Source organism: Neoarius graeffei, chromosome 3 (assembly GCF_027579695.1).
Source record: "Neoarius graeffei isolate fNeoGra1 chromosome 3, fNeoGra1.pri, whole genome shotgun sequence".
Classification (NCBI taxonomy): domain Eukaryota; kingdom Metazoa; phylum Chordata; class Actinopteri; order Siluriformes; family Ariidae; genus Neoarius; species Neoarius graeffei.
Window position 1 is genome coordinate 43933726 of NC_083571.1, and position 288358 is coordinate 44222083.

The 288358-nt window shown below is 43.6% G+C and overlaps 4 protein-coding genes across 9 annotated transcripts in view; 2 read left to right on the forward strand and 2 right to left on the reverse strand.

Moving 5' to 3' along the window:
- The first annotated feature begins 7625 nt into the window (after positions 1-7625).
- On the forward strand, positions 7626-32058 carry degs1 (delta(4)-desaturase, sphingolipid 1). The gene is made up of 3 exons (XM_060916861.1): positions 7626-7830; positions 23615-24357; positions 30677-32058. The coding sequence occupies exons 1-3, from the start codon at positions 7749-7751 to the stop codon at positions 30821-30823; spliced, it is 972 nt and encodes a 323-aa protein (XP_060772844.1). The 5' UTR covers positions 7626-7748; the 3' UTR covers positions 30824-32058.
- A 6156-nt stretch (positions 32059-38214) lies between these two features.
- nvl (nuclear VCP like) lies at positions 38215-169826 on the reverse strand. 4 transcript variants are annotated; one of them, XM_060916859.1, is made up of 24 exons: positions 169514-169826; positions 133396-133466; positions 133249-133301; positions 113745-113835; positions 109527-109587; positions 105560-105875; positions 105397-105473; positions 98811-98949; positions 98646-98722; positions 96548-96682; positions 83526-83627; positions 76849-76966; positions 71125-71269; positions 70724-71009; positions 65793-66011; positions 62565-62669; positions 62200-62262; positions 59373-59492; positions 54614-54713; positions 54425-54531; positions 54242-54318; positions 53833-53921; positions 41167-41264; positions 38215-38405 (listed from the first exon to the last, which is right to left on the reverse strand). In XM_060916859.1, the coding sequence occupies exons 1-24, from the start codon at positions 169568-169570 to the stop codon at positions 38361-38363; spliced, it is 2751 nt and encodes a 916-aa protein (XP_060772842.1). In that variant the 5' UTR covers positions 169571-169826; the 3' UTR covers positions 38215-38360. The 4 variants fall into 4 exon arrangements, with proteins under 4 accessions (XP_060772842.1, XP_060772841.1, XP_060772840.1 ...); XM_060916858.1 differs by having other exon boundaries at positions 65793-66014; XM_060916857.1 differs by having other exon boundaries at positions 65793-66014; positions 70718-71009.
- A 10903-nt stretch (positions 169827-180729) lies between these two features.
- wu:fc17b08 (uncharacterized) lies at positions 180730-271878 on the forward strand. Of its 3 annotated transcripts, XM_060916862.1 has the most exons (7): positions 180730-180859; positions 248590-248655; positions 258635-258714; positions 258995-259127; positions 261869-262168; positions 264320-264413; positions 265193-271878. In XM_060916862.1, exons 1-7 carry the CDS (start codon positions 180763-180765, stop codon positions 270096-270098), a joined length of 5676 nt encoding a protein of 1891 aa, XP_060772845.1. In that variant the 5' UTR covers positions 180730-180762; the 3' UTR covers positions 270099-271878. The 3 variants fall into 3 exon arrangements, with proteins under 3 accessions (XP_060772845.1, XP_060772846.1, XP_060772847.1); XM_060916863.1 differs by lacking the exon at positions 248590-248655; XM_060916864.1 differs by lacking the exons at positions 180730-180859; positions 248590-248655; positions 258635-258714 and adding an exon at positions 261270-261314 and having other exon boundaries at positions 259039-259127.
- Positions 271879-282660: 10782 nt separating this feature from the next.
- The window catches only part of slc12a10.1 (solute carrier family 12 member 10, tandem duplicate 1), a 56481-nt gene continuing 50783 nt past the window's right edge, over positions 282661-288358 (reverse strand). Inside the window, exons 27-28 of the mRNA XM_060915915.1 lie at positions 288196-288263; positions 282661-282799 (exon numbers count right to left, since the gene is read on the reverse strand). Of these exons, the coding sequence (XP_060771898.1) occupies positions 282661-282799; positions 288196-288263 (207 nt within the window). The remainder of the gene's footprint in view (positions 282800-288195; positions 288264-288358) is intronic.

The window sequence follows — 288358 nt, forward strand, 5'->3', positions numbered from 1 at the left end:
TTAACCTAACCTGCACGTCTTTGGACTGTGGGGGAAACCGGAGCACCCGGAGGAAACCCACGCGGACACGGGGAGAACATGCAAACTCTGCACAGAAAGGCCCTCGCTGGCCACGGGGCTCGAACCCGGATCTTCTTGCTGTGAGGTGACCGCGCTAACCACTACACCACCGTGCTGCCCATCCTGGGACATAATTAATAAATAACATTTCTTAAATCACATTTTTCTATTCCTTGCTCCTAGAGCAACATGCCTCTAAGTAATGCCCACGAGGAGGAAACACTCTTTATAGAGTGGCATGTTACAACAGAGGCTGGGCATTCAGCCCATTTTTAGGCAATGGTGATGATTATCACCACCCAGTAGGCCAGCCTTTGCTTAGACAAGGGGGCCCCCATTTTGCAAATGAACAGTTGTTCTGAGGATTGGATGGCTGCCATTAGACAATATGTCTAACTTGTACCTATCAGGCACAGCAAGGAATGCTCTGCAGGTTCACAGAAGCTGCAAGGTCAATTTACTGATTCATAAAGTTGAATAATATATCGATGGATTTCATGCTAATCGTGGATTTGATCTCAAGATCACAACAGAGTCATCTGGCTACCAACACATGGCAAACTGTCTGTCTATTGAACAGACAATTCCCCAACTCTGTTTGCTAAAACGATTGCTTGCAAAAAGGCAGTTTTCAGAGATACCCATTACATCTAGCACTCTGGGGAGGAGGAGGTCCCACATCAGGTTTCTCGGGGAATGCAGTTAATAAGACAGACCCCAGGGAAATTTCATCCACAGTGCTGTGGTGCTGCGATGGCTGCCAAATACATCTTATGTGTAGAATCGTAGTACATTAACCTTTCATCAGCCTTCAATACAGTCAACCAACTTCATGAGTCTTGCAATTTGTGACACAGCATGGAACTGATTGGCTTTCTACCTGGAGGGATAGTCATGTCAGGAGGCAATGAGAGAATCCACATCATCTCCATGCAAACTCTGGTGTCCCACAGGGTTCAGTGTTAGGTCCTCTCCTGTTCTCTGTCTATACCCACTCTCATGTGAGGTCATATCCTCAAATGGGTTTTCATAACACTGTTACATTGATGGCACTTAATTTATCCTTTCCTTTCCTCCCACAGACACTGGTGCTTCGACACAGATCTCAGGATATCTGACTGACAGTGGAATGGCAGTTTGTATCCCTGCAACACTGTCATCAGAATCCACTGATCTGATATAGTTGCTGTCTAAACAGTGATATTTTCAGCTGTGTCCCATCACCAGCTCCTTTATCACATTCATGAGAAAGCTGTCCCTAGCTTTAGAGGACTGGTCAAGCTTTAGCTCCATTCATTGTCACCAGCTGCAAAGCACCATATTGTGTACATGTGGTCTGACATAGTGAGAAGAAAGGCACATATGGCTAGATGACAGCATTTATTATAAATCCTCTGTGATGTGTCACTGTGAGGTCTTTGTATGCGCCCAGGTGTTTCACATCGCCCCAGCAGTTATAAGAAGTAAAACAAAACTGTGCATTCAAGTTCTTTACTCTAACAATTATGGCATTTGAGACAGTAGGAATAATGTATTGAAGCATTAATTATGATTCATAGAGGGTGTAAGACAAGAATATTCAGCATAATTTCATATATGGGTGGGCATTGTTTTCTTGCATATTGATACCTTCCAATTTCTTTCCATGTAAAAATAATCAAGTTTAAAAACTGAGATCCTGTTTTCCAAAGCCTCTTTCTAGCCTTTGTTTCTTTGCTGCAGCAGAAATGTGATGTAGGAATATGGTCCTTTATTAATAAATTCTGTAGATGAACTTCAGATTGTAGGAGGCTCCAGGTAAGATTGGAAGCTCTACAGTGATCACATTCACATCACATTATCTCTAGCCGCTTTATCCTTCTACAGGGTCGCAGGCAAGCTGGAGCCTATCCCAGCTGACTACGGGCGAAAGGCGGGGTACACCCTGGACAAGTCGCCAGGTCATCACAGGGCTGACATATAGACACAGACAACCATTCACACTCACATTCACACCTACGGTCAATTTAGTGTCACCAGTTAACCTAACCTGCATGTCTTTGGACTGTGGGGGAAACCGGAGCACCCGGAGGAAACCCACGCGGACACGGGGAGAACATGCAAACTCCGCACAGAAAGGCCCTCGCCGGCCCCGGGGCTCGAACCCAGGACCTTCTTGCTGTGAGGCGACAGCGCTAACCACTACGCCACCGTGCCGCCCTCTACAGTGATGGTTATTTTTATTTTTATTTTTTTAAATCCATCCATCCATTATCTGTAGCCGCTTATCCTGTCCCACAGGGTCGCAGGCAAGCTGGAGCCTATCTCAGCTGACTACGGATGAGAAGCGGGGTACACCCTGGACAAGTCACCAGGTCATCACAGGGCTGACACATAGAGACAAACAACCATTCACACTCACATTCACACGTATGGTCAATTTAGAGTCACCAGTTAGCCTAACCTGCATGTCTTTGGACTGTGGGGGGAACCGGAGCACCTGGAGGAAACCCACACAGACACGGGGAGAACATGCAAACTCCGCACAGAAAGGCCCTCACCAGCCACTGGGCTCGAACCCGGACCTTCTTGCTGTGAGGTGACTGTGCGAACCACTACACCACCGAGCCTGTCTTTATTTAGTATTTATTTAGCACCATAACTCCAAGCCAAATTCCTTGTAGTTGCAACAATTACTTTGCAATAAAACTTTTTCTGATTCTGATAGCTGCCCACTGCTGTGTGTGTGTGTGTGTGTGTGCTCACTGTTTCAGATGGGTTAAATGCAGAAAGGAATTTCACTGTGCTTAAATGCATATTGTACATAATAGTTATTGTAAATTGCACATTATTATATTGTCCGTATTGCACATATACACATCCATCCATTATCTCTAGCCGCTTTATCCTGTTCTACAGGGTCGCAGGCAAGCTGGAGCCTATCCCAGCTGACTACGGGCGAAAGGCAGGGTACACCCTGGACAAGTCGCCAGGTCATCACAGGGCTGACACATAGACACAGACAACCATTCACACTCACATTCACACCTACGGTCAATTTAGAGCCACCAATTAACCTAATCTGCATGTTTTTGGTTGTCTGTGTCTATGTGTCAACCCTCCAGTGACCTGGCGACTTGTCCATAGTCAGCTGGGATAGGCTCTAGCTTGCCTGTGACCCTGTAGGGCAGGATAAGTGGCTACAGATAATGGATGGATAGATGGATGCGTGTCTTTGGACTGTGGGGGAAACCGGAGCATGGGGAGAACATGCAAACTCCACACAGAAAGGCCCTTGCCAGCCGCTGGGCTCAAAACCAGGACCTTCTTGCTGTGAGGCGACAGTGCGAACCACTACACTACTGTGCCTGTCTTTATTTAGCACCATAACTCCAAGCCAAATTCCTTGTAGTTGCAACAATTACTTTGCAATAAAACTTATTCTGATAGCTGCCCACTGCTCTATGTGTGTGTTCACTGTTTCAAATGCAGAGGAATTTCACTGTGCTTCAATGCATATTGTATATAACAGTTATTGTAGAACAGAATGCCCTTTATTGTCATTTTACAATCAATTATATAATGAGATTAGAAGCGTCTCCCTTTCCAGTGCAAAAAAAAAAGTACCAAAAAAAAAAAAACTTAAATCCTAACACATAAACATTTAAAAAATTGAAATACGTATAAAAGTGTCTTATATCCAAGTATGAATATGGATGGCTATGTACAGAATAAATAATAAATTATTTGTATTGCACAGAATGTAAAAGTGACCGTGACAGATGTTTTGCATAATATCGACATTATATTTGTTTCCTCTTAGAGTTCAGTATGGTGATGGCTCTTGGGAAGAAGCTGTTTTTCATTCTAGTAGTCCTTGTTTTAATACATCTGTAGCGCCTCTCGGAAGGAAGCAGCTGGGAGGCAGGATGTGAATTGTCCTTAATGATACTCCGAGCTCTGCTGATGCACCGGGTGGTGTATGTGTCCGTCAGGGAGGGGAGAGGGCAGCCGACAATCCTCTGCGCTGCTGCGACTGTCCTCTGAAGCCTACCTCTGTCTGCAGCAGTGCAGCTCCCGTACCAGGTGGACAAGCAGTACACCAGTAGGCTTTCAATGGAGGAACGGTAGAAGGCCAGCAGCAGCTTCTGGTCTAGATTGTTCTTCCTGAGGACTCTCAGGAAGTGTAGTAGTGTAGGCTGCTGAGCCTTCTTTATAACAGCTGAGATATTGATTGTCCAGGAGAGGTCATCAGAGATCTGAACTCCCAGGAATCTGAAATCATGAACCCTCTCCACACACTCGCCGTTAATGTAGAGGGGGAGGTGGTCACTCTTCTTCCTCCTGAAGTCCACAATGATCTCTTTTGTCTTTGTAGTGTTTAGAGCCAGGTTGTTTACTGAGCACCAGGTCGCGAGCCTCTGAACCTCCTCCCTGTAGGCTGTCTCATCTCCATCTGAGATCAGCCCGACCACTGTGGTGTCGTCAGCAAATTTGATGATCATGTTGTCGCCGTGAACTGGACTACAGTCATAGGTGTAGAGACAGTACAGGAGGGGGCTCAGCATGCAGCCCTGTGGTGAACCGGTGCTCAGTGTACGTGTGGAGGAAAGGTGGGGGCCAAGTCTCACAGTCTGGGGCCTGTTGGTCAAGAAGTCCTTAATCCAGGTGCATATGAGAGGGGGGAGACCTAAAATGTCCAGCTTTGTGATCAGAATGTCCGGGATGATCATATTAAATGCCGGGCTGTAGTCTATGAAGAGCATTCTTGCATAGCTCTGCTGCTGTTCCAGATGGCTCAACACAGTGTGCAGAGCTATGGCGATGGCGTCCTCCGTAGATCTGTTCGCCCGGTATGCGAACTGGTGGGGGTCGAGTGTGGGGGGGAGACAGTCTTTGATGTGCTGGAGGACCAGTCTCTCAAAGCACTTCATAATTACCGGGGTGAGGGCAACAGGGCGGTAGTCATTGAGGCTGGTTGTGGGTGACTGTTTTGGGATGGGAATTATTATGGCTGATTTCAGGCAGGTAGGAATGACTGCTTGAGCCAACGAGAGGTTGAAGATCCTGCAGAGGATGTAGGACAGCTGGTGGGCACATGCTCTGAGCACCTTGCCAGGTACTCCGTCCGGACCGGCAGCCTTCCTGGGGTTCACTGCCTGGAGCACACGCCTCACCTCCTGCTCTTCTACAATGAGTGGAGGGGTGCTGGGATCTGATGGGGGTGGGGGCAGGGCTAGAGCAAGTGAGTGTCGCTGCAGAGATTCGAAGTGAGCAAAGAAGCAATTGAGCTCCTCTGCCAGCGACTTACTTGGGACTCTTGATGTCACATCACCGCCTCTGAAGTTGGTGATGTTCTGTATGCCCTGCCACACCTCTTGTGGTCTATTGCTGGCGAGATGGGACTCTATCTTCCTTTTATAGTCCGCTTTGGCTTTTTTAATCCCTTTCTTCAGGTCAGCTTGAGTCGTGCTGTAAAGGACTCTGTCGCCTGACCTGAAGGCAGTGTTGCGGGCCTTGAGGAGTGAGCGAACCTGGCTGGTCATCCAGGGTTTCTGATTTGGAAAAACCTGGATGTTTTTGTCCACAGATACAGTTCCCATACAGAACTTGATGTAGTCCAGAACTGTCTCTGTTAACGTTTCCAGGTCCTGATGTTCAAATAGGTCCCAGTCAGTATGTTGAAAGCAGTCCTGGAGTTCGCTGAGTGCATTCTCAGGCCAAGTTGTTACAGTCTTTGTGGTGGGCCTGAATCTGCGTCTAAGGGGGGTGTATGCAGGGATGAGCAGCAAGGAAAGATGGTCTGACTGTCCGAGGTGGGGGAGGGGCATGGCTCTGTAACCGTGTTTGATGTTGGAGTACACGTGATCGAGAGTCCTTTCCCCTCTTGTTGGACACTTGACGTGCTGGTGAAACTTCAGGAGTACAGTCTTAAGATTGGTCTTATTAAAGTCTCCAGCTATAATGTGAACGCCATCAGGGTGGGCCCACTGCTGTTCATTGATGGCGTTCAGCAGGAGAGAGAGTGCATTGAAATTCCCTCAAAATGGCGATCTTATGTCGGTAGCCAATATCTACGAGGTCCTGGTGGCTGTAGTGATGTACCGCCGAAACAAAAATACACAAAGTCCACAAAAAACCATACAAAAGACGTAAAAAAAACCCACACTGAAAGGGAGAGCCGTGAGCCCGCTGCGTCTGAGCTGCCGCCATCTTGGTTGCCAGATCCCATAATCCCAATAAAGTTATTGTAAATTGCACATTATTATATTGTCCATATTGCACATTAAATATACATATACACATCCATCCATTATCTGTAGCCACTTATTCTGTCCCACAGGGTTGCAGGCAAGCTGGAGCCTATCCCAGCTGACTATGGGCGAGAGTTGGGGTACACCCTGGACAAGTCACTAGGTCATCGCAAGGGTGATACATAGAAATAAACAGCCATTCACATTCACACCTATGGTCAATTTAGAGCCACCAATTAGCCTAACCTGCATGTCTTTGGACTGTGGGGGAAACCGGAGCACCCGGAGGAAACCCACGCGGACATGGGGAGAACATGCAAACTCCGCACAGAAAGGCCCTCACTGGCCACGGGGCTCGAACCCGGACCTTCTTGCTGTGAGGCGACAGCGCTAACCACTACACCACCGAGCCTGTCTTTATTTAGTATTTATTTAGCACCATAACTCCAAGCCAGATTCCTTGTAGTTGCAAGAATTACTTTGCAATAAAACTTTTTCTGATTCTGATAGCTGCCCACTGCTCTGTGTGTGCTCACTGTTTCAGATGGGTTAAATGCAGAGAGGAATTTCACTGTGCTTCAATGCATATTGTATATAACAGTTATTGTAAATCGCACATTATTATATTGCACATTACATACACTATATTGCCAAAAGTATTCGCTCACCTGCCTTGACTCTCATATGAGCTTAAGTGACATCCCATTCCTAATCCAATATGACGTCGGTCCACCCTTTGCAGCTAGAACAGCTTCAACTCTTCTGGGAAGGCTGTCCACAAGGTTTAGGAGTGTGTTTATGGGAATTTTTGACCATTCTTCCAGAAGCACATTTGTGAGGTCACACACTGATGTTGGACGAGAAGGCCTGGCTCTCAGTCTCCGCTCTAATTCATCCCAAAGGTGTTCTATCGGGTTGAGGTCAGGACTCTGTGCAGGCCAGTCAAGTTCATCCACACCAGACCCTGTCATCCATGTCTTTATGGACCTTGCTTTGTGCACTGGTGCACAGTCATGTTGGAAGAGGAAGGGGCCAGCTCCAAACTGTAAAAACAGTCTGCATGCCTAGGTGCTTGATTTTATACACCTGTGGCCATGGAACGGATTGGAACACCTGATTCCGATACTTTTGGCAATATAGTGTATATACATTTTTTTTTTTTATATTCCATGAACTTAACTTCCTTGTGCTGTGTGTATCAACATACTTGGCCAATAAACCTAATTCTGATTCTGATTGGAGGCTGAAAAATGTTAGAAAAGGAATAGTGAGTTTTTATTGGCTGGTGTGAAATGCCACGCCGTTCGCCCCGCCCTAAAAGCAGGACCGCCTACCGGATGCGCTCCGTCTCGGCCATTTCATTCGGGGCTGAAGTTTTATGACGCAGAGGCTCGGCGAGGAGAGTCAGAGTTACTCTGGGGAAACAGGCGCTTTTATTAAAGCAAGGCGTGTAGCATGGGGAACCGGGTGGCGCGTGAGGATTACGAGTGGGTTTATACCGACCAGCCGCATGCGGAGCGGAGGAAGGAGATCCTCGGTGAGCACAGCTGCACTCATTCACTTCTCTCTCTCTCTCTCTCCCCCCCCCCCCCTTCCCGGCTGTGTGTTGTTGAGTGTACCCGGGCGCTGTAGCGGGTTTGCTGTGGGTGGGAGGGAGGGAGTGAGTGAGCTCCTGCCGCTTCTCTCTCCGGTTAATGAACCTCAGTATGTCGGCTGCGGGGCTTTGCTGTGTCTGAAGGGCCGGAATTCTAATCCGGTTCGGTTTGCTGTGTGTTCGGTAAAGGAGCCCGAGGCTTCGGAACTCCGCTCTACGAAGCCCGGTCACAGGGCGCAGACCGTTATAGCAGCAGGAGCAGTAAAGATGACTCATGGGGAAAGTTAACGCCCTGAAAAGGAAGCGCTTCTGCCTCAACTCTGTGCTCACAGCCTGTTAAGGCAACAACTGCCTCTCTCTGCCTCGCTCTCACTCAATATCTGTGTGTCTCTCTCTGCCTCGCTCTCACTCAATATCTGTGTATCTCTCTCTGCCTCGCTCTCACTCAATATCTGTGTGTCTCTCTCTGCCTCGCTCTCACTCAATATCTGTGTATCTCTCTCTGCCTCGCTCTCACTCAATATCTGTGTGTCTCTCTCTGCCTCGCTCTCACTCAATATCTGTGTGTGTCTCTCTGCCTCGCTCTCACTCAATATCTGTGTGTGTCTCTCTGCCTCGCTCTCACTCAATATCTGTGTGTGTCTCTCTGCCTCGCTCTCACTCTATCTGTGTGTGTCTCTCTGCCTCGCTCTCACTCAATATCTGTGTGTCTCTCTGCCTCGCTCTCACTCAATATCTATGTGTGTCTCTCTCTGCCTCGCTCTCACTCAATATCTGTGTGTGTCTCTCTCTGCCTCGCTCTCACTCAATATGTGTGTCTCTCTCCGCCTCGCTCTCACTCAATATCTGCGTGTGTCTCTCTCTGCCTCGCTCTCACTCAATATCTGCGTGTGTCTCTCTCTGCCTCGCTCTCACTCAATATCTGCGTGTGTCTCTCTCTGCCTCGCTCTCACTCAATCTGTGTGTCTCTCTCTGCCTCGCTCTCACTCAATATCTGTGTGTCTCTCTCTGCCTCGCTCTCACTCAATATCTGCGTGTGTCTCTCTCTGCCTCGCTCTCACTCAATATCTGCGTGTCTCTCTCTGCCTCGCTCTCACTCAATATCTGTGTGTCTCTCTCTCTGCCTCGCTCTCACTCAATATCTGCGTGTGTCTCTCTCTGCCTCGCTCTCACTCAATATCTGCGTGTGTCTCTCTCTGCCTCGCTCTCACTCAATATCTGCGTGTGTCTCTCTCTGCCTCGCTCTCACTCAATATCTGCGTGTGTCTCTCTCTGCCTCGCTCTCACTCAATATCTGCGTGTGTCTCTCTCTGCCTCGCTCTCGCTCAATATCTGCGCGTGTCTCTCTCTGCCTCGCTCTCGCTCAATATCTGCGCGTGTCTCTCTCTCTGCCTCGCTCTCGCTCAATATCTGCGCGTGTCTCTCTCTCTGCCTCGCTCTCGCTCAATATCTGCGCGTGTGGCTCTCTCTGCCTCGCTCTCGCTCAATATCTGCGCGTGTGGCTCTCTCTGCCTCGCTCTCGCTCAATATCTGCGCGTGTGGCTCTCTCTGCCTCGCTCTCGCTCAATATCTGCGCGTGTGGCTCTCTCTGCCTCGCTCTCGCTCAATATCTGCGCGTGTCGCTCTCTCTGCCTCGCTCTCGCTCAATATCTGCGCGTGTCGCTCTCTCTGCCTCGCTCTCGCTCAATATCTGCGCGTGTCGCTCTCTCTGCCTCGCTCTCGCTCAATATCTGCGCGTGTCGCTCTCTCTGCCTCGCTCTCGCTCAATATCTGCGCGTGTCGCTCTCTCTGCCTCGCTCTCGCTCAATATCTGCGCGTGTCTCTCTCTCTGCCTCGCTCTCGCTCAATATCTGCGCGTGTCTCTCTCTCTGCCTCGCTCTCGCTCAATATCTGCGCGTGTCTCTCTCTCTGCCTCGCTCTCGCTCAATATCTGCGCGTGTCGCTCTCTCTGCCTCGCTCTCGCTCAATATCTGCGCGTGGCTCTCGCTCAATATCTGCGCGTGGCTCTCGCTCAATATCTGCGCGTGGCTCTCGCTCAATATCTGCGCGTGGCTCTCGCTCAATATCTGCGCGTGGCTCTCGCTCAATATCTGCGCGTGGCTCTCGCTCAATATCTGCGCGTGGCTCTCGCTCAATATCTGCGCGTGGCTCTCGCTCAATATCTGCGCGTGGCTCTCGCTCAATATCTGCGCGTGGCTCTCGCTCAATATCTGCGCGTGGCTCTCTCTCCGCGCCTCGCTCAACGTCTGTGTCTCTCTCCGCGCCTCGCGGGGTTACATTACATTAGAGCGTTAATTTAGCCTACAACATTGTGCATATGAGGTACGTTAGTTAGCTTAGTCTGTGATGGGTGGGTTAGCTAGTTAGCTTGGCAAGTAATATGGTGGGTGGGTTAGCTAGTTAATTAACTTGGCAAATAATATGGTGGGTGGGTTAGTTAGTTAACTTGGGCAAATGTGGTGGGTGGGTTAGTTATCTAGCTAGTTACCTTGGCAAGTAATGTGATGGGTGGGTTAGCTAGTTAGTTAGCTCGGCAAGTAATGTGATGGGTGGGTTAGCTAGTTAGTTAGCTCGGCAAGTAATGTGATGGGTGGGTTAGCTAGTTAGTTAGCTCGGCAAGTAATGTGATGGGTGGGTTAGCTAGTTAGTTAGTTAGCTCGGCAAGTAATGTGATGGGTGGGTTAGCTAGCTAGCTGAGCAGGCAATGTGGTGAGTGGGCTCGTTAGCTAGCTTAGCAGGAAGATTTAAGAGTTGGTATGTTAACTGGGGCAGCTAGGCCTAGAAAATGTGACATTTACCAAAAATTAAGTCTAGGGTTGCATTAGGTGTCTTTTTTTTTTTTTTTTTTGGATGTTTATTTTTAAAAAGCCCTAACACTTATGGGAACTGAGTTTACTTTTTTTTAAGCAGTGACTGACTTGTTTTCTGGTAACTGGATGCTTCCTGCTATAGAAACTCGACCTAAAAGTTTGTTCCTCACCTTTGTTTCTTTGTGGAAGGAGAAATGACTGAGGTTTTATTTCCAAATAAAAGCTAAATGTGGTGTTCACTGGCTTATATTGCATAATATACATAACTGCAGCAGGAGGACATGCTGGAACAGAGGTGTTCAACTAAAATGTGTAAAAGTCTATCTAAGCAGCCAACATGATTAAAAGCTGCTCATTATGGAAAGAGAAACGTCTTTAGATTTTTATTGCATAGCTCATCTCTGGTTTGATTAGTGAAGCGAAGGACTTGTTTAAAACATTGATGACAAAAGCAGAAAGAATACTTTAGAGGACTATTAAAAAAAAAAAGGGCATCTCATCTGTTCAGAGTCTAAGGCTCTAAAAATGATCACTTTTGACTAAAAAGCACCAGTGTGAGAGAGAACCACTAATTTAATCATTAATGGTTAAACTTTATTTAAAGGTAACTGTTCAGTCATTTATGCATGTGACTCAACCAGTGTTGTAGTCGAGTCACTAAACCTCGAATCCTCAGTGATCATGTCATTAAAGGAGATGCGCAGAACCTTTTTTATTTTTAAATACATGAGTGGATAGTATCTCCATCCTTGACTCTTGTATGCTGCATAAATAGGAATAAAAAAATATATATCTTTGAGTTAAAATCGACTGCAAAGTTGGGATTGGAGCTGCCCTGCTGAGCCAGCCAGCCCCGAGTGCGCGACGTCACAGCGGTAACCGGTTTTAAGGCCGAGGCCTCTTGACAGCTATAGACCAAAGTCATATAAATAAAAATTTATGGTGAAAGTAAGAAATACCGTTACTGACTCGCTCAACTAAGACTGATTTGATTTCATTGATTGTGGGTTGACTCTCGTTAAAACAGGATTGGTGTTATAACTTCTGCAACATGTACATGCATGCATTTTCACTGATAAAACGTAAAAAGGCTAATTAAATAATCAGATGAACTGAGACAATCACATTCTGAAGCAAATTAAATAATCTTATACCGCTAACTTAAACACAAGCTACATGTATTAATCTAAATGCAGGGAAACGAGTGTTTTGTATCCAAATGAGTCGGAGCTTACCCGTCTATGTTCTTGCTTCTTGTGGCCGACTGTTTTTGAAACAATCTGACTTTCAGTTCATTCAGTTCTCCGTTCATTTGCTTCTTCCACGTAAGGGTGAGATATTGGTGCTGAGGCATGCATATCCAGTGGAGAAATCAGACTGCTGGGCCACTCATTCTCCAATTTCTCTATACTGAGTACTCCGCCATTACTGGTCAGCTCAGGCAATTACTAAAATCCAGGATGGAACGTCACCGGTTTTAGCAACAACCGTGGAGAGGTCACTGTCCGAGCGATAATGTCACGTTCCGTCCCGGGTTTTAGCAACAACCCTCAGCTCACACACTGGGAGAACTGGTGCAACTGAACTTGCTTTCCTTTTCTTGTTTTCCTTTAATTGTTGATATTGCACCCTCTTTCAGTACGGACTTGTAACAAATGCTCAACGGATCAGAGGTTTCGTACAAGTCTTCAGTAAAATGTGCAGAGAGACCACTTCATAGCTGCCCAATGTGCCTGTGAAATCGCAAAATGCATCCAAATCTTTGCGGTTTGAACATTCTTGGTCCATGAATGCAACATAAATCCACCTTCTGTCGTGTTGCTGCACCCGCCAAAAACGCATCTAGTTGGCATGGCGATAAATTGGCTCTAAATGGAGAATCGGAGTTGCAGTCAGCTCTGTGGTTTAGTATAGTGGAAATGGCGATGAGACCGATAGACTTCCTGCTGTGATGTTACGGTCGTCAAGGTCATTCACTCAGACCGCTACCTAGTAATTTAATTGAAAAATTACTATTAGATTTGTTAATACTTTATTCCTGTGCCATTCTTGAGGTCTCAAGGCATTTATAAACAAAGTGAGATCATGGTTCTGTGTATATGCTTTAAAGAAAACTGAGTCGAGTCTGAGAACGACTCCAACTGCACCACTTGACCGTGGCTGTTGCTGCCTTTATGTGAAAGCGTCTCTGCTACTGTGTTGGACTAACATTGCTACTTGACCGCCCCGTTTTAGTTAATAGGCTACTGATAAAGCTTGTTCATCGCTCAGCGAGCCCCGCCCACTATCAGCATGGCAAATAACATGAGAGAGGGTTAACACTTGCTAGTTCATCAGTCAGCAAGCCCCACGATCAACAGGGCAATGACCATAGTGTGTCCCTTCCTTCTCTGGGTGTAGTCTTACCAAATGACGATTGGAGTTCGAGGTTGTCCCTGTCGTCTCCTTGATGGTGGTTCTACATATGGAACACGCAGCAGTGCGTTTTATTTATTTCCCACTGCACGAGAAGTCTGTACAAAGCTGGGCATACACCCCCCCCCATATCGCGGTATTCGGCTGCTGCTCACACTGTACGAGTGAATCGCAGGGGTAAACAGCACGCAGCTTACGTTTCCTGTTCTCACACTATACGATCGGATGCGATGCTCAGGATTTCAAACAGGCTTGATTTTCATCCGATCGATCGGGAGGAGGTCGTGAGGTGTTAATCGCTTGTCATTACCCCATGTATACTACACGATCCGAGACGCACGATTGAGCCAAAACTCGGTCCGATCTCCAAAATAGTCGCACGAGTGAAAATCGGGCCAAAAATCGCAGTGTATGCCCAGATTAAGCAAAGCGGACAATCCTCGGGACTTCTCTCCAGGCGTTTTAGTGCCATTAACGTTAATTTGTTCCTGAGCAGGTGAATGCGCATTCTCTTGCATGAAACCGGTACAAAAACGAATGTAGATCGAAATATCTTGTGCCAAATTATGACGTTACAAAAAATAAAGAAGAAAATCCGAGTCCTCGTCTCCAACTGGAGTCTGAATGCAGTTAACGCACGAGTCTTTAAAGTTAGGTGGGGTTTACATTAGACCGTATCAGCGGATCATCAGATTAACGTTTTTAAAAACGATTAGCGTGCACACAGCAACGCCAATACACGGATACGCTAATCACATGACTAATTTGGCATGCAAGTTGAAATGTGTCAGTGCGGCTCATCGCTTCCTCCTCAGCGGCTGCGCTCCAAATCACTCCGCCCTGAACAGCGAGTGCCCTCTGGAGGGTGCGCACTCCGGCCCTGCGCAGCTCACAGAGCACGCGAGTGAAGCGCACAAGCAGTGATTCGGGACTGAGCCGCTGTGCGCAAGTCACTTACCACTTGCAAGTGGAAGGATGGCAAGCCTAAAGACAATCGTAACTACACAATGGGTAGTATTTGCAGTATTTTCATACTTTTATACTCTTTAATGAAAGGTGATACAAGGCGGAAGTCCGCGCCGTTTTTCAGCAGACACGTCACATGACCAACACCAGCGAATCAGGAAGGTGGATGTCACACTGACGTTGTCCAATGACGACGCCAGCTAGAGCTCAGCACAGCGTATCCGCAATGTTTACACAGCACTGGACCAGACACGATCTGGATTGAATACGTGGACCCTGGTGGATTCCTGTTTCCAGGCGTTTTAATGTAAACGGACAGTGCATCCGCGAAGAAAACGAGACAGATACGGTCTAATGTAAACTTGGCCTTAGGGTCCAAGTCCTGGACTAGACACAACAAGCCATAATGGAAGTTGTGAGCATCTGCTCCAGAAGCTGTGATGGTTCATGTTTTTTGATTGGTGGGGGATAGAAATAGTGACTGACTAAAGGCTTTGTAAATTTGCTTGTGGGAGATGAAACCATTTGAGGAGCATGTGAAGGCAGCATTATTGCGTAGAGACAAAGCTTGGCGAGTTGGCTATGCTTAAAATTGTCTAAAACCATGCATAGTTGGATGCTGTTACAGTGATTGGTTATTTTATTTTTTTTAAATCCATCTCATTATCTGTAGCCGCTTTATCCTGTTCTACAGGGTCGCAGGCAAGCTGGAGCCTATCCCAGCTGACTACGGGCGAAAGGTGGGGTACACCCTGGACAAGTCGCCAGGTCATCACAGGGCTGACACATAGACACAGACAACCATTCACACCTACGGTCAATTTAGAGTCACCAGTTAACCTAACCTGCATGTCTTTAGACTGTGGGGGAAACCGGAGCACCCGGAGGAAACCCACACGGACACGGGGAGAACATGCAAACTCCGCACAGAAAAGGCCCTCGCCAGCCACGGGGCTCGAACCCGGACCTTCTTGCTGTGAGGCGACAGCGCTAACCACTACGCTGTGCCGACCACTAACTTGACTTAAGTTTTCCATAAAATCAGTCCACATATCTAACGTCCACCATGTTAAGAGTTTAAGGACTGATGTGTCTGGGCCAAAGTTAAATGTTTCATCAGCTGCCAGCCAGTTGATGTGAAGATGTAATGTTGAGGGCCTATTCATTATCCAGTGTTCGGTCCTTTTGTCCTGAGATAAAGTAGGAATGTTTATCCCTCAAGCTATTTAATTTCATGTTGCCAGTGTGCACTCATTGTGCTGTGGATGGGTCATTTGCTTCTGCAATGGCTGCTGTAGAGACAGGCTTGTACTGCCTGAATATTTCATGTGTTTCATGTCCTCAGGCCTTTGTGCAGTTGGAATCGAGCTGAAGCAGTGAGGGCTTTTGTTTTGAAGGGGAACTGAAGGCAATTTTTTTTTTTTTTTTAATGAATTCTATTTCTCACTTTATAAAATGTAGGAATGCATTTCTGATGGCTATTGTGTCACTGCTATAGCAAGTTATGAGTGTCTGTCTGAAATACACTCTGTAATATCTGTCCATGTGTCAAAGCAATGGCTGTAAACGAGATTCGCTGAGACCTGTGCGAGACATCGTAGGACGGAAGTAAAACGTACAGCGGAAATCAAAGTGACCAACATCTGCCAACGTTGTCAAAAGACGTGCGTGCCCTCTTTTGAATGCTGAAGTAATCAAGCCGGAAGTTTTCCCCGTGTCCAAAATCACTCCCTACTCACTATATAGTGTGGACACCATTTTGTAGCGCTGTCCGAAACTTTAGTGAGGATTATGTGGGAAATACGCTCAGTATAATACATCTACTTTATTATTTTGAAAACCCACCAGCTGCCTGATCTGGCAAGTTTTAATTGTGCGACGGTAATGACGTAAATACCAGCGCAATGGACGAGTCCTTATCCTGTTGTCTTTCCAACTCTTCTCGACTCCACATTGGTTCGAAGTTGTATGGAATAATCTCAATCACTGATGAAGCTGGCAAATCTGGAAATTGATTGAAGTTGGAACGGTATGGCGATCTGGCCGTTATGTCAAGTTTTCAAAATGGCGGCGCCAATGCTTCACGTTTGAAGTCTCACACAAGTCTCATGACGATCACGCCGATAAGCGATGCCTGCCGTGGACCATGCGAACTACATTCAACATGGCTAAAGGCTGAGAAGTGTAAAATAATTTGCCAATATGACTCACGATATATAAGGTTACTAAAACCAAAAACGTAATTGAAATAACACGTTAATTAAGAGCACGGTGGTGTAGTGGTTGGCGCTGTCGCCTCACAGCAAGAAGGTCCGGGTTCAAGCCCCGTGGCCGGCAAGGGCCTTTCTGTGCAGAGTTTGCATGTTCTCCCCGTGTCTGCGTGGGTTTCCTTCGGGTGCTCCGGTTTCCCCCACAGTCCAAAGACATGCAGGTTAGGTTAACTGGTGACTCTAAATTGACCGTAGGTGTGAATGTGAGTGTGAATGGTTGTCTGTGTCAGCCCTGTGATGACCTGGCGACTTGTCCAGGGTGTACCCCGCCTTTCGCCCGTAGTCAGCTGGGATAGGCTCCAGCTTGCCTGAGACCCTGTAGAACAGGATAAAGCGGCTAGAGATGATATGAGACGTTAATTAAGAGTTTAAAAATGGCTTCGTTTCCCCTTTAAGTGAAGGGGGCAATGCTTGGCAGTTAAGATTCTTTACTAATGACTAAGTTCCAACCCTTAGGCTGTCCTTGACCTGTTGTTGGGCAGCAACTGCTTAGCTGCAGTGTATATACACACCTGGATGGTACTCTTTTTATAAGTCAATCTGAGTGGACCTGGAAGTTATCCATAGTCTGTTTATTACAACCCCGATTCCAAAAAAGTTGGGACAAAGTACAAATTGTAAATAAAAACGGAATGCAATAATTTACAAATCTCAAACTGATATTGTATTCACAATAGAACATAGACAACATATCAAATGTCGAAAGTGAGACATTTTGAAATTTCATGCCAAATATTGGCTCATTTGAAATTTCATGACAGCAACACATCTCAAAAAAGTTGGGACGGGGCAATAAGAGGCTGGAAAAGTTAAAGGTACAAAAAAGGAACAGCTGGAGGACCAAATTGCAACTCATTAGGTCAATTGGCAATAGGTCATTAACATGACTGGGTATAAAAAGAGCATCTTGGAGTGGCAGCGGCTCTCAGAAGTAAAGATGGGAAGAGGATCACCAATCCCCCTAATTCTGCGCCGACAAATAGTGGAGCAATATCAGAAAGGAGTTCGACAGTGTAAAATTGCAAAGAGTTTGAACATATCATCTACAGTGCATAATATCATCAAAAGATTCAGAGAATTGGAAGAATCTCTGTGCGTAAGGGTCAAGGCCGGAAAACCATACTGGGTGCCCGTGATCTTCAAGCCCTTAGATGGCACTGTATCACATACAGGCATGCTTCTGTATTGGAAATCACAAAATGGGCTCAGGAATATTTCCAGAGAACATTATCTGTGAACACAATTCACCGTGCCATCTGCCGTTGCCAGCTAAAACTCTATAGTTCAAAGAAGAAGCCGTATCTAAACACGATCCAGAAGCGCAGACGTCTTCTCTGGGCCAAGGCTCATTTAAAATGGACTGTGGCAAAGTGGAAAGCTGTTCTGTGGTCAGACGAGTCAAAATTTGAAGTTCTTTATGGAAATCAGGGACACCGTGTCATTCGGACTAAAGAGGAGAAGGACGACCCAAGTTGTTTTCAGCGCTCAGTTCAGAAGCCTGCGTCACTGATGGTATGGGGTTGCATTAGTGCGTGTGGCATGGGCAGCTTACACATCTGGAAAGACACCATCAATGCTGAAAGGCATATCCAGGTTCTAGAGCAACATATGCTCCCATCCAGACGACGTCTCTTTCAGGGAAGACCTTGCATTTTCCAGCATGACAATGCCAAACCACATACTGCATCAATTACAGCATCATGGCTGCGTAGAAGAAGGGTCCGGGTACTGAACTGGCCAGCCTGCAGTCCAGATCTTTCACCCATAGAAAACATTTGGCGCATCATAAAACGGAAGATACGACAAAAAAGACCTAAGACAGTTGAGCAACTAGAATCCTACATTAGACAAGGATGGGTTAACATTCCTATCCCTAAACTTGAGCAACTTGTCTCCTCAGTCCCCAGACGTTTACAGACTGTTGTAAAGAGAAAAGGGGATGTCTCACAGTGGTAAACATGGCCTTGTCCCAACTTTTTTGAGATGTGTTGTCATGAAATTTAAAATCACCTAATTTTTCTCTTTAAATGATACATTTTCTCAGTTTAAACATTTGATATGTCATCTATGTTCTATTCTGAATAAAATATGGAATTTTGAAACTTCCACATCATTGCACTCCGTTTTTATTTACAATTTGTACTTTGTCCCAACTTTTTTGGAATCGGGGTTGTAAATGAAGTGACGGAGGAGAAAGTGAAGTATATTTTAATGCACAGACGAACAAACTTTAACTGTTGTCCCATATATGGTGCTGCATGCTGATGGTTGCGCGTCAATCTGCTGCAGACAATTTGGTGCAAATTTGACAGTAAAATGAGTTTTTGGAGAGTTCAGAGAGAAACCGTGAAAAAGAACTGCTTGCTGTTCATGGGTATGTGGAGGCTTTGATGCCAAGGTTTCAGCCAGGACTTGCCCTATACAAGTCAACTCATGCTAACGAAGTTACCTCATCTTTACCACAGATAACGCACTGTGGGTTTATATCTAGGCCTCGATCTGCTTTAGAACAGAAGAGGGTCCGTCTCAGAAACCGGTCTCTCGCTTGGGACGTTATGGTAAAAAATGTTCTAACTTTTATTGTTTGCATTTACCAAACACTCAATGTTTCTTTTGTCATGTTTAATAAGAATAAAGATAGTATCTTGCTTTATCTGGCCTCCATTGTGAAATTTTTTATTACAATTCAAATGCTTTTGCAAAATTGATTTCCATATAAAATACATCATGAAGAATTAAAGCCCCTCCTTCACAGATGAGTGAAAATAAATATTGAATAAATTTCCTCTTTTTGATTGCTTGGGTTAAAAATGCCAAGTTATGATGACTGAATTGATTATTCACGTAAATATGAATGATACATTTTGGGTATTTGATATGGCGAAATGGGACACAATGGAAAAATCAAGAACACACGGGAAAGATGAGAATAACGGCGCTGGTAAAAGAACAGCGACTACTGGCTGAAGGTCGCGCGGGTCTCTGCTGCGGCACGCAAGCAACGGGACATCACTACTGCGCCAGACGGAGCGGGGGCGGGGCAAAACGACTGGCCGTAGATTCCATCAAACGTTCGATCTAAATTGACCATGGTTGCAAAATATTGGCCAGAAATACGCCAACACTACGAAAGATGAAAGTAAGATGAAAAACATTCTATTGCCTTATACTGCAAGACTAAAACAAAATAACTGTCAAAACTCACCTTTGCAGTGATAACGTCCGAACAGATCACCTGCGTAACAGAGACCGCAAATGGAAGCGCGATCAACTTCTAACTGTTGGAGTAGAAAATTCCATTCTACACATGCAAATTGTTAATGTGTGTCCTTCCCCGCACACAAATAACACGCTACGGTAAAAAATAGACCACAACTCGTTTTATAGCTCAGAAATTCATACAAGACCAACTACCATCGTAACATATTCTGTAAGAAACATATTCCATACTTCATCTTTCATTTTAAAAAACAAAATCGCAGATTTATAACCAAGGGTGTTTTCACACCTGGTCCCCTTTAAAGGAACCAGACTCAGTCCTCTTTAAGTGGACCAAAACGTGGACCAACAGAAAAAGAACTCAGTTCTTTGTGTTCACGCTGAATTTATTACAAAGAGAACTGGGTTCTCTTTCTGGTCCGGTTAAGCTTTGATGGGGCCTCAGTCCTCTTTCTGTTCACACCAGGTCCTCAAGAGCCCTCAGACCCCCAGTGCATGGGATTCGGGGTAATTTTCTCTTGAATCAAAATGTCTGCTGCCATGCTTGCCCTGCTGTATTCTTTGATCAAAATAGTGCGGATTAAGGAAAATAAATGTATATATATTTTATATATATTCTATATGTATGTATGCATGCAGGCAGGCTGTGGTAAGTTGCAAAAGGAAGTTGAGTTTCCCTGCTACAGTCATGTGACCAACTACGGCAACCGAAGAAGGTTAAACTACAGTGAAAAAGGTGACGTGAACCTGGTGCGCTTTTTGTTCATAATGCGCAGATTAGGCGAACCGTACCATTGATTTTTAGCGAACCGTACTGAGACCACCTCCTGAGGTGGTCTCAGTTTGGTTTGCTTTAAAGGGGTCTGGGTACGGTTGGAGTGTTCACATATATCCAAAAAATGCTGAGTCATCGATCTGAGTTCGGTTAGATGGCTGAAAGGGACCAAGTGTGAAAACACCCTAAATGTTTATATGGCGTAGTGATTTTAAGTTACTACTTTTGGTGAGGTAGTGACCTTGACCCTGAGGCTTTCTGTTAGATCAAAACACACGATCGTATTGGTTTTGGGTCTGCGGAAAATGGAGTTATAACGGTGATCATATTTTGTATGATTTATTACGGTTATGATTATTCTGTGAGCGCACCAATCCTTAGGTGGATAAAGTTACAACTTAAAATTAGTGATAACTGTAGACTTTTCAGTGGATGACAATCTTTTTAAGGGAATCTGATGTAGTCAACCATTTATCGTGTCCCAGATCAAGCTGCCATTTTTCCACAGGTTTGCAGAATTTTTTTGCCAAATTCTGAATAGTATTCACATCAGAAATTTAGTTTTATTGGTATTTCTTTCGTCATTTTATTTCAGATTAAAACCAACATCATTCAAAACCATAGTTTATTGACAGTATATTTAGTGGGGTACCCCCACAGTACCCAGTTTCTGAGACAGACCAATACCTTACTCGTACAGTACCAGTTGCAAGTTTGGACACCTCCAGTACTCACTCATAGCTTTCTGTATTTTGACTTTTCTACAAGGTCTACAGAACTATGAAATAATTGTTTATACGGAGAAGTCTTGAACCAAAGTCTTTTTAGATTCTTCAGTCGATAGTATTTACCTTGAGGCTTTACATACTTGGCGTTCTCTTAACCAGCTTAATGAGGTAGTCACCTGGAATGCTTTTCAATTAACATGTGCGTGCCTCGTCAAAAGTTACTTGGTGCAATTTCTTGCCTTGACGTGTTTGAGATCGAATAGTAAATAATACAGTAAATGGCCCTGTTCCACAACTGTAGTCTGTATGTCAAGAACCGCTCAACTAAGAACCAAGAGAAGCAGCATCATTACTTTACGGGTTGTTTTACAATCAGGGTACGCAAGCTAAAAATCACATTTAACACTTTATCTTCAATATCAAAAGGCTTGACTAAATAAACTTGGTTGTTTATTGTAGCCCTGTGATAGCTCTATTTACCATGCCAAAAAAAAAAAAATTGATATTTTTGGTGAATGTATGGCAATGTCATTTAGCAAAATTACTCGCCATTTAGAAAAAGTGCTTTTTTTTTTTTTTTTTTTTTTTTTTTGACCACAGGTAGCTCCAAAAGGGATGCACTTAAATCATTCTTTATACCATAAAACAAATATTTGGTTCCATATCATTGGAAACACAGTTAAGTTTTAATGTTGAATGCCAGTAAGTTTTCAGACTATTTTGATCAAATTAGTATGTAACTGTGTCAAAAAAATGTCCTTTCCGAGACAGCTAATTTTTCAATATAAAATAACATATCTAAAATGATTATTTTCATCCTAAAATGTGGTCAAGATATTGGGACACAAATATTAGAGACAACTAACACAAAGCTTACAGCCTTGTATTTAAAAGCACTATGGAAGTAGTGGATTCTGAATTGTCAAAAATGTCCCCTCCGAGAATCACTTCATTTGTTTCTTCCAGCCCTGCTTAAAGCTACACTTAATCTTCTTTATCTTATAGGAGATTACACAAAACTACCATACACACACGTCAAAAAATTACCTGAAATCTGTTCTTTAACTTGTCCTTCACTTAAACTGGTACAAGAACCAGTTTGAATCAATTTGAATTTTGGACCCCTGTGACAAACTTTGTACCCTGATTGATTGTAAAACAACCCATACTTTAAGACGTGTGGGTGTGGTGTGGTTTTTTTTTTTTTTTTTTTTTTTTTTTTTTAAATTAATAACCACTGAATTGGGTGTCAACTTTTGATTGGTACTGTAGCTTGGTCTCATTTTTCTTTATTTGCTAAAGAGCAATTCCAGCGTTATGGACGTGACACTTGAACTCAAAATGGCAACAAATGACCCAGTGCATGTTTTATTGACTCCCAGTATTTAAACAGGTGTTGCATATTTCAAGGCTGTACCATACTGGAGAAGTGATAGAACAAGAACAATTCCCATAGTACATCTAGGGCATGCCAGAAAACGCCAATAAAAGATGCGTTATGGATGTGACAGAAAAAGTATCACTTTTCTTGGGTGACTGTACATTTTTATCAAACTCTGTGAAATTGTAAACCTAATGTCGAAATGGAGATATCCGTTTGATAGAGGGGTCCAAGGTGAATATTAAAAAAATCTTTGTTTAAAATATTTTGTATTTCATGCAGAGTTTTGGAAGGAAAAGTCAGCGTTATGGATGTGACGAAATTCCGTTATGGATGTGACGCGTCTGAAATAGACATGGCATATGTTTAGAAAATCAGCAATTTAACCACCATAACCCTTTGAAAAACTCACTCTCTAAATATCAGCTAAAACTATCAAAGTTCTTAAATAATATTTAGGATGGCTGTTTTGCTGTTTTGTGGATTTTAGCATACATTTCTGTGGCTTGTGGCAATAATATAGAATTGTACATGATCAAAGTTGATTTTAGCTTGGGTTTTACATTATAAGAAAGACTGACTGTGACATATTAGGTTGGTTACAAATTGGTTCAACTTATTCACATCTGTAAAATACAGGCCTAGGTGATATCTCTGGGAGTGGTTTTGATGTATTACATGTTGCTTTATTTTTGCATGGTGAGGTTGACATTTACATGGAATTGCCCTAAACTTATTTTGCAGTAGGAAATGGAAGCATAATGTAAGCCACTGTTGGACATCCTTGAGAATGTTGAGCAATTAAAATGCTGTGAAATCTAAGGCAGTAAGTAGTCTTAAAATGTATATAATTCTTTTTAATGCGTTGAGCATGTGCTGTGTAATGATGGGCAATTTAATGACATAATTATTCTGCCATTAAAACGTTTAGGCTTTCAAAGTATGCAAAGGGATCGGACTTGATCACAGCCGAAAGGCTTGTCCCGACAACCTTAACTCTTCAAAAGCAGACTAACGAGTCTATTTTTGGTAGCTGTTCTCTTGTTTCCTGTTGTGTCTTCTCAAGGATAAGGAGAACGTCTACTACTTGTAGGACTGACTATTCAATTTGTTCCTGTGTATATACATCAGTCTAATGTGTGTTTTTGTTTTTCTTTTGGTAGCCAAATATCCAGAGATAAAATCTCTCATGGGACCGGACCCGAGGCTAAAATGGGTTGTCTGCATGATGGTAGCGGTCCAGTTCCTGGCCTTTTACCTCGTCAAGGATTTGGAATGGAAGTGGGTTCTGTTTTGGACTTATGCGTTTGGCAGTTGTATAAACCACTCCATGACTTTAGCCATCCATGAAATTTCCCACAACACAGCTTTTGGCAACAATCGTGCGAAATGGAATCGCTGGTTTGCCATCTTTGCCAATCTGCCGATTGGTTTGCCATACTCTGCCTCCTTCAAGCGCTACCACCTCGACCACCACCGCTATTTGGGTGGGGATGGTGTGGATGTGGACATCCCGACTAATTTTGAGGGCTGGTTCTTCTGCACTCGATTTCGCAAGTTTATTTGGATTATTCTTCAGCCGCTGTTCTACGCAATTCGGCCTCTGTGCATCAATCCAAAGCCTATCAGTCAGTTGGAGCTACTTAACGCGGCTGTCCAGTTTACATTCAACGTTCTTCTCTACTGGCTGTTGGGCGCCAAGCCTTTGTTCTACATGCTGGCTGGCTCGATGTTGGGAATGGGTCTTCATCCTATCTCTGGACACTTTATTGCTGAGCATTACATGTTCCTCAAGGGCCATGAGACCTATTCTTACTACGGATCCCTGAATCTGCTCACGTTCAACGTAGGCTACCACAATGAGCATCATGATTTCCCCAGCATCCCAGGAAGAAGGCTTCCTCTGGTAAGATCCGTTCTGAATGACTTTCATTCTGTTTTGCCTTTTAAATGTTCTTGCTTCTGAAATGAATAGTGCACAAAGTGGGTTTTGTTTAGTCAATGGGTAAATGACTGGAGTCTTTGGCCAAATGCACCGTCTGCGCAATAAGGTGCTGTAGCTAATAATGCTTGAGGCAAGTGTATTTGAGGAATTTAATCCACTTTCATGAGTCTTGTTGAAACCTGTCATGGCTTGAATTAAGTTCAACTTTAAATGGTGAATAGCAGTGCATTGTCTAATCAAATCCCAAGGAAATGATTACCTTAAGGAAAACCTGAAGCTACTTGATAGATAGATAGATAGATAGATAGATAGATAGATAGATAGATAGATGTCATTCCATGTCAATTCACACAAATGCCCAAAACCTCCCCAGTGACACCTTCAATTTGCCTTATTTTTATTTTCTTAGTGCCTTATGATGTCAAATGAAAGAATCCAAAATTTTAGCTTCCTAGCTCGAACGTTTTTTGAGTTATGGCCCTTCAAAGTTTGGGTGCCACGCCCACTTTTGGGGTCTGGGAATTGCGCACTTAATTTGCAAGCATTTTTGGAGGCCCATATTTTTTGTTCTAAGGGGGATATAGACCTGTAAATTGCTATATCTATGTATTCTGGCCCTGTCTATCAGATTCTGCACCTAAAAATAGCACAAGTTTACTAACTTTATAGATATTAACCCCTTAAAAGTGGATTTTTTAATGACACAATAATTTTATTGACATTTTGGGGGTCCATATCTTGGTAAGTTTTTATGTTGATGGGGTTTCAACTGATTTATCATATTTGGGAACTCTACTGTGTACTTGGAGAGTTTCAGGGCACTCAGAGCTTTGGTGGGGGTACAGGAGGGCCCCAAATATGGTTTCGGGACTAAATTACCATTTGGTACGCCCTACTTCAGGCCATTAGTTGGCCATGTGGGCACATGATGACTGGAATGAACCTTTAACCCTATCAACAGACACCTTTTTATCAAACTTTTAAGCCAATAAAAACTTTGATTATCCAACTCCTTCAATATAAACTAAGCATTTGTATATGGTACTATTTTTGCATATTTTCTGAAAAATCCTGAGTCTGGAAAGTAGGTCAACTGTTGTTTTGACTGCCTATTCATGTTTAAGGTAGTAAAAGCACACCCATATAGTGATTTTAATCTATGGGAAGATTATTTATACCCAATACCCCATTAGTTATATTGACAATTACAAGGGATAAACCCTTTCCCGGCGGTTTCACGATGTTGGGTTTTTTTTGTTTTTTGTTTTTTTTTTTACATTTGACACCTTTCCCTATATCCAACCAAACTCTGACCACTATACACTTGATAGTTAAATGCATCTTTCAAACAGGAAAGGGAAAGATGCAAACAAGGGGATGATCCCAAGAAAAACATCCTGGTTGCTTTACTACATTTGTTCTGACATCCAATCTGGAAGTTAAACCTAGACTCATCAGGTTTTTTTTTTTTTTCAAGAAAAGGGGAAGGGGCCCCTAGCCACTCATGTGGGGAAAATTAGCATATCAGTTAGTAAAAAGGGGAAATTTTATATAAAGATTATTTTATTATAATCATTATAAACATGAAGGGGGCAAGGGTATTCATGAGGAACTCTATATATTTTTGATGCATACCTTTCTTCTATACAATTATTTTTAAAGTATTGATCATAAAGACATCTAAATGTTAAGTTTTATGCTATGTGTTCATTGCTTACAATTATTGGTTGTTTCAATATCAAAGTCTTGAGCATATGGCTCAAACCCACTGGTATTTTCATGAACAGTTAGCATTAAAAAATCAAAGATATCTGTAAACAAATGTTTCACTTTTGCAACAATTATTTTGTATACAAAGTAAAATTAATTTGTAACAAACTGTGACATCACACAAAAGCTCCCAAGCTGAGTATTTGCTTGCTTATAAATATCTAAACTGAATTCACAGAGAAAAGAGGATTGTTTCAATAAGGTCATTGTAGGGAGGGGAAGGCACCAATATTCGGTGTCAGTTTAACCAAAAAATCCCCTGCTCATGGAAGATGGAACAAAATACTTGCAAGATTGGTTTGTCACTAAATGATGACTGCCATAAAGTTGTATATTCTAGGCAGAAAGGTCTCTTTACTGTTGCCAGTTTTCCTGCATCTGATAGGAGACTACTGGAATATGCAAAAATAGTACCATATACAAATACTTAGTTTATATTGAAGGAGTTGGATAATCAAAGTTTTTATTGGCTTAAAAGTTTTATAAAAGGTGTCTGTTGATAGGGTTAAAGACTCGTTCCAGTCATCATGTGCTCACATGGCCAACTAATGGCCTGAAGTAGGGCGTACCAAATGGTAATTTTGTCCCGAAGCCATATTTGGGGCCCTCCTGTACCCCCACCAAAGCTCTGCGTGCTCTGAAACTCTCTAAGTACACAGTAGAGTTCCCAAATATGATGATAAATCAGTTTAAACACCATCAACACACAAACTTTCCAAGATATGGACCCCTGAAATGTCAAAAAAAAAAAATTGTCATTAAAAAAATTGGCTTTTAAGGGGTTAATATCTCTAAAGTTAGTAAACTTGTGCTATTGTTAGGTGCAGAATCAGACAGGGCCAGAATACATAGATATAGCAATTTGCAGGTCTATATTCCCCTTAGAACAAAAGATATGGGCCTGCAAAAAGGCTTGCAAATTAAGTGCGCAATTCCCGGACCCCAAACTTTGAAGGGACATAACTCAAACATTCGAGCTAGGAAGCTAAAATTTTGGATTCTTTCATTTGACATCATAAGGCACTAGTAAAATAAATATCAGGCAAATTGAAGAGGTGTCACTGGGGAGGGTGTGTGAATTGACATGGAGAATATATATATATATATAATATAAAATTATTTTAAAATATATAAGCTCAACTAGAAGCTACAGTCATGTCTCTAGACTGAACTTGGGACTATAACTTGGCACAGAGAAAGGTCCGTGATAGCAAAGGGTCTTGATTTTCCTCCAAAGAAGACCGAAGGAACAGAAAATTCAGTAGAACACTGTGTAACATTAACCTGTAATGGGCATATCGGGTAAAAATTCAAATTGAATCCAAATTGGTTTCCCTGAATGCAGAGCAACATACTTTTTACAGAATTAGTTTCTGTTCTTGAGAGATTACAAATCAAAGATTTAAACATTAAGCCCCTTTTTTCTTTTTATAAAGAAAGTTGCCATATGTATTGGGATAACATGGTCCAAAATGAGCCTCATTAATGAATGCGATCAAAAGTGTTTTTTTTTTTTTTCCCCCCCCTTTATTTTTCCAAGATATTTACATGGAAATTGGCAGGTACATAAATGGTTGTATACAGAATACAAAGCTTGAAGATTTTTAGTAAAAACTTCTGTGAAGAATCTGTCATCCAGGTACATAGTAAACTGTGGTTGGTTGAAGAGAGCAACTGGACTTGCCTGAAGATTCTTGAAAACGTTTCGCCTCTCATCCAAAAGGCTTCCTCAGTTCTGCCTGTCTAATAGGGAGCATCAAGTATTCATCCTCTCATGGATCATCATAGAATCCGAATTCTGATGGCTGCATTGTAGGTGGCTGATAAAAGAGGTCTTCGACACCCACCTCTGGATACATTAGCCAGAGAGGATCTGTTCATTTTTGTCAACCTGGAACGACCATCACTGAACAGAGGTGGGTGTCTAAGACATCTTTTATCAGCCACCTACAATGCAGCCATCAGAATTTGGATTCTATGATGATCCATGAGAGGATAAATACTGGATACTCCCTATTATGCTGTGTTCACACTTGTACCGATACAAAAGTGGTATAACTGTATCGATACAAAGTATACCGGTACAGTTTAGTGCATCTGTCCACACTAGCAAGAAATGTTTGTGGTTTTCTTTCATGGTAATTGAAATCCGCGTGCGCGAAGTGTTTCCGTGGTTACAGAGTAATTTCCTTCCGAGAATATGGCGGATGAAACAACGTGTGTGTGCTTTTTGTTGTCAATGTACAGTCTGTATTTCTGGTGGTCATTTATTGAGTCGAATTGTATAAAACGCGCGAGGCAGTAGAGAGAGAGAGAGAGAGAGAGAGAGGGAAAGAAAGAAATGAATCTCCGTTCACTATTTTATTCAGCAAAGACATCGATTGAGGTGTGACTTTGTGCATGTGCATTATATTTGTATCGATGCAGAGCCGCTTCATCTGTCCACACTACAGCGAAGCGCTACAGTACTGATACTGTACCAGTACGAAACCCATACATTTGTGGGTTTCGTACCGATAGTTATACCGCTACAGTACCGGTATAGAGGGCTACCGCATGACATCATCGCGCTGCGAGATTTTGTTAGGTGCCATATTGGAAGACCAAGTACATGCACTCTCAATATAAAACAAAGTACGAGCGAGAGTAAAGTGACACGATGGCTGATAATTCTGGTTACGCGAGTACATTACCAGCTGCAGAAAGGGCACGGTATGTGGAGAAACTGGCTGTGATTGATGGGTTTGACCCATATGATAAGACTCGCGGCAAGGGAGAATGGAAACATAAGGAGGACCAGACACCAATTCTGCCATCTGTTTGCTACCCAGACATTGTAAACTATTTGTTGTTTACACCCAGTGCCTACACTGCTGATGACTTGAAAGCCTACAAAGGGCTACAGGCTTACAATTATGTTAGTGGCTTGGTTTGTGATATTACAGCTGTTGAGAATAACCTACACATAGTTATGGCCAAGGTAATCTTGTTGATATTTATCTTTTAATAATAGATCTCTTCAGTTGAAAAATTAATACTTTGTTACTATTAAGGTATCCATAATTTAGGTTAATTTATCCAAGTTATACATATGTATTTATGATGTATGCCTACACAACACTTACTTAAGATCCCTGTCAATTATGACGATGGGGGACCCGTAGCCCTGTGGTGCCTCCTTATTCGTCGCTCTGCGGCTCGTTCTCTGAGCCTAAGCTCGCAGGTTTCCGACCCAGAATGGAGGGCACACCTCCACAGGCAGCGGTCCTGGGCGTCCTCATACCAAGTCTTCAAATCCATTTGGAAGGCGCGAAGGTCGTCTTTAATGCAGTCCTTCTAGCGCTTGCGAGGGCGTCCCCTGTCACGTTTACCAAGCTTCAGTTCGCCAAATAGAAGTTGCTTAGGAATCCTGGAGTTGTCCATTTGGGATACATGGCCAATATGGGTCCGTAGCGGGTAAGTGGTTCCACTGCAAAGGGTTGCTGGCCTTGTGCAGTGGGCAAGCAGGCTGCCCTCTTCCGTACTTGCGATCCTCATAGGGTACATTTTAGGAGTGGAATCATACGAAACACAAATCACCTAAATTAGCCCTAAGAGGCTGGACCAGTGGGCTAACCCAAGCGGGGACTGGTCCTGATTTATTTTCGGGGTTTACTCCCCTAGATCCGCTGGGGGCAAAGGATCCCTGGAGGAGTAGTACATTTCTGGTTGGCCTATACCACCTAGGCGTCCCTGACTAGCCTCCCCACATCCAGCGGCATGTGACGCGCAACATATGGCCAAATCGTCATCAGCAAGTGGCCACAATATCTAGCCTAGCACATGCCGAAGACCGCATGCTGTGGCTCTTGGCGCCGCCCCTAGTCTCGCAGAACGCAGCGGATCTACACAACAACTATGCTTTATTTATATAATAGGAGGGAGAGCAAGCCCCAAACCATCCTTTATTATTATATTGTAGAAGTCTGGGAGGCTTGCTCCTCATACAGTTATCAACTTGGGGCCAATTTAGCATGTTTGCTTACCTCAAAGTGTCCACAGATCATGCACAGACTTATCCATTATATCCACATTTTTTTTTTTTTTTTGCCAAGTCTCACACAGGTTTCTTTCAAGTCTACTGTTGGGCCAATAAATCATAAATAAAACAGCTCAGATTTGTTTAAGTCGTTTGCCACTCCACTTTATTCTTGTGGGTTCACATACCGCTGCCATTATTTCCCCCTAATCACGAGTTTGTTGGTCTTCCAAAATGGCGCAGGGTCTGTTTACTTCCGGTTTCGGGTGACGTCAGTGAAAGGGGTCGATAGTTGCTAGTGTGGACAGGTGTTGTGGTACGAAAATAGTATCGTATTGGTACAAAATCCCTAGTGTGGACAGGGTAAATGACCTATTTGGAAACTTTGAGTGTCTGAGATGCTTATTTGTAAGGATTGTTCCAAGTCTGGGTTTTTTTTTTTTTTTTTGGACATGCCATAACTTTCAGAAATTTTCTTTTTGTGCTAAACAGGTGAAGAAAATAGCGGCAGAGTATTACGATGATCTGCCGTGTTACACCTCATGGTTGAAAGTCCTCTACGATTTCATCATGGATGACGAGCTGAGTCCATACTCGCGTGTGAAGAGGAAGCTGAAAGGAGACCTCAAGTTGGAGTGAAATGGATTTCCATTGACCAAAAATGATGACCAAGCCTCAGATGTGCACATGCACCCACCTACTAATCCCTTCAGTGACTAAGTTGTGTGAGAGAGTGAACAAAGACTGGCTTTACATGTGCGTGTGCTTTCAGTTGAGTGTGTTAACTTTTTTTTTTGGGGGGGGGGCCTCATTTCAAAGGGTCTTCAAAGTTTGTTGTTGATAAATGGAATCCATCCTTGGGTTTCTCCACACTGCAGCTTTGAGTACACGATTCCTGTTTTGGCTAGAATTTAAGATGGGTCACTACATATTTTTTAATTTGCGTGATCTTTTTCTTCCACTTAAGGTTTTTAATTTTAAGAAAATGTTATTTGATATGGCCAATGCCCTAAATTCTAGTTTGAATACACTTGCTGCAACCTGACTCACCTTGACACAAGTCTGGCGTCGACCAGCATGTGACGGTGTCTTGCCTTCAGTGCTTATCACTGTCTGTCTGTCTGGCTTTTTAACGCGCCTTTTTTCGGTGTCCACGTCTGTATGACTAACCTGCGTTTGCACTCAAGATGTGGACCTGTGCAAGTTCCGTCTGATAACTTATCAAGCATATTTATTCTTAGAAGTCGCCTGAGCATTTGGAGATCCAGTGACCTTGCTTGCAGAATCATGCTGCAGTGTTGATTCAGCAACAAATTTTACACGAAGCCTGCATAAATGATTTGCACTGCTGGGTTTAAAGACATTTAACAGGTTGGAGAAATGTTACTTTTCAGTGACCCTACAGATGTCTCGCACTTTTTTTTTTTTTTTTTTTTTTTAAGTTTTGTATTAGTCAGCTTCAATCAAATCATTTACCAGGAACTTTTTTTTTTTGCGCTACTTAAGATGCTATGTAAAAATGTTAAGTGTCAGCGGATTCTAGATTTAGGATTGTGCCTTTGGTGATCATGTCAAGTCGCTCCTCGATTACACATGCGTGTTAAATTTAAACATCAAATTGAGGAATTCGTTCTGGCTGTAATGCAGAAGCCTGCGACTTGAATGTGCTTGTTCTAATACATGATTCTTTCTATACTAAGGTCACTCGCATGGTAAATGCTCAGCCTGTTTAACAACCCAATGCAATAATCCATGACATGGTAAGTGTTTTTTTGCCCGACAGCAGGGAGGAGCTACTGAGGAAATGTTTTGTAGCTTTGATGTAAGTGATAACAGGAACTGCAGACATTGTGTAATAAAGAGCACTTAATGTACCACAGTGTGGCTGGAAGCTCAAACCTGATTGGTCAGATGGTGTACGTCATTTTTGTATAACGGCACTGGTCGGAAAGTAGTTCTGGTAGTAACGTGAACGTTGGGTTAATACACTTGTTCTAATGGGTTACCGTTTTCTATAGGAACGGCTCATGCGCAGGGATTTGCATGGCAGACGTTTTATTGAATCTAAAGGCCAATTTATGCTGACAACCCAGTCCTCGCAGATAGCGTCGCAGACAGTGTCTGCGTAGCCCCCCCCACCTTCGCAGACGCTCTGCACGCACCTGCCAAAAATTGTGACCACTGCAGAAGCCTCGCAGACAAGAGGGCTCTGATTGGTCCACTCTACATCTGCTGTACACGCACTTCCGCTTCCCTACTTTCCCGGTTTGGTTTGTTTTCACGACCGGCATTTTTAAAAACACGAGCGAAGATGGAGCAGCACGAAGAGCGGTTGATTGAGGAAGTACATACATCTATACGACTCCAGTTCTAGTCATTATAAAAAAAAAAGTTCTAGTCATTATAAGTAACCGGAGGATAAACACTCCACTAACCACACCCACCAACTACTCCTAGCGACATTGTGCCGGTGAATAACATCGCGCACGCCTATTACTCCCGCTCAACAAGAAATTACAACTGTCTGCGAAAGCCTTGTCGCAAGAGCATGCAGAGGCCTTAAGGCTGTTTGTCAGGTAGCACAGCAAAAAAGGTTAGAATAGCCACAAACAGTGACTATTAGCTGTCTAGCCCCCCCCATTTCTCAAGCTGCTCATGTACAGCTGATGAACTGTTCTGTCCTGAGCAAAATGCGATGCATACATTAACTAAATGGACACGCGCAGCTAGCATCAATATCATGAGTCCTTGTTTTTTTTTTTTTAAATAAAGTTGATTTGTAGATGCAAAAATGTTTCAGAGGACAGATGTGTTCACGTTTTAATTATGAACCATCAAGAGCCATTAAAGGAAAAGATAGTGAGGTTAACGTGAATGTGGCCTTTATGATTAACATTTATGGAAGGTGCCTGGATTGTAGGTGCTTTTGTAACAAAGTTCCAGTGTAGTACAAGTATAGGTGCAAGATGGATAGTCTTGCGGCCTGATTGGTTCAGAAAACGATCAGGCCGCAAGACTGTCTTGAACACTTGAATCAGTTTCTGAAGCATCTTCCATCATGACATACAAACTGCGATAGTGCCTTGTCTAACTCTCAGCACTCAGGCCAAAAAAAAGTGTTTCCAGTTATGTAGATTTCAAAACTAGGGTCGGTAGGCAGGCATTTTTTTTTTCAAGATGGCTGCCATAACCTATATTTAGACAGGAATAATTTCACAATATAATGAATTTCTTTGCAGGTCACCTGAGTTACCACCTTCTGATGAATCTGATGCAGCATGAGACACCTTTTAACATGAATTTTTCTGTAAATATAACAGCTCAATACACCATGAGAGAGAGAGAGAGCAGCCCCGCCCCTCTCTGCTCCCTGAGTGCAGCTTGTTGCCTTGGTAACGGTGCAGGGAAAAGACACAATATAACAAGCAAAGAGCACTTTTTCTCAGAGTTCCCTCTCCTCGAACAACGCTGATTTACACGGAAACGAAAGGAGCTATTTACAAAATTCTTTCACATTGAGTGCTACAAGGCTCCCATGAACACATTGATGTAATTTTTTTTTGTCCCTAGTGTAAAAAATGTGGCCACTAGAGCGAGTTAAAAACAAGTGACTTCTGATTTTGCAGTAAAAGCGCTGCCACGTTTATAATGTGAGTCTATGGGAGAGCGCGGCTGTCCTCTCCTCACTTTCAGGCTTCTCATTCAAAAACTGTAAATCCTATCGCTCAGGGAGACACTTGTCTTGATTCACACAATGTGTAACTACAACTTTTGAGAAAATTGTGTGTGTAGAGTGAAAATTGTGGCTGAGAAAACAGTTTAAATGAGAAAGTTAGAGCTTTTTTTCAAGCTGCGTACACTCTAAATTCCTGAGCTCCACTGGTGTGTAACGCCATAGACACCCATTATAAAGCTGGAATTTCTCCAGATTTGCTCATGGTGTTTGATCTGTGACTGATCAAAAAGTATAGAACCTAGGAAAAAAGTTGAATGCCAGATCCACACAGGAGAATTTTGTCTCCGTTTTAAAGTTTGAATCATGTCTCTAGGTGAAAGACAAAATAAGCGTCATCTCTGCTTCTGTTCCCTCCGACGGCCCCGACACACTACTGCCTCCACAGAGTGCGCGCGCACACCGCATATCGGGGCCGCAGATGAGTTACTCTCCCCTGATCAACGAAGTCGGCGGGGAATTTGTGGTTATTATCGGTACAAACAGCGCGAATCACAACTTAAATGAGTGCGGTTCAGTTTGACATTATTGTCAGTCCGTTAGATAAACATTTAATTTTATTAAAATCGAAAATTATTTAGAGCTTGTGGGCTACAAAAAAATAAATAAGTCATTAAAGTAGCCGGCTGGACTTAATTGTGTAGTTGGCTGTATGGCGGCAGCCCGGCGCTTGTGGAAAGCCCTGATTTTCCCAGTGAGTGACAAAAACTTCCGGTTCACGCGGCTGGGTTATATGTAAAAGTCGCGACTGCGAAAAAAAAGTTTAGGGTCGGGCGGTACGGATTAGGGTCGGTCGGGTAACCGGAAAAAAACACTTTTTTTTTTTTTTTTTGGCCTCATGTGCCACTAAAGAGTCGTTTATTTGTCTTTCGGCGGCCCATTTCTTAAACACGGAAAGCCAAAAATCCGTTTTTTTTTTTTGGTACTTTCATTAGGGGCTAAGCAGTGGAGCTGCAGGCACCTCTAGTGTATTTCAAGCATCTTTCTTCTGTATCGGATGTCTATGGCAGCCTATAGAACCGTATGGTAAAAAGTTATGAAATTTAGCACACTGATTCTGGACAGTTTCATGATTCTTCTCAGTAAATTTCATGTTGCCACCTCAAACTTGCTAGCGCCACCAACTGGTCAAAGTTTGACACACATTTTTGCTCATAACTTTTGAACCGTACATCCGATTCTCAAAAACTTGGTATCCCTGGAATCCTTGGGCCAAGCCGATTCCAATGCACCCTATGACGTCATTTTCCGCCTGGGTAGATTTTCCGCCATTTTGGATTTTGTTAAAATTGAATAAAATGCTACTTCTACTTTTTTTTTTTTTGACCGTTTTTCATGAAAATTGACATGGACCATCTTCAGACTATGGTGCATATAGGGTCTATTTTTTTTGGAGCGATTGATAAAACTGTCACTGCACAGCAGCCAATCAAATTTAGTAGCGAAGACGCCAAACAGGAAGTGAGCTCATATCTCGGCAGCCCTTTGACATAGCTCAACCAAACTTAACGACATAAAGCCACACCCCTCCAGAAGGGTCCAAACCAAATTTGGTGCAAATTGACCAATAGGGGGTGCTATAATTTGTAAAAATGTGTTTTGGTTAGAAACAAAATTCCAATGCCTGATCACACTGTTGGATGCCCCATTGAAAGTAATTTAAAAATTTCAAGGTCAGCACAAGTTATGACCATCTCTCTAACATAACATCAATCTCTTAGCATGTGGCTGCTCGGCCCCGCATTGCTGCTTGCAGCTATATTTTTTGCTTGTAGCTTTCAATTGGTTTATCATTTTTGTCAAATATAGCGAAATGTCACAGTGCAGAGTCGGCCATTTTGGTGACAGTTTGCTAATTTTTGTAACCAAGCAGCGAACTAGCCAATAGCATTTCAGAAATACTAAGGGAAGTGCTAAGGGAAAAAAAGCCCTCCTTGATTGACCAATCAGAATTGAGTAATTTGGCCCTATGAATTATAAGTGGAGTAACACACGAGTGTACTGCTAAATGGGGAAAAAATAAAGCACTTAGGGTGGTGGTGGTAGTAGTACTCAAACTCTACATCATTCCCCCAGTGTGTTTTTCTTTTATCAGCACAGTCTGGAGTCTTTCATTCCTTACAAATAAATAAAATACTTTGATGTTGATTTATTTTCAGATCACAATGTCAGGGTGCTAATAGTAACGCCACTTCATGGTTTTAATGCCACCTGATAAGAGGACAGTGCATCAGTAATGTTTTATTCCTTCCTTAGTTTTCCTCCTCATGAAGGAATGGCACGATTCACCTTCAGAGCAATAGCAGTAGGTCAAGTACCAAGCCCATATCTCACCAGAGAAATTCATACCTTCATTCCACTTTGTGTTAAGGCAGTAGTTTTACTTTTAAAAGCATTAACCACACCATGATGGCTGGAATGAGGAAAAACAGGCAAACGCGTCTTGCAGGTTGAATACTAAATGTGTACTCCGGCTCTAATGCTGGTTAAAGGGGAACTGAAGTTGTTTTTAAACTTGCTTTATTTCTTAACGTGTTCTTCAATTACGTTTTCGGTTTTAGTAACCTTATATATCATGACTCGTATTCGCAAATATTACACTTATCGGTTTTTAGCCATGTTGAATGTAGTTCGTATGGTCCGCGGCAGGCGTCGCTTATCGACGTGATCTTCGTGAGACTTCAAACGTGAAGCATCAGTGCTGCCATTTTGAAAACTGCTTACACGGTGGCCAGATCGCTGTATCATTCCAATTTATATTAATTTGTCAGCTTCATCAGTGAGATTATTCCATACGACTTTGAATCAACGTGGAGTCGAGAAGAGTTGGAAAGACGACGGGATAAGGACTCGTCCGTTGCGCTGGTATTTACGTCATTACCGTCGCACAATTAAAACGTGCCAGGTCAGGCGGCTGGTGGGTTTTCAAAATAATTACATGTATTATACTGAGCGCATTTCCCCACATAATCCTCACTAAGGTTTCGGACAGCGCTACAAAATGGTGTCCACACTATATAGTGAATAGGGAGCGATTTCGGACACGGGGAAAACTTCCGGCTTGATTACGTCAGCATTCGAAAGAGGGCACGCGTGTTTTTTGATGACGTCGGTGACTTTGATTTCCGCTGTACGTTTTACTTCCGTCCTATGATATCTCGCACAGGTCTCGGCGAATCTCGTTTACGGCCGTTGCTTTGACTTCTGGACCGATGTGTTACAGAGCGCGTTTCAGACACTCATAACTTGCTATAGCAGTGACAATAGCTATCAGAGATGCATTCCTACATTTTATAAAATGAGAATTTAATGATAAATTGGCCTTCAGTTCCTCTTTAATTTCCGTCAGAAAGATGCAGTTGATTTGGTTCCTTCTCACAGTGCCACTTGCTCCTAATTACATTAGATGAGTGCTGTGGCTAAGCACGGTCTCAGTGATGTTCTGCTGAACATCAGGACGGAGTATGATCCTGGTTTTATAGAACACTTCTGTGAGGAAGAAATTAACATCGAGTGACCTTTAGGAAACATGACCAAATATTTTTGCTCTGCTTGAGGACCTGGATCCCAAAGAAGTCATACTTCTAGCACGCTGGCTTGTAAGCTCACCATGATTTGTATTCCTGTTAAAGCTGCTTCTGGTAAAATTGTCATCCCTTCTTCCTTTTCTATCCTCTGAGCTTCCATATTTTCCATCAAAAGTTATATTCCCGAAAATTATTTGCCATGTCTGCTGTTGTTGCTAATACTACTGTAGTAACAGTTTGGAACTAGGAAGTGGAACTTTACAGGGTGAGCAGAGTGTGAAATGTCCTGATGCAGCTATCAGAGATGTACGTGCACTCTTTAAACACTGCTCAAAAATCTATAGCAAACAGATTGAGAGTTCCACAGGGGTCACTGAAGTAACCAGAATGACGACATTAAGTGCTTTTTCAGTCAAATACATCACAGATTAAGCCAAAGTGAAATATCGGTCAAGGTGTGTGTGTGTGTGTGTGTATCCGAGAACTGTCTGACTGCAGAGAAGATTTTGCTGGAGAAACGATTTCCTGTATCAGTATTAGAACTAGCAAGGGACAGAGTCCATGCTGGAAAAGACTTCGTCATTTCAACCTCTGTGTGAGCTGATAATGTTATGGCTATGTTTAATTCCATTCCTGTTCTGTCTTTATGCTTTGCTGAATGTGTGAATTTATTAAACCAGTATAAAAAAAAAAAAAAACAACAATACACTTATTCTCCTTCATGCTATATACTTGTGTATATTCACAGACACGCTCAAGAACTCAAGTAGCACTTTGCCTCAATTTTTATTTTAACATGGAATTGAAGTAATTGGAAGAATTTCTATAGAATCAATCCAAAAAAAGTTGAGAAAAGACTGCATCCACCAACATACAGTTCACCACCAGCTTGCCTGCTGTACATCAGTAGCGTGGATTATCTGGTGAGAGATTCTCGCAGCTTCTCGTACATGAGCTGGTCCTGTATGGAATGAAGCAAAATGGAAACAAAACACTTCAATGTCTGCCTTTTACCATCTTTGAAAGCCATGTAATAAATGGAAGCTAGCTGGTGCTTCAGAGGCATCGAATGTCCGGACTGAGCCCATTATTAAAAAATGTTCTGTTTCCGGTCCACCGGCCGGGTGAGTGCCGTTTGTGCCGTTGAAAATTAAATTTTTTTTTTAACGCCGGTTTTTCGACATTTTTTTCAGGTTCGTAAATCTAAAATTGAACTTGACATTTCCGCATTCCCAGGGCTTTCCACTAAGGCTCATACTAGCCAGCCATGACAAATAAGTAGCCAGCCGGGGGGTAAACACAAAATAAACTCCTGTGCACGCAGTTCCCAGGATTAAATGCATTTTCCACAGACCATTTATTTATTCACTTTACTCAAATACAAAGTAAAATGGCAGTAAATCATCTTTCTTTTCTTGCGTATTGCATCATGAGGCGTTCCTGGCTTGTAAATCTCTTATTTTCGGTGCATGACACATTCACGCAGCTGAGCATGCTACGAATTAACAACGACAGCCTGCAGTGGGGGCTACACAATTACACACTCAGCCAACATTTCTCCATTTGTGTATGAAAATACACTCCAACCACTCAGTTTGGGTTCATTTACAGCCAACGGTGTCTTTTGATGCCAGCACGTAATTGAACGAGAGAAGACTGGTTTACCGGAGACAAAATAAGCGTCATCTCTGCTTCTGTTCCCTCTGACACACTACTGCCTCCGCCGAGTGCGCGCACACACACCGCATGTCGGGGCCGCGGATGAGTTACTCTCCCTTGATCAACGAAGTCGGCGGGGAATTTGTGGTTATTATCGGTACAAACAGCGCGAATCACAACTTAAATGAGTGCGGTTCAGTTTGACATTATTGTCAGTCCGTTAGATAAACATTTAATTTTATTAAAATCAAAAATTAATATTTAGAGCCTGTGGGCTACAAAAATAATAGTCATTAAAGTAGTCGGCTGGACTTAATTGTGTAGTCGGCTGTATGGCGGCAGCCGGCGCTTGTGGAAAGCCCTGCATTCTGCACAGAATACAGAATCGAATCAGCTCTGCGCATGCGCCGTGCGGCACAAAAAAATGGCAGCCACCATGAAGGAAGGAGATCCGGAGTTTTCAAACATTTGCTTAAGTGTGAAATCGCAAAATGGTATTCTAGCGAACAACAAAAATAGTAAAGATTCAGAAAAACAAATCATTCAGTGATCATTTTAATAGTGTAATTTCATCCGAACTAGGCCTAACGCTTGATTTAGAACTACAAAAAGTCCGTGTGTCGGACATTTTAAGTACCTTTGTAAAAGTTTTGCAAATGTTGCAATCAGCATTTAAAATGCTAACAAAGTTTTTGTACAAGTTTCAGTTGATTAAACTGTCATTTTATTAAATGTGTCTGCTTTTGTAATAAAGTACTGAAAGAAAAAGCAAACACAGCATTGCGATTTCTTATCCATCCATATAGTAAAAAAAAAATCCCTCCCTCCAGACTGAAAATTTTTTTGCTCACCCGGTGGACAGGAAACAGATTTTTTTTAAGGATGGCCTGAGATTATTTTATTTGCTTTTTTGAGAGAGGAACGAGAAAATGATTGCAGGCATTGCATCATCTCTTGCACAAATTCCACGTAGCACAAAGCTGTTTGTACTCTACCCAAGCAAACAGTACATAAATAGCAGTGCAAAAAAAAAAAAACACACAGTATACGCCACTCATGTGGCAGGGCAGTGTGGGAACTTTGGCTCGAAGAGAGAAAGGCTTAGCAACTTGCACTCCTGGGAACTGGACAAACTGGTTCACTGAGCACTTGATGAGCATCATGTCTGAAAAGAGCTCCACTAGTGCACTTCCCATGGACCTGGTTGCATCCCAGAAGGCCATGACTTTTGAAGCTAATAGGAGTCGGGGGAATAATTCTCTCTTCTGATCTAATGCCGAGTTACAGAAATGCACCTAATGCAGGATAAACATGTCTAGCAGACTAAAATGTAAGCGCGGACAAGCTGCTCTAGGTAGAGCTTGTGCTCCGGTATGCAATGTTTCGCAAAGCCGTCACCGAAGCAGTATATTTAAATAATATTGGCTGGCGTTGAGTGGTACATCAGATATATTCCATTCCATATAGCATGATACTGAACGAGTTGAACATCATGCTAGCTGAATGGAATATATCTGATATACCCTGAAAAAAAGCCAGCCATCATTATTTGTATTATTATAATAATAATACATACACATTCCTTTTGGGTGTTCAACGCCTCTTTCTAAATTCTCCGTATTTCACGGCCATGTTTATTTACAAATTGTCACAGTTGCTCACTAACACGGAAGTTTTACTTCTCCAATGCGTGACGCAATACATGTTCAGTTGATCGGGTTCAATAATCACATCAGTTTTTCATTGGCTAATCAGACACAAGGTACGCCACCACTCTTGTCGGAGCGGTTGGGGGCACTTAAGCCAGTTCTGCTGGTCCAGGGAATCGAACCAGCAACCTTTTGGTCCCAAAGCTGTTTCTCTAACCATTAAGCCATGTCTTCCCCTTTAATACATGTAGGATAAGTGATATGCTAACATTATTGCATGCTAAATGAAAGAAATCCACTAGAAAGGAAGAGAATACATCTTTTTATTCCATTGAAAGGTGTCCTGTACGTGTAATAGTTTTCAATAGTGAGATATCGGCTCTAATGCTCTCGTACCACATTAAGTGCACTCACCTTTTTGGACACGGATGGCCGCACCTTCTTGAAAGCCTCTTCAAAATTCTGCCTGCTGACCCGTATGTCTTTAATGGAGCTGGATGAGGATGTGTGCCCTGTGTCAAAGAAACATTCAGCAAAAAATGAACCATGTGCACCTGAGGACCAAACTATGCTAGCGATCCTAATTCATTATTGGCATTTCTGTGGACAGCACATAGGCTGCCAAATATAAAATGGAAAACCAGGGTATGCATTTTAAAGGTCACATATTATCCCCCTTTTCCATACGTTGACACGGTTCCCAGAGGTCTTAAAGTGCATATGACGGGTAAATTCAGGAGCAAGATCAATGTAATTCTCCTATTTTATATTAAACTTTGGTCAAATATCTGTAACATTCTGCATTCTGGGCGGCACGGTGGTGTAGTGGTTAGCGCTGTCGCCTCACAGCAAGAAGGTCCTGGGTTCGAGCCCCGGGGCCGGCGAGGGCCTTTCTGTGTGGAGTTTGCATGTTCTCCCCGTGTCCGCGTGGGTTTCCTCCGGGTGCGCCGGTTTCCCCCACAGTCCAAAGACATGCAGGTTAGGTTAACTGGTGACTCTAAATTGACCGTAGGTGTGAATGTGAGTGTGAATGGTTGTCTGTGTCTATGTGTCAGCCCTGTGATGACCTGGCGACTTGTCCAGGGTGTACCCCGCCTTTCGCCCGTAGTCAGTTGGGATAGGCTCCAGCTTGCCTGCGACCCTGTAGAACAGGATAAAGCGGCTACAGATAATGAGATGAGATTCTGCATTCTCTGCAATTTTTTTTACCTTGCGCAATACCAGAAAAACTCAGTTGAAATCAAGCCATTTGAGGTGAATTGGTCCGCCTCTGAAAAAACTTTGCATTTGGATTTCCCGGCAAACACTGATTTTCGTGACGTCGCGTGCGGGACACCTCCTTCTAAATCCTACGTCAGCGCTGGTTTGTTTATGAGAAAACGACCTGGTGGTTTTCGGCAAATTTCTTCAACATTATCGCGTAATTATTAAAATGGTTAACAGATGTATCGTAGGAGGGTGTAGCAACACCAATCTTGATGGGATTAGTACTCATCGTTTTCCAAAAGACCGGACAATGAGAGAGAAATGGGAGCGCTTGGTCTACACAGGCTGTGCACTGAAACCGTGCAAAGCTCGCGCAGCCTGCTGGCGCTTCCGCAGGTGACGTCACGAATCTGGCTCCAGACTCCCTCAGGATTTTTCCAGACGCGTTTTGTTATTTTATTTTTTTCTGCTGTAGACAGATGGCCTTGTGCAAAATTACCCTTCTGGATGAGTGTGTAAAGGGACATACTTTCATATAAAAAAAACAACACGAAATTGGTCCAGAATATGCCCTTTAATGAAATGTCTGTGACATGCTTTGGTCAAAATACCACAAGGATAAAGCACCGCAGTTCCCTTCTCACCCTGTATAAAATAGCCCTGTTCAAAACGGCCGATTTGTGAGTGCATGTTCCTTCACCCCACCCCCTTTTCCTCCAGCCAATCAAATGACACTTTCCTCATGACTTTTCATTCACAAAGGCATACGTCTGTGAAGGTTCTCAGTCATCCAGGTCATAGTAAAACCGTAGGCACTAAAGAAGGCAACTGGACTTGCTTGAAATCCTTGAAGACATTTCACCTCTCAGCCGAAAGGCTTCTTCAGTTCTGTCTGACAAGTGGGGAGTTCCAGGTATTTATCCTCTAGCGTACCAAAAGCAACCCTTAATGACTCTCTAGGCTATGAACATCGTTCACACCCGGCCCCCCCAGTGACCTACACCTCCAGGATGACTCAGCGACCCATGTGACCTCAATGACTCTCCATAGGGTTGCTTTTGGTCCACGAGAGGATAAATACCTGGAACTCCCCACTTGTCAGACAGAACTGAAGAAGCCTTTCGGATGGGAGGTGAAACGTCTTCAAGGATTTCAAGCAAGTCCCGTGGCCTTCTTTAGCACCTACGGATTCACGAAGGCAGTTCTCAAGCTACGACTAGAGATACTCAGATGAGGGGGCAGGATAAATGTAATGAGTTCCCATAGAAAAGGGAGACAAATCTGAACGGCTTGTTGAAGCATATGTTTTCTGAAATATGCAGCCCAAAAGAAACTGACTGGATTGTCTTATTTCAGAGTTTGTGGGTTGGTAGGTTCCAGATACCCAAATGTACAGTGGGGCAAAAAAGTATTTAGTCAGTCACCAATTGTGCAAGTTCTCCCACTTAAAAAGATGAGAGAGGCCTGTAATTTTCATCATAGGTACACTTCAACTATGAGAGACAGAATGAGAAAAAAAATCCAGAAAAATCACATTGATTTTTAAAGAATTTATTTGCAAATTATGATGGAAAATAAGTATTTGGTCAATAACAAAAGTTCATCTCAATACTTTGTTATATACCCTTTGTTGGCAATGACAGAGGTCAAATGTTTTCTGTAAGTCTTCACAAGGTTTTCACACACTGTTGCTGGAATTTTGGCCCATTCCTCCATGCAGATCTCCTCTAGAGCAGTGATGTTTTGGGGCTGTCGCTGGGCAACACGGACTTTCAACTCCCTCCAAAGATTTTCTATGGGGTTGAGATCTGGAGACTGGCTAGGCCACTCCAGGACCTTGAAATGCTTCTTACGAAGCCACTCCTTCGTTGCCCGGGCGGTGTGTTTGGGATCATTGTCATGCTGAAAGACCCAGACACGTTTCATCTTCAATGCCCTTGCTGATGGAAGGAGGTTTTCACTCAAACTCTCACGATACATGGCCCCATTCATTCTTTCCTTTACACGGATCAGTCGTCCTGGTCCCTTTGCAGAAAAACAGCCCCAAAGCATGATGTTTCCACCCCCATGCTTCACAGTAGGTATGGTGTTCTTTGGATGCAACTCAGCATTCTTTCTCCTCCAAACACGACAAGTTGAGTTTTTACCAAAAAGTTATATTTTGGTTTCACCTGACCATATGACATTCTCCCAATCCTCTTCTGGATCATCCAAATGCTCTCTCGCAAACTTCAGACGGGCCTGGACATGTACTGGCTTAAGCAGGGGGACACGTCTGGCACTGCAGGATTTGAGTCCCTGGTGGCGTAGTGTGTTACTGATGGTAGCCTTTGTTACTTTGGTCCCAGCTCTCTGCAGGTCATTCACTAGGTCCCCCCGTGTGGTTCTGGGGTTTTTGCTCACCGTTCTTGTGATCATTTTGACCCCACGGGGTGAGATCTTGCGTGGAGCCCCAGATCGAGGGAGATTATCAGTGGTCTTGTATGTCTTCCATTTTCTAATAATTGCTCCCACAGTTGATTTCTTCACACCAAGCTGCTTACCTATTGCAGATTCAGTCTTCCCAGCCTGGTGCAGGTCTACAATTTTGTTTCTGGTGTCCTTTGACAGCTCTTTGGTCTTGGCCATAGTGGAGTTTGGAGTGTGACTGTTTGAGGTTGAGGACAGGTGTCTTTTATACTGATAACGAGTTCAAACAGGTGCCATTAATACAGGTAACGAGTGGAGGACAGAGGAGCCTCTTAAAGAAGTTGTTACAGGTCTGTGAGAGCCAGAAATCTTGCTTGTTTGTAGGTGACCAAATACTTATTTTACCGAGGAATTTACCAATTAATTCATTAAAAATCTTACAATGTGATTTCCTGGATTCTTTCCCCCCATTCTTTCTCTTATAGTTGAAGTGTACCTATGATGAAAATTACAGGCCTCTCTCATCTTTTTAAGTGGAAGAACTTGCACAATTGGTGGCTGACTAAATACTTTTTTGCCCCACTGTATGTGCACAAGCACTGAAAAGGTGCTTTAAAAAAAACTTCGTGTTCTCTACGGGCGCTTTTAAAGTGGCGCACTGACACGTTATAATTCTGGCCTGCCGCCCTTCCCTTGGCCAAACCCCCCCAACTTCATCAGTATACACTAAATAAATCCTATTTGCTTTATTATCATTTTGTAACTGTTTAACACGCAGAAGACCATTAAACGAATGCATATGGGGCTACCTGAAGTGGCCACGCGATTGCAATAGAAAACCATCCGGCCGGCTGCGTACAGATTGTGACCCAGAGCTCTGCAGATTGAGGTCCATCCCTGCGTTACACTACACCGCACCACGTTACACTATACTGACACATAGTAACACTGGAAGCTGCAGCTAGCCAGCAGCTAAATAACTTTGCGGGTGTTTGTAGCGTCATTGTGCAACGGTTACGCTCATCTTTTCTGACCGTACACAGTTACAGTAATCATATAACAGCGCACACACTAGTTAAGTTCAGGTCTTTTATTTGACGTATCTGTGATTGTGTAGGCGAGAGCTGCATTTTCCCGTTGCTTCACTGTGGTTGTTTACTGCAGGACGTCCGGGTTCCTGGGTCAAAGGACCCGAACTACAGAGGCCGGGGTGGCTTTGTCGTGCCAGTCTCGGGCACGCGCACCAGCTCGTGCATGGATTGTAATGGTTTCACTCAATTAACATTATGTGTATTGTAAAAAAAATGTATGCATTTATTGTAATTGGGTATTTTGTTTATGCATGTAAGTTCATTTATTTTTCACACACAGAAAAAAAAATATAATTATTGATGCGTAACAGGCGCATCAGTCTCAACTGAAATGTCAAATGAGTCTCACACTGACAAAGAAATGTACAGGAAGAATGTGTTCATTTTTTGTAAAATGATTTTAACAATGATTTAGTATTTCCTATCCATTTATTGGGCAGTTTCATTGTCAAAAAAGCCCAAAGTCCGTCCCCCAAACTCCCGCCACCACCTTTTATTTTTGAAAAGTGGAGAACACTGTTATAGCACCACTTCTATTTGTAACTGTATATAATGCAGGAGTGGACGATTCAGTAGCACGGGCTGGAAAGACAGGTGGATTTTGTGTCCAGGCTATTTTTATTTTACATGCATCTGCCCAGCAGACAAACAGGTTCAAGAATCAGAAACCGAAAATAAAAACCCTACTTCCTACATGCTGGTGTATCAATAACTTGAAGTAAAGGTTTTCTGGAGGAGTTCAGTCTATCAGATCGTTTTGGAGAAATTCCAGCTCACTCTTCTTTACAACACTGCTTCAGTTCATTGATGTTTGAGGGCATTCATTTATGCACAGTGTTCTGAAGATCCCATAGTACCCGAGGCTTATATATCGCATGTTTCCAAATCCCACCACCTGCTGCACTACAAGCATCAGCCGAAGCACGATCTGGTTAACGGAAGTACGTTTTTGGTAGGATTATTTAACAGGCACCGATGACAGGCCGCTCACTGTGTATGTGGAAACACTGATAAAACAGAGCAAAATAAAGTGTTGCACAAGTCCGTCATACAACTCTCCTATCAGTTCAGTGTCTCAAGAGAAAATAAAAAGATACTATCATCACTACAGTGTCTTGCAAAAGTATTCATCCCCTTGGTGTTTGTCCTGTTTTCTCGCATTACAAGCTGGAATTAAAATGGATTTTTGGGGGGTTAGCACCATTTGATTTACACAACATGCCTACAACTTTAAAGGTGATTTTTTTTTAATTGTGACACAAACAATAAGATGAAAAAACAGAAATCTGCAGTGTGCGTATGTATTCACCCCCTTTCGTATGAAACCCCTAAATAAGAGCTGGTCCAACCAATTCACTTCATAAGTCACATAATTAGTTGATTAAGATCCACCTGTGTGCAATCAAAGTGTCACATGATCTGTCACATGATGTCTGTATAAATCAACCTGTTCTGGAAGGATCCTGACTCTGCAACATTACTAAGCAAGCAACATGAAAACCAAGGAGCTTCCAAACAGGTCAAAAACAAAGTTGTGGAGAAGTATAGATCAGGGTTGGGTCATTAAAAAATATCCCAAACTTTGAATATCCCAGGGAGCACCATTAAATCCATTATAGCAGAATGGAAAGAATATGGCACCACTACAAACCTGACAAGAGAAGGCCGCCCACCAAAACTCACAGACCAGGTAAGGAGGGCATTAATCAGAGATGCAACAAAGACACCAATGATAACACTGAAGGAGCTGCAAAGATCCACAGCGGAGATGGGAGTATCTGTCCATAGGACCACTTTTAGCTGTACACTCCACTTAAGAAAATAAATTTGCAGTTTGGCCAACAGCATGTGGCAGACTCCCCAAACACATGGAAGAAGATTCTCTGGTCAGATGAGACTAAAATTGATCTTTTTGGCCACCATGGGAAATGCCATGTGTGGCACAAACCCTGAGAACACCATCCCTACAGTGAAGCGTGGTGGTGGCAGCATCATGCTGTGGGGATATTTTTAATCTGCAGGGACAGGAAAGCTGGTCAGGACTGAAGGAAAGATGGATGGTACTAAATACAGGGCAACTCTGGAGGAAAACCTGTTTGAGTCAGCCAGAGGTTTGAGACTGGGACGAAAGTTCACGCTCCAGCAGGACAATGACCCTAAACATACTGCTAAAGCTACACTGGAGTGGTTTAATCAAAGCCCAGACCTCAATCCAATTGAGAATCTGTGGCACAACTTGAATATTGCTGTACACCAACGCAACCCATCTAACTTGGAGTTGGAGCAGTTTTGCCTTGAGGAATGGGGAAAAATCCCAGTGGCTGGATGTGCTAAGCTAATAGACATACCCCAAGAGACTTGCAGCTGTGATTGCAGCAAAAGGTGGCTCTACAAAGTTGCACGTGATGACAAATTTAAATGCAAAATCAAAAGAGTGATCGAGTTACAATCTAGATAACCAATGCAGGAAATGAGCGCGAACCATGATCAGGCTCACTATTGAATTTACTGCCATCCCTTTCTTTTTTCAATATGACCGATGTACTGTACAGCTGTTATGAAATTAAAAACTGTCAAACACGTTGCCTTTTCAATCTGAAATTAGCAAGGACTATTGACTGTTGTACACAAACATTTATCAGCAATTGAGTTTGAACACTGTCATTTGTTTTTGGATTATTCATCTTCATTAACTGTTTTTTGTCTAGTCTGAACTGCAGTTCATCAGAACTATTCTGGGAATACGGCACAAGGAGTGAGGCGGAAACACACCCGGAATGGGATGCAGTTCCCATTCACTCATTCATTCACTCACACTAGGAGCAATTTCAGTTAGCCAATGCACATGGAGGAAACTGGAGAACTCCAAGGAAATCCACGTGAACAAAGCAATAATATGTGAAATAGAGCCAATTCCAAATGCAAAATGTGTCTGAATTGGTACTTTCTAACTCATGTTTGAAAAGTCTGGATTTTTCTGCCAAATTGCTCGTCACTGACGAAGAATGCTGTGAAACCCAAGTACTACATTTTATACACTGACAGGTTGTAGTGTGTGTTGTTCCCCTCTCAATCCCAGATAACACGAGATCATTTCATATTCAACAAGAGTGCTCCAAGAGCACAATATCCCCGCTGGCGACTAGGCCATAACAATGGTAAAATTGAACAAAATTTCAATACGCATATTACCGACATATAACAAAGAATCCTGTCAAGTTTCATGAAATTCCTCCAAAAATTCTAAAAGGAGTTGATGTCAGAAGGTGAGCACTCTTCCTGGGACAGACGGACGGACATCGCGACGACATAATCCCCCTTCGGGCCTTTCGGCCAGCGGGGGATAAAAATTGTGAGGGAAGTTGATTTCAGAAAGCGAGCACACCTTGATGAAATCGCCAAAGTACAAGTTTGTTAATAATCAAGGGCATAACTCTGATAAAATTTGCCCAAATTAAACGGAATTTCATTATGCGTATAACTGTCATACAACAAAGCCTTTTGCCAAGTTTGGTGAAATTCCTCCACAAATTGTAAGAGGAGTTGATTTCAGAAGAACATACACCCTCACGAAATTGTCAAAATACAAGTTATTTAATCAAAGGTCAAAACTCTGGTAAAATTTTCACAAACGAAATTAAATCGCAATATGCACATTACCGTCATATAACAAGGCCTTTTGCCAAGCTTCGAGAAATTCGTCCAAAAATTGTGAGAGGACTTGATGTCAGAAGGCAAGCACACCATGAAATTGTGAAAGTACAAGTTTGTTAATCAAGGGCTGTAACTCTGGTAAAATGTGGCCGAATTGAACAAAATTACAATAGTAACGACATATAACAAAGAATCCTGCCAAGTTTTGTGAAATTCCTCCAAAAACTGTGAGAGGAGGTGATTTCAGAAGGTGAGCACCCTTTCCAGGACGGATGGACAGAAATCGCCACGACATAATCCCCCTTTGGGCCTTTCGGCCAGCGGGGGATAAAAATATAATGCTGAGATTTATCCTGTATTCTCTTACACATCGTTTCATATATACTGAGTCTTCACTGTGGTGCTGGTAACATAATAGTGAATAAAATCACACCAGTTTCACAAGAAATAATGAAGCAGCTCAAAGTCAATGGTATTAGGGCTGAGAATGACAGGCATGCTCTGTGCGAGACTGCATATCAATGTCATCATTGCCTTGGTTATAGAGACTATATATCACGGTTCTTAAAAAAAAAAAAGTTCTAGTTCACCCATAAAACACAAGTGAGATGGAATACGAGGTCAGTCCTGTCCCTGGCAATGAATGCTCGGCAACCTGTCATTTTTAGGATATCTGATTTAATTATTAGACTTTTATCTGACTATCATTAACTGATAGAAAAAAATTAACTGATTAGAAAAAAATGAGAAAATATCCAGGCTCTTAGGATAAGTAGCAACAGTGAGAATATCAAGCGAGATAACATCAGGATTCATATTATAGTGTGTAAATAACTGGGCCGATTCAGTTCTGTGCCAATTGCCGTAATCATGCTCATAAAATTCCACCCATTGTCAGAGATTTTATAGATTAGATTAGTTTATTTCTATAATATCCAATAAATGAAGGGTGGACAAAAAACATGAATAATACAGCTTTTACAAAAAAAAAAAAATCAAGCCAAGATGAGGAAATACGCACAAATAAAATAAAAGCATCAAGGGCTACAAATATGAATCTACAACAGTAGAATTTCACAGGATTTAAGGCTAGACAGCAAGCTATAACCTTAGGCCCTACTAATCAAAAGAAAACGCCGGGACCACGAGAAAGCCTACTAACACCTTTTCATGAAATTCGCACATACTTTACACACTTATTTTATCAGAGTTTTAAAAAAAAAAATCATGAATGTTCTAAAAGTTCATATCAGAATTCTCCGATCTGATATCTGCAGTCACTGGCCATTTACAAAGAATATGTTCTTCAGTTTGAACTGCACCACAAGGGCATAATTGTTCATCACGTGGAGTTCTAGCCCAGCAACCATCTCTACAGCAAGACTGCGAACTGAAAGGCGTAACCTAGTGGTTGCTATTCTCTCGTGCTCTGCAACGTCAGACGAGGTAAATACACCTGGCGAGGATAAGTCTGGATTCAAATCACAATACGTCTTATGCTTAGACCATTCTGACGTTGTAACAATGTTTGCGGCATGTTATATCCGCCATCACATCATCTACATCTAGTGCCCCTTTTCCACCAAAGCAGTTCCAGGGCTGGTTCGGGGCCAGTGCTTAGTTTGGAACCGGGTTTTCTGTTTCCACTGACAAAGAACTGGCTCCGGGGCCAGAAAAACCGGTTCCAGGCTAGCACCAACTCTTTGCTGGGCCAGAGGAAAGAACCGCTTACGTCAGCCGGGGGGGGGGGGGGGGGGGGGGGCGGAGTTGTTAAGACCAACAACAATAGCAAGACAGCGAAAGGTCGCCATTTTTAAGCAACGAGAAGCAGCAGCTGTACAAACGCGAAGTCATCCATTATTATTATTGCTGCTTCTTCTTCTCCGTGTTGTTGCTTTGATGTTCGTGCCAAGGTTTATCCAAACGCAGCGACGTAACTGACGTATACAGCGACGTAACTGATGTACACAGTGACGTAACTGATGTGGCTCCCCTTAGCACCACGAGCTATAGAAAAGCAAACTGGTTTTTAGCTGGCTCGCAAGTTGAACGAGTTGTGAACCAGCACCAGCACTGGCCCTGAACCAGCCCTGGAACTGATTTGGTGGAAAAGAGGTAAAGGAGACTCTGTAGGTACCTCGCACCAGACGTTTTAGCATCGCTACAAATCTTCCGTATGGTGTAAAACGGGTCATCAGGTAACCCGCTTCTGTAATTTATTCATCACTTTCGCTTGTAAGGAAGGATACTCCAGTTCTAAAAGAACCAGATCACTGGGTGATTCCCAAAAGAGCTTTCAAGGCTGTGTGATAGACAAGTTTTATTCTATTCATCTTAATTATATTTATTTCATTTTGTTTACTTTAATTGAATAGATTTTTATTAATTTAATATTAACTGTTATTCATTTTAATAAATTTTACTTTTTACCCTGCCCGGGACGGAGTCCACCAGGGGGCGAGGTATTGTTTTCGGTGGGGTTTCTTTGTTTGTTTGTTTGTGTTAACAATATTACGGAAAAACAGCTGGACCAATCTTCATAAAACTTTCAGGATAGATGTGCATTGGTCTCAAATAGAAACGCCAACATTTTAAGGGTCATCCAGTCAGGGTCACCAAAAAGGTCAAAATCGTTTTTTTTTAATGATCTCTTCCTTCATATTCATTCAGATGTGTTCTGAACGGCCGAGAGCAGTACGGCGTGTTCTGAACGGCCGAGAGCAGTACGGCGTGTTCTGAACGGCCGAGAGCAGTACGGCGTGTTCTGAACGGCCGAGAGCAGTACGGCGTGTTCTGAACGGCCGAGAGCAGTACGGCGTGTTCTGAACGGCCGAGAGCAGTACGGCGTGTTCTGAACGGCCGAGAGCAGTACGGCGTGTTCTGAACGGCCGAGAGCAGTACGGCGTGTTCTGAACGGCCGAGAGCAGTACGGCGTGTTCTGAACGGCCGAGAGCAGTACGGCGTGTTCTGAACGGCCGAGAGCAGTACGGCGAGTTCTGAACGGCCGAGAGCAGTACGGCGTGTTCTGAACGGCCGAGAGCAGTACGGCGTGTTCTGAACGGCCGAGAGCAGTACGGCATGTTCTAAATGGCCGAGAGCAGCACAGCGAGTTCTGAATGGCTGAAAACAGTATGGTGAGTTCTGAATGGCTGAAAGCAGTATGGTGAGTTCTGAATGGCTGAAAGCAGTACGGTATGCGAAGGAGAATCAGAACCATGTTTATTGGCCAAGTATGTTCACACACACGGGTCATACCAAAGACCATCATAAAAATGGTACCTACTGCCGTCTGGTAAGGAACGCTGCAATACAGATGCGAGTGGGGAGTCAAACTCTCACGCTTACCAGAGGACTAGCCCCCCACTGTAACCCTAGCTATGTAATAGGCGAGAGGCCGAGGGCTACGGAAACGGAGATCGGCGCCACCCTGTGCGCCACATGGCGTAGGAAGGGACTTTGATGCTCACACACAAGGTCAAGGTCACCAAAAAGGTCAAAATCATTTTTTTTTGCAATATCTTCCTTCATATTTATCGTAAGTGCTAGCGGGCGAGGTTTGTTTGGCCTGGCAACACTTGTTAATTTTATATCCTTTTTAAAATTCATAAATACGACGGTTTACACTGTCAATTTACAATTAAAAATCTAAATAACCATCGCTGATGGTTATCCTCATCTCATCTCATCATCTCTAGCCGCTTTATCCTGTTCTACAGGGTCGCAGGCAAGCTGGAGCCTATCCCAGCTGACTATGGGCGAAAGGCGGGGTACACCCTGGACAAGTCGCCAGGTCATCACAGGGCTGACACAGACACAGACAACCATTCGCACCTACGGTCAATTTAGAGTCACCAGTTAACCTAACCTGCATGTCTTTGGACTGTGGGGGAAACCGGAGCACCTGGAGGAAACCCACGCGGACACAGGGAGAACATGCAAACTCCACACAGAAAGGCCCTCGCCGGCCACGGGGCTCGAACCCAGGACCTTCTTGCTGTGAGGCGACAGTGCTAACCACTACACCATAGTGCCGCCCTCTGATGGTTATCCTATACATTATAATTCATAAACGTACATATAAACCTTTATTTTTTAACTTAAAGAAACTATCCTTTTTCTACTCAGTAAGAACCCCCTCCCCCATACACTGCAGACATGATCAAAAATATTGAAACGTGACTGGTCAACGTTTCTTGTTACCTAAGGTGTGTCCCGTTTGATTTACTGTTTAAACAATTAAAAGCTCAGAATGTTTACTCTTAGTTTGAGCCCTGGGTTTGCCTGCAAAGGCTGCATTAGTTGTTAAAAAGCATAAACCAACATGAAGAACGGAGAGCTGTCTCCGGGTGAAAGCAAGCCATTTTGAAGCTGAGAAAAGAGGGGAAAAAATATGAGGAAATGGACGCTGAAATTCTGACCAATTGGCTGATCCATCATATTCATCTTTTGATTGCAAACTCAAAGGTCTTTAATGTATAGGGGGAAGAAAGAAAGAAAGAAAGAAAAGGAAAAAAAAAAGAGAAAGGCCTTGCAGTTCCAATACTTTTGGAGTGGACTGTGTATTGTTGAAATAATACAACTGTAGATCCACAGATGCAAGAAAATGTTTGAAAATCAAACCAAATCAGTAACCTTATTAAAAAAATAATAATAATTATAGTTGTGGGCGTGTGTTCCTTGTGTGGAGCGCTGCTGTAGTGTGGCATGCTGCTGTGTTTACCTGGGTGTGCAAGAGCTGTTTGAGAGTAGAGGTGGGCTCTTAAAGCATTAACAGAAGCCTCTCTAACTAGTGCAGACAAGTCTGCCCCCCTACACACAAACACCGAGAGAGAGACAGACAGACAGACAGACAGCATGATGAAAACATTATAAAACCACTAAAACTAACATCAGTGAAAATCAGTCAACCTCAATAAATCATTTATTGTCATAATCCTTAGCAATAAAATTGAATAGCTGCAATAAAAACACCCAACGTGCAAATCAAGTTTCTTGATATACAGGAGACTGAAACATTTTACATTCAATAAATATAGCAACTGTATTTAAGTTTAAAAAGTACATAATAAACTCTCTCATCCATTCTGTAACAGCTTCAGCCTTATTCTTTCATGTCTTGTGATACTCACGTGAAACCGTCACACTGTTCGTCATGGGCAATTTCCTCCAAGTTCACATCGAACTCCAGACGAGGCTTAGTTCCGCCCTGTGGCGATTCCACAGATTATTTATGACTTACTTGCAATGCAGTTCACGGTACCGCTCTGTACAAGTGGATTATTGCAGCAGTCATGTTGAACAAATAAACTCACCTTAGTAATAGTGAGTAATATGGCGTGTCTGTCTTCTGGTGGAGGCAAACCCACGTACAGCGTTTTGTCCAAACGGCCTGGTCGTAGAACCGCTGGATCGAGGATATCTGAACCAGAACAAACAAAAAGTTATCAGGTAGCACTGGAAAAGACAAAAATGTGTGCGAAATGGTTTGCTGGCTCTTTTACCTGGCCGGTTGGTGGCAGCCATGATGAAAACCTGGCGGCGTGTCTCCAACCCGTCCATCTCGGTCAGCAACTGGTTCACCACACGCACACTGGCTCCAGACTGAACATGCGAATAAAACGCATACAATCACGTCCTCAGTCAGCTGAAGAAGTATTCAATCAACATCCACACTGCTACACAGATGATTTCAGAAATGAAGAATTCACTGTAAACTTGTTCACTGTTAAATTCACTGTTATTCAGAAAAGTTTCAAAAATGTTTCTATAACAAATTATTTGGAAAAAAAAACAATAAGGAAGACACAAGTAATGGGTCCCACTACATACTCATCAGCTGTGTGTGAAAAATATGCATTTTTTTACCCTCTCAAGGGCTTGTTGCATATTTTTGTGATGCCTAGCACAGTGCCTGATGAATCAGAATGAGGTTGAAGCTCTTTCTTTGAGTTACACAAGTCGATACTGTTTTTACTTCCTTCTGATTTGAAAGACACTTAAAGGGGAACTGAAGTCATTTTTAAACTTGCTTTATTTCAATTACGTCTTCGGTTTTAGTAACCTTATATCGTGACTCGTACTGGCATATTATTATATTACACTTATCGGCCTATTCGGTTTTTAGCCGTGTTGAATGTAGTTCGTTTGGTCCACGGCAGGCGTCGCTTATCCGCGCGATCTTCACGAGACTTGTGCGAGACTTCAAACGTTAAGTGTCGGCGCCGCCATTTTGAAAACTGTTTACACAGCGGCCAGATCGCCGTATCGTTCCAATTTAGATTAATTTCGAGATTTGCCAGCTTCGTCAGTGATGGAGTGTCAGTCCTGCGCGCTGTAGCGCGTGCACCTGAAGGCGCGCCTCGGGTTGCGTGCACACCTGAGCTCAATTAAGGAACTGTGTTTGCCTATTTAAGGACTGTGCTGATGCATTTGCATCTCGAAGTATTACTGTACGCATTACCGAGCCTTTCTACCCGTTGTCTTGATTTCCTGTTTCTCGTTCTCGTCCTCGCTTAGCCTTTGACGTACTGTTTGCGTCTCGACTGACCCTTTTGCCTGCATTCTCGTTTTTGATCACGCCTGCCGTTTTTGGGTTGTTTGCCCGTGTATATATTCTCTCACTGTATATATATATTCTGCACTTTATTCAACCGTGTACTTCTGCACATGCAGCCGCCTCCCTCGCATACGTGACACGGAGATTATTTCATACGACTTCAACTGAGAAGAGTTGGAAAGACGACGGGATAAGGACTCGTCCGTCGCGCTGGTATTTACGTCATTACTGTCGCGCAATTAAAACGTGCTGGGTTTTCAAAATAATAAATACATGCCTGTATGTATTTTTGTGATAAATACTCATTATACTGAGCGCATTTCCCACATGATCCTCACTAAGGTTTCGGACAGCGCTACAAAATGGCGTCCACAGTATACAGTGAGTAGGGAGTGATTTCGGACATAGGGAAAACTTCCAGCTTGATTACATCAGCATTCGAAAGAGGGTGCGTGCGTCTTTTGATAACATTGGCAGATGTTGGTCACTTTGATTTCCACTGTAGGTTTTACTTCCGTCCTACAATGTCTCGCACAGGTCTCGGCGAATCTCGTTTACAGCCATTGCTTTGACATATGGACTGATATATTACAGAGCGTATTTCAGACACTCATAACTTGCTATAGCAGCGACAAAATAGCTATCAGAGATGCATTCCTACATTTTATTAAATGAGATAAATAGAATTTTGAAAAAAAAATTGCCTTCAGTTCCCGTTTAAGCCTGTTTAACATACGAGGGGAAATAAACCTTTACTGATGCACCGTTTGATAGCTGAGGGAAGATAATTGAGAAAGGATATTGCTGTGTCAGCTCAAGCAAATTCTGTGGTTTGATGTGAATATTTGGAAATCTGCAGATGGCTGAATGCAGATGTAAGCACTGCAACCCTTTTGTTACATTCAACATACCAGCCGCTGAGACACTGCCACTTTCCCCACCCACATTTTCTCCCTAATTTGGTTGCCTGCCAGCTCGCCCCTAATCCCACGGCAGCTACCAACTGGGAAGAGTGAAGGCTAAGACACGCTTCCTCCGAGACAACTGAAACCAGCCAACCACATTGTTGTTGCTTATGCTGTATCACAAAATACAGTGCAGATCTGAGTGACATATTTAAATAATATTGGCTGGCGTTGAGTGGTATATCAGATATACTCCATTCAGCTAGCTTGATCCTGAACAAGTCAAAGATGAGTTCAATGTTATGCTAGCTGAATGGAATATATCTGATATACCACAAAAAAGCGCCAATATTATTATTATTATTCATACACACTCTTCCAGTTTTTCGATGTCCGTTGGTATGTTTTTTTTCTTGTAAACAGAGGGGAACCATCAGGGCCTTCTAGGTCTTCAGAGAAGGTCCAAACATGTCGGCATTTCAAATGCTATATTTAGTTGCTTTCATTTGTTCATAATTTCATTATAATTATTCTCTTCTAATTCGGCCTCATTTTCTATCAAATGTGCTTCAGAAACGAAAGGGTTACTGTCCTGAAAACACTAAAATCAAGTTCTCCAGTGAGACTGTTTTGTTTGTTGCCTCTAGGCTGAGAAGGGTTTAGAGCTGGCTCACTCATTGGTTAGGACTTTATTGCTGGGACAGAAGGCCATGGCAGTGTATGTTTATGTAGGAAGTGACAGATGAATTAACCAAATCAGATTTTGATTCCTAGTGGGAGAGACCAAAAATTTATTGCCCTCGGCCTTCTTGAAGGCCAACGTGAGCTTAACCGCGAGTCAGCACTGTTAGCGCGGCAGTGAAGCCAGCTTCCGGCCGGTGTAGCGTTCATCAGTAGTGTTAGCGAATGCTAATAAAGCGGTCAAGCCAGTGCTATCCATTGAGAACAAGCAGCACAGGCTAACGGCCGAGAAACTAAGATTTCTGTCTCCAGACTCTTCTTCCACGCAGCTTGCCACAGTATTTTTCACTCAGACTTAAGTATTCATTTCCCTGTGTAATTTACTTAGTTACTTTTAAAATCAACATCGACAGATACACACAACGGAGTGACCTGGCAGCCTACCGCTAATCCCTTGCAAAATCCTTTGCCCTGTTGCTTTTTTGGTGTTTGGCTAAGTTTTGGCTGAGCTCAAGTCCCAGCTCTAAATACGCGTGAAGAATATCTAATGAAGTTTTGGCAGCCTTTCAGGTGTTCAACGCATCTTTCTCTTTCCTGGCGAACAAAGAAATGCTTCTGTGCATGTGCAGCAGAAAACTCCCTCATTGAATAGCAGGGCTTTGAACCGGTTCAAGGAACGAAAACCGGGAACTTTTTCTATTTCACATGGAACAGAAACGAAACCAGAAACTTTATTATTTTTTATGTTCCGGAACAGAAACGCTTATTAAAAATAATGGTAACCGGTTAATACCGGTTTTTATTTCGTTCCTCAAAGTTTCCGTAGCCTACAAATAAAAAAGTCATTCTTCTCCTGCGCAAGTTTCTACGACCCTCTGGGGTTCACTTCCTGTGTGACGTTCGCTGACTGAATGGAGAGAGCGGGAGGGTGGACTACTATCACGTCTCCACATCTTAAATTAGAGGTAAACATTGCAGTCTATCGTTATTCGAAAACGTCAATTTCAAACACGATATCAATATATTTGTCCACATTAATGAGAGGCTCGCAAACATTAAATGACGTTAACCTCTGTTAGCCTATCAATGCATAGGGCCTGACTAGCCTTTGGTAACACACTAAACAAATTATCTTTCATTTTTTGGCACTTTTTCTGTTTGTGTAGATGGGAAGACATACTGAGAATCCAAATCGCCAACATTTGAAATAATTGTTTTGAATTATTTCTTGTCTTATTTAATGAAGGTTGTAATAGAATTAGCCTACATTTGGCTTAAGCTGGATGAGACAGAGACATAATTTTATAGCCATTTGTTAAACAGCTGACAGGGAACGTAATTAACCGTTCCAGGAACGAAATTTTTTTGTTCTAACCGGTTCGGGAACGTCTATTTAATGGTGGAACCCAAAACCGGAAACGTTAAAATTCCGTTTCTGTTCGGAACGAACCAATAGGAAAAAAATTCTGGTTCAAAGCCCTGTTGAATAGTCACATCAGCTCCGACGTGTGACGTCATATTGTCTTAACAACCATGCAATATCGTAAACAATATTCAACACCCATTCTCCATTGGGTAGAGTGACGTAATACACGCAAGATAAGCGATATGCGAACAATATTGTATGCTACTGAACCAAATGAAACGAAACCTGTTAGAAGGGAATAGAACACCTTTTTATTCCATCGAAAAAGCGTCCTGTACGTGTAATAATTCCCAATATTTCACTCCAATGACGTCACTCCTGGTGTTTTTCCACAGACTTGACGTGTGTTGTCAAGATGGCGAACGGGTTCAAAATTAAAATTCTTTTGATCATCTTGCATAGTTTTTTTGTAATCGATGTGTCTATATAATATAAAAAACATTACACAGTGCTGTGAAAATGTGAAGTTTATCTTCGCATGTTGAAAAATATTTCGCTCGGTCGCTTCACTTACTCGTGAAATATACATTCACCACTCAAAGATAAACTTCATATATCTTCGCACCACTCTGCAATATCCTCTCTCCCACACACACACACAATCTGTGTATGTGTGCATATATATATATGTTAATTTCCCACATGTATGGAGACTTTTTGTACACCTTGTAGATATATATTGTCCTTATTACCTCATGGCCAGAACGTCGAGGGCAAAGGGCATCAATCTCATCAAAAAAGATCACACATGGGGCTGAGTTTTGTCCTCTCTGGAACACCTGACGAACTGCCCGCTCACTTTCACCAACATACTGCGGAACAACATTTTATTTAACAAAAATCAGTAAATGGTAGCACAATTCTGTGTAAACACTTTATACATTTTCTATATTGATACCTAGCACCTTAAATGAGGAAATAGGTCAGACCCGAGCTAAAAGGTTGAACCTTTGACGAAAGGCACTAGAGTCAGTAAGTAATAAGCAATCAAGACTGATAAGCTTGTGCACTGTGACCTGCCATTACAGCACAACTCCATCAGGTAAGATCTCTTGCACAGCAGTAATCGAAATTATCCTTAAACTCCGCAGTCAATAATAGTTCAGATAAAAAGGTCTGATTACAGCAGTCACTCTGAACACAAGATGTGTATCAGCGGTCACATGTAAATGTTTTACCTATTATCTTCAGTCTGATCAGTGTCAGAAAGACAGCGGATACAGAATCAAAAGCAGTGCTAAAAAAAAAAACTAGATAGAACTCGATGGGGATGCCTCCGCTCGGTAGACTACACGCCTTATTAAGTTGTGATTTGGGGATGGACATTTGACCTCACAGTAATCGTGACCTGGTGAAATTACTTGTATCAGCCTTGGAGATACTGTGTTCACAAGGTTTTCAGACAGACATTTGACCTCACAGTGACCTTGACCTTAAACTTTTTGATCTCAAAATCTAATCAGTTTATCTTTGTCCCCAAATGCACAAATGGTGAAAGTTTGGTGAAATTCCTTTCATCTGCCTTGGAGACATTGTGTTCACAAGGTTTGCGGACAGATATTTGACCTCACAGTGACCTTGACCTTAGACCTTTTGATCTCAAAATGTTTGTCCCAAAGCGCATGAATGGTGAAAGTTTGGTGAAATTCCTTTCGTTAGCCTTTGAGATATCGCGTTCACAAGGTTTCGGGACGGACGCATGCACGCACGGACAACCCGAAAACATAATGCCTCCTGCACCTTACAGTGGCGGAGGCATAAAAAAAAGTCAATTAAAAACAAATACACACAGGATACAAACAGGTCACTTTAATATCTCTATAGAATAACAGAAATGACTAAAATGGCCTACAAGATCATAAATATCCTATTATGTCTAATATATGCTAATATAGCAAGCTGTCTTGCTTTGTCAGTTACAGAGATCGGTATCCGAGACCTTAAGGAAGTGCACACAGTAACACTTGACACAAAATACGTGACAACCTCCAGAGAGACTGGGGATCGCATGTCCCTACCTCCTACCCTATTAATCCCATCCACCTCCCCACATCCTATCACACAGTCTCCTCGATTCCTGCTGTTATCCTTATTGTTATTACGCTTCTTGTTTTTATCGATCATTATTATTTTGTTCTTTGCTGCTATTATTATTATTAACCCTTTGATGCAAAACATATGCACACCCCTTCTAATGCACAACATGGGTCAAAAATGACCCGCATTCATTTTCCAGGTTATTTCATGCTGACTGAGTTTTTCTTTGCTCTATCTTTTGAAATCAATTTATTTTATGATTGAATATTCCAAATATTCTTTAAATATCTTGTTTTTAATTACCACAAATCATTAATTTAATTTTTTCTTTCCTACTTTATGAACAAAAATGCTTTTTATATATTACTACACATGGGTCATCCAAGTGTGATTTAAAATTAAATGTCTTAATACTATAATAATAATAATTTGTTTCAAGTAATTACTTTAGCAGTGAATGGGGCCAGTTATTTATTTATTTATTAATTAACTATGTAGTTAGCTCAGCCAACTACAATAAAATTAGCTAACTAAAGTAGAATATGCCAACAGCTCGGTAGCTAATAGTAATTACTTGTAACTTTCTGACAAGTAATCTACTCACTCTCAAGGTAACCTAAACATAATCAATTTTTTTCTAAGGTAATGTTAGAACAACTGAAAAACATTACTTCCATGTATTAGATGGGCAAAGGGCGCTGCGCTGAGCTGTGAAATGTCTGACACAAGCACAATTCACAGTTCCCACCAAACGCTGGAGTAAATGCATGCGGGTCGTTTCTGACCCATGCGTGTAAACTTGATGTAGAATTACAAAAGCTGTGCTTGTTCATAACTTAAGAAAGGAAAAATAAAAACGATGATTTGTGCTAAACAAAAACAAGATATTTACTGCATATTTGGAAAAGTAAATGACAAAATGAATTTATTTCAAAAGTATATCATAGAAACACTCAGCCATACATGAAATAAGCTGGAAAATGAATGCAGGTCGTTTTTGACCCATGTTGTGCATTAGAAGGGTAGTGATACAAAAAGGGTTTTTATTCAAAAAGTAAGAAAGGAACAAATAAAATAAGGATGTATGATGATCAAAAACAAGTTAATTGAGGAATACCTTGAATACTGAATTATGGAATTAATTTATTGCAAAGATATAGAAGATAAAAACTCAGCCGGGTCACTTTTGACCCATGTTTTGCATCAAAGGGTTAAATCACCGCCACCGTTGTTATTACTGGTATTTTTATTATCCAAAACTCACTGAGGTTAAATATATAGCTCTACAAATCACTTACACACAGCCGTATCAAGAAAATCATCATTTTAAATGAAAATAAGTGCCTTTTGCCCAAACCGATAACCAGCATTCTGAGAGGATGAGGACTCGTTTAAAAAGCATGCTTCTGGATGCAGAGGGACTTGAAACTGGAATTGTGTGTAAATACTTTATTTACACATGCATGGGTCTGTGGAACTCACCATATTCAGCAGCTCGGGACCCTTGACGGATATAAAATTTAAACCAGACTCATTGGCAACAGCCTGTAAATAATAAACACAGATGGTTAGTTTTTAAGCTGTGAGGCAGCTAAGTAGCAAACCGTAGTTAGAACTTTTTTTTTTTTAATTGTATCTAATAACCACAAAAATCTCTGCAGTTAAGTTAGCTGGACACACACACACAGTTCATCCTTCAGAGACTTGACCCAAATCAGTGTTTTTTTTTAAATTTCTAGTTGATGAAGTTGTAACATGAATATTGCCTTGAAAATCAATCATTAAAAATACACGACAAGTGAAAGATACACAAAGAGAGCAAGTCTAAAGAGGAAACATCTGTATACTTTTGCAAGAAGGGTCTTTCCACAGCCCGGAGGTCCGGCAAGCAGCACTCCTGCAGGGGCACTCAAACCCAGAGCTTTGAACTCATCTGGACTACGTACAGGAGCCTGAAAACACACGTATACAGTTTGTTTTTTTAAATTTTACATTTCAAATTTTTATAGTCTCAAGGTTGCACACAGTTAACAAACAACACATTACAACCTTATAAACTCTTATGGGTTAACAAATGATCTTCACATATGCTAATTATGACCTTATTCACCCTTATTCACAGTGCATGACTTACACAATGGCCACATTCAGACACTAGCAATGTGACTAGCTTGTCAGCTAGTCACAAAGTGGCCATGTTCTGGCAATAACAAAAGGCAGACAAAGCAACAATCTGAAAATACCTTCAGCGGTGCAACTACTAGTGCATCTCAAACAGTTAGAATATTGTGAAAGTTCTTTTTTTTTTTTAAATTCAATTCAAAAAGGTAAACTTTCATATATTCTATATTCATTACAAGTGGAATAGTTCAAGCATTTTTTGTTTTAATGTTGATGATTAGGATTTATAACTCGTGAAATTCAGAAATCCAGTATCTCAAATTAACAGATCAATCAATCAAAAAAAGATCAATCAAAAGATCAATCAAAAAAAGGATTTACAATACAGAAATGTCCAACTTCTGAAAAGTATATTCATTTATACACTCGATACTTGGTTCAGGCTCCTTTACCATAAATTACTGCATCAACACAGCGTGGCACTGCTGAAGCGTTATTGAAGCCCAGGTTGCTTTGATAGCGACCTTCAGCACGTCTGAATTTTTGGGTCAGGTGTTTCTCATCTTCCTCTTGACAATACCCCATAGATTCTCTAAGGGGTTCAGGTCAGGCGAGTTGGCTGGCCAATCAAGCACAGTAATATCATGGTCAGGAAACCATTTGGTAGTAGTTTTGGCACTGTGGGCAGGCGCTAAGTCCTGCTGGAAAAGGAAATCAGCATCTCCATAAAGCTGGTCAGCACACGGAAGCATGAAGTACTCCAAAATCTCCTGGTAGACAGCTGTGCTGACTTTGGATTTGATAAAACACAGCAGACCAACACCAGCAGATGACATGGCACCCCAAATCATCACAGACTGCGGAAACTTCACACTGGACTTCAAACACTTGGATTCTGTGCCTCTCCACTCTTCCTCCAGACTCTAGGACCTTGATTTCCAACCAAAATGTAAAATTTACTTTCATCTGAAAAGAGGACTTTGGACCACTGAGCAACAGTCCAGTTCTTTCTCTCCTTAGCCCAGGTCAGATGCTTCTGACGTTGTCTCTGGTTCAGGAGTGGCTTGATATTAGGAATGCGACAGTTGTAACCCCTTTCCTGAAGGCATCTGTGTGAGGTGGCTCTTGATGCACTGACAGCAGCCTCAGTCCACTCCTTGTGAAGCTCTCCCATGTTCTTGAATCGACTTCTCTGGACAATCCTCTCAAGGCTGCGGTCATCCCTGTTGCTTGTGCACCTTTTCCAGCCACCCTTTTCAGCAATGATCTTTTGTGGCTTACCCTCCTTGTGGAGGGCATCAGTGATCATCTTCTGGACAACAGTCAAGTCAGCAGTCTTCCCCACGATTGTGGTTGCGTGTACTGAACTAGACTGAGAGATACACTGTATTTATACTGTTTTACTCAATCTCGAAATGAAATATTCTCATATTTTGAGATTTTTTTTTGCGCTATAGGCCATAATTATCAAAACTAAAATAGAAAAATGCTTGAAACATTTTAGTTTACGTGTAATGAGTCTAGAATATATTACATTTTCTTCAATAACTGATGGAAAATATTGAACTTTTTCACGATATTCTAATGGTTTTGAGATGCACTAGTATAGCAAGTGACTATAGGAAGTGCACCTATTCTCAGTATCCTTATACTGAATATTCTGTACATTCAGTACTCTTTGCCCTGATGCACAGTACCAGTCAAAAGTTTGGATGCACCTTCTAATTCAATGCCTTTTCTTTATTTTTGTTAATTAAAAGACACTTCATGTCTTAAAGTAATGATGGCTGTCGTTTCTCTTTACTTAATTGAGCCGTTCTTGACATCTCATTCTCATTATCTCTAGCCGCTTTATCCTGTTCTACAGGGTCGCAGGCAAGCTGGAGCCTATCCCAGCTGACTACGGGCGAAAGGCGGGGTACACCCTGGACAAGTCGCCAGGTCATCACAGGGCTGACACATAGACACAGACAACCATTCACACTCACACCTACAGTCACCAGTTAACCTAACCTGCATGTCTTTGGACTGTGGGGGAAACCGGAGCACCCGGAGGAAACTCACGCGGACACGGGGAGAACATGCAAACTCTGCACAGAAAGGCCCTTGCCGGCCACGGGGCTCGAACCTGGAACTTCTTGCTGTGAGGCGACAGCACTAACCACTACACCACCGTGCCGCCCCATTCTTGACATAATACGGATTACTACAGTTGTGGAATAGGGCTATTTACACATTAAGACAGCACTAACTGCACTAATTAGCTTTTGACGAGGCAGACACACCTGTTAATTGAAAAGCATTCCAGGTGACTCCCTCATGAAACTGGTTAAGATAATGCCAATAGGGTGCAAAGCGTCATCAAGGTAAACGCTGGCAACTTTTAAGAATCTAAAATATGAAAAACACTTCTTTTTTTTTTACCACATAATTCCATACATGTTCCATGTATGTATTTCATAGTTTTGAGGTCTTCAGTATTGCTCTACAATGTAGAAAATATCAAGTACAGAAAAACCTATGAATGAGTGTGCAGCAGTGGGAAAACGTTTGACTGGTATTGCATACTGGAAATATCCGGTGTTGGTGTCATTGTCACACGGAACAGGATGAATTTCCTTTTGAGTCTTATCTTTCTCAAAAGGTAGGTTTCTCTTCCTTATTCGGTCTCAGAGGTTTTTGGGTTTTTTTCCATGACACCATCACCTCCGGCTTGCTCATTAGAAATCCAGATGCCTTGCGTTGAGCTATACAAATTAAACTGAAGTGAATTAAAACTCTGATCTGGTGAAATTCTGGTTCTTGACCACTCTTTAATTAGACCTGCCTTAGAAGTGAATTTTGCACTCGCTTTTAAGAATGAATATAAAATTCACAAAATAAACCCCCAAACATTAATATACCAGTGAGTGTTATGATCTAATGCAACATTTTAAACTGTGTGCTATTCCTACCAAGATGGCCATAGTGAGTTCCTCACGAATGTCTTGCAGTGCACCAATGTCATCCCACGTGACATCGGGCACAGTGGCGAAGCCTTCACGCTTGGCAGATGGTTGGACCCGTGCCAGTGACGTCCTGAAGTCATCCATGACAATGCAGACATCAGCAAGCTGTTCCTCGCTCACAGACTTGCTATTCCTCACAAGAGAAAGCAGTTGTTCTAGCTCCCTCTGCTGGTGGACACGAAAAAAAATAAACACATACTAAAGCAACGTTAAAGGGGAACTGAAGTAATTTTTAAATTTGCTTTATTTCTTAATTAACGTGTTATTTTAATTACGTTTTCGGTTTTAGTAACCTTATATCGTGACTTGTATTGGCATATTATATTACACTTATCGGCCTTTAGCCATGTCGAACGTAGTTCGTTTGGTCCACGGCAGGCGTCGCTTATCCATGCGATATTCACGAGACTTGTGAGAGACTTCAAACGTGAAGTGTCGGTGCTGCCATTTTGAAAACTTTACACAGCGGCCAGATCGCCATATCATTCCAATTTAGATTAATTTCGAGATTTGCCAGCTTCATCAGTGATGGAGATTATTCCATATGACTTCGAACCAACGTGGAGTACAGAAGAGTTGGAAAGATGACAGGATAAGGACTCGTCCGTCGCACTGGTATTTACGTCATTACTGTCACACAGTTAAAACGTGCCCGATCAGGCAGCTGGTGGGTTTTTAACATAATAAAATGCATGCATGTATTTTTGTGATAAACATATATACTGAGCACATTTCACACATGATCCTCACTAAGGTTTCGGACAGCACTACAAAATGGCATCCACACTATATAGCGAGTAGGGAGTGATTTCGGACACAGGGGAAACTTCCGGCTTGATTACGTCAGCATTCGAAGGAGGGCACGTACGTTTTTTGATAACGTTGGCAGATGTTGGTCACTTTGATTTCTGCTGTATGTTTTACTTCCGTCCTACGATGTCTCGCACAGGTCTCGGCGAATCTCGTTTACGGCCATTGCTTTGACATTTGGACTGATACATTACAGAGCGTGTTTCAGACACTCATAACTTGCTACAGCAGTGACAAAATAGCTGTCAGAAATGCATTCCTATATTTAATAAAATGAAATAAATAGAATTTTAATAAAAAAAATTTGCCTTCCGTTCCCATTTAAGTCTGATGTCACCCCGAAACATGCAGCAGCCTTTACTACCGTTTCTGCTGCTTTTAAAGTTATAATAAGTGATCATTTTAAAATATATTTACTTCATTAAACGAGGAAACCCCCCCCCACCTCAGATGTTGTTTTAGTGTGTTTCACATTGTGTTTCAGCATAGATTCTAAAAGTCAACTGGTCTGAGATTTAGTGACTGAAGGTCATAGCAGTGTTGTAATCGAGTCATTAAACCTCGAGTCCGAGTCCAGTCTTGAGTTCCCAGAGTTCAAGCCCGAGTCAAGTCCAAGTCATTAAAAAAATGTGTTGAATCAAGTCCGAGAACAAGACTTGGACTGCACCATTTGACAGTGGCTGTTTCAGAGCCATTAACATTAGTTCAGGGAAGGAATTTCACGAGGCCCTCTCAATTTGGCCTTGTGCCCTTGGAAAAGAATATCTGCTGTAAGGCCACAGTGGCCTTGATGCCCTGTGGTTTTGCGGTTTTGTAGTCTGCCTCGTGACTGCCAATAGGCTTTAACATCACCTGCGTCTAATGAGAAAAAAATACGTCTTTTGATGACATTCTGGATTCTTATTGGGCAACTCATCAGTGGTGGATCGGACTCGAGCCTGGCATGAACCGCTCCAACGTGCTATAATGACACCAATCTATCACCAGCCAACCAGGAGACTTAATCAAATGCATCCCCCGCCCACTTGTGTCCGCGTCTGAGATGTTGAATTTTCACAGAAGGAGGGAAGAAGTTGACTGAGGTAAGACTGTGTGATAAATTAACGAACGAATAAGAGAGGAATTTCAACATATAGGGCTCAAGTTTGTTACCGTTAAATAAGCATTGCTTGTACAGTAACGTTATGTCGTTACAACGTTGACCTACTTTTAATGGATCAAGTACCGACTGTAGCCGGGAACAAATGCTAATTAGCTTTCTGTCAAGTTTTTCCTTTGTCGAGCTTTAAGCGTTACGTCATGGATGTTACTACTGCTTGTTCCTGCCGTAATACGATACGTGATATGTGCTGTTGTCTGTTCATAGCCACTTTTTTAATCTATGCAGTTAGCATTGTTTTGTTGCTAGTACTGCACATTCAGTGTCAATTGAACAAAAATGATGGGAGGATATAGGTTTAATAAGTTTTACAATTTTTGAAGTGAGTGATGGATTGATAAGTTTAGATGTGTTCAATATTTTCTTATCTTCAGACATAATAGTGTAGGAGATGTTTCTTTACCTGCTTGATAGTTTCGACTGAGACTCCAATCTTCCTCGGAAGAGTCATTAGTCCTTAAATTAAATTCATTATAGATGTGAACTTAAAATCATTGTTTTATTTTATGGCCTTGGTGCCCTGGCTTTTGGCTTTCGTGCCCTCAAAAAATTGACAGCACAAAAGGCCAAGTGGCCCCGCCCCTAAAATGACGAAATTCCAGGCTTGCATTAGTTTGTTCCTGACCATGCTGTACGAACAGGTGAATGTGCTTCTCCTGATCAGGGAGTGCGAAGTATTCCGTCAGAGATGGCTGGGAGACGGATGGAAGTGCAGAAGGTGTGTTTATTAATACAAGTGAAGAGGGTAAACAATCCAGAACGGCAGGCAAAATCGTAAAACGGTGAAACAGGCAATAGATCGAGCGAGAGACAAACAGGCTATCGTAGACTCGGCAGAATCAAAGACGAGAAACAGGAAATCAGGGCCCAGGGAACCAAACAAGGGAATAAGGCTCGGTAACGTGTCAGCAACACAACTCAATACTTCGCAAAGTAAGTGTGCTTCCACAGTCTTTGTCTAGGTGCGCTGATCATGCCTTAATCCTCTGCAGGTGCGAGTCATTTACGGTGCGCATGAGAGAGTCCGCTTGGGACGCTGTCCGGAGCGGGTCGGAGAGTCTATCTGATGCGCGCGCCAAGGCGTGCAGTTGTGACACTCTTGCATGAAACTAGTACAAAAATTAATGCAGATATAAATATCTTATGTCAAATTATGGCATGTTACAAAAAATAAAGAAAAAAATCCGAGTCCTCGTCTCAGATTTACGAGTCCAAAAGCAGTTAATGCACGAGTCCGAGTAATCAGTGCTCAAGTCCAAGTCAAGTCCTTAAAATTAGGGCACGAGTCGGACTCGGGTCCGAGTCCTGGGTCATAGCAAATGATTTATATGATGGCCCTGTGGATCAGAACCTGGCCATCCTCAACGAGCCCACCCCCATTACACTCATTACCAATACTACCCAATTTCATGGATGGTTTGCTTTTTTTTTTTTAAATAAATATTATAACTGGTCCAGTTAGTTGCTGCAGCATTTGAAGCTCATTAAAAGTTGGTTCATGCAGACAAAAAACACAAATGGGTGAAAATATTTCCAGTCCAGTTATCCCTTAAAGGTCCCATGGCATGAAATTTTCACTTTCTGAGGTTTTTTAACGTTAAAATGAGTTCCTCTGACCTTCTTAAGTCACCCCAGTGGCTAGAAATTTCATAATGTGTAAACCAAACTATGCCCAACATTTGAGAATGGCGCGTCAAAACGGCGTGTTGATAAACTCTTCCCTTTACTACGTCAGTAAGGGAGATGATCCCCACGCCCCCCTCTGGATTCCCACCCACTGTATGAATTGCCCGCCCAGTTGTAGTGAGGAGACCATAGAGGACACAACATGGCGTCACCTAAGCGAGCGAAACATGGAAATTGCGCTGTACATGGATGTGACAACACAGAAAAGAGTCTGTTTTTACTGCCGACGGGAGAGCCCCTGAAGACGCAGTGGCTTAATTTTATTTACTTCAATAACACGCCGTCGAGTCTACCTAAGATGGTGTATGTTTGTCGGAAGCATTTTCCTGAGGAATGTTTCCACAACTTGGGACAGTACAGGGCAGGTTTTGCACATCAACTGTCACTGAAGCCTGGGTCCGTACCAAGCATCCCTGCCGCATCAGCCACAAACACCGAACAAGTAAGTGTATAACTGTGAAGTCGTTTTGCCGTGTTTTAAAATCGGTGCCACGTTAGCCTTGCAATGGCTACATTAGCTGTGCAGCTAACCGCTTCCTGCAGTTAGCCAGGTACTCTGCGCTACAAAACCAAAAAGCATGCAGCATGCTCTGTTATAATAGCCAATCAAAACAGTTTTTACAAAGACACCCACGTTCTTTTTTTTAAGTCACTCGTTCATTTTATTTGTTTGTTTGTTCAGTAAAAACCCAAACATTTGTTGAATTTATTTTATTTCCTCGCGTCGCACCTTAATGACGTCAGCGAGCGGTATTTTTCCCTTCGCGGTTTGTTCCTTCTCTCTCGCCATAGTAAGACACCCACATCCGCTTGTTCTGACCCACTGGAGGTAGCGTCACAGTGCTGTTAGCCAATCAGAGGTAACACGTTTACATGTCATGAATATTAATGATAAGACCCGCCCCCACCCTCTACCCTTCCCCGCCTCCTGCTACTCATTAGCAAAACGACGCACTGCGAAAAGCGCTGAAATGGGGCTTTCTCCCAGGAGGCTATATCTACGTGCCGAGGGTTCACTTCGAGAAAGGCTGCGGATATAACATCCGGAAACCTCCACGAGCCCGTTTAAAGCATCAACAAACCACCATGCCATGGGTCCTTTAAATCAAGACATTTCAGTTCATTTCTGAATTTGCGATCATTCGGTAAGCTAGATGCTCATACAGATCACAACATTCAATTCTTTGCGAGATGTCACAGACATAAGCACACTTACAGGTACCTGTACACTTAAATCATCAGGAGTCTGTCCATTCTCTTGTGCCACACCATTAGACACGTTCATATCTTGGGACGTTGCACTGACATCATTCTGGACGTCAGTGATGTTCTGACACGTAGTCCCAGTCTCAAGCTGCTGCAGCAGGACCCGGTTAACAGCAGTCATGGCTGCCTCACGGCACAGTGCCATCAGGTCTGCGCCAACGTACCCAGGTGTGAGTCGTGCCAGCTGTGCAAAGTCAAAGTCTGTTGGCAGCTTAAGCTTCCGACAAAGAGTATTAAGAATTCTGTGGCAAAGGAGAAAGCACAATGTAAAGAAATCTTTCTCAAGATTATATATAAAATAAAGCCATTGTTTTGCATGAGGTGTAACACATTGGGGAAGGTCTGAGGGATGCGTACTTGAAACGTGCTCCTTCGTCCGGTATTCCCAGACAGATTTCTCGGTCAAAACGTCCTGCCCTTCTCAAAGCTGGATCTAGAGAATCAGGCCGGTTGGTGGCTCCAATAACCAAGACCTGTGCTGGGATGTGTAAGGAATTCAAGTCTAAAGAGGGAGAAGAAGAAGAAGAAAAAAAGGCAGAGAAGATTAAAAAATATGACCAAGACAAACACGTAGGGTGGTGCTTCATAGTCTGTGAACCCTTTAGAACATTCAATATTTCTGCATAAATATGCCCTAAAACATCATCAGATTTTCAACCAAGTCCAAAACGTAGATAAAGAGAGCTCGAACACAAAAAATACAAAAATATTATACTCGGTCATTTATTTATTTACTGAGGAAAACGATCCAAAATTACATATAATAATAATAATAATAATAATAATTATAATAATAATAATACATCTGTTTTGTATAGCGCTTTTCATGGTACTCAAAGACGCTTTACAGGAGGTTCAAACATACACACACACACAAACAATAGTAAACAAAGAAAGAAAAAAATAAATAAATAATAAAATAAATAAATACTTTTAAAAAAAAAAAGTTAAAAAGTCCACCAAGTAGGGGTCAGGATGTAATTCCCGTGGTGTAGCAGCCACAGTCCCACCAAAAAGGCGCACGAAAACAAGTCCCACATCTCCAGCACCGCCGCCGTGACGCCGTCAGCAACATCGCTCAAACACCACGCCATGGATCCACAAAGCGAGCACAGAAGCTCCGCCACGCAGAGCGCTGGTGTGTCCCAAACCGCCTGCACAGCCACCGCGACACCACCGAGCAACATCGCTCGGAATATCACGCCAAGCATTAAAGCACAGAGCGCTGGACAACCATGAAGTAAAATGAGCAGCGAGCTCACTGCAGTCCACAGCTGGGACTGGGAGCTGTGGGAGCGCAGGCATCGCCCACGGCGAACCAAGGCCTGGAGGGAACCGACGCCCAAAACTAGGTCCGGAGCTACCACACAACCGGTGGAGAAAACACTCAAACAAACATCAAACTACACAAACACACAGAAAAAAAAAACAGAAAAAGAAATAAAATAAAACAAAAAAATATAAAAAGTGGCAAGAGTGTGTCAATGTTTGCTTTCAGTATCTGGTGTGACCCCCTTGTGCAGCAATAACTGCAACTAAACGTTTGCGGTAATTGTTGATCAGTCCTGCACACCGGCTTGGAGGAATTTTAGCCCATTCCTCCGTACAGAACAGCTTCAACTCTGGGATTTTTTTTTAAGCCAAGAAGCCTTTATTTGTCACACGTACACTCAAGCACACAGTGAAATTTAACCTCTGCATTTAACCCATCTTAAGCAGTGAATACATGCGCGCGCACACACAAATACCCAGAGCAGTGGGCAGCTATGCTACAGTGACCAGGGAGCAGTTGGGGGTTAGGCACCTCACTCAAGGGCACCTCAGCCCAGGGCCGCCCCATGTTAACCTAACCGCATGGTCTTTGAATTGTGGGGGAAACCGGAGCACTCGAAGGAAACCCACGCAGACACGGGGAGTCACTCATACCTAAAGATATGTAATATTGCATCATTTTCTTCAATAAATAAAATGATCAAGTATAATATTTTTTGTCTAACTGGGTTCTCTTTTTCTACTTTTAGGACTTACAGTGCTCAGCGTAAATGAGTACACCCCCTTTGAAAAGTAACAATATCTCAATGAACACAAACAATTTCCAAAATGTTGACAAGTCAAAGTTTAATATAACATCTATTTAACTTATAACGGGAAAGTAAGGTTAATAATATAAACTTGGATTACACATTTTTCAGTTTTACTCAAATTAGGGTGGTGCAAAAATGAGTACACCCCACAACAAAAACTACTACATCTAGTACTTTGTATGGCCTCCATGATTTTTAATGACAGCACCAAGTCTTCTAGGCATGGAATGAACAAGTTGGCAACATTTTGCAACATCAATCTTTTTCCATTCTTCAACAACGACCTCTTTTAGTGACTGGATGCTGGATGGAGAGCGATGCTCAACTTGTCTCTTCAGAATTCCCCATAGGTGTTCGATTGGGTTCAGATCAGGAGACATACTTGGCCACTGAATCACTTTCACCCTGTTCTTCTTCAGAAATCTAACAGTGGCCTTAGATGTGTGTTTAGTCATGTTGGAAAAGTGCACAACGACCAAGGGCACGGAGTGATGGTAGCATCTTCTCTTTCAGTATGGAGCAATACGTCTGTGAATTCATGATGCCATCAATGAAATGCAGCTCCCCGACACCAGCAGCACTCATGCAGCCCCACATAAGGACACTGCCACCACCATGTTTCACTGGAGGCACCATGCATTTTCCTTTGTATTCCTCACCTTTGCGACGCCATACAGTTTTGAAGTCATCAGTTCCAAAAACATTTATCTTGGTCTCATCACTCCAGAGTATAGAGTCCCAGTAGTCTTCATCTTTGTCAGCATGGGCCCTGGCAAACTCTAGGCGGGCTTTTTTGTGCCTGGGCTTTAGGAGAGGCTTCTTTCGTGGACGGCATCCATGCATGCCATTCCTCTGCAGTGTACGCCGTATTGTTTCACGGGAAATAGTCACCCCAGTTTGGCTTTCTACTTCTTTAGATAACTGCAGTGAACTTGCATGCCGATTTTCTTCAACCCTTCTCATCAGAAGACGCTCCTGTCGAGGTGTTAACTTCCGTGGATGACCTGGACGTCTCTGTGAGATGGTTGCAGTTCCACCTTTCTTAAATTTTTGTACCGCTGTTGCTACAGTATTCTGACTGATAAGTAAAGCTTTGCTGATCTTCTTGTAGCCTTCACCTTTGTGGTGTAAAGAAATTATTTTCTTTGGGGAATTCTGAAGAGACAAGTTGAGCATCACTCTCCATCCAGCATCCAGTCACTAAAAGAGGTCATTGTTGAAGAATGGAAAAAGACTGATGTTGCAAAATGTCGCCAACTTGTTCATTCCATGCCTAGAAGACTTGGTGCTGTCATTAAAAATCATGGAGGCCATACAAAGTACTAGATGTAGGAGTTTTTGTTGTGGGGTGTACTCATTTTTGCACCACCCTAATTTGAGTAAAACTGAAAAATGTGTAATCTAAGTTATATTATTAACCTTACTTTCACGTTATTAGTTAAACAGATGTTATATTAAACTTTGTCTTTTCAACATTTTGGAAATTGTTTGTGTTCATTGAGATATTGTTCAAAATGTTACTTTTCAAAGGGGGTGGACTCATTTACGCTGAGCACTATGTTTTAGATCCTATTTATGCAGAAATATAGATACATAAATATAAAATATATAATTCAAAAAGGTTCACAAACTTGTACCACTGTACGGCCCTGGTCACACTACAGCTCACGATGGATCTGCAAATACTTGGCAATGAAAAATTGGTAACATTGCCACCAATCGTGCAATACAATGGTAATTGTTCTTCAAACATCGCGAGTTGTTTTTTTGGTGTGTCTCCACCTCATGAATGCTCGCAGATGGCTTTGGGAATATTTCCTGAAGCTTGGGGAACCTTCTTCGAGCCTTTTGAGATGTATTTGCCTCGAATCCATGTCCCCAATGCTCATGGGAGCCTCATCAACACAGTGGCTCGGCATAGCCTAACCTTCACTGACTTAAAAAGTGAATTTACATTCAGGGATCCTTTGGAGCATGTTGTGCATGTGCTTGGGACCCAGTCGTTATGGGAAACAACTGATGATGATTTGAGCGAAATCAGCACATGCATATACAGTGGTGCTTGAAAGTTTGTGAACCCTTTTTGGTTTAAATGAGAAGCGTTATGTTTGGAGAAAGGAAAACACTGCATTCCAGCATAAGAACCTTATCCCATCTGTGAAACATGGTGGTGGTAGTATCATGGTTTGGGCCTGTTTTGCTGCATCTGGGCCAGGACAGCTTGCCATCATTGGTGGAACAATGAATTCTGAATTATACCAGCAAATTCTAAAGGAAAATGTCAGGACATCTGTCCATGAACTGAATCTCAAGAGAAGGTGGGTCATGCAGCAAGACAACGACCCTAAGCACACAAGTCGTTCTACCAAAGAATGGGTAAAGAAGAATAAAGTTAATGTTTTGGAATGGCCAAGTCAAAGTCCTGACCTTAATCCAATCAAAATGTTGTGGAAGGACCTGAAGCGAGCAGTTCATGTGAGGAAACCCACCAACATCCCAGAGTTGAAGCTGTTCTGTACGGAGGAATGGGCTAAAATTCCTCCAAGCCGGTGTGCAGGACTGATCAACAGTTACCACAAACATTTAGTTGCAGTTATTGCTGCACAAGGGGGTCACACCAGATACTGAAAGCAAAGGTTCACATACTTTTGCCACTCACAGATATGTAATATTGGATCATTTTCCTCAATAAATAAATGACCAAGTATAATATTTTTGTCTCATTTGTTTAACTGGGTGCTCTTTATCTACTTTTAGGACTTGTGTGAAAATCTGATGATGTTTTAGGTCCTATTTATGCAGAAATATAGAAAATTCTAAAGGGTTCACAACCTTTCAAGCACCACCGTAAGGATGCTGTTTTTACAGAGACTTTGAAAGTATTCTGTCAGGTATGTGGTGGCAGATGGATCGAAGTGCAGGCAGAGTGTTTATTAGCAGACGTGATATTTACAAAAAAACAAAAACAAAACACAAACAAAACCAAAAGCAGAGTCATAAATATGGCTAGAAACAAACATGACAGTGATGGTGATACTTTGCAAAGTCTCTGTGAAAACAGCGTCCTTATATGCACATGCTGACTGTGCTCAAATCAGCATCAGGTGTTTCCCATAACGACTGTGTCCTGTGAGCGAGCAAGGCCGCTCGAGCGTGCGACAGTCAAGCATTCGTCTGCTGTGTGACCACAACTTTTAGCTCGCCTGTATATCGCCATGCATCGTCACCAAAACGCCTCATTTTCATCGATAACCCATCGCAAGCTGTAGTTTGACCGTAGCTTACAGTTAAAAAGCAAACGCTTGCATACCCTTAAAAAGAAAACTAAGATGAGAATAAAAATGAAGACATTTAAATAATTCAATAAATTTAAGTAATAGGTATGTTTAAATATTAAGAGTGGGGAATATTTTGAAAAAACAAAAACAGTTAACTTTCCATTTTGACAGTAATTTATTGTCCGATATCTCATAACTGCCTCCATCTTTGCATATCCTCTGAGCAGCTATTGATTCTTCTCAGTAGTAATATTGGCCTCAGCTATTATAAGAGACCAAGAAAGGATCCAAAAGGTTTTCAAACCTTTGTTTTCCATAAAGATTTCCATTTTAATTTATTTGATTTTAATTTTATTCCATTTTACCTTTGTTGAAGTTTTTCAAACAACGGGAGCAAAATTTTGCACTCAACTAAAAATGGCACTGATCTGATATCCTGTATCCGTACAACATCAGCAGAAAATGCTAGATTGGTTATCAGATCTGCTGTTATAGAAAATGAATCGACGTCTACTGAAATGATGAGATTCGAGAATTCTATAGCACTGTAATTAATGGAGAAGCAGAAAGCAAAAACTAAAATAAGTAAACAGAGTAATATGCAGGATAGATAACTGCAAGTCAAAATTGGATTTAAACTTGCTTATTATTTCGCCAATATTCTGGCACAGAACGATTCGTCTGTGTGTTTAATCATGAGCTTTTCACAAAATGCTCACCGTCCATGCAGGTGAGTAACTGAGCAACAATTCGTCTTTCCATGTCTTTGGAGGCCACCTCTCTCTTTGGGGTGATGGCATCAATCTCATCAATGAACAGAATGCAGGGAGCACCGCTCTGTATGCGAAGAAGATAAAAATGTTAAAATATTTTGAGGAACCTGAAAAGTGGAAATAAAATGTTGGATAACCGACATCCATCCGTCCATTATCCATAACTGCTTATCCTGTGCAGGGTCGCAGGCGGGCTGGAGCCTATCCCAGCTGACTATGGACGAGAGGCGGGGTACACCCTGGACAAGTCGCCAGATCATTGCAGGGCGACACAGACACAGACAACCATTCACACCTACGGTCAATTTAGAGTCACCAGTTAACCTAACCTGCATGTCTTTGGACTGTGGGGGAAACCGGAGAACCCAGAGGAAACCCACGCAGACGCCACACAGAAAGGCCCTCGTCGACCATGAGGTTCGAACCCAGAACCTTCTTGCTGTGAGGCGACAGTGCTAACCACTACACCATGGTGCCGCCCTGCATAACAGACGTGTACCATGATGTACTGCAATATTTATGATGTGCACTTTAGTGCCAAATGTTTGTGGACACCTGGCCAATCACACCTACATGTGCTTTTTAAACATCCCATTCCAGATGTAGGTTCCCTTTGCTGTTATATCATCTCCACTCTTCTGGGAAGGCTTTCCACTATATTTTGGAACATGGCTGTGGGGTGCAGTCAGTGTTCCAGTTCATCCCAAAGGTTTTCAGTGGGATTGCGGTCAGGGGCCTGTATAGGCCACTAAAGGTTGTTCCACTCCAACCTTGGCAAACCATGTCTTCATGGACCTCACTTTGTCCAAAGGGGCACTGCCATGATGGAACCCATTTGGCTTCTTAGTTCCAGTGATGGGAAATTGTAATAATACAGCAAATAAAGGCATTCGAGACAATTCTGTGCCTCTAAATTTGTGGCAACAGTTTGGGGAAGGAGGACATACGGGTGTCGCGGTCAGGTGTCCACAAACCTTTGGCCCTGTAGCGTATATTCAGAGTAATATTAGGAACTCTAACATGTCAATAAATGTTGAATAACAGGCACATGCCAATAAACAGATAAGAGATATACTGCAATATTTATGATGTGCACTTCAGCATATTGTCATTACTCTTGAAAAATCCCAACCTCTGGCTCAGAGGGTACCGTTAGGATAGCCATCTTCTAAGGAGGCTTAATTTTGAACAAATGTGAAGGAGCATCATATGTACTGTTATTGGTAAACGGAATTCAATCCTTTTCAAGACGAGATGAATTCTCTTAAAGAATGAGCATCAACCGAACTGAGTAAGACAAGAGTAGTCATGGCACTGTGTAGCTGTATAGTTCTATGAGCTTGTCCCCTTTTTAGATAAAGATTATTTTTTTCCTTGATCATTACTGTTTAACAGTTTACCAAACATTTATTACAATATTGTATTTAAAACTGATTTATTAGTAAAATATTCCTAAGCTAGAGCAGCATTTTTGGGAACAATGTTTAAATAGAGGGTAGCATGATATGTTTGAGTTGCCATGGTCCTTGTGTACATGTGGGTTTTCTCTGGGTTCTCCAATTTCCACTAGTAGATGGATCAGCTACGCTAAATTTTCCAGGGTGTTAATGCACATGTGATGGAAAATCATCCCATCCAGGGTGTATTGCTTCCTCATGCACCGTGTTCCTGAAATAAGCTCTGGCTCCACCAAGACCTTGACCAGGCCACAAACTGGTTGCTGAAGATAGATGAATGAACGTTTAAACAGAAATATGGCATATATATATAATATATAAATAAATGCTGCCTTTGGAACTGGTCAAAATAGTGTGTTTTAGATAGCAGTTACATTGTGATTGGAGGCTCGGGGGTTCGAGCCTCAGCATCAACAAGCTGCTACTTTTGAACCCTCGGGTCTCTTTCTTTAAAGTGCATATCACGGGTCAATTCAGGAGCAAGATCAATGTAATTCTCCTATTTTATATTAAACTTTGGTCAAATATCTGTAACATTTTGCATTCTCTGCAATTTTTTACCTTGCGCAATACCAGAAAAATTCAGTTGAAATCAAGCCATTTGAGGCGAATTGGTCCACCTCTGAAAAAACCTGGCGTTTGGATTTCCCGGCAAACATTGATTTACATGACGTCGCGTACGGGACGCCTCCCTCTGAATCCTACGTCAGCGCTGGTTTGTTTATGAGGAAACGACCTGGTGGTTTTCTGCAAATTTCTTCAACGTTATCGCATAATTATTAAAATGGTTAACAGATGTATCGTAGGAGGGTGTAGCAACACCAATCTTGATGGGATTAGTACTCATCGTTTCCCAAAAGACCGGACAATGAGAGAGAAATGGGAGCACTTGGTCTACACAGGCTGCGCACTGAAACCGTGCAAAGCTCTCACAGCCTGCTGGCGCTTCCGCAGATAACGTCACGAATCTGGCTCCAGACTCCCTTGGGATTTTTCCAGACGCGTTTTGTTATTTTATTTTTTTCTGCTGTTGACAGATGGCCTTGTGCAAAATTACCCTTCTGGATGAGTGTGTAAAGGGACATACTTTCATTAAAAAAAAACAAACGAAATTGGTACAGAATATGCCCTTTAAAGCCTAAAAACCGAGTCAGAAATCCTGGTGTTATTATTGACGTGGATTTAAATTTTAACTTCCACATTAATTCTGTTACAAAATCAGCCGATCATCATCTTAAAAACAGCAAGAATTAAAGGATGTGTGTCTGAACAAGATCTAGAAAAACTAAGTCACGCTTTCATTTCTAGTAGGTTAGACGACTGTAACAGTCTTTTTTTCAGGCCTTCTGAAAAACACACTTAAGTGGCTACGGTTCAGACAGAATGCTGCTGCCCGGGTTCTCACAAAGACCAAGAGAGAGAAATAGTTCTCACATCTCTGCATTTTCTACCAGTGTCTCAAAGTATAGACTCTGAAATACTTTTATTTGTCTACAAATCATGTAATGGTTTAGGGCCTAATTACATCCCTGACTTGCTTCCACACTATCAACACCCTACACCAGCCTTTCTCAACCGGGGTACCGTCTGGCTTTGTTAGGGGTGCCGTCAAAAAATTATATATTCTAACATTGAAATAAATAAAATGAATTAAATTTCCAAAAAATGATAGTTACACTAATGCAGATCATCGCCGCCTCATGCATCATCAAAATTTGTCTCACGGCCCCCTTTCCCATGTCACAACATCACTGCCGGGGTCAGCGTGACTGTGTATATTTTATATGGGGGTGCCTTGAGAATTTGCATACTTCTGAAGAGTGCCGACTGAAAAAAGGTTGAGAAACACTGCCCAAGACCACTTACCGGTAGGTCATCAGGGAGTGCTCTGCTTAGTGTTCCTAGGATTAAAACTAAACAGGGTGAAGCTGCATTCATATACTACGCTACATACAGCTGAAAAAACAAGACTCATCAGGAGAGGACGTATCCCCCCCCCTCTGGCCCCCACATGAAACCCCACTCCAAATTTTCCTAACTTGAATTGGTTGCCATGGAAATACGGAAAAAAAAAAAATCACAGAAATCCCAAAATGTCAAAAGGCACAACTCCTCTAGTCATTTAACATAACCGTCAGGTTTGGTGAAAAAAAAATCCTAATAGTTTTTGAGTTATGCTCCAGAAACTAAAATGTTTACATATAGACAGTGTGATAGCTATACAGTTAGGTCCATAAATATTTGGACAGAGGCAACATTTTTCTAATTTTGGTTCTGTACATTACCACAATGAATTGTGAACAAAACAATTCAGATGCAGTTGAAGTTCAGACTTTCAGCTTTAATTCAGTGGGTTGAACAAAATGATTGCATAAAAATGTGAGGAACTAAAGCATTTTTTAAACAAAATCCCTTCATTTCAGGGGCTCAAAAGTAATTGGACAAATTAAATAATTGTAAATAAAATGTTCATTTCTAATACTTGGTTGAAAACCCTTTGTTGGCAATGACTGCCTGAAGTCTTGAACTCATGGACGTCACCAGACGCTGTGTTTCCTTTTTAATGCTCTGCCAGGCCTTTACTGCAGCGGTTTTCAGTTGCTGTTTGTTTGTGGGCCTTTCTGTCTGAAGTTTAGTCTTTAACAAGTGAAATACATGCTCAATTGGGTTGAGATCAGGTGACTGACATGGCCATTCAAGAATATTCCACTTCTTTGCTTTAATAAACTCCTGGGTTGCTTTGGCTTTATGTTTTGGGTCATTGTCCATCTGTATTATGAAACGCCGACCAATCAGTTTGGCTGGATTTGAGCACACAGTATGTCTCTGAATACCTCAGAATTCATCCGGCTGCTTCTGTCCTGTGCCACATCATCAATAAACACTAGTGACCCAGTGCCGCTGGCAGCCATGCATGCCCAAGCCATCACACTGCCTCCGCCGTGTTTTACAGATGATGTGGTATGCTTTGGATCATGAGCTGTACCACGCCTTCAACATACTTTTTTCTTTCCATCATTCTGGTAGAGGTTGATCTTGGTTTCATCTGTCCAAAGAATGTTCTTCCAGAACTGTGCTGGCTTTTTTAGATGTTTTTTAGCAAAGTCCAATCTAGGCTTTTTATTCTTGAGGCTTATGAGTGGCTTGCACCGTGCAGTGAACCCTCTGTATTTACTTTCATACAGTCTTCTCTTTATGGTAGATTTGGATATTGATACGCCTACCTCCTGGAGAGTGTTGTTCACTTGGTTGGCTGTTGTGAAGGGGTTTCTCTTCACCATGGAAATTATTCTGCGATCATCCACCACTGTTGTCTTCTGTGAGCGTCCAGGTCTTTTTGCATTGATGAGTTCACCAGTACTTTCTTTCTTTCTTTCTCAGGATGTACCAAACTGTAGATTTTGCCACTCCTAATATTGTAGCAATTTCTCGGATGGGTTTTTTCTGTTTTCGCAGCTTAAGGATGGCTTGTTTCAACTGCATGGAGGGCTCCTTTGGCCGCATGTTTTCTTCACAGCAAAATCTTCCAAATGCAAGCACCACACCTCAAATCAACTCCAGGCCTTTTATCTGCTTAATTGAGAATGACATAACGAAGGAATTACCCACACCTGCCCATGAAATAGCCTATGAGTCAATTGTCCAATTACTTTTGGCCCCTTTAAAAACAGGGTGGCACATGTTAAGGAGCTGAAACTCCTAAACCCTTCATCCAATTTTAATGTGGATACCCTCAAATGAAAGCTGAAAGTCTGTACTTTATGTCCATGTCCGTTATATAACTATAACTTGAATATGTTTCAGTAAACAGGTAAAAAAAAAAATTTGTGTCAGTGTCCAAATACATATGGACCTAACTGTATACACTACCGTTCAAAAGTTTGGGGTCACTTTGAAATTTCCTTATTTTTGAAAGAAAAGCACTGTTCTTTTCAATGAAGATCACTTTAAACTAATCAGAAATACACTCTATACATTGCTAATGTGGTAAATGACTATTCTAGCTGCAAATGTCTGGTTTTTGGTGCAATATCTCCATAGGTGTATAGAGGCCCATTTCCAGCAACTCTCACGCCAGTGTTCTAATGGTACAATGTGTTTGCTCATTGCCTCAGAAGGCTAATGGATGATTAGAAAACCCTTGTACAATCATGTTAGCACAGCTGAAAACAGTTGAGCTCTTTAGAGAAGCTATAAAACTGACGTTCCTTTGAGCAGATTGAGTTTCTGGAGCATCACATTTGTGGGGTCGATTAAATGCTCAAAATGGCCAGAAAAATATCTTGACTATATTTTCTATTCATTTTACAACTTATGGTGGTAAATAAAAGTGTGACTTTTCATGGAAAACACAAAATCGTCTGGGTGACCCCAAACTTTTGAATGGTAGTGTGTCTGGGGGGATAAAAATTCAGACGATCTTAAACATGTCCCAACTCTGACTACTTTTAAAATAATAATTAAAAAAAACACCTTATGTTCACCTCTGCTTTTAATCACTGCTAATAACTGCACTTTATTGTTCATTTAACTTTTTAATCTTTTATTTTAGCTTCTTAATCTTTTTATATATTTTATTTTATGTCAAGCACTTTGGATTGCGGCGGCACGGTGGTGTAGTAGTTAGCGCTGTCACCTCACAGCAGAAAGGTCCTGGGTTCGAGCCCAGTGGTCAATGAGGACCTTTCTGTGCGGAGTTTGCATGTTCTCCCCGTGTCCGCGTGGGTTTCCTCCCAGTGCTCCGGTTTCCCCCACAGTCCAAAGACATGCAGGTTAGGTTAACTGGTGACTCTAAATTGACTGTAGGTGTGAATGAGAGTGTGAATGGTCGTCTGTGTCTATGTGTCAGCCCTGTGATGACCTGGCGACTTGTCCAGGGTGTACCCCGCCTTTCGCCCATAGTCAGCTGGGATAGGCTCCAGCTTGCCTGCAAACCTGTAGAACAGGCGGCTACAGATAATGGATGGATGGACGGACTTTGAATTGCCTCTGTATATGAAATGTGCTGTATAAATAAACTTGCAATGAAGACAGTAAATGTTAAAGATAAAAATATTAACTATTCTTTGTTGAATTTGTGGTATATTTATATTTGATTTTCAGCACATATCCACTCTATATTTAATAAGTGTTTACTCTTTTGAATGTGCTTAATAGTGCACTTACCACAGCTTGCTCAAACAGCTCACGGAGTTTCTGCTCAGATTCCCCTGAAATGCCCGACACCAGCTCAGGAGCAGAGACTTTCAATATAGGCAGATCCATTTCCTACAATTGCACAGAAAGCTCTCTGATCACCAAGCACCACTGCCAAACATCTCCAACAAACTCACTTATATAATCATGTACGAGTAATTGGTTTGTAGTAGACATTTTTGCATTCACCCAATAGCAACATGTACAAGAAAAACAGGAGGGGATCAAGTGTCAATCCTTGTAGAAGACTAATGAGACCCAATATTGTTTACAAAATTTTGCACCGATTATAAAATACTACTATTGACCCATAAAGCACTGAATGGTCTTGCGCCACAGTACCTGAGCAAACTACTGGTCCTTTCTGACCCACCACACCTACTTGGATCAAAAGGTGCAGGCTATTTGTTGGTACCTTATACAGTGAAGGATACATCAGGGGGCAGAGCTTTTTCTTACAAAGCCCCACAGTTACGGAACAGCCTTCCAAATAGTGTTCGGGACTCAGACACAGTCTCAGGTGTTTAAGTCCTGGCAGAAAACAGATCTTTTAAGTCAGTCAAGCCTTTTGTTAATAGTTTTTATTAGGTAAAGGAGTAGATCTGGAGGGTCCTTACTCAACATAGAGTGTTTTGGTAAACTGGGATGTAGGGATGCTGTAGTCCCCCCACCCAACTTTCACACGTTCACTCGGGTTTGTTGACTGAGGAGTGGCTGGCTGCTTTATGTCTCAGGGTGCCTTCATGTCAGAGTTCCCACTTGCACTCGGCACAAAATGTACACTGTTCTTAACCATTAGGTGACACCAGGCATACCAAACAACCTGTGTTCTCGTTCTCTCTCTCAAGTTACATGTCGATCCTGAGACACCAGTGATGCTGACCTCTTCTGCTCTTCGGACCTGCCTGATCCATCCTGATGCCCTACGTCTGGCTGGAGTGTCATGGCATTGCTCCTGTGGAAGATAGCCCCATATGGACTTTCAAGGTTTTCGCATTGAAAGTCGCACTTGGAAGACGGCTCTGGACACTTTTGCTATGATGACTGAGGACTACAACTGGCATAACTTTAAGACTGTAGTTGTCAAGAACAGTTTTGCACTAGAGTCTCCATCAATGAACAGTTGATAACGTCAACAAAACAGGCTTCATGTTAAAACTATACTGAATTTCCTGGTTACACAGTTGTGCTTTGAGACTATACAGGGGACAGTTATCGAAGCGAGTTACTTATAATCTCACACTCTTATCACCCAGATGAGGATGGTTCCCTTTTGAGTGTGGTTCCTCTCAAGGTTTCTTCCTCATGCCATTTGAGGGAGTTTTTCCTTGCCACCTTCGTCACATTCTTGCTCATCAGTGATCAATTTATTTGTGATAAAATTAGTTAATATGTTCTCGTCTCGTCTTCTTCCGCTTTATCCGGGACTGGGTCACGGAGGCAGCAGTCTAAGCATGGAAGCCCAAACTTCCCTTTCCCCAGACACCTCGGCCAGCTCCTCGGGAAGAATACCGAGGCGTTCCCAGGCCAGCCGAGAGACATAGTCTCTCCGGCGTGTCCTGGGTCTTCCCCGGGGCCTCCTCCCGGGGGGAGATGCCTGGAACACCTCCCCAGGGAGGCGTCCAGGAGGCATCCGAAAAAGATGCCCGAGCCACCTCAGCTGATTCCTCTCGATGTGGAGGAGCAGCGGCTCTACTCGGAGCTCCTCCCGAGTGACTGTGCTTCTCACCCTAAGGGAGTGCCCAGCCACCCTGCGAAGGAAACTCATTTCGGCCGCTTGTATCCGCGATCTTGTTCTTTCGGTCATTACCCAAAGCTCATGACCATAGGTGAGAGTTGGAACGTAGATCGACCGGTAAATTGAGAGCTTCGCCTTTTGGCTCAGCTCCTTCTTCACCACGACGGACCGGTAAAGCGACCGCATCACTGCGGAGGCTGCACCGATCCGCCTGTCAATCTCACGCTCCATCCTTCCCTTACTCGTGAACAAGATCCCGAGATACTTAAACTCCTCCACTTGAGGCAGGACTTCTCCACCAACCTGGAGAGGGCAAGCCACCCTTTTCCGGTCGAGAACCATGGCCTCGGACTTGGAGGTGCTGATTCTCATCCCAGCCACTTCACACTCAACTGCAAACCGCCCCAGTGCATGCTGAAGGTCCTGGTTTGAAGAAGCCAACAGGACATCATCATCCGCAAAAAGCAAAAAACATATGAACTCCCCTCCTAGAACTGCCACCTTATTGTGGTGGAGGGGTTTGTGTGCTTGAATGATCCTAGGAGCCATGTTGTCGGGGGCATTATGCCCCTGTCAGAGTTTCCCAAGGCAGACAGGTCCTAGGTGACAGGCCAGACCAAGAGCAGTTCACCAAAACCCTTATGGAGAAACCATCGAGGACCGAGACGTCGCCCGATATGGCGCAGCCGGGGCCCCACCCTGGAGCCAGGCCTGGGGTTGGGGCTTGTATGCGAGCGCTTGGTGGCCGGGCCTTTGCCCATGGGGCCCAGCCGGGCTTAGCCCGAAGAGGTGACGTGGGCCCAACCTCCTGTGGGTTCACCACCCACAGAGGTAGCAGTAGGGGACTGGTGCAGTGTGGATTGGGTGGCAGTCGAAGGCAGGGGCCTCGACGACCTGATCCCCAGACACAGCGGCTAGCTGTTGGGACATGAAATGTCACTTCGCTGGGGGGGGGGCTGAGCTTGTGCGGGAGGTTGAGAGGTACCGGCTAGATATAGTCGGGCTCACCTCCACGCACAGCTTGGGCTCTGGAACCCAGCTCCTCGAGAGGGGCTGGACTCTCCACTTCTCTGGAGTCGCCCATGGTGAGCGGCAGCGGGCTGGTGTGGGCTTGTTTATAGCTCCCCAGCTCAGCCGCCATGTGTTGGAGTTTACCCCAGTGAACGAGAGGGTCGCCTCTCTGCGCCTTCGGATTGGGGAGAGGGCTCTTGCTGCTGTTTGTACCTACAGGCCGAATAGCAGTATAGAGTATCCAGCCTTCTTGGAGTCCCTGGGAGAGGTACTGAGGGGTGCTCAGACTGGGGACTCCATTGTGCTAGTGGGGGACTTCAATGCTCACGTGGGCGATGACAGTGACACCTGGAGGGGCGTGGTTGGGAGGAACGGCCTCCCCGATCTGAACCCGAGTGGTGTTTTGTCACGGTTTGTCCATAACAAACACCATGTTCGAGCATAGGGGTGTCCATAAGTGCACGTGGCACCAGGACACCTTAGGTCGGAGGTCGATGATAGACTTTGTTATCGTTTCATTTGATCTCCAGCCCTATGTCTTGGACACTCGGGTGAAGAGAGGGACTGAGCTGTCAACTGATCACCACCTGGTGGTGAGTTGGATCCGCTGGCGGAGGAGGAAGCTGGACAGACCTGGCAGGCCCAAACGTATGATGAGGGTCTGCTCGGAACGTCTGGCCGAGCACTCTGTTGGGGAGGTCTTTAACTCCCACCTCCGGGAGAGCTTTTCCCAGCTTCCGAGGGAGGCGGGGGACATTGAGTCTGAGTGGACCATGTTCTCTACCTCCATTGTGGACACAGTTGTTTGGAGCTGTGGCCGCAAGGTCTCCGGTGCCTGTCGTGGCGGCAATCCCCGAACCCGGTGGTGGACACCAGAAGTAAGGGATGCCATCAAGCTGAAGGAGTCGTCCTATCGGGCCATGTTGACCTCCGGGACTCCTGAGGCAGCTGACGGGTATCGGCAGGCCAGGCGTGCTGCAGCTCGGGCAGTTGCAGAGGCAAAAACTCGGAACTGGGAGGAGTTCGGGGAGGCCATGGAGAAGGACTATCGGTCGGCCCCGAAGAAATTCTGGCAAACCGTCCAGCGCCTCAGGAGGGGGAAGCAGTACTCTGCCAACACTGTTTACAGTGCGAGTGGGGAGCTGTTGACCTCGACTGGGGACATTGTCGGGCGGTGGAAGGAATACTTTGAGGATCTCCTCAATCCCACCGTCATGTCTTCCATTGAGGAGACTGAGGCTGATGACTCAGAGGTGGACTTGTCCATTACCCAAGCTGAAGTCACTGAGGTGGTTTGCAAGCTCCTCGGTGGCAAGGCACCGGGGGTGGATGAGATCCGCCCTGAGTATCTCAAGTCTCTGGATGTTGTGGGGCTGTCTTGGTTGACACGCCTCTGCAACATCGCGTGGCGGTCGGGGACAGTGCCTCTGGAGTGGCAGACTGGGGTGGTGGCCCCTCTTTTTGAGAAAGGGGACTGGAGAGTGTGCTCCAATTACAGGGGAATCATACTTCTCAGCCTCCCGGGGAAGGTTTACTCCAGGGTACTGGAGAGGAGAATTCAACCAATAGTCGAACCTCGGATCCAGGAGGAACAATGCGGTTTTCGTCCTGGTCGCGGAACACTGGACCAGCTCTATACCCTTCATAGGGTGCTCGAGGGTTCATGGAAGTTTGCCCAACCAGTCCACATGTGCTTTGTAGATCTGGAGAAGGCATTCGACCGTGTCCCCCGTGGTATTCTGTGGTGGGTGCTTCAGGAGTATGGGGTTCGGGGCTCTTTGCTAAGGGCTGTCCGGTCCCTGTACGAACGGAGCAGGAGTCTGGTTCGCATTGCCGGCAGTAAGTCAGACCTGTTCCCAGTGCATGTTGGACTCTGGCAGGGCTGCCATTTGTCACCGGTTCTGTTCATAATTTTTATGGACAGAATTTCTAGGCGCAGCCAGGGGCCGGAAGGAATCCTGTTTGGGAACCACAGGATTTCATCTCTGTTCATATGTTTACAGTCTTTATTTTTCTGTAAAGCTGCTTTGTGACAACGTCTGCTGTTAAAAGCACTATACAAATAAACTGACTTGACTTTATAATTAAATATAGTCATGTGTACATGTTCTTGTAGGTCAAACTGAAATAAAAATCCTTTCCAAGTTTCAGAAACACAGATTTTCTTCATAGTCACATGCACATGCTGATAAATTACCGACCGAGTTCACAGAACAGCTGATTTACATTTAGTTACGCCAAAGTCCTTATAGGCAGCGGTCTCAAAAGTAGCCGGTCACCAGCGGCAAATCGCCGTCTGTGGCTTGTTATGCCGCTGGCTATTGTCAGTCGAGTCACAAAATTTAATATTAAATATTTCTGACGGCAAAAAAAGTTGTGAAGGTAAATTACATCCACTATGTCATGTATGTCCGTTGCCGCGTCAACTTTGTTTACATCCTCGACATGAGTGCAGCCATTACTGCCCCTTGTGCCATATGTAAGCCGTACTCCAATTGGCTTAGAGTGTTCCATGGACTGTGAATGGTTCATACCATCATGTGACTCGCAAATGGCGACGAAGAGAGCTGCAAGCGGCTCCATGCTGGATGCGTGGCTAAAAAGGTCTAGAGGGAAAGGTAAGTACGTTTTGAACGCAAATTTATTCCGTCATTGTGTTGATATAGAAAAATAAATACGTCTTAGTCCACCGTTTCTCAGCCTTGCTTAAGACATTATAATTGCAGATCGTAAAGTTGACTCTGCGTTTGACAGCTGCTCGAAAAAACAAACTGCGTGCGTAACAACGCTAATCAAGCTTAAGCTAGACGACCCGCCTCAAATACCCATCCCGGGTAAATGTTATCCCAATTTTAGATGACCTGTTCCAAACCATCCCGCCCCATGAAAAATTCGTACTTGCATCTCTCTCTCTCTCATATATATATATATATATATATATATATATATATACACACACACATACACACACACACACACTCATAATATTTGTTGTGCCTAACCCGCACTAAATAACTAGATTTATATAATTTCTATTCAGTAGGCCCCTACATGTATATGTAAATTCAAGAAATATTTTTATATCATATAATCTTACTTTCTTTGATTTATTTTGGTATGTACACACACACACACACACACACACACCTCTATCTATCTATCTATCTATCTATCTATCTATCTATCTATCTATCTATCTATCTATCTATCTACTTTTTATAATTTTTATATAATTTACTCTATGTTTTAACTTTACATTTTGTCATCATTTGCTCTTTATTTTGAAGGCAGTGACTCTTTATTCATTTTCATTTTGTTAAATAACAAACATGATTAGGTTGATGAGATTTCGATAAAAGTTATTTTCAATAGAAATGCTGAGACTGTCAATGAGTGCTGCTAGCTGCTGTTTTTTAATAACGATGAAGTCAGCTGATGAAGTACATGTAGCTGCATTTTATGTAACAGTTTATTGACTGCCAAAAAATAAACATTTTGATTATAATTGAAGTTGTTTTGTTCTTCATCTGTAGTCAAGATTTCACCATATTCTTCAATAGTATTAGAGAATCTGGAGAAACTTGTCATCTTAGCTTAGTCAAAGTGCACATCAGACTTAAAATTATTATATCATCCATATGTGGATTTCAATCGGACTACTTTTTATGTGTTTGTTTGCAAATATTTCTGAAATTTGATAAAATGACTGAGGTATGGTTTCATATTTCAAGTTTCCAAATGGTATTGATTACCCTTTATTTTCACTGTTAAAAGTTACCAGAGGCCACCATTTCTCAGTGCATTTCATAAAATTTTCCATGCAAATTCAATATCATAGTCGCCACTGAAGTCCACTCGATCCTTGTTTACCGTCAATGGATCAGTCACTCGTCAAACAGTCCGCCAGAATCCAAGTAGGGAATGGCTGAGCGTAGCTGTCAGTCAAACAAGTTAGCCAATGGGAATGCATTCCTGGACAGCCCACCCACACGTCAAGTTTGTGCCAAAACTGCAAGCAAAAAGTCAGGGAGCGCAAACGAGAAAGCTGAAATCGCAACCAAAATAAATTACGTCAAACAAAACTGAGAAAGATGCGGAACAAAAATAAAAGGTTTCTGAAGAATAATAGACTGATATTTTGCACGATTACACGAATAATATGTTTGCCAGTCTAAATAAATTGACTTTTTTTCTTTGTGTATTTTGATTTGTCGTTTTTGTTTGATATTTCAAAATTATTGTATGAACATTTTGGCACAAAATTGATTCCATAATTTTACGCGTCTCTCCTCGTCGGCGGGGAATCTATAAAATGACAGGCCCTCCTTTTGGCCCTGTCTATTGGTACAACCAAATGCTGAACAAGATATAACCATTCTCGAAAGATCTACTCCCACACACTTGATAATTAGAACGGGTTTGTCTAAGTTCTATGCGCGGCCATGCCGTCCAAGATGGCAGATAAACAAATATCACGTGACCTCGTGACGTCACGTGCACGCTCTCTATAGTCCATTTGTCAAAGACAAAGGCCCTGGCCCCTGTACCTCCCTGCCCCCCACACCTCTCTGCTTGGAAAGTTACTGCAAAGAAAAGAAGCCCTAAAAGCCAAAGCTACATTTCACAATCTTATGCATAGACTTATGCACGGACTATAATAAATCTAAAGTTAGCAATGAAGATAAACTATGACTATGCAGGGCATGTTGACGTCGGTAACTAATGACTGTAAATCAGTGAAACATAGTTCGGCAACAGAAAAATGTTTTCAAAACTTGACGGAAAATAACAGCACGTTTCGATCAACTAGTTCTTTCTCTTCAAAGAGCACCTCCTATCCTAACAACCCACTAACCATCTAACATGCACTCTCTTCTTCTTACTCTATGATTTCCTATGTTTTACTGTAGCTTGATTGTTTTTCTCAATTGCAAGTCGCTTTGGATAAAAACGCCTGCTAAATGTAATGTAATGCAGTTCTCCCTATACACTAAACCGAAAAAGCATGACAGCAACCGCTAGTGAGACATCTTCCTTGCATTGACCATTCCTCAAAGTTTCTCAGTTGGTATGTAAACAAGTGAACATGTGCACTTGTTTATACCGGTGAAATGGGGCGTGTTCTCGCCTCCCCTTGCTACACAATGAGCGAATGAAGACACTGATGTTCCATGCGCTTAACATGTGAATAGCTGAAGGGTGTGTCGTTAAGAGGCTGCTGCTGGCTGAAGTACTGAAATTCCTAAGAGTTGTTTTTATTCTCTTTACAAATGCCCCTTTTCCACCAAAGCAGTTCCAGGGCTGGTTCAGGGCCAGTGCTTAGTTTGGAACCGGGTTTTCTCTTTCCACTGACAAAGAACTGGCTCTGGGGCCAGAAAAAACGGTTCCAGGCTAGCACCAACTCTCTGCTGGGCCAGAGGAAAGAACCGCTTACGTCAGCGGGGGGGCGGAGTTGTTAAGACCAACAACAATAACAAGACCGCGAAAGATCGCCATTTTTAAGTGACGAGAAGCAGCGGCTGTACAAACGCGAAGTCATCCATTATTATTATTATTATTATTATTGTTGTTGTTGTTGTTGCTGCTTCTTCTTCTTCCGTGTTGTTTTTGCTTTGATATTTGCGCCAAGGTTTATGTAAACGTAGCGTCGTAACTGACGTATACAGCGACGTAATGACGTATACAGCGACATAATGACGTGGCTCCGCTTAGCACCACGAGCTATGGAAAAACAAACTGGTTCTCAGCTGGCTTGCAAGTTGAACGAGTTGTGAACCAGCACCAGCACTGGCTCCGAACCAGCCCTGGAACTGATTTGGTGGAAAAGGGGTAAAAGTGCTAAAGATAAAGTTTGTTTTAAAGATCCCATCTCATTATCTCTAGCCGCTTTATCCTTCTACAGGTTCACAGGCAAGCTGGAGCCTATCCCAACTGACTACGGGCGAAAGGCGGGGTACACCCTGGACAAGTCGCCAGGTCATCACAGGGCTGACACATAGACACAGACAACCATTCACACTCACATTCACACGTATGGTCAATTTAGAGTCACCAGTTAACCTAACCTGCATGTCTTTGGACTGTGGAAGAAACCGGAGCACCCGGAGGAAACCCACGCAGACACGGGGAGAACATGCAAACTCCGCACAGAAAGGCCCTCGCCGGCCACGGGGCTCGAACCCGGACCTTCTTGCTGTGAGGCGACAGCGCTACACCACTACACCACTGTGCCGCCCTGTTTTAAAGATTTTATATATATATAAACTAGAAGATTCAAGGTTTCTAGTGGTGTTACTTGAGTGTTTCTAGCACAAAAACTCGCGGAGCTTTAGATGTGTGCTTACTAAGGCTACGTTTACATTACGTCGAATCAGCGGATCATCAGATTAACGTTCTTAAAACGATTCGCGTTTACACTAAAACCGTTAGCCGTGCACACAGCAACGCCAATACGCGGATACGCTCGGCTCCGCAGGCATCCTGCGCTCCAAATCACTCCACCCTGAACAGCGAGTGCCCTCTGGAGGGTGCGCACTCCAGCCCTGCGCAGCTCACACAGCGCGCGAGTGAAGTGCACAAGCCACGATTCGGGACTGAGCCGCTGTGTGTGTGTGATCCCAGCGCATATCACTTACCACTTGCAAGTGGAAGGATGGCAAGCCTAAAGACAATCATAACTACACAATGGGCAGTATTTGCATCAGTATTTGCAGTATTTTCATACTTTTATACTCTTTAATGGAAGGTGATACAAGGCGGAAGTCCGCGACGTTTTTCAGCAGTCGCGTCACATGACCAACGCCAGCGAATCAGGAAGGTGGATGTCACAGTGACGTTGTCCAATGAGACGCCAGCTAGAGCTCAGCACAGCGTATCCACATATTTTGAATGTTTACACAGCACCGGAGCTGACACGATCTGGATTGAATACGTGGACGCTGGCGGATTCCCGTTTCCAGGCGTTTTAATGTAAACGGACAGTGCATCCGCGAAGAAAACGAGACAGATACGGTCTAGTGTAAACGTAGCCTAACAGTCCTAAAAGTCCCCTGTGGGGGGTCGGCGACCTGAGAGTGTTAAAGTGAGACATCTCCCTTATAACATGTCTGGTCACGCACACAAAAGGTACAGAGAACTGAAATGACAAAAATGATGACTAAACAGCAAAAGAATGCCTTTTAAGTACAGGCTCTCACTGCAGTGGGTCAGATACCACAGACACATTCAAACGTTCTCCTTTTATATGGCAGCATTTCTTTTGTCCTATAGCTAGTTTTCCACAGTCACATGACTCGTGCTTTCAGCAGTTTCTGAGCATTAGCAACATTAATATACGTTTAAACCCTCACCAATAGCGACATTAATATACAGCCTATTCTATAATTGCGGGTACAGTACATTTCAAGTGTTGACTGTTAGTCATCGCCAACCCTGTCTTCGGTAAACTGGACAATCCATTAACAGAATCGATGACAACAGAGTTGGCACCATTTTGTGTCTTCACTCCACATACGAACCTCAAACCAGCTACCACATGGCATTATAAAAACAGAATTGTATGAATTTTAATCATTATTGTTTAAAAAAAAAAAAAAACGTGGGCAGCATGGTGTGTGGAGTTTGCATGTTCTCCCCGTGTCTGCGTGGGTTTCCTCCGGGTGCTCCGGTTTCCCCCACAATCCAAAGACATGCGGTTAGGTTGACATGGGGCGGCCTTGGGCTGAGGTGCCCTTGAGCAAGGTACCGAACCCCTGACTGCTCCCCGGGCGCTCTGGTGTGGCTGCCCACTGCTCTCTGTGTGCGTGTGTGTGTGTGTGTGTGTTCACTGCTTCAGATGGGTTAAATGCAGAGGATGAATTTCACTGTGCATGTGACAAATAAAGGTTTCTTCTTCTATTTTGTTCAAATTGATGAGAAAAGAAACAAAACACACTTCACTGCCTTTCTGAAGTTTCCCACCAGAGGAAGTGACATCTCTTGGTGCAGGTGTCATGCGTATTATTACAAGTCTTTGTGGATTTTATGCGGTTTTATAACAGACTTAACAAGAACATTGGGAGAGATGATACATATTTTTATTACTGAAATTTCACATAATACAGAAAATAGACTTTCTATGCAATATAATAGTTAATAGTTATATATAGTTAATAGAATAAGCCTCCCAAAACCAGATTGTTCGTCTGAATCACTTCATGTTTATTCACGTCGAATGTAGGGATGTTAACCAATGACCGTTTGACCAGTGGTTGACCGAATCAACGTCAACCGGTTAATTTTTTTTTTGGTTGTCGGTTAAAAAAAAAAAAAAAATCGTTTTGAAGCTGCCGATTTTGGAGCGGAGAACCTGGAATTCTGTGTTGTAAACGCTTGGGGCATGCCATGCGGTGTAAGGACGACAGCTGACAAATCAGAAACACCCATTCAGTCATGTCCCGCCCTCCCGCCCCAGTTGAAGACAGCTGACAAATCAGAAACACCCATTCAGTCATGTCCCGCCCTCCCGCCCCAGTTGAAGACAGCTGACAAATCAAACACCCATTCAGTCATGTCCCGCCCTCCTGCCCCAGTTGGAGACAGCTGCCACTTGGCGAAAGAAAAGTGTAGACACAGGCTTTTTAGCTTACAAATTACTATTGTTTTTTTTTTAAATTATTATTAGAAGGCACATCGAGTTTAATCCTGCCTTGGCCAGTTCGGTCTGTAGCCAACAATGCATGTTACTGCAGATCATATCTCTCCACACAAACTAAAGGCGCAGATGCCGACTTTTTCACGGCTGAATCATGCAGATCCGATTTTTTTTTTTTTTGGGGGGGGGGGGGGGGGGGCGTTGGAGTGTCTGAATAATTTCATCAGAGTAAATTCTGTATTAAAATTACTAAATAAGCAAATGCCGTTACAGTCCATGAAACATAGGAAGTATGAGAAGAAAACAGTAAATCAGAAAGCTGCGCACATTTGCGCAGCTTCCGCGAAAACGTGCGCAGCTTTCAGATTTACTGTTTTCTTCTCATACTTATACTTCCTGTTTCATGGACTGTAACGGCATTTGCTTATTTAGTAATTTTAATACAGAATTTACTCTGATGAAATTATTCAGACACTCCAATGCCCCCCCCTAAAAAAAGAAAATCGGATCTGCACGATTCAGCCTTGAAAAAGTCGGCATCCACCAAAAGGTGCGCCGTTTGCATCCCTGTTTAAACTCATAGGTTAACCGACTTTAACCGGCTAATGAGGCTCGGTGGTCGGTCAAGATTTTTTTTAGTTTTCGCCATCCCTAGTCGAATGTATGAATCAGTAGTTGAAGGCAGCCAATAATGTGGGGGGCTGGGAGTCATTTAGTTAATGTTTTATGGCTAAATTGGGTCTAAAATGTACATCTACTGGTGAAAGTTTGTCATCATTTGCATTATTGTTCAAAACTGATTAAATAAAGATTTCTTTTGTGGAAAACAAGAAGACAGAGTCATCTATATCCCCTGCCCTATATACCAACTATATACCAAGTTTCAAGATATTGTCACGTTTTTCATGTTCTGCTGCAGGAAACCAACCCTACCTCTTTACACTGACCTCAGCAGCCCATGGCATAAACCCAGCAGACCTTTGGTCCAGGTGAGCTAAAAATGTACATTTCTCACATTTCTTAGTACCAAAAGGCACATATACATTACTTAATCAACACACATACCAACTTTCAAGACCATACCACTCATAGTTTTCAAGTTCTGCTCTGGAAACAAAACCTACCCCTAAGACTAACCTGAGAGACTAAGTGTGAAATTGTTTCCATGGAAACATGAAAAATTTTAATTTCTTAGTATGAAAAGGCACATCTACATCACCTTGTTAACATGTATACCAAGTTTCAAATCCGTATCATGAATAGTTTTGGATAAATGCTCCGGAAACGAACATTGCTCTTAGAAACTAAGTCAAAATCTATTTTTTTATGCAAAAATTTGAAAAATACTTTTTTTCAAAAATCCAAAATAGCAAAAGGCACCAGTTTACATGTTGCTTGATATGTATACAAAGTTTCATGACGATATCTTCAGTAGTTTTAAAGATATGGCCCGGAAATGTGACCGGACGGACGGAACCCGTTTCTATAACAAAAGCTTCATCTCGGACATGTGAAATGTACCCCGAATGCTAGAATTACCCATACATTTAAACCCTTACCAATGTTATTATTCTGCATTACACATTTAGCAAACACCTTAAGTGCACTCACCCCAGCGACAGCTTGGGCGAGGAGGGTTTTTCCACAGCCGGGCGGTCCGTGAAGAAGGAAACCTCGTGGAGGCACCACTCCTAGCTGCTGGTACACTTCAGGATGCCGCATATGGATGAGCAATTTACACAACTCCTAAAGACAGCAACACAGAAATGGCTTTACTTGCATGGCATGCGCCAGAGTGTGGGCTAATACCCAGTGCAGTGAAGCTGTCATCTGCCAAACTGCATATAAGAAAAGCTGGAAAATCTGGAACAAATCATAAATTACATGTATAAAATTTGTTCCTGAATGAAATGCTGCCACACTGATAAAGATATGATAAACAGTGCTTTTTTTTTTAAACAAATGTTCATACATACAGTGGGGCAAAAAAGTATTTAGTCAGCCACCAATTGTGCAAGTTCTCCCACTTAAAAAGATGAGAGGCGCCTGTAATTTTCATCATAGGTATACCTCAACTATGAGAGACAGAATGGGGGGAAAGAATCCAGGAAATCACACTATAGAATTTTTAATGAATTAATTGGTAAATTCCTCGGTAAAATAAGTATTTGGTCACCTACAAACAAGCAAGATTTCTGGCTCTCACAGACCTGTAACAACTTCTTTAAGAGGCTCCTCTGTCCTCCACTCGTTACCTGTATTAATGGCACCTGTTTGAACTCGTTATCAGTATAAAAGACACCTGTCCTCAACCTCAAACAGTCACACTCCAAACTCCACTATGGCCAAGACCAAAGAGCTGTCAAAGGACACCAGAAACAAAATTGTAGACCTGCACCAGGCTGGGAAGACTGAATCTGCAATAGGTAAGCAGTTTGGTGTGAAGAAATCAACTGTGGGAGCAATTATTAGAAAATGGAAGACATACAAGACCACTGATAATCCCCTCGATCTGGGGCTCCATGCAAGATCTCACCCCGTGGGGTCAAAATGATCACAAGAACGGTGAACAAAAATCCCAGAACCACACAGGGGGACCTAGTGAATGACCTGCAGAGAGCTGGGACCAAAGTAACAAAGGCTACCATCAGTAACACACTACGCCACCAGGGACTCAAATCCTGCAGTGCCAGACGTGTCCCCCTGCTTAAGCCAGTACATGTCCAGGCCCGTCTGAAGTTTGCGAGAGAGCATTTGGATGATCCAGAAGAGGACTGGGAGAATGTCATATGGTAAGATGAAACCAAAATAGAACTTTTTGGTAAAAACTCAACTTGTCGTGTTTGGAGGAGAAAGAATGCTGAGTTGCATCCAAAGAACACCATACCTACTGTGAAGCATGGGGGTGGAAACATCATGCTTTGGGAATGGGGCCATGTATCGTGAGATTTTGAGTGAAAACCTCCTTCCATCAGCAAGGGCATTGAAGATGAAACGTGGCTGGGTCTTTCAGCATGACAATGATCCCAAACACACCGCCCGGGCAACGAAGGAGTGGCTTTGTAAGAAGCATTTTAAGGTCCTGGAGTGGCCAAGCCAGTCTCCAGATCTCAACCCCATAGAAAATCTTTGGAGGGAGTTGAAAGTCCGTGTTGCCCAGCGACAGCCCCAAAACATCACTGCTCTAGAGGAGATCTGCATGGAGGAATGGGCCAAATAACCAGCAACAGTGTGTGAAAACCTTGTGAAGACTTACAGAAAACATTTGACCTTTGTCATTGCCAACAAAGGGTATATAACAAAGTATTGAGATGAACTTTTGTTACTGACCAAATACTTATTTTCCACCATAATTTGCAAATAAATTCTTTAAAAATCAGACAATGTGATTTTCTGGATTTTTTTTCTCATTTCGTCTCTCATAGTTGAAGTGTACCTATGATGAAAATTACAGGTCTCTCTCATCTTTTTAAGTGGGAGAACTTGCACAATTGGTGACTGACTAAATACTTTTTTGCCCCACTGTATTCTAATATTCTATGTACTTTTGAACACAGTCTGACAGTAACTGACAGGCACTATTTTCCATTAGGTCATGTAATGTTACATTAATTGACAGGAACGAACCAACGAATGAACACACACACACTTTTTCATGTTTGCCAACTTTTCTCAAGGGGGGGGGGGAACAAAAAAAACAGACCCATACCGTCAGAGTTTCTTCATTACCGCCAACGTCTTCAAATTTCACTGTGGAATGTTGAAGTTCAGGAGGTCTGGTGCGGGCTTCAACACAATGAAATCGTTTTTTTTTTTTTGACAACAAGCAAAATAATATAGACACATTCTACACATTTACAAAAGGAATTTGCACCTTTTTTTGACATGACGCTTGCTTCGATGTCTGCGTCTACGTCTTTATTTTCACCTTCTCTCTGGACTTTTCTTTTTTCTCTCTTCTTGCTTTTCCTTGGCTTCCTTTCAGGCTCTAGCACTGACAAATCGGTGTCTTTCTGTAATTTCAGACACATCCAAAGCACGTGAATAAGCCATATAAAAATGAAATCAAATTCAAACAAAACACTCTTTTCCACACTCCCCTGTATTACTGTGTCCCTCTTTAATTAATGAATTTCTTTTGTTACACATTAACTCGTACGGATTTTACTAAAAGATGCCATGTTAAACATTTGCGCTTCCTTATCGATGAAGTATGAAGGAGACAGTAGAAGTTTGTTTGCAATCTTTAATCTCCTATCCAGTTCTGAACCTTCTTCTGGTAGTGGTTTCCAAATTTTTTATGAATATGTACTGTGCAGCGCTCAATTATATCTTCTCTCCCTGCTTCTGCTTCTTGTAGTCATCCTTCACTGAATACTGCTCCAAATGATCCCTCTCGAGTACTGATCTCTTGGTTGAGGCATTTTCAACAGCCACCCCCAAATTTGTCCCACAAATTTGCCAATCAGAAAATGCATATTATTAGTCCAACATATTAACTGTTCCCATTTTCATCCGTGTCAGGGATGCTGGGGAGACGGACAAGACGTGCCACTGGCCTGACATATATTTTGTCCTTAACCTGGATCTTGGCCGTGCGTACGGTTCCATCTGATCCAGGATTGAGGTGAACAACCTTACCCACTGGCCAAAGGGCTCTTGGTAGTTGTTTGTCCAGTACCATAACTGCTGACCCCAGGTACAGGTTCTCAGTTTTTACTTGTCATTTCTGACGTGACTGTAAGCTGGGCAAGTAGTCTTTCACAAAGTGTTGCCAAAACTGTCCTGCAAGCACCTGGCTGTGTTTCTAATATCGTCGGGTTAACAAATCAGACTTGGGGTAAATTCCCTGTGGTAGGGCCGCATCTGGCCGTCCCATTAGGAGGAGGTTTGGGGTTATTGGGCCCGAAGTCCACTACGTCCGATGACACGTAGCCTAGTGGCTTAGAGTTCAGTATCCCTTCTATTTCAGTCAGCACAGTCACCAAGACTACTTCTGTGGTGATCAGTGCTCCAATGGAGACTCTGAGTGCTGCCTTAATGGATCGTATCTCCCTTCCCCAAACTCCTCCAAAATGTGGTGCACCAGGGGGGTTGAAGCTGAACTTTATTTGTATAGACCCTTTTCAGTCACGTGACCTTCGTAAACGCGACCGCCATTCTGGACATGTAGTGGACTTCAGCTCGAATCGGTTTGAATGCGAGGAAGGCGACAAACATAAAAGAAAAAGAAGCGAGATGCAGAAAACTGTATTTACTACTTTACTGTAATTATGATCTGGCAGCTACTTACACCGGATCCAGTGTAAACAGCTGCCGCGAGCTAGCTGCCGGAGCCGCGGGCTAGCGCGCGAGCACTCCGGAACCTCGGACGTTGGCTCCGGCAGCTATTTACACTGGATCCGGTGTAAATAGCTGCCAGATCATAATTACAGTAAACTAGAATGGAATGTTAACAGCAATGTAATGCCTTTGCTGGCTAATTTTATTCGTCTTACCTCCAACAAAGTGGTCACTACACAAGCGTTGGTATGCCGCTATCCATCTTCTCCGTCAGTCAGCATCTACTGGGATCCGATAAAATGATAAAACTTGCCTTGTTTGTTGATGGTTACTACATCCAGGTGCACAACAATATAGTGGCATGATGGAAGTCTTGCTGAAAATAAACACTTTCTTTGCTGCTGTTCCTCAATGTTGGCTGTGGTAAACTACTGGTAGTACATGTCCAAAATGGCGGCCGCGTTTGTCGTGACGTCACGTGAAAAGGGTCCATAGCTAGCTGCTCTTGTAGGGTAGGGCACATCTTTGAAAGATTCACGTAGCTCATGTTCCCCTCCTTTGAAATTAGTTCCACAGTCAGAAAGCAACTCTGATGGCTTTCCTCTTCTTGACACAAAACATCTGAGTGCCATCAAGAAAGAATCAGTGTTCATGTTAGTGAGGATGTCAATGAACTGCCCTGGTTGTAAGACACTGAAATAAAGACTCCCCATCTCTTTTCCTGTCTTCTTCCAATTTTAATCATGAAGGGACCGAAACCGTCTACTCCACAAGAAAAGAACGGGGGTTTGAATAGTCTTAGTCTAGCAGGTGGGAGATCTGCCATCTGTAGAGGAACAGCTTTCCCCCGCCACCTTTGACAATCTGGGCATTCTCTTTGTATACGTTTCACTGCTTCTCTTCCTCTGGTTATCCAGTAGTGTCTGCAGAGCTCAGCAAACATACTTTCTTGTCCAGGGTGTTTCAGTTTGTCATCAAACTCCTTGATGATCAGTTTAGTAACAGGATGTTTCCCATCCAACACAACAGGGTGCTTCTGCTCCAAGTCCAGATATTCACTCTGATGCAGGCGCCTACCAACTCTGATAACTTTCATGTCTGCATCATACTCAGGAGCTAGTTTGACAAGTCTGCTTGAAGATGGCACAGGTTTGCCAGACTGGAGAAAGTGGAGGTCATCAGAGAAACAGTCTTTCTGGGTTCGCTGTAGGACCAAGAGCTTGGCAGCTTTGTACTGCTCAGCTGAGAGGGTGCAGAAAGAGGTAATCGCCCCATACGCAGAGGCTGCAATATCTTCAAATCAGCTGTTGAAAGGAAAGCGCCTCTTCTGCTTTAGGTACAGAATTGACAATCTGTACGGTCATTACCGTTATTCCTTTGAACTCAACAATGGGCCAGTTCTCTGACGTTAGAGAGAGGAAGGATGGTCCTTGTCTCCATCTGCGGTCACTGGCTAAGGACTGGAATGACTTGCCGTGAGTTATATCATCAGCTGGATTATTTCCTGAATCCACATAGCGCCATGTCATGGAGCTGGTTAAGTCCTGAATTTCAGCAACTCATGTTCCAACAAAAAAACAAACTTTGAATCTACACGAGTCTGACTGGATCCATTTCAGTACAGTTGTTGAGTCACTCCACAGTACAACTCGTTGAATCTTGATAGTCAGCTATGTCATCAGACACTTGGCCAGCTGAGCTCCAGATAGGGCAGCACGTAACTCAAGTCAGGGGACAGACTGTTGGCGCTTGGGAGCCACTCGTGACCTTGTCATAAGAAAGGCCGTCTCCACATCCCTCTGTTCACTCTCTGTGAACCCTCTGTTTACTCTCTGTGAGTTATGCAACTGCGCCATAAGTATGTTCAGATGCATTGCAAAAAACATGAGCTTCCTGACTGTTGTCTGATCTGTCCATCTCGGAGGTGACATAGCAACGTGGGAGTGTTACAGTGTAAAAAACTGAAAACTGAATTTGAAGAGAAAATTCCTTAATACTAGTACTTTATCGTTTAACGTCCTTTTGTTCCCATATTTCATGGGGTTGGACGAGCTATGAGCGTTCTCCATCTCAGTCTGTTAAGCCTAGGTCACAACTGGCCGTACGTGCTCCTACGGCCGGTCTACGTGCAAAAAACGCAAGAAATGCACGGAGGGTGCGCGTGTGACGTGCTGATTTTCGAGCCGTAGCCTGGCCGCAGAGGTTCTTTGTCATGTCAAACAAACTCTACGGGCGCTTACGTTTTTTTCAGGTTGCAAGACAAACTTACAGCCAACGTGCGTCTTTCTCCACGAACAACAACAACAACAAAATTAAAGCCGCAAGCGGCCTCGACGGGCCCTCGCGCCAGCGGCCAAGGGGGGCGGGGGCATGCGTCCCCGCGAAAGACCTTCCACAGCTTCTTCGGCAAGAGACATTACTCCCACAATGGCGACAAAGCACAGAAATGGACACATGGCAACAATAGGGTCTCGCACTGTACGGTGCTGGGGGGGCGCTATAGAGGCCCTGAGGCCCGCCTGGATCTGGGCTTCTGGTTCTCAGTAGCGGTGGCAGTCTAAGAAAAAGGAGCCAAATTTCGTGCGTTGTCGACCATGGCAAGCGCCCCAATAAGGGTCTTGTAAAGAGTTTGCTTGCCAAGTGTGACAAATCAGAAGCTGCAATATCATTTTAGCCATAACCAGCACCCCCAGGGGCGAAAGTGCACAAAATTTGGCGTATATGTCAGGTGAGCTATGAAGAGTTTGCGTATGAAGTTTGATGACAATTGAGTAAATAGAAGATGAGATATAGATTTTTGAAGAATAAATTTTTTGGTTTTTCCCATGTCAGTAGGTGGCGCTATGCTGTACATGAGCGATTATGAGGTGGAAAAATAAGTGTCTACAACAGCAACGTACTATCACAAGGTAGTGGTGTGAAGGAAAAGCATTATGGAATTATTTTCCAAAAACCCGTTTTGGAGCAATTGCTTCGGCCAAAAACAGCGCCCCCCATGGACGAAAATTCCCAAAATGTGGTATACATGACATGGGAGGTAGTAAGAGGGTGGCCGTGAAGTTTGACCAAATTTGAGGAAAGATTGAATTTCTTGCCCAAAAATAGCGCCCCCAGTGGCGAAAGTGCACAGAATTTGGCGTATATGTCAGGTGAGCTATGAAGAGTTTGCGTATGAAGTTTGATGACAATTGAGTAAATAGAAGATGAGATATAGATTTTTGAAGAATAAAGTTTTTGGTTTTTCCCATGTCAGTAGGTGGCGCTATGCTGTACATGAGCGATTATGAGTTGGAAAAATAAGTGTCTACAACAGCAACGTACTATCACAAGGTAGTGGTGTGAAGGAAAAGCATTATGGAATTATTCACCAAAAACCCGTTTTGGAGCAATTGCGTCGGCCAAAAACAGCGCCCCCCATGGACGAAAATTCCCAAAATGTGGTGTACATGACATGGGAGGTAGTAAGAGCGTGGCCGTGAAGTTTGACCAAATTTGAGGAAAGATTGGATTTTTTGCCCAAAAATAGCGCCCCCAGTGGCGAAATATCACAGAAATTGGGTAACATGTCCGAAGCCCAATGAGAGTTTTGCGTGTGAAGTATGAGCAGTTTTGAGCAATCAGAAGATTTGTTATGAATTTTTAAGCATGTAAAATTTTGCATCGAAAATTGATTGACGTATAACTTCTGAACGGTTTATCCTACGTGAAACGTATTTAGTAACTTTTGTCAGCCATGTCTGTAGATGATGTGTATCAATTTTGGTGACATTCCTATGAACGGTCTAGGAGGAGTTGCGCCGTCTTCGTGGCCATGCATTTCGCACAAAAGTGAAATTACCTCACTTCCTGTTGGGCGTGGCTAATGCATTGGCATTACATTTTTGTCCGGCTTAGTGAGATACATATGCGTACCAAATGGCATGCCACTACTACAAACTACACGGCACCCAGGCACCTTAAAGCGGGAGGCCAAAATCAAAACGACTTAGGGGGCGCTATAGAGGCCCTGAGCCCCGGCCAAGTTTGGGCTTTTGGTTCTGAGTAGCGGTGGCAATTCTCGGAACTGGTGCCAAATTTGGTGCGTTTTCGCCCATGGCAAGCGCCCCGAAAATGGCCCAACAGCGGAGAAAAATAAAGAAGAAGAAGAAGAAGAAGAAGACGGAAGAATAATAATAGTGAACTCTTACAAGAACAATAGGGCCTTCGCCCTATAGGGCTCGGGCCCTAAAAAACGCAGCGATTTGGGAAACGCCAAAAATCACACGGCCAAAAAATCGTACGCCCAGTTGTGACCTAGGCTTTATAGACCATCATTTCTTCGAGGTTAAGTTCCCTCAGATCTTCCTCTATACACTTCTCCCATGTTTTCAGGGGCCTTCCTCAGGGGCGTCTTCCATCAATTACAGCTTCTGCTGCTCTCTGTACCACACTACTCTCTTCTTTTCTTTCAATATGCCTGAACCATCTCAAACATTGTCTTCTCATTCATTTCCGTATGCTTTCCACTTGACGTCTCTCTATCACTTACTCACTTGATATTCCCTCTTCCCAACGTATATTTGCCATACATCGGTGCATCTGGCAATCACATCTCTTCACCACGTTTTCAAGGTTCCTAGTCATCAGCCATATTTCTGCTCCGTATACAAGTCCGGGCCAAATGCATGCACAGTACGTTTGTACTCTACTTTTTAATACTAGTGAAATTATCTTGCTGCATGGACGGATAATTTTACTTGACAAGACATCTTGGAATAAGTTGATTAAAATCTAGAACTAGTTTTAATAATCTCAGAGTTGGTGTCTTGTATTCTTCTAATAGGAAATGCTAGATCGTTTCAACTATATTCAAGATATTCTAACTTGTTAAGATATCGTTTTGGCAGTGTAGAAGAATACAAGACACCAACTCTGAGATTATTAAAACTAGGTCTAGATTTTAACCAACTTATTCCAAGATGTCTTGTCAAGTAAAATTCTCTGTCCATGCAGCAAGATAATTTCACTAGTATTAAGGAATTTTCTCAAATTCAGTTTTTTTGCAGTGTATCTGGGAAAGATACCCCCCCACACACACACTTTTTCCATGTTTGGCAACTTTTCTCAAGAAAAAAAGTTTGTGAAACTTTGGGTGAAACCCTAACTAATGTTAGCATGCATATACGGGATAAACATACCGTCAGAGTTTCTTCATTACTGTCAACGTCTTCAAAGTTGACTGTAGAATGTTGAAGTTCAGGAGGTCTGGTGCGGGCTTCAACACAAACAATTAAATCTTTTTTTTGACAACAAGCAAAATAATATATACATATTCTATACATTTACAAAAGGAACTTGCACCTTTTTCTGACATGACGCTTTCCTCGATGTCCGTGTCTACGTCTTTACTTTTACCTTCACTCCAAATGATCCCTCCAGGGTACTGATCTCTTTGTTGGGGCATTTTCAACACCTCTTCCTTACACAGGTCAATCAGGATGTTTTCCTGATCTTTTTTTCCGGCTTTATCAATGAACCAGCCACTTACAGAGACAGTGGTGGTGGAGCAATGAGGGGTACAACTGCTACTGCTGCCCTGCTCCCTTGAAGAGCTTCCGTTCTCGGGATTCCCCTTGCCATACAGGGACATCAGCGAGTTGTTCATGTGATTGGTGTTCTGTCGATGGGGACAAAAAAATATTTATGTGGATGATAAAATGGATTATTCTTACAGTTTCAACTATATAGTAACTTAAACTTCCAATAAAACTCAAGGTACTTACAAGCAACAGTCAAATAAAACCAATAAAAAAAAAAAAAAACAAGTAAGAAAGCCAAAGACCCTGACTAAATAAATGAGTTTTTAAACTTGGACGATCCTGCTCTCTTTCCATTTTAAAATCTGTCATTATTTCTCTTATTTCACACACACCAGTCAAAAGTTTTGACACTCAAGTCAATGGTTTTTCTTTATTTTTATTCATTAAAAGTCACTTCATGTCTTCAATAATGATGGATGACATTTCTCTTTACTTAGCTGAACGGTTCTTGACATAATATGGATTACTACAGTTGTGGAATAGAGCTGTTTACTGGATTTTAATTATTTACTGTTTGATCTCAAACACATTAATAAGACAAGAAATTGCACTAATTAACTTTTGACGAGGCATGCCTGTTAACTGAAAAGCATTCCAGGTGACGACCTCATGAAGCTGGTTAAGATAATGCCAGTAGTGTACAAAGCGTCATCAAGGTAAACGCTGGCTACTTTGAAGATGAAACATTTTTTTTTAAATCACGTTTTTATTTACCACGTAATTCCATATTCAGTGCCCTCCACGATTATTGGCACCCCTTGTAAAGATTACTAAAAATGGTTACGAAAATGCACCCTTTGGTGAAGTGGCTTCATCTCGTACTGAAAAAATGAGAAAAACCCAACCTTTAATTGAAAATTTATTTAGAGGAAAAACATCCCTCACTTCAAGAAATAATTATTTTCAAACAAAAAACACACGTGCTACTGTTATTGGCACCCCTGGAAATGATAGTGAACACAATGTAACTGAAGCACATTTCCCATTTATATTGTGCATGTTTGAGTTTATTGGAGTACTGGCAGGTTACCCGGTATTGCCCGGGTTTTGCTAAATTCTGGGTTGCCCCCAGACTTCCATGTCAAATTTGTTGAAGATCCGTCAAGAAATGGTGATGTTAACCGAAGCCAAACAAAAATCCAAAAACATCCACCACCCAGGGGTCCACCAGGGACCCCCTGGGGCCCAAATATGGAATTTCTGAGTTCTGCCAAATTGTGGCCATCTCCTGTACCTACGTGCCAAGTTTAGTGAAGATTTGTCGAGAGTTTGTGTTGATAAATGTAACGTGAAAGGCATTGAGGGAGGGGATGGGTGGATGTTGTGCCCCCCAGGGACCTCTCTGGGGCCTGTACATAAATTGTTTATTTCTGCAAAATTCCGGGTCATCCCCCGACCTACTTACCAAATTTGGTGAAAATCCATAAAGAAATGGCGACGTTAGCTCAAGACAAATAAACAAATTTTGCCGCTTATTATATAGACGTAGGAACTTTCAAGCTGTAATCCATGACTTCCTGATTAACTGGGGTACAAATATGAGGTGATACAGAAACCAAATTCCCTTAGTCATACATTAACATGGGAAAAATGAGAGAGAAAAAAAAATCAGGGAGAAGCGTTCACCTTCATAAGTCAGGGAATGGTTAATTATAAAAGGTACTTGCCTGAAATGTCCATTTCCACTGTTAGGGCAATAATAAAAAAGCGCAAACAACAGGAACTGTTACAAACTTGACTGGAAGAGGATCCAAGTTTATTTTTCCCCTCACATACAGTGAGGAGGATGGTAAGAGAGGGAAAAAAAATCTCCAAGGATCACTGTTGGTGAATTACAAGAAAAATTCAAATCTTGGGGTTTCCAAGTCTCCAAAACCACCATCAGATGCCACCTCTATGCCAACAGATTATTTAGAAGGTTTGCCAGAAAAAAAGCCTTTTCTGTCAATTAACCACAAATGTCTCATCTCATCTCATCTCATTATCTCTAGCCGCTGAATTCTTGGTCCAGTCTGTGTATGACATCCTGCCAAGCCCCACCAACCTGCACAGTTGGGGCTTGATAGAGTCACCCACTCACCAACTCTGCCAGCAGAGGGGAACGCTGGAGCATATTCTCAGCAGCTGTCCAAAGAGTTTGGGAGAGGGAAGGTACCAGTGGCATCATGACCAAGTTCTCCGTGCATTAGCAGATACCATCTGTGCTGGCATAATTCACAGCAAGCACCAACACCTAGTGAAGGTCTCTCTTACCTTTCTCCGAGCAGGGGAGAAATCACAGCTCCAGCCAAGATCCAGGGGTGGGTTGCTCACATTAGTGAATGACTGGCAGCTCCTGGTCGACTTGGGGAGGCAATTTAGGTTCCCGGACATCATCAGATCCACCACACTCAGACCTGATGTGGTCCTGATGTCTGGGGAATCCAGACAAGTGGTCTTGATTGAGTTGACCGTGCCCTGGGAAGACCGGCTGGAGGAGGCTCAAGAGAGAAAAAAAAAAAGCCAAATATGCCGATCCAGTGGCTGACTGTAGGAGACAAAGGTGGAAGGCCCATTGTGAGCCTGTGGAGGTGGGATGTAGAGGGTCTGCAGGCCAGTCCTTATATTGGGTCCTGGGTCTCCTGGGAATCTGTGGGCTGCAAAGAAGAAGGGCCATCAAAAACATCTTAGAAGCGGCAAAGAAGTCTTCCCGATAGCTCTGGCTGAAAAGGGGTGACACATGGCAGAGTACGCTACCTGGACACAAGTCGAGGTTTGATCACCCCCGACTGGGTTGCCTGGGTGTCTGATGTCAAGACCAGAAACATCCGATGACCTCAGGAAAGATCACTGACGATGTGTCCAGGTTGCACAACAGGTGTATCATAGAACCTGTAAAACACTACTACAACTTTGACTGGAACTGTGTTCTATGGTCTGATGAAACAACAATGGAGCTTTTTGGCAATAAACACCCAAGGTGGGTTTGGTGTAAAGAGAAGGAGGGCTAGAATGAAAAGAACCCGATCCTAACTATAAAATGTGGTGGAAGTTCTGTGTTTTGTGGCTGTTTTTCCTCCAAAGGCCCTGGAAACCTTATTAGGGTACATGACATCATGGACTCTGTGAAATACCAGGACATTTTAAATCTAAATCTGGCTGCCTCTGTCAGGAAACTAAAACTGGGTCGTCATTGGATCTTCCAGCAGGACAATGATCTGAAGCACATGTCCAAATCAACACAGAAATGGCTCACTGAGCACAGAATGAAGCTTGTGCCATAGCCATCTCAGTCCCCTGACCTGAGCCCCAGTGAAAACCTGTGGGGTGAGCTGAAGAGGCGAGACCACAAGAGATGGCCGAGGACCCTGGATGATCTGGAGAGATTGTGTAAAGAGGAACGGTCTCAGATGCCCTGCTCTTTATCGCCAACCTTATAAAATGTTATAGGAGAGACTCAGTGCTGTTTTACTGGCAAAGGGAGGTTGTACAAAGTATTAAATGCAGGGGTGTCAATAATAATGGCACGAGTTTTTGTTGAAAATAATTTCTTGAATACTCTATAAATTAAATTTATTACAATTCTAATACTTTTGTGAGGTTGTTCAATGATTTTCCATGTAAACTTCAAGGTGATTCAGTGTCAGACAAGTAAATAAACTGGGCTGACTACGAAGTATTGGACAAAAACATGCAATATCAAATCTATAATTCTAGACTGTGTCATGATAAGATGCTCACACACTCACCTCATTTTCAGAGAAATCTGCCTCGCTGTCTGTGCTGTCACTCGTCACACTGATGTCCTCACTAAAGCAGACCAGAAAGATGGCAAGTAAGTCAACATCAAGCAGGAACATTGGTTTCATGTAATGACTATCAGGCTTTGCAGTGCGTTATACGTCTGTTATAATACAACCCCGATTCCAAAAAAGTTGGGACAAAGTACAAATTGTAAATAAAAACGGAATGCAATAATTTACAAATCTCAAAAACTGATATTGTATTCACAATAGAACATAGACAATATATCAAAGGTCGAAAGTGAGACATTTTGAAATTTCATGCCAAATATTGGCTCATTTGAAATTTCATGACAGCAACACATCTCAAAAAAGTTGGGACAGGGGCAATAAAAGGCTGGAAAAGTTAAAGGTACAAAAAAGGAACAGCTGGAGGACCAAATTGCAACTCATTAGGTCAATTGGCAATAGGTCATTAACATGACTGGGTATAAAAAGAGCATCTTGGAGTGGCAGCGGCTCTCAGAAGTAAAGATGGGAAGAGGATCACCAATCCCCCTAATTCTGCACCAACAAATAATGGAGCAATATCAGAAAGGAGTTCGACAGTGTAAAATTGCAAAGAGTTTGAACATATCATCATCTACAGTGCATAATATCATCAAAAGATTCAGAGAATCTGGAAGAATCTCTGTGCGTAAGGGTCAAAGCTGGAAAACCATACTGGGTGCCTGTGATCTTCGGGCCCTTAGACGGCACTGCATCACATACAGGCATGCTTCTGTATTGGAAATCACAAAATGGGCTCAGGAATATTTCCAGAGAACATCATCTGTGAACACAATTCACCATGCCATTCGCCGTTGTCAGCTAAAACTCTATAGTTCAAAGAAGAAGCCGTATCTAAACATGATCCAGAAGCGCAGACGTCTTCTCTGGGCCAAGGCTCATTTAAAATGGACTGTGGCAAAGTGGAAAACTGTTCTGTGGTCAGACAAATCAAAATTTGAAGTTCTTCATGGAAATCAGGGACGCCGTGTCATTCGGACTAAAGAGGAGAAGGACGACCCAAGTTGTCATCAGTGCTCAGTTCAGAAGCCTGCACCTCTGATGGTATGGGGTTGCATTAGTGCGTGTGGCATGGGCAGCTTACACATCTGGAAAGACACCATCAATGCTGAAAGGTATATCCAAGTTCTAGAGCAACATATGCTCCCATCCAGACGACGTCTCTTTCAGGGAAGACCTTGCATTTTCCAACATGACAATGCCAAACCACATACTGCATCAATTACAGCATTATGGCTGCGTAGAAGAAGGGTCCGGGTACTGAACTGGCCAGCCTGCAGTCCAGATCTTTCACCCATAGAAAACATTTGGCGCATCATAAAACGGAAGATACAACAAAAAAAGACCTAAGACAGTTGAGCAACTAGAATCCTACATTCGACAAGAATGGGTTAACATTCCTATCCCTTAACTTGAGCAACTTGTCTCCTCAGTCCCCAGACGTTTACAGACTGTTGTAAAGAGAAAAGGGGATGTCTCACAGTGGTAAACATAGCCTTGTCCCAACTTTTTTGAGATGTGTTGTTGTCATGAAATTTAAAATCACCTAATTTTTCTCTTTAAATGATGCATTTTCTCAGTTTAAACATTTGATATGTCATCTATGTTCTATTCTGAATAAAATATGGAATTTTGAAACTTCCACATCATTGCATTCCGTTTTTATTTACAATTTGTACTTTGTCCCAACTTTTTTGGAATTGGGGTTGTAAATTATACCATAGTACTGTTGAATTCTTAAAATTGAAAGCTCAGAAGGCTTTCTATCCCAGCAGCTCTGACAGTAGTGTTATAATTCAAATCACAGGAAATACTCAATCATCATCATCATCATCATCATCATCTTTCGGCTGCTCCAGTTAGAGTCACCACAGCGAACCATCATGATCCATATATTTGATTTGGCAGAGGTTTTACACCAGATGCCCTTCCTGACTAGCCTGGCAAGCCAGACTAAATGTGAATATTTAGTCTGGCCTCGATCCGTAGACATTTCCGAAGGGGGTAGGAGGAACAAACCGCTGTCTTTCAAACTGTCTCTGTGCATATAGGCCAACACTCTGACCAATCAGTGCAACAGTGACTGTGACGTAGTCAGAGCAACAGAAAGCAGTGGGGGAGACCTTGAAATAAATAATTTTTCAAAATGCGTATTAATTAACAGGTTCTAGATACTAAGAAGTTTGGAGATAATGACCACAAGTTTGGAGTCTGTACCACATACACTCATTTTTTTTTTCCAAGTGTTTTTCAAGGGTTTGCTTAAACTGTTTTTGAGAGTTTTTATTTAGTGGTGTTTGGTGAAATAATTTCCCTTAAATTTAAAATAACGGGAAAATAAGAAAATAATCAAAAAGTAATGTTTCAAAGCTGTTTATTAATTCTTCGTACTGCACAAACTAGCCCATCCTTTTGGCTATGAGCGGAGCCAGCTGGTAGATCAGACTTTTGTCATAGCCGGTCGGCAAAACAGCGAAAACGTCCTTCTTGAAAAGGAATGAGCGGAGAGCCTCTTCCTGCTCATGTTTCAACGAAAACTCCAAGTCTAATTCTTCTAAAACTGATTCCAAAGCGGAGTCAAACGCACGCTGTTCACTAGCCGTAGCCATCTTTCCTGCTGTGCTTTCTCCAGCGTCGCGCAGCTTTGTCGTCACTCCTGCAAAAGCCCGCCCAAAGAATCCAAAAAAACCCCTTGCGTTGTGATCGGCGGGCACGATTTGATGCCCGGGGTGTTTTTGTTTATATGGTGCGAGGCTAGACCCACTCGCAGCCAAAACATATTTTTGGCCGCTAGGCGGGTGGGTCTAGTTTACTAGGCTACTTCCTGACGCAACCCTCCCCAAACTATCCGGGCTTGGGGCCGGCGCCAAGTATGCACTGGCTTGTGCAACCCCAGTGGTTGCATATTTTTTACCGAATTTGCATGTCTTTGGACTGTGCGGGAAACCGGAGCACCCGGAGGAAACCCACACAGACACGGGGAGAACATGCAAACTCCACACATTGCCTATTGGCCATGAGGTTCGAACCCAGAACCTTCTTGCTGTGAGGCAACAGTGCTATCCACTGCCCCACCATGCTCCATATAAACTAAAAATAAACAGATTTCTTTGTAAAAAAAAAAAAAAATGTGGAAATTTAACAAACTGAAAGAAAAATATGTATGACTGCGGATATGGCAACGATTTCTGTAAGGAAACTTTATTTAACAATTACGGACAGGTCAGTGCTTTGTAAAAGTCTGAGGTAATGCTGTTCTTTTAAGTTTTAAGCGTTAAGGGGAGGCAGAAGAGAGGTGGTGATTATACAGCTTTACAGCTGTCATAAGTGACAATGGGAACTAAATTGTCTCATGGACATTTCACATTAGATGTACACTACCGTTCAAAAGTTTGGGGTCACCCAGACGATTTTGTGTTTTTCATGAAAAGTCACACTTTTATTTACCACCATAAGTTGTAAAATGAATAGAAAATATAGTCAAGACATTTTTCTGGCCATTTTGAGCATTTAATCGACCCCACAAATGTGATGCTCCAGAAACTCAATCTGCTCAAAGGAAGGTCAGTTTTATAGCTTCTCTAAAGAGCTCAACTGTTTTCAGCTGTGCTAACATGATTGTACAAGGGTTTTACAAGGGTTTTTGTACAAGGGTTTTTAGCCTTCTGAGGCAATGAGCAAACACATTGTACCATTAGAACACTGGAGTGAGAGTTGCTGGAAATGGGCCTCTGGAGATACTGCACCAAAAACCAGACATTTGCAGCTAGAATAGTCATTTACCACATTAGCAATGTATAGAGTGGATTTCTGATTAAAGTGATCTTCATTGAAAAGAACAGTGCTTCTCTTTCAAAAATAAGGACATTTCAAAGTGACCCCAAACTTTTGAACGGTAGTATACCTATAACTGCATAAGAAGTCAGATTTATCATTCTTTAATAGAATAAATTGGAATTCCTTACTTATCAGAACATCACTGGACTCAAATACAGAGCTCAAAATGTATACCAAATGTATTACTGTCTTTTCTCATAAGTCTGAATGAAGAGTTTCCACATCAATTAGAAATACTCAATATTTTTTCACAAAATAAACCTGTGCTTTCATGTTTACTAGATGATGTTACAACCGTCTGTGCCTGACATCTCTTACCCATCATCCTCTTTACTGCGTCTTGCTCTTTTAGCCAAGTGCTTGTCTTCCAGTGCCGAGAGCCCAGACTCCTTACATATTACCATGTGCACTATATTATAAAAAAAAAGAAAAAAAGTTATATTTTAATCAACATTAATACAATTGCAATAATATATTTTCTGTAATATATTTAATCATTTTTTTCGCGGTGCGGTTTCCATCAAATCCTGCGCTCTGATTGGCTGGCGAGCGGGTCTGTATCCTACGATACGGACTCTGGTTACGGACCTCTGGCGACTCGCTCGTTCACAACAACAACAAACATAGTAGCATTTTTTGTCAACATTTTTTTTTAATAAGCTTATCAAAAATCTTAAATTTTTGCCAGCATTTCTCAGGAGAATAGTATTAATTTTACAGCATGGATAGCGATAACGACAGTCTTCACAGCGAAAGCGAGTTTTACTACCCTGAGGAAGAAGAAATAAAAGAAAACATTTCAGGAGAAAGCTAAAAACCTGTAACTTGCTAACGCCGAGGAAAAACATGGCTGAATCCTGAATGACTCCTATTTGTATAAATAGGAGACTACATAGGCGGCAAAATGTAGTTTTTTTTCCCTGCCATGGAAGTGCACTTGTATACCGAGGAGGAAGCCATTTGCATTACAGCCGTTAATGAGGATTCAAAATGGCGGCTTGGCTCAGTTTTCCCTTTCGGGTGCTCTCGTTTTCTGTTAGAATTTGGTAAAGAAAAAAATTAATATATTATTTACCAGCTTAAGGTCGGTCTGTATGGTGAAATACTGTGACCTCGGCCTTGAATACTGACCTCAGCCCAGAGGGCCTCGCTCAGTACTTTTAAGACCTCGGTCACGGTATTTCACCATACAGACCTCCCAGCTGGTAAATAACATACATGTATTAATACTTGACAAATATTAAGAGAACAGGAACTAAGCATTGCTGAGTAACTTGCGTCAATGAAATGAATTTGCAAATTGTATTTAAAAGGTAGACTGCCTTTCAGATTTTTCAAGCGTAGGTCATAAAAAGAATTTCCCGACATCCAATTATTTTTGTTTAGTGGCGCGAAAGCTACTGAATTCGAAATCACAGACTTCCAATTTTATTAAATAGAACAATTAATGAATTTAAGACCACGTGGCCCTAAATGATCTATTTTTTCCTGCTTCACCATGACCCAATTCAAGATACTACATCATGCATGACGTGGTGGGCTTTCCCCTTTCGTGCAAGGCATTGTGGGATACAAATTTGAAACAGGAGAGGAAAATGGAGGATGTGAGTGTGCGAATGAAACGTGAAAGACCGACTACAGTAACGGAAAGCGAGAAGAAAAGACGTTACGTTGTGAAGAAAAGGAAACGCAGGACCAAACTAATAAATATCAGCAGTCAGCGAGCACCTCGGTGTGATCAGTTGTTCGTTTAGCGACAGAATGATGGAACCATCAGTGCACCGTCAAGATAAACCTGTAGATGGCAGTAATGGAACACTGTGGATGCCAGCTGCCGCAAAACCCAAAAGAAGGTGGTAAACCTGCGCATGCGCACACGGACTTCCTCTGTCTGCCTGACTGCATGAAGCGAGCGATTTCATGCACATTATTTGCTCGGAATCCCCTCAAATTAAATAACTTCCCAGCCACAGAATGGCCTGGGTTTTTTTTTTTGAGATATTCCAAAATAAACATACAATCACAATAACCAAATTTCACAGGGACCTAATTTCACCAATTTTATGAAATCGAAAGGCCGTCTCGCTTTCACGGTTAACATTCACTCATTATCAAATATTTTATAAAACGGGGCTTATAAAAGTCTACTTAATTTTAACGTATTGGAAAAGCAAACAAATAAAATGCAGCAAAAAAGTAGCCATTCTTCAATCACCGTCTTAAAGTGCACATCCTGGACCAAAATTTTTTTTTATGAAAAGTATGTCCCTTTACACATTCATCCAGAAGGGTAATTTTGCACAAGGCCATCTGTCTACAGCAGAAAAAAAATAAAATAAAACGCGTCTGGAAAAATCCCAAGGGAGCCTGGAGCCAGATTCGTGACGTTACCTGCGGAAGCGCCAGCAGGCTGCGCGAGCTTTGCACGGTTTCAGTGCACAGCCTGTGTAGACCAAGTTTAGCAGTGAGCGATTTTGCATTGAAATATGGAATTGTTACCTGAGCGCAATGTTACTTCAGTTTTGGATGAGGAATGTAATGTTGCTACACCCTCCTACGATACATCGGTTAACCATTTTAATAATTATGTGATAACGTTGAAGAAATTTGCAGAAAACCACCAGGTCGTTTTCTCATAAACAAACCAGCGCTGACGTAGGATTCAGAGGGAGGCGTCCCGCACGCGACGTCACGAAAATCAATGTTTGCCGGGAAATCTAAACACCAAGTTTTTTCAGAGGCAGACCAATTCGCCTCAAATGGCTTGATTTCAACTGAATTTTTCTGGTATTGCGCAAGGTAAAAAAAATTGCAGAGGATGCAGAATGTGACCGATATTTGACCGAAGTTTAATATAAAATAGGAGAATTACATTGATCTTGCTCCTGAATTGACCCTTGATATGCACTTTAAGTATTATCGGTTCATATGTAAATTAATGTATTAACTAATATTAGTACAACCCTAAATCAGAAAAAGTAGGGATGGTATGGAAAATGCAAATAAACAAAAAGAAAGGATGTCCAAATGTACTTCGACTTGTATTTCATTGCTGACAGTATGAACCCAAGATATTTCATGTTTTGTCTGGCCAACTTCATTTCATTTGTTCATAGACATCCATTCCTGCATTTCAGGTCTGAGAAACATTCCAAAAAAAAGTTAGGACGGGGGCAATTTAAGGCTAGTAATAAAATAAAACAATGAAATAATATGATTTGAAAACAGGTGATAAACAGGTGACTGTAATCATGACTTGGTAAAAATCAGTAAAGGCCTAAAGTCCGTGAGGAGCAAAGATGGGCCGAGGATCTCCAGTTCGTCAACAAGTGCATGAGAACATTACTGAAATGTTTAAAAACAACGTTCTTCAAAGAAAAATATGAAGAGATTTGTATACACCCTCTATCATGCACTGTATCATAAAACGATTCAAGAAATCTGGAGGAATTTCGGTACAACTTCCGTGCTCTCGCGGAAGGCGGTCGCATTCTCTGTCTTTCCCTTCCCTTATCTTTCCTGCTTCTGCTGTCTCGTCTGTCTAGTGTCTACACTTCTGAGAAACTCTCTCCGCACTGCTCTCCAAACTAAAAACCATGGAATTGATAAACTGGTCTCTTCACGCAATTGACACAATCTTCTCGACGAGGAGCCTGGGTTCGGGAGAACCAGCCTGTCCTGCCGGAACGTTCGCAGCTGGCTACACGATGGACGCGTGGGAGAAGTGGTGGGTCATGTGCCTGGCAGTTCTTTCTGTGGAGGACATTGAAGACATCTACCTATTCGGAACCATGATTACAGGATTTACAATTTGCTGATTGGATTAGGCATTGCCCTGGTTTATCGAGGAAATCAGAAAACGGTGACAGCTGTTCAAAGCCCCATAAAGCTGACCGACATGATTGAAGCGGTGGGCAGAGCTGTCAGCACTCAGACTGTGGCTATTCAGAACTTGAACCGCAATATGGACATCATCTTGGAGAACCTTTCAGCTTTGCAGAGGAAAATGAATTTGGGGGACCAGTCTGGACTATCAGAGTAGGCGTGTAAAGGAATGAGGCTGCTTGACCCAAAGACCAAACAAACAATCTTATCTGTTTTCGGCTCTCCCAGCCAGCACTGGCCTTGGCCAAGGCCATTGCTGGGAAAACAATTCCCCCCGGAGGTCACTGCTGTTAGACTCTCTCATATTCCTCCCCCCTCTTCCCGTGGTCACTGTCTTCACCCCCAGTGTGACAAGCGGGTGCGTGACCAGCGCCATCATGGCTGCAGGAGCGGACGGCTGCTTGCTTGCGCTGGGTTACCTCTACCTCCTCCCCCTTTTTTACCCCCCACCCCTGATCGCCCCCCCCCTTAAGTCCCGAGTTTTCATGTTGTAAAGTGTGCTTGTGTTATTTTGTGCTTATGTGCTGAGGTTTTTTTAATGTTCCCACACTGTACTCCTCACAGGAGCATAGTGTGGGGGTTGCTTTTTTCCTCCTCCCCTCTCCTCATGTTACTCTGTATTTTTATCCCTGTCTTCCTGTCCTGTCTACTCCCCCTGTCAATTGTGTGTATGTAAGGACAGGCTGATGGTCAATTTCGCTGGTACAGTGATAATAAAGGGTTCATTCATTCATTCATAAAAGGAAAGGGCACAAGCCTAAGCTGAACACCTGTGATCTTTGACCCCTCAGATGGCACTGAATCAAGAGCCATCATTCATCTTTTGCTGATATAACCACATGGGCTCAGGGTTACTTTTCAAAACCTTTATCAAGCACTACAATAAAGAGGTACATCCACAACTCCCAGTTAAAACTTGGCATGCCATGTGTTCCTGACCAAAGACGAAAAGGACCATCCAGACTGTTCCCAGTAACAAGTCAAAAAACAAGGGTCTGTCATGGTATGGGGTTGTCAGTACCCTTGGCAAAGGTAACTTACACTTCTGTCAAGTCAGTTTATTTGTATAGCGCTTTTAACAACAGACATTGTCACAAAGCAGTTTTACAGAAAAATAAAGATTTTAAAATATATGAGCTAATTTTATCCATAATAAATTTAATTATCCTTTCTGTGATTGCAGCATTAATGCAGAAAAGTACATTGAGATTTTGGGGCAACATATGCTGCCTTCAAGACGCCATCTTTTCCAGGGAGATTTCAACAAGACAATGCAAAACCACATTCTGCACACATTACAAAGGCATGGCTGTCTGTCCCCTCTGTCCACAATAGAGAACGTGTGGCGAATTTTTCAACAAAAAATATGACAACGCCGACCCCGTACTGTTACACACCTTAAGACCTGTGTTCGGGAAGAATGGGACAAAATAACATCTGAAATGCTTCATTACTTGATGTCTTCAGTCCCTAAACATCTTATGGCCCTTTTCCACTACCCTTTTTCAGCTCACTTCAGCCCAACACGGCTCGCGTTTCGACTACCTCAGAGCATCACGACTCAGCTCGCTTCAGCCCTGCTTAGCACCCAAAACTCGCACGGTTTTGGAGTGGGGCTGAAGTGAGCCCAACCGAGCCGAGTGGGGCTGGGGTGTGAGGAGACACTCCCCTGTGCACTGATTGGTGAGGAGGAGTGTCCTCACATGCCCACACACACCCCGCGAGCACGCTGGGATCTGTAAACACCGTAAACCCGGAAGAAGAATTACGAATTACGAGAATTTCTGAAGCCTTATGTGCCTCACCTCATCTATACGCTCTTGCCAGTATCTGTTGCCGTTGTCGGTGACAACAAGCCACAGCACCAAGACCAGCAACACTAACGACTCCATGTCCTCCATGTTTATTGTTTACTATCCGGGTCGTGAGACTACCGCTTAAAAGGTCACTGATGTCACTGTTTGCGCCGCCTAACGACATCACGTGACGTCCACCCACTTTCGCTAACTCCAACCAATGTGTCCACCCACTTCCAGCCAGCACGGTTCAGCGCGGTTGTAGTCGAAATGCAACTCCAGCAGCCCCACTCAGCTCGACTCAGCCCAACTCAGCACGGCACGGCTCAGCCCAACTCAGCCGCGTTGGTAATGGAAAAGCGGCATTAGTGTTATGAGAAAGAATGGCAACATTACAAAATGGGAAATACTTTTTTTTTTTTAAATGTGTTACAAGAATCAAAATTGAAATAAGTGCTTATGTGATATTTTATTGTTTATTCGAAATAATGTAATGGTGTATTGTTTTGAGTGCAATACAAGTCAAAGATTATTTACAAATCATTGTTTTCAGTTTTAATTTCAACATACCGTCCCAAAATTTTTCTGATTTGGGGTTGTAGATAGTCGTTTAAGCCGATGACCCACCACTTACTTGTCCATCATCCAACCTAAAACTACTTTTTGCTAAAAGTGGACACTTTGTGGCCTTCATACTGATTCTTCTTTTCAAGCACATTTACATGTTTCATAACTTTTCGTTTATTATTTTGAATATAAGCATAGCACGATCAAACATTAATGAATTCTCTTTAAATATACAGTAGGTCATGTAACCATTACCCATGATGATTTGACGACACATGCCAGTTAGGAACACTTAAAATAATAGCACAGAGTAAGCATTACTTCACCATAATTATGTTCTATGTCACTTACTATAAATTGTAAAACAGAGACTTTTGTTAACACTAAGTATATACACAGTGACTGATAACCAACTACAGTGGTGCTTGAAAGTTTGTGAACCCTTTAGAATTTTCGATATTTCTGCATAAATATATCACTGAAAACATCATCAGATTTTCACAGAAGTCCTAAAAGTAGATAAAGAGAACCCAGTTAAACAAATGAGACAAAAATATTATACTTGGTCATTTATTTATTGAGGAAAATGATCCAATATTATATATCTGTGAGTGGCAAAAGTATGTGAACCTCTAAGATTAGCAGTTAATTTGAAGGTGAAATTAGAGTCAGGTGTTTTCAATCAATGGGATGACAATCAGGTGTGAGTGGGCACCCTGTTTTATTTAAAGAACAGGGATCTATCAAAGTCTGATCTTCACAACACACATCTGTGGAAGTGTATCATGGCATGAACAAAGGAGATTTCTGAGGACCTCAGAAAAAGCATTGTTGATGCTCATCAGGCTGGAAAAGGTTACAAAACCATCTCTAAAAAGAGTTTGGACTCCACCAATCCACAGTCAGACAGATTGTGTACAAATGGAGGAAATTCAAGACCACTGTTACCCTCCCTAGGAGTGGTCGACCAACAAAGATCACTCCAAGAGCAAGGTGTGTAATAGTCAGCGAGGTCACAAAGGACCCCAGGGTAACTTCTAAGCAACTGAAGGCTTCTCTCACATTGGCTAATGTTAATATTCATGAGTCCACCATCAGGAGAACACTGAACAACAATGGTGCGCATGGCAGGACTGCAAGGAGAAAGCCACTGCTCTCCAAAAAGAACACTGCTGCTCATCTGCAGTTTGCTAAAGATCACGTGGACAAGCCAGAAGGCTGTTGGAAATATGTTTTGTGGATGGATGAGACCAAAATAGAACTTTTTGGTTTAAATGAGAAGCGTTATGTTTGGAGAAAGGAAAACACTGCATTCCAGCATAAGAACCTTATCCCATCTGTGAAACATGGTGGTGGTAGTATCATGGTTTGGGCCTGTTTTGCTGCATCTGGGCCAGGACAGCTTGCCATCATTGGTGGAACAATGAATTCTGAATTATACCAGCAAATTCTAAAGGAAAATGTCAGGACATCTGTCCATGAACTGAATCTCAAGAGAAGGTGGGTCATGCAGCAAGACAACGACCCTAAGCACACAAGTCGTTCTACCAAAGAATGGGTAAAGAAGAATAAAGTTAATGTTTTGGAATGGCCAAGTCAAAGTCCTGACCTTAATCCAATGGAAGGACCTGAAGCGAGCAGTTCATGTGAGGAAACCCACCAACATCCCAGAGTTGAAGCTGTTCTGTACGGAGGAACGGGCTAAAATTCCTCCAAGCTGGTGTGCAGGACTGATTAACAGTTACTGGAAACGTTTAGTTGCAGTTATTGCTGCACAAGGGGGTCACACCAGATACTGAAAACAAAGGTTCACATACTTTTGCCACTCACAGATATGTAATATTGGACCATTTTCCTCAATAAATAAATGACCAAGTATAATATTTTTGTCTCATTTGTTTAACTGGGTTCTCTTTATCTACTTTTAGGACTTGTGTGAAAACCTGATGATGTTTTATGTCATATTTATGCAGAAATCTAGAGAATTCTAAAGGGTTCACAAACTTTCAAGCACCACTGTACATTTGTTTCATTGCTTACTACTGTATATGGAGCCTCATTGTAAAGTTTACCCCTTATGTTACTCTAATGAACATGGCCTCATCTTAATTTTACATCTCACCACCTGAATTGCACTTTGTGATTGGTAGGCATGTAATGATGTATAGTACAATGATAAAATCGTGATACGAATTTATGACGATAGCATACAATAGCAGAAATACACATGACTTCACCCTAGGCGGAAATAAGACAGCTCTAATATTGCACAAACACACAAAAAGAAAAAAACAGATCTAAAATGGGGAAAAAGCTGTTGTGTCATTAACTGTACATACAGATTTAACAAGAAATCAGAGCTCTTTTTAGAGACTGCTGAAAGCTTTAAAAAAAAGAAAGAGAAGAAAGTGGAAGTAGTAGAAATATTCATAAATGTTTAAAGAAAAGGCCAATTTGTTATTAACATTTTATTTTAATAAATGGAATATTTTAGTTCATAGGCTATTATTTTACTCCAAGCTTTACAAACATGGGTAAATAATGTTTTCGTGATTAAATAAATTAAACAGAAAAGTTCTCTTTTCTTTTTTTTTAATTTAACAAAAGGAATATTGAAGTTGATAAAGAATAGGAAAATAAATATGTTACATTTTTTGGTAAAAAAAGCTTTAATTTTTTTTTTTAATCTCATGGGAAAATCAAATTGTGAACCCAACATCGGGAGTCAAATCGTGAATTGTTATGTGCCTAGGGATTGGATCTTATTTCCCCTCTGAATCATTGAAATAAGGTAGAGTGTAGAGCAGGGGTTCTCAACCTCTTCTGCTTTAAGGCCCACCTATTCATAATTGTAACGAGTCGAGGCCCATTAAAAAAGATCCCCAATTATTTTGGCTCATCTATTCTATTAGAATCTAATAATCTATTGTAAAGTGTACTAATGGGATGCAACATCACTCCCTGTTACAGATGGGAGCCCAGGAATTAAATGAATGCAATAAATACAAACTGTTTTTAATTGTAGGTATTGTATTTAAAACTGTATGGATGTGCCAGAAGCCAAACCGCATGCAGGTCATTCTCAGTCAAAAGGGATTAATGATCCAAAAGTGGAGTCTGGTCCATTAACACAAGAACTTATTGCCATGTTTGTGTTCAGCAAACAAGCAAGTTATTAAAATCAAGAAGTACACTCAAGACATCGATATAAAAACCACTCAGTGGGATTAGATCCTTACACATTAACAAAGAAGGATTTTTCCTATGAAAAAGCTTTACTCGATAAATTTGACATTAGTATAATCAATTTTGATCCTATTGTAGCTAGAACTAAATACAAAGACAATAGTTATGCATACTATTAATTAACTTAATGTTAAGATAATTAACATATAATCAACAGATTTTAAGGGTTTTTTTAAGATTGTACATATTTTTAGTCTTTTGTATTTGTAATTATTTGTACATGCACGACCCCACCAGCTCTGCTGATCAACTTATGTTTAAATAAAGTTATTCATTTATTATGAGCTGGAAAATTATCCATACGTTGAGTTCCCCGACATCTCAAACTACCTGGTGCTGCAGACATCGTTCTACACGAACACACAGATGAAAACCTGGAAGAGCATAGAGGCGTACAACTTTTTATATGTGGCTGGGTTAAAGATCTGGGGATCAGGACACTACAAGATAAATCCTGTATTGTTTTTGCCTGGGTAAGGAGGAATTTCTGGGCTTTTTGTACGCATCTTTGCGATTGTTGTTAGGACGCTACAAGTTTTATTATCGGGTGTAAACAAACCACCGCCGCTCGATTCTTAATCCTCCCTGCTCTTCTCTTCCAGCAGGCATCACAGAACCATATATTTTACCCACAAACGTATTTATTTATCTCTGTGTGTGCACATGCGCAGGTTAAATGTAGAGGAGGAAAGTGACAAAATAAAGACTTGTTCTTAAATGTATTTCTTCCACTTGAAAGGTGTACATCAAACCAGCTACCAGATTTGGGACACTACTGAACTATTTAGTATTTTTGTTTCAAACTTGAAAAAAATGTGCGGCCCACTAGATGGCGCTTTGCGGCCCAGTGGTTGAGAAACAGTGGTGTAGACCAGCGTTTCTCAACCTTTTTTCAGTCACGGCACAATTCAGAAGTATGCAAATTCTCAAGGCACCCCATATAAAAATATACGCAGTCACGATGGCCATACACTGACCCCAGCAGTGACGACGTGACATGGGAAAGGGGGCCGTGAGACAAATTTTGATGATGCATGAGGCAGCGATGATCTGCATTAGTGTAACTATCGTTTTTTTTGGAATTTTAATTCGTTTTATTTATTTCAATGTTAGAATATATAATTTTTTGACGGCACCCCTAACGAAGCCAGACGGCACCCTGGTTGAGAAAGGCTGGTGTAGACAGTCAGTAGATGCCTACATTGCTGTCAAGCTAGAAAAATTTGTTTAAACAAATTTGGTGATTAAGCGTTAAACAGAACACAATGTGATTAATGGGGCAATAACTTTCTGTATAATGCACATGGTGAAAATCACATTCAATTAAAAACATTTGTCAAGGCAACTAGAGAGGCAAATTAATCACATACATGATATGGCAAAATGTTTATAGACACCTGAGCATTATACCCATATATACAGTGGCATGAAAAAGTTTGGGCACCCTTACTGAAAATGTCTGTCACTGTGAATAGTTAAGTGAGCAGAAGATGAACTGATCACCAAAAGGCATAAAGGTAAAGACGACATTTCTTTTCAGCATTTTCTGCAAAATTTGTGTCTTATTTTTGTTTTGTACAATTGGAGAGTGAAAAAAGAAAAGGAACACCATGTGAAAGTTTGGGCACCCCAATACATTTGAGTTCTCAGGTAACTTTTACCAAGGTTCCAGACCTTAATTAGCTTATTGAGCTGTGGCTTGTTCAAATTCTTCGTTAGGAAAGGTCAGATGATGCAGATTTCAAAGCTGTATAAATTCTCTGACTCCTCAAACTTGTCCCTAAAATCAACAGCCATAGGCTCCTCTAAGCAACTCCCTCGCATTCTGAATAATAAAATAATTGATGCTCACAAAGCAGGAGAAGGCTACAAATGTTTTCAGGTAGCTGTTTCCTCAGACTGTAATGTTATTAAGAAATGGCAGTTAACAGAAACAGTGGCGATCAAGGTGAGGTCTGGAAGATGAGGAAAACTTTCTGAAAGAACTGCTCGTTGGATTGCTAGAAAGGCAAATAAAAAAAAACCCTGTCTGACAGCAAAAGACCTTCAGAAAGATTTAGCAGACCCTGGAGTGGTGGTGTGCTGTTCTACTATGCAGCGACACCTGAACAAATACGACCTTCATGGGAGAGTCATCAGAAGAAAACCTTTCCTGCATCCTAGCCACAAAATTCAGCGTCTGAAGTTTGCAAATGAACATCTAAATAATCCTGATGCATTTTGGAAACAAGTCCTGTGGACTGATGAAATCAAAATAGAACTTTTTGGCCACAGTTTGCAAAGGTATGTTTGGAGAAAAAAGGGTGCCAAATTCCAGGAAAAGAACACCTCTCCAACTCTGAAGCATGGGTGTGGATCAATCATGCTTTGGGGTTGTGCTGCAGCCAGTGGCACAGGGCACATTTCATTGGTCGAGGGAAGCATGGATTCGAATAAGTACCAGCACAAATCACACCATCTGTAAAAAAGTTGAAGTTAAAAAGAGGATGGGTCCAGCGCTCGAAACTAACGGTGTCCCGATGTCCCGGGGACCATAAAAAATGTCATCGGGACACAAAATTATCATATCTGGAACAATCCCGGGACAATGGAAAGCTCAGGCTGCACCCTGTGAATGAATGATTTGCCTTGAGGCGACAAGCCTGTGTCTCTCTGAGAAGGAGCAGCCCGTCCCTCCTGTGTGTGTGTGTGTGTGTGTGTGTATGTATGTATGTGTGTGAGAGAGCAAGCAGCCCTTCCCCCACCCGCGCGCTGCGCTGAGAGACACAGAAAGGGCAGTAATTGCTCAGAGCGCTCCCTCCAAACAACGGGGATTTATACGAAAACGGAAGGATATATTCACAAAATTCTTTCACATTGAGTGCCACAAGGCTCTCCTGAACACGGTGATGTAATTTTTTTGTCTGTAGTGTAAAAATTGAGGTCACTAGAGCGAGTTAAAAACGAGTTTTTGCATGAGAAGGCTGAAAGTGAGGAGAGGACGGGCGCTCAGCCTCATAGACTGCCATTATAAACGTGGCTGCGCTGTGACTGCAAAATCAGAAAAGTCACTGTAAATAATGTAAATGATTTCTATGACTAAAGGTTACAATAAAAAACTTGCATTACATTGCTTTGTTTGCACTTATATGATATGACACTTTTATCCAAAGTGACTTTACAGTTTTTTTTTTTACAGTGTTACAGTCCCTGTAGCAATGTTGGGGTCGGTGCCTTGCTCAAGGGCATTTCATCCATTGATGGTATGGCTGATGGCTTTCAAAACATCTCTGAATGGGGCAACAGGTATATTACATAAAAATGGATAACAGTCATGGTGAAAATGATAAGTTGGCCTTATATATGCCAACAGATATTCAAGGTATAAGTAGATTAAATGAACATAAAAGGGGTCTTATTTTCAACTAAAGTGTACCGCAGATGTAGTGAGTTGAAACATTTTCTGAATGAGCTAGTTGGCCCCGTTAAATAAACGGGTATCTATTCATACAGTGAGATCGCCAAAGTTTAATAAACTGAAAATGCAATAACTAATTTTGAAGTAGATGATGTATAGACCCCTTTCACATGACGTCACTGCGCCGCGAGATTTTGTTAGGCGCCATATTGGAAGACCAAGTACATGCACTCACAATATAAAACAAAGTACGAGCGAGAGTAAAGTGACACGATGGATGATAATTCTGGTTATGTGAGTACATTACCAGCTGCAGAAAGGGCACGGTATGTGGAGAAACTGGCTGTGATTGATGGGTTTGACCCATATGATAAGACTCGGGGCAAGGGAGAATGGAAACATAAGGAGGACCGGACACCAATTCTGCCATCTGTTTGCTACCCAGACATTGTAAACTATTTGTTGTTTACACCCAGTGCCTACACTCAGTGTTCGAACTATGCGGATATTTTCGGGGGGCCCCTTTTTTTTCCCTTGGGGGTGTATGTGCTTGCGCTTGTCTCGGAGTGCGGATCTCCAAACACATGAGAAGCCTATCTTACGCACATATCACGCGGACTCCACACCTCCACACACGCATCGCGTCTGAAGTCATAACTCATCAGGGGAAATCGTGTCCGCATTGGCATGTTCAAAACACAACCTCACGTCAACAATGATACCACACGCAAGAAAAAAAAAAAGTCAGGCTACTCAACAACCAACCTGGCAGCAGCGAGCAAGCCCCAAACCATCCTAAATTATTATTATTATTAAATTGTAGAAGTCTGGGAGGCTTGCTCCTCATACAGTTATCAACTTGGGGCCAATTTAGCATGTTTTAAATCTGAATTTCTTGCGTTTGCTTACCTCAAAGTGTCCGCAGATCATGCACAGACTTATCCATTATATCCACAGTTTTTTGCCAAGTCTCACACAGGTTTCTTTCAAGTCTACTGTTGGGCCAATAAATCATAAATAAAACAGCTCAGATTTGTTTGTTTAAGTCGTTTGCCACTCCACTTTATTCTCATGGGTTCACATGCCACTGCCGTTATTATCCCCTTATCACGAGTTTGTTGGTCTTCCAAAATGGCGCAGGGTCTGTTTACTTCCGGTTTCGGGTGACGTCAGTGAAAGGGGTCTATAGGACATGTGTCACTTGTGTTTTGTGACTTATTGTAAAAATGATATAAAGGGTTCAAAATCGCATAGTTACAAATATAATAGTAACTTCATATGATAATATGCAATGCTATGGCTCTCCCCTTCCATCCTTGGAATCACTACATCACAAAAGAACAGTATGCAGAGCCCACAAAATTGTCTCAGACCCCACTCACCCTGCACACTATGCATTTCAGCTTCTGCCCTCTGGAAGGCGCTACAGGTCAATTGCCACCAAAACAACACGCTTTAAAAATAGTTTTATCCCTACTGCCATACAACTTTTGAACTCTTGCAGATAAACATTGATCATGGACTGAAAATTGTTTGATGTTGGAATTGTCTGTGTCTATCTGTATGTATGATATTCATGTTGTCTTAGGTTGTGTCCCTAGTCTTTATGTTATATGTTGGAACCTGTACCATGCTGTATTGAAAACAAATTCCACCTGCTTGCAGTGTGGTCATTAAAGAATTATCTATCTATCTATCTATCTATCTATCTATCTATCTATCTATCTATCTAATATTAACCACTGGTTATTTCAGAGAGGAAAAAAATGGGGACACTATTGCTTCCATTTGGGACAATACAACACAGAATTCGGGACCACTGGGGGACACAAAGAAAAAAAGGTAATTTCGAGCCCTGGATGGGTCCTACAATAAGGCGATGATCCAAAACACACCTCAAAATCTACAATGGAATACCTCAAGAGGCACAAGCTGAAGGTTTTGCCCTGGCCCTCACAGTCCCCTGACCTAAACATCATTGAAAATCTGTGGATAGATCTCAAAAGAGCAGTGCATGCAAGACAGCCCAAGAAACTTGTACAACTGGAAGCCTTTTGCAAGGACGAATGTGTGAAAATCCCCCAGGTAAGAACTGAAAGATTATTAGCTGGATACAAAAAAAGTGTTTACAAGCTGTGATACTTGCCAAGGGGGGGGGGGGGTTGTTACTAGGTACTAACCATGCAGGGTGCCCAAACTTTTGCGTCAGGCCCTTTTCCTTTTTTGTCATTTTGAAAATGTAAAAGACGAAAATAAAAAAAAGGTTTTGCTTAAAATATAAAGGGAATGAGTCATCTTTAACTTCATGCCTTTTGGAGATCATTTCATCTTCAACTTGCTTAACTGTTCACAGGAACAGCAATTTTGACCAGGGGTACCCAAACTTTTCCATACCACTGTACCTGTTGAACATCCCATTCCAGATGTAGTCCAGTGGCGGCTGCTGGTTTTTAAAACAGAGGAAGCCTATTTTACGCATTCATCGTAAAACCTGTAGGCCGGATATCAAAGCATAGAAAGGTGTGCCCCATTAGCATAGTGAACTAGACAACCCTACCTAGTGGTAGAAAGTATTTTTGCTTGTACATTTCATGTTATAGTCTGGCTTGCCAGGCTAGTGCCTCATATCCTTAATCAAAAATATCAAACATCCAAAAATCACTGGCTATTCAACGAAGAGCCTTGAACATCATACCCTGATATGCAACACAGAGTCTTTAACACAACACCTAGCTGTGCAACACATCCTTGAACATCTTCTGCAACACAGTCTGGAAATTCATAACCAGGTAGGCTATGCAACACACACAACCTTGAATATCATACCCAGGTATAACCTATAACACAGAGCCCACCATTCTCTTAACATTACTGAACAATATACACACTTCAGATTCATGAACATGAACACTATTTATACACAAATTCTGCCCTCCGCTCCTTTTCCAGAAAATGGTCTGTGACCCTGTCATACCAGCTGGTTGTGCTTTCCAGAGACTTTACCCATTTCTGTTAGCAGCTAGCACTGCAGATCCCAATAAGGCTCAAGCTAGTCTACAACCAGATTGAACTACAAATGAAATAAACGAGTGAATTCACGAATGATCAAACTGATAGAATGGATGAAAGTTAACGGAGCACAACGAGTAATATTTACATTTATTTACAGAGTAATGTACAGAGACATCAATGAGAAGAAACGTTTATATGAAAAGAAATTCGGACAGCACTTTAGCACACGACTACACTTTCTCGACATCCGCTAGGGACTGACTGATCATACTTCCGTGTTCCTCGCCGAAGTACCGCCCTCCTCATGTCTTTCAAACACTACCTCCAATAATCCTTTATCAGCCCGGCTTCTTGTCCCTCCCACTGTCTCGTTTAGTCCCAGAGAAGCCCAGCTTCCCTGGAAGTGACGATTTTGTTGATTTTAACCAATAACAACTAGCCGAAATTGGCTGTTCAGAGCCGTCTCGTAGACTGCAACGGATACCCGGCTGCCAGTCAGTGTTGCCAGATACTGCTGACGGTTTCCATCCCAAAATATGTTCAAAACCTGCCAAAATGCACTTAAAACCGCCCAATCTGGCAACACTGCTGCCAGTCCATAGAGCCCATTGAAATAAGAAAGGTTACAGCCTGGCAGCAAAGGTGATTCTCGTAGCGAACTGCAAGTTCGTCAGACATCACTCAAATAAGTTACAGGATAGTTATGAACATAAATACAATCTTGGGCATATATTATGTTATGCAAGTTATTGTTTTAATGAGAATTCAACGTCGTAGACGCCACAGTTTGGGGAGAGAATTTTAGGGGAAGCTCGGTTTCCCTTGTTGTCTCTGAGAAATCGCCCCTGATGTAGTCCCCCTTTGCTGTTATAATAACCTGCACTCATCTGGGAAGGCTTTCCACCAGGTTTTGGAGCATGGTTGTGGGCGCAGTAGTGAAGTCAGGCACTGATGTTTGGTGAGGAAGCCTATGGTGCAGTCAGTATTCCAGTTCATCCCAAAGGTGTTCAGTGGGGTTGAGGTCAAGGCTCTGTGCAGGCCACTTGAGTTCTTCCACACCAACGTTAGCAAACCATGTCTTTATAAACCTCACTGTGTGCACAGGGGCACTGCCATGACGGAACATGTTCGGGCTTCTTAGTTCCAGTGAATGGAAATTATAATTCTACAGCATACGAAGACATTCTAGACAATTCTGTGCTTTTAACTTTGCGGTTACAATTTAGGAAAGGACGACATGTGGGTGCGATGGTCAGGTGTCCACAAACCTCTGGCCATGTAGTGTGTACTAGTAGGGAATGAGCTAAAAGACTTTCACATTTGCAAATTTACACAGGGGTTCAACAGTGATTACTAGTGAAAGGCTGAAATCTGATTACAAGCTAGAGTTGGCAAGGTTGATAAAGAAATCAACTGGGTTGAGACAAGACAATTTCAAGATAATATTTAGGAACAGAAACCGATTACTGAGAATGACGACACCTCAAGCCCTAATCATCCTATAACAATCTGAAAATAGGGGGAAAGTGTTTATTTATTTAAAAAAAAAAACAAGAATGGGAAAAAAATGTCTGGGACTCTTGGATTTATAAACAAGGCAGAAATTAAGGAGCTGTTGACCATGAATGCTAAGGACGTAATCTCGATATCTAAAGCTGTTGATCCGACACTGTGACCTAAAATTACAGTGTCTTGCAAAAGTATTCATCCCCCTTGGTGTTTGTCCTGTTTTGTCGCATTACAAGCTGGAATTAAAATGGATTTGGGGGGGGGGGGGGGGGTGTGTGAGCACCATTTGATTTACACAACATGACTACCACTTTAAAGGTGCAAACTGTTGTTTTATTGTGACACAGACAATAATTAAGATGAAAAAACGGAAATCTGGAGTGTGCATAAGTATTCCCCCCCCCCCCTCAAAATCTATACTTTATAGAGCCAATTACAGCTGTAAGTCTCTTGGGGCTTGTCTCTATTAGCTTAGCACATCTAGCCACTGGGGTTTTTGCCCATTCCTCAAGGCAAAACTGCCCCAACTCCTTCAAGTTAGATGGGTTGTGTTGGTGTACAGCAATCTTCAAGTTATGCCGCAGATTCTCAATTGGATTGAGGTTTGGGCTTTGACTAGGCCATTCCAAGACATTTAAATGTTTCCCTTTAAACCACTCCTGTGTAGCTTTAGCAGTATGTTTAGAGTCATTATCCTGCTGGAACGTGAACCTTCGTCCCAGTCTCAAACCTCTGGCTGACTCAAACAGGTTTTCCTCCAGAATTGCCCTGTATTTAGTGCCATCCATCTTTCCTTCAGCCCTGATCAGCTTTCCTGTCCCTGCAGATAAAAAACATCCCCACAGCATGATGCTGCTGCCACCATGCTTCACTGTAGGAATGGTGTTCTCAGGGTGTTGGGTTTGCACCACACATGGCATTTCCCACGATGGACAAAAAGTTCAATTTTAGTCTCATTTGACCAAAGAATCTTCTTCCATGTGTTTGGGGAGTCTGCCACATGCTGTTGGGTAAACTCCAAATGTGTTTTCTTAAGCAGTGACTTTTTTCTGGCCACTCTTCCATAAAGCCCCGCTCTGTGGAGTGTACAGCTAAAAGTGGTCCTATGGACAGATACTCCCATCTCCGCTGTGGATCTTTGCAGCTCCTTCAGTGTTATCATTGGTGTCTTTGTTGCATCTCTGATTAATGCCCTCCTTGCCCGGTCTGTGAGTTTTGGTGGGCAGCCTTCTCTTGTCAGGTTTGTAGTGGTGCCATATTCTTTCCATTTTGCTATAATGGACTTAATGGTGCTCCCTGGGATATTCAAAGTTTGGGATATTTTTTGTAACCCAACCCTGATCTATACTTCTCCACAACTTTGTTTTTGACCTGTTTGGAGGCTCCTTGGTTTTCATGTTGCTTGCTTAGTAGTGTTGCAGAGTCAGGGTCCTTCCAGAACAGGTTGATTTATACAGACATCATGTGACAGATCATGTGACACTTTGATTGCACACAGGTGGATCTTAATCAACTAATTATGTGACTTATGAAGTGAATTGGTTGGACCAGCTCTTATTTAGGGGTTTCATATGAAAGGGGGTGAATACATATGCACACTCCAGATTTCTGAGGGTTCCCCCCCCATCTTATTGTTTGTGTCACAGTAAAACAACAATTTTCACCTATAAACTGGTAGGCATGTTGTGTAAATCAAATGGTGCTAACCCCCCAAAAATCCATTTTAATTCCAGCTTGTAACGCAGAAAAACAGGACGAACACCAAGGGGGAGGAATACTTTTGCAAGACACTGTATTTCACATTACATATGGATGATTAATGATGACTAAGAAACACAAGGGTGACTTTGTAATATGGGTTGAGGTGTCTGAAAATAAAGAGCTTATTCTTATAGTCTAGAGCTTGTCCTATATACGTTTACTTCTCATCTCATCTCATTATCTCTAGCCGCTTTATCCTGTTCTACAGGGTCGCAGGCAAGCTGGAGCCTATCCCAGCTGACTACGGGCGAAAGGCGGGGTACACCCTGGACAAGTCGCCAGGTCATCACAGGCCTGACACATAGACACAGACAACCATTCACACTCACACCTACGGTCAATTTAGAGTCACCAGTTAACCTAACCTGCATGTCTTTGTACTGTGGGGGAAACCGGAGCACCCGGAGGAAACCCACGCGGACACGGGGAGAACATGCAAACTCCGCACAGAAAGGCCCTCGCCGGCCACGGGGCTCGAACCCGGACCTTCTTGCTGTGAGACGACAGCGCTAACCACTACACCACCGTGCCACCCATATACGTTTACTTATTTTATTTTTTTTAAATGTGGGTAAATGCTAGCTGCATCTTAAGCCAAGGTGTAAACAGAGCTCAAATCATTCCACTTGAAAAGCTGTATTGGATTCACCTTTTTCAACTTGTATCCTAAAAGCTGTTTTGTTCCTTCGACCATAATCCAGCCTGTAAAAACAAACAACCGTTCACAACACAAGTGAGTCAGTCATTCTTATTACACTTTTAGGATGTAATGATGAAATAGTTTATTGTATCTCACCTGTACTGTCGCTGAAGGTCTGCGGCCATTTCGGCAACATCAACATACCGGCTGTTTTGGGATTTCAGGTACTGTAGAATACAGAATTGTACCATATTTGTTCATCAGTTCAATCAGACAATAGTTCAGAAAATTATTCCAGAATATCCTATATGTTTACCTTAACTGCAGTCATTTTGCATGGAATGTTTTATTTATGCTATCTTCTAACCTTGCGCTGGCTTACTGCCTGCAAAACTCATGTCAAGTAGTTCAACAGCAGGGTTTTTTTTTTTTTTAGAAAAATTTAGTATGAGGGCGCTCACCATGGCAAGGGAGCGAAGCGACCGGTTGTCGTCCCCCCCCGCCGTGCGAAGCCTTTGAAAAATTGAGGCTACAATGGGACATTCTGAGGCTATCTGACAGGGAAATTGTAACAAATTGTCTGTCAACATTGAAAAAGAAAGAAGTAATCTTCTTCTGTCCCGGACAGTCTTTGGCTTTCTTCTGTTTCGTGCCGCAGGATGACATCTTTAAATGCTCAAGTGTCAACAAAAACAACTAGCGAACTACTTCTGTCAAAAACTCCCGCACCGGTGGGTGAAAGGTCATTCAGTCTCGAGAACTCTCGCTCTACAAGTCAGCTGACCTTGTATGTAACCCATGTCAAATCTCGCGAGAGCAGCCGCGACAAGTAAACAACTAAACATGGCGCCTCAGTCTGGAAAACGCCAATTCGGATTGTTTTTGCACCGTCTGGCTGTGTATCTACTATGATTGGAATATTTTTGGAGTAATTATAACGTATTTGATGATCAGACACATTTGTCACGTGGTGTTGCTGGGATGTTTTCATGGAGAAAAGATCGTTTTGAGAAAAATTGCATGTTGTCCAGTAGTATACAAGTGGATGGTCTAAGTGCGACTTGGGGTTCAATCGGCATTTCGGTAAGGGGGCGCATGCCGAGAGTAAGAGGGCGCAGCGTCCCTGTTCCCCGGTTTAGACGAAAGCCTGAACAGCTTAAAAACAGGTCAGTCGAAATATCTAAAAGCTTGCTAGCTAAATGTGCTTTTCTTATACAATGAATATCAGACTTTGATCAAGTTGTTGGACAGACACAGGCCAAAGAGCAGGGTCTGTAACTAGATCCTCAGTGTTCTCCCCAGGATTAAAATAAAGCCTGAACTTTTGGGTGGCCACAGGCCACCCTGTACGGCCCGCAGGGAAATTTTTGAAAAAAGGGAGCCCATTTGGTGACTTTTAGGAGCATTTTATGGTGGTACGGACACTGTCACTTTTTACTGTTAACATGGTTGAAAAGGTTGCTACGACAAATGGAGGTCTGTGATGTAGTGGTTTGCAGCATGGGGTTCACATGAGCAATAAATAAAGTCATCATCCGACAACAACGTAGTGTATAATAATGCTGTTTTACTACCTGAACCGCTGCCAGAACACCACTAACCAAAAGTTTAAATGAGTTCTGTTGCAGTTAAAAAAAAAAATAATAATAACACCTGCAGACTGCATTTACTGCACAAATGCCAGTCTTGAGTAGCACCTTTATACTTAGGCCCACTTAATCAGTGTGCGAAATTACCGCGTGCCCGGTAGCCCGACGCTATCAACTTTTTCGTTGGGCCATAAACTATAAAAAGTAGCGAGTCCATCATGCCACAAACATTGGCCCGCCCGTGAATGTACATTTTGATGGTTTCATGCTTGTATTACTATGTCCCTAACACTTGACAATTTCACGCTTGTATTACCATGTCCCTAACACGACACTTCCACCTTTTGCAAGGATTGTTTTCATTGGTTATTTTGTCAGATACGTCACAAATCTGTAAAACGAAAGCGAATCAGCTGCCATCTCTTAAATGACCAGTTTATCACATGACATTTTGCCGACATTGTGGCACGAGATTCTACAGGAGTGCGCTTTTTCGCCTTTTCGTGACAATCATGTGGAAGTTTCTGGATTTGCCTGAGAAAAAAGTGAAGCAGAAGAAAACAGAAGAAGAAATCAAAGCTACTAAGAAGCGATATGAGGAAGAAAAGCAGGAGAGGACATTTAAACCAGGTTGGCTGCAGACATGCAATTGGTTGTTGTACTCAAATACACAAAAACAGATGTTTTGCCGACCTTGCCGTTCAATTTATGGTCCGTACGCTGTTAGAAAACCCGGACTGAAAACTGACAAATATCACAAGTATGCAAATGCTCCTCTTGTGTTGGGCTCACAGAACTTCAAAAAACACACACTAGATGTGCATCAGGCATCCGAGGGTCATACATTCACACTGGCCATCAACTTTTAATGCTGGCCATGAACACTGAAAAGTTAAGAGCCCTGTTGGCCATTTCTGATTTTCAAGATATTTCACACACTGCACTTAATACTTCAAACTTCGGTTTTGGTTTCACGGCTTTCCTCTTCCCTTTCTGGCTCTTCTGTCCAACTCTCATTTAGCTGTCGAAAATATGACTCTATGGGGAGCGGAGCGCCATTCGTGCCTCTTTTCGGCATGATGGAAATGTGGAGATCAGCCAATCCAAGGCGACTTCCGTGATGAAAGCTACTCAAATTTGGTTGAAGTCAATCTATGGCCCATAAATTCCAGAACAAATTTAAAATGTTATGCATTTATTTCATGGACATTATACAGCTCCTTAGTATAGCCAACATTTTTTTCATTTCTAACTACATTTTCATACAAAAAAAACCAGGAGGAAAATGTGACTTCCGTGACAGCTACATCCTCAAAAATATTGACTGAAGAAATGTTTTATCCAGTTCGTAGCCTTCTGGAAGAGATGTACCATTTGTCTCACACAGTATACCAGGGGGAAGTCTAGAGATTCCAAAATTAAGCAAGCCATCATAAATTAGTAAATTGCTGACCTTGGAGAGCACTGGAAGTCTGTGACTTCCGTGACCGAAAAAATGTGACTTCCGTGACGAGTACCTCCACCAGTATGAAACAAAGTGCAAAAGTTGTATCTATTTATTATTATTTATTTTTAAACTCCCACATAATGCACAGAATAAAGTGGTCCTTAGTTCAACTTGGTGAACAAAGTTTTCCAAAATGTTATCAGCTGCAGATCCTTCGGTTTGTATGCAAGATAAAATGTCTCTATTCAAAGTGCACATAAGGTCACTTCTACAGGTTAAATATGCTTGTGACTACTTCAGATGAACAGTTTTGATTTCTGGCCTGTTCAGAGCTAGGCTTTTGGCTTCCTCAAGGCTGCTGGCTGGAAAGGAAAGTTGGCCCCTATTGTTAACTACGTCTGGGTTTGGCATGAAAAAATGACTATGATGTGTAGGTTAGCTTGGAATGACTCAGATGTATACCCACCACACAAAAGCCATAAACCACGATCTCGCCCACCCACCGAAGCGTCATGGGACCAGAGCAGCAACAAAGTGACTGAGGGCGTTTGTTGTGATTGGGGATTTCCCAGGGGTATTTCCGGTCTGCCTGAGTGCATCATAGCAGCAAACCGGCCCAAAACACTGATTTTCTTTCAAATTATACCCCAAACAAACATCACAAGGCAGGAACGTGATGTGACTTTTCAGCAAGTGCCGGAGAAAAAATAAATAAATAAATTGCATGTCGGCAAATTTAAAGCATGTCAGCCCTGACACACAAAAGCGTTCTGGGGAGAACACTGGACATTGGCTGTCAAAATGTCTGATGCCCTTGCTCCAGCACACCATCATCAATCATCAACCCCCCCCCCACTCTTGAACAAGACCCTGAGATACTTAGGCTACATCCACACGACAACGGCAACGAGATTTTTTTTTTTAAATATCACGTCCACATGGGCAACGGATCAGTAAAATTTCAGGTACATATGGCAACGCAGCGCTTGCTGAAAACAATGCAATACACATGCCACACCTCTAGGTGCGCTGTAAGACGGTCCCATCGGAGACACCAGAACAATAGAAGTAGTAGACGCATGCACATAAACCCCTTCTTCTGTAGCATTAGCCACATAAGGGCTAAGGGCTATTCTCTCTCTCTCTCTCACTTTGCACCATTACACAATAAATATTCACAGTGAAAATATTTTGTAAGTGCGTTTCATGAACAAAGTTATGGGATTTGTTGACAACTCGCATCGAGTTCGTTACACTTCTACCCGGCGTGAAGCACTCACAGTCATGTGGTTGGGACGTCATCGTAAACAAATCCGTTCTACTCATCCAGACAACTTCGCAACGGGGCCATTGCCAGATTTTTCCACTCTGGAACCCGTTCTCAAAAGATTTCGTTTTGGGGCACCCAAAACGCCGGTGCCGTGTGGACACCAGGCCGAAATGATAAACAATTTTATCAGATTCACCTGAATCCATTGCCGTGTGGACAGGGCCTTAAAGGAGATACGCAGAACCATGGGCTCACTTTTTGTTTATAAATGCCTTGAGACCTCAAGAATGGCACAGGAATAGTTTTAAGCGTTAACAATAAATCTAATATAGTCATTTTTACGATTAAAATTATTCATACAGGTAGCGGTCTGAGTGAATGATCTGGACATCTGTGACGTCACAGCAGGAAGTCTATCGGTCTCATCGCCATTTCCGCTATACTAAAACACAGAGCTGACTGCAACTCCGATCCTCCATTTTGAGCTAATTTATCACCATGCCACGTAGATGTGTTGCTGGCGGGTGCAGCAACACGACAGAAGGTGGATTTACGTTGCATTCATGGACCAAGAATGTTCAAACTGCAAAGATTTGGATGTGTTTTGCGAGAAGTTCACGGGCACACTGGACGCCTACGCAGTGGTCTCTCCTCTGCACATTTTACTGAAGACTTGTACGAGACCTCTGATCTGTTGAGGAGCGTTGGCTATAAGCCCATACTGAAAGAGGGTGTAGTACCAACGATTAAAGGAAAAGAAAACTACAAAGAAAGGAATACAAGTTCAGTTGCACCAGTTCTCCTGGAGTGTGAGCTGAAGGTTGTTGCAAAAACCCGGGACGGGACATATCGCTCGGGCAGTGACCTCTCCGCGGTTGTTGCTAAAACTGGTGACATCCCGTCCTGGATTTTAGTAACTGCCTGAGCCAAGCAGTAATGGCGGAGTACTCCGTATGGAGAGAATGGAGAATGAGTGGCCCAGCCGTCTGATTTCTCTGCTGGATATGCTTGCCTCAGCAGCAATATCTCGCCCTTACGTGGAAAAAGCGAATGAACGGAGAACTGAACGAACAACTGAAAGTCAGATTGTTCCAAAACAATCAGCCACAAGATCGGCCTTCAAGAAGCGAGAACACAGACGGGTAAGCTCCGACTCTCATTTGGATAAAAAAAACAAAAACACTCGTTGCTGTAGGTTGAATTGGGATTAATTAAATTATAAATTATGTAATAATTGATAATTAAATTAATCAATTTATAAATAAAGATCAGTCTCATAAAATCTTAAATTATTAATCTTAACACTCACCGTGAATGGTTACATTCAAGATTAATGGTAGCTCTGTATTAGATGGGAAACCCAGTTGTATACAAAAGCTAAATTCTGAAGGAAAAAGGAGTTCTAAATAGTTGACCTTGTGAATAAACAACAGGAACAAGTAAAATGCAATTCAATTTTATTAGCTTTTATTTGTCTACTACTCACTAATAATAATAAACTCAAAATACATTCAATGTCAGCAAAGGTAATAACAAGACAAAACAATGGAACAATTACACCTGGACTATAAATTTGAGGGAAAGAGAGAGAGAAAGAGATAGAAGGAAAAAGAAAAGAATCCCTTGTGTGTGCGTGTGTGAGGCTAGGGCAAGCCGATGCATGTGTGTGTGTGTGACCTAGCTTGTCGTTAGCTAAAACAAAGGAATGTTAGCTAAAACAAAGGAATGTTAGCTAAATAGAACAAAGGATTAGCTCTGTGGCTAATGTGTGCTTTGTGTAGGTATCTGTGGGCAGATGCTAATGACTAGCCACTCTGGCAATGCTTAAACAAAATGGCGGTCAGTGCCTAGGTGTCGTATCACAGGTAACTCAATGAGGAAGGTATCAAAATGGCGTCGGAAAAATGGCGCCTGCAGGCCTAGTCGAGAACACAAGCCTACCAGCTAGCAATAAGTTGCTAAGGAGAATCTGACCACGCTACAGCTGGATCCAAACACTGCACTTAACAACAATTTCCAACAGACTATCTAGGCAAAGAACTCAACGCGAGAGAGAGAGAGAGAGAGAGAAAGAGTGTGAGAGAGTGTGTATATGTGTTGGATGGAGAGAACTAGGCCTTGTAGCGGTCTAGCCTCGGAGCTTAAAATAACAAACTTGTCGCTGCGCTGCTAATCAGATAGGGAAGCTAGCAATGGAGTTAAGGAAAGATATCATGCAAGATACCCTGTCTAACAAGTTCAAAGAAAAAAAAAAAACAGAACCAAAACAAACAATAAAAACGAACAAACAAACAATAAAAACAAACAAACACCTTCCGTGTCTGAGCGGGTATGCTAAATAGCTCAAAGCTTAAACATGACCCTAACAACCATCTGAATAAGCTACAAATTAAAAATTTGCCCAAGTGCCTACTCAATGCGATGGAAGTTCTTTCTCCGATGTCCGCGCTGAGGGTCGCAGTCCGAGGAGAGGAGGTTAGCGGCGCGTTGCGTCCAACCGCGGCTAACGAAGCAGGGAGATGAAGGCCTAGCTGGCCCACGGTGCTTCAGGAGAAACCTCCGGTGATGCGTCGACGAGAAAAAGGCTGAGAGGAGCGAAGCTGTCCGCAAATGCCTCTTAGCGTGGAAAACTACTTAACTGTAGTTAAACTTTGCAAAGGTTTAGAATCGAAACCACTGTATCGCTGAAACTTAGCGGGTCGTTCAAAAGTTCGGCCGAAACTAATTTGAACAGGCTGTTCTCAGACAATAGCGGTTAGTCTCAACACTGTAGGCGAGCGTGCCTACAGTCCGTCCGACCACTCCAGTAGTCAGAACATGAGAGAGCGAATCGAGGCGCTCTCGATACAGTTAAAGCAGTTCCACTTCACGTCACATCCGGGTGGAGCGCGCAAGGAAATTGTGGGATCGTTATAGGGGGCGCTGGCGAGTTACCAACATTCCCCCCTTGGCCATAGGCGCTGAAAGGAGTGATACCCTATGGGCACATGGTGTTTAGTCTGCGACCCACGGTCCCTAGTAATCCACAATGAGGTAGTTCCACAATGAGGTAGTTCCACAATGAGGTAGTTCCAAGGGTCCTTTCTGTGAAAAGTCTTTCAGACACAGTTCAACAGTTCAATTCATTTCATACAGTCCATAAGATGCATAGGCACTTGGGCATGAAAGCATAGGCACTTGGACATGAAAACAATTACACTATGGCTACTTAACTACCTTCTACATACAATATTTCACACAGCAAACAAAAATAATCAAAACTCCATAAAGGAAAATGGAAAAGAGGGGTTAGTTAGCGTGTTAGCAAGCCTACTCTTCAAGAAAGTTAGTGGAGGCCTTAGGCCTGATGGAGAATCGGACAATGCCACGATCTAATTTCTCAGGTGCGTAGATCGTTTTGTCCAGTTTGCGGTGTAGTGTCAGTATGTACCTATGTAGAGTGATGGCTATGAAGACTGTGATAACCCAACCGCCAGCTAGAAATCCCAGCGCAATTCGGCTTATTAAAGATCCTTGATCGGACGAAGGGTTTGCGCGGTTATTCAAGAAAGTGGTAGCGATGCCAGTGGGCTTAAGATCGAATTGCACGGTTTTGGTCCCTTCCAGCAGTAGTTGTGCTTGGAGGGTGGAGTTTATCTCAAGTTCGTGACCTGGGAAGGCATCGGGCATTTCTATCTCGGTCTCATACTGGTCCGCGCTAAGGTGATGGAGGGTGATGTCACCCACGTGAACAGTGGCTCCTAGTGGGACACTTAGGAGAGAGGTTTCGTTAGGGATCTTCATTCTAGTGGCAGTGTTATGTTGATCATATGATACCAGAATCTCAGTTTGGGGAGTGTTGATTAGCCACCGATTACCAGCTCTTTCTACTCTAGTTCCTATTCCTTCATCTTTAATAGACAATTTGCCTGCACACTTCTGCTCGGGGACTTTTGTCAATCCACAGAGACGGTCTGTGGTGTCTCGGATAAAGGGATTGCTGGGGCAGACCCAGTGGATATCTTTGGTAGAGGTGCACATGTCTAAATTAGGGACGAGGTAGATAGAGGGGTTGTCATCGTGATAGGCTATGGTGGAAGGTGTCTGCAAACGTACGTGTACGTCGTTGTTCCAGAAACCTACATTAAGGACAGATTTGATTCTGTATATGTTTTGCCGTTCAATAACAGGGAGATTGAGGATGAAGCCTATTTCTAGGTTTTGAGGGTTCACAAAAATGGGGATAGCACTGCCAAGACTATAAGCCAGATGAATCTGTGATGAGTAAACGTTAGTCGTGGTAGTAGATCGGAGTATGCTGTCAACCATGCTGAGGGGTATCAAATATGGTGGGATTTTACGTCCACTCAGGGTGCTGAGAGAGCTACTTACTTCTCTCATCAGGTCCTGCATTAGGTCTCGGATTACTCGGACGTACTTGACTTCGCTTCTCATGATTGCTGCTAGCCTGTCTACGGCATGTACTGTGTTCTTGATTAATGTAGAATGCATGTTAACGGTTAGTATGGTTCCCTGCAGGGTTTTGCCTAGGCCCTGCAGCTCCTCCTGTTGAGTTAGTAGTCTACCCTGGATTTCTGCAACATACAGGAGTTTGTTATTCCGATTTGAGTGGTAACAAGGGTGGTTACTTATAGATGCACGCTTATGGATTGAGAGGCATGCAACTAAGTTGGGCAGGCTATAACTTACTGTTTGTCCACCCCCCTATGGAGTGTGGACTGCTCAAAAGCTTTATTTGGTTGCTATGGACCCATCTATACGAAGGCGCCTGGCTGGGCTTCGAAGTTTTGATGCGGTAGGCGACGGGGGACAGTTTACCGACGATTTCGAAAGGGCCGGACCAACGGGGTAAGAATTTCCTGGCTACTCCTACCGGTTTGGTGAAATTGAAGTATAGGACTCTGTCGCCTACTTCGTACTCACGGTGTGTCGCCTTTCTGTCGTAGTAAGCTTTCTGTCCTTTTGCACTCTTTTCGAGGTGTTCCTGGGCCCACGCAAATGTGGCCTGCAAGTGGCGTTGCAAGTCGGTGACGTACTGGTGTGCGGTGTACGCAGTGGCAACGCTTAGGTCCTCTGGTCGGTAGAGGAGGTGTAAGGGAAGAACCATTTCACGGCCAGTCATCATTTCGAACGGGGTGACTCCGGTGGTGCGGTGAGGAGTGGACCGAATGGCCATCAGCACCAGAGGGAGTTTGATGTCCCAATCTTTGCCATGGTGACTCACATACTTGCGAAGCATGCTCACGATGGTTTGGTTGGCGCGTTCGACCTGACCGGAAGACTGAGGATGATACGCGATGTGGAATTTTGCCTCGACTCCGAGCATCTCCCACAACACTCTCATGACCTCTGCGGTGAAATGAGTACCTCGGTCGGAATCAATGGATAGGGGCAAGCCCCAACGGCTGAACACATGGTTCATAAGAAGGAGAGCGGTGGTCTCTGCGGTTTCGTTTGGGGCGGGCAAGCATTCCACCCACTTCGTGAACGCGCAAGTGACGGTCAGGAGATACTTATTACCTCGAGCTGATTTCGGCACCGGTCCGACCCAGTCTATCTGGAGATTAGACCAGGGGAATGAGATGCCTTTGCTTTGCAGTGGGGCGCGGTTCAACGGTTGGGCTGGTCGGAATTGGCAGCAAATCAAGCACCCTTTAACATACTCGGTAACGTCCTGAATCATGAAGGGCCAATAGACAATCTGTTGGAGTGTCTGGTAGGTCGCCTGAGCGTTCCTATGGCCCCCGCACGGGCTGTCGTGAGCGTACTGCAACATGACCCCCCTATGATCTGTGGGCACGACCCACCGGGGAGGTCCCTGGTTGCGTGGTGTGTACACCAGGAGTCCTTTCTCGAGTTTTAAGCAGTTTTTGAGATTGTGAAGGTGATTTAAGTCTCGGGACTGTTGCAACTCTTGTGGGGAAATTGGGGACGCCACGGGGTCCGCAAGGAACTTACGGATTTGGTGGATCACGGGATCCCTTTCCTGCATAGACACCAGGTCGGCGTCCTGGGGCAGTCGGCCGAGTTGCACGGTTCCTGCTTGGGGTACTGCGTCAGTTTGACCTGCTCTAGCCTGTCGGCGAGTAATCGCGGTTACGTTATGGTGTGGCGTCTCGGGAAGCCAGGACGGCTGGAATTCCCAAAGGGGGCCGTCTACGGCTCCCGCTTTGGCGAGGCCATCTGCCTCATCGTTACCGACTTTGTCAGGTCCTGGGACTTGAGAATGTCCCTTCACCTTCTTCCAATAGACGCACATTCCCTGTTCGGTTACGAGTCGATCGCATGCTACGAAGAGTTCGGAGTGTTTCACTTCCTTGCCCCTTGCGTTTTTCATGTCCTGCACCTTCCACGAGGGAAAGTGTGAGACGAAGCTATGCCTGGCATAATTTGAATCAGAGCAGAGGACTAACCGCTTGATGTTCTCACAGGCAGCTTGTTGCAGGACGATGAGCACGGCTGCTACCTCCGCATATTGGCTAGTCTTAGCCCCGAGTCGATGTTGGTATTTCCCTTGTATAGGGCCGTTCGCCCATACGATACCGACACCGGCTTGGACTTTGCGTTCATGATGGAATGAGCATCCATCTATGTAAGCGGTGGGGAGGTCTTTGCAGACGTTCTCGTCATAGTAGTGGTGGTCGGAGGGGAGAGCAGGTACGGTTGTTAGTTCGGTTTGATCCGGACTATTCTCGCAGTCGCAATGCTGGCATTCCGCCAGGCCTCGGCCAAGCGCCATCTTGTGGTTCTGGGCGTACTTCACCTCGACGTCGTAGCCCTGTAGTGCCATCATCCAAGCTGCGATGCGACTGTTCGAAACTCTTCCCTCTCTCAGCCTCTGGCTGTTCAAGAACGAGACCGGTTGATGATTGGTCTCTATCACCACCTTCTGGCCACCAATGTAACTGCGAAAGTGTTCAACGGCCCAGACCGTGGCCAGCAGGGCTTTTTCGCAGTCTGAAAATTTCAACTCCACAGCACTGAGGGGCCGACTGGCGTATGCTACGACACGGCGATCTTTGTCATGCTGCTGTGACAGTGCAGCGCTCAGGCAGTGGGTGGAGAAACTAGCCTCCAAGAAGAACGGTTTGTCTTTGTCGGGATACGCGAGGCAGGGAGCAGAGCAGAGCTTCTGCTTCATGCTCTTGAACGCGAGTTCTTGAGGCTCACTCCACTGGAAGGGTTTATCCTTCCGGAGGAGCTCGGTGAGCGGTCGTGCTATCTCCGCGTAGTCCTCGATGAACTGTCGGGAGTAGTTGCAGACCCCTAAGAAGCTCCTGAGTTCGGGTACGTTGGATGGGGCTTTGATATCTTGGATAGCCCGCACCCTCCCTGACTGGGGTTCAATGCCATCTGGCCCGACGCACAGTCCAACGTATTCAACTTTGGTGCGACACCACTGCCCTTTGGTGACAGAGAGCTTCGCTCCTGCTCTGGACAGCTGGGACAGAACATGGCGTATCTCTTCGAGGTGTGCATCAAAAGTCTGTGACCTAATGAGGATGTCATCGACATAGATCAAGTTGCCACGAGCTGCGGCATCGCTCATTGCCTTATGCAAGAAGATGTTGAATTCAGCGGGGGAGTTCGCGTAGCCGAACGGACATCGGTTGAAAGTTAGCTGGCGGCTCCCAAAGGAAAAGGCCAGCTTGTGCTGGTCAGCTGGATCCACGCACATGGTCCAGAATCCACTCGCCACGTCGGCGGTGGAGAAGAACTTTGCACCCTTCACCTTGGCAAGTTCTTGATCCAGATGGATCATGGGCCATCTTGACAAGGGCACTTGCTTGTTCAGCTGCCTATAGTCAATGGTGAGACGCCACTTGCCGTTCGGTTTCAGCACTGGCCATAAGGGGGAGTTGTAAGTCGAGTTACACTCACGAATGATCTGCTTTTCCAGCAGAGTGTCCAGTGTTTCTTGTATTGAGTCGTATGCGGCTAACGGGATTTTGTATTGCCGCACGAACGTCGGTGGAGCGTTCGGATCTGTTGGGATTCGGACGGTGTGGATGTCCGTGACTCCGCAGTCATTGGAATCTCGCGCCCAGATCGCCTTGAAGTCGTAGAACAGTTCACGGAGCTGTCGTCTCTGGGCGTCCGTGGTCAGGCTGTCAGCTTTCACCAGCTGTTGCTGAACTTCTCGTTCGAAGCCTGGGTACGGTTCACCTAGAGCTGAATCGACGACCTCAGTTGCAGGGGTGTCGTTGCTCGATTGCGTGGCAAGAGCGTACACCAGCATGTGTTTCGGGGTGTCAGTTTTGGTCATGACTATGCGCTCGTCGCAAAGCATGATGTGAGGTTCGATGCGGATCATGTGGAAAGGAAGAGTGATCCAGGGAGGTTCCACTGGATCGGAATGAGTGTCCGGCGTTGGCAGCTCACCAATGACTGGAATGGTGAGTTCAAAGTCATGGAATGCCTGGTCTATCAGAAGGCCTAAAGGCCGACGGGCGGGGATCGTGATGGCGTCCCGCGTGGAGTTTTGAACCAGGAGGTAAGCGGAACGATGACTCACTTCAAGCAGCGGAGTCCCACACACGGCTAAATCGAGCTCCATGAAGAATCTGAGAGGCTGGAAGAACGCCTGGGAGCTACGAAACTGTTGGTCTTTCATGATGACCAGCTTAAGAGGGGAACCAGCAGTCCTAGCGGGAATGACAATGTCACATTCGCTAGCGACATGGCAGGCTTGGGGAATCGTTTGTCCTGACCGCATTTGTTCCAGGTCAGCTTGGAACGGGTGCTTAGCAGCGTCGGCTTGGGTCCAGATGACCCGGTTGACTAGGTCCAGTTGGGCTCCCAGTCTGACCAAGATGTCTGCCCCAATGACCAGTGGGTCAGGAAGTCCGGGGACGACACTCAAGAAATGAAGGAATTCTCTCTGACCGATGGCGAGCGACACGGCGCAGACGCCCGTGGCTTTGATGGGGCTCTGGGGTTGTTCGGCTGACAGTAGCCGGTGGCTCTTCTGCACAAAGACAGCGGAAGGAGTGCTCTGACGCACTATGTCGAACCACGTTTGGCTGATGGCTGACTTCTCTGACCAAAGCGCTAACCTGACGGCAGGTGCCGTGACGCCGTTGACAGCAATGTTGCCAGATATCCAGGGGTAGTACCTGGTTGGGGCAGATTCGCCAAGAAAGCAAAGGAAAGACGGGTGGCCATCAAGCGCGTTGCGGTTGAGAGGAGTGTCGGTTGAGTTTGGTGCGTCTTGACTCGGCTCAGGGTGGAGCGGAGTGGTCTCGAGGTTCTCGGGGACCTGCCCTGACTCAGCTATCGGTGGAGTAGCCTCCACGCTAACTTCATCGCAACAGGCTCGATCGTGACGACGAGGATCTGGGGTCTGTGGGGACGCGACCTGGGCCCACAGTTGCCCACGACGACAGTCAATGAGGGGCGCTAGCCTATCTAGTAGGTCTTGGCCAATGAGGAACGGTTCTACACCAACAGAGCAGATGTAAGTGGGGTGAGTGATGGACATGCCCTGGAAGGTGAGTTCTAACCATGCAATGGTTGTTACTGGGGCTTGATTCTGGGTGAAGCTAACCAAGTTGACGTCACAACGTTCGGTTCTGATGGGTCTACCTTGCGCGCGCCGCGCATCAGAAACCTCTGCGAAGACTTTGGAACACATCAGGGTGATTTCTGACCCGGTATCCAAGAGAGCTTGGAGGGAAACGTTGCCTTCTACCACCACTGGGGTATAGATAGGCTTGGCGTTGCCTTTCCTAACCAAATCTCCAAGAAACTGCGTCAGGGGTGCATCCTGCGGGTCAGGCTTCACTAACGGAGGGGGTGGTTTCAACTCATCGCTGCCTATTGGGCAGGGGTCCTTTCCCCACCCCACGAGGTAGACACGCGGTGGTGGTGGGGATGGGTCCCGGCCTAGTCATGCTGACGGTTCGTCCCTGTCCTTGCTCGGCTTGCCCTTCCTGTTCTTATTGCTCAGCAGTTGTTTAACTCGTGCTAATTCGGTCCTCAGTTCTGCCATCCCAAGCGGCTCTTGGTTGGCTTGTTTAATCCGTGCTAATTCAGCCCTCAGTTCTGCCATCCCAAGTGGCTCTTGGTTGGCTTGTTTAGCGGTAGCTAGCTTAGGGCTCCGCTCCCTTCGAGAGGAGTTGCGATGGGGCCGTGACTGCCAGGTTTGCGGTTACCTTGTCCTTTGGCGTTGGGGCCCTGTTCCCCCTTGGCTCCAGCTTGTCGAACTTTCCAGTTACCTTTGGGTTGACTCGACGTCTGGTGGCCGGGGTTTGGGTTCGCCCAAGGGGGCCCGCGGTTTGGGGCTTCACCCCCTTCTAGGCCTAAGGACTGATCTTCCTGCTCATATAGGCCGAGGACTCTGGGATCGTCCTCGTGGCGGTCTGTGGGTCGGACGAACGTCTCCCACGTTAGTTGTGCGGTGCGACGCATTTCTCTCATAGTATGGGGGCGCTGGCGACACGCGAGTGTTACTTGGTTACGGATGCACGGGTGAAGGTTATGGAGGAAGAGGGACTTGAAGTTGCGATCTTCCTCTAGCCCGGGCTCGCTTCTGCCCTGAAAGTACGCTGCACGGAGCCGACGGTAGTACTCGCGAGGGTGTTCGCTTCGTTTCTGTCTGATCAGAATAGCACCCATCGTCGCAGCAGTCTCATCCTCGTACAACGAGTATTCCTCTTTCAAGTACTTGCGTATCTTCTTGTAGTTGTCGAGGACTGACTGCGGTAAGGTCTCAACGAATGCTCGTACGCCACTACCTAAAGTTTTCCAGACTAGTCTGGCCTTTTCATGCGACGTAGCCTCTGGCAGGTCCAGGAGGCTACGCTCGATTTCCCGGAAATAATCATTAACGCTTCGGTGTCTATGATTTTCCGGCTCAAAACGCTCTATGTCTTTCGCAAGGACGTCGATTTGGCGGATCCTAGTTTTGCGTTCTGCGACGAGGCGTTTTGATTTTGACCCGTAGGGGTCCTCGCTGTCTTCGCTATTTGAGCTGCTCTCATATCGCCTATGTCTGCGTTTCGGCTTGTAGGCGGCCTCTCCGTCAGAGGAGTCTGAGGGTACGTAGCGCGGCGTTTTCTGCGGGCTAGAGGCTGCAGCGATATTGAAGCGCGAGGGGGTGTAGTGGGGAGTAAAGTAAAAACTCCCAGCGCCACGAGGTGGCGATCGCGCGACTTTCACGCGAGTTGAGCTTGAGTGCGGTGTCTGATCTACCGTTCTAAGCTCAGGTTCTTCCTCCTCCAGAGCGGAACTCTGTTCTTGGGAGGGTTTGGCCGATCCCTCATCTGAGCGACGTGCTTGCGTCACTTCTTCTCTGAGGTATTCTATTTCGCGCTTTAGTTCATCTTGTGTGGCTCTCAGGCCCACGAGGCTACTCTCCGCGCTTTCTGCTCTCCTTTGAGCTTCGGCCAGTTGTCGTTTTAGTGTTCTTTTCTCTTGTTCGAGGGTCATACACACATGTTCCATTTCCTTATAGTAGATCATGAACAATTTGGGTAGCCCTTCTGGGAGAGTCATAGTACGCTCCTTAAGTTCCCTAACGGCTATGTGTATTTCATCAAAGCGAGCCTTTTGGTCCAGATCACAGAAGTAATTTCTCCTATCCTCCAGGACTTGGCCTAAATCGCCTACAACGTCGAAGAGAGAGAGGAGGGGCCCTTCTGACTCCCTTGATGGGGAACGCGACATTTTGTTCGAAATGTATTAATTAACTTAAAGGAAATTAATACTAGGTGTTGATTAGGTTAGAATTTAATTTAATCCAAGTTGCTAAATAATTGATGTGGTTTCTTAGCTACTTTGTTTTCACTAATGTTTCACTTGTATTAATTAGCTTAATTAATAATTAGTTAATAATAATGATTATTAATAATATTACTTAAGTACTTGGATTAGATATTACTCTAAGGTACTAATCAATTAAACCAGTTTATCAGCTAACTGTGGTTGGCAGCTGAATTTCAGTTCTGTGATTAACACACTGTTAATGATTCACCATTAAAGTCATCTGTGTTATACCTTGGCAGTTGATTTTGGGTATACAGCAGTTTACAAGTTATTGTTGAGAAATTCACAAGGTCATTAAACTATTCCTCACACGGGGCACCACTTTAATGTAGGTTGAATTGGGATTAATTAAATTATAAATTATGTAATAATTGATAATTAAATTAATCAATTTATAAATAAAGATCAGTCTCATAAAATCTTAAATTATTAATCTTAACACTCACCGTGAATGGTTACATTCAAGATTAATGGTAGCTCTGTATTAGATGGGAAACCCAGTTGTATACAAAAGCTAAATTCTGAAGGAAAAAGGAGTTCTAAATAGTTGACCTTGTGAATAAACAACAGGAACAAGTAAAATGCAATTCAATTTTATTAGCTTTTATTTGTCTACTACTCACTAATAATAATAAACTCAAAATACATTCAATGTCAGCAAAGGTAATAACAAGACAAAACAATGGAACAATTACACCTGGACTATAAATTTGAGGGAAAGAGAGAGAGAAAGAGATAGAAGGAAAAAGAAAAGAATCCCTTGTGTGTGCGTGTGTGAGGCTAGGGCAAGCCGATGCATGTGTGTGTGTGTGACCTAGCTTGTCGTTAGCTAAAACAAAGGAATGTTAGCTAAAACAAAGGAATGTTAGCTAAATAGAACAAAGGATTAGCTCTGTGGCTAATGTGTGCTTTGTGTAGGTATCTGTGGGCAGATGCTAATGACTAGCCACTCTGGCAATGCTTAAACAAAATGGCGGTCAGTGCCTAGGTGTCGTATCACAGGTAACTCAATGAGGAAGGTATCAAAATGGCGTCGGAAAAATGGCGCCTGCAGGCCTAGTCGAGAACACAAGCCTACCAGCTAGCAATAAGTTGCTAAGGAGAATCTGACCACGCTACAGCTGGATCCAAACACTGCACTTAACAACAATTTCCAACAGACTATCTAGGCAAAGAACTCAACGCGAGAGAGAGAGAGAGAGAGAAAGAGTGTGAGAGAGTGTGTATATGTGTTGGATGGAGAGAACTAGGCCTTGTAGCGGTCTAGCCTCGGAGCTCAAAATAACAAACTTGTCGCTGCGCTGCTAATCAGATAGGGAAGCTAGCAATGGAGTTAAGGAAAGATATCATGCAAGATACCCTGTCTAACAAGTTCAAAGAAAAAAAAAAAACAGAACCAAAACAAACAATAAAAACGAACAAACAAACAATAAAAACAAACAAACACCTTCCGTGTCTGAGCGGGTATGCTAAATAGCTCAAAGCTTAAACATGACCCTAACAACCATCTGAATAAGCTACAAATTAAAAATTTGCCCAAGTGCCTACTCAATGCGATGGAAGTTCTTTCTCCGATGTCCGCGCTGAGGGTCGCAGTCCGAGGAGAGGAGGTTAGCGGCGCGTTGCGTCCAACCGCGGCTAACGAAGCAGGGAGATGAAGGCCTAGCTGGCCCACGGTGCTTCAGGAGAAACCTCCGGTGATGCGTCGACGAGAAAAAGGCTGAGAGGAGCGAAGCTGTCCGCAAATGCCTCTTAGCGTGGAAAACTACTTAACTGTAGTTAAACTTTGCAAAGGTTTAGAATCGAAACCACTGTATCGCTGAAACTTAGCGGGTCGTTCAAAAGTTCGGCCGAAACTAATTTGAACAGGCTGTTCTCAGACAATAGCGGTTAGTCTCAACACTGTAGGCGAGCGTGCCTACAGTCCGTCCGACCACTCCAGTAGTCAGAACATGAGAGAGCGAATCGAGGCGCTCTCGATACAGTTAAAGCAGTTCCACTTCACGTCACATCCGGGTGGAGCGCGCAAGGAAATTGTGGGATCGTTATAGGGGGCGCTGGCGAGTTACCAACATTGCTTACCTGCATTTCAATGAATACATGTAACTTGTATTGTGTTTAAGTTACAAGATGATTTAATTTGCTTCAGAATGTGATTGTCTCAGTTCATCTGATTATTTAATTAGACTTTTACATTTTATCAGTGAAAATGCATGCATGTACATACATGTTGCATAAATTATAACACCTATCCTGTTTTAATGAGAGTCAACCCACAATCAATGAAGTCAAATCAGTCTTAGTTGAGCAAGTCAGTAACGATATTTCTTACTTTCACCATAAAGTTTTATTTATATGACTTTGGTCTATAGCTGTCAAACACTACGTTCACACTGCAAGGCTTAATGCTCAATTCCGATTTTTTTTGTGAAATCCGATTTTTTTGTGAGGTCATTCACATTAACAAATATATGCGACTTGTATGTGATCCTCAGTATGAACGAAAAGCGACCTAAAAGTGTTCCGCATGCGCACTGCAGGATACGACGACGTCACACGCAGTGAGCATGGCCAGTGTTTACGGAAGTAACCTAAAGTTTCCTGTGTATGACAGTAGCCAGCATGGAGTACCTGGCGATGATGCAGTTGTTGTTGCGACGGAGCCAGAACATGCACAATAGCCTGATGTTAAGGAGGAGGTTGAGAAGGAAGATGGCAAGGGTTTTGGCTCAGGCGTTCTGCGGGGTAGTGACTGCAACCTCCGTTCAAAGGAACATCAAAGCCATGTTGTTGTAACTTTTTTTGAGAGACCCGCCGCCTACTTCAGCGCAGAATAGTGACGTTTGTGGCTTGATGACGTGTAAGTCGGATGAATGCGACCTGGCGGTTCAGACTGAAGTCGCATATGAAAAGATCGGATAGGAATCGGAATTAGGGCCACATATCCAAATGGCCTGGGTCGGATTTGAAAAAATCGGATCTGTGTCGTTCATACTGTTAATAAAAGATCGGATACAGGTCACATATGGGCGAAAAAATCGGATTTGAGTCACTTCAGCCTGCAGTGTGAACGCAGTGAAAGGCCTCGGCCTCCAGTTACCGCTGTGACGTCGCGCACTCAGGGCTGGCTGGCTCAGCGGGCCAGCTCCAATGCCAACTTTGCAGTCAATTTTAACTCTCAAAAATATTTTTTTCATTACCATTTTTATGCAGCATACGAGAGCCAAGCAAGGAGATACTATCCACTCAGAAGTGTATTTAAAAATAAAAGTTCTGCGTATCTCCTTTAAACTCCTCCACTTGAGGCAGCAACCTACCCCCAACCTGGAGAAGGTATTCCACCTTTTTCCAGCTAAGGACCATGGCCTCTGATTGGAGGTGCTGGTTCTCATCCCACCTGCTTCACACTCGGCTGCTCACTGTCCAAGGGCATGCTGGAGGTCACGGCTTGATGAAGCCAAAAGGACTATATCATCTGCAGAAAGGAAAGACACGATCCTGATGCCCTCGACTGTGCCTAGATGTTCTATCCATGAAAAGTATGAACAGAATCGGTGACAAAGGGCAGCCCTGGTGGAGTCCAATGCCCACTGAGAACAAGTCTAACTTACTGTCAGCAATGCGAACCTTACGACCACAGCTCCATACAGCCAATTCAGCAATAGAGGCATGGAACACGGTCCATTCAGACTCAATGTCCCCAGCCTTTCTCGGAATACAGGAGAAGCTCTGATGAAGGTGTAAGTCAAAGCTCTCTCTGACAAGGGAATATTCTGAACATTCCCAGCACACCCACACTATAGAGGGCTACCGCATGACGTCACCGCACCACGAGATTTTGTTAGGCGCCATATTGGAAGACCAAGTACATGCACTCACAATATAAAACAAAGTACGAGCGAGAATAAAGTGACATGATAGATGATAATTCTGGTTATGTGAGTACATTACCAGCTGCAGAAAGAGCACGGTATGTGGAGAAACTGGCTGTGATAGATGGGTTTGACCCATATGATAAGACTCGGGGCAAGGGAGAATGGAAACATAAGGAGGACTTGATACCAATTCTGCCATCTGTTTGCTACCCAGACATTGTAAACTATTTGTTGTTTACACTCAGTGTTCGAACTATGCCGATATTTTTGGGGGGTCCCTTTTTTCCCTGGGGGGGGGGGGGGGGGGGGGGGGGGTGCTTGCGCTTGCCTCGGAGCGCGGATCTCCAAACACATGAGAAGCCTATCTTACGCACATATCACGCGGACTCCACACCTCCACACACGCATCGCGTCTGAAGTCATAACTCATCAGGGGAAATCGTGTCCGCATTGGCATGTTCAAAACACAACCTTGCGTCAACAATGATACCACACGCAAGAAAAAAAAAAGTCAGGCTACTCAACAACCAACCTGGCAGCAGCAGTCATTGTCATATCGGTTTATTTTATCTTTGATGTAAACACAACACTTCGGATATGCAAATGCTTCCCGTTACACACGATTGCTATGTCAATAAACATCATTTTGCCAATATTTTAGAGACTCCCCCAACATTTCCCAAATCATGTTTTCAAGGGATCTCATGTCTGTTTCAGGGGATCTCGGATCCCCCGAGTACCCCCGTAGTTCGAACACTGCCTACACTGCTGATGACTTGAAAGCCTACAAAGGGCTACAGGCTTACAATTATGTAGTTAGTGGCTTGGTTCGTGATATTACAGCTATTAAGAATAACCTACACATAGTTATGGCCAAGGTAATCTTGCTGATATTTACCTTTTAATAATATATCTTTTCAGTTGAAAAATTAATACTTTGTTACTATTAAGGTATCCATAATTTAGGTTAATTTATCCAAATTATACATATGTATTTATGATATATGCCTACACAACAACTATATTTATATAATAGGAGGGAGAGCAAGCCCCAAACCATCCTAAATTATTATTATTAAATTGTAGAAGTCTGGGAGGCTTGCTCCTCATACAGTTATCAACTTGGGGTCAATCTAGCATGTTTTAAATCTGAATTTCTTGCGTTTGCTTACCTCAAAGTGTCCACAGATCATGCACAGACTTATCCATTATATCCACAGTTTTTTGCCAAGTCTCACACAGGTTTCTTTCAAGTCTACTGTTGGGCCAATAAATCATAAATAAAACAGCTCAGATTTGTTTGTTTAAGTTGTTTGCCACTCCACTTTATTCTCGTGGGTTCACATACCGCTGCCGTTATTTCCCCCTGATCACGAGTTTGTTGGTCTTCCAAAATGGCGCAGGGTCTGTTTACTTCCAGTTTCGGGTGACGTCAGTGAAAGGGGTCTATACGTTTGGGTTTGAGAGGTCTGTCTGGCATCTTTCCCACCATCTGATCCAACTCATTACCAGGCCAAGTCTCTCTTCACCCGAGTGTCCAAGACATATGGCCACAGGTCTGTTGATATGACTACAAAAACTGATCATCAACCTACAACCTAGAGTGCTCTGGTACCAACTGTACTTACGAACACCCTTGTGCTCAAACATGGTGTTGGTTATGGACAGACTATGCCTAGCACTGAAGTCCAATAACAGAGCACCACTCAGGTTCAGGTTGGGGAGGCTGTTCCTCCCAATAACACCCTTTCAGGTTTCACCGTCATTGCCCACATGAGCGTTAAAGTCCCCTAGCAGAATGGCAGAGTTACAAAAAAGCCTCTAAGAAGGCCAAATACTCCAAACTGGTGTTCGGTGCATAAGCACAGTGCATGTGCCTCACCTTGAAGCCTCATGTGCCCCTTTTCCACCAAAGCAGTTCCAGGGCTGGTTCGGGGCCAGTGCTTAGTTTGGAACAGGGTTTTCTGTTTCCACTGACAAAGAACTGGCTCTGGGGCCAGAAAAACCGGTTCCAGGCTAGCACCAACTCTTTGCTGGGCCAGAGGAAAGAACCGCTTACGTCAGTGTGTGTGTGTGTGTGTGGGGGGGGGGGGGGGGGGGGTGGAGTTGTTAAGACCAACAACAATAGCAAGACCGCCATTTTTAAGCGACAAGAAGCAGCAGCTGTACAAACGCGAAGTCATCCATTATTGTTGTTGTTGCTGCTGCTTCTTCTCCGTGCTGTTGTTGCTTCGATGTTCGCGCCAAGGTTTATGCAAATGCAGCGACGTAACTGATGTATACAGTGACGTAATGACGTGGCTCCCCTTAGCACCCCGAGCTATGGAAAAGCAAACTGGTTCTCAGCTGGCTCGCAAGTTGAATGAGTTGTGAACCAGCACCGGCCCCGAACCAGCCCTGGAACTGATTTGGTGGAAAAGGGGTAATGGAGGCAACTCTCTCATCCACCAGAGTAAACTCCAACATACTGGCACTGAATCAGGGGGCTATGAGAAAACCCACACCTGTTCGCCACTTCTCATCAAGGGCAACTCCAGAATAGAGGAGAGTCCAGTCTCTCTCCAGGAGTTTGGTTATGGAGCCCATACCACGCATTGAGGTAAGCACAACTATATCTAGCCGGTACTTCTCTACCTCCCACACTAGCTCAGGTGCCTTTCCTTCCATAGAGGTTATGTTTCATGTTCCAAGAGCTAGTTTTGCCAGCCAGGGATCGGATCAAAAGTAAAAAGTACAATATTTGCCTCTGATATACAGTATAATGCAATAGAATTGTATGCATGGCAGTTTCTTCAATTTCGAAGCTCAATGGGAAGGCAGAAACATCCTGCCTGTGCTGCGTGTTTTTTGAAGTGAGAGTCAGCATGTGCAAGCCAACCTCACTCTTTAGGCCTGGGGGCTTGTCCACAGTGGCTCAGCAGGCTGAGGCGACCAAGGTGACCAATCAGGCTGTACCATTCATGCGCACATTCACACCTATGGACAATTTAGAGTAACCAGTCTTTGGACGGTGCCGGAAACCGGAGTACCCGGAGGAAAACCACACAGATATGGGGAGAACATGCAAACTCCACACAGAAAGGCCCCTTTGAACCCGGAATCTTCTCGCTGTGAGGCGACAGAGCTACCCACTACACCACCATGCTGCCCGGAATAGAAGTATAAAATTGCAAAAATTGGAAATACTCAAGTCAAATACAAGTATCTTGAATTTGTACTCAAGTACAGTAGTTGAGCAAATGTACTTACAGTCCACTACTGATTAGAACTAGAGATATCCAGGCTTTCGTCTAAACCGGGGAACGGGGCGCTACGCCCCCTTACCGAAATGCCGATTGAACCCCAAGTCACACTTAGGCCATGCACTTGTATGCTACTGCACAACATGCAATCTTTCTCAAAATGATCTTTTCTCCGTGAAAACATCCCAGCAACACCACGTGACAATGTGTCTGATCATCAAATATGTTATAATTACTCCAAAAAATATTCCAATCATATTAGATACACTGCCAGACGGTGCAAAAACAATCCAAATTGACGTTTTCCAGACTGAGGCGCGATGTTGTTTACTTGTCGCGGCTGCTCTCGTGAGATTTGACATGGGTTACATACAAGGTCAGGTGACTTGTAGAGCGAGATTTCTCTAGACTGAATGACCTTTCACCCACCGGCGCGGGAGTTTTTGACAGAAGTAGTTTGCGAGTTGTTTTTGTTGACACTTGGGCATTTAAAGATGTCATCCTGCGGCACGAAATGGAAGAAAGCCAAAGACTGTCCGGGGCAGAAGAAGATTACTTTTCTTTTTCAATGTTGACAATTTGTTACAATTTCCCTGTCAGATAGCCTCAGAATGTCCCATTGTAGCCTCAATTTTTCAAAGGCTTCGCATGGCGGAGGGGGGGACGGACAACCGGCACCATCCCCCCCAGTCGCTTCACACCCTCACCATGGTGAGCGCCCTCATACGTGTCCACGTGGGTTTCCTCTGGGTGCTCCGGTTTCCCCCACAGTCCCTAAGACATGCAGGTTAGGTTAACTGGTGACTCTAAATTGACTGTAGATGTGAATGGTTGTCTGTGTGTCGGCCCTGTGATGACCTGGCGACTTGTCCAGGGTGTACCCCACCTTTCGCCCGTAGTCAGCTGGGATAGGCTCCAGCTTGCCTGCGACCCTGTAGAACAGGATAAAGTGGCTAGAGATGATGAGATACACACGCTAGTGTGTGTGTGTGTGTATATATATATTACACACACACACACACACACATACATACACACACGCTAGTGTGTGTGTATATATATATATATATATACACAACCCCGATTCCAAAAAAGTTGGGACAAAGTACAAATTGTAAATAAAAACGGAATGCAATGATGTGGAAGTTTCAAAATTCCATATTTTATTCAGAATAGAGCATAGATGGCATATCAAATGTTTAAACTGAGAAAATGTATCATTTAAAGAGAAAAATTAGGTGATTTTAAATTTCATGACAACAACACATCTCAAAAAAGTTGGGACAAGGCCATGTTTCCCACTGTGAGACATCCCCTTTTCTCTTTACAACAGTCTGTAAACGTCTGGGGACTGAGGAGACAAGTTGCTCAAGTTTAGGGATAGGAATGTTAACCCATTCTTGTCTAATGTAGGATTCTAGTTGCTCAACTGTCTGAGGTGTTTTTTGTCGTATCTTCCGTTTTATGATGCGCCAAATGTTTTCTATGGGTGAAAGATCTGGACTGCAGGCTGGCCAGTTCAGTACCCGGACCCTTCTTCTACGCAGCCATGATGCTGTAATTGATGCAGTATGTGGTTTGGCATTGTCATGTTGGAAAATGCAAGGTCTTCCCTGAAAGAGACGTCGTCTGGATGGGAGCATATGTTGCTCTAGAACCTGGATATACCTTTCAGCATTGATGGTGTCTTTCCAGATGTGTAAAGCTGCCCATGCCACATGCACTAATGCAACCCCATACCATCAGAGACGCAGGCTTCTGAACTGAGCGCTGATAACAACTTGGGTCGTCCTTCTCCTCTTTAGTCCGAATGACACAGCATCCCTAATTTCCATAAAGAACTTCACATTTTGATTCGTCTGACCACAGAACAGTTTTCCACTTTGCCACAGTCCATTTTAAATGAGCCTTGGCCCAGAGAAGACGTCTGCGCTTCTGGATCGTGTTTAGATACGGCTTCTTCTTTGAACTATAGAGTTTTAGCTGGCAGCGGCGGATGGCACGGTGAATTGTGTTCACAGATAATGTTCTCTGGAAATATTCCTGAGCCCATTTTGTGATTTCCAATACAGAAGCATGCCTGTATGTGATGCAGTGCCGTCTAAGGGCCCGAAGATCACGGGCACCCAGTATGGTTTTCCGGCCTTGGCCCTTACGCACAGACATTCTTCCAGATTCTCTGAATCTTTTGATGATATTATGCACTGTAGATGATGATATGTTCAAACTCTTTGCAATTTTACACTGTCGAACTCCTTTCTGATATTGCTCCACTATTTGTCGGCGCAGAATTAGGGGGATTGGTGATCCTCTTCCCATCTTTACTTCTGAGAGCTGCTGCCACGCCAAGATGCTCTTTTTATACCCAGTCATGTTAATGACCTATTGCCAATTGACCTAATGAGTTGCAATTTGGTCCTCCAGCTGTTCCTTTTTTGTACCTTTAACTTTTCCAGCCTCTTATTGCCCCTGTCCCAACTTTTTTGAGATGTGTTGCTGTCATGAAATTTCAAATGAGCCAATATTTGGCATGAAATTTCAAAATGTCTCACTTTCGACATTTGATATGTTGTCTATGTTCTATTGTGAATACAATATCAGTTTTTGAGATTTGTAAATTATTACATTCCGTTTTTATTTACAATTTGTACTTTGTCCCAACTTTTTTGGAATTGGGGTTGTATATATATATATATATATACACATATATATATACATACACACACACACACACACACACAAACACACTAGTGCATCTCAAAAAATTAGAATATTGTGAAAAAGTTCAATATTTTCCATCAGTTATTTAAGAAAGTGAAAATGTTACTGTGGCAGTGGGGGCGTGGTCAAGCGTCGGTCTGTGACCAGAGGGTGGAGTCAGGGAAGGTAAGTGGCAGAATCACTACACCTGATGTGAATTAACCTGTGTTTGTGTGTCTTCCCAGGAGCCGCGCCCTATTTAAGGAAGAGAGCGAGAGCAGAGCGGGCTCTCTCCCAACCAGAGCACGTGTGTGTGGCGTGTGTGTATAGATTGATCCAAGTATAGTTAAGGCTGAAAAGCTTTAATAAACGTGTTTGTGAACTCAGTTCTGGCCTGCCGTCCTTCTGTGCTCCACCCACCCATCTGAGTTGCTACATTGGTGCTGAAACCCGGGACGGAGCGCAGGAGAAAACAGCCCCAGGGAGTCCTCCCCTTTCGCCGAGCTGGTCCATGCCCTCGCCACGGCCCAGCAAAGCCAGCACCAGGCACGAGTCGCCCTCTGGAGGGAACAGGAACAGCGGTTCGAGGCCCTGATGCTGGCTCAGCAGAAGGAGCGACAGGCGTTCCAGCACCTCCTCGCGTCGGCGGGGTCCACTGCCGCGGGACCGGGCCCCTTCACCCTGACGAAGATGGGCCCACAGGACGACCCCGAGGCCTTCCTCACGCTCTTTGAACAGGTTGCAGAGACCTCAGGGTGGCCGATGGAAGAGGTTGCAGAGACCTCGGGGTGGCCGATGGAAGAGGTTGCAGAGACCTCGGGGTGGCCGATGGAAGAGGTTGCAGAGACCTCGGGGTGGCCGATGGAACAGGTTGCAGAGACCTCGGGGTGGCCGATGGAACAGGTTGCAGAGACCTCGGGGTGGCCGATGGAACAGGTTGCAGAGACCTCGGGGTGGCCGATGGAACAGGTTGCAGAGACCTCGGGGTGGCCGATGGAACAGGTTGCAGAGACCTCGGGGTGGCCGATGGAACAGGTTGCAGAGACCTCGGGGTGGCCGATGGAACAGGTTGCAGAGACCTCGGGGTGGCCGATGGAACAGGTTGCAGAGACCTCGGGGTGGCCGATGGAACAGGTTGCAGAGACCTCGGGGTGGCCGATGGAACAGCATGCGGCACGCCTCCTCCCCCTGCTAACGGGACAGGCGCAGCTGGCTGCGCTACAGCTCCCCGCCGACCGGCCTACGCGGACCTTCGCTGGGCTGTCCTCCAGCGTGTGGGGCGCACCCCCGAGCAACAACAGCAACTCTTCCGCGCGTTGTGCTTAGAGGAAGTCGGCCGGCCGTTCACGTTTGGCCAGCAACTCCGGGATGCCTGCGGGCAGTGGTTGAGCGCCTACAACCGCGACGCCGAGGGGATCATTGACCAGGTGGCGCTGGAGCAGTTCATCGCGTATCTACCAACCTGAGCTGCAGAATGGGTCCAATGCTACTGCCCGGCGTCGCTGGATCAGGCAATCAAGCTGGCGGAGGACCATTTGGCAGCTGTCCCGATGGCAGGACAGCAAACAACCTCTTCTCCCCTCTCTCCCCCCCCGTGTCTCATCCTCGCCCCGTCCCCCCAGCGGGGAGGCGGGGGCCGGCCCTACCCCAGCCGGCCCAACCCCAGCCGGCCCACCGCACGCGCAGGGCCCTCCCGTTCCTCCCGTCTGTGTCCGTCTCTCCCCCCCAGGTGAGTGAGCCCCAGAGCACCTGTGCAGAGAGGGAGCCCGGGCCGGTTTGCTGGCGCTGCGGGGAGCCGGGCCACCTCCAACAGCAATGCTCGGTAATGGAGGTGGGCGCGGTGGTTCGGATCCCCGACGCGCCAGGAGTCGCCCTCGATCGGGCCGGAGCATATCGCATACCGGTGAGTATCCAAGGGGATACATATCAGGCGTTGGTGGATTCTGGTTGTAATCAGACCTCAATCCACCATAGCCTGGTGCAAGACGAGGCATTGGGGGGAGCACAATTGGTGAAGGTGTTGTGTGTGCACGGGGATGTTCACAGCTACCCTTTAGTGTCAGTTCACATTCTGTTTCAGGGGAGAAATTTATAGTAAAAGCAGCGGTTAATCCTCGCCTCACCCACTCTATAATTTTGGGGACTGATTGGCCGGAATTTCGGGAATTAATGAGTCATTTAGTGAAGAGTGGGTCCTGCCATAGTTTAACGGGGGAGGTCCTGGTGTCGCGTTGGCGGGAGCAGCTGTCACAGAGCCGTCTACATCAGCTCCGCATCAGAGTGAGGAGCCGCCGGCCCCTCCTCTCTCTCTCGGGGAATTCCTCACGGATTTTGCGTTAGAGCAGTCGCGAGACGAGACTCAGCGGCATGCATTTGACCAAGTGAGAGTAATTGATGGTCAAATACTCCAGCCAAACGACACCCCGTCCTTCCCCTACTTCGCGATTATGAAGGATAGATTATACCGAGTGACGCAGGACACTCGAACTAAAGAGCGAGTCACGCAGCTTTTGATTCCGAAAAGCCGCCGGGAATTGGTATTCCAGGCAGCTCATTTTAATCTCATGGCTGGACACTTAGGGCAGGATAAAACACTAGCCCGAATAATGGCCCGGTTCTATTGGCCAGGGATTTGCGGCGATGTCCGTAGGTGGTGTACGGCGTGTTGCGAATGCCAGTTAGTAAATCCAGGGGCCATTCCAAAAGCGCCTTTGCGCCCTCTGCCGTTAATCGAGACCCCGTTCGAAAGAATTGGGATGGATCTCATCAGGCCATTAGATCGGTCAGCACGAGGGTACCGCTTTATATTAGTTCTGGTGGGCTATGCAACACGATACCCGGAAGCAGTGCCTCTTCGCAATATCTCAGCACGCAGTATTGCGGAGGTGCTGTTCCGCGTTATCTCCCGAGTTGGAATCCCGAAAGAGATTCTGACTGACCAAGGCACCGCGTTTATGTCACGTACACTAAAGGAACTGTATAGGTTGTTGGGTATTAAGCCGATCCGCACCAGTGTTTATCACCCACAAACAGACAGTTTAGTTGAACGGTTCAATTGCACCCTCAAAAATATAATTAAAAAATTCATAAGTGAGGATGCACATAATTGGGATAAGTGGCTCGAACCCTTGTTTTCAGTGCGAGAGGTCCCACAAGCCTCCATGGGGTTCTCCCCGTTTGAATTGTTATATGGGCGTAAGCTGCGCGGCATTCTAGATGTGCTGCGGGAAAATTGGGAGGAGGGACCTTCACAAAGTAAAAATGAGATCCAATATGTTATTGATCTGCGCGCAAAACTCCACACACTCGCCCACCTAACTCAGGAGAATTTGCGGCAGGCCCAAGAATGACAAACCCGCCTGTACAACAAGGGTATGCGCCTCAGGGAGTTCGCACCAGGAGATAAAGTACTCGTACTGTTGCCCACATCGAGCTCTAAATTAATCGCCAGGTGGCAAGGACCCTTTGAGGTCACACGGCGAGTCGGGGATGTCGACTATGAGGTGAGGCGAACGGACAGGGGTGGGGCGTTACAGGTGTACCACCTCAATCTGTTAAAATGTTGGAGCGAGGAGGTCCCCGTGGCGCTGGTGTCGGTGGTTCCTGAGAAGGCGGAGCTGGGGCCGGAGGTTCAAAAGGGAAAATTGGCATCACCCACCACTCCGGTCCCCTGTGGAGCCCACCCCTCACTGACCCAGCTTGCGGAGGTCACCCGGTTGCAAACAGAATTTTCTGACGTGTTCTTGCCCCTGCCCGGCCGCACCCACTTCATAGAACACCACATTGAGACGCCCCCGGGGGTGGTAGTGTGCAGCCGCCCTTACAGACTGCCCGAACACAAGCAAAAGGTGGTTCGGGAAGAACTCGAGACCATGCTCGAAATGGGCATCGTCAAGGAGTCCCACAGTGACTGGAGCAGCCCGGTGGTCTTGGTTCCCAAGGCCGACGGGTCGATCAGGTTCTGTGTCAACTATAGGAAGGTCAACACGGTGTCTAAATTCGACGTGTACCCAATGCCTCGTATTGATGAGTTACTCAATCGACTAGGCACAGCTCACTTTTACTCGACACTGGATTTAACAAAGGATTATTGGCAGAGCCCCTTGACTCCATTATCCCGAGAAAAAACGGCCTTTTCCACACCATTCGGTTTACACCAGTTTGTCACACTTCCTTTTGGGCTGTTTGGGGCGCCCGCTACGTTTCAGCAGCTGATGGATAGGGTCCCTCACCCCCACGCCGCCTATGCGGCCGCCTATCTCGACGATATCATTATCTATAGTAATGATTGGCCGAGGCACCTCCAACATCTGAGGGCCGTCCTTAGGTCGCTGAGGCGGGCGGGCCTCACAGCCAACCCGAAGAAGTGTGCGATTGGGCGGGTGGAAGTACGATATCTGGGCTTCCACTTGGGCAAAGGGCAGGTGCGTCCCCAAATTAACAAGACAGCGGCAATTGTGGCCTGCCCGACGCCCAAGACCAAAAAGGGGGTGAGACAGTTCCTGGGGCTGGCTGGCTATTATCGTAGGTTTATACCTAATTATTCGGAAGTCACCAGCCCGCTGACTGATCTCACTAAAAAGGGGGCACCAGATCCGGTCCAGTAGACGGAGCAGTGCCAGCAGGCTTTTTCTGAGGTAAAGGCTGCACTGTGTGGGGGGCCACTGTTACACTCCCCTGACTTTTCTCTCCCTTTTATATTGCAGACGGACGCGTCGGACAGAGGGCTGGGGGCTGTTTTGTCCCAGGAGGTGGAGGATCGCCCAGTGCTGTATATAAGTCGGAAGCTGTCGGGGCATGAGGGGCGCTACAGCACCATAGAGAAGGAGTGCCTGGCCATCAAGTGGGCGGTCCTCGCCCTCCGTTACTACCTGCTGGGACGCCCTTTCACCCTCTGTTCAGACCACGCGCCCCTCCAGTGGCTCCACGGCATGAAGGATGCCAACGCGCGGATCACCTGTTGGTATCTGGCACTCCAACCCTTTAACTTCAAGGTGGTCCACAGGCCGGGGGCGCAGATGGTTGTGGCGGACTTCCTCTCCTGTCGGGGCGGGAGTCGGCTGCGGGCTAGACGGCTGCCCGGCCTGAGTCGGGCGGTGGGGGTATGTGGCAGTGGGGGCGTGGTCAAGCATCGCTCTGTGACCGGAGGGCGGAGTCAGGGAAGGTAAGTGGCAGAATCACTACACCTGATGTGACTTAACCTGTGTTTCTGTGTCTTCCCAGGAGCCGCGCCCTATTTAAGGAAGAGAGCGAGAGCAGAGCGGGCTCTCTCCCGACCAGAACACGTGTGTGTGTGTGTGGCGTGTGTGTATAGATTGATCCAAGTAAGGCTGAAAAGCTTTAATAAACGTGTTTGTGAACTCAGTTCTGGCTGCCGTCCTTCTGTGCTCCACCCACCCATCTGAGTTGCTACAGTTATATATTATAGACTCATTACACAAACTAAAATGTTTCAAACATTTTTCTATTTTAATTTTAATCAGTATGGCATACAGTACAAAAACATTTAAAAAAAATCTCAAAATATTAGAATATATTTCTTTTCGAGTTTGAGTAAAACAGTATGAACACAGTGTATCTCTCGGTCTAGTTCAGTACACACAACCACAATCATGGGGAAGACTGCTGACTTGACTGTTGTTCAGAAGATGATCACTGATGCCCTCCACAAGGAGGGTAAGCCACAAAAGGTCATTGCTGAAAAGGGTGGCTGGAAAAGGTGCACAAGCGACAGGGATGGCCGCAATCTTGAGAGGATTGTCAAGAAAAGCTGATTCAAGAACTTGGGAGAGCTTCACAAGGAGTGGACTGAGGCTGGTGTCAGTGTATCAAGACCCATCACGAACAGACATCTTCAAGAAAGGGGATACAACTGTCGCATTCCGAATATCAAGCTACTCCTGAGCCAGAGACAATGTCAGAAGAAGTGTCTTATCTGGGCTAAGGAGAGAAAGAAATGGACTGTTGCTCAGTGGTCCAAAGTCCTCTTTTCAAATGAAAGTACATTTTGCATTTAATTTGGAAATCACGGTTCTAGAGTCTGGAGGAAGAGTGGAGAGGCACAGAATCCAAGGTGTTTGAAGCCCAGTGTGAAGTTTCCACAGTCTGTGATGATTTGGGGTGCCATGTCATCTGCTGGTGTTGGTCCACTGTATTTTATCAAGTCCAAAGTCAACACAGCCATCTACCAGGAGATTTTAGAGCACTTCATGCTTCCATCTGCTGACGAGCTTTTGGGAGATGCTGATTTCCTTTTCCAGCAGGACTTAGCACCTACCCACAGTGCCAAAACTACTACCAAATGGTTTGCTGACCATGATATTACTGTGTTTGATTGGCCAGCCAACTTGCCTGACCTGAACCCCATAGAGAATCTACGGGGTATTGTCAAGAGGAAAATGAGAAACATCGGACCCAAAAATACAGATACGCTGAAGGCCACTATCAAAGCAACCTGGGCTTCAATAACACCTCAGCAGTGCCACAGCCTGATCACCTCCATGCCACACCGCATTGATACAGTAATACATGGTAAAGGAGCCCCAACCAAGTTTTGAGTGTATAAATGAATATACTTTTCAGAAGTTGGACATTTCTGTATTGTAAATCCTTTTTTTGATTGATCTTAGGGAATAGTCTAATAATTTGAGATACTGGATTTCTGATTTTCATGAGCTATAAGCCATAATCATCAAAATTAAAACAAAAAAAGGCTTTAAATATTTCACTTTACATGTAATGAATATAGAATATATGAAAGTTTACCTTTTTGAATTAAATTATGAAAAAAAGGAACTTTTTCATGGTATTCTAATTTTTTGAGATGCACTAGTATACAGTGGTGCTTGAAAGTTTGTGACCCCTTTAGAATTTTCTATATTTCTGAATAAATATGACCTAAAACATCATCAGATTTTCACACAAGTCCTAAAAGTAGATAAAGAGAACCCAGTTAAACAAATGAGACAAAAATATTATACTTGGTCATTTATTTATTGAATGAAAATGATCCAATATTACATATCTGTGAGTGGCAAAAGTATGTGAACCTTTGGTTTCAGTATCTGGTGTGACCCCCTTGTGCAGCAATAACTGCAACTAAACGTTTCCAGTAACTGTTGATCAGTCCTGCACACCAGCTTGGAGGAATTTTAGCCCATTCCTCCGTACAGAACAGCTTCAACTCTGGGATGTTGGCGGGTTTCCTCACATGAACTGCTCGCTTCAGGTCCTTCCACAACCTTTTGATTGGATTAAGGTCAGGACTTTGACTTGGCCATTCCAAAACATTAACTTTATTCTTCTTTAACCATTCTTTGGTAGAACGACTTGTGTGCTTAGAGTCGTTGTCTTGCTGCATGACCCACCTTCTCTTGAGATTCAGTTCATGGATAGATGTCCTGACATTTTCCTTTAGAATTCACTGGTATAATTCAGAATTCATTGTTCCATCAATGATGGCAAGCTGTCCTGGCCCAGATGCAGCAAAACAGGCCCAAACCATGATACTACCACCACCATGTTTCACAGATAGGATAAGGTTCTTATTCTGGAATGCAGTGTTTTCCTTTCTCCAAACATAACGCTTCTCATTTAAACCAAAAAGTTCTATTTTGGTTTCATCCGTCCACAAAACATTTTTCCAGTAGCCTTCTGGCTTGTCCACATGATCTTTAGCAAACTGCTGACGAGCAGCAATGTTCTTTTTGGAGAGCAGTGGCTTTCTCCTTGCAGCCCTGCCATGCACACCATTGTTGTTCAGTGTTCTCCTGATGATGGACTCATGAACATTAACATTAGCCAATGTGAGAGAAGCCTTCAGTTGCTTAGAAGTTACCCTTTGCGACCTCGCCAACTATTACACGCCTTGCTCTTGGAGTGATCTTTGTTGGTCGACCACTCCTGGGGAGGGTAATAATGGTCTTGAATTTCCTCCATTTGTACACAATCTGTCTGACTGTGGATTGGTGGATTCCAAACTCTTTAGAGATGGTTTTGTAACCTTTTCCAGCCTGATGAGCATCAACAACGCTTTTTCTGAGGTCCTCAGAAATCTCCTTTGTTCGTGCCATGATGCACTTCCACAAACGTGTGTTGTGAAGATCAGACTTTGATAGATCCCTGTTCTTTAAATAAAACAGGGTGCCCACTCACACCTGATTGTCATCCCATTGATAGAGTCAGGTGTTTTCAAATTAACTGCTAATCCTAGAAGTTCACATACTTTTGCCACTCACAGATATGTAATACTGGATCATTTTCCTCAATAAATAGATGACCAAGTATAATATTTTTGTCTCATTTGTTTAACTGGGTTCTCTTTATCTACTTTTAGGACTTGTGTGAAAATCTGATGATGTTTTAGGTCATATTTATGCAGAAATATCGAAAATTCTATAGGGTTCACAAACTTTCAAGCACCACTGTAGGCTATACACACACACTACCGTTCAAAAGTTTGAGGTCACTTTGAAATTTCCTTATTTTTGAAAGAAAAGCACTGTTCTTTTCAATGAAGATCACTTTAAACTAATCAGAAATCCACTCTATACATTGCTAATGTGGTAAATGACTATTCTAGCTGCAAATGTCTGGTTTTTGGTGCAATATCTCCATAGGTGTATAGAGGCCCATTTCCAGCAACTATCACTCCAGTGTTCTAATGGTACAATGTGTTTGCTCATTGCCTCAGAAGGCTAATGGATGATTAGAAAACCCTTGTACAATCATGTTAGCACAGCTGAAAACAGTTGAGCTCTTTATGGCCCTGTCACAGTATAGCGTTTTATTCGACGTTTGGTTGCGTTTTTAAAAATTTGAGAAACGCCGGGGAACGTCGACGTTCTTCAAATTAAGTTTCTAGGTCAACGATGTTGTAACGTTCTTGTAACGCTTGGGTAACGCTCAGCCAACGTTCCCTCAGTGTCAGGCGACGTTTGTGGTCGAAAATAGCAGCAAAACCTAGCGTTCTCATAGCGTCCACAGCGCTTTGATAGCGTTATCATAGCGTTTGGGTAGCGTCTGCCTTGCGTCCAGGTAACGTTCTCGACGTTTGTCCAGCGTCTAGCTGACGTTCTCGACGTTTCCACAGCATCTGCCTAGCGTTCCTGTAGCGTTCGAGTAACACGTGGAGCGTTTGTGTGACGTTCCTGTTACGTTTCGCCAACCTGCGGCTGGACGCGCAGTATAAAAGGGGGGGCTTTTGGCCAGAGTGCATCACTTCCATTTCAACCACCATTTCAACCAGGTTGTTGTGATGCATGAGAGCAGCAACAGCATACTGGTGTTTCTCTTGGTCTGTCATTGTTCTGAAGTCTTCACTCTGTGAAAGTTCCAACAGGACTGTCGGTGGCCTCTGCAAGCCCCTTTAAATATATTTCTGGCAAGTGCCTGCCAAATGCTCCTGAACGCTACCAGTAGGTTACAGGCGCGTTACAAGGATGCTACATGGACGTTACACAGACGCTGGAAAAATTCAGAACGCTGACAGACGTTAGAAAGATGTTGAAAGAGCGTTACATGAGCGTTAAGAACGCTCGGCGAACGCTGACGAATGCTGAAAAACGTTGGCGACACGCTGGACAGACGTTCGATGGACGTTACACAGGCGTTAGGCAAGCGTTACCCAAGCGCTAGGCACGCGCTGGACACTCGACCCTGATGGGCCGGCGTCCGCCTAGCGTCCAGGGAACGTCCTGACTTTCGAGTAACGTTCGAGTAACGCCCGCAAACTTTTGTGTAACGTTCCTCTAACGTGTAAGTAGCGTTTTGATAGAACGTCCTGAATTTTTGTGCACACCCAAAACTATTTTTCACCCTCAACGTTCGCCGACGTCCCTTGACGTTCCCCAACGTTTGCCGACGCTCATCTAACTTTCTTGTAACTTTTTTCTAACGTTCTCGACGTTCCTCTGCGTTTCGCAACACGTTACTCGAACGCTGGTGAGAACGTCGTAGTGTGACAGGGCACTTAGAGAAGCTATAAAACCGACCTTCCTTTGAGCACATTGAGTTTCTGGAGCATCACATTTGTGGGGTCGATTAAATGCTCAAAATGGCCAGAAAAACGTCTTGACTATATTTTCTATTCATTTTATAAAATAAAATAAAAGTAAATAAATAAGATAAAATAAATAAATAAAAAGTAAATAAAAGTGTGACTTTTCATGGAAAACACAAAATTGTCTGGGTGACCCCAAACTTTTGAACGGTAGTGTGTATATATATATATATATATATATATACACACACACATACACTATATCACACATTATATATGTGTGTACACACTATAGAAGTATTATTTCTATACTACTCTTATTTCAAACTATATTAAGCCTGTAAAACTAATTCTTGGTAATTAAAACGAATATTTACAAACCTACCTGTTCAACTCTCTGTTTGAGTCGCTGATCCATGTAGCCACCACTTCTGTTCCTCATATTGTTGTCTTTACATTCAGCTAATTGCTCATTGCATTTAGTTTAGTTTATAAAGCTCTAAATGCCCTGTGAGTAATGAGCGTCAGCTAATAAAGCGTAAAATGTGGAAACAGTAAAACATTAACACATTAAACCTACATGGTTTATCACCCTTATCTAAAAGGCATTAGTTTCTAATAAAAAAAAATATATATATAATAACCATGTTTTACGAACAGAACCCTGCCATGTGAACGAAGCATTCCTCTCCTGCCTTACAAACTGTAATCTGATATAGAATGGTCCACACTGCCCCCTGCTGTACTGGAGGGCTGGAGTTTTGCCTCACTTGAGCCACCTCGTGGTGAAAAGCTGCTTCCTGACAGCAGGATCAACAATCAATAATAACTAGGTTCAAGAAAAAAACTTCAAATTTATCACCAATCTTTTCTAAATACAGTATGAACAAACAAAAAAACATCAAAAGTTATCGTAAAAAACATTAAAAGGTAAATAATATTTTATAATATATTTCTGAAAAAATAAACATTGACAATGTCTAAAATTCTATATTATGAGCATACTGTAGTACACTCAGCAAAACTGAACACTGGATATTACGCAGGAGATACAAGTAAAATTCTATGTATATTTCCCAGTCGACCCAGTTGTTTCATATAAAGAAAACATACAACCCCGATTCCAAAAAAGTTGGGACAAAGTACAAATTGTAAATAAAAACGGAATGCAATGATGTGGAAGTTTCAAAATTCCATATTTTATTCAGAATAGAACATAGATGACATATCAAATGTTTAAACTGAGAAAATGTATCATTTAAAGAGAAAAATTAGGTGATTTTAAATTTCATGACAATGACATCTCAAAAAAGTTGGGACAAGGCCATGTTTACCACTGTGAGACATCCCCTTTTCTCTTTACAACAGTCTGTAAACGTCTGGGGACTGAGGAGACAAGTTGCTCAAGTTTAGGGATAGGAATGTTAACCCATTCTTGTCTAATGTAGGATTCTAGTTGCTCAACTGTCTTAGGTCTTTTTTGTCGTATCTTCCGTTGTATGATGCGCCAAATGTTTTCTATGGGTGAAAGATCTGGACTGCAGGCTGGCCAGTTCAGTACCCGGACCCTTCTTCTACGCAGCCATGATGCTGTAATTGATGCAGTATGTGGTTTGGCATTGTCATGTTGGAAAATGCAAGGTCTTTCCTGAAAGAGACGTCGTCTGGATGGGAGCATATGTTGCTCTAGAACCTGGATATACCTTTCAGCATTGATGGTGTCTTTCCAGATGTGTAAGCTGCCTATGCCACACGCACTAATGCAACCCCATACCATCAGAGATGCAGGCTTCTGAACTGAGCGCTGATAACAACTTGGGTCGCCCTTCTCCTCTTTAGTCCGAATGACACAGCATCCCTGATTTCCATAAAGAACTTCAAATTTTGATTCGTCTGACCACAGAACAGTTTTCCACTTTGCCACAGTCCATTTTAAATGAGCCTTGACCCAGAGAAGACGTCTGCGCTTCTGGATCATGTTTAGATATGGCTTCTTCTTTGAACTATAGAGTTTTAGTTGGCAACGGCGGATGGCACGGTGAATTGTGTTCACAGATAATATTCTCTGGAAATATTCCTGAGCCCATTTTGTGATTTCCAATACAGAAGCATGCCTATATGTGATGCAGTGCCGTCTAAGGGCCCGAAGATCACGGGCACCCAGTATGGTTTTCCGGCCTTGACCCTTACGCACAGAGATTCTTCCAGATTCTCTGAATCTTTTGATGATATTATGCACTGTAGATGATGATATGTTCAAACTCTTTGCAATTTTACACCGTCGAACTCCTTTCTGATATTGCTCCACTATTTGTCGGCGCAGAATTAGGGGGATTGGTGATCCTCTTCCCATCTTTACTTCTGAGAGCCGCTGCCACTCCAAGATGCTCTTTTTATACCCAGTCATGTTAATGACCTATTGCCAATTGACCTAATGAGTTGCAATTTGGTCCTCCAGCTGTTCCTTTTTTGTACCTTTTAACTTTTCCAGCCTCTTATTGCCCCTGTCCCAACTTTTTTGAGATGTGTTGCTGTCATGGAATTTCAAATGAGCCAATATTTGGCATGAAATTTCAAAATGTCTCACTTTCGACATTTGATATGTTGTCTGTTTTATTGTGAATACAATATCAGTTTTTGAGATTTGTAAATTATTGCATTCCGTTTTTATTTACAGTTTGTACGCTGTCGCAGCTGTTGTGGAGTGGGGCTGTGTGTATGTGGAGCTGTGTGGAGATGAGTGGGGCTGTGTGTGTGTGGAGCTGTGTGTATGTGGAGCTGTGTGGAGATGAGTGGGGCTGTGTGTGTGTGGAGCTGTGTGTATGTGGAGCTGTGTGGAGATGAGTGGGGCTGTGTGTGTGTGGAGCTGTGTGTATGTGGAGATGAGTGGGGCTGTGTGTGTGTGGAGCTGTGTGTATGTGGAGATGAGTGGGGCTGTGTGGATGTGGGGCTGTGTGTATGTGGAGATGAGTGGGGCTGTGTGTATGTGGAGATGAGTGGGACTGTGTGGATGTGGAGATGAGTGGGGCTGTGTGGATGTGGGGCTGTGTGGATGTGGAGATGAGTGGGGCTGTGTGGAGCTGTGTGTATGTGGAGATGAGTGGAGCTGTGTGTATGTGGAGATGAGTGGGGCTGTGTGTGTGTGGGAGGCTGTGTGGAGCTGTGTGTATGTGGAGATGAGTGGAGCTGTGTGTATGTGGAGATGAGTGGAGCTGTGTGTGTGTGGAGCTGTGTGGATGTGGGGCTGTGTGGAGCTGTGTGTGTGTGGGAGGCTGTGTGGAGCTGTGTGTATGTGGAGATGAGTGGGGCTGTGTGTGTGTGGGAGGCTGTGTGGAGCTGTGTGTATGTGGAGATGAGTGGAGCTGTGTGGATGTGGAGATGAGTGGAGCTGTGTGTGTGTGGAGCTGTGTGTGTGTGGAGATGAGTGGGGCTGTGTGTGTGTGGAGCTGTGTGTATGTGGAGATGAGTGGGGCTGTGTGGATGTGGGGCTGTGTGGATGTGGGGCTGTGTGTATGTGGAGATGAGTGGGGCTGTGTGGATGTGGGGCTGTGTGTATGTGGAGATGAGTGGGGCTGTGTGGATGTGGAGATGAGTGGGACATCTAAAGCGCTAATGGTTAATGAACTCATTACTGATCAGGAGTTTAATGTACTGTGTTTAACAGAAACATGGATTAAGCCAAATGAATATATAGCATTAAATGAAGCGAGTCCTCCTGGATACAGTTATATACACCAGCCTCGTCTAACTGGCAGAGGAGGAGGCGTCGCGGTTATTTATAACGATTATCTAGGTGTAACACACAAACCTGGTTATAAATTTAATACATTTGAAGTTCTTCATACTCATATAATGTATGTAGCCTCGAAAAATAAGTCTACCCAGTTAATTCCATTGCTTATTATTTACAGGCCCCCGGGGCCATATTCTGAGTTTCTTTCTGAATTTGCAGATTTTATCTCAGATTTGGTTATTTCCTTAGACAAAGCTTTAGTTGTCGGAGATTTTAATATTCACTTTGATAACCCAGAAGACCCTTTAAAAACAGCGTTTGTGTCCATCTTAGATTCAGTCGGGATTAAGCAGAATGTCATAGGACCGACCCATAATGGTGGTCACACCCTTGATCTAATACTAACATTCAGATTAAACGTAGACAATATAGTCATTCTTCCACAGTCTGAAGTTATCTCAGATCATTGTCTCATCTCATTCAAAATATGTCTGAGTAATAATATATGCACCTCACCACGCTACTGTATTAAACGTACTTTCACGTCAACTACTGCACAGAGCTTTATAAATGATCTCCCAGAGCTGTCAACTTTGATTGGGTCACTGTCAGCCCCTGCAGAACTCAATCAGGCAACTGAATGCTTAGAGTCAACATTCCGCCATACTTTAGATAATGTAGCTCCTCTAAAAAGGAAAATGGTCAGAGACAAAAAATTAGCACCCTGGTATAATGATGACACTCGCACATTAAAACAGACCACTCGAAAATTGGAACGTAAATGGCGTCAAACAAAATTGGTAGTGTTCAAATTGGCGTGGAAGGAGAGCTTCCTGAAGTATAAAAAAGCTCTTAGTGCTGCGAGATCAACATATCTCTCCTCCCTAATAGAAGATAACAAAAATAATCCTAGATTCCTATTTAATACTGTAGCAAAATTAACCAGGAATAAGTCCACTATCAACACATGCACACCTGCAGTATGTAGTAGCAACGACTTCATGAATTTTTTTAATGACAAAATTGAGAATATCCGACAAAAAATTCAAACTACTAATTTAAGGTTAGACAATGAAAGTGACCTTGTAGTTAACAATATAACTGTATCAGATCATCAGTTAGAATGTTTTACTCCCCTAAAAGAAACTGAATTACTCTCATTAATCTCTACATCAAAAGCCTCAACTTGAGTACTAGATCCCTTACCGACACATCTATTCAAACAGATAATGCCTGGAGTAATTGAACCGCTTCTAAAAATAATAAATTCTTCTCTTATGATTGGCTATGTACCCAAATCCTTTAAACTAGCAGTTATCAAACCCCTGATTAAAAAACCTGACCTTGATCCCTGTCAGCTGTCCAATTATCGGCCAATATCAAACCTCCCCTTTATCTCCAAGATCCTTGAAAAAGCTGTGGCACAGCAGTTATGCTCATATTTACATAGGAATAACATCCATGAAATGTATCAGTCAGGATTTAGACCTCATCATAGCACAGAGACAGTACTGGTTAAAGTAGTAAACGACCTACTGTTGGCGTCTGATCAGGGCTGTGTCTCGCTACTTGTGTTGCTTGACCTTAGTGCAGCATTTGATACCATTGATCATTCCATTCTTCTGGATAGACTAGAAAATGTTGTGGGAGTTAAGGGAATGGCCCTCTCCTGGCTCAGGTCTTATCTAACTGATCGTTATCAGTATGTCGATATAAATGGTGATATTTCTAGACGTACCGAGGTAAAGTTTGGTGTTCCACAAGGTTCTGTCTTGGGTCCACTGCTTTTTTCTCTATATATGTTACCTTTGGGCGATATTATTCGTAAACATTGTATTAGTTTCCACTGTTATGCTGATGACACACAGTTGTATGTCTCTGCAAAACCTGATGAGAGACACCAGCTTAATAAAATTGAGGAATGTGTTAAGGACATTAGACACTGGATGCTTATAAATTTCCTTCTGCTTAACTCTGACAAGACTGAAGTACTTGTGCTAGGACCACATAAAGCTAGAAGTAAGTTTTCTGATTACACAGTAACTCTGGATGGCCTTTCTGTTTCTTCACGTGCAGCAGTAAAAGACCTCGGAGTGATTATTGACCCCAGTCTTTCATTCGAAACTCACATTGATAACATCACCCGGATAGCTTTCTTTCATCTCAGAAATATTGCAAAGATAAGAAATTTAATGTCATTGCATGATGCAGAAAAACTAGTCCATGCTTTCGTTACCTCCAGGTTGGATTATTGTAATGCCTTACTGTCTGGATGTTCCAATAAGTGCATAAACAAGCTCCAGTTAGTTCAAAATGCCGCAGCAAGAGTCCTTACTAGAACTAGAAAATATGACCACATCACGCCTGTCTTATCCACACTGCATTGGCTCCCAATTAAATTTCGTATTGATTATAAAATACTACTATTGACCTTTAAAGCACTAAATGGTCTCGCACCACAGTACCTGAGTGAACTTCTGCTCCTCTATGACCCGCCACGCCTACTTAGATCAAAAGGTGCAGGCTATCTGCTGGTACCTCGTATAGTGAAGGCTACATCAGGGGGCAGAGCCTTTTCTTACAAAGCCCCACTGTTATGGAACAGCCTTCCAAGTAATGTTCGGGAATCAGACACAGTCTCAGCATTTAAGTCTAGGCTGAAAACATATCTGTTTAGTCAAGCCTTTTGTTAATGGTGTTTATGAGGTAAAGGAGTAGATCTGGAGGGTCCTCAGACATAGAGTGTTTTGGTAAACTGGGATGTATGGATGCTGTCAGTCCCCACTCGCTTGCTCACTCGAGTTTGTTGACGGTGCAGTGGCTGGCTGCTTTATGTCCCGGGGCTCCCTCATGCCTGTGTTACCTTCTGGCTCTCTCCTTTTAGTTATGCTGTCATAGTTAGTTGCCGGAGTCCCTGCTTGTACTCGGTGCAATATGTATACTGTTCCTACTTATTCAGGTGACATTGGGCATACCTAACCACCTGTGTTTTCTTTCTCTTCCCCCCACACTCCAAATCTGTCCCTCTGAGTTACATGGAGTCAACAGGAAATCTTTTGGTGGAGACGGTGGGGACCTCGACTGGCTATCGTAGCCTGCAGGGAATCGGCCGTCAGACGTTCTGTCGCATGTCCCAGACCCGGTGAAATGTAACTGAATTGTCTTGGCCAGGCCTAAGGGTCCCATCTGCATCTCATCATTGCTGAGGAGTGTGCTCCCATCACCCAATCAAGCATCCAGCCAGAGCAGGTCATGATATATTTTTTACCATATTAACATGCCATTGTGCGTCATGCCTGATGTAAAGACTCTCGTCTCTGCGAGCCTACCACACAGATTTAATACTTGTCATTTTTAGGGCATACCTAACAACGTGTTTTCTTTCTCTCCCCCCCCATCTGTCCCTCTGAGTTACATGTTGATCCTGGGATTGAGATGCTGGCCTCTTCTGCCCCTCGGACCTGCTTGATCCATCCTGGTGCCCTGTGTCTGGTCGGAGTTTTATCGCCCCACTCCTGTGAAGGACGGCCCCAGGAGGACAGTTGAGGGTTATACCTGTTAAAACTGTTAATATTATAGTCAGGCTGTCTGTTGTTGCCCAAATGAGGATGGGTTCCCTTTTGAGTCTGGTTCCTCTCAAGGTTTCTTCCTCATGTCGTCTGAGGGAGTTTTTCCTTGCCACCGTCGCCACAGGCTTGCTCATTGGGGATAGATTAGGGATAAAATTAGCTCATGTTTTAAGTCGTTTAAATTCTGTAAAGCTGCTTTGCGACAATGTTTATTGTTAAAAGCGCTGTACAAATAAACTTGATTTGATTTTGATTTGATTTGACTGTGTGGATGTGGAGATGAGTGGGGCTGTGTGGATGTGGGGCTGTGTGGATGTGGAGATGAGTGGGGCTGTGTGTGTGTGTGGAGCTGTGTGTATGTGGAGATGAGTGGGGCTGTGTGGATGTGGAGATGAGTGGGGCTGTGTGGATGTGGGGCTGTGTGGAGCTGTGTGGATGTGGGGCTGTGTGGAGCTGTGTGGATGTGGAGATGAGTGGAGCTGTGTGGATGTGGAGATGAGTGGGGCTGTGTGTGTGTGGGAGGCTGTGTGGAGCTGTGTGTATGTGGAGATGAGTGGACCTGTGTGTATGTGGAGATGAGTGGAGCTGTGTGGAGCTGTGTGTATGTGGAGATGAGTGGAGCTGTGTGTATGTGGAGATGAGTGGGGCTGTGTGTGTGTGGGAGGCTGTGTGGAGCTGTGTGTATATGGAGATGAGTGGAGCTGTGTGTATGTGGAGATGAGTGGAGCTGTGTGTGTGTGGAGCTGTGTGGATGTGGGGCTGTGTGGAGCTGTGTGTGTGTGGGAGGCTGTGTGGAGCTGTGTGTATGTGGAGATGAGTGGGGCTGTGTGTGTGTGGGAGGCTGTGTGGAGCTGTGTGTATGTGGAGATGAGTGGAGCTGTGTGGATGTGGAGATGAGTGGAGCTGTGTGTGTGTGGAGCTGTGTGGATGTGGGGCTGTGTGGAGCTGTGTGTGTGTGGGAGGCTGTGTGGAGCTGTGTGTATGTGGAGATGAGTGGGGCTGTGTGTGTGTGGGAGGCTGTGTGGAGCTGTGTGTATGTGGAGATGAGTGGAGCTGTGTGGATGTGGAGATGAGTGGAGCTGTGTGTGTGTGGAGCTGTGTGGATGTGGGGCTGTGTGGAGCTGTGTGTGTGTGGGAGGCTGTGTGGAGCTGTGTGTATGTGGAGATGAGTGGGGCTGTGTGTGTGTGTGGGAGGCTGTGTGGAGCTGTGTGTATGTGGAGATGAGTGGAGCTGTGTGGATGTGGAGATGAGTGGAGCTGTGTGTGTGTGGAGCTGTGTGGATGTGGGGCTGTGTGGAGCTGTGTGTGTGTGGGAGGCTGTGTGGAGCTGTGTGTATGTGGAGATGAGTGGAGCTGTGTGGATGTGGAGATGAGTGGAGCTGTGTGTGTGTGGAGCTGTGTGGATGTGGGGCTGTGTGGAGCTGTGTGTATGTGGAGATGAGTGGGGCTGTGTGTGTGTGGGAGGCTGTGTGGAGCTGTGTGTATGTGGAGATGAGTGGAGCTGTGTGGATGTGGAGATGAGTGGAGCTGTGTGTGTGTGGAGCTGTGTGGATGTGGGGCTGTGTGGAGCTGTGTGTGTGTGGGAGGCTGTGTGGAGCTGTGTGTATGTGGAGATGAGTGGAGCTGTGTGGATGTGGAGATGAGTGGAGCTGTGTGTGTGTGGAGCTGTGTGGATGTGGGGCTGTGTGGAGCTGTGTGTATGTGGAGATGAGTGGGGCTGTGTGTGTGTGGGAGGCTGTGTGGAGCTGTGTGTATGTGGAGATGAGTGGAGCTGTGTGGATGTGGAGATGAGTGGAGCTGTGTGTGTGTGGAGCTGTGTGGATGTGGGGCTGTGTGGAGCTGTGTGTGTGTGGGAGGCTGTGTGGAGCTGTGTGTATGTGGAGATGAGTGGAGCTGTGTGGATGTGGAGATGAGTGGAGCTGTGTGTGTGTGGAGCTGTGTGGATGTGGGGCTGTGTGGAGCTGTGTGTGTGTGGGAGGCTGTGTGGAGCTGTGTGTATGTGGAGATGAGTGGGGCTGTGTGGAGCTGTGTGGATGTGGAGCTGTGTGGGGCTGTGTGGAGCTGTGTGGATGTGGAGCTGTGTGTGTGTGGGGCTGTGTGTGTGTGGGAGGCTGTGTGGGGCTGTGTGTATGTGGAGATGAGTGGGGCTGTGTGTGTGTGGGAGGCTGTGTGGGGCTGTGTGTATGTGGAGATGAGTGGGGCTGTGTGTGTGTGGGAGGCTGTGTGGAGCTGTGTGTATGTGGAGATGAGTGGAGCTGTGTGGATGTGGAGATGAGTGGAGCTGTGTGTGTGTGGAGCTGTGTGGATGTGGGGCTGTGTGGAGCTGTGTGTGTGTGGGAGGCTGTGTGGAGCTGTGTGTATGTGGAGATGAGTGGAGCTGTGTGGATGTGGAGATGAGTGGAGCTGTGTGTGTGTGGAGCTGTGTGGATGTGGGGCTGTGTGGAGCTGTGTGTGTGTGGGAGGCTGTGTGAAGCTGTGTGTATGTGGAGATGAGTGGAGCTGTGTGGATGTGGAGATGAGTGGAGCTGTGTGTGTGTGGAGCTGTGTGGATGTGGGGCTGTGTGGAGCTGTGTGTGTGTGGAGCTGTGTGGATGTGGGGCTGTGTGGAGCTGTGTGTGTGTGGGAGGCTGTGTGGAGCTGTGTGTATGTGGAGATGAGTGGGGCTGTGTGGATGTGGGGCTGTGTGGATGTGGAGCTGTGTGGGGCTGTGTGGAGCTGTGTGGATGTGGAGCTGTGTGTGTGTGGGAGGCTGTGTGGGGCTGTGTGTGTGTGGGAGGCTGTGTGGATGTGGGGCTGTGTGGAGCTGTGTGGAGCTGTGTGGATGTGGAGCTGTGTGGGGCTGTGTGGAGCTGTGTGTGTGTGGGAGGCTGTGTGGGGCTGTGTGTGTGTGGGAGGCTGTGTGGGGCTGTGTGGATGTGGGGCTGTGTGGATCTGTGTGGATGTGGGGCTGTGTGGATCTGTGGATGTGGGGCTGTGTGGATCTGTGTGGATGTGGGGCTGTGTGTGTGTGGGAGGCTGTGTGGGGCTGTGTGTGTGTGGGAGGCTGTGTGGGGCTGTGTGTGTGTGGGAGGCTGTGTGGGGCTGTGTGTGTGTGGGAGGCTGTGTGGGGCTGTGTGTGTGTGGGAGGCTGTGTGTGTGGATGTGGGGCTGTGTGGGGCTGTGTGTGTGGATGTGGGGCTGTGTGTGGGGCTGTGTGTGTGTGGGAGGCTGTGTGGGGCTGTGTGTGTGTGGATGTGGAGCTGTGTGTGTGTGGGAGGCTGTGTGTGTGGATGTGGAGCTGTGTGTGTGTGGATGTGGGGCTGTGTGTGTGGATGTGGGGCTGTGTGGGGCTGTGTGTGTGGATGTGGGGCTGTGTGTGGGGCTGTGTGTGTGTGGGAGGCTGTGTGGGGCTGTGTGTGTGGATGTGGAGCTGTGTGTGTGTGGGAGGCTGTGTGTGGATGTGGAGCTGTGTGTGTGTGGATGTGGGGCTGTGTGTGTGGATGTGGGGCTGTGTGGGGCTGTGTGTGTGGATGTGGGGCTGTGTGTGGGGCTGTGTGTGTGTGGGAGGCTGTGTGTGTGGATGTGGAGCTGTGTGTGTGTGGATGTGGGGCTGTGTGTGTGGATGTGGGGCTGTGTGGGGCTGTGTGTGTGGATGTGGGGCTGTGTGTGGGGCTGTGTGTGTGTGGGAGGCTGTGTGGGGCTGTGTGTGTGTGGGAGGCTGTGTGTGTGGGAGGCTGTGTGTGTGGATGTGGAGCTGTGTGTGTGTGGATGTGGGGCTGTGTGTGTGGATGTGGGGCTGTGTGGGGCTGTGTGTGTGGATGTGGAGCTGTGTGTGTGTGGGAGGCTGTGTGTGGATGTGGAGCTGTGTGTGTGTGGATGTGGGGCTGTGTGTGTGGATGTGGGGCTGTGTGGGGCTGTGTGTGTGGATGTGGGGCTGTGTGTGGGGCTGTGTGTGTGTGGGAGGCTGTGTGTGTGGATGTGGAGCTGTGTGTGTGTGGATGTGGGGCTGTGTGTGTGGATGTGGGGCTGTGTGGGGCTGTGTGTGTGGATGTGGGGCTGTGTGTGGGGCTGTGTGTGTGTGGGAGGCTGTGTGGGGCTGTGTGTGTGTGGGAGGCTGTGTGTGTGGGAGGCTGTGTGTGTGGATGTGGAGCTGTGTGTGTGTGGATGTGGGGCTGTGTGTGTGGATGTGGGGCTGTGTGTGGAGCTGTGTGGACTCTCAGCTCTTCGCTGAAGAACGCTTCCGGCTCAGTGGTAGTGTAGCGCGTGCGAAGCGGCGCGTGCGTGTAGTGCACGCGCCCCGTCATGACGTGTGCACTGGGCGTGCGCGCTGCCGGCGGACTCGCAGCGCAGAAAATGGCGAGTTTTTGCAAGCGACGAGTTTACAGCACCGAGAAGCGCGGCTTTCGGCAGGATTTGGATTCGTGGCGGTCTAAACTCATTGACTGTGTGGGTAAGATATATGTGGTAGATTTCAGCAAGCTGTTTTTGTTGCTGCTCGGTGTTTGTGCGCTTCAGGTTTGAATGAAAGTCGGCTGCAGGAATGTTGATGTTTGCTAGCGGCGCTAAAACCGTCAACAACACGGCTGTTTATCCCTCTCTCTCTCTCTCTCTCTCTCTCCCCTTCTCCCTCTCTCTCTCTCTCTCTCTCTCTCCCCCAGTTGAGGGCTCAGTCTGGGTTGTTGCACTGTTACAGAAATAACTCGGGATTATTCCTTGTTGCAGTGATGAATGCGAAGTGAAGTTCCTGTGTAGGAAGCGAGCGGGTTAGCGCGTGTGTGTCAGACTGTGAGCAGTGATGTGTTGTGTTGGTGTGTGTGTGTGTGTGTGAGAGAGCAGTGATGTGTTGAGGTGTGTGTGTGTGTGAGGCTGTGAGCAGTGATGTGTTGTGTTGAGCTGTGTGTGTGTGTGTGTGAGGCTGTGAGCAGTGATGTGTTGTGTTGAGCTGTGTGTGTGTGTGTGTGTGAGGCTGTGAGCAGTGATGTGTTGTGTTGAGCTGTGTGTGTGTGAGGTTGTGAGCAGTGATGAGCTGTGTGTGTGTGTGTGAGGCTGTGAGCAGTGATGTGTTGTGTTGAGCTGTGTGTGTGTGTGTGAGGCTGTGAGCAGTGATGTGTTGTGTTGAGCTGTGTGTGTGTGAGGTTGTGAGCAGTGATGAGCTGTGTGTGTGTGTGTGAGGCTGTGAGCAGTGATGTGTTGTGTTGAGCTGTGTGTGTGTGTGTGTGAGGCTGTGAGCAGTGATGTGTTGTGTTGAGCTGTGTGTGTGTGAGGTTGTGAGCAGTGATGAGCTGTGTGTGTGTGTGTGAGGCTGTGAGCAGTGATGTGTTGTGTTGAGGTGTGTGTGTGTGTGTGTGTGTTAGGGCTGTGTGATGTCCCCTTAATTGGCATCGACAATGTTTACAGTGCAAACATCGTGATGGACGATCATACCGTGGGCGGGGGGTGATTTTAATACCACATTATTAAATTTATTATTATTATTATTATTATTATTATTAAAAGTATTAGATACTCATCCAAGGCTTTGGCACGTAAAGAAAAAAAAGCGCTAGGTGATGTGGAATATTTGGCCTTGATAACGGATATGTGGTCCAGCTGCAACATGATGCCCTATACGTCAGCTACCGTACATTATGTGGACCGAGAGTGGGCAATGCAGTCCAAATGCCTGCAGACGAGTTTCATGCCAGAGACGCATTCAGCGGACAATTTAGAAGACGCATTGCGCGAGACACTTGCCGAATGGAAAATAGAGGAGAAAAAGATCGCCTGCAACAACGGGGAGAATATTGTCACAGCCATCAGGCAATTGAAATGGCCGTGATTAAGTTGTTTTGGGCACAATTTGAACCTGGCCATAACCAACTCGCTTGCGCAACAGAGGGCCAGTACAGACCGAGCGTTTGGAGTTTGCCGAGCAGTCAACACTGCGTTTGCGCACAGCTGGCTTCGGAGAAATGAGCTGCGCAAAGCGCAGGTGGAAATGAACCTCCCCGAGCACTCACTGATCACGGCAAGATATTAATCTGCTCTAACAATGAAAGACTAGTATTCAAACTATGAGAAGAAACTACACTTAAGCTATTACTCATTGTTTATTTACACCATATCAATTGAAGATGCGTTTCGGCCTTTAGTGCGCACTTGAACGCGCTAATTTTTCCAATTTATTAGTGTTTGAATTATTGCGCCAGCTTTTAAAATCATGGTTTGATTTTTTTTTTTTTAAACTGTCTTTACATTTGTCAGAATCACCTTCATTCTTCCATTTGGTTTGACATTATGGCTTTTGCTGCTTTTCCACTACAAACGCGGCTGAGCCGTGCCGTGCTGAGTTGGGCTGAGTCGAGCTGAGCGGGGCTGTTGGAGTTGCATTTCGACTACAACCGCGCTGAACCGTGCTGGCTGGAAGTGGGTGGACACATTGGGTGGAGTTAGCGAAAGTGGGTGGACGTCACGTGATGTCGTTAAGCGGCGCAAACAGTGACATCAGTGATCTTTTAAGCGGTAGTCTCACGACCCGGATAGTAAACAATAAACATGGAGGACATGGAGTCGTTAGTGTTGCTGGTCTTGGTGCTGTGGCTTGTTGTCACCGACAACGCCAACAGATACTGGCAAGAGCGTATAGATGAGGCGAGGCGCATAAGGCTTCAGAAATTCTCGTAATTCTTCTTCCAGGTTTACGGTGTTTACAGATCCCAGCGTGCTCGCGGGGCGTGTGTGGGCATGTGAGGACACGCCTCCTCACCAATCAGTGCACAGGGGAGTGTCTGCTCACGCCCCTAGCCCCGCTCGGTTTGGCTCGCTTCAGCCCCACTCCAAAACCGTGCGAGTTTTGGGTGCTAAGCAGGGCTGAAGCGAGCTGAGTCGTGCTGTTCTGAAGTAGTTGAAACGTGAGCCATGTCAGGCTGAAGTGAGCTGAAAAAGGGTAGTGGAAAAGGGCTATTAGAGTGGACCATTTTGTGTCTGAAAGTAGGCCTATTTACCAGATTAAAGCTATTTGACTTCTGCCGAAGTCTGCGCTTCACTGCCGTTTGGGGTGCAATATTTCCCGCCTGAAGTCGTTAATAGTGGCTATTTGTTTGAACAACATGATGAATTTTACATTAAAAGTATAGTTTAGGCTAAAAAATGAAGTCAAAACTTATTATTAGTAGCATACTGTATGTGTAACCACATGTTATGTTCACTAGCACGTCCCTGCACCATAGCCTACGTGAACAAGCGGTAATAGGATATCTCATCTCATCTCTAGCCGCTTTATCCTTCTACAGGGTCGCAGGCAAGCTGGAGCCTATCCCAGCTGACTATGGGCGAAAGGCGGGGTACACCCTGGACAAGTCGCCAGGTCATCACAGGGCTGACACATAGACACAGACAACCATTCACACTCACATTCACACCTACGGTCAATTTAGAGTCACCAGTTAACCTAACCTGCATGTCTTTGGACTGTGGGGGAAACCGGAGCACCCGGAGGAAACCCACGCGGACACGGGGAGAACATGCAAACTCCGCACAGAAAGGCCCTCGCCGGCCACGGGGCTCGAACCCAGGACCTTCTTGCTGTGAGGCGACAGCGCTAACCACTACACCACCGTGCCGCCGTAATAGGATATTACTTTATAATTTATATAATTATGTATTTATAATTGTTATATAATATATGTATATATTAAACAAAACTAACTAAACTAACAAAAAAATAACTTTTTAGGTTAAATAGGCCCAGATGATACCGTATATGCATGATTGACAGGAGGGGGCGTGGTATCACGATGGTGGCTCTCCATCGTGATGGATGACCACCATCGTCGATGGGCGATGGTATCGTCTATCGGCACAGCCCGTGTGTGTGTGTGTGTGTGTGTGAGGCTGTGAGCAGTGGGGTGTTGAGGGGTGTGTGTGTGTGTGTCAGGCTGTGAGCAGTGATGTGTTGAGCTGTGTGTGTGTCTGCATGTGTGTGTGTGTGAGGCTGTGAGCAGTGATGTGTTAAGGTGTGTGTGTGTGTCAGGCTGTGAGCAGTGATGTGTTGAGGTGTGTGTGTGAGGCTGTGAGCAGTGATGTGTTAAGGTGTGTGTGTGTGTGAGGCTGTGAGCAGTGATGTGTTGAGGTGTGTGTGTGAGGCTGTGAGCAGTGATGTGTTAAGGTGTGTGTGTGTGTGAGGCTGTGAGCAGTGATGTGTTGAGCTGTGTGTGTGTCTGCATGTGTGTGTGTGAGAGGCTGTGAGCAGTGATGTGTTAAGGTGTGTGTGTGTGTCAGGCTGTGAGCAGTGATGTGTTGAGGTGTGTGTGTGAGGCTGTGAGCAGTGATGTGTTAAGGTGTGTGTGTGTGTGAGGCTGTGAGCAGTGATGTGTTGAGCTGTGTGTGAGGCTGTGAGCAGTGTTGTGTTGAGCTGTGTGTGTGTCTGTGTGTGTGAGAGGCTGTGAGCAGTGTTGTGTTGAGGTGTGTGTGTGAGGCTGTGAGCAGTGTTGTGTTGAGCTGTGTGTGAGGCTGTGAGCAGTGTTGTGTTGAGCTGTGTGTGTCTGTGTGTGTGTGAGGCTGTGAGCAGTGTTGTGTTGAGCTGTATGTGTGTCTGTGTGTGTGTGAGGCTGTGAGCAGTGATGTGTTGAGCTGTGTGTGAGGCTGTGAGCAGTGTTGTGTTGAGCTGTGTGTGTGTCTGTGTGTGTGTGTGAGGCTGTGAGCAGTGTTGTGTTGAGCTGTATGTGTGAGGCTGTGAGCAGTGTTGTGTTGAGCTGTATGTGTGAGGCTGTGAGCAGTGTTGTGTTGAGCTGTATGTGTGAGGCTGTGAGCAGTGTTGTTGAGCTGTGTGTGTGTGAGGCTGTGAGCAGTGTTGTGTTGAGCTGTGTGTGTGTGTGAGGCTGTGAGCAGTGGTGTTGAGCTGTGTGTGTGTGTGAGGCTGTGAGCAGTGGTGTTGAGCTGTGTGTGTGTGTGAGGCTGTGAGCAGTGGTGTGTGTGTGTGTGTGTGCGGCTGTGAGCAGTGTTGTGTTGAGCTGTGTGTGTGTCTGTGTGAGGCTGTGAGCAGTGTTGTTGAGCTGTGTGTGTGTGAGGCTGTGAGCAGTGTTGTTGAGCTGTGTGTGTGAGGCTGTGAGCAGTGGGGTGTTGAGGTGTGTGTGAGGCTGTGAGCAGTGTTGTGTTGAGCTGTGTGTGTGAGGCTGTGAGCAGTGTTGTGTTGAGCTGTGTGTGTGAGGCTGTGAGCAGTGGTGTTGAGCTGTGTGTGTGTGAGGCTGTGAGCAGTGGTGTTGAGGTGTGTGTCTGTGTGTGTGCGGCTGTGAGCAGTGTTGTGTTGAGCTGTGTGTGTGAGGCTGTGAGCAGTGTTGTGTTGAGCTGTGTGTGTGAGGCTGTGAGCAGTGTTGTGTTGAGCTGTGTGTGTGTGAGGCTGTGAGCAGTGTTGTGTTGAGCTGCGTGTGTGTGTGTGAGGCTGTGAGCAGTGGTGTTGAGCTGTATGTGAGAGGCTGTGAGCAGTGGTGTTGAGCTGTGTGTGTGTGAGGCTGTGAGCAGTGGTGTTGAGCTGTGTGTGTGTGAGAGGCTGTGAGCAGTGGTGTTGAGCTGTGTGTGTGTGAGAGGCTGTGAGCAGTGTTGTGTTGAGCTGTGTGTGTGTGAGGCTGTGAGCAGTGGTGTTGAGCTGTGTGTGTGTGTGTGAGAGGCTGTGAGCAGTGTTGTGTTGAGCTGTGTGTGTGTGTGAGGCTGTGAGCAGTGGTGTTGAGCTGTGTGTGTGTGAGAGAGAGAGGCTGTGAGCAGTGGTGTTGAGCTGTGTGTGTGTGTGAGGCTGTGAGCAGTGTTGTTGAGCTGTGTGTGTGTGAGGCTGTGAGCAGTGTTGTGTTGAGCTGTGTGTGTGTGAGGCTGTGAGCAGTGGTGTTGAGCTGTGTGTGTGTGAGGCTGTGAGCAGTGGTGTTGAGCTGTGTGTGTGTGTGAGAGAGAGGCTGTGAGCAGTGTTGTGTTGAGCTGTGTGTGTGTGTGAGGCTGTGAGCAGTGGTGTTGAGCTGTGTGTGTGTGAGGCTGTGAGCAGTGGTGTTGAGCTGTGTGTGTGTGTGTGTGTGAGAGAGAGGCTGTGAGCAGTGTTGTGTTGAGCTGTGTGTGTGTGTGAGGCTGTGAGCAGTGGTGTTGAGCTGTGTGTGTGTGAGGCTGTGAGCAGTGGTGTTGAGCTGTGTGTGTGTGTGTGTGAGAGAGAGGCTGTGAGCAGTGGTGTTGAGCTGTGTGTGTGTGAGGCTGTGAGCAGTGGTGTTGAGCTGTGTGTGTGTGTGTGAGGCTGTGAGCAGTGTTGTGTTGAGCTGTGTGTGTGTGTGTGAGAGGCTGTGAGCAGTGTTGTGTTGAACTGTGTGTGTGTGAGAGGCTGTGAGCAGTGTTGTGTTGAGCTGTGTGTGAGGCTGTGAGCAGTGTTGTGTTGAGCTGTGTGTGAGGCTGTGAGCAGTGTTGTGTTGAGCTGTGTGTGTGTGTGAGGCTGTGAGCAGTGTTGTGTTGAGCTGTGTGTGAGGCTGTGAGCAGTGGTGTGTTGAGCTGTGTGTGAGGCTGTGAGCAGTGGTGTGTTGAGCTGTGTGTGAGGCTGTGAGCAGTGGTGTGTTGAGCTGTGTGTGAGGCTGTGAGCAGTGGTGTGTTGAGCTGTGTGTGAGGCTGTGAGCAGTGGTGTGTTGAGCTGTGTGTGAGGCTGTGAGCAGTGGTGTGTTGAGCTGTGTGTGAGGCTGTGAGCAGTGGTGTGTTGAGCTGTGTGTGAGGCTGTGAGCAGTGGTGTGTTGAGCTGTGTGTGTGTGTGAGGCTGTGAGCAGTGGTGTGTTGAGCTGTGTGTGTGTGTGAGGCTGTGAGCAGTGGTGTGTTGAGCTGTGTGTGTGTGTGAGGCTGTGAGCAGTGGTGTTGAGCTGTGTGTGTGTGTGTGTGTGTGTGTGTGTGAGAGGCTGTGAGCAGTGTTGTGTTGAGCTGTGTGTGTGTGTGTGTGAGGCTGTGAGCAGTGGTGTTGAGCTGTGTGTGTGTGTGTGTGTGTGTGTGTGTGTGTGTGTGTGTGTGTGTGAGAGGCTGTGAGCAGTGTTGTGTTGAGCTGTGTGTGTGAGAGGCTGTGAGCAGTGTTGTGTTGAGCTGTGTGTGTGTGAGGCTGTGAGCAGTGGTGTTGAGCTGTGTGTGTGTGAGGCTGTGAGCAGTGGTGTTGAGCTGTGTGTGTGTGTGAGGCTGTGAGCAGTGTTGTGTTGAGCTGTGTGTGTGTGTGAGGCTGTGAGCAGTGGTGTTGAGCTGTGTGTGTGTGAGGCTGTGAGCAGTGGTGTTGAGCTGTGTGTGTGTGTGAGAGGCTGTGAGCAGTGGTGTGTTGAGCTGTGTGTGAGGCTGTGAGCAGTGGTGTGTTGAGCTGTGTGTGTGTGTGAGGCTGTGAGCAGTGGTGTTGAGCTGTGTGTGTGTGTGAGGCTGTGAGCAGTGGTGTTGAGCTGTGTGTGTGTGTGAGAGGCTGTGAGCAGTGTTGTGTTGAGCTGTGTGTGTGTGAGGCTGTGAGCAGTGGTGTTGAGCTGTGTGTGTGTGTGTGTGTGAGAGAGAGGCTGTGAGCAGTGGTGTTGAGCTGTGTGTGTGTGTGTGTGTGTGAGAGGCTGTGAGCAGTGTTGTGTTGAGCTGTGTGTGTGTGTGTGTGTGTGTGAGAGGCTGTGAGCAGTAGTGTTGAGCTGTGTGTGTGAGAGGCTGTGAGCAGTGGTGTTGAGCTGTGTGTGTGTGTGAGAGGCTGTGAGCAGTGGTGTTGAGCTGTGTGTGTGTGTGTGTGTGTGTGTGAGAGAGAGGCTGTGAGCAGTGGTGTTGAGCTGTGTGTGTGTGTGTGTGTGTGTGTGTGAGGCTGTGAGCAGTGTTGTGTTGAGCTGTGTGTGTGTGAGGCTGTGAGCAGTGGTGTTGAGCTGTGTGTGTGTGAGGCTGTGAGCAGTGTTGTGTTGGTGTGTGTGTGTGAGGCTGTGAGCAGTGTTGTGTTGAGGTGTGTGTGTGTGTGTGTGTGTCTGTGTGTGTGAGGCTGTGAGCAGTGTTGTGTTGAGCTGTGTGTGTGTGTGTGTGAGGCTGTGAGCAGTGGTGTTGAGCTGTGTGTGTGAGGCTGTGAGCAGTGTTGAGCTGTGTGTGTGTGTGTGTGTGAGGCTGTGAGCAGTGTTGTTGAGCTGTGTGTGTGTGTGTGAGGCTGTGAGCAGTGGTGTTGAGCTGTGTGTGTGAGGCTGTGAGCAGTGTTGAGCTGTGTGTGTGTGTGAGGCTGTGAGCAGTGTTGAGCTGTGTGTGTGTGTGAGGCTGTGAGCAGTGTTGTTGAGCTGTGTGTGTGTGTGAGGCTGTGAGCAGTGGTGTTGAGCTGTGTGTGTGTGTGAGGCTGTGAGCAGTGGTGTTGAGCTGTGTGTGTGTGTGTGTGTGAGAGGCTGTGAGCAGTGTTGTGTTGAGCTGTGTGTGTGTGTGTGAGGCTGTGAGCAGTGGTGTTGAGCTGTGTGTGTGTGTGTGTGTGTGTGTGAGAGGCTGTGAGCAGTGGTGTTGAGCTGTGTGTGTGAGAGGCTGTGAGCAGTGTTGTGTTGAGCTGTGTGTGTGTGAGGCTGTGAGCAGTGGTGTTGAGCTGTGTGTGTGTGTGAGGCTGTGAGCAGTGTTGTGTTGAGCTGTGTGTGTGTGAGGCTGTGAGCAGTGGTGTTGAGCTGTGTGTGTGTGAGGCTGTGAGCAGTGTTGTGTTGGTGTGTGTGTGTGAGGCTGTGAGCAGTGGTGTTGAGGTGTGTGTGTGAGGCTGTGAGCAGTGTTGTGTTGAGGTGTGTGTGTGTGTGTCTGTGTGTGTGAGGCTGTGAGCAGTGGTGTTGAGCTGTGTGTGTGAGGCTGTGAGCAGTGTTGAGCTGTGTGTGTGTGTGTGTGAGGCTGTGAGCAGTGTTGTTGAGCTGTGTGTGTGAGGCTGTGAGCAGTGTTGAGCTGTGTGTGTGTGTGTGTGAGGCTGTGAGCAGTGGTGTTGAGCTGTGTGTGTGAGGCTGTGAGCAGTGTTGAGCTGTGTGTGTGTGTGAGGCTGTGAGCAGTGTTGTTGAGCTGTGTGTGTGTGTGAGGCTGTGAGCAGTGGTGTTGAGCTGTGTGTGTGTGTGAGGCTGTGAGCAGTGGTGTGTGTGTGTGCGGCTGTGAGCAGTGTTGTGTTGAGCTGTGTGTGTGTCTGTGTGAGGCTGTGAGCAGTGTTGTTGAGCTGTGTGTGTGTGAGGCTGTGAGCAGTGTTGTTGAGCTGTGTGTGTGTGAGGCTGTGAGCAGTGTTGAGCTGTGTGTGTGAGGCTGTGAGCAGTGGTGTTGAGCTGTGTGTGTGTGAGGCTGTGAGCAGTGTTGTGTTGAGCTGTGTGTGTGAGGCTGTGAGCAGTGTTGTGTTGAGCTGTGTGTGTGAGGCTGTGAGCAGTGGTGTTGAGCTGTGTGTGTGTGAGGCTGTGAGCAGTGGTGTTGAGGTGTGTGTCTGTGTGTGTGCGGCTGTGAGCAGTGTTGTGTTGAGCTGTGTGTGTGAGGCTGTGAGCAGTGTTGTGTTGAGCTGTGTGTGTGAGGCTGTGAGCAGTGTTGTGTTGAGCTGTGTGTGTGTGAGGCTGTGAGCAGTGTTGTGTTGAGCTGCGTGTGTGTGTGTGAGGCTGTGAGCAGTGGTGTTGAGCTGTATGTGAGAGGCTGTGAGCAGTGGTGTTGAGCTGTGTGTGTGTGAGGCTGTGAGCAGTGGTGTTGAGCTGTGTGTGTGTGAGAGGCTGTGAGCAGTGGTGTTGAGCTGTGTGTGTGTGAGAGGCTGTGAGCAGTGGTGTTGAGCTGTGTGTGTGTGTGTGAGAGGCTGTGAGCAGTGTTGTGTTGAGCTGTGTGTGTGTGTGAGGCTGTGAGCAGTGGTGTTGAGCTGTGTGTGTGTGTGTGTGTGAGAGAGAGGCTGTGAGCAGTGGTGTTGAGCTGTGTGTGTGTGTGAGGCTGTGAGCAGTGTTGTTGAGCTGTGTGTGTGTGAGGCTGTGAGCAGTGTTGTGTTGAGCTGTGTGTGTGTGAGGCTGTGAGCAGTGGTGTTGAGCTGTGTGTGTGTGAGGCTGTGAGCAGTGGTGTTGAGCTGTGTGTGTGTGTGAGAGAGAGGCTGTGAGCAGTGTTGTGTTGAGCTGTGTGTGTGTGTGAGGCTGTGAGCAGTGGTGTTGAGCTGTGTGTGTGTGAGGCTGTGAGCAGTGGTGTTGAGCTGTGTGTGTGTGTGTGTGTGAGAGAGAGGCTGTGAGCAGTGTTGTGTTGAGCTGTGTGTGTGTGTGAGGCTGTGAGCAGTGGTGTTGAGCTGTGTGTGTGTGAGGCTGTGAGCAGTGGTGTTGAGCTGTGTGTGTGTGTGTGTGAGAGAGAGGCTGTGAGCAGTGGTGTTGAGCTGTGTGTGTGTGAGGCTGTGAGCAGTGGTGTTGAGCTGTGTGTGTGTGTGTGAGGCTGTGAGCAGTGTTGTGTTGAGCTGTGTGTGTGTGTGTGAGAGGCTGTGAGCAGTGTTGTGTTGAACTGTGTGTGTGTGAGAGGCTGTGAGCAGTGTTGTGTTGAGCTGTGTGTGAGGCTGTGAGCAGTGTTGTGTTGAGCTGTGTGTGAGGCTGTGAGCAGTGTTGTGTTGAGCTGTGTGTGTGTGTGAGGCTGTGAGCAGTGTTGTGTTGAGCTGTGTGTGAGGCTGTGAGCAGTGGTGTGTTGAGCTGTGTGTGAGGCTGTGAGCAGTGGTGTGTTGAGCTGTGTGTGAGGCTGTGAGCAGTGGTGTGTTGAGCTGTGTGTGAGGCTGTGAGCAGTGGTGTGTTGAGCTGTGTGTGAGGCTGTGAGCAGTGGTGTGTTGAGCTGTGTGTGAGGCTGTGAGCAGTGGTGTGTTGAGCTGTGTGTGAGGCTGTGAGCAGTGGTGTGTTGAGCTGTGTGTGAGGCTGTGAGCAGTGGTGTGTTGAGCTGTGTGTGAGGCTGTGAGCAGTGGTGTGTTGAGCTGTGTGTGAGGCTGTGAGCAGTGGTGTGTTGAGCTGTGTGTGAGGCTGTGAGCAGTGGTGTGTTGAGCTGTGTGTGAGGCTGTGAGCAGTGGTGTGTTGAGCTGTGTGTGAGGCTGTGAGCAGTGGTGTGTTGAGCTGTGTGTGAGGCTGTGAGCAGTGGTGTGTTGAGCTGTGTGTGTGTGTGAGGCTGTGAGCAGTGGTGTGTTGAGCTGTGTGTGTGTGTGAGGCTGTGAGCAGTGGTGTTGAGCTGTGTGTGTGTGTGTGTGTGTGTGTGAGAGGCTGTGAGCAGTGTTGTGTTGAGCTGTGTGTGTGTGTGTGTGAGGCTGTGAGCAGTGGTGTTGAGCTGTGTGTGTGTGTGTGTGTGTGTGTGTGTGTGTGTGTGTGTGAGAGGCTGTGAGCAGTGTTGTGTTGAGCTGTGTGTGTGAGAGGCTGTGAGCAGTGTTGTGTTGAGCTGTGTGTGTGTGAGGCTGTGAGCAGTGGTGTTGAGCTGTGTGTGTGTGAGGCTGTGAGCAGTGGTGTTGAGCTGTGTGTGTGTGTGAGGCTGTGAGCAGTGTTGTGTTGAGCTGTGTGTGTGTGTGAGGCTGTGAGCAGTGGTGTTGAGCTGTGTGTGTGTGAGGCTGTGAGCAGTGGTGTTGAGCTGTGTGTGTGTGTGAGAGGCTGTGAGCAGTGGTGTGTTGAGCTGTGTGTGAGGCTGTGAGCAGTGGTGTGTTGAGCTGTGTGTGTGTGTGAGGCTGTGAGCAGTGGTGTTGAGCTGTGTGTGTGTGTGAGAGGCTGTGAGCAGTGTTGTGTTGAGCTGTGTGTGTGTGAGGCTGTGAGCAGTGGTGTTGAGCTGTGTGTGTGTGTGTGTGTGAGAGAGAGGCTGTGAGCAGTGGTGTTGAGCTGTGTGTGTGTGTGTGTGTGTGAGAGGCTGTGAGCAGTGTTGTGTTGAGCTGTGTGTGTGTGTGTGTGTGTGTGAGAGGCTGTGAGCAGTAGTGTTGAGCTGTGTGTGTGAGAGGCTGTGAGCAGTGGTGTTGAGCTGTGTGTGTGTGTGAGAGGCTGTGAGCAGTGGTGTTGAGCTGTGTGTGTGTGTGTGTGTGTGTGTGTGAGAGAGAGGCTGTGAGCAGTGGTGTTGAGCTGTGTGTGTGTGTGTGTGTGTGTGTGTGAGGCTGTGAGCAGTGTTGTGTTGAGCTGTGTGTGTGTGAGGCTGTGAGCAGTGGTGTTGAGCTGTGTGTGTGTGAGGCTGTGAGCAGTGTTGTGTTGGTGTGTGTGTGTGAGGCTGTGAGCAGTGTTGTGTTGAGGTGTGTGTGTGTGTGTGTGTGTCTGTGTGTGTGAGGCTGTGAGCAGTGTTGTGTTGAGCTGTGTGTGTGTGTGTGTGAGGCTGTGAGCAGTGGTGTTGAGCTGTGTGTGTGAGGCTGTGAGCAGTGTTGAGCTGTGTGTGTGTGTGTGTGTGTGAGGCTGTGAGCAGTGTTGTTGAGCTGTGTGTGTGTGTGTGAGGCTGTGAGCAGTGGTGTTGAGCTGTGTGTGTGAGGCTGTGAGCAGTGTTGAGCTGTGTGTGTGTGTGAGGCTGTGAGCAGTGTTGAGCTGTGTGTGTGTGTGAGGCTGTGAGCAGTGTTGTTGAGCTGTGTGTGTGTGTGAGGCTGTGAGCAGTGGTGTTGAGCTGTGTGTGTGTGTGAGGCTGTGAGCAGTGGTGTTGAGCTGTGTGTGTGTGTGTGTGAGAGGCTGTGAGCAGTGTTGTGTTGAGCTGTGTGTGTGTGTGTGAGGCTGTGAGCAGTGGTGTTGAGCTGTGTGTGTGTGTGTGTGTGTGTGTGTGAGAGGCTGTGAGCAGTGGTGTTGAGCTGTGTGTGTGAGAGGCTGTGAGCAGTGTTGTGTTGAGCTGTGTGTGTGTGAGGCTGTGAGCAGTGGTGTTGAGCTGTGTGTGTGTGTGAGGCTGTGAGCAGTGTTGTGTTGAGCTGTGTGTGTGTGAGGCTGTGAGCAGTGGTGTTGAGCTGTGTGTGTGTGAGGCTGTGAGCAGTGTTGTGTTGGTGTGTGTGTGTGAGGCTGTGAGCAGTGGTGTTGAGGTGTGTGTGTGAGGCTGTGAGCAGTGTTGTGTTGAGGTGTGTGTGTGTGTGTCTGTGTGTGTGAGGCTGTGAGCAGTGGTGTTGAGCTGTGTGTGTGAGGCTGTGAGCAGTGTTGAGCTGTGTGTGTGTGTGTGAGGCTGTGAGCAGTGTTGTTGAGCTGTGTGTGTGAGGCTGTGAGCAGTGTTGAGCTGTGTGTGTGTGTGTGTGTGAGGCTGTGAGCAGTGGTGTTGAGCTGTGTGTGTGAGGCTGTGAGCAGTGTTGAGCTGTGTGTGTGTGTGAGGCTGTGAGCAGTGTTGTTGAGCTGTGTGTGTGTGTGAGGCTGTGAGCAGTGGTGTTGAGCTGTGTGTGTGTGTGAGGCTGTGAGCAGTGGTGTTGAGCTGTGTGTGTGTGTGTGAGAGAGAGGCTGTGAGCAGTGGTGTTGAGCTGTGTGTGTGTGTGTGAGAGGCTGTGAGCAGTGTTGTGTTGAGCTGTGTGTGTGTGTGAGAGGCTGTGAGCAGTGGTGTTGAGCTGTGTGTGTGTGTGTGAGGCTGTGAGCAGTGGTGTTGAGCTGTGTGTGTGTGAGGCTGTGAGCAGTGGTGTTGAGCTGTGTGTGTGAGAGGCTGTGAGCAGTGTTGTGTTGAGCTGTGTGTGTGTGTGAGAGGCTGTGAGCAGTGGTGTTGAGCTGTGTGTGTGTGTGTGTGAGAGGCTGTGAGCAGTGGTGTTGAGCTGTGTGTGTGTGTGTGTGTGTGTGTGTGAGGCTGTGAGCAGTGTTGTGTTGAGCTGTGTGTGTGTGAGGCTGTGAGCAGTGGTGTTGAGCTGTGTGTGTGTGAGGCTGTGAGCAGTGTTGTGTTGGTGTGTGTGTGTGAGGCTGTGAGCAGTGTTGTGTTGAGGTGTGTGTGTGTGTGTGTGTGTGTCTGTGTGTGTGAGGCTGTGAGCAGTGTTGTGTTGAGCTGTGTGTGTGTGTGTGTGAGGCTGTGAGCAGTGGTGTTGAGCTGTGTGTGTGAGGCTGTGAGCAGTGTTGAGCTGTGTGTGTGTGTGTGTGAGGCTGTGAGCAGTGTTGTTGAGCTGTGTGTGTGTGTGTGAGGCTGTGAGCAGTGGTGTTGAGCTGTGTGTGTGAGGCTGTGAGCAGTGTTGAGCTGTGTGTGTGTGTGAGGCTGTGAGCAGTGTTGAGCTGTGTGTGTGTGTGAGGCTGTGAGCAGTGTTGTTGAGCTGTGTGTGTGTGTGAGGCTGTGAGCAGTGGTGTTGAGCTGTGTGTGTGTGTGTGTGTGTGAGAGGCTGTGAGCAGTGTTGTGTTGAGCTGTGTGTGTGTGTGTGAGGCTGTGAGCAGTGGTGTTGAGCTGTGTGTGTGTGTGTGTGTGTGTGTGTGTGTGTGTGTGTGTGAGAGGCTGTGAGCAGTGGTGTTGAGCTGTGTGTGTGAGAGGCTGTGAGCAGTGTTGTGTTGAGCTGTGTGTGTGTGAGGCTGTGAGCAGTGGTGTTGAGCTGTGTGTGTGTGTGAGGCTGTGAGCAGTGTTGTGTTGAGCTGTGTGTGTGTGAGGCTGTGAGCAGTGGTGTTGAGCTGTGTGTGTGTGAGGCTGTGAGCAGTGTTGTGTTGGTGTGTGTGTGTGAGGCTGTGAGCAGTGGTGTTGAGGTGTGTGTGTGAGGCTGTGAGCAGTGTTGTGTTGAGGTGTGTGTGTGTGTGTCTGTGTGTGTGAGGCTGTGAGCAGTGGTGTTGAGCTGTGTGTGTGAGGCTGTGAGCAGTGTTGAGCTGTGTGTGTGTGTGTGTGAGGCTGTGAGCAGTGTTGTTGAGCTGTGTGTGTGAGGCTGTGAGCAGTGTTGAGCTGTGTGTGTGTGTGTGTGAGGCTGTGAGCAGTGGTGTTGAGCTGTGTGTGTGAGGCTGTGAGCAGTGTTGAGCTGTGTGTGTGTGTGAGGCTGTGAGCAGTGTTGTTGAGCTGTGTGTGTGTGTGAGGCTGTGAGCAGTGGTGTTGAGCTGTGTGTGTGTGTGAGGCTGTGAGCAGTGGTGTTGAGCTGTGTGTGTGTGTGTGAGAGAGAGGCTGTGAGCAGTGGTGTTGAGCTGTGTGTGTGTGTGTGAGAGGCTGTGAGCAGTGTTGTGTTGAGCTGTGTGTGTGTGTGAGAGGCTGTGAGCAGTGGTGTTGAGCTGTGTGTGTGTGTGTGAGGCTGTGAGCAGTGGTGTTGAGCTGTGTGTGTGTGAGGCTGTGAGCAGTGGTGTTGAGCTGTGTGTGTGAGAGGCTGTGAGCAGTGTTGTGTTGAGCTGTGTGTGTGTGTGAGAGGCTGTGAGCAGTGGTGTTGAGCTGTGTGTGTGTGTGTGTGTGAGAGGCTGTGAGCAGTGGTGTTGAGCTGTGTGTGTGTGAGGCTGTGAGCAGTGGTGTTGAGCTGTGTGTGTGTGTGTGTGAGAGGCTGTGAGCAGTGGTGTTGAGCTGTGTGTGTGTGTGTGTGTGTGTGTGTGAGAGAGAGGCTGTGAGCAGTGGTGTTGAGCTGTGTGTGTGTGTGTGTGAGAGGCTGTGAGCAGTGTTGTGTTGAGCTGTGTGTGTGAGGCTGTGAGCAGTGGTGTTGAACTGTGTGTGTGTGAGGCTGTGAGCAGTGTTGTGTTGGTGTGTGTGTGTGAGGCTGTGAGCAGTGTTGTGTTGAGGTGTGTGTGTGTGAGGCTGTGAGCAGTGGTGTTGAGCTGTGTGTGTGTGAGGCTGTGAGCAGTGGTGTTGAGCTGTGTGTGTGTGAGGCTGTGAGCAGTGTTGTGTTGGTGTGTGTGTGTGAGGCTGTGAGCAGTGTTGTGTTGAGGTGTGTGTGTGTGTGTGTGTGTCTGTGTGTGTGAGGCTGTGAGCAGTGTTGTGTTGAGCTGTGTGTGTGTGTGTGTGAGGCTGTGAGCAGTGGTGTTGAGCTGTGTGTGTGAGGCTGTGAGCAGTGTTGAGCTGTGTGTGTGTGTGTGTGTGAGGCTGTGAGCAGTGTTGTTGAGCTGTGTGTGTGTGTGTGAGGCTGTGAGCAGTGGTGTTGAGCTGTGTGTGTGAGGCTGTGAGCAGTGTTGAGCTGTGTGTGTGTGTGAGGCTGTGAGCAGTGTTGAGCTGTGTGTGTGTGTGAGGCTGTGAGCAGTGTTGTTGAGCTGTGTGTGTGTGTGAGGCTGTGAGCAGTGGTGTTGAGCTGTGTGTGTGTGTGAGGCTGTGAGCAGTGGTGTTGAGCTGTGTGTGTGTGTGTGTGTGTGTGTGAGAGGCTGTGAGCAGTGTTGTGTTGAGCTGTGTGTGTGTGTGTGAGGCTGTGAGCAGTGGTGTTGAGCTGTGTGTGTGTGTGTGTGTGTGTGTGAGAGGCTGTGAGCAGTGGTGTTGAGCTGTGTGTGTGAGAGGCTGTGAGCAGTGGTGTTGAGCTGTGTGTGTGAGAGGCTGTGAGCAGTGTTGTGTTGAGCTGTGTGTGTGTGAGGCTGTGAGCAGTGGTGTTGAGCTGTGTGTGTGTGTGAGGCTGTGAGCAGTGTTGTGTTGAGCTGTGTGTGTGTGAGGCTGTGAGCAGTGGTGTTGAGCTGTGTGTGTGTGAGGCTGTGAGCAGTGTTGTGTTGGTGTGTGTGTGTGAGGCTGTGAGCAGTGGTGTTGAGGTGTGTGTGTGAGGCTGTGAGCAGTGTTGTGTTGAGGTGTGTGTGTGTGTGTGTCTGTGTGTGTGAGGCTGTGAGCAGTGGTGTTGAGCTGTGTGTGTGAGGCTGTGAGCAGTGTTGAGCTGTGTGTGTGTGTGTGTGAGGCTGTGAGCAGTGTTGTTGAGCTGTGTGTGTGAGGCTGTGAGCAGTGTTGAGCTGTGTGTGTGTGAGGCTGTGAGCAGTGGTGTTGAGCTGTGTGTGTGAGGCTGTGAGCAGTGTTGAGCTGTGTGTGTGTGTGTGAGGCTGTGAGCAGTGTTGTTGAGCTGTGTGTGTGTGTGAGGCTGTGAGCAGTGGTGTTGAGCTGTGTGTGTGTGAGGCTGTGAGCAGTGGTGTTGAGCTGTGTGTGTGTGTGTGAGAGAGAGGCTGTGAGCAGTGGTGTTGAGCTGTGTGTGTGTGTGTGAGAGGCTGTGAGCAGTGTTGTGTTGAGCTGTGTGTGTGTGTGAGAGGCTGTGAGCAGTGGTGTTGAGCTGTGTGTGTGTGTGTGAGGCTGTGAGCAGTGGTGTTGAGCTGTGTGTGTGTGAGGCTGTGAGCAGTGGTGTTGAGCTGTGTGTGTGAGAGGCTGTGAGCAGTGTTGTGTTGAGCTGTGTGTGTGTGTGAGAGGCTGTGAGCAGTGGTGTTGAGCTGTGTGTGTGTGTGTGTGAGAGGCTGTGAGCAGTGGTGTTGAGCTGTGTGTGTGTGAGGCTGTGAGCAGTGGTGTTGAGCTGTGTGTGTGTGTGTGTGAGAGGCTGTGAGCAGTGGTGTTGAGCTGTGTGTGTGTGTGTGTGTGTGTGTGTGTGTGAGAGAGAGGCTGTGAGCAGTGGTGTTGAGCTGTGTGTGTGTGTGTGAGAGGCTGTGAGCAGTGTTGTGTTGAGCTGTGTGTGTGAGGCTGTGAGCAGTGGTGTTGAACTGTGTGTGTGTGAGGCTGTGAGCAGTGGTGTTGAGCTGTGTGTGTGTGAGGCTGTGAGCAGTGTTGTGTTGGTGTGTGTGTGTGAGGCTGTGAGCAGTGTTGTGTTGGTGTGTGTGTGTGAGGCTGTGAGCAGTGGTGTTGAGCTGTGTGTGTCTGAGGCTGTGAGCAGTGTTGAGCTGTGTGAGAAGCTGTGAGCAGTGCTGTGTTGAGCTCTGTGTGTGTGAGGCTGTGAGCAGTGTTGTGTTGAGGTGTGTGTGTGTGTGTGAGAGGCTGTGAGCAGTGGTGTTGAGCTGTGTGTGTGAGGCTGTGAGCAGTGGTGTTGAGCTGTGTGTGTGTGAGGCTGTGAGCAGTGTTGTTGAGCTGTGTGTGTGTGAGGCTGTGAGCAGTGGTGTTGAGCTGTGTGTGTGTGTGTCTGAGGCTGTGAGCAGTGTTGAGCTGTGTGAGAAGCTGTGAGCAGTGCTGTGTTGAGCTCTGTGTGTGTGTGTGAGGCTGTGAGCAGTGTTGAGCTGTGTGTGTGTGTGTCTGTGTGTGTGAGAAGCTGTGAGCAGTGTTGTGTTGAGCTGTGTGTGTGTGTGTGAGAGAGAAATGTTGAGTAATGTTAATAAGTACAGAGGGACTTTGGGGGAAGGGACCTGTATTGCCTTTTAAATGCACACAGTGGCTTTGCAGGTCTGTTTGAAATCGCCCTGCAAACAGGAAGAACTGGAAAGCAGTGAATTTATTTATTTATTTATTTATTTATTTTTAAGAAATGATTGTCAGCCTACGGAGTGCTCGGACTCCTCACATTACCCACTGATTATTTTTCTTTCAGTTTTCCATTGACAAACACTTTATCACTCTCACTGATGGTTCCTCCTCCCCCCCCCAAAAAAAAGAAAAATAATCACTTTTTTGTTTCTCTCAGAATGGGTGTTTCATGACTAATTTGTGGATTAATTTGGTGCATCTCAGCTTGTCAACTCATTTTCCTAATTAGCTTTGTTACTGTGTAAGACTTCATAATTAAAGAGGTTTTTAAATTTTATTTTGTATTTGGACACCGAAATTCCATGAAAGCCTGCACCCAAACAGCAAAACAAAAAGAAAAATCTAGAACTAAGGAACATTGTCAAAAAAACACAATGAACCTCTCTCGCACACTGCGGTAGCTTGAAACGTCTTTAGTGATAAATTTACCCACTGTCCAACAACACCAGTGTTCGTTTAGAAATGGCCGAATTTCCTTTTCTTCTGATCACGTTGGGTATTTGGTCTGATGCCAGGTCTACCGATCAGACCCTGGTTTTAAAATGTCTCTTGGGTGATCAGATTACAAGTGGACCGGCTGGACATGTTAAGTTTATTTGGAAAGCGCTTTTAACAATAAACATTGTCGCAAAGCAGCTTTACAGAATTTGAACGACTTAAAACATGAGCTAATTTTATCCCGAATCTATCCCCAATGAGCGAGCCTGTGGTGACGTTGGCGAGGAAAAACTCCCTCAGATGACATGAGGAAGAAACCTCGAGAGGAACCAGACTCAAAAGGGAACCCATCCTCATTTGGGCAACAACAGACAGCCTGACTATAATATTAACAGTTTTAACATGAAGTCAGTTTCATTGATGTTAGAACTCTTCATTGATGGAAACTTGAGTGCAAAACTGTTCATGACAACTGCAGTCCTAAAGTTAGCAAGTCAACTGTAGTCCTCAGCCATAAAAGCATTACTGTAATGCCGCTTTTCCACTACAAACGCGGCTGAGCCGTGCCGTGCTGAGCGGGGCTGTTGGAGTTGCATTTCGACTACAACCGCGCTGAACCGTGCTGGCTGGAAGTGGGTGGACACATTGGGTGGAGTTAGCGAAAGTGGGTGGACGTCACGTGATGTCGTTAAGCAGCGCAAACAGTGACATCAGTGATCTTTTAAGCGGTAGTCTCACGACCCGAATAGTAAACAATAAACATGGAGGACATGGAGTCGTTAGTGTTGCTGGTCTTGGTTCTGTGGCTTGTTGTCACCGACAACGTCAACAGATACTGGCAAGAGCGTATAGATGAGGTGAGGCGCATAAGGCTTCATAATTCTCGTAATTCTCCTTCTTCCGGGTTTACGGTGTTTACAGATCCCAGCGCGCTCGCGGGGCGTGTGTGGGCATGTGAGGACAGTCCTCCTCACCAATCAGTGCACAGGGAAGTGTCTGCTCACGCCCCTAGCCTCACTTGGCACGGTTTGGCTCGCTTCAGCCCCACTCCAAAACGGTGCGAGTTTTAGGGGCTAAGCAGGGCTGAAGTGAGCCGAGTCGTGCTGTTTTTTGGTAGTCGAAACGCGAGCCGTGTCGGGCTGAAGTGAGCTGAAAAAGTGGAAAAGGAAAAAAAGTGGAAAAGGTAGTGGAAAAAAGGGCCATAAGAGTCCAGAGCGTCCTCCAGGTGTGACTTTCAACTGTCCTCATGGGGCCGTCCTCCACAGCAGCAATGCGATGAGACTCCAACCAGACACAGAGCACCAGGATGGATCAAGCCTGGACATGTCATGGTTTACACGTGTGTCCACCTGACAGTCAGTACGTTTACATGCACGTCCAAATCGAGCTACTGTCGGTAATCGAGCAAAGGGTCCCAGCAGGGGTGCCAGAGAAATCCAATCCTACATGCACAAGTGAAATCGGGCTATTGTGCACCCGAGCCACACGTGGCGCTACACGCCCCATCGTGTTGGTACACTTCCGGTTGTCGTCATGAAGAAGAGCTGTAGTGTTGCCAGATACTGCTGACGTATTACAGTCCAAAACATGTTCAAATCCGCTAAAAGGCACTTAAAACCCCCAATCTGGCAACACCGGCAGTTCCGTGTTCAAGCTGTTAGGCTTGCTCTAACAGACTGTATGGCTACAAACTGTCCGGCGCAGACCACTGTTTTGTAAGACAACTTATTTTGCACAATAATATTTTTCTAAAGTCCATTTTTTGCTTACAAAAAAAATATGTATTTTTTTGCTTACAATTTAACTTGTGTCTTAATAAACACACAAAGTTCAATTGTTTTGTTTTTATTGACATTCTTCAGATGTTGGACATGTATTTGTGTATACACACACACACACACACAAATACAATGACTTGTTTATGTACACAATTCACAGCTATGCAACAGCTGTACAGATGTATTTGGTGATACAGTAAGTGAGCTAAATTTTAACAGTGCAAACAATGCCACAAAAAGAAAAGATTCATGCCGTTGTCATGCCGACCGAGGCTGTTGTGTTTCCCGCTTGTGGTCTCGTCACTCGTCACTTCCGGAAGGGGCAGTGCTGAAGTAAGTAGCTCGAATACGTAGCTCGATAGGGTTTACATGCACTAAGTAGCTCGGCAGAAATCGCATAATCTAGGTCGTGTAGCTCGATTCCAAGAAATCAAGTTCGGTTCAATTTCAGCCGAATTAAGGTGTATACATGGCATTTTGAACTTCGATTTCAGTCGAGCAACGGCAGAAATTCGATTCTCTCTGTGCATGTAAACGCACTGAGTGTGTTCAGATTTTGCTACTGACTAAATCACGTCTGCTAGACCAGCGTTTCTCAACCTTTTTTCAGTCACGGCACTCTTCAGAAGTATGCAAATTCTCAAGGCACTCCCATATAAAATATACTCCCATATAAAAGTCACACTGACCCCGGCAGTGACGTTGTGACATGGGAAAGGGGGCCGTGAGACAAATTTTGATGATGCATGAGGTGGCGATGATCTGCATGAGTGTAACTATCGTTTTTTTTGGAATTTTAATTTATTTTATTTATTTCAATGTTAGGCCATCCTTAAAAAAAAAATCCGTTTCCTGTCCACCGGGTGAGCAAAAAAATTTTCAGTCGGGAGGGAGGGATTTTTTTTTTTTTTATTGGATGGATAAGAAATCGCAATGCTGTGTTTGCTTTTTCTTTCAGTACTTTTTTTTTTTTATTACAAAAGCAGACACATTTAATAAAATGACAGTTTAATCAACTGAAACTTGTACAAAAACTAAGTTAGCATTTTAAATGCTGACTGCAACATTTGCAAAACTTTTACAAAGGTACTTAAAATGTCCGACACACGGACTTTTTGTAGCTCTAAATCGAGCGTTAGGCCTAGTTCGGATGAAATTACACGATTAAAATGATCACTGAATGATTTGTTTTTCTGAATCTTGACTATTTTGTTGTTCGCTAGGATACCATTTTGCGATTTCACACTTAAGCAAATGCTTGAAAACTCCGGATCTCCTTCCTTCATGGTGGCTGCCATTTTTTTGTGCCCCACGGCGCATGCGCAGAGCTGATTCGGTTCAGAGTGCGCACGCACTCGGCGGAGGCAGTAGTGTGTCAGAGGGAACAGAAGCAGAGATGACGCTTATTTTGTCTCCAGTAAACCAGTCTTCTCTCGTTCAATTACGTGCTGGCATCAAAAGACACCGTTGGCTGTAAATGAACCCAAACTGAGTGGTTGGAGTGTATTTTCATACACAAATGGAGAAATGTTGGCTGAGTGTGTAATTGTGTAGCCCCACTGCAGACCGTTGTCGTTGTTAATTCATAGCATGCTCAGCTGCATGAATGTGTCATGCACCGAAAATAAGATTTACAAGCCAGGAACGCCTCATGATGCAATACGCAAGAAAAGAAAGATGATTTACTGTCATTTTACTTTGTATTTGAGTAAAGTGAATAAATAAATGGTCTGTGGAAAATGCATTTAATCCTGGGAACTGCGTGCACAGGAGTTTATTTTGTGTTTACTCCCCCCGGCTGGCTACTTATTTGTCATGGCTGGCTAGTATGAGCCTTAGTGGAAAGCCCTGGGAATGCGCAAATGTCAAGTTCGATTTTAGATTTACGAACCCGAAAAAAATGTCGAAAAACCGCCGTTAAAAAAAAAAAAAAATTTCAACCGCACAAACGACACTCACCCGGCCGGTGGACCGGAAACAGAACATTTTTTTAATAATGGCCCTATATCATTTATTTTAGTTATTTCAATGTTAGAATATATAATTTTTTGACGTCACCCCCAGGGCTCGAAATTAACTTTTTTTCTTTGTGTCCCCCAGTGGTCCCGAATTCTGTGTTGTATTGTCCCGAATGGAAGCAATAGTGTCCCCATTTTTTTCCTCTCTGAAATAACCAGTGGTTAATATTATCATATGAAGTTTCTATTATATTTGTAACTATACGATTTTGAACCCTCTATATCATTTTTACAATAAGTCACAAAACACAAGTGACACATGTCCAATACATCATCTACTTCAAAATTACAGTTATTGCATTTTCAGTTTATTCAACTTTGGTGATCTCACTGTATGAATAGATACCCGTTTATTTAAAAGGGGCCAACTAGCTCATTCAGAAAATGTTTCAACTCACTACATCTGCAGTACACTTTAGCTGAAAATAAGACCCCTTTTATGTTCATTTCATCTACTTATACCTTGAATATCTGTTGGCATATATAAGGCCAACTTATCATTTTCACCATGACTGTTATCCATTTTTATGTAATATACCTGTTGCCCCATTCAGAGATGTTTTGAAAGCCATCAGCCATACCATCAATGGATGAAATGCACACCCATGTTGCAAGCAGTACAATAGAAGGTTTGACCCAAAAAACGAAATATTTTAATCCAGTCTACAGTGTAAAATAAAGGAAAAACGCCATCCAATCATATCGAGGTACCACCTCAAAATGATTGGATACTGACACGTCAATCAGACTGAAGCCCGCGAGCAGCCCGGCCCTTCTGTGTGTGGGTGTGTGTGTGTGAGAGCGAGCAGAGTGTCACACAGAGCGCAGGATTCTCTCAGTGCGCTCCTTCCAAACAACGGGGATTTACACGAAAACGGAAGGAGATATTCACAAAATTCTTTCACAGTGAGCGCCACAAGGCTCTCCTGAACACACGGATGTAATGTTTTTGTCTGTAGTGTAAAAGATGAGGTCACTAGAGCGAGTTAAAAACGAGTGACTTTTCTGCCACGTTTATAATGGGAGTCTATGAGGCTGCGCGGCTGTGCTCTCGTTACTTTCAGGCTTCTCATTCAAAAACAGTAAATCCTATCGCTCAGGTAGACACATTGTGTGAATCAGGACAAGTGTGGCTACTACTTTTGAGAAAATTGTGTGTGTGGAGTGAAAATTGGGGCTGAAAACACAGTTTAAATGAGAAAGTTTGAGCTATTTTTCCAAGCTCTTTACACTCTAACTTAACGAGCTCCACTAGTGTGTAACGCAACAGACACCCATTATAAAGCCGGACTTTCTCAGGCTTTATAAGGGGGAGGGGGGGTGGAGACGCGGGGGGTGGGAGTGTTTCTTTTCAAAATATGGCTTGCGGGAACCGTTATTCCAAAATCTTGTACTGCACCTTTAATGTAGAACTTTTTTTCTAGATCTATTTTTTTCCATTGTCCCGGGATTGTCCCAGATATGATAATTTTGTGTCCCGATGACATTTTTTATGGTCCCCGGGACATCGGGACACCGTTAGTTTCGAGCGCTGGTCACCCCTAACGAAGCCAGACGACACCCTGGTTGTGAGAGGCTGTGCTAGAAGGCCAAAGAAGGACCCTGTGCACAGTTATGTTAAAAACATGCAGCAAGAAGGTTCTGGGTTCAAGCCCAGCGAGGGCCTTTCTGTGTGGAGTTTGCATGTTCTCCCCGTGTCTGCGTGGGTTTCCTCCGGCTGCTCCGGTTTCCCCCACAATCCAAAGACATGCAGTTAGGCTAACGTGGGGTGGCCTTGGGCTGAAGTGCCCTTGAGCGAGGTACCGAACCCCTGACTGCTCCCCGGTGCTGTAGTATGGCTGCCCACTGCTCTGGGTGTGTGCGCGCGCATGTGTGTTCACGGCTTCAGATGGGTTAAATGCAGAGGATGAATCTCATTGTGCTTGAAGTGTGCATGTGACAGGTTTCTTCTTATGATTTATAAATCTGCAATATACCTTCATTATCGGGGCTTTTCTCAGAAAAATACATCAGTGGCGCTGCTGATACGGATCCTGGGCCTTAGGGGGTCCGGGGGAATGCTCCCCTGGAAAATTCTGAAATTAGAAACTTCAAGTGGTACATTCTGGTGGCATCTAGGGCTGATTTTAGGCACAATTCAACATATTTATTAAATTAGCTGTTTTTTACCTTGTCTCATATGCAAGGGGCATACAAATGGTAGTCTGGCTAACGCGACTTCAAAGCTCTGCAAGCATTTGGTCTGGCAAAGATATTCAGCCCAACCGTTTCCCAAAGTGCGTGGTTGACCCGCCTCCCTGACATGCCTCAGTTTGCTACTGGTCGAAGCCAGAAAAGGCTGTGACGAAGCTTAAACCAATCACATCACTCTTTCCTCTGACGTATGTGACGCGACGGGGCTAACTGGTAGATTAAACTCTTACCGAAGCCGGTCGGGAGCAAGGCGAAAACGTCCTTCCTTTTCAATAAATATCTCCAGGGCTGCTCTTTGCTCCGTTTTCAATGAGAACTTGCTCCATGTTCATAATGTTTCTAGTGAATGAAGCGCTTTCGGCATAGATTCTGTAAACAATCTATGGCTTCCGGTCGCAGTTCTACTACGTCAGTGCCTTGAACACGGCTCTACCCAGGGCCGTTGGAGATGCTTAAAGTTGATTGGCTCCTGATTTTTCGGGAGCTTGGAAGAGCTGGAGATAGCTTGCCTGGCCAGACTAAGCTCGCAACAGGCCCTCATGTTGTGTTACACTTAGGATGGGTGGGCCCAGGCTATACAAATGGAAGCACCGGAAACGGTCAATTCAGAGAAAGATTTAAAGACCTGAAGTCATATTTTTAAACTTGCTTTATTTCTTAACGTGTTATTCAGTTGCGTCTTGAGTTTTAGTAATCTTGTATCATGACTCGTATTGGCAACTAATTGCAATTAAATATTATACTTATCGGCCTATTCGGTTTTTAGCCATGTTGAGTTTAGTTAGTTTGGTCCATAGCAGGCTTAGCTTATCTGCGTGATCTTCACGAGACTTGTGCGAGACTTCGAAACGTGAAGTGTCAGCCAGGTGTCAGTGCTGCCATTTTGAAAACTGTTTTCGAAACGAAATATCGCAAAAAAACGAGTTGAAATGACAATTACTGGCTATTTTTTTTTTCAAACTTTCCTGATTGCTATCAAAACCAACAAAACTTCCGGCTTGATTACGTCAGCATTCGAAAGAGGGTGCGCGCGTCTTTTGACAACGTTGGCAGATGGTCACTTTGATTTCCGCTGTACGTTTTCAGGGGCTTCAAAGTTTGGGAGAATAGCAGGGTACAAATAATTTACAGCAGTGTGCAAAATGGTAAAAAAAAAAAAAATATATATATATATATATATATATATATATATAATATGAATGAGAGAGAGATATGCAAGTACGAATTTTTCATGGGGTGGGATGGTTTGGAACAGGCCATCTAAAATTGGGATAACATTTACCCGGGACGGGTATTTGAGGCCGGTTGTCTAGCTTAAGCTTGATTAGCGTTGTTACGCATGCCAGTGTTTCCCACAGAAATTTTGGAGACTATGGGGGCAGCCCATGGGGGAGGTGCGGGGGTTGTTTCAAATTGAGTGATATGTTAAATATTAAGTTATTTCTGAAAAACTATTGATTTAAAAAAGACACTGAGAAATGATTCTATAAACAATTTTACCAATATAAAAGATTACCAGGACTACAAAAATGCAGAAAAATAGGCTTTACTTATCCAAATGCACCTGTTGGTTCAAAAGTTAAAGTGCAGAGAACCTCACAGCACAACATGAAGTTCCCTTAAAATATAATATAAATGCCTCAGCTTTCATGTAAGAAAAACTATTAATACTAGTACTGTATGCAAGCAGTCTCTCCTGAAGATTAAATTAAACAATTATAAACTAATAAAATAAATGGCTCAGGCTTCATAGAAGAAAAAAAAACAATTTGAACAGAATCTCACAGTATGATGCTGAAGCTGCCTAAACAATGGAAAATAAAATACCATTTTGGCAAAAACGTTGGCATCCATTAATTTCTTGTATTAAGTAAAAAAAAAATATGTTCAAAACCTGCCAAAATGCACTTAAAACCGCCCAGATTGGGCGGGAAACCTCCCAATCTGGCAACACAGGCGGCAGTAATGGCTGCACTCGTGTCGAGGATGTAAACACAGTTGACGCGGCAACGGACATGACATAGTGGATGTAATTTACGTTCACAACTTTTTTTTGCTGTCAGAAATATTTAATATTAAATTTTGTGACTCGACTGACAATAGCTGGCGGCATAACAAGCCATAGCCGGTGATTTGCCGCCGGTGACCGGCTACTTTTGAGACCCCTGCGTTTTACTTCCGTCCTACGATGTCTCTCAATTCTCGACGGATCTCGTTTACAGCCATTGCTTTGACGTATGGGCTGAGATAGTACATAGTATATTTCAAACATTCAGGAAAATTTTGCCATTTTGTCTCAAATGGTGCAATTTTGTAAATCTCTGTGGGGGGAGAGGAAGTGGGTCCCCCCCCCCCCCCCCAATATATGACTTTGCGCTCACTAAAAATTTTGAATATATTTTTCCCCTCATATTTCTATTATTACATGTACATATGTAGATGGCAGTAGCGAAAAACTGTAATGTGGCACTTTAATTGCGATTTCCAACTGAAGCTGGCAGCACTTCTTGTCAGCCATTTTGTCTAGCAGACAGCAAATTAATGGTCCTGTTTTCACCTTATATCTGCCATCATGTCATTTAAAAACCAATATTCGTCAAGCTCAAAAAAGAAATGTTAATGCTTCAAAGGGGGACATAACTTTTAGGTACGTATAGCCTACTGTATCTAAACGGAACAAAATATGTCAAACTGGCGAATGAGTGAGACAACTTAAGTTTTTGAAAAAAGTTCAAAGATTTTTTTTTTCCCCCCCCTTTTGGCCTCGCTGATTAAAGTGTACCTCAACATGCATGCAATTGTGTGCTAGTTCAGATTGCTGAGTGAGGTATTATAGCTACGTATTGATAAGGGTGTTTTATTTAATTATAGATAACTGGTTTAGAACTACCCCTGCCCAGCCATCAGCCTTTGGCAGGTGATGTTGAGGACTTATCCTGCAGAATGATCCCGTTGTCACCCCTGATGAAAGGCCTGAGGATGAGGGGGCCCCAAGTAAACAAGCCTAAGGCCAAGTTTACATTAGACCGTATCGGTCTCGTTTTCTTCGCGGATGCACTGTCCGTTTACATTAAACCGCCTGGAAACGCCGGGAAACGGGAATCCGCCAGCGTCCACGTATTCAATCTAGATCGTGTCAGCTCCGGTGCTGTGTAAACATTGAGAATACGCGGATACGCTGTGCTGAGCTCTAGCTGGCGTCATTGGACAACGTCACTGTGACATCCACCTTCCTGATTCGCTGGCGTTGGTCATGTGACGCGACTGCTGAAAAACGGCGTGGACTTCCGCCTTGTATCACCTTTCATTAAAGAGTATAAAAGTATGAAAATACTGCAAATACTGATGCAAATACTGCCCATTGTGTAGTTATGATTGTCTTTAGGCTTGCCATCCTTCCACTTGCAAGTGGTAAGTGATATGCACTGAGATCACACACACAGCGGCTCAGTCCCGAATCACTGCTCGTGCACTCCACTCGCGCGCTGTGTGAGCTGCGCAGGGCCGGAGTGCGCACCCTCCAGAGGGCACTCGCTGTTCAGGGCGGAGTGATTTGGAGCGCAGGATGCCTGCGGAGCCGAGCGTATCCGTGTATTGGTGTTGCTGTGTGCACGCTAATCGTGTATTGGTGTTGCTGTGTGCACACTAATCGTTTTAAAAACGTTAATCTGATGATCCGCTGATACGGTCTAATGTAAACTTGGCCTAAGTAATGAAGCCATTGAGAGGTGATCTATTGGGTCACAGAGACGTCTGGTGCTCACTTATAGACGGACTTGTTTTTGAGCCTGGACTTGGATACTGGTGTCAGATCTGCAAGGAGTTTAGCACTGAAAAGGTTGGTCCTTACATTTCTGAACAGCTCAAAGTGCTAGAATTGATAAGATCAGAGAACACTTTGGCAGTTAACTTATGACTGGAAAATCTGGCACCTCCTCAACAGACTACTTTCCAAAGATGTCAAACATCCATTTTAATGCGTTGCAACAGAAGCGGAGAGCTGAGGAATGTCTTGGCGTACCTGAACACGTACAGTGTGTTGAAGCAGTGGAAAGATATGGAAAGTCCAATTCCAGCCTAGATGTATACTTGAAGACCTTGTACTAGTGCTGCGTACCTAAACTCGCGTTCAGGTCCGGACTCGAGTCCAGAGGTTTAGGTTCACCTGAACCCATGGCTTGTGTGAGTAACTAAAGTGAACTTATTGTAAGCTAAGTAATTATTAGGGCTGGGAATATTAACGCGTTAATCGCGATTAGATTAATGTAAATTGTGATCGCGAATATTTTTTTTTTTAATCGCGATCAGAGTTTACCAGCATTTTCCGCACTTCTACCATCCACATGCAGCTCCTCTGGTTGTATTAATTAAACTCATTTTCGGTTAAACGCACTATTTCGAGTTTGCTAGTCTTTTGTTCCTTCTACGCATCCGTAGGCAGCTTGAGCGGAAGCGTGTGGTTTCCATCGAGTCGTTGGCATTGGCATGGAAGGACACGCTGTTGTCTTCAGTTTAGTCCTCTTTTGTGATGGATAAGCAACGGTTTTCTGGACCTCTGAATGGTTTGTTTGAATTTAAGTTATGAAGTGCTTTGTATGGTTATTTATTTTTTTATGGTGACATTTTATTTTTGAAGAAGAGAGTGGCCTGACATTACATTGTTCATAGTCAAATCTGAAGTAGAGACAAGTGGGTCTACATGGCACTTTTTCTGATTTTTTTTCTTGTGTTCATTTATTTACAATTTCTCCAAAGTAGCCAGTCATTCATTCTTAATACTTGTTTTCCTTTCTCTACACTCTTTTTTTGAAATAAAAAAAGGCCAAAAGATAAATTCTGCTTTTGTCTCTGTCTTCATTTTATTCCAATTTAAGACACAATGGTCAGAAATACTTTGCATTGTGGGTTTAACTTTAGATTCGAACGGTCTTACTGCAAAATATCAATTTTACACATGCAAAGTAAATCAAGATTAATCGTGATTAACTATGAAATTTCTGAGATTAGTTGCGATCAAGAAAATTAATCTTTTGACAGCCCTAGTAATTATCAATTGAAAATTTGAAATCAACTCAAATTCAAACTCGTCCAGTTTGTGTTCCAAGACTTCCAACTTGTGTCTACATTTCTCTACAAAGTACAAATGTAAAAAAAAGTTCCGTACACTTTTTGCCACTTAAGGCCTCTGCATGCTCTTGTGACAAGGCTTTCGCAGATAGCTTTTCGCAGACAGTTGTAATTTATCGTTGAGCGGGGAGTAATAGGCGTGCGCGATGTTATTCACCGCCACAACACAAGGGGGCGCGAAGTCGCAAAATCGCTAGGAGTAGTTGGTGGGTGTGGTTAGTGGAGTGTTTATTCTCCGGTTACTTATAATGACTAGAACTGGAGTCGTATAGATGTACGTACTTCCTCGATCAACCGCTCTTCGTGCTGCTCCATCTTCGCTCGTGTTTTTAAAAATGGCGGTCGTGAAAACAAACCAAACCGGGAAAGTAGGGAAGCGGAAGTGCGTGTACAGCGGATGTAGAGTGGACCAATCAGAGCCCTCTTGTCTGCGAGGCTGTCTGCGGTGTTCACAATTTTTGGGAGGTGCGCGCAGAGCGTCTGCGAAGGGGGGGGCTTCACAGACGCCATCTGCGAGGACTGGGTTGTCAGCATAAATTGGCCTTTAGTCTACAAATGACTTATGACAGCAACTACAGTGAACTACTACAAAGTACAAACATTTATTTCATTTACCAAACTAAAGTAACCAAACAGTCCCTGAGCTGACTAAGCCTAAATCCCTAAAACTTTGCTGAAAGGTAGAGTGGACTATACGCATTACACTACTATACACTGTAGTGACTGTACAGTCTAGAGTGTACTGTCTGTACACCATGTCTTTTCTACAACTCTACATGTGTACATACTACATAGTGATGTACAACCCCGATTCCAAAAAAGTTGGGACAAAGTACAAATTGTAAATAAAAACAGAATGCAATGATGTGGAAGCTTCAAAATTCCATATTTTATTCAGAATAGAACATAGATGACATATCAAATGTTTAAACTGAGAAAATGTATCATTTCAAGAGAAAAATTAGGTGATTTTTAAATTTCATGACAACACCACATCTCAAAGTTGGGACAAGGCCATGTTTACCACTGTGAGACATCCCCTTTTCTCTTTACAACAGTCTGTAAACGTCTGGGGACTGAGGAGACAAGTTGCTCAAGTTTAGGGAGAGGAATGTTAACCCATTCTTGTCTAATGTAGGATTCTAGTTGCTCAACTGTCTTAGGTCTTTTTTGTCGTATCTTGCGTTTTATGATGCGCCAAATGTTTTCTATGGGTGAAAGATCTGGACTGCAGGCTGGCCAGTTCAGTACCCGGACCCTTCTTCTACGCAGCCATGATGCTGTAATTGATGCAGTATGTGGTTTGGCATTGTCATGTTGGAAAATGCAAGGTCTTCCCTGAAAGAGACGTCGTCTGGATGGGAGCATATGTTGCTCTAGAACCTGGATATACCTTTCAGCATTGATGGTGTCTTTCCAGATGTGTAAGCCGCCCATGCCACATGCACTAATGCAAGCCCATACCATCAGAGATGCAGGCTTCTGAACTGAGCGCTGATGACAACTCGGGTCGTCCTTCTCCTCTTTAGTCCGAATGACATGGCGTCCCTGATTTCCATAAAGAACTTCAAATTTTGATTCGTCTGACCACGGAACAGTTTTCCACTTTGCCGCAGTCCATTTTAAATGAGCCTTGGCCCAGAGAAGACGTCTGCGCTTCTGGATCATGTTTAGATACGGCTTCTTCTTTGAACTATAGAGTTTTAGCTGGCAACAGCGGATGGCACGGTGAATTGTGTTCACAGATAATGTCCTCTGGAAATATTCCTGAGCCTATTTTGTGATTTCCAATACAGAAGCATGCCTGTATGTGATGCAGTGCCGTCTAAGGGCCCGAAGATCACGGGCACCCAGTATGGTTTTCCAGCCTTGACCCTTACGCACAGAGATTCTTCCAGATTCTCTGAATCTTTTGATGATATTATGCACTGTAGATGATGATATGTTCAAACTCTTTGCAATTTTACACTGTTGAACTCCTTTCTGATATTGCTCCACTATTTCTTTCGATTACGTTCATTATGTCTTATATTAAATATAGTTAGTGTTTTTTTTTTTTCTTTTTTATCAGACATCTAATTTTTGGGTTTGTTTACCTGACATGTTTCGACGTACAACTTCCGTCTTCCTCAGAGTGTCACCGGATGTTAATTGGTGACGCATCTTTTATCAGCTGCTGTTTCTGGATCAGGGAGGCCATAGAGATCCGTAAGCGAAGCCCGAGGACCATCAGCCGGGATGAGGGAGCATACATGCTCTCCCATACCTGGAGTCACATCTTGCAGGGGACGAACAGACAGTATAAGGCGTGACCGACCTGTCAAACCAGACAGGAAGGCCACGCCTTCAGAAACAGCAGCTGATAAAAGATGCGTCACCAATTAACATCCGGTGACACTCTGAGGAAGACGGAAGTTGTATGTCGAAACATGTCAGGTAAACAAACCCAAAAATTAGATGTCTGATAAAAAAGAAAAAAAAAACAAAAACTAACTGCTCCACTATTTGTCGGCGCAGAATTAGGGGGATTGGTGATCCTCTTCCCATCTTTACTTCTGAGAGCCGCTGCCACTCCAAGATGCTCTTTTTAGACCCAGTCATGTTAATGACCTATTGCCAATTGACCTAATGAGTTGCAATTTGGTCCTCCAGCTAGGGCTGGGCGATATGAGAAATTATATCACGATATTTTTTCAAAATTTTCGATAACGATATATATCACGATATAAATCAAATCACCATTTTTGTATTTTCTTTAATTTTCTGCTCAAAATATGAACATTACAAATTAGTAGTTCCTTCCTAATTAACAAAAATAGCTTAACAAGCCTTCAAGTTTCACAGAACCAAAACAAACTGGATGCACATTCTTTTGTTCTTTTTATTCAAATGAATAAACTGAAACTGAAAAATAAAAACTATATACCATTTGTTAATCATTTGTGCAAATTCTAGCAGCTTTCAAATAAACAAAGACATATTGACATGTAAACCTTATGCTGCAAGGAGAAAAAAAAAGTGCAATCCTGTACATCAGTGTGTTTAAGGTTTTGTGTAACACTTTGTTGTATGTCCGATTTTAAATATCCAAATTACCTCCACACAACCGAAGATCTCTGGCCCTTCTTTTCAACGATGTCCTCCAGGGCAGTGCTCTGACTTTCCTGTTCAGAACTCCGGTCAGTCGGCTTCTCGCTCATTTTTATAATCGCTTTGTTTCACGCTTTGTTGGAGAAATGCCGCGCTCCTGCAAACTTCACCACAGCCATGCTGTGCGTTGCTGCTACACGTTTGTGTGTGCACGCAACCTAACTTGACGTGGCTCTCTTCCAACTGATTGGTTACGTGCGGTACTGTTTAGTTATGATTTGGCTATTCGCGTGTCTATCAAAACTTCGGATGAAGTAATTTTATTGAAGGCGTAGGCTTATCGTAGGCATATCGTACGTGTCTACGATTAGAAATTAGAGATTTTATATCGTGAATAACATCGTAATCGTAAAATCGCCCAGCCCTACGAGGTGTTCCTTTTTTGTACCTTTAACTTTTCCAGCCTCTTATTGCCCCTGTCCCAACTTTTTTGAGATGTGTTGCTGTCATGAAATTTCAAATGAGCCAATATTTGGCATGAAATTTCAAAATGTCTCACTTTCGACATTTGATATGTTGTCTATGTTCTGTTGTGAATACAATATCAGTTTTTGAGATTTGTAAATTATTGCATTCCGTTTTTATTTACAATTTGTACTTTGTCCCAACTTCTTTGGAATCGGGGTTGTACGTACATACAATTTTGATACAAATGTCATACATGGTTAACTTAAGCATCCATCATCTATGTCACTCGGACAGTGAGGAGACTGTGGGCTGTCAAGACTCAATATGCAAGAGTACAAGTCTGTGTTCTTGTTCAAGAACAACAGCACATTGACATTGTCTGGGTCAAGTGTTGCTCTTTCGGCAGACACAATATCACCAGTAGTGCTAAAGACACACACACTTGTACCAGGAACAATCAGGTACTTCCTTGCGAATGTACTGAGCAATGGTCGCTCATCAGATTCCCCCCCCCCCCCGAAAGCAATAATGTCATCTGTTGTTTTCAGCTTTGGCATGCATTTGAACTTCAGGATCTCCTGTTGAACACGTAGTCGGACAGGTAGGGGTGGCTCAACGTGTGTCACCATGAGATCGTCTTCATCTTGGAATATTTCCTCCATGGCTGTCAGCTTTGCCTTCTTAGCAGGAGAAGGTGTGTCAGTGTCACGAAGACCATCTTGTAACTCCTGTTTGACCTGTAGTGGCAACTGTGGCATAGCTCCCCCCTCCTCTGCTTCCTTCTTCACCTGTACTTGGGCCTGGGCAACTTTGATTTTGTTTATCTGATCCCACACATCCACGGTCACGACAGGGGAACCCTTGAACCTGGGGTCTAGGGCGGTAGCCTCTTGAAGGAATTCTCTCCTTGTATCATCCTGGTGGTACTGGGTCGCTAGATCATTCCTGATGGCTGCTTTGATGTCTTTGGTCAACTTCTCATCTTTTTCAGCCAGGTGGAATTCCAGTTTTTCGATCATGGGGAGCACCTGCCCTGATATTGGGCGTTTCTCAGATGACATGGCCACAGTTATCTTGTAAGGAAGCTTCATCACCTCCAGGAACTGTTCCATCCTCTCAATGTCCTTTGCATTGTTGTAGCTTCTTAAAGCTTTCTTCTTAAGTCTCTCATCGAGGGATGCTGCCACTACTGCTGGGTATTGCTCTACGAATGTCTCGACCATCATGTAAGAGCTATTCCAGCGTGTCTTACAATCCAGGATTAAGTTGTGAGATGGTCTGTCCAGCGCTTTGTTTCTCCTTTAGCACAACCTTAGGCCTAGAAAAAAAATTGTTTCCGGTCGTCCGCCCGACCCTGCTAAAACCTCGCCGACCCTGTACATATTTTAACTAGTTCATTCAATAAAGAACTCAATTTCTAAACAAAATACATAGAGAAAATGATCAACGCGACATGCAGTCTGTGTGGACTCGTTTACTTAAGACGATACACAAAAAAATCCGTTCCGGGCGCTGCCATGTTGATCAGTCACATGACCACGTGTTATCGCGATCACGTTATCACTTACGGGAGTTTGTCGAGACAAGAACGAGAACATGGCGACCACCAGTGGCACCGTGATTTTTAAAATTAACTTTATGTTGTAATTTTTCAATAATTTTGTCCTTTAAAGGAAAAGGCAACTTTTGTACAAAATCACCACAAATAGATAAATATATAAAGTAATCGATCATGGAATTTATAGAGAAAGAACAGACCGCATAACAGTATCTTAACTTTTAATAATATGGGGATGCGTCCGCCATATTGATCTACTGCGTGACGTCATGCGGCCCACCACTGAAAAGAACTCTTCAGTGCTTTATGGTAATAAGGTAAAAAACCAGTACAATCGCTTCTTCAAAGTTTCACCAAATGGTTTTATTTGTGCAACTTAAAGCTCATAATACTGTATAACTTTGGTTGAGTAAAAACACGGAGCAAAAACATGGCTGAATCTTGAATGACTCCTATTTGGATTTGTCCTACCAAGCCTACTGCGCATGCGTGAGGCAGCTCAGCTCGGTTTTCCCTTTCGGGCGCTCTCGTTTTCTGTTAGAATTTGGTAAAGAAAAAAAAATATATTATTTACCAGCTTACCGGGTCCATGAACACAAATCTGACAGCTGACAAGGTCGGGATATAAACGAATCGAATACAAGCCACCCGCCGGGACTCCTAATCACAGTGATCTGCTTGTAAACACTGTTTTCATGAGCCCAGTGACGTCACAGATCAGAGGGAGGCGCATTAACGAAAGATTCTGATTGGTTTATAGTTGCCCACAATCTCAAAATGGCTGCCTCCTCCAACTTCGACTCCTCTGTGTCAATTCATGATTTCAAAGTTAAAAATATTTTTTCATGTTCGATATATAATGGAAATAATTAACAGAATTGATTACGTATGTTTTTCTCCTATTACACACCTGGTTTTGTACAAAAGTTGCCTTTTCCTTTAAATCAAATCTCAGTTTAATTCAAATTTATTATTTACACCACCCAACACAAGATATAGCACACAACCTTAAAACATCCACTGTATCCGAAGACATGGGTCACACACGACCGTCAACAACGGCCCCACATGGAATAGAAATAGCCGAGGATATAAATCTGGGCGATCTGCTCCATCGGTAAGTATTTTATCAGTATTTATTGATTGCAAATTTCACATGCAGTATTGCACAAGATTTAATGCCAGTGCTGTCCCTGCCGTGAGCTGTTTCACAAAAATAGGCCTATCTTGAATGGGCGATAATGCAAGTAAATTCTAGGCCTCGAGTCTGACAAATGATATACAATACGCTATAAGGTCTTTATAAAAACAGCTTTTAAACTGTTGAAACAGATTTTAATTTTGAACATTCAAATTTTGACAGTTTTACATACAGTTTAATATTATTGATCTAATAGTAATAAAGCTATAAGTTCTCTACAGTATTAAAGTATTTGAGTGCAGTATTGGTTTAAAAATTTTACTTACTCTTTAAAAAAGTTCATTGACTCTTGTGAAATATTGAAAGACATTCTGAATGTTTGCACTTTACTGATGTTTTGTATTAAAATTTCTATATTCTTGAAACTATATTGGACTTTATGATTGTAGGAGAAATTCCATGTCAACTGTTCTTGATGCTCAGCTGTGGATCCCCCAAATATTTTTATCTGATTAATCATATTTCAGTCTTTAATTTGGTTTATACTTGGTATTAAATATTAATTTATATCTGGCAGACAGATAAAAATATTTGTATTAACCACTCTAGGTGGGGGTTTCACCACCGCTACATGGTTCTCTGTAGCCCACTTCAGCATTGAAATTTTTGAAATTAATTTCAAGACAAAAGTCATATTAAAAAGGTTTAGCATCAACAGCAACAAGACCAGATGAAGCATAAAACTGAAATGGTAAATATTGAAAAAAATATCTTAACTCTACAGATATAACATCTAAGTTTAGTCATTATTTAATGATTAAATATTTTAAAATAATAAATATGGTTGAAAGTCTAAGAGACTGTCCGTTCTGGTCTTGCACTAGTGTGAAGCCGCATAGTCAACATAGAAAATTAAAAAAAAAAAAAAAAATCCAACCGTCCTACCCTAAATTTTTTTGAAGGGTTGACAGGAGAAACGCAATTTTTTTTTTTTTTCCCTAGGCCTTACCAAGATATGAGTTGCGGAAAAATGTGATGGCAGGTCTGATGATAGCTAGCATTGTGCCTACAGTGGGCACATTCATGGCCTACTGTGTGGAAAGATTTAGAGTGTGGGCAAAACATCCAAGAGACAGTGGAATCCCTGCACTGGTAGTCGCGTTGACCATGGCTTTTGCATTGTCAGTGGTCATTACCTCGACTTTGCCCTTGAGGTTGAAGTCTTCCAAACACTGTCCAATCTTGGCCGCGATGTTGTCCCCTGTCTGGGGAAACAACTTCTGCTTTCAACGTTTGTAGGACTCTTACTTTCATCTCCCAGTCTTTCATGTAGTGGACAGTCAGTGTCAAGTAATGGTCAGCCACCCTAGATGTCCAACCATCTCCAGTCAAGGTCGCGTACTCCACCTCTTGCAGCTCAGTCTTGAGATTGAGAAAGGGCTGCTTCGTACATCTTGGGGATGAACCTCTCTGATACTTCTCCACAACTTTGGACTTTGTAGGATGGGTTCAGCTCGCTTAGACTGCCCGAAAGTATGGGTCTTCCACGATGGAGAATGGGCGCAGTGATTTTACGATGTAATGACACAATCTGCTGGTTATCTTGTGCTGTTTCTCTGGAGGCATCTTGGTAAGCTTTGCCGAGGTGAAAGGCGTTACAGTAGTGCTGGCCACAGTGGAAGTGGAACTTGACGTTTGATCTAGTGATGGTAAGGCAGGTGTCCCAGTAGTGGCAGTGTGGGACGCAGGTGGGGGCTGTGGGGCACATGGAGGTTGGGCCTGGGCTGAAAGCAAAATAAAATTGATTAACCAATTGAACCAAAGCATAGTTCTACTTTTCTCAGGGTTACTGTGTAAATAATAAAGGAAATGAGCAATCTTTAATATATTATTACTTGTTTATTAGTTATCTTGCCAGGTGATCATACAAAATAAAAAAGACCATCATAGATTTCATAATATACATGATGAACCTACCGTTGCAAACTTGCCATGATTTAAAAAAAAAAAAAAGTAGTAGTTTAAGAGGGCGGCACGGTGGTGTAGTGGTTAGCGCTGTCGCCTCACAGCAAGAAGGTCCGGGTTCGAGCCCCGTGGCCGGCGAGGGCCTTTCTGTGCGGAGTTTGCATGTTCTCCCCGTGTCCGCGTGGGTTTCCTCCGGGTGCTCTGGTTTCCCCCACAGTCCAAAGACATGCAGGTTAGGTTAACTGGTGACTCTAAATTGACCGTAGGTGTGAATGTGAGTGTGAATGGTTGTCTGTGTCTATGTGTCAGCCCTGTGATGACCTGGCGACTTGTCCAGGGTGTACCCCGCCTCTCGCCCGTAGTCAGCTGGGATAGGCTCCAGCTTGCCTGCGACCCTGTAGAAGGATAAAGCGGCTAGAGATAATGAGATGAGATGAGTAGTTTAAGAATCAATTGATAATCTACGTGTGTTTCAGACTGTGACTACTAGAAATTAGCCATGCTGACAGTGTCTTTTGTCTTGCATTAGGTACATTGTTTTTCTCCCCGCATAAGAAAAGATGACGCTGAATAAACGCCCTAGTCAGCTAGTCCCGATGCTACTATATCTTGCTATAATGCTAAGTGTGCCAATTTTTTTACAAGCCTGTTTCCTGAACTGAAAATCCTCCAAAAAGTATTGTTCAGCTTACCTCGATTGTTATTTTGCTCGCCAAAGATCGCCGCCAGTGTGGCCGAGGCCGCATGTGGAGTCATTTTCTATTTTGTGGTTTCGCCTCAAGTGCCTCGCTATGTTCGATGTTCCTTCCCCCAGCGCACTTGATCACGTTCCCGCACAGGTTACACTTCGCAGTATCTAGCGGCAGTTTCATCACATGCTCCCACACCTTACTGGATTTGAAGCCCCGCGGCATTGTGTTTACATGACCCGTGACACTGTAGACCAAACAAAGGAGTGAGCTACAGTACCCAATATGGCAACCACAGCAGCCCACGCTGTCCACGCTATGTCTAAGCCAATCACATTGCTAGCTTCCCTTGACGTCACACAGATCTCGCGAGCAGTTGCGACATTTTGCGAGACTTTGTGAGTTCAGTAATGGCCGACACAATGTTTTTCGTCTTTTCTCAGCACAAATTTCTCGATCTATGGAAGGTTTTAGATGGTTTAGAACAAAAAGGAGAATATATGTAAATGCTAGTTTTTTTTGCAAGTCCAAGTACCGGTTCCTGACGTTCCGGTTTTAACCGGACTTGAACCGAAACTTTTTGCAAGTCCAGTACCGGTACGCCGCACTAGTCATGGACGGTTGCTTGCTTTACTTTGGATGGTGCGCTCGTGCTGCGGCTGTTTTTCATTCCGCTGGAAGCAGCACTTCTCCCGCTCCGCTGCAGGCTTCTGTTTAAGGTGTTGGAATAAATTCGTTGTGCTGCTTCCTTTGGAAGCAACCATTTTCAAACACACCTGACAACGAGGATTTGTTTGGTCTGCGTCCGACGCTGCAAAACCAATTCCACATCATGGAGGAAGTTGCTCCTTTCTTGGGCACAACTTGCGGCTTTCCCCCAATCGCTGCCATGTTTGTGTGTGTGTCTATGGCAAGCGCGCAGGAGGAGGGCTATTGTCAGTGCCCGATCCGTCCCTGCTGCCCGATCCGTTCTGCACATGTGTAGAGGAGAGCATCAGTGGCGGAAGTTAAAACTGAGAGAAAACCGATTTTCATAACACATCGTCCTTAACTATAAATTTGAATTAATCGATTTATCGCCAGCTGTAGTTCCTGATGGAAAAATGTTCCATGTTCGATATTGGTGGTAGGAGAGAATTACAGGGTAGAAAGTCTATTGAGGACCTTAAAGGAACAGTCCACCGTACTTCCATAATGAAATATGCTCTTATCTGAATTGAGACGAGCTGCTCCGTACCTGTCTGAGCTTTGCGCGACCTCCCAGTCAGTCAGATGCGCTGTCACTCCTGTTAGCAATGTAGCTAGGCTCAGCATGGCCAACGGTATTTTTTGGGGCTGTAGTTAGATGCGACCAAACTCTTCCGCGTTTTTCCTGTTTACATAGGTTTATATGACCAGTGATATGAAACAAGTTCAGTTACATAAATTGAAACGTAGCGATTTTCTATGCTATGGAAAGTCCGCACTATAATGACAGGCGTACTAACACCTTCTGCGCGCTTCGACAGCGCATTGATATCTGAGCTCCGTATCAATGTGCTGCCGAAGCACGCAGAAGGTGTTAGTACGCCTGTCATTATAGTGCGGACTTTCCATAGCATAGAAAATCGCTACGTTTCAATTTGTGTAACTGAACTTGTTTCATATCACTGGTCATATAAACCTATGTAAACAGGAAAAACGCGGAAGAGTTTGGTCGCATCTAACTACAGCCCCAAAAAATACCATTGGCCATACTGAGCCTAGCTACATTGCTAACAGGAATGACAGCGCGTCTGACTGCGTCTGACTGACTGGGAGGTCGCGCAAAGCTCGGACAGGTACGGAGCAGCTCGTCTCAATTCAGATAAGAGCATATTTCATTATGGAAGTACGGTGGACTGTTCCTTTAAGAAGTCAATCTATGACCCCTTCATACAGGCTTTGATAGGTAATGTTAGAGAGGCTAGGGCCAATTGTACCAATTGTTAGGGCTCAAATAAGACTTTTCAACCTGTTGATCGTTCCTGCTTCTATCAATGACCTACAAAACCACCTTCGTGATGAGTTTGAAGAGATTATCAATTTCTATTGCACTAAGCATGCTAGCTCTGACCTGGAGCCATACTTCCAACAAGATGACTTGCTGGCTGATAAGGAACATTGGTTGAACCTCCTGTGCAGGAAAAGAGACATGAAACTGTCCACCTTCATTCGCTGGTTCCTTGCTGGGCCATGTGAAGAATTCAACAAGTTACACCTTCCTGGTTGCAGCAATTTTGACCCTACCACTCACAGCAGTTGAGTCAGAGAGACTATTCAGTCCCCCCCCCCCCCCTTTTAAAACCCCTAATTTTCTCTGTAACTTGCTATAGCAGTGACGAAATAGCTATCAAAAAAGGCATTCCTATATGTAATAGAATTTTGATTTTAACAAAATTGCCTTCAGTTCTCCTTTAAATAGGGCCATTATTAAAAAATGTTCTGTTTCCGGTCCACCGGCCGGGTGAGTGCCGTTTGTGTGGTTTAAATGTTTTTTTTTTTTTTTTTTTTAAACGCCGGTTTTTCGACATTTTTTTCGGGTTCGTAAATCTAAAATCAAACTTGACATTTGCGCATTCCCAGGGCTTTCCACTAAGGCTCATACTAGCCAGCCATGACAAATAAGTAGCCAGCCGGGGGGAGTAAACACAAAATAAACTCCTGTGCACGCAGTTCCCAGGATTAAATGCATTTTCCACAGACCATTTATTTATTCACTTTACAAAGTAAAACGGCAGTAAATCTTCTTTCTTTTCTTGCGTATTGCATCATGAGGCGTTCCTGGCTTGTAAATCTCTTATTTTCGGTGCATGACACATTCACGCAGCTGAGCATGCTATGAATTAACAACGACAACGGTCTGCAGTGGGGCTACACAATTACACACTCAGCGAACATTTCTCCATTTGTGTATGAAAATACACTCCAACCACTCAGTTTGGGTTCATTTACAACCAACGGTGTCTTTTGATGCCAGCACGTAATTGAACGAGAGAAGACTGGTTTACTGGAGACAAAATAAGCGTCATCTCTGCTTCTGTTCCCTCCGACACACTACTGCCTCCGCCGAGTGCGCGCACACACCGCATGTCGGGGCCGCGGATGAGTTACTCTCCCTTGATCAACGAAGTTGGCGGGGAATTTGTGGTTATTATCGGTACAAACGGCACAAATCACAACTTAAATGAGTGCGGTTCAGTTTGACATTATTGTCAGTCCGTTAGATAAACCTTTAATTTTATTAAAATCGAAAATTAATATTTAGAGCCTGTGGGCTACAAAAATAATAGTCATTAAAGTAGCCGGCTGGACTTAATTGTGTAGTCGGCTGTATGGCCGGCGCTTGTGGAAAGCCCTGCATTCTGCGCAGAATATAGAACTGAATCAGCTCTGCGCATGCGCCGTGCGGCACAATAAAATGGCAGCCACCATGAAGGAAGGAGATCCGGAGTTTTCAAGCATTTGCTTAAGTGTGAAATCGCAAAATGGTATTCTAGCGAACAACAAAATAGTCAAGATTCAGAAAAACAAATCATTCAGTGATCATTTTAATAGTGTAATTTCATCCGAACTAGGCCTAATGCTTGATTTAGAACTACAAAAAGTCCGTGTGTCGGACATTTTAAGTACCTTTTGTAAAAGTTTTGCAAATGTTGCAGTCAGCATTTAAAATGCTAACAAAGTTTTTGTACAAGTTTCAGTTGATTAAACTGTCATTTTATTAACTGTGTCTGCTTTTGTAATAAAGTACTGGAAGAAAAAGCAAACAACATTGCGATTTCTTATCCATCCAATAAAAAAAAAAAATCCCTTCCTCCCGACTGAATTTTTTTGCTCACCCAGTGGACAGGAAACTGATTTTTTTTTTTTTTTTTTTTTTAAGGATGGCCTAATGTTGGCTGGCGTTGAGTGGTATATGTGGCAGATCACAGAATCCAGGGACACATGTCTGCCCGGGGGCATTTTGAGTTATTGACAGATTCAGAAAGTACAGTTTCTAAGCTTTCCAATGATGCCTTCCATGTGGAGATCTGACAATATTTGAAGAATGTGTGGCCTTTTGAAAGTGTATACTTCTTAAAACAGAAAAGGGAGAAAATTGCCCTCAAAGTTTTCCATCTCAGCTACTCTGGGTGTAGGGCGGGCACATAATGGTGCTCATCTGCATGACATTTAAGGAAAGCCCTACCCCCTACGAGCTAGCACGATACTACTTTCATGTAAACAAAGATCACCACGTCAATTTTCTTTCCATGCAAAGTATGCCCAACACAATTATGAAGTACAAAAATAAGTCCTAAAGTATACTTTAACGTTTTGTGGTTGAAAAATTACTCACACCGTAAGAAAGATAGATAGCACGATGACACAACTAACACAACACTAGTTTCATGTAAAGCCTCGGTCACAACCGGCCGTACGGTATGTGCTCCTACGGCCGGTCTACATGCAAAAAATGCAAGAAACACACGGAGAGCGCGTGTGACGTGCTGATTTTCGAGCCGCAGACCGGCCGCAGAGGTTCTTTGTCATGTCAAACAAACTCTACGGGCGCTTACGTTTTTTTCAGGTTGCAAGACAAACTTGGGGCCAACGCACGTCTTTCTCCGTGAACAAAAAAAAAAACACGCAGCGATTTGGGAAACGCCAAAAATCACACGGCCAAAAACTCGTACGTCCGGTTGTGACCTAGGCTTAACCAAACCACAACACACTCCGTTACATGCAAAACTAACCACACAGCCTTAGATTAATAAACTTACCCCATCAGAAAGAGAAACGGCGCCTTGCACACACCAATGCCTCCGATGGAATGTAATCCTAGAACGGTCCGTGTATCATCCGATCATTCAAGTATTCCATTCAATCTGGAAAACGAGGTTGTGTTTTGTTTTGTTTTTTTTTGGCTAGAAATGGTGATCTCCGATGTAAATACCGAGTGTCTGTTTGCTTCGCGGTGTTTCAGTTCCTCTGCGCTCTGTTTAGTAACTCATTCCATAGTGAAATCACACGCCTGTATGCAGGTTAAGTAGCCATGCACTCAGCTCGGATCATACAGCTGATTCGAGAAAAAAAAAAAACCCAAAAGGCTTAAATCATCATGTGAATAGCCTATATGGTAATTTACCCACACACCCCAGCAGGCTACAGTCCTGACAAAAACGAGACAATTTGCAACAAAAAACGTATGCTTTTCCAACACAACAATCTATTATCTGAAATACTGATTGCATTCTTCAAGATCTCAACTTGCACATGATGGAAAAAAACAATCTCAAATTTTGAAAAAAAAGCTTCTTTTGCGATTATCTCGGATTCGTTTCGGCCGACATGTGTCCCTGGATTCAGTGAGGGGTCACATATCAGATATATTCCATTCAGCTAGCGTGATACTGAACAAGTCAAAGATGAGTAGCTGAATGGATATACCACAAAAAAAAGCCATTATTATACAGGGAGTGCAGAATTATTAGGCAAATGAGTATGTTGACCACATTACCCTCTCTATGCATGTTGGCCTACTCCAAGCTGCATAGGCTTGAAGGCCTCCTACCAATTAAGCATACCAGGTGATGTGCATCTCTGTAATGAAAAGGGGTGTGGTCTAATGACATCAACACCCTATATCAGGTGTGCAAAATTATTAGGCAACTTCCTTTCCTTTGGCAAAATGGGTCAGAAGAGGGATTTGACGGACTCAGAAAAGTCAAAAATAGTGACATATTGCAAAGGGATGGAGCACTCTTAAAATTGCCCAGCTTTTGAAGTGTGACCATCGAACAATCAAGCGCTTCATTCAAAAGAGTCAACAGGGTCGCAAGAAGCGCGTTGAAAAAAAAAAGGCGCAAACTAACTGCCCGTGAACTGAGGAAAGTCAAGCGTGAAGCTGCCAAGATGCCACTCGCCACCAGTTTTGCCATATTTCAGAGCTGCAACATCACTGGAGTGTCAAAAAGCACAAGGTGTGCAATACTCGGGGACACGGCCAAGGTAACAAAGGCTGAAAAACGACCACCACTGAACAAGACACACAAGATGAAACGTCAAGACTGGGCCAAGAAGTATCACAAGACTGATTTTTCTAAGGTCTTATGGACAGATGAAATGAGAGTGAGTCTTGATGGGCCAGATGGATGGGCTCGTGGCTGGATCAGCAAAGGGCAGAGAGCTCCAGTCCGACTCAGACGCCAGCAAGGTGGAGGTGGGGTACTGGTATGGGCTGGTATCATCAAAGATGAGCTTGTGGGACCTTTTCGGGTTGAGGATGGCGTCAAGCTCAACTCCCAGTCCTATTGTCAGTTTTTGGAAGACACCTTCTTCAAGCAGTGTTACAGGAAGAAGTCAGCATCCTTCAAGAAAAACATGATTTTCATGCAGGACAATGCTCCATCACACGCATCCAAGTACTCCACAGCATGGCTGGCCAGAAAGGGTCTAAAGGAAGAAAGATTAATGACGTGGCCTCCTTGTTCACCTGATCTGAACCCCATAGAAAACCTGTGGTCCCTCATCAAATGTGAGATCTACAAGGAGGGGAAACAGTACACATCTCTGAACAGTGTCTGGGAGGCTGTGGTTGCAGCTGCACGCAATGTTGATCGCAAACAGATCAAAACACTGACCGAATCCATGGATGGCAGGCTTTTGAGTGTCCTTGTAAAGAAAGGCGGCTATATTAGTCACTGATTTTGTTTTTTTTTTGTTGTTGTTGTTTTTGAATGCCAGCAATGTATATTAGTGAATGTTGAGTTGTTATATTGGTTTCCCTGGTGAAAATAAATGAGTGAAATGGGTATATGTTTGTTTTTTGTTAAGTTGCCTAATAATTATGCACAGTTATAGTCACCTGCACACACAGATATCCTCCTAAGATAGCTAAAACTAAGAAAGCCCTACTCCAACTTCCAAAAATACTCAGCTTTGATATTTATGAGTCTTTTGGGTTCATCAAGAACATAGTTGTTTTTCAATAATAAAACTAATCCTCAAAAATACAACTTGCCTAATAATTCTGCACTCCCTGTACATTCAGTGGAACAATTATAGATTTTACGGAAAGTTAAGAACAGGGCGGTAACTTACCAGTATTGAATGCTGATTCTGATCGAATATAATTCAGTGTTCTGTCAATCCAATGTACAAAGTCAAAGTTCTAACGATCAAAATGGTCCAAGTCCAAAAAGCCTGAACAACAACCCAACTTGTATTTATATATAAGCTATATCCAAGTAGACAGTTCAAGTTCACAGTTCCTTTTGGTCGGAGTTAATTGTTACATTGCAGTTGTTCAAAACAAAAGCGCTTTGCTGAGTGAAGTCCTCTTGTAAAAGTCCATCACTCTTCCTCACCTCCAAGTAGAACTTTGGGCAATATTTCCGCTATTGCTGCCTCTTCCAGTTTTTCAATGTCCATTGGTCTGTTTTTCCTCTTGCAAATATGCGTGAAGAATATCCAGTGAAGTTTTGGTAGCCTTTCAAGTGTTCAGCACGTCTTCAGTTTCAGTTTTCAGTTTATTTGGTGCTTAATCAGAGCACTGGATTAACTCCGTCTTCTCTCTTTCCCTGCCGACAAAGAAATGATTGTGCACATGCACAGCAGAAAAGTTTTGTTGTTAGATCTTTGCATGTGTGTCAACGTTGTCTTGACAGCGTGCAATATTATAACTATATTGCACACGTTTTCATTCCATGTAAAAAGTGGCTCGTATCTATAATTACTTTTATTTCACAATAAAAATAAAGAATATTGAACACTATAGGGAATCGAGATCAAATCAGGCAACAGCGCCATCTCGCAACCAGTGCCAAGAATGTGATTTATGTATATTTGTGAATAGCAGTCAGTGCACGCAGTGAAACCCTTGGTTTTCACTTCTGGGTTGAGTACCAGGATAGTCTAGACCTATATATTACAATATCTTCCTATTTCTATAGTTATTACTCCTTTTCAGAGGGGTATAGGAGATATTTAGGTACGGAAGGTGCTCAGCATTGTTCAATTGATGGTATTGATTGATTTTTTTTTTTTTGGTATGCAAGTGACAGCACGATGGAGCGCCATGTAGCCGTGCTTTGGGGAAAGCCCTGATTTATTTTCTTTTACCCCAACCCCATATCGGATTTCAAACTTGCACACAACAACAGTGGCCAGTATGAGCTACAGCCTCACTGAGGCTAAGGGCCTTTGCATGCTCTTGCGACAAGGCTTTCGCAGATAGCTTTTCGCAGACAGTTGTAATTTATCATTGAGCGGGGAGTAATAGGCGTGCGCGATGTTATTCACCGCCACAACGCAAGGGGGCGCGAAATCGCTAGGAGTAGTTGGTGGGTGTGGTTAGTGGAGTGTTTATCCTCCGGTTACTTATAATGACTAGAACTGGAGTCGTATAGATGTACGTACTTCCTCACTTCCTCGATCAACCGCTCTTCGTGCTGCTCCATCTTCGCTCGTGTTTTTAAAAATGGCGGTAGTGAAAACAAACCAAACCAGGAAAGTAGGGAAGCGGAAGTGCGTGTACAGCGGATGTAGAGTGGACCAATCGGAGCCCTCTTGTCTGCGACGCTGTCTGCGAGGCTTCTGTGGTGGTCACAATTTTTGGGAGGTGCGTGCAGAGCGTCTGCAAAGGGGGGGGCTTCGCAGACGCCATCTGCGAGGACTGGGTTGTCAGCATAAATTGGCCTTAATTCTCCCCCCAAAGTGTTGGCACACAGTCACCAAAACAGCCACCATGTCCTGCACTGATGACCTTTTCTTGTTGCGTCCTTGTCAGGGACGCATCCGGACGCGTCAATGCTTGCACTACAATTGATGTGTGGTCAAATGCATCCCAAGCCACCTTGGGAAATAGGTTGCGTGAATGCATCGTGGTGGTGGTTTAGTGCTGTCTACTTGATCCAGTCACCCAAGATTCATTTTAAAGCTAGACGACCTTCCGATTTCATAAAATCGGTGAAATTTAGTTCCCTCTGGAATTAGGTCATTGTGATGATGTATGTTTATTTCTGTAATATGTCACAAAACCCCAGGCCATTCTGTGGCTGGGAAGTTATTTAATTTGAGAGGATTCCCAAGCAAATAACGTACACGATATCGCTCACTTTGCGCAGTCGAGCAGGCAGAGGAAGTCCGTGTGCGCATGCGCAGGTTTACCACCACCTTTTGGGTTTTACAGCAGCTGGCAGCCACAGTGTTGCATTACTGCCATCTACAGGTTTACCTTTGACTGTGCACTGACGGTTCCATCATTCCGTCGCTAAACAAATAAATCTCGGCGGTCGGCGAGATTTTAGTTTGGTCCTGCGTTTCCTTTCCTTCGCAACATAACGTCTTTTTCTTCTCGCTTTGTCACTGTAGTCAGTCTTTCACGTTTCATTCATGTCCTCGGTTTTTCTCTCCCGTTTCAAATTTTATTCCACAATGCCTTGCGTAAACAGGGAAAGCCCACCACATGATGCATGACGTAGTATCTTGAATTGCGTCATGGTGAAGCAGGAAAAATCAGCGAGGAATTTAGGGCCACGTTGGCCTTAAATTCATTAATTGTTCTATTAAAAAAATCTAATGAAATTGGAAGTCTGTGATTTTCGAATTCAGTAGCTCAGTCCTTTTCAACAAAATAGTTGAAGGTCAGGGAAAATTCTTTTTATGACCTACACTTGAAAAATCTGAAAGGCAGTTGACTTTTAAAATATCAAGTGTAAACCAGGCCTTAGATTTAGGGGAAAAAGTGTATTTGATTTGATTTTTATTTTGGCTATTTACTTAAGAAAATAAGAGACTTCTTTCCTGCTCTCTCAGCCTCGTTGGGCCTGAATAGGTGCTTTCAGACCGGATGGACTTTTACATAGTTCTTAGAACTGTTCTAGGAAGTTACCCTGGCTTTTGTGTCTCTACCCTACAGAAACTGAGCTCTATAGTTCTTAAAACGCTGTTTTGAGGGACTTTTTTTCTTTTAAAGCTCTTACTTCAGGATAGGTACTCTCCCAGCATGAGAGGAACCGTGAATGATGAGTGTACAGTGATTGAGCTAAACCAACAGTGAAGTCTGGGCTTTGAGTGTATATGCAGCGTGATTTTTGACATGTCTAAGCAAAACATAAAAATATTCATTAGCATTTCCAGCTAACATCATGCTGGTTTACATCAGTTCAGCGTTCCTACTGATGGTGCAAGTGCAAACAGAAGCCAGCCCTCGAAGGTGTGTAGTTGTCAGGGGAGCTCCCCAGTCAGTAGTTCCTCTCAATAATGCCCCTTTTCCACCAAAGCAGTTCCAGGCCTGGTTCGGGGCCAGTGCTTAGTTTGGAATAGAGCCCTGCACTCCCGCGGGAGTCCCGCAGGACCCGCTGCAAAGCAGTGCGGCGCGGGACAAATTTTGAAAGCTCATTGCGGGTGGGAGGGGGAGTGCACAATCCGGGCGCGGGCGGGAGAGGTGATAAGCTGCAGTCCCGCTAACTAAAAACGTGTTTAAAATAAAATTTATAAATTATTAATTTGTCTATCGTATATAATTTGTGCTGGATATTTTTATTTGGCATTAATAAAAACATTTTAAGATGCCTATGGTCTAATCTCGCGTACGTTTCCGATTCCTTTCCGCTCTTCCGTGTTTGAGATCTCCGATCATGGCAGAAGAGCAGAGCTCCTCTAGTGAAGCTCACAGTGCTTCAGAAGTAAGTGCTGCTTTAAAAAGAGGTACATTTACCGTTAAGTCAAGAGTATTAGTCCTAAGTATTAAAAAGGACTGTGTATCGCACAGATTGTTCAATTTAAAGCTAGAAATACAGTGTATAATCTGAGGAGCTGGTTGTGGTTGCGCTGCACTTCATATGAGAGGAGAATGAAATCACGGTTGGAATCATAACGCCACAGACTTGGGAGTGCGAGTGCGCAGAGTGACAGCTGTCAATCAAAGCGAGAGCTGTCAATCATGAGTGCATGCAGTGCTCAACTTGGAATGTGTCAGCAGAATGTCAGTCTAAACAATAAACTTGCAATAAATGAAGGATCGGTCAGTGGAGAGCTCAGCTAAGCTCAGTTTAATTCCCCAAGCCAATGACCGGAACTTTCGTGAGAAATAACGCGAACGTCTACATCATGCGGGATTTCCCTTATGAAAATTAACCATGGTTTTACTATGGTTTATAGTTATTCATGGTTGTCATGGTTTTTTGGGTAACCGTGAAAACAATGGTTCATGACTATGGTTTCACTATGGTAAATGTTAATGTTTCTGGGCTGTTAATCGAGATCCTTCTCTACAGCACTGACTGTTGGACGAAAGCATGGTAATACTACAGTTAGTGCATCCTTTTAAAAACCATACTATCCCTTTTTAAACTAATTTCATAGTTACTATGACCTATTACACATACAACTATGATGCTACTGCAGTACCATGGATAAACCACAGTAATGCTATGGTTGGTTCATAGTACTTAGAATCACCATGAAATACCACAGTAGAACCATGGTTACTACCATGGATGAACCATAGTAATACTATGGTTGGTTCATAGTACTTAGAATCACCATGAAATACCATGGTAGAATCATGGTTACTACATAAAAACCATGGTAAAACCATAGTAAACCATGGTAGATTTTCGTAAGGGAATTGTGGGCGGGAGCGGGACTGAAAATCATAATTCTTTGCGGGAGCGGGACTGCACAATGCGGGAGCGGGACTGAAAATTCTGTCCCGCGCAGACCTCTAGTTTGGAACCAGGTTTTCTGTTTCCACTGACAAAGAACTGGCTCTAGGGCCAGAAAAACTGGTTCCAGGCTAGCACCAACTCTCTGCTGGGCCAGAGGAAAGAACCGCTTATGTCAGCGGGGGGGCAGAGTTGTTAAGACCAACAACAATAGCAAGACTGTGAAAGGTCGCCATTTTTAAATAAGCGATGAGATCATGGATGCGGTAAAGCAGAAGTCATCCATTATTGTTGCTGCTTCTTCTCCATGTTGCTGTTGCTTCGATGTTCGCGCCAAGGTTTATGCAAACGCCGTGACATAACTGACATATACAGCAACGTAATGACGTGGCTCCCCTTAGCACCCTGAGCTATGGAAAAGCAAACTGGTTCTCAGCTGGCTCGCAAGTTGAACGAGTTGTGCACCAGCACCGGCCCCGAACCAGCCCTGGAACTGATTTGGTGGAAAAGGGGTACAAGTCCCTAGGACTGTTTGGTCTAAAAGTGCATCAAGTTTAAAAAAAAAAAAAATTATATATATAAATTTATTAATTTTATTTTTTGTCTAGTCGTTTGTGCGGGCAGCATGGTGGTGTAGTGGTTAGCACTGTTTCCTCACAGCAAGAAGGTTCCGGGTTTGAACCTCACAGCTGATGATGGGGGGGGCTTTCTGTGTGGAGTTTGCATGTTCTCCCTGTGTCTGCGTGGGTTTTCTCCGGGTGCTCCGGTTTCCCCCACAGTTCAGACATGCAGATTAGGTAAAAATGCCCAGCCAGTGGGGTTGCACAAGCCAGTGTATACTTTGCGCCGGTCCCAAACCTGGATAGATTGGGGAGGGTTGCGTCAGGAAGGGCATCCAGTGTAAAAACCTATGCCAAATCAAATGCGTGGAACAGATCCACTGTGGTGACCCCTAATGGGAGCAGCTGGAAGAAGTCGTCTAGTCATTTGTGTGGTAATGGTGATACATACAGGACGCTTTTTTTTCCTTTCTATAGAATAAAAACATGCATTCTATTCCCTTCTAACGGGTTTCATTCATTTGGTTTGATGGCATGCAATATTGTTAGCATATCATGTATCCTGTGTGTATTACGTCACTCTGCCCAATGGAGAATGAGTGTTGAATATGGTTTAGGATATTGTATGGTTGTCAAGATGACATGACTTCACACGTTGGAGCGGATGTGAATATTCAATGAGTATTTTCTGCTGCGCATGCACAAGTGTTTCTTTATTTGCCAGGAAAGAGAAAGATGGATTGAATACCCGAAAGGCTACCAAAACTTCATTAGATGATATTCGTGCATATTTACAAGAGAAAAACATACCAATGGACATAAAAGAAAAAACTGGAAAAGAAAGTGTAGGTGTATAATAATAATAATAATAATAATAATAATAGTGGCTGGCTTTTTTTCATGGTATATTAGATATATTCCATTCAGCTAGCATAATATTTAATTTTTCAAGTTCGATATCATACTAGGTGAATGGAATATATGATATACCCAGAGATGCCTACTAGTACAGATTGGACGTATTTTGTACGGAAAAGTTACGTAAATATGATGTTACGGCAAACAGTGTTATTCTGTACGGAATTATTATAAATTCTTAAATTCCAGTGAGTTGTTTTTAAATGTCCAAGCGACTTTTTCAATCCATGCGCGATTCACGGCTATTTATTTTTATGACAACCACACATGCTGTGTGTGACATGCGCAGATACCGCACATTTGTTCACGCTATTTTCACTCGACATCACACACGCATGGTGCTGCTTCTCAATAGTGGAAATGAAACACTCAGTATCGGGACAAGTGAAGCACAGGTCTCAGGTGTTCCTCCCACGATGTACGGTAGAATGGCCGTGCATTACACCCAGTCAAAAGGGCAATGGATACGCGCACTGCAAACTGTGTAGAACTGACATTAACATCACTCATGGTGGTCGCGATGACTGCACGCGGCATGTCAACTATAAAAAAAAACACATATGGAGTATGCTGAAATGGCGAGTCAGGCGGAAAGTAAATCTGGGGGTATCCAGCAGTTTTTTACGAAATCTGTGGATGAAAAGACACGGAACGTGACACGTGCTGAAGCGGTGATGGTTGACCTGTGCTTGGAGTTGAACTTGCCGATTACTGCCATGAAATGCGAGTTAAACTTATTCAGTTTCTTTTTACATGTCTGATTTTTATTCACTGAAATATCAAACACTGGCTGTACTTCTTTAATTCAAAGTCTTTTCAGTGTTGCAAGCGCAAATGTACATGTAGTATGATCAAAAACAGCATTTTATGATTAGTGCTGTTGGGATTGTGGCAAAAAATTGATCATTCCACTGTTTTAAATACAATTATAAATGTCATTTTATTCAATGTCTCTTCTGAAGCATTATGCTGAAGTATTTATATATTGGGACATTTAAGATAACAATGTCGGACTCTCTTTGGCATGAAATAAGGTGTGTGTGTGTGTGTGTGTGTGTTTTTTTTTAAATTTTATTAGAATCCGTTAACAGGTAGAACATTTTGCCAGGCAATATAATAATATAATACTTTTGAGGAGTTACATTCAATACCAATGATTGGTAGTCAACCGTAATGTCTGCAAAAAGGGAACACTATTGTATTTGGAAAAGTGATATATATTGTCTCATCTCATTATCTCTAGCCGCTTTATCCTGTTCTACAGGGTTGCAGGCAAGCTGGAGCCTATCCCAGCTGACTACGGGTGAAAGGCGGGGTACACCCTGGACAAGTCGCCAGGTCATCACAGGGCTGACACATAGACACAGACAACCATTCACACTCACATTCACACCTACGGTCAATTTAGCCCATGTTTACATTAGACTGTATCAGCGGATCATCAGATTAACGTTTTTAAAACGATTAGTGCACACAGCAACGCCAATACACGATTTGCGTGCACACAGCAACACCAATACACGGATACGCTCGGCTCCGCAGGCATCCTGCGCTCCAAAATCACTCTGCCCTGATCAGCGAGTGCCCTCTGGAGGGTGCGCACTCCGGCCCTGCGCAGCTCACAGAGCGCGCGAGTGAAGTACACAAGCCACGATTCGGGACTGAGCCGCTGTGTGTGTGATCTCAGCGCATATCACTTACTACTTGCAAGTGGAAGGATGGCAAGCCTAAACACAATCATAACTACACAATGGGCAGTATTTGCATCAGTATTTGCAGTATTTTCATACTTTTATACTCTTTAATGAAAGGTGATACAAGGCGGAAGTCCGCGCCGTTTTTCAGCAGTCGCGTCACATGACCGCCAGCGAATCAGGAAGGTGGATGTCACAGTGACGTTGTCCAATGACGACGCCAGCTAGAGCTCAGCACAGCGTATCCGCGTATTCTCAATGTTTACACGATCTGGATTGAATACGTGGACGCTGGCGGATTCCCGTTTCCAGGCGGTTTAATGTAAACAGACAGTGCATCCGCGAAGAAAACGAGACAGATACGGTCTAATGTAAACATAGCCTTAGAGTCACCAGTTAACCTAACCTGCATGTCTTTGGACTGTGGGGGAAACCGGAGCACCCGGAGGAAACCCACGCGGACACGAGGAGAACATGCAAACTCTGCACAGAAAGGCCCTCGCCGGCCACGGGGCTCGAACCCAGGACCTTCTTGCTGAGGCGACAGCGCTAACCACTACACCACCGTGCCGCTGTGATATATTGTATGCTCTAGAAATTTGTCGAGTGGAAATTCAGTTGAGATGGCTGCTCGCGTTTTGTTTATTCAATTCACACAAAACAGTTCTTTTTAATAATTTAAATGTGAAACATATTGGTTTATACACCTCTTTATAATGGAAATGCGCATCAATTAATGTTACTGAAAGTCATTCCAAAATACTGAAAAATGTTTTCAAGAATACTGAAATTCAAAATTTGGGGTAGGCATCTCTGAGGAGGAAATCTGCGTCTACACGGTGACGCATAAATGTGTGGAATTCAATTGGATGCGCATGCCAGGCGGCTAGGTGGTGCTGTGAAAGACCTCCGCTATGTCTGCACGCATGCGCAACGTCTTCCGTCTTGTCTGATCTACACATCTGCGTCGCGAAAACTTTGACTACTCTGGCTATGGTAAGTAAGAAAGTAAGTAAAAAAGTAAGAGCATACTATACCCGCCTCTGTTCATTAACGGTATATGTGCAGATTCGGTATAGATGTTCGAAGGACTCCTGGACGTTTATTAAAGCTGCCAGAGCAGCTTGAAGGTTCGTTGGATCGATGTAATCAGACATGCTCTTACTTTTTTACTTACTTTCTCACTTCCCGGGCTGGCGTGTACAGTATATGACATATGTATGACGTAAACGCGTACCCGACGTGAGCAGATCCGAGCAGAGTTTCGCGTATTGGGTAGTTTAGACGGATATGCAACGGGGGCTGTTTTTAACTTATCCACTCTGGAAGGCGTTTTCAATTTTTTCCGTTTTTCAGCCTCGGAAACGCCGTCCCCGTGTAGACGAAAGGCACTTCCGATAAAATATTTAGTCGTTTTTACCCGACAGCGTCCTCGTGTAAACGGGCCCTAAATTGTTGTTAATCTACTAGTCGCAGTGTGATGGCACACCGTTAAAAGCGAGAGCAATAAAGCATATTTAATCTGTGTTGTTAATCCAGGTAAGATGCGCACACTGCTATTCATCATCATTTCCCCTGCTCTGCCTCCCCATGCTGTCAAAATATATTTGTGGTGGCGTATCAGATGCGAATATGCTTCCTCTTTTTCTTGACTCGGGAGAGGCTACAGGGGGTTTTTAAAAAAAGAAAAAAAAACTGCTTTTCCTATGATGGTGTTTTTCATGACTGAATACTCTGCTGCATTCAGGCAGCCTTTCCTCGCTGATTCAATCCAGGCATGTTTGATAGTGGAAAACACTGGCTTCAAAAACGCATCTAGTGCTCTAGAGCACAAAGTGAAATGACACCACAGCTCGCTAACGGCTGGAGAAAGCCCCATGCTTCTCACACAGCCCGTTGAGTCACTGAAGAATATTTGGAAGGCAAGGGTTACACACACACTTCCTGTCTCAGCACCGTTGACGAGGCTGGTAGCTCGTGTGGTTTCACCTGTTTTGCAATTTGGTGATTGAAGCTGCAGAAGTACAAGTGTAACATTTGCTTCACTATGTAGTACCATGTGTTACTAGGTTTCAAATTGGTGGTTTTTATTTTTTATTTTTTTTATGATGAATATAATCAAAATAAGTGTGTATTCATGTTCTTGATGTAACACTTCTGTTTTGGGATCTGGTGAAAATATATCGTGTGGTGGTAGGGCTGCACGATTATGGAAAAAATGATAATCACGATTATCTTGATCAAAATTGTAATCGCGATTAATCACGATTATTCTTGATGTTAGGGAAATCACTTAAATTTTATCTCACTATATTCAAACAAACAATATGAACAGCTTTCAGTGCAGAATGAAATTTAAAAGAGAAATTCTGATTTCCAAATGCCAAATAAATGAAATTTATCCAAGAAATTACCAAAGGATGAAGGAACTGAGAACTCAATTGCAACAATTACATAGCATTATACTGAGGCCTACAAGTTTTTAGCTAGAAAGACCAGCCTATCAACATGCTCTGGCTTTAAACATGAGCGAAGGCAGGTCACAGCATTGCCTCCAGTGCTAAATAGTCTGTTGTTCCGACATAGTTAGCTTTTCTCTCTCACCTCAATCTGCTACTCTCTTTCTGCTCTCACGCTATCACCCCTTGAAGAAGATACCGCTGCACTGAAGCTCTGTGCACTTGGCCAGTGTTGCCAGATGCTGCTGACGTTTTCCAGCCCAAAATATGTTCAAAACCCGCCAAAATGCACTTAAAACCGCCCAATCTGGCAACACTGCACTTGGCTTGCTTGCTTATTTAGGCGGAGTAATGAAACCTTACATGCGTCGGTTCGCCCCCTAATGGTTTGGTGGAGTATTGGTCAGAAAGTGCTTGATCAGATATACAGCAGAGCTCGCATTTTAAATGGAAATAAATCGCGATTTTCATTTAATTTAATCGTGGCAGCCAAAATCGCGATTTTCGATTAAATTCGATTAATTGTGCAGCCCTATGTGGTGGGTTTGCTTGTTTCATCATCCATTCTCCCTCAATAGTCTAGATCAGACCTGGGCATTTTCCGGGCCGCATCCGGCCCTTTGGTTCATTCCGACCGGCCCGTGTAAGGTTAATTAGAAATTACAAAATAAACGTATTTTCTAATTTTACCTCATGCATGGACTGAATGTGCATTGCTTTTATTGAACACAACTTCAAAATAAAAACGCAATGCGCGCGACATGAACATGACATGAAATCCCGCGATAACTACTTCCGTAATTTGTCCAGACCAACCACAAACTTGTACGTCATCCTTCAAACGGTCCAGCCAATCACATAGTGTGACGTCACCAGCAGGCGCCGGAGCCCGAGCCGATCTGTAGATCTGATCCCTACACCGAATGGACTGATGATCATCTGTCAGCTGTGCTTCGCATCTCCACCTCAGACATTCAACCTGACTCTGATGCACTCGTTAAAGACCAACAGAGACGAGATTTCTCTCACTGGACAAATAAAAAACACCAAATGAGGTGATTAGACTACAAATGTGGGCATCATTATTATAATATGATGTATCTTGTTTGATATTTGGAGTAGAAAGACAATATTGTGATGTCTTTTTATTGTGTTTTGGGGTGAACGTGACTGAAAAAAAAATGGTACAAACGTTCACATTTTGTTAACCATTGTTTTGGGAAATTTGATTGAATAAATGACATTTTTTGTAAGGCAACCTCGTTTTTTCCATACTCTTACCAGTCTTAGCAGCTTGTAAAAATATTTATTGCTTTATATAAAGAAATACAATTAATATTATGCAGAATTTAGTTCAGCCTTATGGTCCGGCCCTCCACAAAATTTTCTGTTTCTCATGTGGCCCTATGGAAAAAATAATTGCCCACCCCTGGTCTAGATCATGAGTAATCTGTGGTTGGTAGAAGAGAGCAACTGGACTTGCTTGAAGATTGTTGAAAACGTTTCACCCCTCATCCGAAAGGCTTCCTCAGTTCTGTCTGACTAATAGGGAGCATCAAGTATTTATCCTCTCATGGATCATCATAGAATCCGAATTCTGATGGCTGCATTGTAGGTGGCTGATAAAAGATGTCTTAGACACCCACCACAGATTACTATGTACGGTTAGGTCCATATGTATTTGGACACTGACACACTTTTTTTTTTTTTTTTTTTTTTTTTTTTTTTTAAACCTGTTTACTGAAACGTATTCAAGTTATAGTTATATAACGGACATGGACATAAAGTCCAGACTTTCAGCTTTCATTTGAGGGTATCCACATTTAAAATTGGATGAAGGGTTTAGGAGTTTCAGCTCCTTAACATGTGCCACCCTGTTTTTAAAGGGACCAAAAGTAATTGGACAATTGACTCAAAGGTTATTTAATGGACAGGTGTGGGCAATTCCTTCGTTAGGTCATTCTCAATTAAGCAGATAAAAGGCCTGGAGTTGATTTGAGGTGTGGTGCTTGCATTTGGAAGATTTTGCTGTGAAGAAAACATGCGGTCAAAGGAGCTCTCCATGCAGGTGAAACAAGCCATCCTTAAGCTGCGAAAACAGAAAAAAACCCATCCGAGAAATTGCTACAATATTAAGAGTGGCAAAATCTACAGTTTGGTACATCCTGAGAAAGAAAGAAAGCACTGGTGAACTCATCAATGCAAGAAGACCTGGACGCCCACAGAAGACAGCAGTGGTGGATGATCGCAGAATAATTTCCATGGTGAAGAGAAACCGTTTCACAACAGCCAACCAAGTGAACAACACTCTCCAGGAGGTAGGCGTATCAATATCCAAATCTACCATAAAGAGAAGACTGCATGAAAGTAAATACAGAGGGTTCACTGCAGGGTGCAAGCCACTCATAAGCCTCAAGAATAAAAAGGCTAGATTGGACTTTGCTAAAAAACATCTAAAAAAGCCAGCACAGTTCTGGAAGAACATTCTTTGGACAGATGAAACCAAGATCAACCTCCACCAGAATGATGGAAAGAAAAAAGTATGTTGAAGGCGTGGTACAACTCATGATCCAAAGCATACCACATCATCTGTAAAACACGGTGGAGACAGTGTGATGGCTTGGGCATGCATGGCTGCCAGTGGCACTGGGTCACTAGTGTTTATTGATGATGTGACACAGGACAGAAGCAGCCGGATGAATTCTGAGGTATTCAGAGACATACTGTGTGCTCAAATCCAGCCAAACTGATTGGTCGGCGTTTCATAATACAGATGGACAATGACCCAAAACATAAAGCCAAAGCAACCCAGGAGTTTATAAAAGCAAAGAAGTGGAATATTCTTGAATGGCCAAGTCAGTCACCTGATCTCAACCCAATTGAGCATGCATTTCACTTGTTAAAGACTAAACTTCAGACAGAAAGGCCCACAAACAAACAGCAACTGAAAACCGCTGCAGTAAAGGCCTGGCAGAGCATTAAAAAGGAGGAAACACAGCGTCTGATGTCCATGAGTTCAAGACTTCAGGCAGTCGTTGCCAACAAAGGGTTTTCAACCAAGTATTAGAAATGAACATTTTATTTACAATTATTTAATTTGTCCAATTACTTTTGAGCCCCTGAAATGAAGGGATTGTGTTTTTAAAAAATGCTTTAGTTCCTCACATTTTTATGCAATCATTTTGTTCAACCCACTGAATTAAAGCTGAAAGTCTGAACTTCAACTGCATCTGAATTGTTTTGTTCAAAATTCATTGTTATGTACAGAACCAAAATTAGAAAAATGTTGTCTCTGTCCAAATATTTATGGACCTATCTGTACCTGGATGACTGAGAATCTTCAGACATCTAGATCATGAACCACAATTTAACACGTTCTTTTTGTTTGTTTTTAAGACTCTGTGTGGAAGATAAGGAATTTTAAACAGACCGTCTCAGGACAGACGAGTCTGAAATGTCTGTCTGTCTGAATGACAGGCCAAAGGCCTGGAACAACGTGGCCGGGGGTCGCCCCGTAAGCTGAAGGGCTTTCGATGCCTGGAGATGGCATTCAGCTATTTCCAGGCACGTTTTTTGTCATCTTCAAAGGCCAAATTACGCTAGACATTAGTTGCGAATTACACTACAAATTGAATATAATTTAAAGAAAATGTCAGAAGATTCAAGCAAAACCTGCTTAAAGTTCTACCCAAGAAAAGTTGCACACAGGTCAGTTCCATGTCCAGAAAAAAGTATGGAGGGGAAGGATGTTCCAGTTGGTTACAACTTGCTGGTCCTCATATACAGGTAGTATAATAACACTCATAAAACATTGTCAACAATGACTATTTTATAATAAGTCTAAGAAATTTAATAACTAACAGCGCAACTATTCTTCCATAATGGAGTTAAAATTTTCAGGACGAGATTCAAAGTAACTTTGTCACAATGACTTTTAAAATGATTCGAAACTAGACGCGGTGATATCATTTGGCGTTCAGACTCAAATCTGCTGGACTAGAACTGGAAAAAAATAGAAGAAAATAAACTATTAAAATATAAATCTACATCCTACAAAGCATATAACTGACATTCTTATTATGAGTTGGGGAAAAAAAAATTGGACATAACATTGATTGCCAGTTTGCCACTTAACGTAATACTGTACTGCAAAGTTTAATGTAAACTGAATTCTTAATCGGGTCATATCCCATTATGGTGCATGTGTTGTAACCCATTACGTGATCTGCAGCTTGAAGAGTCAGACTCGCCCAAATTCAAAGCTTCTGGAGGAAATAAAGCTAAATCTTGATTAATCCAGTAAAATTTGAAGTATAAATTTAATTTAATGAAATGAAACTGGGGGCGGCACGGTGGTGTAGTGGCAAACGGGTCTGTATCCTACAATACAGACCCCGGATACGGACCTCCTGGCAACTCGCTCGTTCACAACCACAAACGTAGCAATTTTAGTCAATACTTTATTTTTTTAAAATAAGATTTATAAGATTATCAAAGGGGTGGCACGGTGGTGTAGTGGTTAGCACTGTCGCCTCACAGCAAGAAGGTCCTGGGTTCGAGCCCCGTGGCCGGTGAGGGCCTTTCTGTGTGGAGTTTGCATGTTCTCCCCGTGTCCGTGTGGGTTTCCTCCGGGTGCTCCGGTTTCCCCCACAGTCCAAAGACATGCAGGTTAGGTTAACTGGTGACTCTAAATTGAGCGTAGGTGTGAATGTGAGTGTGAATGGTTGTCTGTGTCTATGTGTCAGCCCTGTGATGACCTGGCGACTTGTCCAGGGTGTACCCCGCCTTTCGCCCGTAGTCAGCTGGGATAGGCTCCAGCTTGCCTGCGACCCTGTAGAACAGGATAAAGCGGCTACAGATAATGAGATGAGATGAAATGAAACCGAAAGAAAACAAATTGGATATAAGGGTGACGGGATTGTGCTCTGAATGAAAACAAACTGTAAGTGGGTTCGGCGCTGTCGTAAACAACAACAAAAAAAAATTTACGATAATGTGTTAATGTGGACCATACAAAAGAAAAATACATTAAGCCTGAATGAAATGAAGATTCACTGCAGATAGTTATTTTATTGAGGTATTTGAACTCCATTTCTCCGATTTTGATGAATTCAGAGTCTAATAATCTATAATTAGATATTACGACAGTTATTTTTACACGCACACCACCTGTACTCTGCTTCCCCAGGAATTTCATAAACAACGCGACCGGATCACTGAGGGGATTGAACTGGTTTTGTTGGAACTTTTATTGCTGTGACTGGAGTAATTGCTATAAAAATTTTGAATTTGAGCAATCCCTAAAAGATGTGAAGCATAAGGTATCATTACTGTATTGTCTAGGGTAGTTATATGTTGAGTATATATCGAGGGGCGGTAAACTGAGTAATATTCTGTCTTCTGTAAACCAAATTAGATCGGCCAATATGTAGAAAACGTCACAAAATATGTAGACTACTTACAAGTGGTGCTTGAAAGTTTGTGAACCCTTTAGAATTTTCTATATTTCCGCATAAATATGACCTAAAACATTATCAGATTTTCACACAAGTCCTAAAAGTAGATAAAGAGAACCCAGTTAAACAAATGAGACAAAAATATTAAACTTGGTCATTTATTTATTGAGGAAAATGATCCAGTATTGCATATCTGTGAGTGGCAAAAGTATGTGAACCTTTTGCTTTCAGTATCTGGTGTGACACCCCCCCACCCCTGTGCATCAATAACCGCAACTAAACGTTTCCAGTAACTGTTAATCAGTCCTGCACACCGGCTTGGAGGAATTTTAGCCCATTCCTCCATACAGAACAGCTTCAACTCTGGGATGTTGGTGGGTTTCCTCACATGAACTGCTCGCTTCAGGTCCTTCCACAACATTTCGGTTGGATTAAGGTCAGGACTTTGACTTGGCCATTCCAAAACATTAACTTTTTATTCTTCTTTGACCATTCTTTGGTAGAACGACTTCTGTGCTTAGGATCGTTGTCTTGCTGCATGACCCACCTTCTCTTGAGATTCAGTTCATGGACAGATGTCCTGACATTTTCCTTTAGAATTCGCTGCTATAATTCAGAATTCATTGTTCCATCAATGATGGCAAGCTGTTCTGGCCCAGATGCAGCAAAACAGGCCCAAACCATGATACTACCACCACCATGTTTCACAGATGGGATAAGGTTCTTATGCTGGAATGGAGTGTTTTCCTTTCTCCAAACATAACGCTTCTCATTTAAACCAAAAAGTTCTATTTTGGTCTCATCCATCCACAAAACATTTTTCCAGTAGCTTTCTGGCTTGTCCACGTGATCTTTAGCAAACTGCAGATGAGCAGCAATGTTCTTTTTGGAGAGCAGTGGCTTTCTCCTTGCAACCCTGCCATGCACACCATTGTTGTTCAGTGTTCTCCTGATGGTGGACTCATGAACATTAGCCAATGTGAGAGAGGCCTTCAGTTGCTTAGAAGTTACCCTGGGGTCCTTTGTGACCTCGCCGACTATTACACGCCTTGTTCTTGGAGTGATCTTTGTTGGTCGACCACTCCTGGGGAGGGTAACAATGGTCTTGAATTTCTTCCATTTGAACACAATCTGTCTGACTGTGGATTGGTGGAGTCCAAACTCTTGAGATGGTTTTGTAACCTTTTCCAGCTTGATGAGCATCAACAACGCTTTTTCTGAGGTCCTCAGAAATCTCCTTTGTTCGTTCCATGATACACTTCCACAAACGTGTTGTGAAGATCAGACTTTGATAGATCCCTGTTCTTTAAATAAAACAGGGTGCCCACTCACACCTGATTGTCATCCCATTGATTGAAAACACCTGACTCTAATTTCACCTTCAAATTAACTGCTAATCCAAGAGGTTCACATACTTTTGCCACTCACAGATATGTAATATTGGATCATTTTCCTCAATAAATAAATGACCAAATACATTTTTGTCTCATTTGTTTAACTGGGTTCTCTTGATCTACTTTTAGGACTTGTGTGAAAATCTGATGTTTTAGGTCATATTTATACAAAAATATAGAAAATTCTAAAGGATTCACAAACTTTCAAGCATCACTATACTATTTTTATGTAAATTTGGTTATTACTATTATTTAACTCCGTATTTTATATTCTGTTGTGAGTTTAATCAAGTTTTCAAGGAGTTTTGCCTTATGTAGCCTTAGCAGCTCGCTAGCTCGTATAAATCTTCACATGAACACGTGACACTGTTAAATTCACCTCAGCATGTCTTTTACAATCTGCTAAAGTCACTGTTACAAACAGTACAGCGCGCAACACCATTCTTTTACCCCGTGAAGCAAGGGGACACTTTGGGGGGGGGGAGGGGCACTCTGTCACGATGCTCCTGGATACACTGAACTGGTGGACTGTCCGTTTGGGAGAGAAGTCGTAAAGCCCGCCCACACAGAATATTGATTGCTCCGTTTTGCTCAGTAGACCAATCAGGATGCACACGCTCTCTCTAAGAGAAGCTGTAAAGCTTGCCCACACAACACTGATTGATTGGTCTACTTAGCAAGACACACAGCAGTCAGCTCACGCTGTCTCTCAGGGAGCCTCTATCAATATGCGGGGGAGTTGGGAATAATTCACCTTGTCCTGTCAGACAAGCAGATGCAGATTTGACTTGTCCGGACTGAACGTTTAGTTGCCCCATCCAATTGGTCTACTTTTAATGTCGAGCCCTGATTTATATTATTTTTGTTATCGGCCATCCGGGCCGATGCTTTTGAAATGCAGATGGACAAATGTGAACATTTTACCAATGTCCGGCCTTATCTCCTACACTGAGACTAAAAACAAAGACCGCTTTCTTAATAGGTAAACAGATTCATCATGTTTCCTCAATTTTCCAGTCTGGCATTTGTATATTTTGCAGACAACTGTTTTTGTGCTGTGACTGTATTAAATCCAGCAGTTCCATGTATCCACTGCGCCAGCTCCTCTGTGCTGCCTGAGAATAAGCTCAGGAATGACCTGGGGTTTTTTTATGTGACCGTCGGAGAATGCAAGCTGGGCTGGCAAATGGGGTCCAGTCAGGTTCTTAACAGCTTGGGGGTGCCATGTCTGAGAAACGGATAAAATGTGTATAGTGTAGTAACGCAGAGTTCCTGCTGGTGCTCATCACACTTGTCATTGACAAACCAAATCCATCGGTGGCGAAGAGAGAATTCCTAGCCGTCGTCACAGTGGCCGATGTAGTTGTCATCTTTATTATCATCAGTCATATTTTATAGAAATCCCTCCATTTGCCAAAATCCAACCCCAGTGAAGAGATGGCAGGAAGCCAGAGTGTAAACAACGAGCACGTGCTTGTGACCAATAAATATCGACTACACACGATCAAATGAGCGCCAAGCTTTTGGTTAATCGTGGTGCGTCGAATACCCTGTCCACACTAGGGATTTTGTACCGGTACGATACTACTTTCGTACTGTAACACCTGTCCACACTAGCAACTATACCGGTACAAGTGTATCTGTACGAAACCCACAAATGTATGGGTTTCGTACCGGTACAGTATCGGTACTGTAGCGCTTCGCTGTAGTGTGGACAGATGAAGCGGCTCTGTATCAATACAAATATAATGCGCATGCGCAATGAACCATTCCTACTTCTTCTGGCAATACGCACGTGCTTTCTAGCTGTAAATAAAATGTCAAAATGGCTCAAAACGACTGTGGAGCTACATGGAGCAAAGAAAGGGGGGAGGAAGAGGGAGAAAGGGAGATTCGTTTTCTTTTTCTTTCTCAACTGCCTCACGCGTTTTATACGATTCAACTGAATAAATGACCACCAGAAATACAGACTGTACATTGACAACAAAAAGCACACACATGTTGTTTCATCTGCCATATTCTCGGAAGGAAGTTACTCGGTAACCACGGAAACATTTCGCGCACGCGCATTTCAACTACCGTGAAAGAAAACCGCAAACATTTCTCGCTAGTGTGGACAGATGCACTAAACTGTACCGGTATACTTTGTATCGATACAGTTATACCACTATCGTACCGGTGTATATATGTGAACACAGTGTTAATCGGCCTGGTGTGGTGGTGTAATCATCTCTGTGTGGAACCGAACAATAGCGCAGTCTAAACTGAGGAAGTTTTTTTTTTTTTGGGCGGGACTCTTCAAGCACTGAAGATGATTTAAGGGCTGAAACAGCCACAGGGGGTACACTCTGAGCCCCTACCGTCCCCGAGCACATCGGACAGTGTCAGTAATACAGGGGTCGGTTTATATATTAAAAACAACAACTGAAACTGCTGTCAGCCGGCAAGCGACTGGAGGACTCTGTTTCGGGCGGCATGGCGTGTTGAGTCCCCGTGGCTCATGCTGTGGCGTCATTAGACCCCATCACTCGGGGGAATAGCCCTGGGTATTTTCGCCCTCAAAAAAAGTAAGCGATTTAATAGAAACAACGGACTTGGGTGTCATCTGCGATTTTGAATGTTGTAATACAATAATTTGGCTTAGAATTGGTGCCTTTGTGGTCCTACAGGAGAGAGATGTGGATGAGAAATGAGATTTTTATTCAACAGATGATAAATTTGACTAGTGATCTTGAAGTTAATTGACACATGGCTTAGTTTCCTGAGACATTATGGATGTAAATGATAGAAACTGAACTGCATAAATTTAAAAAGAGCAGTGCAAAAATCACTAATAATGTCATAACCTTTCAAAGTGTGTGGGTGATACTATTTCTTGTAAAGTTGGATATAACCTCCACAACCTATCGATGCCAATCTCCCTTTAAAAAAAAAAATCCATGCCCTAGGTAAGCCTGACTTAGGCCCTGGTGTTTTCAATAGTTAAAACCACCCTAAAGCTAACGTATGATGAAAAATGCCGTTCAATTGTAAATCAAGTTTTGTGTTGGAAGTCGAAGCTAAAGGGAGTCCAAATACCTCTTTTGAATAATTCCATGCAAAAATAACCTGAAGTAAGCTCAAAATAAAGGTTTTATTTTTTTCGCGGCTCGGTTTCCATCAAATCCTGCGCTCTGATTGGCTGGCAAACGGGTCTGTATCCTACAATACAGACCCCGGATACGGACCTCCTGGCAACTCGCTCGTTCACAACCACAAACGTAGCAATTTTAGTCAATACTTTATTTTTTTAAAATAAGATTTATAAGATTATCAAAGGGGTGGCACGGTGGTGTAGTGGTTAGCACTGTCGCCTCACAGCAAGAAGGTCCTGGGTTCGAGCCCCGTGGCCGGTGAGGGCCTTTCTGTGTGGAGTTTGCATGTTCTCCCCGTGTCCGTGTGGGTTTCCTCCGGGTGCTCCGGTTTCCCCCACAGTCCAAAGACATGCAGGTTAGGTTAACTGGTGACTCTAAATTGACCGTAGGTGTGAATGTGAGTGTGAATGGTTGTCTGTGTCTATGTGTCAGCCCTGTGATGACCTGGCGACTTGTCCAGGGTGTACCCCGCCTTTCGCCCGTAGTCAGCTGGGATAGGCTCCAGCTTGCCTGCGACCCTGTAGAACAGGATAAAGCGGCTAGAGATAATGAGATGAGAAGATTATCAAAAATCTTGTAAATTTTTGCCAGCATTTCTCAGGAGAATAGCATTAATTTTACATCATGGATAGTGATGACTGTTCACAGCGAAAGCGAGTTTTACTACCCTGAGGAAGAAGATATAAAAGAAAACATTTCAGGAGAAAGCTAAAAACCTCTAACTTGTGAACGCCGAGCAAAAACATGGCTGAATCCTGAATGGCTCCTATTTGTATAAAATGTAAAAATGTAGTTTGAGCGGTAAAATGTAGTTTGTTTTTTCCTGCCATGGAAGTGCACTTGTATACCGAGGAGGAAGCAATTTGCATTACAGCCGTGAATGAGGATTCAAAATGACGGCTCGGTTTTCCCTTTCGGGCGCTCTCGTTTTCTGTTAGAATTTGGTAAAGAAAAAAATAAATACATTATTTACCAGCTTAAGGTCGGTCCGTATGGTGAAATACCGTGACCTCGGCCCAGAGGGCCTCGCTCAGTACTTTCAAGACCTCGGTCACGGTATTTCACGATACGGACCTCCCAGCTGGTAAATAACATTTATTTTAGCTTGATGGTGCACAGGGCGCCCAAAATCAAGTCTTTCTTATTTGAGGCTGGAGTGGAGCCTAGATTTTATATGTAATGGAGAGGTCTAGCTGTAGCTGTACAAATACTTGAATTGTCAGTTTGGTTGGTATAAACCTGTATTAAGTCTTTAGGAAAAAGATATAGGCTAAGAAAAAGTGAATACTTTTTTTTTTTCAAGGAGAAAATTTTTCAGAGCCCAGGGTGAATGTCGATAATGGACATGATCTCTGTGTAAAAAATAGATCGTGGACACGTTGATCGTTCGTGATGCCAGATCATCCACCCCTGACTTCAGTGTCGGATGAAACTGTAATAAGTATCATCAAAAATTTGGTCAACGCATTTAAACCAGAGTGCTGTCTTTTGAATCTGATTGGTTGGAAGGTGTCTTCAGGGCAGAGGGTGGTGCAGTTTCTCTGTAGCATGACAGGCTGGGGTTTGGCTGCTTAACTTCTAAGAGGGAGAAAAAAAAAACTAATGCTGCTGAGGGAACGGCTGTGTGTAATAGAGACGGCGTGATCAGCATTCTGTGAGGTTAGTACTGATGCCAGCTCCAAACAGAGGAGGGGCCGGATACTGCAACGCTTATCTACTTGGGCAGAAACGAAAAAACATGGTTTAAACTGGTTCATTGCTAATCAGGTTAACTGGTGGAAATAATTCATGTTAAACTCCATTTACATCATATCTCTTGGCACTCAACGAGACATTATTTTTCATGAAGTGGTCAATGTGAGAGTAAACGGTTTGATGTGACCTGTTTGGGTTAAGAAGAACTGCCTCGCTACTGACATGTTTCATTTCAGAACACAATGAGGTTTTACTCACGTGTTGTCGGTGATTGGCTCAGCGTATCAAACAGAGAAAAGAAATCTTGGCTGATGGCTGATCGTATTTAAGCCAGCCGTTGGCCGATCCATATGTTGTTGCTGATCTGTTCTCGTGTTGTAAGTGACTTTTCACATTAAACGTAACTATAAACAAGGCAAAAAGACTTGAAAAGGTTAAACGTATTTAAATTAACGTATCCAATGCCACTGTATGTTTGAGCTCAAACTTCCACTTATTGCATGTTGTTCTTTTTCTAGATCAATTTTTGCTCTTTCTCGAACTCCTTCAGTGAAAAGAGGCTGTGGTGAAATTAAACAGCGTTTCATTCTCTCTGCTCTGCACAGGTGTTGAGAAGATTTTGGAGTTGTTACTTGGGACAAGAATTTTAGAGGACCTAAGTCAGTTCAAAGGTAATGAAGCCTGTATAGTTTTGCCTTCACTGGAAGTATTGACTGTGCAGTGAAATGTATAATGAATTGGCAAAAGTTAATTGTTTGCTTTATGATTAAAACAAAGGATGCGTTTAGACTTGGTACTAACATGCATTTCTGGAGGTTCCCAAGCAGCACACTGTACAAATTTCTAGGCAAACGAAACTGCAGGTGTAATAGTTGGCAGTGTATAGGGGCCTTTCACATGACGTCATCATAACTGCGGATTTGTTTATGTTGCTGGGCAAGCTCTGTGTTTGACAACGACCAGCACAAGTGTACGCAAGTGACCGTAAGCCCAATTCAGTAAACATGTACAGATAAACTTGTAGAAGTTACATCTAATAGAGCAATGCCAGAGACCTGTAGTGTTTTTGGATGTAATAACTGATGTGGAGATAAACCTGGTTTAACTTTTCACCACTTCCCGGTGAACCCAGAAATACGAGAAAAATTACAGGATGGAGTTAAACGAGAAGACTGGATGCTAGCAAAGCACTCCTGTGTGTAGAGAACGTTCTGTATCGGGTTAACGTGAACACTTTATGCACCATTTTTAAAATGTATATCAAGATGTGTGCTTTGGACATGAGAGATTTTTATTAGACCTGATGCTTGGCTCGACTAGCAGCATGTTTGTTGTGTACTGATGATGTAGACTGAGCTAAACACCATAAAATATGCTAGATCTAGGCCCTGGCTTGTTTATTACTGTTAGAAGTCCATGTTTGAACTTACCTTTGTGTTGAGGCTTTTTTTTTTTTTTTTAAATTGGGAATTTTCCATAACATTCTGGCATCCACGAAACCTGCCTCAAAATATTGGTAGGCATCTGTATTTTTTGTATGCTTTTAGCATCTCTGGAGTTTATTTAGAAGTCCAAATACTAAATAGTTCAGGATGTCATAGAGTCCCAAATCTGTTAGCTGGTTTGCAGAACACTTTAATAATCTGTGTGTGTGTGTGTAAGTTATATGAATCTGTGATGCCTGCATGTTTCAGCTTTTGGATGTAATGTAATCTGCTGGTATAATATAAATTTTTAATGATTTCCCAGAAATTGTACTGACCTGCATTCATCTCGATTTTCATTATTAACTGTTGCGGCTGTTTCTTTGTTTGCCGGGCAATATGGCGGATGCTGTGTGATAAACAATCTGTGATGTCAGTGAAAGGCCCCTATAGGAGTTTCTATGTGCTGTTGTCACATTTGAACTCTTTGTGATGAATTTATTTTATTTTTATTCCTCAAACTCTGCCAGTGTTTGCCTGTGCTCTTGCTACACAGTAACTATACTGTCACTCAAATACATGTCAAGTTTTTATTTGCATAGCGCTTTTAACAGTAAATGTTGTCGCAAAGCAGCTTTACAGAATTTGAACGACTTAAAACATGAGCTAATTTTATCCCTAATCTATCCCCAATGAGCAAGCCTGTGGCGACGGTGGCAAGGAAAAACTCCCTCAGACGACATGAGGAAGAAACCTCGAGAGGAACCACACTCAAAAGGGAACCCATCCTCATTTGGGCAACAACAGACAGCATGACTATAATATTAACAGTTTTAACATTAAGTCAGTTTCGTTGATGTTGTAACTCTTCATTGATGGAAACTTGAGTGCAAAACTGTTCATGACAACTGCAGTCCTAAAGTTAGCAAGTCAACTGTAGTCCTCAGCCATAAAAGCATTACTGTAAGAGTCCAGAGCGTCCTCAGGTGTGACTTTAAACTGTCCACATGGGGCCGTCCTCCACAGCAGCGATGTGATGAGACTCCATCCAGACACAGGGCACCAGGATGGATCAGGCAGGTCTGAGGAGCAGAAGAGATCAGCATCTCGATCCCAGGACCAACATGCAACTCAGAGGGGCAGATTGGGGGGAAGAAGAGAGAGAAAACACAGGTTGTTAGGTATGCCCAATGCCACCTGAATAAGTAGGAACAGTATACATATTGCACTGAGTACAAGCAGGGACTCCGGCAACTAACCATGACCGCATAACTAAAAGGGGAGAGCCAGAAGGTAACACAGGCATGAGGGAGCCCCGAGACATAAAGCAGCAGCCACTACACCGTCAACAAACTCGAGTGAGCAAGTGAGTAGGGGACTGACAGCATCCATACATCCCAGTTTACCAAAACACTCTATGCCTGAGGACCCTCCAGATCTACTCCTTTACCTCATAAACACCATTAACACAAGGCTTGACTAAACAGATGTTTTCAGCCTAGACTTAAACACTGAGACTGTGTCGGATTCCCGAACACTACTTGGAAGGCTGTTCCATAACTGTGGGGCTTTGTAAGAAAAGGCTCCGCCCTCTGATGTAGCCTTCACTATATGAGGTATCGGCAGATAGCCTGCTCCTTTTTGGCCCTTTTCCACTACCCTTTATCAGCTCACTTCAGCCCGACACGGCTCGCGTTTCGACTATCTCAGAGCAGCACGACTCAGCTCACTTCAGCCCTACTCAGCACCCAAAACTCGCACGGTTTTGGAGTAGGGCTGAAGCGAGCCAAACCGAGCCGAGTGGGGCTAGGGGCGTGAGGAGACACTCCCCTGTGCACTGATTGGTGAGGAGGAGTGTCCTCACATGCCCACACACGCCCCGCGAGCACGCTGGGATCTGTAAACACCGTAAACCCGGAAGAAGAATTACGAGAATTTCTGAAGCCTTATGCGCCTCGCCTCATCTATACGCTCTTGCCAGTATCTGTTGGCGTTGTCGGTGACAACAAGCCACAGCACCAAGACCAGCAACACTAACGACTCCATGTCCTCCATGTTTATTGTTTACTATCTGGGTCGTGAGACTACTGCTTAAAAGGTCACTGATGTCACTGTTTGTGCCGCCTAACGACATCACGTGACGTCCACCCACTTTCGCTAACTCCACCCAATGTGTCCACCCACTTCCAGCCAGCACGGTTCAGCGCGGTTGTAGTCGAAATGCAACCCCAGCAGCCCCACTCAGCCCAACTCAGCACAGCACGGCTCAGCCCAACTCAGCCGTGTTGGTAGTGGAAAAGTGGCATTAGATCCAAGTAGGCTTGGCGGGTCATAAAGGATCAGAAGTTCTCAGGTACTGTGGTGTGAAACCATTCAGTGCTTTAAAGGTCAAAAGTAGTATTTTATAATCAATATGAAATTTGATTGGGAGCCAATGCAGTGTGGATAAGACAGGGGTGATGTGGTCATATTTTCTAGTTCTAGTAAGGACTCTTGCTGCTGCATTTTGAACTAACTGGAGCTTGTTTATGCACTTATTGGAACATCCAGACAGTAAGGCATTACAATAATCCAACCTGGAGGTAACGAAAGCATGAACTAGTTTTTCTGCATCATGTCATGACATTAAATTTCTTATCTTGGCAATATTTCTGAGATGAAGGAAAGCTATCCGGGGGATATCGTCAATGTGAGTTTCGAATGAAAGACTGGGGTCAATAATCACGCCGAGGTCTTTTACTGCTGCACGTGAAGAAACAGAAAGGCCATCCAGAGTTATTGTGTAATCAGAAAACTTACTTCTAGCTGCATGTGGTCCTAGTACAAGTACTTCAGTCTTGTCAGAGTTAAGCAGAAGGAAGTTGTTAAGCATCCAGTGTCTAATGTCCTTTACACATTCCTCAAGTCTATTAAGCTGGTGTCTTTCATCAGGTTTTGCAGAAACATACAACTGTGTGTCATCAGCATAACAGTGGAAACTAATACAGTGTTTACGAATAATATCACCCAGAGGGAACATGTATCAAGAAAAAAAAAAGCAGTGGACCCAAGACAGAACCTTGTGGAACACCAAACTTTACCTCAGTACGTCTAGAAAAATCACCATTTACATCAACATACTGATAGCGATCAGTTAAATAAGACCTGAGCCAGGAGAGGGCCGTTCCCTTACCTCCCACAACATTTTCTAGTCTATCCAGGAGAATGGAATGATCAATGGTATCAAATGCTGCACTAAAGTCAAGCAACACAAGCACCGAGACACAGCCCTGATCAGACGCCAACAGTAGGTAGTTTACTACTTTTAACCAAAGCTGTTTCTGTGCTGTGATTAGGTCTAAATCCTGACTGATACGTTTCATGGATGTTATTCCGATGTAAATATGAGCATAACTGCTGTGCTACAGCTTTTTCAAGGATCTTGGAGATAAAAGGGAGGTTTGATATTGGTCGATAATTGGACAGCTGACCGGGATCAAGGTCAGGTTTTTTAATCAGGGGTTTGATAACTGCTAGTTTAAAGGATTTGGGTACATAGCCAATTGTAAGAGAAGAATTTATTACTTTTAGAAGCGGTTCAATTACTTCAGGTATTATGTTTGAATAGACGTGTAGGTAAGGGATCTAGTACACAAGTTGAGGCTTTTGATGCCGAGATTAATGAAAGTAATTCAGTTTCTCTAAGGGGAGTAAAACATTTCTAATTGCTGATCTGATCGTTATATTGTTAACTACAGGGTCACTTACATTGTCTGTCTGACCTTAAATTAGTAGTTTGAATTTTTTGTTGGATATTCTCAATTTTGTCATTAAAAAAAATTCATGAAATCGTTGCTACTACATACTGCAGGTGTGCATGTGTCTATAGTGGACTTATTCCTGGTTAATTTTGCTACAGTATTAAATAGGAATCTAGGATTATTTTTGTTATCTTCTATTAGGGAGGAGAGAGATGTTGGTCTAGCAGCACTAAGAGCTTTTCTATACTTCAGGAAGCTCTCCTTCCACGCTAATTTGAACGCTACTAATTTTGTTTGACGCCATTTACGTTCCAATTTTGGAGTGGTCTGTTTTAAAGTGCGAGTGTCATCATTATACCAGGGTGCTAATTTTTTGTCTCTGACCATTTTCCTTTTCAAGTGCATATTCTGGACCAGTTTTTATTTTTTATATGAAAGTATGTCCCTTTACACACTCATCCAGAAGGGTAATTTTGCACAAGGCCATCTGTCTACAGCAGAAAAATACGTCTGGAAAAATCCCAAGCGAGTCTGGAGCCAGAATCGTGACGTTACCTGCGGAAGCGCCAGCAGGCTGCGTGAGCTCTGCACGGTTTCAGTGCACAGCCTGTGTAGACCAAGCGCTCCCATTTTCTCTCTCATTGTCCGGTCTTTTGGAAAACGATGAGTACTAATCCCATCAAGATTGGTGCTGCTACACCCTCCTACGATACATCTGTTAACCATTTTAATAATTACGCGATAACGTTGAAGAAATTTGCAGAAAACCACCAGGTCGTTTTCTCATAAACAAACCAGCGCTGACGTAGGATTCAGAGGGAGGCGTCCCGCACACGACGTCACGAAAATCAGTGTTTGCCGGGAAATCCAAATGCAAAGTTTTTTCAGAGGCGGACCAATTCGCCTCAAATGGCTTGATTTCAACTGAATTTTTCTGGTATTGCGCAAGGTAAAAAAAAAAATTGCAGAGAATGCAGAATGTGACACATATTGGACCAAAGTTTAATAAAAAAAAATAGGAGAATTACATTGATCTTGCTCCTGAATTTACCCGTGATGTGCACTTTAAGAGGAGCTACATTTTTAATATGGCGGAACGTTGACTCTAAGCATTCAGTTGCCTGATCAAGTTCTGCAGGGGCTGACAGTGACCCAATCGAAGTTGATAACTCTGGGAGATCATTTATAAAGCTCTGTGCAGTAGCTGACGTGAATGTACACTACCGTTCAAAAGTTTGGGGTCTGGGGGGCGTCGTGGCTCAGGTGGTTAAGGCGCCATACCATGAATGCGGGCGACCCGGGTTCGATTCCGGCCCGCGGTCATTTCCCGATCCCTTCCCATCTCTCTCTCTCCTGCTCATTTCCTGTCTCTACACTGTCCTATCCAATAAAAAAGGTGCAAAAAGCCCAAAAAAATATCTTAAAAAAAAAAAAGTTTGGGGTCACCCAGACAATTTTGTGTTTTCCATGAAAAGTCACACTTTTTTTATTTACCACCATAAGTTGTAAAATGAATAGAATATAGTCAAGACATTTTTTTGGCCATTTTGAGCATTTAATCGACCCCACAAATGTGATGCTCCAGAAACTCAATCTGCTCAAAGGAAGGTCAGTTTTATAGCTTCTCTAAAGCGCTAAACTGTTTTCAGCTGTGCTAACATGATTGTACAAGGGTTTTCTAATCACCCATTAGCCTTCTGAGGCAATGAGCAAACACATTGTACCATTAGAACACTGGAGTGAGAGTTGCTGGAAATGGGCCTCTATACACCTATGGAGATATTGCACCAAAAACCAGACATTTGCAGCTAGAATAGTCATTTACCACATTAGCAATGTATAGAGTGGATTTCTGATTAGTTTAAAGTGATCTGCATTGAAAAGAACAGTGCTTTTCTTTCAAAAATAAGGAAATTTCAAAGTGAGCCCAAACTTTTGAACGGTAGTGTACGTTTAATACAGTAGCGTGGTGAGGTGCATATATTATTACTCGGACATATTTTGAATGAGATAACGATCTGAGAACTTAGACTGTCGAAGTATGACTATATTTTCTACGTTTAACCCGAATGTTAGATACATAAGAATTTAATTAGTAAAGAGTCTAATATTCAATGCCTATATCTAAGTAAATATTTTGTTGGTATTAGTTTGTATTGATGTGACCATTGGGTTGCTTTTAGCAAATTGGGCATCCCTAGACTCTGCTCTTAATACCATATCTGATCTGGGTCATAGTTCTTTTACGTTAATTGCAATTAATGGCATTTAGCAGGTGCTCTTATTCAGTGTGATGGACAGCATACCTAGAGCAGCCGGGGGTTGTGTGTCTTGCTTTAACACTCTGAGGTCGAGAGCTTCCCTGGCGAAGCTCGACAAGTTTAGAATGAGTAGGTCATGTATTTTGGATAAATATTTTCGAGTTTTTCATCATACAAGTGCAATAAACATATTGACAAACTTTATACTTTCCTATGTGCCCACTGCCAAATATATAATAATTTTCTAATTATCTAAATTAGATGAAACCTAAAACTTGTCACCTTATTCAGTCACACTGGAGTTGGAGCGATGAGCTCACACTTGCACCTTCATAAGACTATTCACATGGTAACGGTATTCCCTTTCACTCTTCAGTTTCAGTTGCTTTCTCTTTTGCGGTGGGAATGTCCACTGTAAACAGGATAAAATCTGTCAGATATAGGCTATTTGGAGGTAAAACTTGTTGCGAGATGGCACGCGGGTTTAATTTGCTTCGGATGATTCAGGACAGCGGTTCAATTCAATCTTGAGACCCGCGACATTGAGTGCCCTGCCCCCTTTAATTTTTAAATTATTTTAATTTTTTAAAAATGAATTAATTTTTTAAAATAAAAACTTGGACTCGATCCAGCTAAAGATCAGCTCGAGTAAGCGTAAATATTTCTGATGGGTAGATCGGTTGATGTGTGCGCTGTACTGCATACACAGGAAAAATGACAGCAGTTTTTTCCAGAGTTAAAAGTATTTTCCTTAAATTAATTTTGCTCGATTTTGAGTTGAGAGGGTAAAATTTGGAGTAAAATTGGAGTAATTGTGTAACAGAGTTGGTTGTGGCTCTGAACTGAGTAAAATAGTACAAGAGTTCATTTTAAAGATGCACTGAATAGTGCCAAATACCAAAACAAATTGAAATACCAGATAAATGAAGCTGCTGTAAAAAGCAGTTTTAGAACTGTTGGAATGTGTGTGGGGGGGGAACCCATGACCTTACCCATTGGGACTTGACCTGATGGGATTAAGAGTTGGCAGTGGGAGGGGTTTTCACTCTTCTCATTGAATGGAATGGAATTTTTTTTTAAACTATTCTCATTGATTACCCCTCCCACTGCCAACCATTTTATCCCAAAACAATAGGACAATTTTTTTGATGGCCAGTTAATTGTCCAAATCAATGGAGCAGATTGAAGTTTTTGTGCTTGATCCAGTCCTAAGACCAAACAGAATCCCCTCAAGTTACCAGAACAGTTCGACACAATGGGTAAGGTCATGGACACCCCCCTCCACACACACATTCCAGCACAGGTTGGAATGTATGGAAAAATGTTTGGCCCTCAGTTGGTTGTGGGGCTCAAACCTAGGATCTTCTTGCTGTGAAGTGATTATGCTAACCACTGCACTACTCTGCTGCCTGTTTTTCAAACAAAAATGAAATTTCTTAGTTTCAACATTTGATATGTTGTCTTTGTATTATTTTCAGTGGGGAAAAATATGGTTTCCGTGACTTTTGTAAATCTCATTCTGTTTGTTTTTGGGCCATTCTCAGAAAATGTGACGAGTAACGGTGAAGACATTAAAAAAAAATTAATTTGTGTACACTAATTAATCCCTGTAAATATATTTAATAAACAAATGCATATTTCATGAATTCACAAAGCAAGAGATCATTATTTTGAAAAAAATAATGCCCAGTTGTCTTTACCATTACCCTATAGAGTTATGGTAAGGACAACACTAGGTAACTGTAAAGATATTTCATGGCATTTTTGGGTCACTGAGTGCAGAAGAAGAAGGGGGGGAATTATGCATTTATTTTCCCATCCTAACTTGCTACTTGGCTAGCTAAACTTTTTTTCAACATGCAGCATCATTATCTTTTAGCATTTGGGGTTAACGGCAAAGACAGCTGATTTCCTGGACAACTCAATTTCATCTTTAACTGATCGGTACATACACCTGTGTGTGTGTGTGTGTGGCGCCCCCCCCAAAAAAAAAAAAAAAAAAAAAGGCTGCTCAGCATCCTGGTCCTTCCTCATGTAGCTGCACTGCCCTCTGTTGTTAAAGCCCTGAATTACAGCATGATTTTACCATTTGGGTAACGGTAAAGACATGAAAGTACACATTTTTGTGCATATATTTTAGGCTGTACACCAAAAACCATTGAAGCAAAGATCATGAGGTTTTCCATAATAAAGTGACAGTATCGAGGTAATATTTCAGAAAAGGTGAATATTAAATTAAAAATGTTCAAATTTCAGTAATCCATATTTAGACACATGATGGTAATGACATTTTGGTGTATTAAAATAAAATTTCCAACTTTTTTTTTTTTGGGGGGGGGGGGGGATTCATTCCAGCACTTTACTTTTTTTTTTTTTAAATAAACCCTCATGGAGCATTTACTAATCCCCTTACCACTTGCATGATATTGAAAGGGGTGTGTCGTATTTACGCAGGCAGTATCTGTTGCATCATTAGCTAATAACTTTGCACAATAGGTGCTTGACTGTTATAGATGAGGAATAATACCATCATACACAACTCATATTAAATGTCAGTGCAACTGTAACTGGCTTGAGGTATTTTATTTGATGTTTACATGTGCATCAGCTTATCTATTGCAGCTTCGTCCGCAAATATTAAGATGCTTGTTATTTAACATGCTTACTTTTTAAACAAAAGTAGTTGCTATGGCAACTCTTTGTCCTGGTCCCTGACCTGCCCTCCTTAACACTGAATGCCATTTCTGCTTGGTGCATAGCATCCAACCCCATTTATAACAGAACACGTTTATAGCATTTACAATTAGTTATAAGAAATGAAGACTTGGTAAGGGGTTGTGTGTGTGTGGGTGGGTGGGTTTTTTTTTAAATAAATGAACAGTTAATGTATTCTCATGGCTGCATGTTACCGTGGTTACTGAGACCCTAACTGGTAACAGGCTGACCTGCAAGGCACTGGCTGACAGATGAACCTGATTTCAGGCTTTGTGTGCTTTTTGGCTTCTTGGATTAGTGGTGGGGTCACTTCAGGTTAGAGAGTTTTAAATGTGGATTTGTTCTTGGTGGTTTAGTTTTCAGAACCGGAGCCATTATTGTTACTTTAAACCATAATGGAAGACATTATAAGTATATTGTTTCTAATTTTGTAAAGATCATAACGTGTATGAAATATTATTTTCCATTCGTAGTATCCATAATTTTTTACTGTTTCTTTTGGATCCACAGATTATAAGCCTGCAAGTGTGTCAAATTGGTCATTTGATGAAAATTGTCTTTTCTGCTGCTTAAGACGAGAGAAAGTGAAGGTAGTTTCTTTTTGTTTCTTTGTGTCTTACTTTCATTAAGTTTGTTCAGTTATTATGGGCAGCTTTTGCCCCCCCCCCCCCCCCCCCCCCCAGTGCAACCTGAATACAGGGCCATGACTGTTTTTAGCCCCACCCATTAAAACTAATTTTTAAATTTATTTGTCTGTCTGTCTTGAGAGACCCAAAGTTGTGGTTTATACCAAGATGAGATAGGAAATGATGGACTGCTGATCTGGTGAAGTTGCACATTTGAATAGCTTTGTGTCCTTTTAACCAACAGGAACATGTAATTGCACTCAATAACAAAATTGTGGAAAGTGGAGGCAAACCTTTACTTGGCAAGGATCATTGTAATATCAACAGACTTGAGTGGCAAGTCGAAGAATTCCTCAATGCAGTCTTGCATAGGAAAGGTATGTACATCTTTTGTTCTCAATCCTACAACCCCAATTCCACAAAAGTTGAGATGCTGTTAAAAATGGAATGTGGTGTTTTGCAAATCATAGAAACCCTATTTTGCCTTGTGTTGGAGGGTTTTTAATTTTTTTTTTTTAATCTATGCTCATTTTGATACCAGCAACACATTTTATTAAAAAAAAGTTGGACAGGGCTACGTTTACCTCTGTTGCATCATCTCTACTTTTAACAACACTGTAAATATTTGGGAACTGAGGAGACCATTTGCTGTAGTTTTGAAAGTGAAATGTTGTCCCATTCTTGCCTGATGTACAATTTCAGTTGCTCAGCAGTTTGGGTTTTCCTTTTTGTCTTATTTTATGCTTCATAATGCACCAAATGTTTTCAGTGGGAGACGGGCTTGGACTGCCAGCAGGCCAGTTTAGCCCCTAGTCTCTCTCACGACGCAGCTGTGCAGTTGTAATACATGCAGGATGTAGTTTAGCGTTGTCTTGCTGAAGTAAGCAAGGCCTTCCCTGAAAAAGATATCGTCTGGATGCCAGCATGTTGCTCCAAAACCTGTGTATATAATTTCGGCATTAATGACCCCTTCCTCGATGTGCAAGCTACCCATGTGACGTGCACTAACAAACCCCAGAACCATCACAGATGCTGGCTTTTGAGCTGTGCACTGGTAAGAAGCTGGATGGTCCCTCTCCTCTTTAGCCTGGAGGACTGTCCATGATTTTCTAAAAAAAAAAAATTCCCATTCATCAGACCACAGGACTGTTTGCCGCAGTCCATCATAAAAGAGCCCCTGCCCAGAGAAGGAGGTGGCGTTTCTGGATATTGTTTCTATATGGTTTTAACTTGCATTTGTGGATGCAGTGACTGTTTATAGACAGTGGTTTTCCGAAGTGTTCCCGAGTGCATGCAGCAATTTCCACTACGGAATTGTGCGTTTTTAATGCAGTCTCACCTAAGGGCCTGAAGATCATGGGCCAGCCAATCCACTGTTGGTTTTCATCCTTGTCTCTTGAATCCAGAGACTTCTCCTGATTTTCTGAATCTTTTTAACAATATGTACTATGGATGATAGTCCCAAATTCTTTGCCATTTTATGTTGAATGTTGTTAAATTGTTGCACTATTTTGTCTTTCACAGAGCGGTGATCCACACCCCATCTTTACTTCTTAGAGACTCAGCCTCTCTGGGATGCTCTTTTTATACCCAATCATGTTACTGGCCTGTTGCCAATTAAACTATATTTTTTAAAGTGCATATCACGGGTAAATTCAGGAACAAGATCAATGTAATTCTACTATTTTATATTAAACTTGGGTCAAATATCTGTCACATTTGTGCAACTTTTTTTTACCTTGCGCAATACCAGAAAAATTCAGTTGAAATCAAGCCATTTGAGGCGAATTGGTCCGCCTCTGAAAAAACTTGGCGTTTGGATTTCCCGGGAAACACTGATTTTCGTGACGTCGTGTGCGGGACGCCTCCCTCTGAATCCTACGTCAGCGCTGGTTTGTTTATGAGGAAATGACCTGATGGTTTTCTGCAAATTTCTTCAACGTTATCACGTAATTATTAAAATGGTTAACAGATGTATCGTAGGAGGGTGTAGCAACACCAATCTTGATGGGATTAGTACTCATCGTTTTCCAAAAGACCGGACAATGAGAGAGAAATGGGAGCGCTTGGTCTACACAGGCTGTGCACTGAAACCGTGCAAAGCTCTCACAGCCTGCTGGCGCTTCCGCAGGTAACGTCACGAATCTGGCTCCAGACTCCCTTGGGATTTTTCCAGACACGTTTTATTTTATTTTTTTCTGCTGTAGACAGACGGCCTTGTGCAAAATTACCCTTCTGGATGAGTGTGTAAAGGGACATACTTTCATATATAAAAAAAAGAAACGAAATTGGTCCAGAATATGCACTTTAACAATTTTCACCCCCCCACAAAAAAAAAACAAAACTAAATTACACAACTTTTTCCCAGTCTTTTATTGCCCCAGTCCAGTTTTTTTTTTTTTTTTTTTTAAATGTTGCTGGCACTAAATTCAAAATGAGAATATGTATTTCAAACAGGAAGGTTGAAATGTAGGGTTTCCATGATTTGCAAATAATCCTTGTGTTTATTTGTTTTACAGAGCTTCCTAACTTTTTTGGAATTGCAGTTGTATGTTTAAATGCCTGTAAGTAGAACATTGCAGGGAGCAGTTTCCATGTAAATTTATTTGTTTTCGTTTTGAACTTCAAGAACTCTGAGGGAGAAAATTCTCCATGCTAGTTTAGTTTACTCATTGTTTAAAATGTGCACTGACTGTCCACTTTATTAGGCACACCTGTTCATTTATGCAGTTATCTCCTCAGTCAGTAATGTGGCAGCAGCACAATGCATAAAATCATGCAAATGCAGGTCAAACGCTTCAGTTAATATTCACGTCAAACATCAGAATAGGCGAAGACTCCCTCAAACTGGACAGCTGAAGATTACGGAAAATCACCTGGTCTTCAATGGTCCAGTTTCAGTAGGTTTGTACCAATGATGGCCTCAAATTTCTGTTCTTGGATGGCCGGGAGTGATGTGTTCTGCTGCTGTTTTCCATCCACTTCAAGCTTTGATGTAACGCGCCTTCTGAGATGCTTTTTCTCTTCACCATGGTTTTAAAGGGGGATTTGAGTTACTATGTCCTTTCTTTCAGCCTTGGCAGGTGTTCAGTTGTTCCTTTTATTGTGTATCCCATAGAATATGCACCAAGGATCCCGGATCCTCACATCCCTGTGGTGGCTTGTGATACCATGCAACAAATGATCAATCGATTATTGGTGCATTATACCTCAAATAACTCTCAGGACTCACCTCGGCACAACGGCATGGACCAAAGCCTGCTGAAAACTCACTCTAGCACATCCCCTGTCGCTGTTGCTACACCTACAGCTGCTGCTTCTACACGGAATCCTGTCCTCAGCAAGCTCCTCATGGAAGACCAAGATGCACCTCTGGACCTTTCAGTCAAGAAGGTCAGACCAGAAACCAGTGAACAAGGTATGCTGTCTGGTTTAGTTGTAGCACTTGCTGTTTTTGACCCCTTGCTTCAGTGATGCAGAACCTGAAAACTAGGCTTGTCTATTGCAAAAGAAACTTGTCCAGAAGAAAATTAATTAATGGTTACTTTTGTACTGCGCTGCTTTTTATTTATTTATTCATTTACTTATTTGGGCGGCACGGTGGTGTAGTGGTTAGCGCTGTTGCCTCACAGCAAGAAGGTCCGGGTTCGAGCCCCGTGGCCGGCGAGGGCCTTTCTGTGCGGAGTTTGCATGTTCTCCCCGTGTCCGCGTGGGTTTCCTCCGGGTGCTCCGGTTTCCCCCACAGTCCAAAGATATGCAGGTTAGGTTAACTGGTGACTCTAAATTGACCGTAGGTGTGAATGTGAGTGTGAATGGTTGTCTGTGTCTATGTGTCAGCCCTGTGATGACCTGGCGACCAGTGGCAGCTCCTGAATTTTTTTTTTCAGGGGGGGCAGTTTTCCCCCGTTATGTCTACACAGACCATAAATGTCCACAGGACTGAAGTAAATTGACCTAGTCAACTGTTCTACAGAATGTTCTGTAAATAGATTTTGTACTTCAAACTCCATGACCAGCAAGAATTTTACAGACTGTGCAACTTAAGGACAAACAGGAAAGTGCACTTACTGTAACAAAACATTGTAAATAGTTGGCTAACATAACAATAGCAGTTGAATAAATAGATGAGTGGATCTTTAGATCTTGCAATTACTGGTATTTACCAAGGATATTACCAAAGTGCTAACTCTCAGAGCAAAGTGTGGCAAATATAAAAATGCACATTGAAAACATCAAAAGTGAACGGATTCTGTGACTGTGTGTGTGTGTCATGAAGTCATCCAAACCCAGAAAAACACCACGGTGACTGGAGCCCTCAGTTTCGTCTTTGCCTCGTAGAGCTAACTCGAACACTCCACAAAATTTCACGCGTTGGATGAGCCGGTTTAATATGTGCCTGTTCTTGCTCACCTCATCGTTGTGGCGGCGAACTGCTAGCCTGTAGCCCTCATCCGGCTGTGTAGCGATGTTCACTCTCCCAAAAGCCGAAAATTTCAGGCAGCTGACCATGTGAATCTTTGGTGACTCTTTTTTTTTTTTTTTCTCCGACAAATGATGCATGTCCGAAACTCCAGTGACCGTCCAAGCAGTGTTGTCCGTGGAGCCACCTCCAGGGTGGAAAAGTAAGCAGGGGGAGCAGAAAACCGCTGAGGTGTCCTTGCAGCCAGCTCGCCAGGATTTGCACTGGGACCATGTTGAAGTAAAACCTCGAGTATATGATTTCCCCCCTTTGTCGAAATTTGTTTTATGTTTAGATTTGGTCGAGGGGGGTCCAGCTTGTTTTGTTGCCAATTTAGCTCGATTTGATCGCTGACTAAATGGAACTTCTTTTAAGGACCACACTGAATTGCTTTCCGCATCCATCTCACCTCAGAAACTGAGCGGATCGAACGCAACTTTGCCGCGCTGCGCAGTGACGTAAGCACGTTAGGGCAAGGGCCCCCCCCCCGGAACCCATAGAGATTGCATTGAAGTGTCAGTCAGGAGAAAAACTATGTTAACATGGGACTCTATCAGTGAACTCTTGGGCGATTTTCAGCATGACTGAAATCGCCCCAAAAGGGGCGGTACTCTAGAAGCAAGACCACCCTGACAATGATACCCAGAGACAGATTAAAACGGCCTCGAGCAGCGCTGGTGAAACTTTGTTTTAAAAAAAGAAAAAAAACTTTTTTGTTTTGGCAGTGCGTCACCCAATCGCCCTTATGCACCAGCTGCCCTTGCTGGCGACTTGTCCAGGGTGTACCCCGCCTTTCGCCCATAGTCAGCTGGGATAGGCTTCAGCTTGCCTGCGACCCTGTAGAACAGGATAAAGCGGCTAGAGATAATGAGATGAGATTTATTTATTGTATTTAAAGGGAAAACAAATGGAGCAAGTCATTTTAAGGTGAGGTTGCGCTAGAAATGTGTTGCTTTCCCCCCCCGTTCTCTCTGCAGCCGGGGGGGATATTTGTGGTAAAATTTAGTTTTCTTGTTAGAAATGTTGGCACCTCTGCAGTAAAAACAAATCATTATGTAAAGGTTTGTGCATGTAATAATTTTCCAGCATTGATACCTGTGACCTTTTCAGATGGTGTTCTGGATCTTTCAATCAAGAAGAATTCTAATCCAAACAGCATGCTTCTCAGAAGCCCTCCTGTGAATTTGACACCACCAGTGGTTAGGTTAGTACTTAAAGATTGCAATCAATGTCTATTAGGACAATACTAAAAACTGATAATGATCAGATACAATGTGTTGTATTGTCCTGTTTGATACAAGGCCCTCAATTTGATCTTGAGTACTGAACAATACATTCACCATGTCTGCATAATAAAGCAAGGTATTGGTCATAAAATGCGCACACACTCCAGAAAAAGTAGGTTCCTATTTAACTTGAATCACGGGAGACTACGGGGTGTTTTTTTTTTTTTTTTTAAATGCTTCTCCTAAGCACCTTGTTTTGTCATGAGTGAATACTAGGGGTGTAGTGATGTTTCGTGACAGAAAAATGTGACTGTGTTCATTGTAGAAAAGTGTGATTCGCATCCTGGGAATCAGCATTCTTTTAATTCTGTACCTCATGCTACTGCATGGTTTTGAACACCAGAGGTCCCAATCTAAACAGCCCATAGAGTTAAAAGGTATAGAGAGCATGCTGGTCACACGATTGTATTCTTTTGTGTCAAGTCTGCGTCATTACAAGATGTAGGATATATGGCTACAAAACCATGCTTTAATCATTAAAAGAGCTCTTCTGTAGCTTTTCAAATGACTCCAGTCTTGTGCTGTTGTCCCTTACAATGCCCAAGAAAAAGCATGCTGAATTTGGATATTTAAGCTGACTTTGGAGCACTCTTTCTGGATAAAATTGTGCCTTTTAGGAGTAATTTTGTATCTAACGCCGTAACTCAGTTTATGTGACCTTTTTTTGTTTGTGTTTTTTCCCTCCCCCTCCCTTCAGGCAAGCTTCAGATTCAGGTTTTGCAAAAGCAAGCGATCTACATTCATCGTCCACATTGGAACAGTTTATGGCTAAGCTATGTTTGCATCACCAGCGACAGATCGTTGACGCGTTTGGTTTCTTGCAAACTGAAGTAAAGGCTGTGGCTTCCTCCACTGAAGTGCAAGTGTTTTCCCCAACAGTCCCAGAAAAATCACTAAGCTCAGACCGGGCAGAAGAAAGTTCAGAGTTTCATGGTGCTGAAGAAACTTTGCCTGTAGCAAGAGACAAGAACGGGAGCCAAGAACCACCCATTTCCAAAAATAATGAAGTTTCGCCTGCAGAACAGCCCTTGAAAGCTGATGGGCTGTTGACTGCATCAGTCAAGAATGGATCTTCCATAGATCTTAGTCAGACAGATATTGGCGATGATGTTGAATGTAGTAGTACAAACATTCAGCCTAAGTGTCCAACTCTACTGATTATGAAAAACGACCATGAAAACCTTGAAGCCAAGAAGTTGATTGAGGTGGGCTCAATCATTCAACAACCTAATACTGGCACTTTAGAGCAGGGTCCGTGTGCTTCTGACACACCAACACATACTATTGATCATGATATTGGTGCATTGTCTTCATGTTCTGTGAATCATGGACATGCTGACCCTAAATTCCTTCCAGAACATAGCATTGATACTCCCGTTAGCGCATGCTCAATTCAAAGGACTACAAATGCCATTTCAACTAATTCTTCAAGAACAGCTAAGAAAAGTAGCCGAGGCTCTCACTCTCATCCCAGGTTGAGCCCAATAGGTAACATTGTAAATGATCCTGACATTAAATATGATATTGTCTATGTAGGGAAACCAATTACTGAATGTAAGCTTCAATCACAGAACTATATGCTTCCAAGGAAAAATGCTAGAAAGAGCACAAGAGGACATCTTTGTTTTGGGGATTGCTGGGAGATAAAAACTGTGCGAACATTGGCTTGTAAACCTGCTGTGAATGGTACTGGGAATTATCCTGTTCCTATGCCAGAGATAACCACATCAATCACTCCAAAGCAGGCCCTTACTAAACCTGATGGTTTACCTCCTATGACCGTACCTTTCACTGGGGATTGCATGGAAACTGTGATAAACAGAAACCTGTCTGATCAATCAGTAGTGACTGAAATGCCTGGAGATGTTGTTGAAATAACAAGTGAGGATTTGATTGTAGAACCTAGTCAAACAGGTCAAACGCAGCAAAAAGACCAAATTCTCTCTCTACTTTCAGATGAGGAATGTGATCAATTTGTGCAGCAGGACTCTACTGTGGGTATACATGACATTTCAGACAGTAGTGAAGGAACTCCCAGTTCTACTGTGGCAAGTGAAACGCCTGAAAAAACAGCAACAAAAGAAACCATAGATGCTCCTGCATGTGAGATATTGGATGAGTCAGAAACAGAGGTCCAGGGTCAAAATGTAGCGACAGAGGCATTGTTAAATCCAGTCTCCTCAAGCATAGAAAGCGATGCATCTGAGGCAGAAGGTTTGGGAGGAGGATGTGATTTGAAGAATCGAAATGCCACCAAGTTTGATTTCCTAATAAAGTCCCCAGAACTGACTACAGGTCTAAGAAAACCAGTAATGACCTGTACAAATAACAGCACAAGCTTACAAATGACTTGTGGAACTGAAGCAAACATCAAAGCAGTGGATTCTGAGAGTCCAGCTGAAGAGAAAGTGGAGTCAAGGGGGTCTGATTTAGTGGTTGAGGAAATTTCTACAAAAGAACAATTTGAAGAATGTAAAGGTGCGTCTCAAAGTGTTGTTGCAAAGAAGGGTGTTGCAAAGCATGTCCTCTCTTCAGATAGGTGTTTGCGAAGTGGAGTCTCCAAAGGCGTATCTGAACAAGCGGTCGCTGATGTGTCAGGCCAGACAAAACTGGCTGACTTGCAGTCAGATATCCATGAAAAAAACATCCCAGAGTCAAAACAGTCATTGAGCTCTTCTAAATTGAAGCATACTGAGGAAAACCTGTCATGTCAGGGTGGTCAGGATACTTTAGCCATCACAGATTTTATTCCTGAAAAAGTGCAGCATTCCCCATTGGTCAGACAGATTGACAGTATAGGTAACAAAGTGTGCACAAGGCAGAAGCAAAAGCTAATAATGGAGTCTGAGAAAGAGCAGAAGGCCCAAGAGCTCCCAACCCAAAATGATGAGCTTAAAGGACAAGAGGGTGTGGTGAATAATGCTCCTGAAAATGAGGCAAATATGCCTCCTGAGGGTGGTGAAGGTCATGGAAAGAACAGCCCAGGGAAATCCATAAGGGCTTCTGAAAGAATGCCTCTCAGAAACCGGAGCAGTCAAATTGAGCATTCTGTTAGTAGTGACACTTGTACACCTACAAAAAATATTTCACGCACCCCTGAACGAATGCCACTGAGGAACAGGAATAGCATTAGTGTTGATCAGCCTGTGACTGAAGATTCCCCCACTGCAGGCCCTGTAGAGAAGCTTGAACGAATGCATCTGAGAAGCAAGAATAGCATTAGTGTTGATCAGCCTGTGAATGAAGATTCCCCCACTGCAGGCCCTGTAGAGAAGCTTGAACGAATGCCACTGAGAAGCAAGAATAACGTTAGTGTTGATCAGCCTGCGACTGAAGATTCCCCCACTGCAGGCCCTGTAGAGAAGCTTGAACGAATGCCACCGAGAAGCAAGAATAACGTTAGTGTTGATCAGCCTGTGACTGAAGATTCCCCCACTGCAGGCCCTGTAGAGAAGCTTGAACGAATGCCTCTGAGAAGCAAGAATAACGTTAGTGTTGATCAGCCTGTGACTGAAGATTCCCCCACTGCAGGCCCTGTAGAGAAGCTTGAACGAATGCCACTGAGAAGCAAGAATAACGTTAGTGTTGATCAGCCTGTGACTGAAGATTCCCCCACTGCAGGCCCTGTAGAGAAGATTGAACGAATGCCTCTGAGAAGCAAGAGTAACGTTAGTGTTGATCAGCCTGTGACTGAAGATTCTCCCACTGCAGGCCCTGTAGAGAAGCTTGAACGAATGCCACTGAGAAGCAGGAATAGTTGCTTCGCTGAGCCGACTTGTAGCAAAGATTCCAGCATTTCCCCAAATACGAGCAATTTATACAGTGTGGCACGCATACCTTTGAGAAGCAGAAACAGTAGTACAGCCAGTCGCCATGTCGTCGAAGGTTCCTCTGATGTGATCAAGGATACATCAGGCACCATCACTGAACAACCCAGTGGTGATGACAGTGGTGTTCCCAGTAAGAAATTGGTGAGCACTGGACACATGCCTCTGAGAAGTGGATGTGGTCTGATGGTAGAACAGTCATCCAGCTGCAATTCATTTAGTTCAGATGCTGGAACCGCCTCCGAGAGCCCTGGACGCATGTCCTTGAGGAGGAGCAATACTTTTAGTACTGAAAAGCAGGATTGTTTACCAACACCGCCCAAGAATAAAAAGCTTTCTCCTAGGCTTCAGAAGATGTCTGGAACACCTGTACTGTCCTTAGTCCATAAAGATGAACCCAATAAGAGTGACATCAAGACTGATAAACTTTTTAATGACCAAGTGAAAGTCCCTTCTATCCCAGTTTCATTTACTTCATTTAACTTGCCAACCACCAGTCCATTAATCCCTGGCCCCTGCAAGTTTTTGGAGGCTTTAAATGGGGAAGCAAACCAACAATTGATTTCAGATTTAAATAGCAAATTTGATAAGATGCAAAAAGGGTGGGTTCAAATGGACAAAGAGGGACAGCCTGCACCAAAACCGAAAAACAAGGCAGACAGACTAAAGGAAATATGGAAAAGCAAGCGAAGAGTTAGAAAACCAAGGTCATTAGAGCAGCACAAATTCTCTCCTGTACAAATGTTATTTATGAAATCCTTTGACCTTCCCAATATCTGTCGTTGGTTCTTGCAGTCAACAGAAACAAAATCTCTTGTTATTGTAAAGAAGGTGAACACAAGGCTTCCATCTGAAACGCAGTTGGGTTTTCAAGCCTCACCTTCTGTGCCGGAGTCCTCTGATGGAGTGTTCCCAAGTCTACAGGCTGAACGCTTAAAAAAGCACCTGAAAAAGTTTGCCATTGCATCCCCTGTGAAGAGCAACCCCAAGAACAAAAGGCTCATTGCTAAAGCTTTAGCCCAGGGTATTGCTAAGGGCAAGGAAAAACAAGAACCTAGAACTGCTACACGGATCTCTTCAAAGCCACAGAGATCTACTGGTCCAAGACAGGCACAATCCCTTGAGAGCCGTAGCAAGGTTGCTGCAAGTGCAAAAAATCCAGCAAGTGCAAGAATCCTGAGGAAATATTCCAACATGCGTGAGAAAAAACAAGTCCAACAAAACTCTCTGAAGAATTTAAAAAGCTCGTTAGTAGAGGTAGATAATAGCCGTTCCATAATGAAGAAGGTCTCTAAAGAAAAACTGTCCACAAGGAGAGGACAAAAATCAGCCATTGTTAAGAAAGTGAAACGGTTGGCTAAAAAAGCAAAAACGCCTGCTACAAAAGGGAAAATCCCAAAAGGTGGTAGAGGGTTCAGAGAGATGAATGAAAAAGGTGGAATTTCTCCGAAGAAGGTGCTTCCCCGAGTTTTAAAATCTAACCGTGTAAGCACTCCTAAAGCAATGAGTAAAAAAGAAATGCTGGTGAAAACTGAGAAGTCACCACAAGCAAAAACGGACAATAAGAAATCGCCTCTTCATAAAAGTTCTGAAAGTTTAATGTCTCAGTCTCAAATTATGGACATGAAGCCTCTGTTATCAGAAGACCAGGTTCTCACAAGGTCTCAAAGAAAGATGGAAGCCAGTCTTGCACAGACAGGATCTCCAAAAACCTCTACAAAAAGGGGACTGGAAACCTCCGTTACATTAGCAAAGCGGACAAGGACAGCGAAGTAATGGACAGACGTAGACTGCTGTTGCAGATGGGTGATGGTGTTTTCCACAAGGGAGAATTGCTTCTATTCTGGGAAGATGGCTTGCACAGCTTCATTATATTTAAAAAAAAAAAAGCATAATTGTCTGACTTCCTCCTAGTCTTTTGTGCTGAGCCACAAAAATGGCTGTGTGCAGAAATTCCCCACAATGTCCACAACCAACTGTACAATGTTTATAGTACGCATTTCTATATTAGCATTAGTGTTGTCACTTAGCCTTGACTTGAGTATTTAGTGTTGTGCACTTGACATTGCAACAGTACAGTATGTCCAAAATGGTCATTTTGTCAATTATAACAAAGTGAAACGTGCGTTGGTTGATTTAAAACTTGCTCATTTAAGAACTGACCAACTCCAAACCTTTACCCCACCACCAATCAGAGCTGTTTTTGTGACTTTGATAATGTGCCTTATTAAGTAACAGACTGTTCCTTAAACCATGAAATCCTCTATACTGCACGTGTCATTTTGTTTTAAAGGTATCCTTCCGCCCAAGGGATATCTGAGCTGTTTCCTACAGCCACTGTACTCTTTTTTTCTTCAAGCATTTAAACACCCTTTCTGTGTTCCTTATTTCGAGTTTCTACATGTCAAGGTAATTCAAGGAGCATTAAATATTTTCTGAATACTTGATCTTTCTGTAATTTCCATTTTGTGACCGTGATGTTTATCGTTCTCGTCATTTTCAGTTCTACTTGTTGCCTTTTAATTGTGTTTTGCTCCATTATCTTGTTACATGCTGACGGTCCGCTAAACTGAAACCTGTAAAATTTTGATTTAATTTCATTAGAACTTAATATAACTAACTTATGAATAATCATGTCTGTGGTGTGATATAATGGTAATACTTTTTGTTTGTTCAATTACTGAAAATGCTTTAGCTAATATTTGGAAACTTCATGCAGGTTTTTACATTTGTTTTGCTGTTGCGGAGTGGACATAAGAGTCTTGAGGTGACTTACAAATGATGTATCTAATCCATGAACTGTGTGCAGTAGATGCTTGCGATTTTCTGGATTCTCAAACCCATAACTGAGTTGAGGGAACAGGCAGATCCTGATGTGCAAAAGTATTCACTTGTTTCTCCGAATTTGACATCTATGCATGCAAGGCGATGTGCCTCAAAGTATCGTCTGCAGATATTTCTTGAAAGGGTGACTCTGAATACAGATACTTTTGACCAGAATGAAAATGTGACTAATAATAATTGAAGGCTAATGTCCATTAGTTTGTTTTGGACAGAGATTATGCTTTAAGTGCTGGACTTTTACTTATTTCTACTTTGGACTTAATAATGTGTGAATGAACATGTTGAACCTTTGTAAGTGTCTAAACTATTTAAAAAAACAAAAAAAAAAAATCAGTGTCCTGCCATTAGTAAAATTATTTACTCCAATTGTAGAATTAAAAATTTTGTATTTGGTGGAGGTCCTTTGTCCGCTCAGTCTTTTAATGTTTCACTTAATTTTTTTTTTGGGGGGGGAACGACGACTTTGAGTGATTATCTTGTAAATGCAAAGGTATACTGCTTTGGAGTTTTAATTGATATTTAATGTTACCATGGGCATCACTGACAGTTTGATTTACCCACCAAATACCAGACTTGAACATTTTACTTTATTGATATTTATAGTTTTTTTTTTTTTTGGTTTGTATATTTGAAGAGAGCACAGGTGTATTTGTCTAATGTAAGTTCCTGCTAAGACTTGTATAAATTGTTTAAATAAAATAGTTTCCTTGTTGGATTTTGATTTCTCTCACACAATTCACTTTAAGAGGAACACCAGTCAACCTGCTCATTTATGGGTAGTTCTTTGGTAACGGAATTACGTTCATAGTAAAATATGGTAACTCACTTTCAGTTGCAGTACTCAAGATAATAGTATCAAATACAAATTTCACACTGTATGGGGTATCTTTTGACCCTAAAAAAAAAAAGCATAGAAATTTGGTTATGGGTTGTTTTACAATCAGGGTACGCAAGCTAAAAATCACATTTAACACTTATTATCTTCAATATCAAAAGGCTTGACTAAATAAACTTGGTTGTTTATTGTAGCCCTGTGATAGCTCTATTTACCATGCAAAAAAAATTTGGTGATACCGTTATTTTTGGTGAGTGTATGGCAATGTGTGTCATATTTAGCAAAATTACTCGTGTCATTTAGAAAAAGTGCTTTTTTTGGACCACAGGTAGCTCCAAAAGGGATGCACTTACATCATTCTTTATACCATAAAACAAATATTTGGTTCCATATCATTGGAAACATAGTTAAGTTTTAATGTTGAATGCCAGTATGTTTTCAGACTATTTTGATCAAATTAGTATGTAATTGTGTAAAAAAAAAAAGTCCTCTCCGAGACAGCTAATTTTTCAATATAAAATAACATATCTAAAATGATTATTTTCATCCTAAAATGTGGTCAAGATATTGGGACATAACTAACACAAAGCTTACAGCCTTATATTTAAAAGCACTATGGAAGTAGTGGATTCTGAATTGTCAAAAAAAATGTCCTCTCCGAGAATCACTTCATTTGTTTCTCCCAGCCCTGCTTAAAGCTACACTTAATCTTGTTATAATACAAACTATTACGCATGCCTATCTGTTCTTTAACTTGTCCTTCACTTAAAAACTGGTTCAAGAACCAGTTTGAATCAATTTGAATTTTGGACCCCTGTGACACAAACTTTGTACCCTGATTGTAAAACAACCCTTATATTTAACTCTGAACATAAAATCTCTTTATGAGGAAAGAAAAGTCAGTAACGGACTTGCGTCAGTAAAAACTGAGCTTTCGTTTCTTAAAGTTCAAACTGCGATTTCTCTGCAGCGACATTGCTATAATTGAGGTGATGACCTTTTTTTTAAAAATGGTTTTCAGTACATTTTGCCTTGGATTCTATAATTTAGCAATATCTCTGAGCTGGCACGTTAAGGGAATCTTAATAATTTCATAATTTTGGCCTCTCTGCTGAAGAATTGCCCTTATGTGGCTATGCCAGTCACCCAATTGAGGCAGCAGTACAATGCATAAAATCATGCAGATACAGGCCAGAAACTGCTTATTTTTGGGGAATTTCATACACGACACTTTCTAGAGTTTATGCAGAATGGGCCAGAAAAACATTCCCGAGAGTAGATTAGAGGGTCTGCAGGTTGAAACACCTTGTTGATAAGAGGACAATGACCAGACTTCACAACACCTCAAACCTTGAAGTGGATGGGCTACAACAGCAGACCACCGCATTCGGTTCCACTCCTGCCAGCCAACAAGAAGATTCTGAGGCCATCATGGGCACAAAGTTACAGTGGCTGGAAAGGGGGGAAATGGGTGTTTTGTGCATTCAGAGATGCTTCTCTCTGCTTTTTTTTTTTTTTTCCTTAGTGTTCTGCCTTTGGGCAGGTGTTCCTACAGGTGTGACAGCCTCCATCCTTCTCTGTCCTCTGCCATTCTTTTTAAGTTTTCTCCTCCCAGGTTGCCCATTAATGTAGTTCTTCCTCTTCCCCGTTTCCCTTCTGTTACTGTCTGTTATAAACTATCCAAACGTAAACATATCCACTATCTCAATACATGTCCTAACTACTTCTTTCTCCTATCGTTTAGTGTTTTCAGCAATTCTCTTTCAACTCCAAGTTCTTGCAGTCTGCTCTCATTTGTTCTTTTCATCTCCCATGTGATCCTTAACATTCTCCTCCATAGCCACAATGCATATTGTCTTTTTTTTTTCTTTAGTGTCCATGTCTCTAATCCGTATAAGGCTACAGTCCAGACCAAGCATTTCATAAGTCGGAGTCTTAATTCTTTTCGTAAACTTTTAGATGTTAACACCCTCTTGTTACTTTCATATGCAGATTTAGCCATTGCAATTCTAGTTTTCACTTCTTTCTGAATTGTTTCATCTGCTCACTTCCGAGATGTTTATGAAGTGCTCTAATTCTTCCATCCATCCATTGTCCGTAACCGCTTATCCTGTGCAGGGTTGCGAGCAAGCTGGAGCGGGGTACACCCTGGACAAGTTGCCAGATCATTGCAGGGCTGACACAGACAACCAACCATTCACATTCACACCTACGGTCAATTTAGAGCCACCAGTTAACCTAACCTGCATGTCTTTGGACTGTGACATGGGGGAACCGGAGCACCCGGACAAAACCCATGCAGACACGTGAAGAACATGCAAACTCCGCACAGAAAGGTCCCCGTCAGCCACTGGGCTCAAACCCAGAACCTTCTTGCTGTGAGGTGACCGTGCTGCCCTCTACTTCTTCCAGATTAGATGAGATATTTAAAGGTTTTCCTCTCTTCCTACTTATGCACAGTGTTTTTCAAACATTGATCATTTCCATATCCTTTGCTTTCTCATTAAGTTTGTTGATCATTCTGCTCAATCCTTCTTCTGTGCTGTTTACTATTGCCTTATCTGCAAACCTGATTGATTTTCACATAATTTCCACTAACTTTTATACCAGTGTCTGAAGATCCCAAGGAGTTTTTGATGAACATTTCAGCATATACGGTGGTGCTTGAAAGTTTGTGAACCCTTTAGAATTTTTTCTATATGTCTACATAAATATGACCTAAAACATCAGATTTTCACACAAAGTCCTAAAAGTAGATAAAGAGAACCCAGTTAAACAAATGACAAAAATATTATACTTGGTCATTTATTTATTGAGGAAAATGATCCAATATTACATATTGGTGAGTGGCAAAAGTATGTGAACCTTTGCTTTCAGTATCTGGTGTGACCCCCTTGTGCAGCAATAACTGCATCTTGGAGGAATTTTAGCCCATTCCTCCGTACAGAACAGCTTCAACTCTGGGATGTTGGTGGGTTTTCTCACATGAACTGCTCGCTTCAGGTCCTTCCGCAACATTTCGATTGGATTAAGGTCAGGACTTTGACTTGGCCATTCCAAAACATTAACTTTTATTCTTCTTTAACCATTCTTTGGTAGAACGACTTGTGTGCTTTGGGTCGTTGTCTTGCTGCACGACCCACCTTCTCTTGAGATTCAGTTCATGGACAGATGTCCTGACATTTTCCTTTAGAATTCGTTGGTATAATTCAGAATTCATTGTTCCATCAATGATGGCAAGCTGTCCTGGCCCAGATGCAGCAAAACAGGCCCAAACCATGATACTACCACCACCATGTTTCACAGATGGGATAAGGTTCTTATTGCTGGAATGCAGTGTTTTTCCTTTCTCCAAACATAACGCGTCTCATTTAAACTGAAAAATTCGATTTTGGTTTCATCCGTCCACAAAACATTTCTTCTAATAGCCTTTTGGCTTGTCCACGTGATCTTTAGCAAACTGCAGACAAGCAGCAATGTTCATTTTGGAGAGCAGTGGTTTTGTCCTTGCAACTCTACCATGCACACCATTGTTGTTCAGCGTTCTCCTGATGGTGGACTCATGAACATTAGCCAATGTGAGAGAGGCCTTCAGTTGCTTCGAAGTTGCCCTGGGGTTCTTTGTGACCTTGCTGACTATTACACCCCTTGCTCTTGGAATGATCTTTGGTCGACCACTCCTGGGGAAGGTAACAATGGTCTTGAATTTCCTCCATTTGTACCTGTAACTCTTCCTGATGTGGGTGGAGCACAGAAGCACGGCAGGCGAGAGTTTGTTTATACAAAATACTTTTTTTCGGGCTTTTCAGCTTGCTTTCTATCATCCATCCATCACTCACTCATGCATTGTGGTTGGGGAGAGAGCTCTCTCTCTCCTTTTATTCTCCGTTCCTGTAACTAACACACACACACACACACACACACACAAATTGACAGCAGGTGGAATGACTTGGCCACTTACCTTCCCTGACCCCGCCCTCCATTCACAGACTGCTGCTTGGCCACTAGGGTGGTTCACAATATGATGGTATAAGTAAACGTTTTCTAAATTTTGCCAGATCGCATTCGGACTAAAGAGAAGGACGACCCAAGTTGTCATCAGTGCTCAGTTCAGAAGCCTGCATCTCTGATGGTATGGAGTTGCATTAGTGCATGTGGCATGGGCAGCTTACACATCTGGAAAGACACCATCAATGGTGAAAGGTATATCCAGGTTCTAGAGCAACATATGCTCCCATCCAGACGACGTCTCTTTCAGGGAAGACCTTGCATTTTCCAACATGACAATGCCAAACCACATACTGCATCAATTACAGCATCATGGCTGCGTAGAAGAAGGGTCCGGGTACTGAACTGGCCAGCCTGCAGTCCAGATCTTTCACCCATAGAAAACATTTGGCGCATCATAAAACGGAAGATACGACAAAAAAGACCTAAGACAGGTGAACAACTAGAATCCTACATTAGACAAGAATGGGTTAACATTCCTATCCCTAAACTTGAGCAACTTGTCTCCTCAGTCCCCAGACGTTTACAGACTGTTGTAAAGAGAAAAGGGGATGTCTCACAGTGGTAAACATGGCCTTGTCCCAACTTTTTTGAGATGTGTTGTTGTCATGAAATTTAAAATCACCTAATTTTTCTCTTTAAATGATGCATTTTCTCAGTTTAAACATTTGATTTGTCATCTATGTTCTATTCTGAATAAAATATGGAATTTTGAAACTTCCACATCATTGCATTCCGTTTTTATTTACAATTTGTACTTTGTCCCAACTTTTTTGGAATCGGGGTTGTAGAACATTAGAACAGTTCAAACACTATATTCCATGTATGATGACCTTGTTCTCTTTGATGCTTTGTCTCTGTGTCCTTGCACAATGCAGAGCAAAAACTGCTTTTGGTCTTCATTTCGCACAGATTGTTGACAGCGTTTAATAAGGGCAATGCCTCTCTCTGCACCGTCATTGATGACCTTCAAGGCATGAACTTTTTGTTGCAGATCCTCATCTGTGAGAATGGACCTCACATCATCAGAGTTACTTGTGCTATTAATTTGGCCTTCAGTGAGAACTTCAAAGAAGTGGATTGAGTGGTGAGTGATGAGGCTAGAGATGGTAGTTGTACTGTTCTTGCGGAAGAAAGACTTGGCATCGAGTCTTTTGAGCATCTTCCCAGGGCGTCTTTCAAGATTTCTCAGCATTGCCTCCTTTTCTTCAGCATCAATGCGAGCATCAAAAAATGCTAGGGCGACGAGATCTTCTGACAGATACCACAAATGTCGTGCAATGCTCTTCAGTGCGGCATCTGCAATGCGTTTATCCGGATATAGATGCAAACTCTGGATCAAGTCCAAATCATTCTTTGGAGCATGGGTTGCAAGGGAAGCCTCATGCCAATACATTATGTAGATGAAAAAGATGAAATTGGTAACTTTCCTCACTGTTTCTGCTTCAACGTCAGACTTGTCTGGGCCTCGAAAACAGAAAAAAACGTGAACAATTTCAAAATTGTGAAAAAGTGTGCCACCCCTAAATGTGCAGCAATTGACTCCATTTTTGGTACAGATGCTTAGAATATCAATTGGAACAAGGCAAAAAGCGATCTGGCAAAATTTGGTGAAAGTCAATTTTATGAACCACCCTATTGGCCACGCCCCCACTACCACAGTACACAATCTGTCTGACTGTGGATTGGTGGAGTCCAAACTCTTTAGAGATGGTTTTGTAACATTGTCCAGCCTGACGAACATCAACACTTTTTCTGAGGTCCTCAGAAATCTCCTTTGTTCGTGCCATGATACACTTCCACAAACGTGTTGTGAAGATCAGACTTTGATAGATCCCTGCTCTTTAAATAAAACAGGGTGCCCACTCACACCTGATTGTCATCCCATTGATTGAAAACACCTGACTCTAATTTCACCTTCAAATTAACTGCTGATCCTAGAGGTTCACATACTTTTGCCACTCAGATATGTAATATTGGATCATTTTCCCCAATAAATAAATGACCAAGTATATTTTTGTCTCATGTAACTGGGTTCTCTTTATCTATATTTAGGACTTGTGTGAAAATCTGATGATGTTTTATGTCATATTTATGCAGAAATGTAGAAAATTCTAAAGGGTTCACAAACTTTCAAGCATCACTGTATATCTGTATTATAAATATCTTTACATAGTAAGATTAATTCATCTTGTGATTCCCCCCCCCCCCTTTTTTTTTTGCATTTGTAATGAGTAGTTATTTGAGTTACAATAGCCTTCATGTCCACTCGAGCCAGGCTGGCTGTTCTTTTCTGACCTCTGTCATTAATGAGGTATTTTCTTGATAGGATGTTTTCACACTATTCAGTGTAAAATCCCAAGGGTTTCTCAAGTAGTCTTACTAGCCTGTCTGCCACCAACAATCATGCCATGGTCAAAGTCATCCAAGCCAGCGTAAGAATGGGGGAAACCATTCTTATGTTGGAAGTGAAGATTAACTGAAGCTCTTGACCTGTATGTAACATGATTGTATGCTTTGTGCTGCTACCACATGATTGCCTGCTTGGATAATTGCATGAATGTTCATGTGTACAGGTATTCGTAATAAACTGGATGGCAAATATATTTGTAGGGGGGGGGGAAAGCAGGTCCTCTATGCATACTGCCTGGACTGGGTTCAAACCGTGTAAGAGCACAGACACGACCCACAAAGTTTAAATTGCTGTAACCCGTAATTGAACAGCAACTCGTAACACACTAACGCAATAGTCAATGTAGAAAATGCCTGTAATCAGTCACAAAACTTTTAGTGGGTGTAGAAGATCTTACTGCTAAAACACAGCAGCACAAACCATTTTATGAAATGGGAAATATTAGCTTATTTGATGACAGTATCCCAAGCTCAGGATCAGACCCAGGAGCTGTGAGGCCACAACACTACCTGGTGCGCTACTATGCTGCCCTGCTGTCAGTTAGATATTGTAGAGATGTGATGTTAAGAATTAGAGAGTGGCTAGATTCCTCAATGTCATTTGAACTCTTCTTAATACACATTAAGAATATGAATACCAAAATGCATCTGGTGTTGATTTTTAATATGTAATCATTCTTATTTCATTTCATATCAATGACATCTTTTATCTTTACATCATGGAGTAAATTGTACAACAGTGACAGTGTTGGTGCAAAACACCACTGCTACAGACACTCAGTGCTTTGCCTGGGGTCCACCTCAACAACATACAGTTGCAGACAGAAGTTTACATACACTCATTATGGACATGAATGAATACCAATATTAGGCTTTCAGTGATTTCTTTGAACCGTTCTTTTTCTAGGGACGAGTGACTGTACAACATTAATAGGAAGAAAACCCCCAATAATTTGGTGCACAAGTTTTTAATTTATTTTTGAGTTTTCTGAAACCAGCACAGGACCAAAAGTATACACACAGAAAAAGAAGCCTTTATTTTTGTCACATGTATACTAGAGTACAGTGAAATTCCTGCTCCGCATTTAACCCATCTGAAGCAATGAAAAAACACACATGAACACATATGCATACCCAGAGCAGTGGGCAGCTATGGAGCTGTTAGGGATTAGGTGTCTTGGTGGCACAGTAGTGGTTAGCACTGGTATTTCACAGCAAGAAGGTTCTGGGTTCAAGCCCAGCAGCTGATGAGGGTCTTTTTGTGTGGAGTTTACATGTTCTCCCCTGTGTCTGTGTTGGTTTCCCCCACAGTCTAAAGACGTGGTTAGATTAACATGGGCTGAAGTGCCTTTGAGCAAGGCAACTGCTCCCTGGGTGCTGTAGTATAGCTGCCCACTGCTATGTGTGTGTGTGCTTCAAATGGGTTAAATGCAGAGAGAAATTTCACTGTGCTTAAGTGTACATGTGATTTTAAATAAAATTGTTGTTGCTCCTCCTCTTCTTCTTGGATACAGAGGGAGGGGAAAGTGCTGTTTGTTCACTCCCCCCACATTTTTTCCTGCCAGTCCAGGGAACTGAAGTGATGACCCTTTGGGCCCAAGCCTACTTCTCTAAAAATTTAGGCCATGCCTGCCCCACAGCACACCTAATATTTGGTTAAATGTTCTTTTGCAAGTTTCACCTTGACCAGATCCTTTGGGTAGCCATCAACAAGCTTCCAGCAGAAATCTGGTTGGACATTTGAAAACACTTATTGGCAGAATTAGCAGAGTTTGATTTAATTTGTTGCTTTCCTGGCATGGAACAAACTTTTAATTCGATATGTCCACATATTTTCGATCAGATTGAGGTCAGGGCTTTGGCAGTGCTAATCCAAAAGCTAAATGTTCACCAGCTTGATCCGTTGTCCTGTTGGAACATGCAGTTGTGTCTGAGTTTCAAGCCTGTAGCTGATGGTTTGAGGTTATGCTAAAGAATTCTGAGGTAGTCCTTAATTTTTCCATCTGTTTTGTTTAACCATGCTTAACAGCTGTTTAACAGTTGGTACAGTATTCTTGTGGTTGATTGCCTCACAACACAATCTTTTGTCTCAGTTGACCATAATTTTTTCCAGAAGGCATTTTCTTTGTCCATTGGTTCAGCTGCAAACTTTAGTCAAACTTTAAAGGTGTCGTTTCTGGAGCAGGGGCTTTTTACTTGGACAGTAGCCTCTCAGCCCATGGCGATGTAAAACTTGCTTGACTGTAGACAGTGAGACTGGTGTTCCAGCAGCTTCCAGTTCATGGCAGGCCTGTGGTGGTTCCTGGGTTGTTCCTGATCATCTGACCCAGTTTCTTCTCAGTTGTGGGTGACCGTTTGGGTCTTCTTCCAGACCAATAACTTGGACTTGTCAAACCAACCCTATAGTCAATTATGATCACGAACAGGAACTTTCAGCTCTTCTGAATTAATAGTGGGTGTAGGAGAAGATGAAGAGAGTTGACCAACAAGCAAGTAGTGTTGGACTGTAGATACATCCACATAAGACAAAAATAATGAACGTGAAGAACAGGACCACAACAAAGACAAATGTACGTGGAAAAGAACTAGAGGAGGTACAGGATTTCAAATATCTTGGCAGCTACATCTCAGCCGACAGCAACATCGAAAAGGAAATTTCTACCAGAATTGGCCTGGCAGCACAAGCCTTTAACAAACTGCAAAACATCTGGAAATCATCATTCCTGCACTTAAAGACCAAAATGAGGATATATAACTCGAATGTTCGCTCGGTCCTGTATGCCACTGAAACTTGGAGAACAAACAAAAAGCTCAGGAGTTGACTCAGGGGCTTTGAAGGCAGATGTCTCTGGCAAATCCTTAGAATTCACTGGGAACAGCGAATTACCAACAAAGAAGTGAACAGACATACGGGAATTACAAACATAGTAGAGGACGTGAAACACCGACGCTGGAAATGGCTAGGTCATGTCCTATGCATGAACAACAGTAGACACCCATGTACTGCCATTAGATGGGCACCAGTAGGAAAATGCAAACGAGGCAGGCCACTGAGGTCTTGGAGAAGGACCATCAAGGGGGAAATGAAGGCAGCAGAAAAATCATGGAATGAAATCAGCTGCCTGGCCCAGTATCAAGATGGCTGGAGGAGATTTGTCGGCGCCCTATGCTTCAGCCGGAGCGAAGAGGAGTAAGTTCGTATGCATATTTATGACCCTGTATGTACAATTTTGACCTTGTGTTGATTTTCAAAAATCCCAAAATAAATTAAAAGTTGTACACCAACTTTTTTTTTTTTTTTTTATAAATGCATGTTGTATAATCACTCTTCCCCAGAAAAAGAACACTTCAGGAAAACCATTGAAACCCCAATATTGTCATGATATTCATGCCCAGGAGGAGTGTATGTAAACTTCTGACCTCAGCTGTAGCTGAAGGATGTAGTCTTTGGGTTTAATAGAGTAGCTGAACCAATATTTATTTTTATACAGCAAACCAAATATTTGTGTATTCAAAAGATCATTGACTTCACCATTAATAGTACCCTTTTGCAGAGAATCCTCAGCTTGTCTAAGTGAGTTACAATGCCAAGCCCAAGTGGTCCAAACTTCACATACTGTATAAAAATTTTAATTTACTCAAACATAGCACACAATGTTGTTAACAAATACAGATTATTTCAGCACTTGAATCTTCTTGACATAATTAAATTAAGGTACCATTAAAGTTAAATTGTAATTGTACAAGTAAATTGCTTGTATGCTCTAATTACTGAAAAAAAATTAACATTTATACATGTTAATATTTAGTAAAACCGCTAATGAAGCCAGTTTTAAGAGAGCTTGATTTTCACAAATTGATATTAAACTTTTTTCATGATTATTAGTGAAACTAAAGTTGATTACTCGAATGAGTGCATTAGACTGGAAATAAGGTTGAACTAACATTGGCTGCATACCCACAATAACTCTTATAATTGAATAATTATTAGTGAAGTGAGGAAATTCTCCATCTAAGCTTTTAGTAGTTTTCCCAAAACAGCTCTCCACTTTCATGTTATCCTTAATGCACATCGAGTCAAGCCATCAGTGGCTCAAAGCTTTCTTTATTTAGAGACATACTCAAGGTGTGTTTGTGTGAAGTAGTCTTTGGGGAAAAGTACCAAAAGCTCAGATGGAAGATTTGGTCAAGTCTTAACCGCAAAATTTGATCCACCATCATTACTTGTTTGTAAGTGTGTTACTGGCAGTAGAATGTGAGTACGTTTTTCTGATTTCCTCGTATAAACAGGACGGGGCAGTGAAGTCCAAAGCTCAGAGTGTCCAGCCAGGCCATATAGAGAGAGCTGGGACAGTCATTTGGAGGGACAGGTAACGAACTGCGACACACATAGAGTAAGCATTATGGTAACAGGTCCAAGAGAAATGCACTTTGCTTGTCTGATCATTGATGTTTATTAATGTGTTTAATGTAATAAGATAAATGGGGAAATTAACATTACATCATCAGTAATCAGCTGATTACGGAAGTTCAGACATTAATTGAATTTGCATTGTTTGATTCTGAGATAAAAATGAAACGTGTAAAAGCCTTATACTAATACAGTGTCTTGCAAAAGTATTCATCCCCCTTGGTGTTTGTCCTGTTTTGTCACATTACAAGCTAGAATTAAAATGGATATTTGGGGAGTTAGCACCATTTGATTTACACAACATGCCTACCACTTTAAAGGTGAAAATTGCTGTTTTATTGTGACACAAACAATAATTAAAATGGAAAAAAAAAACCAGAAATCTGGAGTGTACATAAGTATTCATCCCCCCAAAAGTCAATACTTTGTAGAGCCACCTTTTGCTGCAGTTACAGCTGCAAGTCTCTTTGACAATGTCTCTATTAGCTTAGCACATCTAGCCATATGCCTTCTTTAAATCCACAAACACACAGTGCAGCTCCTTCTGGTCTTCTCTACACTTTTCCATCAACATTCACAAAGTAGATATTGCATTTGTAGTACTTTTTTCCTGGCATGAAACCATATTGCTGCTCACATATCTCCACCTCTCCTCTTAGCCTAGCTTCCACTACTCTTTTCCATAACTTCATGCTGTGGCTGGCCAACTTTATGCCTCTACAGTTCCTGCAGCACTGGACATTGCCCTTGTTCTTGAATATTGGTACCAGCAGGGGCGATTTCTCAGAGACAACAAGGGAAGCCAAGCTTCCCCTAAAATTCTCTCCCCAAACTGCGGCATCTATGACGTTGAATTCTCATTAAAACAACTTGCATAACATATGCCCAAGATTGTATTTACATTCATAACTATCCTGTAACTTATTTGAGTGATGTCTGACGAACTTGCAGTTCGCTACGAGAATCACCTTTGCTGCCAGGCTGTAACCAGCGTTGCCAGATACTGCTGAGCCAAAATATGTTCAAAACCCGCTAAAATGCACTTAAAACTGCCCAATCTGGCAACATGCTGTAACCTTTCTTATTTCAATGGGCTCTATGCGCTGGCAGCCGGGTATCCGTTGCAGTCCACGAGACGGCACTGAACAGCCAATTTCGGCTAGTTGTTATTGGTTAAAATCGACAAAATCGTCACTTCCAGGGAAGCCGGGCTTCTCTGGGACTAAACGAGACAGTGGGAGGGACAAGAAGCTGGGCTGATGAAGGATTATTGGAGGTAGTGAGGAGGGCGGGCTCTGTACTTCGGCGTCGGCGAGGAACATGGAAGTATGATCAGTCAGTCCCTAGCGGATGTCGAGAAAGTGCAGTCGTGTGCTAAAGTGCTGTCCGAATTTCTTTTCATATAAATGTTTCTTCTTATTGATGTCTCTGTACATTACTCTGTAAATAAATGTAAATATTACTCGTTGTGCTCCGTTAACTTTCATCCATTTTATCAGTTTGATCATTCGTGAATTCACTCGTTTATTTCATTTGTAGTTCAATTTGGTTGTAGGCTAGCTGGAGCCTTATTGGGATCTGCAGTGCTAGCTGCTAACAGAAATGGGTAAAGTCTCTGGAAAGCACAACCAGCTGGTATGACAGGGTCACAGACCATTTTCTGGAAAAGGAGCGGAGGGCAGAATTTGTGTATAGTGTTCATGTTCATGAATCTGAAGTGTGTATATTGTTCAGTAATGTTAAGAGAATGGTGGGCTCTGTGTTATAGGTTATACCTGGGTATAATATTCAAGGTTCTGTGTGTTGCATAGCCTACCTGGTTATGAATTTCCAGACTGTGTTGCAGAAGATGTTCAAGGATGTGTTGCACAGCTGGGTGTTGTGTTAAAGACTCTGTGTTGCATATCAGGGTATGATGTTCAAGGCTCTTCGTTGAATAGCCAGTGATTTTTGGATGTTTGATATTTTTGATTAAGGATAGGAGGCACTAGCCTGGCAAGCCAGACTATAACATGAAATGTACAAGCAAAAATACTTTCTGCCACTAGGTAGGGTTGTCTAGTTCACTATGCTAATGGGCACACCTTTCTATGCTTTGATATCCGGCCTACAGGTTTTACGATGAATACGTAAAATGGGCTTCCCCTGTTTTAAAAACCAGCAGCCGCCACTGGGTACCAGTATACTACTACTCCACTCCTCAGGCATCCTTTCACTTTCCAAGATCTTGTTAAACAATCTATTCAAAAAGTCAATTGCCATTTCTCCTAAGCATCTCCATGCCTCCACTGGTATATCATCTGGGCCAACTGCCTTACCACTGTTTATTCTTCATAGCTCTTCTTACTTCCTTCTTGCTAATCTGCTGTACTTCCTGACTCATTATCTCTACCTTGGCCAACCTTCTCTCTCTTTCATTTTCTTCATTCATCAGCTTCTCAAAGTATTCCATCCACCTTCTCAATACACACTCTTCACTTGTCAGCACATTTCCATCTGCATCCTTTATCAGCCTAACGGGCTGCACATCTTTCCCAGCTTGATCTCGTTGTCTTGCTAATTGGTACAGGTCCTTTTCTCCATCCTTAGAGTCTAACCTTTCATATAGTTCATCGTACACCTTTTCCTTTGCCACTGCTCTCTGTGCTTTCCTTCGCATCTCCTTGTACTTTTGTCTGCTTTCTTCATTGCTCTTTTTATCCCAGTTTTGCTTTGCCAACTTCTTCCTCCTTATACTCTCCTGGACTTCCTCATTCCACCACAAAGTCTCTGTCACAAAGTCACTGTCTTCCTTTCTTTGCCCTGATATCACTTCCAGCACCTTCCTAGTTGTCTCCCTCAACTCTTCTGCCATAGTTGTCCAATCATCTAATACCTCTCCACCCAGTGTTTGTCTCAAGGTATCCCTAAATTCTGACTTGGTCTTCCTCCTTCAGCTTCCACCATCTGATTTTTGGTTTAGCTTTCTCTTTCTTCCTCTTTTTACTTCCAAGATCATCCTCCCAACCACCATCCATGCTGCTTAGCTACACTGTCCCCTGCAATCACTTTGCAGTCTCCAATCTCCTTCAGATTGCGCCTCCAACATAAAATATACAGTGTCTTGCAAAAGTATTCATTCCCCTTGGTGTTTGTCCTGTTTTGTCGCATTACAAGCAGGAATTATAATTGATTTTTGGGGAGTTGGCACCATTTGATTTACACAACATGCCTACAACTTTAAAGGTGAAAATTGTTTTATTGTGACACAAACAATAATTAAGATGAAAAAACAGAAATCTGGAGTGTGCATAGGTATTCACCCCCCAAAGTCAATACTTTGTAGAGCCACCTTTTGCTGCAGTTACAGCAGCAAGTCTCTTGGGCTATGTTTCTATTATCTTAGCACACCTAGCCACTGGGATTTTTGCCCATTCCTCAAGGCAAAACTCCAACTCCTTCAAGTTAGATGGGTTGCATTGGTGTACAGCAATCTTCAAGTTATGCCACAGATTCTCAGTTGGATTGAGGTCTGGGCTTTAACTAGGCCATTCCAAGACATTTAAATGTTTCATTGTCCTGCTGGAATGTGAACCTTTGTCCCAGTATCAAACCTTTGGCCGACTCAGAGGTTTTCCTCCAGAATTGCCCTGTATTTAGTGCCATCCATCTTTCCTTCAATCCTGACCAGTTTTCCTGTCCCTGCAGATGAAAAACATCCCCACAGCATGATGCTGCCACCACCATGCTTCACTGTAGGAATGGTGTTCTCAGGGTGATGGGAAGTGTTGGGTTTGTGCCACACAGGGTGTTTCCCTTGATGACCAAAAAGTTCAATTTTAGTCTCATCTGATCAGAGAATCTTATTCCATGTGTTTGGGGAATCTGCCACATGTTGTTGGGCAAACTCCAAACATGATGATGATGATGATGATGATTTATTATTATTATTATTATTATTTTAACTTTAAGTGGCTTTTTTTCTAGGCCACTCTTCCATAAAGCCCCGCTCTGTGGAGCGTACAGCTTAAAGTGATCCTATGGACAGATACTCCGATCTCCACTGTGGATCTTTGCAGCTCCCTCAGTGTTATCTTTGTTGCATCTCTGATTAATGCCCTCCTTGCCCGGTCTGTGAGTTTTGGTGGGCGGCCTTCTCTTGTCAGGTTTGTAGTGGTGCCATATGCTTTTCATTTTGCTATCATGGATTTAATGGTGCTCCGTGGGATATTCAAAGTTTGGGATATTTTTTATAACCCAACCCTGATCTATACTTCTCCACAATTTTGTCTCTGACCTGTTTGGAGGCTCCTTGGTTTTCATTTTGCTTGCTTAGTAGTGTTGCAGAGTCAGGGTCCTTCCAGAACAGGTTGATTTATACAGACATCATGTGACAGATCATATGACACTTTGACTGCACACAGGTGGATCTTAATCAACTAATTATGTGACTTATAAGGTTAATTGTTTGGATCAGCTCTTATTTTGAGGTTTCATATGAAAGGGGATGAAGAAGTTGAAAAAAACAGAAATTTGGAGGGTGTGTAGGTAATTATTGTTTGTGTCACAATGAAAAAACAATTTGCACCTTTAAAGTGGTAGGCATGTTGTGTAACTCAAATGGTGCTAACCCCCCAAAAATCCATTGTAATTCCAGCTTGTAATGCAACAAAACAGGACAAACACCAAGGGGGATGAATACTTTTGCAAGACACTGTGGTCCACCTGAGAACACCTTCCTCCACTCTTGCATGTTACTCTTTGCTCTGCTTTCTGTGTTCACCACGGCTATTTCCATCCTCTTTGTGAAATCCACCACCATCTGCCCTTCCACATTTCTCTGCTTCACTCCGTACCTACCCATCACCTCCTCATCACCCCTGTTCCCTTCTCCAACATGCCCATTTAGGTCTGCTCCAATCACCACTCTTTTTCCTTTTTTGGCATACTTAAAAGAATAATACAAGTATACTTAAATAAAAGGTATATTGAAAAGAATAATAAAAAATAAAGCATACTTAAAAGAAAAAAATTCACTCTGACTAAGGGGCAAATTTTGAGAACAAGTTAATCAAGGAGCTGGTGACTCTATCAGGTGTTGAAAAGTCACACACAACACCTTACCACCCCATGGGTAATGGTGTTGCTGTATCTGATGACCGACAGGGCGTAGGTGTTGATGGCCTGGACACACTATTCTGATGTTTGAGCTGAACATTAATTGAAGCTCTTGATCTGTATCTGCATGATTTTATGCATTGCACTGCTGACACATAATTGTTTGATCAGATAACTCCATAAATGAGCAGACGAACAGGCGCGCCCATTAAAGTCGATGGTGACTGTACATTTATTAATGTTTATGGACTGGGGTCAGTACTCACACCAAGATCAGAGCAGCATGTTTGGAATTCCTCCGAATGATCTCATTCAATCTCACCTTTTTCTCTGACTAAAAGACAAAAAGAAACAATTCTCATTTCAAGCAGTTCTTATTATTCAAGAAGGACTCCTTTCAGGGGTCCTAACTAATATCATGCTTAAAAA

Coding starts and splice junctions, on each gene's coding strand:
- degs1 (XM_060916861.1), top strand. CDS start 7,749: ATGGGGAACCGGGTGGCGCGTGAGGATTACGAGTGGGTTTATACCGAC. Junction 7,831..23,614: donor GCGGAGGAAGGAGATCCTCG/GTGAGCACAGCT, acceptor TTCTTTTGGTAG/CCAAATATCCAGAGATAAAA. Junction 24,358..30,676: donor CAGGAAGAAGGCTTCCTCTG/GTAAGATCCGTT, acceptor TGTGCTAAACAG/GTGAAGAAAATAGCGGCAGA.
- nvl (XM_060916857.1), bottom strand. CDS start 169,570: ATGAGGAACAGAAGTGGTGGCTACATGGATCAGCGACTCAAACAGAGA. Junction 76,967..83,525: donor AGCTGTTTGAGCAAGCTGTG/GTAAGTGCACTA, acceptor CTTCGCATACAG/AGCGGTGCTCCCTGCATTCT. Junction 62,670..65,792: donor AACTCACTATGGCCATCTTG/GTAGGAATAGCA, acceptor GTGTGTTTTCAG/GCTCCTGTACGTAGTCCAGA.
- wu:fc17b08 (XM_060916862.1), top strand. CDS start 180,763: ATGGCGAGTTTTTGCAAGCGACGAGTTTACAGCACCGAGAAGCGCGGC. Junction 248,656..258,634: donor GGACCTAAGTCAGTTCAAAG/GTAATGAAGCCT, acceptor TTGGATCCACAG/ATTATAAGCCTGCAAGTGTG. Junction 264,414..265,192: donor TTGACACCACCAGTGGTTAG/GTTAGTACTTAA, acceptor CCCTCCCTTCAG/GCAAGCTTCAGATTCAGGTT.